This window comes from Salmo salar, chromosome ssa13 (genome assembly GCF_905237065.1).
Source record: "Salmo salar chromosome ssa13, Ssal_v3.1, whole genome shotgun sequence".
In the NCBI taxonomy this organism is placed as follows: Eukaryota; Metazoa; Chordata; class Actinopteri; order Salmoniformes; family Salmonidae; genus Salmo; species Salmo salar.
Genome location: NC_059454.1, coordinates 29,282,534 through 29,511,558, shown reverse-complemented (window position 1 = coordinate 29,511,558; position 229,025 = coordinate 29,282,534). Strand labels below are relative to the sequence as shown.

The 229,025-nt window shown below is 43.0% G+C and overlaps 11 protein-coding genes, 1 non-coding gene and 1 pseudogene across 23 annotated transcripts; 6 read left to right on the top strand and 7 right to left on the bottom strand.

Moving 5' to 3' along the window:
• Nucleotides 1-3,864: 3,864 nt before the first annotated feature.
• On the top strand, nucleotides 3,865-8,368 carry LOC106566844 (lysosomal amino acid transporter 1 homolog; annotated as a pseudogene). Its single transcript, XR_006758547.1, has 8 exons — nucleotides 3,865-4,481; nucleotides 4,700-4,906; nucleotides 4,998-5,127; nucleotides 5,346-5,433; nucleotides 6,312-6,463; nucleotides 6,572-6,664; nucleotides 6,786-6,971; nucleotides 7,289-8,368. The product of XR_006758547.1 is annotated as a lysosomal amino acid transporter 1 homolog (transcript).
• Nucleotides 8,369-30,546: 22,178 nt separating this feature from the next.
• LOC106566843 (bile acid receptor) lies at nucleotides 30,547-41,165 on the top strand. Of its 6 annotated transcripts, none has more exons than XM_014135307.2 (12): nucleotides 30,628-30,687; nucleotides 33,807-33,876; nucleotides 34,043-34,163; nucleotides 35,823-36,191; nucleotides 36,369-36,509; nucleotides 36,812-36,942; nucleotides 37,835-37,933; nucleotides 38,049-38,148; nucleotides 38,593-38,709; nucleotides 39,833-39,925; nucleotides 40,324-40,437; nucleotides 40,650-41,165. In XM_014135307.2, exons 3-12 carry the CDS (start codon nucleotides 34,067-34,069, stop codon nucleotides 40,865-40,867), a joined length of 1,479 nt encoding a protein of 492 aa, XP_013990782.1. In that variant the 5' UTR covers nucleotides 30,628-30,687; nucleotides 33,807-33,876; nucleotides 34,043-34,066; the 3' UTR covers nucleotides 40,868-41,165. The 6 variants fall into 6 exon arrangements, with proteins under 6 accessions (XP_013990780.1, XP_013990781.1, XP_013990782.1 ...); XM_014135308.2 differs by having other exon boundaries at nucleotides 30,669-30,687; nucleotides 34,022-34,163; XM_014135305.2 differs by lacking the exon at nucleotides 33,807-33,876 and having other exon boundaries at nucleotides 30,547-30,687; nucleotides 34,022-34,163.
• A 355-nt stretch (nucleotides 41,166-41,520) lies between these two features.
• On the bottom strand, nucleotides 41,521-76,656 carry LOC106566841 (plasma membrane calcium-transporting ATPase 3). Of its 5 annotated transcripts, none has more exons than XM_014135301.2 (23): nucleotides 76,169-76,656; nucleotides 73,401-74,054; nucleotides 71,589-71,786; nucleotides 71,005-71,262; nucleotides 70,585-70,710; nucleotides 63,114-63,245; nucleotides 60,995-61,045; nucleotides 60,619-60,657; nucleotides 60,134-60,295; nucleotides 59,733-59,947; nucleotides 59,203-59,445; nucleotides 58,618-58,859; nucleotides 57,949-58,183; nucleotides 57,203-57,382; nucleotides 56,964-57,051; nucleotides 56,754-56,860; nucleotides 56,251-56,442; nucleotides 54,762-54,975; nucleotides 53,759-53,970; nucleotides 53,252-53,359; nucleotides 52,459-52,641; nucleotides 50,089-50,242; nucleotides 41,521-43,251 (listed from the first exon to the last, which is right to left on the bottom strand). In XM_014135301.2, the coding sequence occupies exons 2-23, from the start codon at nucleotides 73,615-73,617 to the stop codon at nucleotides 43,226-43,228; spliced, it is 3,582 nt and encodes a 1,193-aa protein (XP_013990776.1). In that variant the 5' UTR covers nucleotides 73,618-74,054; nucleotides 76,169-76,656; the 3' UTR covers nucleotides 41,521-43,225. The 5 variants fall into 5 exon arrangements, with proteins under 5 accessions (XP_013990776.1, XP_013990773.2, XP_013990774.2 ...); XM_014135298.2 differs by having other exon boundaries at nucleotides 50,156-50,242; XM_014135299.2 differs by having other exon boundaries at nucleotides 50,156-50,242; nucleotides 73,401-73,887.
• Nucleotides 76,657-78,725: 2,069 nt separating this feature from the next.
• LOC106566922 (deleted in malignant brain tumors 1 protein-like) lies at nucleotides 78,726-101,376 on the bottom strand. The gene is made up of 9 exons (XM_045692731.1): nucleotides 101,328-101,376; nucleotides 98,322-98,363; nucleotides 96,420-96,755; nucleotides 91,619-91,936; nucleotides 88,774-89,091; nucleotides 87,931-88,272; nucleotides 86,696-87,013; nucleotides 79,272-79,589; nucleotides 78,726-78,748 (listed from the first exon to the last, which is right to left on the bottom strand). Exons 1-9 carry the CDS (start codon nucleotides 101,374-101,376, stop codon nucleotides 78,726-78,728), a joined length of 2,064 nt encoding a protein of 687 aa, XP_045548687.1.
• A 2,442-nt stretch (nucleotides 101,377-103,818) lies between these two features.
• Nucleotides 103,819-109,274, top strand: LOC106566839 (UDP-glucuronosyltransferase 2A1). The gene is made up of 2 exons (XM_045693120.1): nucleotides 103,819-104,042; nucleotides 107,270-109,274. The coding sequence occupies exon 2, from the start codon at nucleotides 107,277-107,279 to the stop codon at nucleotides 108,903-108,905; it is 1,629 nt and encodes a 542-aa protein (XP_045549076.1). The 5' UTR covers nucleotides 103,819-104,042; nucleotides 107,270-107,276; the 3' UTR covers nucleotides 108,906-109,274.
• Nucleotides 109,275-113,009: 3,735 nt separating this feature from the next.
• On the bottom strand, nucleotides 113,010-120,522 carry LOC106566840 (death effector domain-containing protein). Of its 2 annotated transcripts, none has more exons than XM_014135297.2 (5): nucleotides 120,301-120,522; nucleotides 117,532-118,173; nucleotides 115,541-115,645; nucleotides 114,090-114,227; nucleotides 113,010-113,801 (listed from the first exon to the last, which is right to left on the bottom strand). In XM_014135297.2, the coding sequence occupies exons 2-5, from the start codon at nucleotides 118,106-118,108 to the stop codon at nucleotides 113,371-113,373; spliced, it is 1,251 nt and encodes a 416-aa protein (XP_013990772.1). In that variant the 5' UTR covers nucleotides 118,109-118,173; nucleotides 120,301-120,522; the 3' UTR covers nucleotides 113,010-113,370. The 2 variants fall into 2 exon arrangements, with proteins under 2 accessions (XP_013990772.1, XP_013990771.1); XM_014135296.2 differs by having other exon boundaries at nucleotides 120,371-120,521.
• Nucleotides 120,523-135,219: 14,697 nt separating this feature from the next.
• On the bottom strand, nucleotides 135,220-142,303 carry LOC106566838 (biglycan). Its single transcript, XM_014135295.2, has 8 exons — nucleotides 142,003-142,303; nucleotides 140,062-140,316; nucleotides 139,467-139,579; nucleotides 138,078-138,291; nucleotides 137,759-137,869; nucleotides 137,518-137,611; nucleotides 136,575-136,713; nucleotides 135,220-136,393 (listed from the first exon to the last, which is right to left on the bottom strand). Exons 2-8 carry the CDS (start codon nucleotides 140,306-140,308, stop codon nucleotides 136,196-136,198), a joined length of 1,116 nt encoding a protein of 371 aa, XP_013990770.1. The 5' UTR covers nucleotides 140,309-140,316; nucleotides 142,003-142,303; the 3' UTR covers nucleotides 135,220-136,195.
• A 254-nt stretch (nucleotides 142,304-142,557) lies between these two features.
• LOC106566837 (extracellular matrix protein 2) lies at nucleotides 142,558-156,645 on the bottom strand. Its single transcript, XM_014135294.2, has 10 exons — nucleotides 156,406-156,645; nucleotides 156,010-156,135; nucleotides 149,777-149,943; nucleotides 149,078-149,579; nucleotides 148,643-148,758; nucleotides 147,310-147,445; nucleotides 146,900-147,057; nucleotides 144,845-144,984; nucleotides 143,719-144,045; nucleotides 142,558-143,299 (listed from the first exon to the last, which is right to left on the bottom strand). The coding sequence occupies exons 1-10, from the start codon at nucleotides 156,575-156,577 to the stop codon at nucleotides 143,107-143,109; spliced, it is 2,037 nt and encodes a 678-aa protein (XP_013990769.2). The 5' UTR covers nucleotides 156,578-156,645; the 3' UTR covers nucleotides 142,558-143,106.
• Nucleotides 156,646-173,920: 17,275 nt separating this feature from the next.
• On the top strand, nucleotides 173,921-177,405 carry LOC106566836 (troponin C, slow skeletal and cardiac muscles). Its single transcript, XM_014135293.2, has 6 exons — nucleotides 173,921-174,116; nucleotides 175,825-175,855; nucleotides 175,993-176,139; nucleotides 176,398-176,512; nucleotides 176,656-176,792; nucleotides 176,983-177,405. Exons 1-6 carry the CDS (start codon nucleotides 174,093-174,095, stop codon nucleotides 177,012-177,014), a joined length of 486 nt encoding a protein of 161 aa, XP_013990768.1. The 5' UTR covers nucleotides 173,921-174,092; the 3' UTR covers nucleotides 177,015-177,405.
• Nucleotides 177,406-192,065: 14,660 nt separating this feature from the next.
• Nucleotides 192,066-202,285, bottom strand: LOC106566835 (rho-related GTP-binding protein RhoA-C). Its single transcript, XM_014135290.2, has 5 exons — nucleotides 202,153-202,285; nucleotides 194,395-194,550; nucleotides 194,096-194,216; nucleotides 193,858-193,988; nucleotides 192,066-193,525 (listed from the first exon to the last, which is right to left on the bottom strand). Exons 2-5 carry the CDS (start codon nucleotides 194,548-194,550, stop codon nucleotides 193,352-193,354), a joined length of 582 nt encoding a protein of 193 aa, XP_013990765.1. The 5' UTR covers nucleotides 202,153-202,285; the 3' UTR covers nucleotides 192,066-193,351.
• Nucleotides 202,286-203,775: 1,490 nt separating this feature from the next.
• On the bottom strand, nucleotides 203,776-210,830 carry LOC106566834 (NADH dehydrogenase [ubiquinone] 1 beta subcomplex subunit 11, mitochondrial). The gene is made up of 3 exons (XM_014135289.2): nucleotides 210,525-210,830; nucleotides 210,159-210,289; nucleotides 203,776-203,994 (listed from the first exon to the last, which is right to left on the bottom strand). Exons 1-3 carry the CDS (start codon nucleotides 210,708-210,710, stop codon nucleotides 203,865-203,867), a joined length of 447 nt encoding a protein of 148 aa, XP_013990764.1. The 5' UTR covers nucleotides 210,711-210,830; the 3' UTR covers nucleotides 203,776-203,864.
• Nucleotides 210,831-211,443: 613 nt separating this feature from the next.
• On the top strand, nucleotides 211,444-215,190 carry LOC106566833 (properdin). The gene is made up of 10 exons (XM_014135288.2): nucleotides 211,444-211,746; nucleotides 211,955-212,093; nucleotides 212,175-212,356; nucleotides 212,456-212,626; nucleotides 212,742-212,936; nucleotides 213,082-213,255; nucleotides 214,022-214,210; nucleotides 214,392-214,503; nucleotides 214,739-214,865; nucleotides 214,967-215,190. Exons 1-9 carry the CDS (start codon nucleotides 211,692-211,694, stop codon nucleotides 214,863-214,865), a joined length of 1,344 nt encoding a protein of 447 aa, XP_013990763.1. The 5' UTR covers nucleotides 211,444-211,691; the 3' UTR covers nucleotides 214,967-215,190.
• Nucleotides 215,191-224,006: 8,816 nt separating this feature from the next.
• trnaf-gaa (transfer RNA phenylalanine (anticodon GAA)) lies at nucleotides 224,007-224,079 on the top strand. Its single transcript has one exon. It is a non-coding gene; the product is annotated as a tRNA-Phe (tRNA).
• Nucleotides 224,080-229,025: the final 4,946 nt, after the last annotated feature.

The window sequence follows — 229,025 nt, the reverse complement described above, 5'->3', positions numbered from 1 at the left end:
CCAAACAACACTTTATCAAAAATATATAATTTTACTACAAGTTTCTCTTTAAATTACAAGATTAAAACCACTGCCACTTTCTGTTTGTTAGCCAGTTCCAACAGTCATCAATCAATAATACATACGATAGTAGTCTCTCTAGACTAGAGTCTAGAAAGACGGTTTGCCTCCCACAATGCCGGCTTAGGCTACAAGTCTGTACATAAAAAAAAGTATGTTTCGCGTAGAGGAAAGGGAGGAGTTGAGACATCCGGCATTCTTACTCACTTGTTGCCCAAGAACAGTGCTTATTTTTGAGAATAGCCATAGCTAGCTACTATAGTGATCCCCTTGAGAGTACCTAATTTCAGTGCATCATTCAGATATAGCTTGCTAGCTAATGGGTTGGTTGTGCTAGAAAATATATAATCATGCAAGCTAATTGTTTCGAAGCGCCTTCCAAATGTGAAAGTACAAGACAAAAAGGACACTTACCTAAACTGTTCCTTTATGTCCTCTTGGTTGTGAAGGTAAAGTAGCTAGTTAATCTCCTTACCAGAGACTTCCGCCCAAATGCGCAGTCCATGGGGGTCTAGAATGTGAAGTAAACGCTTGACTGTGTTTTGGGCCAGTGTTTAATTGCTATATTATAATTACTTCGCCACCATGGCCTATTTATTGCCTTAACTTACCTAATTTGCACTCACTGTATATAGACCTTTTGTTTTCTTTTGTTCTACTGTATTATTGACTGTATGTTTTGTTTATTCCATGTGTAACTCTGTGTTGTTGTACAGTGGGGGAAAAAGTATTTGATCCCCTGCTGATTTTGTACGTTTGCCCACTTACAAAGAAATGATCAGTCTATAATTTTAATGGTAGATTTATATGAACAGTGGGAGACAGAATAACAACAAAAAAATCCAGAAAAAAGCTTGTCAAAAATGTTATAAAATGATTTACGTTTTAATAAGGGAAATAAGTATTTGACCCCTCTGCAAAACATGACTTAGTACTTGGTGGCAAAACCCTTGTTGGCAATCACAGAGGTCAGACGTTTCTTGTAGTTGGCCACCAGGTTTGCACACATCTCAGGAGGGATTTTGTCCCACTCCTCTTTGCAGATCTTCTCCAAGTCATTAAGGTTTCAAGGCTGACATTTGGCAACTCGAACCATGAGCTCCCTCCACAGATTTTCTATGGGATTAAGGTCTGGAGACTGGCTAGTCCACTCCAGGACCTTAATGTGCTTCTTCTTGAGCTACTCCTTTGTTGCCTTGGCCGTGTGTTTTGGGTCATTGTCATGCAGGAATACCCATCCATGACCCATTTTCAATGCCCTGGCTGAGGGAAGGAGGTTCTCACCCAAGATTTGACAGTACATGGCCCCGTCAAATGATGCGGTGAAGTTGTCATGTCCCCTTAGCAGAAAAACACCCCCAAAGCATAATGTTTCCACCTCCATGTTTGACGGTGTAGATGGTGTTCTTGGGGTCATAGGGAGCATTCCTCCTCCTCCAAACACGGCGAGTTGAGTTGATGCCAAAGAGCTCCATTTTGGTCTCATCTGACCACAACACTTTCACCAGTTGTCGTCTGAGTCATTCAGATGTTCATTGGCAAACTTCAGACGGGCATGTATATGTATTCTTGAGCAGGGGGACCTTGCGGGCGCTGCAGGATTTCAGTCCCTTACGGCATAGTGTGTTACCAATTGTTTTCTTGGTGACAATGGTCCCAGCTGCCTTGAGATCATTGACAAGATCCTCCCGTGTAGTTCTGGGCTGATTCCTCACCGTTCTCATGATCATTGCAACCCCACGAGGTGAGATCTTGCATGGAGCCCCAGGCCGAGGGATATTGACAGTTCTTTTGCGTTTCTTCCATTTGCGAATAATCACACCAAATGTTGTCACCTTCTCACCAAGCTGCTTGGCGATGGTCTTGTAGCCCACTCCAGCCTTGTGTAGGTCTACAATCTTGTCCCTGACATCCTTGGAGAGTTCTTTGGTCTTGGCCATGGTGGAGAGTTTGGAATCTGATTGATTGATTGCTTCTGTGGACATGTGTATTTTTTACAGGTAACAAGCTGCGGTTAGGAGAACTCTCTTTAAGAGTGTGCTCCTATTCTCAGCTCGTTACCTGTATAAAAGACACCTGGGAGCCAGAAATCTTTCTGATTGAGAGGGGGTCAAATACTTATTTCCCTCATTAAAATGCAAATCAATTTATAACATTTTTGACATGCGTTTTTCTGGATTTTTTTGTTGTTATTCTGTCTCTCACTGTTCAAATAAACCTACCATTAAAATTATAGACTGATCCTTTCTTTATCAGTGGGCAAACATACAAAATCAGCAGGGGATCAAATACTTTTTTCCCCCACTGTATAGGTCTGTAGCAGTTTGGGTCTAGAGTGTCACCCCCTTTGAAGAGGGGGGATGACCGCGGCAGCTTTCCAATCTTTGGGAATCTCAGACGATACGAAAGAGAGGTTGAACGAGCTAGTAATAGGGGTTGCAACAATTTCGGCAGATCATTTTAGAAAGAGAGGGTCCAGATTGTCTAGCCCGGCTGATTTGTATGGGTCCAGATTTTGCAGCTCTTTCAGAACATCAGCTATCTGGATTTGGGTGAAGGAGAAATGGTGGGGGCTTTGGCGGGTTGCTGTGGAGGGTGCCGGGCAGTTGACCGGGGTAGGGGTGGCCAGGTGGAAAGCATGGCCAGCCGTAGAGAAATGCTTACTGATATTCTCAATTATAGTGGATTTATCGGTGGTAACAGTGTTTCCTAGCTTCAGAGCAGTGGGCAGCTGGGAGGAGGTGCTCTTATTCTCAATGGACTTTACAGTGTCCCAGAACTTTTTTTGAGTTAGTACTACAGGATGCACATTTCTGTTTGAAAAAGCTAGCCTTAGCTTTTCTAACTGCCTGTGTATATTTGTTCCTAACTTCCCTGAAAAGTTGCATATCATGGGGGCTATTCGATGCTAATGCAGAACGCCACAGGATGTTTTTGTGCTGGTCAAGGGCAGACAGGTCTGGAGTGAACCAAGGACTATATCTATTCCTAGTTCTAAATCTTTTGAATGGGGCATGCTTATTTAAGATGGTGAGGAAGGCACTTTTAAAGAATAGCCAGGCATCATCTACTGACGGGATGAGGTCAATGCCATTCCAGGATACCCCGGCCAGGTCGATTAGAAAGGCCTGCTCGCAGAAGTGTTTAGGGAGCGTTTGACAGTGATGGTGGTCGTTTGGTCGCAGACCCATTACAGATGCAGGCAATGAGGCAGTGATCGCTGAGATCTTGATTGAAAACAGCAGAGGTGTATTTGGAGGGCGAGTTAGTTAGGATGACATCTATGAGGGTGCTCGTGTTTACGGATTTGGGGTTGTACCTGGTAGTTTCATTGATAATTTGTGTGAGATTGAGGGCATCAAGCTTAGATTGTAGGATGGCCGGGGTGTTAAGCATGTCCCAGTTTAGGCCACCTAGTAGCACGATCTCAGAAGATGGGGGGCAATCAATTCACATATGGTATTGAGGGCACAGCTGGGGGCAGAGGGAGGTCTATAGCAAGCGGCAACAGTGAGAGACTTGTTTCTGGAAAGCTGAATTTTTAGAAGTAGAAGCTCGAATTGTTTGGGTACAGACTTGGATAGTAATACAGAACTGTGCAGGTTATCTTTGCAGTAGATTGCAACACCGCCCCCTTTGGCAGTTCTATCTTGGCGGAAAATGTTATAGTTAGCGATGGAGATTTCAGGGTTTTTGGTGTTTTTTAAGCCAGGATTCAGACACGGCTAAGACATCCGGGTTGGCAGAGTGTGCTAAAGCAGTGAGTAAAACAAACTTAGGGAGTAGGCTTCTATTGTTAACATGCATGAAACCAAGGCTTTTACAGTTACAGAAGTCAACAAATGAGAGCACCTGGGGAGTGGGAGTGGAGCTAGGCACTGCAGGACCTGGATTAACCTGGACACACAGACATAAAATGGTATCCACGAGTTCATCTGACTGCGGAAATAGATAAATGGCCTCATTGCCAAGTATCCATTTAAGCACTTGGAGTAATGAGTAGGATTCTGTGTTTTCAGATGCAACAGAGATTGCTTTTGATAAAAACGCTTTATCTGCCTCCCCAATGAAAACTAGTTTGAAAATTCAAACATATTTTATGGAAAATATATGTTTCTAAATTATGCACTACACTGCCTCGTTAACATGTGCGAGCGGCGCATATTAGGGTTCGATTTGAGAAAGGCGCTCCTCTCTGACCGCTTTTGCTCGTTCACGGTGCACCGCGGCTCATGTTAATAGAACTCCCTCAATCTGCCGTCTAGCTCCGCCTTTTCCCTACTGATCTTCCAATCATAACTAGCTAGGTCACTCCGAACACAATTGTTTTTACGTCTATGCTTTTCTTCTTTATCTTTGCAAGCCAGTCAGCAAACAGACGTAGACGCCTGGACACACTTCACTAACTTGCCGAGAATCAGGTAAGATCAACAACTTGTTTTATTGCCCAGCTGGAAACAGTTAGTCCATTCTTAGTACAAACCGAGGTCACTCGAGTCTGAATTCCTTAGTAACATTTGAGACTGAGGTATAAACAAGTTTTGCCTACAGAAATAATAAGCACATATCTACTTGTACTTTGTTGCTTATTTAGCTATTTTGTCTAGCTTGTGCGTTTAACCCTTTCGTCTGTGCTTAGAATGAGTCTGAATTTGGGATCGGCTGATGGTGTTCTCACGCTGGTGTCCATTGGATGGAACACTGATGGAAACTTCAGCACTGTGTGCCCGAATGGGTCGAGATGGGTTTGGGAAGGGCTGCGGGAATGTGCCCAGGACGCCAGGGACATGGCCAGTGTAATCCTGGGTCTGCTGTCAATAATGTGCTTCATGGTCTCTTCTCTGCCGTAAGTCTTGATTGGCTTTACATTATTTCAGCCCATTTCTGATTTATGGACAACACCGTTACTCTTCCCATTGTTATGTTCATGAACGCAGACAGTACTACAACTCTTGTAAGAGTGGGAATATGGACAGTGCCTTGTCCATTTGGTTTCTGCTGCTGTGGCTGGGGGGTGACTCCTGCAATCTTGTAGGTTCATTCTTAGCTGACCAACTGCCGCTACAGGTAAGTGACGGCTGTCTGGGTCAGTCAATATTGCTGAAATGCTTTGAAAAATATTATAAAACCGTTTTGGTGTCAGTCTAATGAGAATAGGGATAAACTGAAATGGTCAACTCATCATGATGCTAATGTATAGATAATGACATTTTAATGTTAGGCATATAAGTATTCCCCTTGTCCACCCCACTGACGTCTTCCCTTCCCCCCCTTCTCTCATACAGATGTACACAGCAGTGTATTTTGTCCTGGCTGACTTATTGATGCTGGGAATGTACTTTTACTATGTGGCTAAGAACAGGATGAATAACAGTGAGTTTGTTTTTTTGTCAAATTATCTGCTGTGAGATTTGTTGTCAGTACTAAATCAAGGCCACTGGTCAGTGTACGTTCCACCCACTGACTATTAATCGAGGGGTCTTTGCGTGTATGTCTTTCCAAAATCCAGTCCTTGAGTATTCCAAACAGTACACATTGTTGTAGCGCCGGACAAACTCACCTGATTCAACTCATTGAGGACTTGATGATTAGTTGAGAAGTGGAATCAGGTGTGCTTGTCCTGGGCTACAACAATAATGTGTACTGTTGGGGGTACTTGAGGACTGGAGTTGGGAAACACTGCCCTTTCACACACACACGCATGACAGGGTATGGCTTGTCCATGTTCTGCCGACTCAGCAAATGTTATTTCCAAGACGCCTTTGTAAAAATATCTCATTATTCCAAAAAACATTGCTAGGTTGTTTTAATTGAATATAGGCTTACAGTTGTTATTTAACAGTTCAGTGAACCTAACAGATGTGTATTTCAGTATGGGAATAGCTTCAGATTGGACTGTTCTGGTCTATACATAGAGGCTCCCTAGGATTAGGCTAGTGTTGAGAAACACTGCTCGATACTAGACCTTGTGATGGTAAAAGTCCCCTAACTTTGCTTTTTTAGTACACTATCAGATCCTAATTATTCTACATTAACATAGAATTTTTCTAACCAATTGTCCAATAATGGAGAAAATGATGCACAACTGATGTCGGCAATACCGTGCATCACCACAACATTCTGTTCTTTTGTTTCCTTATTTTTGTGGCAGCTGATGACGCAGCGACTCATAGTTGCAGGAGTTTGCTGAGGCTGCGTCTTCCAAAAATTAAGACTAAGCCCATTTTTTTTTCTCCCATTCCTCAACCCAGGCAGGTCGGTCTTAAATGTGGTGGGTGTGGTCTATGTCCTGGGCTTCTCTGCCGGCCTTGTGGCCTTACCTGCGTCCCAACAGGATGTGGTCCCCTCTGGGTTTAAAGGGCGGGCCTTGCTGTCAACCACTGGACAGTATTAAGGTGAAGTGGTCTTTAAGCAATCAGTGGATGCTAATGTAATTTGTGTTGATATGACACTGGCCCCTGGCTAACTGTTATGCGTGACATGCAAACTTTTTTTTTTTGCTTGTGTCCAGGCTTTCAGCACCAAGGAGATCATTGGGTATATCATTGGCTCCATATCCTCAGTGCTCTACCTCTGCTCCAGACTGCCACAGATGCACATTAATGTGAGTCTGAAAAAGGGGAGTTGGGAAGGGTTGTTGAGTGAATGAGTACTGGGTAGGCTTCCTACCTGTAAAAGTGCTGCATGGATATTTTCTTTCTCATATTTTTACTATCTCTCTGTAGTATACGAGAAAGTCGACGGAGGGTGTGTCCTACTTCCTGTTTGCCCTGGTCATCCTGGGTAACACCATGTACGGCCTGAGTGTGCTGCTGAAGAACCCTGAGCAGGGCCAGGGAGAGGGAAGCTACATCATCCACCTCCTGCCCTGGCTCGTAGGCAGCCTGGGCACCCTCTCTCTAGACCTGCTGGTATCCTTCTCATTACAATGCCTGCTGGGCCTCTGGCCTCTTCAATCACATGTGTACTTGTAACATTTAGTCTGCTTTGACTTAACACTTAGCTTCTGATTTTGGCTCTGTCCTTGTATTACATGACCGTAATGAACTTACCTAAAGGCAATTGGTTCAGGTTGGTTTGTGACTGGTATGATGTAAGTATTTACCTGTACATTATCCTATATTTAAGCCTGCAGTCTTTGGGATGCATTTCTTTTCCAGTGCCTTTTAGTAAGAATATTTTTATTTAATTCATAAACTTCTTGAATTCCCTTGACTCACAGCATCAGATCTCCATACAGTTCTTGATATACCGCAATAACGCCCCTCTAGAGTTGGAATCGCAGCACGGTGAGAGAGCTGCTCTGCTGGACAAATGAAACTACTCCCTGGGTGCTGGATCTAGCAGTACAGACACTTATCCCCACCAAATGGACTCTCAATTCACATTCCTAAACAGTTTTGGCAAACACAGGAAATCTCTTTCTTTAGATTTTATAGTTGTATTTGTTATTTATACGATCTGTGTTTTTGTAATTTTTAATGTTTCGAGAGACTCCACATTGTTCATTGGGATGCAGCTGTAGTTTACTGTTCTTAATGGCTCTTAATCTTTTAGTGACAGACCGTTCCCCCGTTACTCAATAAGTACTTGTAGTTTGCTTCAAACCTGTTCTGACAATCATGACGCTACTTGTCACTGCATGGAACCCTCTTGTGGTTGTATTGGAATAGTCTTGTTGTATTTCAGAAGTGATTTAACTAGAAATATTTTGAGTACACAAAGACATGGAAATCCTAGTGTCTTAATATGTTCATGTGGATTTATTGTAACTAAAGTGTTAATGTTTGAAGTACTGTACTTTTTAATTCTATTTGATCATTTACGTCAATTGCCTTAAAGGTGTATTCCAGTGATTTTATATATATTTTTTTAGTGATAGCATAAGTATTTGTACTTGGGATAAGTAATGAGTTACTTAGACTACCTATTGAGATGTGCGTATTGTTAAGATTACCGGGTGCTAAATGAGGTAAAAAGGAGACTGGATTACATTTTCCATGTCTTGTATTTAAAAAAAAACAACATTTTTGGTATGTTTTCAGATCTGGAGACTTGACCTGTTTGTTCAGTGTAAGCATATCATGATGCCCACTAAAGAGTTTTGGTGATTGAATGGTCCTGTTTTTCTTTTTTTTTCCTTTTCTTGGCCTGTTCCCTAAACACATGGTGGTGCATCACTGTCTACTGATATGCATAGCAAGGATTTGGGTGATTTAAGATTTTATCACATTGATAGTGTCTCATTCCCTACATACTGCTACATTTTAGACCATTATAAAAAAAAAAAAAGGTCCTAAAGAAATGATTTGCTGGAATGTGTATTTCATTTACATGTTTTTATTCCTCACACACGCTCAATGGGTTTCATTTAAAAACTTGATTTATTATGCAACTGAAAATGGCTATGGAACTCTGATTTATAGTTTGCTAGATATGCTGAGAAAGTGATGTCATTTGCTGCCTTCCATATCCTATACTGTTTTTGACTGGATTTAAAGATTATATAATCAAACTCATAAAATGGGAATTTCATATACAGTGCATTTGGAAAGTATTCAGACCCCTTCACGTTTCCACATTTTGTTACTTATTCTAAAATGTATTTTTTTTTAATCAAGACAAAGCAAAAACACTTTTTTTTTTTTACTACAAATAAAAACCTTATTTACCGTATTCAAACTCTTTGCTATGAGACTTGAAATTGATCTCGGGTGCATCCTGTTTCCATTGATCATCCTTGATGTTTCTACAATTTGATTGGAGTCCACCTGTGGTAAATTCTATTGATTGGACACGATTTGGAAAGACGCACACCTGTCTCACATTTCTGCAGTATTGAAGATCCCTAAGAACGGTGTGGCCTCCATCATTCTTAAATGGAAGAAGTTTGGAACCACCAAGACTCTTCCTAGAGCTGGCCACCCAGCCAAACTGAACAATCGGGGCAGATGGGCCTTGGTCAGGGAGGTGACCAAGAACCTGATGGTCATTTTGACAGGGCTCCCGAGTTCCTCTGTGGAGATGGGAGAACTTTCCAGAAGGACAACCATCTCTGCAACACTCCAACAATCAGGTCTTTATGGTAGAGTGGAAGCCACTCCTCAGTAAAAGGCACATGACAGTCTGCTTGGAGTTTGCCAAAAGGCACCTAAAGGACTCTGACCATGAGAAACAAGATTCTCTGTTCTGATGAAACCAAGATTGAACTATTTGGTCTGAATGCCAAGCGTCACATCTGGAGGATACCAGGCAACGCTCATCACCTGGCCAATACCATCTCTACGTTGAAGCATGGCGGTGGCAGCATCATGCTGTGGGGATGTTTTTCAGCAGCAGAGACTTGGAGTCTAGTCAGGATCGAGGGAAAGATTAACAATGCTAAGTACAGAGAGATCCTTGATGAAAACCTGCTCAGGACCTCAGACTGGGGCAAAGGTTCACCTTCCAACAAGACAACGACCCTAAGCACACAGCCAAGACAACACAGGAGTGGCTTTGGGACAAGTCTCAATGTCCTTGAGTGGCACAGCCTGAGCCCAGACTTGAACCTGATCAAACATCTCTGGAGAGACCTGAAAATAGCTGTGCAGCTACGCTCCCCATCCAACCTGACATAGCTTGAGAGGATCTGCAGAGAAGAATGGGGGAAACTCCTGAAATATAGGTGTGCCAAGCTTGTTGCGTCATACCCAAGATGACTCAAGGCTGTAGTCGCTGTCAAAGTATTGAGTAAAAGGTCTGAATACTTATGTAAATGTAATTTTTCAGTTTTTTATTTTTAATACATTTGCAAAAATTTCTAAAAACATGTTTTTGCTTTGTCATTATGGGGTATTGTGTTGATGAGGGGAGAAAAAAACCAATTTAATACATTTTAGAATAAGGCTGTAACGTAACAAAATGTGGCAAAAGTCAAGCGGTCTGATTACTTCCGAATGCACTGTATAACTTCACTAATAACTCACTAACTACCAAAGGATATGAACAAAATGTACACACGTGACATGCTTTTGCTTTGATCTCAAAACAAGCGCATCTACTCAAGACCGCTTATGCTGTAAACACAGTCCAGTTCAAAGTAAATGGCACAGATCTCTTATTGGCTGAGTCGTGCGTGTCAATACAATAGAATCGTACTCCGATGCATTATGCCTACAACAAAATCTCTTGCATAGTTATTTTTGTGTCTGTATGTTGCATTGAAAGTGGCTAATATTGCGTTGATTCGATCACAATTGCGCTGTAAAGGGAAACATTGCTAGTGTTAGCAGAGAACTCTAGAACAGGGGTAACCAACCTTTTCTGAGTCAAGATCACTTTGAGTCAAAATGTAAACAAATGTAAGCCTATGTAACCGATGTGAAATGGCTAGTTAGTTAGCGGTGGTGCGGGCTAATAGCGTTTCAATCGGGTGACGTCACTCGCTCTGAGACCTGAAGTAGTTGTTCCCCTTGCTCTGCAAGGGCCGCGGCTTTTGTGGCGCGATGGTTAACGATTCCTCGTGGGTGTCAGTTGTTGATGTGTGCAGAGGGGCCCAGGTTGGGGCGAGGAGAGGACACAGAAGCTATACTGTTACATTGGTGCCGTGACCCGGATCACTGGTTGCTGCGGAAAAAGGAAGAGGTCAAAAGGGGGGTGAGTGTAACCGATGTGAAATGGCTAGTTAGTTAGCGGTGGTGCGCGCTAAGAGTGTTTCAATCGGGTGATGTCACTCGCTCTGAGACCTGAAGTAGTTGTTCCCCTTGCTCTGCAAGGGCCGCGGATTTTGTGGCGCGATGGTTAACGATGCTTTGTGGGTGTCAGTTGTTGATGTGTGCAGAGAGTCCCTGGTTCAAGCCCAGGTTGGGGCGAGGAGAGGGACAGAAGCTATACTGTTACACCTCGGCAACATTAACGAATAAAAACAGTACTGTAGCAATGAGGTTTATGCAGTAAACTATAGGCTCAATACATTATCACCGCATATTGGCTTTGCTTGAATTGCCCTGCCAATGCATTGTTGTTGGGGCCATTTCACAAAACATATTTCAAAATTTGAAGTAGGCTATATGATCACACTTGTTGTATTACTTGTGATGCACAGCTGAGGAAGCATACATTTAAATGTATTTTACTGGGCTGATGGTGCCTGCATCTGATGGTCAGTCTCAGCAGAGGGAGAACAGCAGATTGAGACTCCGCCTTGCAACATCCCTCCGCTCTCCCTTTCCTCCACTGACACTGACCAAAAAGAGACACCAACTGGAAGATGAGTCGCACCCCATAATTTGTGCCTCATGCACAAATTCATGTTGTTACTCCTATGAACTGAGTGAAATATTCCTTGATATTAAAAAAGACTCAAGCTGCTAATAATAACGACAACGCAAGCCTATATATTCACTTTCCTAGTCATTCTTTACTAATGTCGTGCTTTTTGTAGTAGCGCTGAGTGGAAACAGGAAGTGGCTTATAAAAGTGTTGACTAATGCTGAGTAAGAACTAAAACATGAACTCACTAAAAAAAACAGAAGCTCTTTGCTGTATTCGTTGACAGTCTCTCTCTAGTCATCGTTTTAAACGTTTTGAAATCTCACAGTATCAATTTTGCTGTAGCTTTCTTTTATGCCTGCTACATTACTGCAGACACCGTAATCTGGGCCATCAGATTGGCTAGCGGCGGGTAACCCTATAGTGCATTTGATTTGCTCTCCAGGCTCGCCGGGAAAACAGAGTTTGTACCTTCAGACTCGTGCAATGGTTGAAAATGGCAACAGTTCCCCTACCTACCGCGCATGACAGCTGAATTGGGTGCACCTACCGTCAACAGCCCAAGACGAATAAAAAAATAGGAACAACTTTTTACATAAATGTTTGGCGATTGACAAGGAATGCCTTGGAGATCAACCGGTTGGTGACCACTGCTCTAGAAAATTGAGTGATATTCAATCTCGTGCTTCTCTTTGTGGCTGATATTCAGTTTATTCTGCGCAGTAGTCCCGGAGGAGCTGCGTGGCAGTATCGGTCAACTGCGCACCCGAGCGCAGTTTAGAGGGAACATTGGTATCACCGTTATCTTTCCTGCCTCGCCTCCAGACCGTAGTCGGGACGGCTCAGGGGAGCCTTCACTTGCTAGCTCCAGGGCCTGAGCAATTTACGGATGTTCTGGGGTAATTCCCACATTTGGGATCTTATCCGCTGCTAATGAAGAGTTAGTCTAGAATTCCACTGAAGTTGTTAACTTTTATTAAAACTTGTACATAATTTGAGGTAGTCCGAATGACAAAATAAAATAGTGGGCTAACGGAGAAAAAAAGAGCGTGGCTCACAGTTCGGCTACATCCCCGTCACACACAATTGCATCAAAACCGAAAGTTACCTTACTACATTACCCACCATGCACCTCGGTGTTTTAAAGCTATACCCCTACTTTACCAACACCACATACTTTCTATGTATAGTGTATCATGCTCTTCTTTTAAATACATTAGTTTGCGCTTATTCCCTCCAAGCTATGGTGATCTGCCTCTAGAAAATGATTATATTACTGCATTAGAGAACATTATTTCCTCAAGAGTTGAGTTCATTACATAATTTGTATTATGGGAGTGCAAGAGATGACTGACAACATTACAGGGATGGCACATGTTAAATGAATGTGTCCAACGAAATGAGGATTGGAATGGTCTTCCATCTCAACTGTCCAATTTGTCATCATCAGGGGTTCCAGGGGTTGCTGGCTATCAATGATCGTGGGCAACAAGTCCCCCAGCTCATCTGTCTCTGGTCTTAGTGGGGGTCCGCCTCCAGTCTTGAAACGCTCCCGACAAGTAGCAACATTTTGTCGTCTTTAAGTTGATTTTTATGTTTTTTCAAAGGACCTTAAAGACAAGACAATATAGAAAATGATATTAGTTATTATGTATGATAGTTTGCTTTACATTTCTGTCACAAATACATTTAGGCCCCACTGTGTTGTTACACAAGAAAACTAACATTTCAAAGTGAGTCTGATTCGTAAAAGTGGGCTAACAATAAATACAGTATCTTACCTGAACTTGTGGTAGCGTCCTTTTGTTTACTTTTTCTTTTAGATCCGTCCATTGTTTGGTTTAGCTGACTTACTCCAATTCCACACAATGCTTATGTATTAGTGTCGCATCCCTGGTTTTTGAAGAATCCTGTTGTCCTGTTGGAAGGTGAACCTTCGCCCCAGTCTGAGGTCCTGATAGCTCTGGAGCAGGTTTTCATCAAGGATCTCTCTGTACTTTGCTCTGTTCATCTTTGCCTCAATTCTGACTAGTCTCCCAGTCCCTGCCACTGAAAAACATCCCCACAGCATGATTCTGCCACCTTCATGCTTCACCGTAAGGATGGTGCAATGTTTCCTCCTGATGTGACACTTGGCATTCAGGCCAAAGAGTTCAATCTTGGTTTCATCAGTCCAAAAAATCTTGTTACTCATGGTCTGAGAATCTTTAGGTGCCTTTTGGCAAACTCCAAATGGACTGTCATGTGCCTTTTACTGAAGAGTGGCTTTGTCTGGCAACTCTACCATAAAGGCCTGATTGGTGGAGTGCTGCAGAGATGGTTGTCCTTCTGGAAGGTTTTCCCATCTCCACAGAGGAACTCTAGAGCTCTGTCAGAGTGACCATCGGGTTCTTGGTCACTTCCCTGACCAAGGCCCTTGTCCCCTGATTGGTGGTTCCAAACTTCTTCCATTTAAGAATGATGGAGGCCACACTGTGTTCTTGGCGACCTTCAATGATGCAGAAATATTTTGGTACCCTTCCCCAGATCTGTGCCTCTACAAAATCCTGTCTCGGGGCTCTACCAACAATTCCTTCGACCTCATGGCTTGGTTTTGCTCTGACATCCACTGTCAACTGTGGGACATTATATAGACAGTTGTGTGCCTTTCCAAATCATGTCCAATCTATTGAATTTACCACAGGTGGACACCAATCAAGTTGTATAAACATCTCAAGGATGATCAATGGAAACAGGATGCACCAGATAAATTTCGAGTCTCAAAGCAAAGGGTCTGAATACTTATGTAAATAAGGTATTCCTGTTTAAAATCTTTTATAAATTTGCAAACATTTCTAAAAAATCTGTTTTTTGTTAGTCATTATGGGGTATTGTGTGTAGATTGGTGAACATTTTTTTTATTTAATCAATTTGAGAATAAGGCTGTAACGTAACAAAATGTGGAAAAAGTCAAGGGGTCTAAAAACATTTCGAACTCAATGTGTATATACAGTACCAGTCAAAAGTTTGCGCACACCTACTCATTCAACGGTTTTTCTTTATTTTTACTGTTTTCTACATTGTATAATAATAGTGAAGACATCAAAACTATGAAATAACACATATGGAATCACGTAGCAACCAAAAAGTGTTAAAGAAATCAAAATATATTTTATATTTTAGATTCTTCAAAGTAGCCACCCCTTGCCTTGATGACAGCTTTGCACACTCTTGGCATTCTCTCAACCAGCTTAATCTGGAATGTTTTTCCAACAGTCTTGAAGGACTTCCAACATATGCTGAGCACTTGTTGGCTGCTTTTCCTTCACTCTGCGATCCAACTCATCCCAAACCATCTCAATTGGGTTGAGGTCAGGTGATTGTGGAGGCCAGGTCATCTGATGCAGCGCTCCATCACTCTCCTTCTTGGTCAAATAGCCTTTACACCGCCTGGAGCATTTGGACTCATCAGACCAAAGGACAGATTTCCACTGGTCTAATGTCCATTGCTTCTGTTTCTTGGCCCAAGCAAGTCTCTTCTTATTATTGGTGTCCTTTAGTAGTGGTTTCTTTGCAGCAATTTGACCCTGAAGGCCAGATTCACACAGTCTCCTCTGAACAGTTAATGGTGAGATGTGTCTGTTACTTGAACTCTTGTGAAGCATTTATTTGGGCTGCAATTTCTGAGGCTGGTAACTCTAATGAACTTATCCTCTGCAGCAGAGGTAACTCTGGGTCTTCCTTTCCTGTGGCGGTCCTCATGAGAGCCAGTTTCATCATAGTGCTTGATGGTTTTTGTGACTGCACTTGCAGAAACCTTCCACATTGACTGACCTTCATGTCTTAAAGTAATGATGGACTGTCATTTCTCTTTGCTTATTTGAGCAGTTCTTGCCATAATATGGACTTGGTCTTTTACCAAATAGAACTATCTTCTGTATACAACTACCTTGTCAGAATACAACTGATTGGCTCAATCACATTAAGAAGGAAAGAAATTCCACAAATTGACTTTTAACAAGGCACACCTGTTAATTGAAATGCATTCCAGGTGACTACCTCATGAAGCTGGTTGAGAGAATGCCAAGCGTGTGCAAAGCTGTCATCAAGACAAAGGGTGTGTTGGGTGGTCCTTTGCATGGGGTGATGTAAGTTTCCTTCAGTAATCAGTCTTCCAGATAGATGACACAGACACAGGAACCTTGGTATAAAACTCTTAAGTAATAAAATGCAATTGCAGACAGAGATTCACATACAGAATACCTCAGTAGTCTATAGTAAAGACCTGTGTGGCGAAACAGGAGACCACACTCTTTATACAACCTACCGTCAATCATATATTAACATTGTTGCATTGGATTAGATACAAAGTATCTAAGATGAGAAAAACATGTCTAGACTGTGGTTTCTCACTCTACTATCTCGGCCTTGAGGCTGCATGACTATCAGCAGGTGCTTTAGTTCTCAGTCTGAGAACTAAAGCAGTACATCTCCATTACCTAGTATTTTTCCATCATTGCGCATTGCAAGCATACAAAGGTTATCACATATATACAGTAATCATGGTATTGGTGTAACCCCACACCCGACCCCCAGGGTAACCCCCAACATTCCCCCCTTTCAGGCTACCTAGTCTCATATAACCATGTACAGAAATCGACATTAGACATCTGGAACTTTTAACCATTCACATATAGGTAGTATAGTAATCATCCTCTGGGTCAGTTGGGCAAGCAAGAGGGTCATAGTTGGGGGGTCAACACCAGTGGCATCATAGTATTTATCATAGGAGGCAGGTAAAGCCAATACCATTAAACCAGACATGGTCTTCTTCACTGCCCATTTACCAAGACAACAAATAATCAAAACACAGCAAAAGCCTATCAACACAGAAACTACAAATGATAAGATACCCATTAAAATCTGGTCCATAACATTTCCAAATTTCCCAGTGAACCATTTACCCATTCTGGTCAGAACATCATCGTCACTAGGGCTGAGAGTATTAGAGAGCTTAGACATATCAAGCAGGATTTTGGTCCACAGGCCTGATCTGTCTCTGCCATTGGTCTACTCATTGAACCAAACAATTCTCTCATGGATTTGGATTTAGACAAAATTAACACCGCAGTCCCGTTTGGGGACACTTTTCTACCTAAGTCTTGAACAAACTTAACCCACGTGTTGACGGGGCTGGCTTCACCCACACAAACAAGTAGTGTGGATAGAGCCAACACAGTCAACCACCAACAACCACATGCTGTCATCTTCCCTCTCTTATACCCCCTAAGGGTTTGTTTATTTACAACATAACCTTGCTGATCATGTAAAACACTTGGTTCTTCAGGGCTTTGGTCTTGCCCTTCATCTTTTTCAAGTCTTTGGTCTCGACTCACATCTGCTTCTGCCTCTTGTTTCAGGCTGTGTCTGGCTTCATCATCTCCTGTGGGCTGAACACCTTCTGGCAATGGGACAGGTGGTGTCAGCCGGACCATTCCCAAACTCTGACCACCGTTGGTGTTGCCATGGTTACCTCGAATGGCCCCATCCATCTTGGCTGGTTCAATTTTCTCTTGTGGACCCGGATTTTGACCCAGTCTCTAACCTCCACAGGCAGGTAGTCGGGGTCCTTACCTGGTACCTCCTGAGCTTTCCTAGTGTGAGAGTGGAGAGATCTGACAATAGTAGTTAGCTCTTTCATGTACTCCAAGTGTTCTACTTCAGCTAGAGTGAGGTCTATTTGTCTGTCAGTCATGGGTCTGTGTGCGGGAACATTCATGCGTCTTCCTGTCAACATTTCATGTGGTGTGCACCCCAGGCCTTTATTAACACTACTGTACATTTTCATTAACATCAGTGGTAAACAATCCACCCAAGATTTCTTGGTGGAGTGGCATGCCTTAGCTAACCCTTGTTTAATGGATTCGTTAGCTTTCTCGGTAACCCCATTACTCTGGGGGTAGTAGATGGACACAAACTTCTGGTCCACTCCCATCATTATGGCTACCTGCTTCACTACATCACCAGTGAAGTGGGTACCATTGTCTGCAGATAAAACCTCAGGAACACCAAATCTAGGTATTATCTCCCTCACTAGTAGCTTTGCTACTGTCTTAGCATCACAGTGTGTGGTGAGAAATGCCTCCACACACCTGGTGAACGTGTCAATAATGACTAAACAGTACCTTTTCCTTTCTTTTCTTTCTGCAAGATCTATAAAATCCATGGCAAGATGGACAAATGGTCCTCTTGGCGTAGGGAAATGACCTGGTTTCAGAGGTGTTTCTTTGGCAATGTTAAATTGCATGCACGTAGCACATCGAAACAGAAACTTTTTCACATGCTGAGTCAAATTTGGACAAAACCAATCCAAAGAAATTGCCTCTATCATATCCCCCTTGACAAATGGGCCATACCATGGGCCACTTGGCAAACAGAGGCGATAAGACAAGCTGGCAGACACGGTCTGCCAGGCAGTGTCTGTCTCCAAATTTTAGAAACGGGGTCAAGTTTTCAACCCCGCTGTTGCCATATCAAATGAGAACCAACATCCAGAGCCTGTTTAGATGCCAAATCATCAGTGTCTTTCCAAACAGTAGCAGAGAAGAACACGGAGTGGCTATGACACTTTGAGGCAGCCAATTTAGCAGCCTCATCTGCCATGGCGTTACCCATACTAACAAAATCTTTCCCCCCAGTGTGAGCAGCAACCTTCACAATAGCCAAAGCAGAGGGCAGCATCATAGCCTCCAAGAGATCTAAAACCATAGTTTTATTACAAATAGGACTTACACAAGCATTGTGAAAACCCCTACTCCTTCAGACACCACACCAGGAGAGACAAACCCCTATTGCATAAGCAGAATCAGAGAAAATTGTAATCCTTTTCCCTTCTACCAGTTTACAGGCAGTGGTTAGCGCCAAAAGTTCAGCCTGTTGAGCTGAGAAAGTATCTGGTAATGGTTGTTGTATGTGAGTGATTCTATCAATTGTCACAATACCAAACCCTGCATGTTTCTTCCCTGTAGTTTGATCTATATATGCAGAACCGTCAGCGAAAAGTCAGCATCAGTCAGGGCAGTGTCAGAGAGGTCAGGCTGGTGCACCTAAGCAAGAACAGTGGGCTCCGGTGTCAATTAAGAATGGGATAGTTCTTCCATGTACCCGAAGTTTGATTATTGGGTCCTTTTCCCCCATCTTCGAATATGTACTGGGGACACTGGAGGAAGTGTCTGGGCCTCTTCATTGCTGATTGTCAGGAAAATAGGAACTGTTGGTTTTCTGATTTCCTTGTGGCCAGACACCTCCTCTTCCCCCTCTCTGTGGTTGATTTCCTCTGCTTCCTCCTTGGTGGCCAGGACCAGGCTGGTAACCTCCTTGTGCCTGCTGGGGAGGTCCTCCATAGGTTTGGGGTTGCTGCTGATATCCACCTTGTTGTTGGTATCCTCCTCTGTTTCCTACTCTGAAATTTCCTCTCCCTCTTCGGTTCACTCCAGGTGTTGTAGCACATCCTTGATATTGAGGATTTTGTGGACATTGGTTCCTCATGTGTCCAAATTGTCAACACCCCAGCATTCCATAGCTGGCATTCTGGGTGATGGTGGGCCCATGGTTGTGGGTTCCCATAGGGCTGAGGGGGAAATTGTACAAAAGGCACTATGGGCTGTGGTTGCGGCACAGGTCCACTTGGGGACGCTGTAGGAGCAGGAGTGTTCATCATCACCATGTCAGGCTCACCTCCTTTATTACTCTACTCATATTGAGCCCATTGGGCCTTTTTTACTGCACCATCAAGCCCCTGTTTTCTTGATTTCTCTGCTTGTTTATCACGAAGCCAGTTCTGGTAGTGGTGTCTCATAATCCTCGCATTCCCCACCTGCCTTTCTATTCCAGCCCACGACATCCCCCAGTTGCATCTATACTTTTTCTGTGAGTTTGCGGCAGGCTCTGTCATAAAACATGTTCTCTGTGGCTTCAGAATGGTCATGGCGCTCTCCCAATTCCTCAAGCCATTTCTGTTTCAGGTTATCTATCCAATCTCCGAAATCTGAGTTGGGTACAAATTTATAGTCAGATAGTCTACTCATGTCTCGCATGGTAGGGAGCATATCTCTCAAGCAGTCCCATAGGTGTTGTCTGCACTGGCTTAACTCCAGCTCAGCGGGTTGAGCCATTAACCCACAATGGATCATTACATCAGTGAACTGTCCATGGGGTGAGTGCCCGGGATAAAATTGCCTTCATATCTCCAAGGCATAGGGTCTGGTGGCCTTGCCTTGTTTCAAATTCTCTTATCCAGACTTCGGCTCCTTTCGACATTATTGGTAGGGATTTAGCAGCAATTGCAATATCTCCAAAACTCCAGGGCTTGTATTCAGCATGCATTTGCCCCCCTGGGCCTTGTTTGTACACTAGAGGGAACACGCCCTTTGGGTCATCATCCAAACTTCTTGCTTTATATCATCTACATGTTTCCTCTTCCAGTTTCATTCTTTCCATTTTCCCTTCTATATCACCTTCCATTCTTTCCTCTTCTGTGAGTTGTTCTCTTAGTTCGTCATATTGTCTCCTGTTTTCCTCAGAATTGTCATCCTGTAGTTCCCTCAGTTGTTTTCGGTGTTCGCAGACTTTACGCCTTAAGTCTTTCCATTGTTATTCGAAAACACAGTATTCTTTTACTTGTTCCAAACTTTGTTCTTCCATCATATGTCTGGCAATTCTCACTGGTTTGTATGATATCTTTTTCTTACTGCCTGTTTCCCAGTCCTTCTCCGGATCCCAGGGTCGACTACTGCCCTTACATGGACTGCTGACCATATGCGGAATCTTCCTGTCTTTGTCTTTGCCTGGGTTTCCTAGAGGGGTTGACAAGGACCCAGGGGACCCTAATTCCGCAATTTGCCAATTACTGAAACTTTTTTCTCCATCTCGTTCTATTATTTTTTTCCATTTGTATACTCTCACCCTCTTCTCCTTCTTTCATTAGTTCCCCCTTAATAATTACCTTTGTACCAGTAGCTATTAAAGGGCATAAACTTTCTCTCACTTCCACACCTCCTTCTTTATCTTCATAAGGTGGGGGAGCTGTAGGGTGAAGCGGCCCACATCCTGGATCTCTCTTTTTCCCTTGTTCCGCCACCCATTTACTTTTCAACTGTTTCAACTGACTTTGAGCATAAAATGTCTGTCCTTCAGTCCGAATTAGTCCCAATATAGTGGCTGACAGTATGGTAACATTCTTATTACTCTTCTTCTTACTGGCTTGCCTTCCCTTGACTATGTGACTTATCACATCACACTTAGTCTTATCCAATGTTCTTGTGAGCGGATATCTGTACTTTTCTTCTTTGTTTGTCCATTTATTCCATTTACAAAACACCCAGTCCAGGTCGGTTTTCAAGCAGGGATATTTGTCCTGTAAATAGTTTAGGACTAATATGTTTAATTGGTGTGGGACCTGTCTCTGCATTGCCTTTGGTTGAATCTGTCATGGTATAAGGGCACAAGGCAAGACCCGGGAGGCAGATGGTTTGAGTCTTTGATATTTATTACCAGAGGTGGGACCAAGTCATTGTTTTACAAGTCACAAGTAAGTCTCAAGTCTTAGCACTTAAGTCCCAAGTCAAGTCTGAGTCAAGTCTCAAGTCCTAAACTTTGAGTTTTGAGTCCTAAACAAGTCAAAACGTGCTCTTCACCAAATGTAATACCATTTCATATTTTTAACAAGAGTAATAGTTAGTATATTACATTTATGCAAATCATGAATGATTTAAAAAATATATTTATTACTTTCCAAATAAACTTTATATTTCCATGGAATTTCATGGGTAGCCATGAGAAAGATCGCCCCCCCCATAGCGATCGACTATTGAGGATTGCTATGGGGCGCAATCAGGCGATGTAGGCTTGTACACAATCACCCAACCTTAACAACACACACACACACACACACACACACACACACACACACACACACACACACACACACTGTGTGTGTGGTTACAGTAGGCTAACATATGTTACTGCTGTTCCTAAAGCCATTGACATCAGGCAGGATTTAGGCTACCAACTGCCTAACCAGTTGTAGTTCAATCTTGGGTGCAATGATCACGTTCCCGCACTGATTGACTGTGTGGAGACTCATTGATTTAGCGTTACGTTAGCAAACATGCTACACTAGTAAAGTTATGAATGATATAGGTGTCGGCTATATTATCCACGACTTACTGTTCTTTGTGCAGCTTCAAATGTCGAACAAAGTTGGGAGTTGTTGTGCCTCAGTCTGTCATTTTTTCCCCGCATGTTATTAAGTTGCAATCAGTTTTTTGTTGATACAGCGAAGTATTTATATCCGAAAATAATAATTTTGGGTATCATCTTTCCAAGGGCTCCATCTAAATTCACCCGCCGACGTTCCTCTGCACTGCCACGCGTAACTTTTTCTCAGCTGATTGGCTGCTGTCCGATTCAAACTGTAATCCGTTAAAGGAAGAGTTGATGCACTGCACACTTTTTTTAATAGCATCATTTTTTATATTTGGGCTTGGAGAGGGTGTCAAGTCAATTCGAGTCAAAAGGCTCAAGTCCACGAGTCATTGGTGTTAAAGTCAAAGTCAAGTTGCAAGTCATCATATTTGTGACTCGAGTCTGACTCGAGTCCAAGTCATGTGACTCGAGTCCACACCTCTGTTTATTACATCCAAAAGGGGTAGGCAAGAGGTCGTGGACAGGCAAAAGGTCAAAACCAGAGTCAAGGAGGTACAGTGTGGCAGGCAGGCTCGAGGTCAGGGCAGGCAGAATGGTCAGGCAGGCGGGTACAGAGTCCAGAAAACAGGCAAGGGTCAAAACCGGGAGGACTCGTAAAAGAGAATAGAAAAGACAGGAGCATGGGAAAAACACACTGGTTGACTTGGAACATACAAGACAAACTGGCACAGAGAGACAGGAAACACAGGGATATATACACCAGGAATAACAAGGGACACCTGGAGGGGGTGGAGACAATAACAAGGACAGGTGAAACTGATCAGGGTGTGACACATGGTGCCCTGTGATTTTGTTTTAATCAGGTTCTATGTAATGTGGACTGAGTGACTTATCTGTATGGTACTGTAAAAAAAACCTGTTCTATCCCTGTATACGGGTAGTAGAACCTAACATAGGATGATATACCCACCCCAGTTCTATTTTCTCTAACCCCTCTTCTTCTTTAGTTTCACTACATTTATTCAATAACCACGCTACTGTAAGTGGTTCCACATATGTGTGGTAAATAACCACAATTGGTTTCAAATGTATTTTCACTTCACTACAGGGGTCTCCCTGTCTCCTCTCTTGTGGATGTAATGGAAGAGTAAACTCACAACATGTCTTTCCCAATACGCAATTCGCAAATGTATGCCTTTTTGTACTAGTCCTATACCAGACTAGATTTATTTCAGTACATAGAAATTATTGATATTGACTAGCATATATCCATTCACTGTTATCAAATACACTCAACTCATACAACAAATCTATAATCTCACCAATTATAAACTCAGCAAAAAAATTACATTTTTCAAAGATAATTCGTAAAAATCCAAAGAACTGAGAAATCTGGTGCAGTCCATGAGGAGGAGATGCACTAATTAAATCAAATCAAAGTTTATTTGTCACGTGCGCCGAATACAACAGTGAAATGCTTACTTACAGGCTATAACCAATAGTGCAAAAAAGGTGTTAGGGGAATAATAGGTAAGTAAAGAAATAAAACAACAGTAAAAAGACAGGCTATATACAGTAGCGAGGCTATATACACTACAGTAATCAAATCAAATCCCCCAAAAATTATTGGTCACATACACATGGTTAGCAGATATTAATGCGAGTGTAGCGAAATGCTTGTGCTTCTAGTTCTGACCGTTCAGTAATATCTAACAAGTAATCTAACAATTTCACAACAACTACCTTATACACGCAAGTGTAAAGGAATGAATAAGATTATGTACATATAAATATATGGATGAGCGAAGACCGAACGGCATAGGCAAGATGCAGTTGATGGTATAGAGTACAGTATATACACATAAGATGAGTAATGTAGGGTATGTAAACATGTAAAGTGGCATTGTTTAATGTGACTAGTGATACATTTATTACATCCAATTTTTTATTATTAATGTGGTTAGAGATTTGAGTCAGTATGTTGGCAGCAGCCACTCAATGTTAGTGATGGCTGTTTAACAGTCTGATGGCCTTGAGATAGAAGCTGTTTTTCAGTCTCTCGGTCCCAGCTTTGATGCACCTGTACTGACCTCGCCTTCTGGAGGATAGCGGGGTGAACAGGCAGTGGCTCGGGTGGTTGTTGTCCTTGATGATCTTGTTGGCCTTCTTGTGACATCGGGTGGTGTAGGTGTCCTGGAGGGCAGGTACTTTGCCCCCGGTGATGCGTTGTGCAGACCTCACTACCCTCTGGAGAGCCTTATGGTTGTGGGCGGAGCAGTTGCCGTACCCGACAGGATGCTCTCGATTGTGCATCTGTAAAAGTTTGTGAGTGTTTTTGGTGACAAGCCAAATTTCTTCAGCCTCCTGAGGTTGAAGAGGCACTGCTGCAACTTCTTCACCACGCTGTCTGTTTGGGTGGACTATTTCAGTTTGTCCGTGATGTGTACGCCGAGGAACTTAAAACTTTCCACCTTCTCCACTACTGTCCCGTTGATGTGGATAGTGGGGTGCTCCCTCTGCTGTTTCCCGAAGTCCACAATCATCTCCTTTGTTTTGTCGATGTTCAGTGTGAGGTTATTTTCCTGACACCACACTCTGAGGGCCCTCACCTCCTCCCTGTAGGCCGTCTCGTCGTTGTTGGTAATCAAGCCTACCACTGTTGTGTCGTCTGCAAACTTGATGATTGAGTTGGAGGTGTGCATGGCCATGCAGTCATGGGTGAACAGGGAGTACAGGAGAGGGCTTAGAACGCACCCTTGTGGGGCCCCAGTGTTGAGGATCAGCGGGGTGGAGATGTTGTTTCCTAACCTCACCACCTGGGGGCGACCCGTCAGAAAGTCCAGGATCCAGTTGCACAGGGCGGGGTCGAGATCCAGGGTCTCGAGCTTAATTACGAGTTTGGAGGGTACTATGTTGTTAAATGCTGAGCTGTAATCGATAAACAGCATTGTTACATAGGTACTCCTCTTGTCCAGATGGGTAAGGGCAGTGTGCAGTGTGATTGCGATTGCGTCGTCTGTGGACCTATTGGGGTGGTAAGCAAATTGGAGTGGGTCTAGGGTGTCAGGTAGGGTGGAGGTGATATGATCCTTGACTAGTTTCTCAAAGCACTTCATGATGACAGAAGTGAGTGGTACGGGGCGATAGTCATTTAGCTCTGTTACCTTAGCTTTCTTGGGAACAGGAACAATGGTGGCCCTCTTGAAGCATGTGGGAACAGCAGACTGGGATAGGGATTGATTGAATATGTCCGTAAACACACCAGCCAGCTGGTCTGCGCATGTTCTGAGGACGCAACTAGGGATGCCGTCTGGGCCGGCAGCCCTGCAAGGGTTAACACATTTAAAAGTTTTACTCGCTTTGGCTGCGATGAAGGAGGGTCCGCAGGTTTTGGTAGCAGGCCATGTCAGTGGCACTGTATTGTCCTCAAAGCGAGCAAAGAAGTTGTTTAGTTTGTCTGTGAGCAAGACATCGGTGTCCGCGACGGGGCTGGTTTTCTTTTTGTAATCCGTGATTGACTGTAGATCCTGCCACATACGTCTCGTATCTGAGCCGTTGAATTGCGACTCTACTTTGTCTCTATACTGACGCTTAGCTTGTTTGATTGCCTTGCGGAGGGAATAGCTACACTGTTTGTATTCGGTCATGTTTCCGGTCGCCTTGCCATGATTAAGAGCAGTGGTTTGCGCTTTCAGTTTTGCGTGAATGCTGCCATCAATCCACGGTTTCTGGTTGGGGAAGGTTTTAATAGTCACCATGGGTACAACATCACCAATGCACTTGCTAATAAACTCGCTCACTGAATCAGCGTATACATCAATGTTGTTGTCTGAGGCTATTTGGAACATATCCCAGTCCACGTGATCGAAGCAATCATGAAGCGTGGAATCAGATTGGTCAGACCAGCGTTGAACAGACCTGAGCACGGGCGGTTCCTGTTTTTAGTTTCTATCTATAGGCTGGAAGCAAAAAAAATGGAGTCATGTTCAGATTTGCCCGAAAGGAGGTCAAGGGAGGGCTTTGTATGCATCGCGGAAGTTAGAGTAGCAGTGATCCAGAATTTTGCCAGCCCGGGTCGCGCATTTGATATGCTGATAACATTTAGAGAGCCTTGTTTTCAGATTATCCTTGTTAAAATCCCAAACTACAATACATGCAGCCTCAGGATATGTGGTTTCCAGTTTACATAGAGTCCAATGAAGTTCTTTCAGGCCCGTCGAGGTGTCTGCTTGGGGGGGATATACTCGGCTGTGATTATAATCGAAGAGAATTCTCTTGGTAGATAATGCGATCGGCATTTGATTGTAAGGAATTCTAGGTCAGGTGAACAAAAGGACTTGAGTTCCTGTATGTTGTTATGATCACACCACGACTCGTTAATCATAAGGCATACACCCCCGCCCTTCTTCTTACCAGAGAGATGTTTGTTTCTGTCAGCGTGATGCGTGAAGAAACCGGGTGGCTGTACCGACTCTGATAACGTATCCCGAGTGAGCCATGTTTCCGTGAAACAGAGAATGTTACAATCTCTGATGTCTCTCTGGAAGGCAACCCTTGCTCGAATTTCGTCTACCTTGTTGTCAAGAGACTGGACATTGGCGAGTAGTATACTCGGGAGCGGTGAGCGATGTGCCCGTCTACGGAGCCTGACCAGAAGACCGCTTCGTCTGCCCCTTCTGCAGCGCCGTTGTTTTGGGTTGCCTACTGGGATCCGATCCATTGTCCTGGATGGTGGTCCAAACTGAGGACCCACTTCGGAAAAGTCGTATTCCTGGTCGTAATGTTGGTAAGTTGACGTTGCTCTTATATCCAATAGTTCTTCCCGGCTGTATGTAATAAGTACTTAACGCAGCTGGTGGCCACACCAGATACTGACTGTTACTTTTGATTTTGAACCCCCCTTTGTTCAGGGACACATTATTCCATTTCTGTTAGTCACATGTCTGTGGAACTTGTTCAGTTTATGTCTCAGTTGTTGAATCTTGTTATGTTCATACAAATATTTACACATGTTAAGTTTGCTGAAAATAAATGCAGTTGACAGTGAGAAGACGTTTCTTTTTTTGCTGAGTTTACATATATCAAAACTAAACTAATGCCTTCTCTCAGGTAAGGTGACCATAAATAAATCCACTGTCTTCCCTCAGGTAAGAACACCATGTACATATAACACTTTCAATCACTTGCCACCCAGTACCTCAGTACTGACTTGGTTCGTCCTAATCTATAACCAATTTCCTCACACAAGGTTCCATTAGACCCTCAGGAATTTCTAACTATTACACCTGGGGTTCTGTGTCATTTATCACATATACATCATATTACGGGCTTGTAAATATATGTAGGAATAGACTGTTCCTGTAATTATCAACCCCATGAGTGAGGTGCCACTTACATACTGGAATGAGTCATCAACCACACAGTGCTTTTTCTAATTTCAGACTTTTGGTTTAACAGGTGTCTGCTTACCTTATAATTTGATGCGCTGCACAGTGGGACGAAGATCATCCAGACGCGGTGGTCACTCACTCCTGGCAAGCTCGCCAAATGTTGGTTGGTCCTTTGCATGGGGTGATGTAAGTTTCCTTCAGTAATCAGTCTTCCAGATAGATGACACAGACACAGGAACCTTGGTTTTAAACTCTTTAGTAATAAAATGCAATTACAGACAGAGATTCACATACAGAGTACCTCAGTAGTCTATAGTAAAGATCTGTGTGGCGAAACAGGAGACCACACTCTTTATACAACCTACCGTCAATCATATAGTAACATTGTTGCATTGGATTAGATACAAAGTATCTAAGATGAGAAAAACATGTCTAGACTGTGGTTTCTCACTCTACTATCTCGGCCTTGAGGCTGCGTGACTATCAGCAGGTGCTTTAGTTCTCAGTCTGAGAACTAAAGCAGTACATCTCCATTACCCAGTATTTTTCCATCATTGCGCATTGCAGGCATACAAAGGTTATCACATATATACAGTAATCATGGTATTGGGAGCCTGGCCCAGCTAATCAGAATGAGTTTTTTCCCCACAAAAGGGCATTATTACAGACAGAAATACTCCTCAGTAGAAGGCCAGCATCCCGGAGTCGCCTCTTCACTATTGACGTTGAGACTGGTGTTTTGCGGGTAATATTTAATGAAGCTGCCAGTTGAGGACTTGTGAGGCATCTGTTTCTCAAACTAGACATTCTAATGTGCTTGTCCTCTTGCTCAGTTGTGCACCGGGGACTCCCACTCCTCTTTCTATTCTGGTTAGGGCCAGTTTGCGCTGTTCTGTGAAGGGAGTAGTTCCCAGCTTTGTACGAGATCATAATTTTCTTGCAATTTCTCGCATGGAATAGACTTCATTTCTCAGAGCAAGAATAGACTGATGAGTTTCAGAAGAAAGTTATTTGTTTCTGGCCATCTGAGCCTGTAATCGAACCCACCGATGCTGATGCTCAACTAGTCTAAAGAAGGCCAGTTGTATTGCTTCTTTATTCAGCACAAGAGTTTTCAGCTGTGCTAGCATAATTGCAAAAGGGTTTTCTAATGATCAATTAGCCTTTTTAAAGTGATAAACTTGGATTAGCTAACACATTGTGCCATTGGAACACAGGAGTGATGGTTGCTGATAATGGGCCTCTTTACACCTATGTAGATATTCCAGAAAAAATCTGCTGTTTCCAGCTACAGTAGTCATTTACAACATTAACAATGTCTACACTGTATTTCTGATCAGTTTGATGTTATTTTAACGGACAAAAAAGGTGCTTTTCTTTCAAAAACAAAGACATTTCTAGTGACCCAAATGTATATATACAGTGGGGGGAAAAAGTATTTGATCCCCTGCTGATTTTGTACGTTTGCCCACTTACAAAGAAATGATCAGTCTATAATTTTAATGGTAGGTTTATTTGAACAGTGAGAGACAGAATAACAACAAAAATATCCAGAAAAACGCATGTCAAAAATGTTATAAAATGATTAGCATTTTAATGAGGGAAATATATATGCAGCACCCAATGCATCACCCTTTCAATAGTATCTTGTATTTCAAAACAAGGACATTTCTAGTGACCCAAGTGTGTGTGTGTATATACATACATACATACATACATACATACACACACACACACACACACACACACACACACACACACACACTTGGGTCACTAGAAATGTCCTTGTTTTGAAATACAAGATTGAAAGGGTGCTGCATTGAATCTAATTCTAGATGTTTGATTATGAATGTCTTAAATATATACTTTATTTTAGTTTTTGCAATCAACAGTAAAATCTACAACATACATTTTTTCTGTTGTAAAAGGACAAGTAAAATCCACATACTTATATATATATATATATATGTGGATTTTACTTGTGTGTGTGTGTGTGTGTGTATATATATATATATATATATATGTATGTATGTATGTATGTATGTATGTATGTATGTATGTATGTATGTGTGTGTGTGTGTGTGTGTGTGTGTGTATAAATCCACATATATATATGTATGTGGATTTTACTTGTCCTTTTACAACAGAAAAAATGTATGTTGTAGATTTTACTGTTGATTGCAAAAACTAAAATAAAGTATATATTTAAGACATTCATAATCAAACATCTAGAATTAGACGCAATGCAGCACCCTTTCAATAGTATCTTGTATTTCAATAGTACCATGTATTTCACCATATTACACAACTGTAACCTAGACTTTATCCCGTGTACATTCAACCTTAATTTATCATGTCATGTGGAGGTCAAGCTGGCCTCTGACCTTTCCACTCCACACTCTGGTAGACCCTGGGGGACCCTGGTAGACCTGTCACTGACTCTAATGTTCCTGGAAGACACAGCCATGTTGTTTCTCTTTATTAGTGCAGTTATTGTTATTACTGTCCTGTTATTGAAAAAAACTAGTTATGGAATTCTGACCCTGAGAAACCCTCCTCTCACACACGCACACATACACGTTCTCCCTCACACACGTACACACATATAAGTGACATTGAGGGCCCACCCGGCGAGGGAGGAAAGGTCAGAACAAAGCTATCACGATGGGTTCTATAAGGAGATGAACTGTGTGGGGGGCTGATTTCATGCAGTGACAGTGAGGGAGTAGGAGTGTGTGTGTGCGTGTAGTTGTAGTCGGTTGTGAAACAGTGGCAAAGAGGTTGTGTTCCTAGGCAGTCCCAGGGCTTCTTACAGAGGGCAGCAGGAAGAGCCAGTGATAGTGGGCCATCATCCATCACTGGGATGAACAAGAGGCTGTTTATAAACACACAATACTGGGAATGTCTTAATGAGCCTGCTCTCTCTCACTGCAGGGCCAGAGCCCACACCATCACACACACATTCCCCTCTGCTCCACATACTTCATATATATCCCTCTATACTCTCTAGTTTAACATAATGCAATTAATTGAGGGAGGTATCAACTACTGTTTAAGATTTCACCTCATGGAGTAGGCCAAAGCAAGGTGTGCATTTTCTCAGAAAAGTGTGATGCTTTCACTTGAGCTAAATTGTAAGGTTTGCCTACTGTGACCTTTGTAGAAGTGCATAGTAGTAGGTGCGTATATATTTTTTCAGGCATTACTCCTTTCTATAAATAATTGCATACATTACACAGTTTAATAATAACCTTATGCCATTTAGCAGACATTTTACGTATGAATGGTCCCAGGAATCAAACCCACTACCCTGCCGTTACAAGTGCCATGCTCTACCAACTGAGCTACAAAGGACCATTATAATAACATATTGCATAGATACCTGTGCAAAATCTACTTTGAGTGCCCCTTGTCTTCTTGAAAGACATCCATGGTATCTAATATCCTTATCCACCTCATACAATGTTTCTGATATTGGGTCCTAAGCAAGGTAATGTGCATGAGTGAGTGACGGTCTCTTGATTGAGAGGGAAAGTTCGTGTGTGTGTGTGTGTGTGTGTGTGTGTGTGTGTGTGTGTGTGTGTGTGTGTGTGTGTGTGTGTGTGTGTGTGTGTGTGTGTGTGTGTGTGTGTGTGTGTGTGTGTGTGTGTGTGTGTGTGTGTGTGTGTGTGTGTGTACGAGTGCATGTTTGGCAAGTGTAGGATGCTAGAGGCTGGACTGCAGTCAACATTACAAATGTAAGGGGAGGAAAAATCAGGAGGCTATCAGAAGTCAACACACGAGGAGAAGACCACCACTGGTGAGCTCATATCACTCTTTTTAATACATTTTACTCGATGAAGAGTATATTTATAATTTTATTTCAAAATGATCCGTTATTCAAACTCTACTATGGACTGTGTATTTGAAAAATGTAGTTTTACTATCATGTTCCTTGTTAATTGTTGATGTGAAGTTGTCTTGTTGATGTGAAGAGTCTTAGCTGTCCTACTTCTCCTGAGTAACCTGCTACCTGATAGATGAAGTGCCAAGGTGCCATAGTGCATCTTATCTTACAGACTTACAGAGAGATTTAAGAAGTTTTAACAGTGTGCTTTGGAAGGGTAATCAACTCCAACTAAGTCTTAATAAAAAATAAAAAAAACATTATTGATGCACGCATTAAGGAACTGACATTGGATAGGTTAGAGAGGTTTGGTGGTTACACTTGGACTTTTTAAAATATTTTTGCCACAATGTCGAGCCAGTGTTTTGATTTGATTCTGTGTCCGTTTAGTCATGACAACAGTATCCTAACTCATTTGTGAACATTTTTAAGACCTGCTGTTACAAACAAGTAATAGATAAGGGAAATTAACTTGGTAGGCTTGCATCTACAGTACGTAGGGGGGAAAAAACTAAAATCTTGATTCCGTGGAATCCATTTCAGAGAGAAACATTTTCTGAAAACTGCAATTGTACTATAGTGAAAATGGCTCAAGCGTTCTAAAGCGACAACAGATAAGCTGAAATCAAAGGCTATCATTGTGTATATTATGTTTGTATGTTCAGTATGTTCAGAGTTCCGGCGCCGACAGAGATGGCCGCCTCGCTTCGCGTTCCTAGAATGTATTTCTAAAACAGATTATAAACTGTTTGGATCTAGTTAGGGCGATAACTTCAAGAGGTGAAAATGTGATGTACTAAGCAAGCATTTATGTTCCTTTTCACATTTCACAACAACGGTCTAGTCAATTCGCATTAACTGTAGTAACATTTAGAGTATTTACAAGTATTTACAAATCATGTGATGTAAATACCCCCCCCTATTTTAGCACTGGACTTTAACCACAAATCCATCCCCTGGCCCTCCCTGCAAGGCCACTCTAATCTAAGCGTCAGTTTCCTGTTTAAATCAGTAAACACTGTGCTATCTGAGTCAGGCTACCAGCAAACAGTGTGCAGCGATAAAGAGCCAAGCTGGGAAGATGTGCTAGAGGTTTAGAGAAAGAGAGATTTATTGTGTGCTTACAGCCTTCAGTCCAAACGTTGAGTGAATCAAGGGTAAAGTGTTTATCCCACCCTTACCCTCCTTCTCCTCCTCCAGTAAGCTTCCCTTGGGGATGTACATGCTCAGGCCCTTGTCCAACAGTGACAACTGGGCCACACTAGAAGATCCATGGCCACATGTATACACTCCAATAAATTGTCCCCATCACTCATTGTGATGAGGGAAATTAATGAATGCGCAGCCACATCCACTCTAGTGTATGCGTTCCCTCCATTATCATGCTCTCTCACTCTCTTGGAGGTAGAGTACAGTATAAGGGATAGCAAGCTTTGTGAAGACATGACTAATGCAACAATACACATGACAGAGGAATATGACAACAGAAGCCTCTCCTGGGATTTGTTAATGTAATTGTACAATGACAAAGAAATTCAAACAAATGTAATAATGACATAGTGTATTTGGAATTTCTTTCAATCAGGGGCCTTAGCTAGTCAGTTGTGCCTAGGTATCAGATGGAGTGAGATTAGTTGGATCCAAAGACGACACAATGTTAATTTGAGGCGTGTGACGTGTTTGAAGACTATGTTGTTCCAAACAATATGTCCCAAAAATTGGCTAAATCGAAAAGGGTGCTTTGAGATATTCATATGAATATGTTTTATGATGAATAAATCCATGTGATTTTATTTCAGAATCTAGACATACTCCATATTTTCGAGCACACTATAAAGAGGATAATGACACCAAGATATTGTCTGTATCCTCTGCGGTTCAGGGATCATACTGTCTTATAAGAGGCCATGCATTGGTCTTAAAAGGGTTTCAAATATTTTTGGGCCTTCCTGGCTTGGAATCGCCCATTAGAGATGAACAGAGGACTGCATGCCCGATCATGAATTAGTGAAACATAACTAAATAGTCACCATAACTATTATCACTGTTAATACTCAATGTTATGCATGTGTGCATACTGTAAATATGCATCCTACCTATGGTGTACCTTCTCCTTTGCACTGCTTGCTCAGCACAGACGCTCAGCACGTGGGGTAGATAATTGAATGAAATGCTGCTCGTTGGTCGGCTTGGTTCACAAACAGGCCAGTGTAATTAGACAGTTGAGGAATGGGGTCAGGGTGGGAAGGACACCATTAGTTTGCTAGAATCATGCTACATGTCAAACCCCATCAGGGAGAGGTTAGGGCAAATCTAGGGTCTTCTCTCTTTCGCCAGGGCTCGACATGACCCAGTCAACTTTGGAGGGGGGGGGGAGAGTTTCCCAAACTCAAAACCTGACTAGTGTCAAATATTAACTGCAACACAAACAGAGCAAACAGAATCAGAGTAAACACTCCCTGGGGGCCTCAAAGATGAGCTTTCACACACACACGCTCTTACAACACACACTCTTACAACACACACACATGTACACACATATCCACGTACATTTACTCTCAGACACATACACTCTATTGTGTTCACATGCACACTCGTACAACAAGCATGCACACCCACACACACACACACTACTTACCCAGGAAGAGTAACTACAGCATACTAATAGTATATAGTGTAGATGGGGAAGAGTATTTAAGGTATCAAGATGTTTATGGAAAATATAATAAATATTATAAAGATTGACCACTGGTCATGTCCAGTGATGTTGGTACAGAGACAAGATTGCGGTGAGTTGCCAGCTCCAGCTAACTCATTGTTCCCACTCTGTGAACTCCTGGTCCATGGTGGGGTGGGATCCATCCACCCATGCCAAACCTAAGCTCCCCACCAGGGACAGGCCCCCATATGACAGGACCTCTCTCTTTCCTCTGAACTCCAAGCCAGGACAGCTGTTTGGACATAAGTCCAATCTCTCTCTTCTTCTCACACTCTCCTCTCTGTCCCTTGTCTCCCCCTGATGCCTCCCAAAGGAGCAGAGATCCATCGCACTGCCACAGACTTCAGCTGCACGCCTTCACTGTGGACAAGAGTAACCTTTAGGTTTGCATCTCAGAGGGTAGCTTAAAATAGGCAATGATATCACAGCTAGGAGACTGAGGAGACCTGTCGTCAGCATGGATATAAAGAAATGTTTGGAGAGTTGCAGATTCCTCAGATGTGTGGTTCCCCGTATGTGTGTTGATAGATTAAGCGGGTGTTCCTACAGACTGACTGTGGATCAGCTGTCCAGATGAGAGAGTGGAGTGAGTCGGAGATGACCATGTCTGCCGGTGGTTACCTCTCTGCCTCTGATGGATATGGCATCACCGAGCCTCTGCAGTACTACGGTGAGGGACTCTTTTTATCTGGACTCTGCAATTATACTAAAGCAATCTAGTCCGATTTGATGGTGTGCTGATCCAAACACAATGTATCCTGATACATACTCTGTAATTGTATGGTGATGACCTAATCAAATCAAAATGTCATGATTATACATTTATATTTTATTTATATTATATGTTTATGCTTCCTTTGTTCTGCTTTAGTTTGTGTGTTGCTTTTCTGTTATCATTTGTAGTGCCATAGGCCTGTAGATTAGAGGGGGAGACTTGCAAGAATACATAAAGTGTGGGCGTAACCTTATACATTTAGAAACAACTGTTTTTATAAAAAAAATCTGAATGGAAAAATACTTACAGGATAGCCTGCCACATTTCCAGTACACAGGATGTTAGCTAACAAAGAATTTGCATTGGAACTAGGGCCTATTTATAATGGTTGCAGTGGAGTGTTGTGACCTAACCCTAATTATGTGGCTTCTTCACATTGTGGTCCTCTCCTCTCCTGGCTGAGGGGTGGATATGATATGGCTACATAATGGGGGGTAGCGTTAGTGTGCGTGGGACAGAGGGAGGGAGGCCTGGGTGTTTACATAGTGCTGAAACGGTTTACAAACAGAGCTCACCACAGCGTTGTCACGCAAGCACGAACTCAGTACTGACTTCCATCCTCGCCAGGACAGGAAACATCTGTGAGACGTAGAGGAAAGACGGGATGAGTGAGGAAAGTGGTGATGGAGAGAAAGAGAGAGAGAAGGATAGAGGGGAGGAAAAATAGAGAGAGTCAAGGTTCTAGAAGAGAAGGGGTGAGGCGGGTTGTGGCTGAGGATAGGGTGAGTGTTGTTGTTCAGAAAGGAAGGGTCATAGGTTGGATTCCAGAGGTCACTGTGGTGTTCAGTACATCTCAGGACATCTTAAGAGCTCATAGCGATGGATGAATATCCAGGCTGATATGGTATGAAGACACTCGATGTGCACCTGAGTACAATGTAACTTATACATCCAGTACTATTGATGCATTTTGAGAAAGGATGGACATTAATCATTCCATTTTTTTTGTGCTTAAAATAAATAACTTCTCATTATTTCAGTTCTTATCTGAACTAATAAAACACTAAGAGACTCAGCTTATGGAAGTGGATCCTTCTGATCAGAGTGACTGATTTAGGGCTGATCTGTGACCAGTGGTGACACATGTTCCCTCTGTGGAGACGGGACTTGAATTTGCTAAATGCTTCACCGGTCCCCCCGCTACGCTCATAAGATATCATCAGACACCAATCTACGCGGCAATAAAATACTGAATAAAACTCTATAAAAATATGTAAATGGTAAAATGCCCCTGTAACCTCTTAGCTGCATCCTGTTTCCACAGTCCAAACTGGTTCACAAGGTCTTGCTCTGACGTTTTTTTATTATGTCCCATAGGACCAATAAAAGACATTAAGTCATGCATGAATCCCGTAAGATGGTGGACAAGGATCACATTCTTGTGATGCACTTTGACTTGAAACCAGTGTGACTGGGATAATGGCTCTGGTGGACCCTCTTTGCTAGCCACTAGATGTTCCCAGGTCCACCCATGTGGGGCACTTAAACTTAACCGGTGGGTTCAGGATCAAAGCACCAAATCCATTTATTTTGTGTTGTTTCCTCATCACACAGATGTGCTGGGGGACCCTTTGGGCTACCCTTTCCAGGAACCAGACCTACAGGGCCTAGCCTTCAGCCAGCAGCAGTACAGCCCCATCAATGTGCAGTTCTCCGTCTATGGACCGCCGTCCTCCCAGCCCTTCCACCCACCTTCCACCCACCCCTACAGCCCCCACTGCCTGGACACTCCCTGCGAGCCCAGCCCGGAGCCCCAGTGTGGAAGCCTGGGGAAGGGGCGAGGTGGGGGAGGTTTGTCCCTGGTCAAGAGGACCAGGCTGGGTCCGGGAGGAAGGGTCAGGGGCCAGGATGAGCTGTGTGTGGTGTGTGGGGACAAAGCCTCTGGCTACCACTACAACGCCCTCACCTGTGAAGGCTGCAAAGGTAGGGGAGGCAGTGTTTATGTCAAAGTTTACAACAACATTTGTGGGGTCAACCTGAAAGTTTATCACAGAGCCCGTCACTTCCGGTATCTGTCTGAATATGGGGTTTGAATTTAAATTAAAAAAACTTTCATTGAAATGGACCCCAACTAGAGGTGGTTATACTCCTGTGTTTCAGGTTTCTTCCGAAGGAGTGTGACGAAGAAAGCAGTGTACCGGTGTAAAAGTGGCGGAGGCTGTGAGATGGACATGTACATGCGGAGAAAGTGCCAGGACTGCCGTCTACAGAAATGTCGTGCTGTGGGCATGCTGGCTGAATGTGAGGGGAACATACCATATCAAAAAGTCTGTAGGGATATTTGAAACTGTATTTAGCTGAAAGCAATGTCAATAATTTGAAGAGAGGCAGAGTAAGCTAACAATAAGATCTTGAATCTTGAATCTTCATATCTCCAATTTATAGCCAGGCGGACTTCATTTAATTGCTAAGACAACCAAAATACCTTGTACAGGGATCCCTTGGGAAAATGTGTATGATCTCAATACCCTTGTATAAATAAACAATAAGTAAATAAAATATATTTGCCTATGTGAGTCTGACAGAGGCAGTTGTGTTGCCAGGTCTGCTGACGGAGGTGCAGTGCCAGTCCAAGAGGCTGAGGAAGGGGACCAAACACAGAGGAGGAGGGCCTGAGGAGGAGGAGAACATGGGGAGCAGGCGAGTCAGCTCCACCAGCAGGCTACCAGGACAGGTACATCACTTTTTCCTTTCCTCCTACATTCAAACCTTCTCCTCTAGTTTTCTGACCTTTCGCTATTGTGTTAACTTTCTTGGATATTCTGAATGGCAAGGACATTGTAGCTTGACGCTTTTTGAAAGATACCCCAAGATCAAATATCCAAGGGTCTAGATAGTTACAGACCCTTGGATGATCATCTTGTCAGATGTATTGTATCAGTGGAGAACCACAGATCTGTTCCTTACTTTTGTTCATAGGCTCTCTCCCAGTTCATAGTTCATAGGATCTCTCCCAGATCACTTTCTTGGATTTCCTGTTTAAGTTCTGGGACCATCAGGGGGATGTCCCAGATCAATTTTTTTTAACATTGCATAGGTCTTTGGAATGGCCTCTTAATAGTAGGCTGGACCAGTAGCCTGTAACACTTTTGATTGATTTCTTATTGGGGTGCCCTGTAATACGACCCTGCTTATACTCCAAGTCTGTGTCAGAATGGTCCCACTGGACAAACAATGGTTGAATCAACGTTGTTTCCACTTAATTTCAACCAAAAAACATTCAATGTGATGACGATAAATCAGTGTGGAAAACTGGGGCATATTTATTACGGAAACAGTTTACCGTTTAAGAACCCAACGGAAGCCAATAGAGCAAAACAAGAGTTTATATTAGACAAATTCAGGTAGGTCCCTCCCTGTTTCGTTCCTTTTGCTTCTGTTTAAGAAACGTTTTGCAACAGACTCGCATAATGTGTCCTAAATCCAATGACATGGTGACATATTTTTTTTTACAACTCATCCAAATGTATATCAAAACTAGACGTTGAACTGACGTCTGTACCCAGTGGGGTAATTTCACTCAGCCATCAAATGATCTGTTTGTAATGAATTTTTTCCTGTAACAGGTAGTGTCTGCAAATTTGTCAGTAGAACAGAAGCATGTGCTGGACAGGATGGTGGAGGCTCATCGGCAGTACAGTGCGCAGGACACTACACACTGTAGGGTGGGTCGCTGATAAGAATAGTAATTCTGTTATCTGTGGATTGAGATTTTAAAGATATGTTGTCATTTTTCTACTAATCTCATTGAGAGCTTATTCAGGCAGTTTCTTTCTGCAGGTGTTTGAGTGGACTTGTACAGAGGTTGGTGGAGACAGACTAACAGACATGGCATGCCCTCCCTCTCAGAGGCTGCTGCAGTTCGCCAAGAGTGTACCTGGTGAGTTGGGCCACACCTCATACATAAGCTTTCTCTCCTTGTTTCTGCAGTGATATGGAAAGCAAATACCTGCTAAGCTTACACAATGTTGCTTTCACCTACCATATGTTTTCATATCAAAATCAAAATCAAAAGGGCTCCCGAGTGGCGTGGCGGTCTAAGGCACTGCAGCTCAGTGCTAGAGGTGTCACTACAGACCCTGGTTCGATTCCAGGCTGTGTCACAACCGGCAGTGATTGGGAGTCCCATAGGGCGGTGCACAATTTGCCCAGCGTTGTCCGGGTTAGGGTTTGGCCGAGGTAGGCCGTCATTGTAAATAAGAATTTGTTCATAACTGACTGGCCTAGTTAAATAAACAATAAATAAAACAGCCCTGTTTCTCTTTCTGAGGCCACTCTGTGTCTGATACCTCCTGTAGTGTAAACTAATCTGGTGTCCATGTAGGCTTTGAGCTCCTGGACTGCTCGGACCAGACCACCCTCCTCTCTAGTTCATCTGTGGAAGTCATGTTTCTGCTATCAGCTCAGCAGTTCACACAGAACCCAGCAGCCTCTAGCCCAGGTATTGACACCACCACACCACCATGAGGTTTGTGGGTGTCTGACTCATTTGTCCTGGCTCCATTTCAGCATGCTACACTGTACAATTACAAGAGTTCATTTAACTCCCTTGGAGTCACATTCAACACCATTTGGGGGTTAATGGTTCCAACCAGATTTTTTGTTAAAACCAACCTGGTCATGGGGTAGATGACAATTGTTTTGTACATGTCCACTAAATAGAGTACATATCCAATCACATTAAACTCTCAGAGTTGATTAAATGTAACTACATGCCATGTCACACTTTTATGTGTTTTAAATTAACAATCAACTCCATCAGAGTACATTACTCTAGCAGTTCACTACCTTTTACTGTAGGGTGTAAAGCCTTATTTGCATATTTCCCAGTGTGCCTTTAGAGTAAATGATTACGTTATGCTGGCTTGCTAAGTGATGTCTAGTGATCTCTAGCAAGGCTATCCAACAATTTGATCTTTTCATCACCCGCAACCTGCATTCAGAATGATTGTCAGAGTAAAGACTGAGTATATTGAGAACACCTAGATCACCTAAACTGGAACAACCATCTCAGTAACCTCTTACGGATTAGATTTGTTTATAAAACTGTAAGTTATGTATCTTTGTGTAGCATAAGATCAATAACAATCAAAGTACATGCGAAAACACAGATATTGAAATAAATAATTCTAAAAATCAACCCGCAACAGAGCATGCTGGGAAATATAATGAAGCCCCCCCCCCCCGTGAGAGTTAATGGAAATGAACACTGCTGAATCAACTCTGAAAATGTGGTAAAAAAAAAACGAGGTAGAAAACTTTAACAGTGAATATAGCACTTCTTGCACTGTACTCCAAAGCAATGTAAGGGGGCTGTGGATCCTCCATAGATATCAATCCCTCTCTCTGGTTACTCTTAATGAAGTTAAAAGTACACATCCAAATGAACACCAGTTATCACTCCAGGGAGCAAATCACTCTGTTGAGGGTTAAGATAACTCCAGTGAACACTATGATTCCAACTCTCCTTGATTTACTGTGTACTAAAGAGGTAGGAGCTAGTGATGGAAATGGAACCGGGCCGATTTTGCCAGAGAGCTCATTGTTTTATTTTATTTTACAAGCACTACAACCTTTCAACATCTCAACTCATCATTGGCTGAAAACCTTAGAGTCCAAAGAAAACATTCATAGTGGGACCGGCCCTGTAAACTCAGGTAAGGCACACTGTCCTATCTAAATACAGTAAACTCACCACCATAGTATCCCATTTTACGAGCTTTATTTACAGTACTATTTGAAGAGAGGTTCAAGTTAAAGGGATAAAATCGATTTTAGTTTTTGACATTTAATCTTATTTTCCACTAGTATTGTTACAGGCTTTAAAAATCCTAGCCTGAGAATCTGGACTTTGATAAATAACAGGCAAAAAAACCTAAAAACTGTTTGGATGAAACCACAACACCCCAGGTGGGTCGAAAATATGCTATAATTTCAAAATAGTGAACTATCCCTTTAAAGATATTAAAATGAAGCGTACAGTGAATAATAAGGGAAATTGGGTTTTGTCCTGTTTCCTTCCATGTTGAGTCTTAGGTAGTGTGTCTGTGTGCAGGAGTCAATGAGGACCTGCTAGGACCGGTGCTCAACTTCTTCCACAGCATGGCTGCATTGGGGGTGACGGAGGCTGAATATGCCCTGCTCACTGCTACAGCACTGCTATGCTCAGGTGACTGGCTCTCTATGCCTGACACATTACTGTATGAAAGGCTAAATGTATTTGTTAATTTATTTTAAATACTATAACACAAGATATTTAGTTGATAAAGACACACTTTTTATTGACTTATCATTTTCCTCCAAGAGTGTCTGAATATCTCCTCTAGCTTGGCCAGATAGTGACGACCAACTCTATGTCGTTCTGTCATCTGGCTCTGTTAGCAGACGAAGCGTTGCTGCGGGCGGTGGCGTGTGTGGAGAGCTTACAGGAGCTGACCATGGAGCTTCTGTCCAGGGTGTGCGGAGCCCGGTATGGAGCCCAGGGCCCTCAGGGAGCCCAGCGCTTCGCTCGCCTGCTGGGGAGACTCACAGAGCTGCGCACGCTACGACACAACCACCTCACCCTGCTCCGACAGCAGCTCTGGGACAGTCAGCCTTGAGACAGACACTGAGTACGAAGAACAGAGATAGAACAGAGAGACAGAGACACAAACAAATGGTTTAAACAATCTACATTTTGGCTTAATGTTCAATGATTTATCAAGTTTGTACCAAACAATTTAAGGTAACACTATTGGCCATTTAGGATTATTATGTTTATAATGAAAAATACCAATACCATTCTTCTAAGTGATTGGTTTCTATTGTAAAGTTTGAATCACCGACCAGTATGAAACCAACGTGAGTTTTGCTATATGGAGAACACAGATTAAGGTATTAAAAAAGTATTTTATCATACCTTGGCAGTCATCCTGTTTGTGTTGTTTTCATGGTGAAGCGGAATCAACCACCTGGTCATTATACTGCCACACAGTGCTCTGGTAGGTCTGTTACAGTGTTCTCTTGGACTTTAAAGAGGAAGTTTGTTAAAATAAATGTTCATGAATTTACACTTACCTAGGATGTTGTGGGTTGACAGTAGTAGCTTGGCAGACTAGTGCAAAACAGCATTGGCATCAATTGTGGCTCACATCAGAAACAATGTTAATACACCTTACAGATACCTCAGTTGTCCAACTTCTATTGTAACCACATCACTCCCTGCGAACATACACTGTGATATAAGGAATTATTTCTCATGGTTGCTGAAATATAAACTTTCAGACGGCTTTAATAAGTTCTCCACAAAGCTGGGAGACATCCTATTTGCATCATTCAAAAAACTAAAATGTTCTTAAAACAATGTAGTGTAGAAGCGTAAGTAAAACGTAAAAGTAAAGATGTATTCAATGGATATCTATCTGTGCCCCTGTGAAAGCTGTCACTATTGATCACAGTTGACAGCATTAAAGCATAGTCGAGTAGAAATACATACAACATACACTCTGATATTGTTTCATAGATTCTAAAGTACATAAAGTAATAATTTCATTTTCATTTTATGTTATGAAAAACCAAAATAAAGAGAATGAACAGGGATTAATAAAATAATCACTTAAATAAATTCCTTTAATCTTTATGCGCAACTTAATATTTTGAATACTCAGTTAAGTTGTCCCCTCTGTTCATGGTAGTGTCCAAATGAATAACTTAATTCAAGACATATCTACATGAAGAGAAGAACCAAAACCATGAGTACTACTTTTAATTTGTGACTTTGTTTTAATAGCAGATGTACTATATTGTTACCTTTTTGTGTTTTGAAGTTGTTGTATGTGTTTATAAATGTATTTCTATAGTTATATTTCTTTTTTTCTTTTTCAAGACATACACAACACATGTAAACACAGAAAAGGAAAAGAAGGACATGACCAGAAGGAGTATATAAAAACAGAAATACAAGGAGACAAATACAGCAGTTAAGCAAACAAACAATACACACAAACATACATCATACATACATACATGGATAGATAAAGCTAATCAATGAAGCATCATTAACTGGAATATAATAATTGTAGTAGTAATTGCAGTAGTAATAACAACAGTAATAATTTGGACAATAATATTTTTAAAAAGCCGAATGAATTAACCCCATTTCACTTTCCATTGAGTCTTTCATCATTTCAATCAAAAGGAAAATAATCAATTCCAGTTCATTCTTGTCTCTACTACACCAATCACTCCTCTATTGCGTGCCTAGATATACATTTCAAAAGTGTCTTTATCAGAGTCTGGTGGGGTTAGCATCGTTGGACTGTGGAGCTTTTTGAGAGGATTTGAGAGTGCTTTGAAGCAGAGAGTGCAGGCTAAAAGCAGTGGCTGTGGGGGGAAAGGTCGGGCAACGAAACAATCCATAAAACCATCGGTCTATACAATGTCATTTCCAGGTAATGCTTTCTCTTTCCGTGTCCAGTTCATCTTCATTCCCTCTTTGTTGGGTTACATCCATGTCCATCAACGTCATTGGTGTTTCCTCTCCCTTCTTATCAACCATGTCCCCAGATCGTAGTTATAAACAGGTCTCCACGTTGTGCAATGGGCTGGTGGGGCGGCAGAGAGAAGCAGCTGGTAGTCTTGCATCTTTTGGGGTCAGATGATCTCCATTCTCAGCAGCAGCAGTGGCGTTGTTGTTGCAGTTGAGTGTAACGGGGAGGCTCTGCTGGCGGTAGGGGGCGGGACGGGAGGCGGAGCGGTGGCGAGAGGGTGGCTGAGGGGGCTTGGCAAGGGGAGGAGCTTGACGAAGAGCCAGGCGAACGTTGTTGCAGTCTGAGCGCTCTGATTCTTCGGTTTCAATGTCTGTCTCGTCAATCAAGGGGATGTTGTGGACCGAGTCATTGATGAGAAATTCCGGGTGTGCCATGAAGTCGTGGATGGAGTTCTTGGATTCCGGCTTCTCAATGCCATCATAAAGTGGACTACGGAATGCTTTCACCACTTGGATCTATGTTGAGTTTGGTATAATAATGGTCATACAAGGGGGAAAATGCGGAACGGAAAAGGGAATAGATGGGACAAACAAGTGGAGAGAGATTTAGCATTTAAAAAGCGTCACAGTGGTAGATTTATCTGACTAAACTTACCTGAAAAAGTTGTTATGAAAAGATACAACTTTTGATTCTTCTGAAAATTCCACTTAATGTTAGTTAAATTCTTAGTGAAAAGTTTTATTGTTGTAGGTTTGCCTGGGTATGGGCAGGCGTGCTTCTTTCTGTCCATTGAGGTAATTCCTAGATATTATTTTTTTCCATTTAGGGCAGGGTTTCCCAAACTAGCCCCCCCCCCCCTCCCCCTCCAGGACCGAGTTTGGAAAATGTCTTATATTGAACTGACAACAGCAACTTTGATTTTTCATTATTTAAGTTACCTTTTTATTTGTTTTACTTCCACTAAATTGCTTTAAAGTTATAGAGTATTCCCAAACGGACATGTACATATTGTACAAGTACAGTAGGCTTAATCCGGTCAGTGAGGCATTTCAATTCATAGGTAATTGATTGCCTTTAAAGAGACTATACAGAAATGTTGCATCTGGGCATGCTCCTGAACAAAAGGGGTCCCCTAAATCAGGGTTTCCCAAACTAGCCCCCCCCTCCCCTCCAGGACCGAGTTTGGAAAACCCTGATTTAGGGGACCCCTTTTGTTCAGGAGCATGCCCAGATGCAACATTTCTGTATAGTCTCTTTAAAGGCAATCAATTACCTATGAATTGAAATGCCTCACTGACCGGATTAAGCCTACTGTACTTGTACAATATGTACATGTCCGTTTGGGAATACTCTATAACTTTAAAGCAATTTAGTGGAAGTAAAACAAATAAAAAGGTAACTTAAATAATGAAAAATCAAAGTTGCTGTTGTCAGTTCAATATAAGACATTTTAAATGTATCAAATACTCATTGATGGATGTACAACATTGTCTGACACACACACACGCACACTCACACGCGCACACACATATAGAAACCTTTTTGTACAGAGCTATAAAACGTACATACGGGACAGGTGAAACAACTAGAACACAGAGCATGGGATTGAGACCAGTTTGCAAACCAAACAACAACTGACATGCTGACAGGCTGATCATGTGAGAGCCTCATTTACTGCCATGCTGTAAAAAAAAAACACATTCAATGTGGTCGTGCATGAGATTGTCTTGATGCAGAAGAAAATGCTTATGGGCGCAGTTGAATGAGCTACTGTATCTATTGACTGTTGCAATGTCCAATTAGCCATAATGCTACCTGCTACCAGTAAAGCAAAGGGTAAATCATCCACAATACAGACCAGCCACAGTAATAACAGTGTATGTGAAGTAATCAGTTCAACTTTTTTAAATAATTATTGTAAGTGAAATGTATCTTTCTATTGAATATCTTGAACATGTACTTTGTAAGTTGTTTTGGGTATATCTCAAGTCGGGTGTTTTAGATTTAAGGACATTAATACAGTCAACCAGATCAGTACAAACATGTCAATATAGTAGACAATGGTTGTATTTCATAAGGCACAATAGTCACCACACTGGAATTGCAAGTGTTGTACAACAAATCATTACCTCCAATGTCAGAACAAATGTATCAAAACCTTTTCTCATAGTCACATAATAAGCATGTGAAACATGTATGATATACCACCAGTTTTTCTGTGTCCAGCCACAACTTACACTCTTAGCACATTTTTTTCTATCTAGAACCTAAAAGGGTTCTTCGGCTGTCCTCATAGGAGAACCCTTTGAATAACCCAGTTTGGTTCCAGGTAGAACCCTTATAGTTCCAAGTAGAACCCTTTCCACTGATGGCTCTACAAGGAACCCAAAAGAGTTTGACCTGGAACCAAAAAGGGTGGTACCTAGAACCAAAAAGGGTTCTCCTATGGGGACAGCAAAATAACTATTTTGAAACCCTTGTTTCTAAGAGTGTACCCCTGTCCCTGTACAAAAATAATAACAAATGATGGGTTATTCATCCACTCAAAGTCAGGACCCATTCACACAGAACTCAACATAGGTCTTAAAGGCATTATGGTGAAGTTGACTTTAATATTGTTAATGAGGAAAACATAAATAAGGTGTTCCTGCAATTACTATGACTGGTCCTAAATTGTAAAGAGATGTGCATATTGTGAAGTATAATCAAATCATAATAATACATTCATTCCCACGGAGAATTTGATGTAAAGCAAATAAGTATGTGAACTATTACGTTGCGATGGACACTTCGGGCTGAATCTTAACTTGATACACTACATGACCAAACGTATGTGGACACCTGCTCGTCGAACATCTCATTCCAAAATCATGGCCATTAATATGGAGTTGGCGCCCCTTTGCTACTATAACAGCCTCCACTCTTCTGGGAAAGCTTTCCATTAGATGTTGGAACATTGCTGCGGTGACTTGCTTCCATTCAGCCACAAGAGCATCAGTGAGGTCAGGCACTGATGTTGGGCAATTAAGTCTGGCTCGCAGTTCAATTCATCCCAAAGGTGTTCGATGGGGTTGAGGTTAGGGCTCTGTGCAGGCCAGTCAAGTTCTTCCACACCAATCTCAACAAACTATTTCTGTATGGACCTCGCTTTGGGCACGTGGGCATTGTCATGCTGAAACAGGAAAGAGCCTTCCCCAAACTGTTGCCACAAAGTTGAAAGCACAGAGTCACCTAGAATGTCATTGTATCCTGTAGTGATAAGATTTCCCTTCACTATAACTAAGGGGCCTAGCCTGAACCATGAAAAACAGCCCAGACCATCATTCCTCCTCCACCAAACTTTACAGCTGGTACTATGCATTGGGGCGGGTAGCATTCTCCTGGCATACGCCAAACACAAATTAGTCCATCGGACTGACAGATGGTGAAGTGTGATTCATCACTCCAGAGAACGTGTTTCTAGTGCTTCAGAGTCCAATGGCAGCAAACTTTACACCACTCCAGCCGACGCTTGACATTGCACATGATGATCTTGTGTGCGGCTGCTCGGCCATGGAAACCCATTTTTCTGAAGCTCATGATGAACAGTTCTTGTGCTGAAGTTGCTTCCAGAGGCAGTTTGGAACTCGGTACTGAGAATTTCAACCAAGGACAGACAATTTTTATGCGCTACGCGTTTCAGCACTTGGCGGTGACGTTCTGTGAGTTTGCGTGGCCTACCATTTCGCGGCTGAGCCGTTGTTGCTCCTAGACATTTCCACTTCACAATAACAGCACTTACAGTTGACCGGGGCAGCTCCAGCAGGGCATAAATGTGACGAACTGACTTGCTGGAAAGGTGGCATCCTATGACGGTGCTACGTTGAAAGTCACTGAGCTCTTCAGTAAGGCCATTCTACTGCCAATGTTTGTCTATGGAGATTGCATGGCTGTGTGCTTGCTGTTATACACCTGTCAGCAATGGGTGTGGCTGAAATAGCTGAATCCACTAATTTGAAGGGGTGTCCACATATTTTTGTATATATAGTGTACATGCAAGTAACTCTTGTTTAAATTATACATTGATTTAAAAAGAGGGATTCGCGCGAAAGTCAGAGTTATGGATGAGCATTAGGAATTCTGTTTGCTCAGTGTACTGTACTTCAGCATGCACAAACAATAAGATTTGTTTGTTTATTCCCCCAGCAAGCATAGCCATAAAAAAAAACATTTCTTCAGCAAGCACATCCAAAAAGACCAACTTTTGTAGCAAGCACAACCAAAAAATACCCATTCTACCTCTGAAAATGACCACAAAGATCTTGGACAAGAAGCGACATGACCCAATAACCATGTTGTGATGAGGGAGTGAGGCAACACAGAGACAAGGTTAAGGTTGACTTGTGCTAATTCTTTTTCTCTCCTAATAGCTGTTTGTTTCCATTAAGTAAATTATTTAGAAAAACAGATCATTCTTAGGTACCCTCTGAATGAATGTCCCCTTGCGGAAGTTGTAAACTTTCGAGTATAGGTCCCACAATGGTCAATACCAAACAGCTGTTGAAAATGAAATATTATTCAAGTCAATGTATTCACTTGGTTTCTTTTAAATGGGCCACCTAACTTTGAGAAAAAAATGAGAATGCCTGTTTTTCTGCGGTGGAGGTTGAATCCCATGGACGCTCCAGACATATTGAATGACACTAGACAAAGGAAGAGAGGATGCTGGAGGGGAGGACAGACAGACAGGTATTAATGATAGTCAAGGTTGGGCTCAATTCATTTCCACTCGGTCAATTCAGGGAACAAAGAGGAAATTAAATTCATGAATTGATAAAACAATTCTCAGTGAAGATAATGGACCATCCATCAATGTACATCAATGTACATTCCATTCCTGAATTGAATTCAGTTGAAATGATCCCAACCCTGACACAACATTTAGGATTTTCTTCATGAGTCCTTTTTCTAAACCAAGACATTCAGCTAGTGATCAAATTAATTTGAGTGTGATTCATAGTCTTCATAAAGCCATGAGAAACATAGGACAGGAGTAAAAACATAGAAACAGAAACATAGGACAAGGAAAACAGATATTGTGGTAATAAACATATAGGTCAGACTCCTAATTTGGGAAGTGTGTTTGGAGTGTTGTACACGTATGGATCTCAAGTTAGGATTCAGCCCATAGAGAGCTACCTATGAACACTGAACTGACAACCACAGCGTCCGGAAAGTAAAGAACATTAAGGGGAAACGATAAGTACCTATAAAGCTGAAGAGCAAAATAATAAGTAAATTACATTGCTTGGATCAACGCAAATTCCTTCTATAGTTAGAGTTAGAAGTTAGAGTTCCTACATTCAGATGTCTACTAATCTTCCTTATAGACAAAGAAATCTGAAGCTGTTTATAAATGAGAAACATAAATAAAGAAGTCCTCAAGGGAAATGATGAGGCAAAATGCACAACAGTTGAGGGACTGTTTTTTTATGTGGGTTGGTTGGCTGAATGCATGGATATTGCATTATACCAATTACACCACATACATCCAAATTAACCTCCTTCAAAGTCGACAGATCAAAGGAAAGAAAAACAGCCAGATCACACCTTTTACACATCGAAATACAATCTAGTCTGATGCGTAATCCTGTCTCTTGCATGGTTTACACCTTGCGCTAACATGTGGGTTTTGTGATCTGATCAATAGGATCACTATCTGATCAATGTTTGTCGTGTCTATACATGGTGTAAAAATGTGTCTCTTATCCGTCAACTGTGTCCACAATTTGACCAGATTTCCTGGTGCCTTCCTGTATGCTAATTATTTGACAGACATTCTTTCACAATAATATGAATTAGTTTATTTTTTAAGATGATTACTGATGCTATAAGTCAATGGTGCTAGCGGTCAATGATTTTAGTGGCCGATATAATGATGATTTAAATGGTTTGACCATCCAGATCTGTTTACACTTGATTGATATCCAGATACAATGGGTCCTTGACTACCACCGGAGGTGCTCAGGAAGATCTAATCACAATCAAATCACAATTAGTCTTTTAATCATCTACACCTGACAAAAAAACACACAAAAAAGTAGGCCAATGTTAGGAAATAGAAAGGAATAAAAATGTCTTCCTTCACGAGATGCAGAACCTACAACGAGAGAGAACGAAAGAAACCAAGTAAAATGAGGGTAGTTATTTGTACAAAGCAACACTGCAGATCCTTATTTGGCAGTCTGATCAAACCTAGGGACAGAGAAATTGTTTTATTGGTAAGGTGACCAAAAACGGATATCTCAGAAATGTCACTGTTGCAGGTTATACTCGAAGGTTTACAACTTTCCAGAAGTGCACACACTGGAAAATACATGTAACTATTTTTCTTTTGTGTGTCCCTTTTTACCTTGGTTTGTCATCTCAGAAATTGGCATGGCTGCGTCATTGTAATGCTCTGAATAAAATGTCGATCTCATTGAAAATAAGGAGCATACAGACAGTCTTCTCTGGGCAGTTTGAAACACAATTGATCACAGACTGTGTCAAGCCAAACAAAGCAGCAAGATAAAGAAATAGATTACGGCCAGGATTAAATCAGATTAAGGGTAACCCGTGTTAGCCGACAAACGCATGGCTCTTGTTCAGGCGGTGTTGGAGGTATGACTGGGGTATGAGCTGTCAAATTAGTAAGCTGCTGCTCTTGTGGTCATTGTCACAACCCACCCCTTCTTTCCCTACCGCATTAGTAGTTCAAAACGGTGATTTAATGTGTAGACTATATCAATGATAAAAAGAATGACACTCAAATGTAAAATCATTCAACGAAATTCATAGCCTACGTTCTCCTTATTTGTGCATTAGAAAAGCATAAATTAGAAAACATTCAGGACTATAAAATGTTCACACATAAAAAAAATATATCACAAAAGTATATTCTTTATGCGTTCATTAAATACTGCTGGCCAGCTAATGATCATGTTTGAAGAAATGAAGTAGTCTATACTGAATTATGAAGACAAACGAGTATGCAGCCTGACTCTCGAACAAGAGTCATGCGGTTGTCGGCTAACACGGTTCTGATTGAATCCTGGACTAAGATCATGAGGTAGTAGTGAAAAGGATGTAAAGAAATATTAAATTAACAACTAATACAACAACAAAAAGTCAAATGAAAAGGTCAGTGGGTCAGGCGCCTCATTTTTGGCTCCCCCACTCCCCAACACACAAACACGCACATAGACAAACACGTATCTTTGATGCTTAATTGCATTTCTGGGCAGGCAAAGGTGCATTTCAACATGCTCATTTTGATGATGGTGAGTGGACTGTTTTTTGTTGTGTGCCGTTAATGGATGGCAGAAACTCACTCCCAGGCGCACCAGTTGCATTGGCAGTGGAGAGAACTACGTGAGTGGGAGTAGAAATATTGGTTACGTCATGGAGTTGGCTGAGAACTGAGGAGCGACGTCGCGCAGCACCCTGAAAGGAACCACTTCTCTTGAAGGTACTCACTACCTCCATCTGTTGGAGAAGAGAGAGAGGATATTAAAGAGAGGACATGACAGTCCTGCAGTAACTCATGTCAGTTGGTAGGGGGCCCTGGGATGCATATTGGAGGGAACCAGCACACAGAATGAATCACGTTTAAAGGGATGGTATAGTAGAACTTGTAGTTTTGTGGAGGTCATGTTCCACTATGGAGGTATCAAAGCATGTATTAGATACAAAAAGGCATTTTAATAGACAATCGTAATCCAATTTTGACCTCTGTTTTTATCAATGATGTTGCCCTCAAAATATGGACTGGTCATTTTTTTCTGTCTCATCTAGATGTTGGTGTGTGTACAAGAAAGACAACAATTACAACTCTTGTCAAATATTTCATATACTTGTTTTTAGGATTGATTAACAATGAACAAAGGATACATCAAAAATAATGACAGAATCTGTAATAATAGCAATGACATGAGGAAGAAGGAGAAAAAGTATTATAGTGAGAAATCTGAACATGCAATGGAATCAAAATTACTCTTATAGGTTACAACAATATAAATAATGATGTTTGTCCTATCGATAAATACAGTGCCTTCAGTAAGTATTCACACACCTTGAAACTTTGTAACACAACACATTTTGTTGTGTTACAAAGTGGGATTAAAATGGATTTAATTGTAATGCTTTGTCATCAATCTACACAAAATACTCTGTAATGTTAAAAGTGGAAGAAAAATGTGAACATTTATACAAAATAAAACACTGAGTCAATACATGTTAGAAACAACTTTGGCAGCGATTGCAGCTGTGAGTCTTTTTGGGTAAGTCTTCAAGAGCATTGCACACCGGGATTGTACAATATTTGCCCATTATTCTTTTCCAAATTCTTCAAGCTCTCTTAAGTTGGCTGTTGATAATTGCTAGACAGACATTTTCAAGTCTTGCCATAGATTTTCAAGCCGATTTAAGTCAAAACTGTAACTTGGCCACTCAGGAACATTCAATGCCGTCTTGGTTAGCAAGTCTCTTGGTTAGATTTGGCCTTGTGATTTAGGTTATTGCCCTGCTGAAAGGTGAATTTGTCTCCCAGTGTCCATTGGAAAGCAGACTGAACCAGGTTTTAGGATTTTGCCTGTGCTTAGGTATATTCTATTTTTGTTTTCAGGACAAAAAGTTTATTTCTTGGCCACATTTACTTAAGTGTCTTGTTGTAAACAGGATGCATGTTTTGTAATATTTTTGATTCTGTACAGGCTTCCTTCTTTTCCCTCTGTCAATTAGGTTAGTATTGTGGCGTAACTACAATGTTGTTGATCCATCCTCAGTTTTCTCCAATCACAACCATTAAACTCTGTAACCGTTTTTAAATCACCACTGGCTTTATGGTGAGATTCCTGAGCGGTTTCCTTCCTCTCCAGGCAACTGGAAAGAAGGTTAGGAAGGATGCCTGTATCTTTGTAGTGACTGGGTGCCCTTCTTTGCAAGGCATTGGAAAACCTCCCTAGTCTTTGTGGTTGAATCTGTGTTTGAAAAATCATTACTTGATTGAGGGACCTTACAGATAATTGTACAGTATGTGTGGATTACAGAGCTGGGGGTAGTCATAAAAAATGATGTTAACCACTATTATTGAACATAATAATATTGAACAGTCCATGCAACTTATGTGATTTGTTAAGCACAATTTTACTGTTGAATTTATTTAGGAGTCCATAACAAAGGGGTTGAATACTTATTGACTCAAAATATTTCAGCTTTTCATTTTTAATTAATACAAAAAAATATATAAAACCAAAATTCCACTTTGACATTATGGGGTATTGTGTGTAGGGAAGACACACAAAATTCAAGCTGTAACACAAAAAAAAATGTGGGAAAAGTAAAGGGGTGTGAATATTTTCTGAAGGTACTGTATAGGAAAACGTCTTTGGTATCTGACAGAATGATCCAAACCTATTGTATTTTAAATAAGATTGCATAAAATATAACTTTTTGGAATGAGAATATTATGTGCATGTTTTACGCTGTTCATATCACTGTGTTCATATCATATAAAAAAACAAGGAATTAATTGTGGTGAAATGAATTAAGGCATCAAAAGGTGAATAAAGAGAGACACAAATCAACAGAGATGAGTCGAGCAAGCAAAAAGGCCTGCTCTTCATAGGACAGTACAGTACATACTACAGCCCTTGTTGGAGAAAGACAAGGGACAGGGAATTGTGGAGCCCAATGCACTGTACCTGAGTTTGAATGCGATTGAGGCCCCTGAACCAGAGGATCTGCCCTCGACGCAGCTCCCTCTCGGCATGGTCAATCTCTTGCTCATCATCTGCCATGTCGTCATCAATCATCTCCTCCTTACCGAGCGCATGACCCGCCTCCTTCAGACAGGGCAGGTGGCTGGTGGGTACCGTGGTGATGAGCTGTTTGGGTCAGGGTCAGTGTTAGTTGACAAGGACAAGAACACAACTTGTAAAACAAAGGGTTTCGGTCTGGTGGGTCTTACATGCTGACCAGACGTCTGCGTGCGCCATCGTGCGCATGTTGATTTTGTCCACCAGACACAATCAGGACACGCAGGTTGAAATATCAAAACAAACTCTGAACCAACTATATTAGTTTGGAGACAGGTTGAAAAGCATTAAACATTTATGGCAATTTAGCTAGCTAGCTAGCTTGCTGTTGCTAGCTAATTTGTCCTGGGATATAAACATTGGGTTGTTATTTTACCTGAAATACACAAGGTCCTCTACTCCGACAATTAATCTATAGATAAAAGGGTAAACCAAGTTAATTTCTAGGAATCTCTCCTCCTTCAGGCTTCTTCTTCTTCTGCGTCTTGTGTGGGTGGACAAAAACAACTGCAGTCTGGTCAGCATGTTAGGCACTCCTTCTTGTGTAAAAGCCAACTATGACTAGGTTATGGATATGTGGGTTTGTCTATGTCAAAGACCTTAATTGGTTCTTGACACAAAACCACTTTAGAACCACAGTTTGGGTAACACATTTACACATTAACTCCAGCATAAGTACCTGTCCCCACAGCAGCTCTCCTACTCCCACGAGCAGACACCACAGCCACTGCTCCACATTGAGTGGTGTGCAGCTGAAAGGTTTCCCCCCAAACTGCACAATCACAAACTGTACAGAACAAGACACAGGACGAGAGAGATTTGATCACAAAAAGTGGTTGCCATTGGTCAGCATAACATATCCTGTGAGACAATAATTAAGTAGTAATGATTATTATGTACAGTATATGACATGGTTGAATAACATTACTAGTATTGCTATAATGTAAAGCAAGGATGGGCAACTGGCGGCTTGGCCGCATGCTCCCCTTTTGAAAGCCCTCGGAACTCATGCGGGGTCTGAATTTACTGTTGCGAGTTAGAATAGCAGAGGGGTATGGATATGGGTACGTAGACCTGTGAGCAACTACAGCCCCTCATGATGAGTTCAGATTTTTTGTGGCCATCACCCCCATCAATGTTGCCTATACCTGAACGTATAAGAAGTAAACGCTTATGGTCCTCTTACCTGCATTAAAAAAGTCCCCAGCACAATACTGCAGAAAATAGGGTTGTGGAATATGCCATCAAAAACGTTCCTTTCACCGTGGATCTTGCGGGCATTGATCTCGTTGAACAGTTGCATGAGCACAAAGGTGTTGAAGATGATAGTGTAGTGCTCGGAGGGGGGAGAGTGCAGAGGGGCATTGCGTCCACTATCAATATTGAAGATCTTTTCTCCTGAGATGGAGAGGAACACAAAAAAGATAAGTGGACAATAGAGTCACATGTGGTTAAAGATATACTTCCTACTTCCAAGCAAAGGTATACTAAATGATAATGTAAAACGCTACGAGCTAAATAGAGCACTACAGTTCCATGACTGCTTTTCCTCAACCTTTTGTCTCTCACTATTGCCTTTACCTACCTACCTACCTACCTACCTACCTACCTACCTACCTACCTACCTACCTACCTACCTACCTACCTACCTACCTACCTACCTACCTACCTACCTACCTACCTACCTACCTACCTACCTACCTACCTACCTACCTACCTACCTACCTACCTACCCTTCCTCATCCCCCACCTCCAGCCTCTGTCCCGCCTCCCATCTACAGTCTCAGTCCCTCCTCCCATCTCCAGTCTCCGTCTCTCCTCCCATCTCCAGCCTCCATCCCTCCTCCCATCTCCAGCCTCCGTCCCTCCTCCCATCTCGAGCCTCCGTCCCTCCTCCCATCTCCAGCCTCCGTCCCTCCTCCCATCTCCAGTCTCCGTCCCTCCTCCCATTTCCAGTCTCCGTCCCTCCTCCCATTTCCAGTCTCCGTCCCTCCTCCCATCTCCAGTCTCCGTCCCTCCTCCCATCTCCAGTCTCCGTCCCTCCTCCCATCTCCAGTCTCCGTCCCTCCTCCCATCTCCAGTCTCTGTCCCTGCTCCCATCTCCAGTCTCCGTCCCCCCACCCCCACCTGCAGGCCCCTACCCTCCCCCCTAGTCTCCAGCCTCCCACCTCCTCCTCCCTTGTGCGTACCTGCGAACAGCAGGGTGAAGATGATGGTGAGCTGGTAGATGGCATGACCCAGGATGTTCTTCATCATGGTCCTGGAGATGAGGGGGTTGTTGCGGCCGTAAGGCTTCCTCAGGAGCAGGGACTCAGTGGGCGGCTCGGTGGCTAGGGCCAGGGAGGCAAAGGTGTCCATGATCAGGTTCACCCATAACATCTGGACAGCCTTCAGGGGAGAGTCCTGGAGGGGGGAGAGAGAGGGAGGGGGTATGGAGAAGGAGAGGTAAGGAGAGAGGGAGGAAGAGGGAGAGAACGAGGCAGAGAGAGAGAGATAACAAGGAGAGAGGCAGAGAGGCAAAGAGAGAGAAAGAGAAGTAGGGAGAGATCATTTTGCTTTAAAGCTTGTTTGGAATGTTTGTAGACCGTTACCTACACTACCGTTCAAAAGTTTGTGGTCACCCCAAAACACCAGTCTCAACGTCAACAGTGAAGAGGATGCTGGCCTTCTAGGCAGAGTTCCTCTGTTCAGGTAAAGAGAGACAAAGAGAGGTAGGGAGAGATCATTTTGCTTTAAAGCATGTTTGGAATGTCCGTCTGTGTTCTTTTGCCCATCTTAATCTTTTATTTTGATTTATTTATGAGATATGTCTTTTTCTTTGCAACTCTGCCTAGAAGGCCAGCATCCTGGAGTCGCCTCTTCACTGTTGACGTTGAGACTGGTGTTTTGCGGGTGCTATTTATTGAAGCTGCCAGTTGAGGACTTGTGAGGCATCTGTTTCTCAAATTAGACACTCTAATGTACTTGTCCTCTTGCTCAGTTGTGCACCGGGGCCTCCCACTCCTCTTTCTATTCTAGTTAGAGCCAGTTTGCGCTGTTCTTTGAAAGAAGTAGTACACAGCGTTGTATTTCTCGCATGGAATAGCCTTCATTTCTCAGAACAAGAATAGACTGACGAGTTTCAGAAGAAAGGTCTTTGTTTCTGTCCATTTTGAGCCTGTAATCGAACCCACAAATGCTGATGCTCCCAGATACTCAACTAGTCTAAAGAAGGCCAGTTGTATTGCTTATTTAATCAGAACAACAGTTTTCAGCTGTGCTAACATAATTGCAAAAGGGTTTTCTAATGATCAATTAGCCTTTTAAAATGATAAACTTGGATTAGCTAACACAGCGTGCCATTGGAACACAGGAGTGATGGTTGCTGATAATGGGCCTCTGTACGCCTATGTAGATATTCCATAAAAGATCAGCCATTTCCAGCTACAATAGTCATTTACAACATTAACAATGTCTACACTGTATTTCTGATCAATTTTATGTTATTTTAATGAACAAAAAATTTGCTTTTCTTTCAAAAACAAGGAAATGTATAAGTGACCCCAAACTTTTGAAAAGTAGTGTACATCTTTGACCATATCCTAGTGAGTTACTTACAGTAAGTGGTCCATTTGGAAATTACACAACAGTGAATTGTGGTGTGGTGTGGAGTGCGAGAGTGGGAGATGGAGTGAGTACCTGTGTGATACAGGCGCCGGTGAAGGCCACAATGACAGCCACCACGTTGACAGTGAGCTGGAACTGGAGGAACTTGGAGATGCTGTCATAGACGTTGCGGCCCCACATGACCGCCTTCACAATGCTAGAGAAGTTGTCATCAGTCAGGATGATGTCAGAGGCTTCCTTGGCTACGTCAGTACCAGCGATGCCCTACACAGAGCCACAAAAAAGAGCCACTTTAAATGTACACTGCTTTGAAAAGTATTTACAGGTCTCACATTAAAAAAAACAATACATGTCAGTAATCCCTGTGCATGATAGTTACATAGTAGTAATGTACTGTAAGTACTAATGTAACAATACTAAAGTACATACCATGCCTATGTAACTATAATTTGTGAAATTTAGCGTTAAGTATGGGATTTAATATCTCCCCAAATGTACTAAAATTACTAAAGATGTGTGTCATCATCATCATCATCATCATCATCATCATCATAATCATCATTTAGATGACTCACCATGGCAAAGCCAACATCGGCCTTCTTTAGGGCAGGTCCGTCATTTGTTCCGTCCCCTGTCACTGCCACTACCTGCCGCTGCTCCAGTACGGTGCTGTCTATGATGCCTGCAGGAAGAGAAAGTTATCATTGGAAATTATACAGCTGCATGGTTTACCATCTGTTTACAAAAATAGTACTGTAGCTTTGAGTGGAGTATCTCTGACCCACCTTTGACCAGTGTATGTTTGTCTGTAGGTGAGGACCTAGCCAGAACTCTTAGTTTGGGCCAAACCTTGTCAATGCGCTCCTGCTCAACCTGTAAGAAATAAAGCCTGTATTATAGGGGTATCCACAGAAACTGTTGAGTCTTGTAACACTGAGTTATAGAAGCTAATGAATTGAGTCAGGGCACTTGCATTTTTTGTCAGTAAAAGAGTATCAAACAATACATGAATGATGAATTCTACCTCTCCTTTCTCATTTCTGATTCGTCGGTTGAATTCCTTCCCGTCTATACACAGGAAGTCATCCCCAGGCTGGATGATGCCACACTTGGCAGCGATGGCGCGCGCTGTGTTGATGTTGTCACCTGTCACCATACGCACGGTGATACCGGCCCGCTGGCATTTCTTGATAGCATCTGGGACCTGGTTAGAAAAGACACCAAAGTTTTGCTAAAGCCTTGGCACACCCTCTTACTAGCTGATGTACATGATACTACAGAGCAATTATTGAATATTTACTAAACCTACAACTATAACAAAACCTATCATTTGGAAACCCAGAATTAAAATCTTGCAACATTGTGATTTGTCAAAATGATCAGTGACAAAAAATCAAGGCACTGGAACAAAGTTCCTCGTTAGTTGTCGCATCCCACAGTCTGTTGACAGATGCTACGGTGCCATTTATGTTATGTGCGTCTGTCCATGAGAGATTAGAATACCTATAACTATATACCTACAGCATAACAAAACCTGTTGTGTCATCCTACTGTGCCTGCCCTTCCATAAGGGCCTGCTTTTCCCCACTCTAATCCTAGGTTTTTACAAGTTCTTATTTAGACATTTTTCAACAGAATTATCCACTTGAAATGAAGAGCAAGAAACAGGCAATTGTCATCCCTGTGGAAAAACTCCACTCCAAATCTACCTACATCTGTGAAAACAAATGCACCCCAATAGAGAATCCCTCTGCGTAAGGTCTTGGTTACCTCTGGGCGGACAGGGTCCTCGATGCCCACCACTGTGATACAGATGAGGTCACTGACGATGCCAGCCTCGTCCTCCCAGTCGGGCTCAGGGCTGGCCGGCAGGTCCTTGTAGGCCACGCAGATGGTGCGCAGGCCGTCGCAGGCCATGGGCTCGATCACCTTCTTCACCATCTCGTCCCTGTCCCGTGGGCGGAAACCCCGTGGGTCGCCACCACCAGCCATGATAGAGGAGCATCTGACAGACAGAGAGTCAGGACACAGATGCTCTGTATGTTAGGGCACAATATTAATGTTTGTCATTTTGTTTTGATCATCAATTCTCAATCAAGGCCCACTTTATCTTGAGGCCCCTACCACCCCTTTCTCTATCAAAGCTGTAGCCTCTATCAAATCCAACTTTGGGCTTTATTCAATCCGTATTGCGGAGGTTCCGCATTAAAGCGTGATTTAACATTTAAAGGCAATGTTCCCGCGTTAGAGGAGACTTCATTCACAGTAAATGCTGTATATGTTGGCTCAATCGGAATTTACCTTTACAATTCTATCAAGCTTCAGCAACACTGATTGAATAGAGCCCTTTATTTGTATGTGTGATTCACAGGGAAACTACTTTTCATGACAAGGCAGGCTGACAAGGCAGGCCGTCTCCAGCCTGAGAGTCAGACTCACTTCTTGAGCAGGATCTCAGAGGCCCCCTTGCTGTAGAGGCGGAAGGATCCATCAGGCAACTGCACCACCGTGCTCATGGACTTGCGCACAGAGTTGAAGGTGTAGACCTTGTAGAGCTTCTCCTCAGGGATCTGTTCCCTCACAGGGGCATAGTCCCTTTTCAGGTCCAGGATGAAGCCAAGCAGGGCACACTCTGTCTTGTTGCCCACCTGCTTGGGTAGGCCTCCCTCCTTATCCGGGGGCTAAGGGATAAAAGATGAAGATACCATGTTTCTGCTCAATAGGTGTGAAGGAAAAAGACAGAATAGGAGACTGAGCAAAATGCGCATTTGTATGTAAATTTGAATGTAAATTCTGAATTCTATGAATGGTTTATATATATTGTGTTAACATGAACAAAATACATTTCCATCCAAATGGCCAATAAAGATGTAAATGTCTTTGCCAGTTAACCAGAAAATAACCAGAAAAGATAAAGTTGTGTCCCTTTACCATTCCGCATTACAGACATTATCCACAATAAAAATGTGGGAGCATTCAACAATGTGCAGGTATCTATCTATCTTTCATAATCCACCCTCTCACCATAATCTTGGAGGTGTAGGCGCTGTTGACAGCTATGGCGTTGACGAGCGTGTCCAGCACTTTAGGATTCATCTGGTCAGGGTGTGGGACCTTGTGGAAGTGCTGGTCGCCCGCGTAGGCCTGCACCACGGTCATTCGGTTGGTAGTGAGGGTGCCTGTCTTGTCGGAGCAGATGGCCGTGGCATTGCCCATGGTCTCACAGGCATCCAGGTGGCGCACCAAGTTATTGTCCTTCATCATTTTCTACAGGGAAGGAGGAGGAAACAGACGGAGAGGGATCTTACTGTTAGGCCTCCACCTGAGAAACTACAATACAATTCAGCTGCATGTACAATATATAGTATAGTGTAATCGTGCCTTGATTTTGCCATATGGGGGATATTCGAGCAAAAACACGATTTAACATGATTGTCACATAATGTCTACAGCAGCGCACGCACACGCACACGCACACGCACACACACACACACACACACACACACACACACACACACACACACACACACACACACACAGTTTATTACCCTTACCTTGACAGAGTAGGCCAGTGATATAGTAACAGCCAGTGGCAGCCCCTCAGGCACAGCCACCACCAGCACTGTGACGCCGATGATGAAGAACTTGACAAAGTACTGCACATAGACGGGGGTACACTCAGTGAGCCACTCCCGGCCCTGCACAACAAAGGTCTCAATCACAAAGTACATCACCAGGATGATCACTGTGATGGCTGACATGACCAGACCTGAGGAAGAGGACAGACAGACACACAGACATGGCTACTTAGATCAAAGAACAATGTGAAGAGTTTGTCGGTAGCAGAGTATGCACTGCTAGCCAACCTTGTGCATACATAGGTCAAGTCAGAGTGAATAAGCAGGCCAGCAAAAAAAAGTATTATGAACGCTGAACGTTTAGAGTCAGCCCTCACCTGCCTTCCCGATCTGCACGGCCAGTTTAGTGAGTTTGCCCTGGAGCACAGACTTCTCTTTTTTAGGCACGTTGCCCTTTTTCTTCTCCGCTTCCACCTCCCCACCTTCAGCGCTCTTCAGGGGCTGCATCTCCATGGCAACAGCCTCATCCTGTTTCTTGGCTAAGGTTGGGGGTTGTCACAAAGTTAGGGAGTGGTTAGGATGGTTAGAGAAAAGCCAAGAGGTGTAGTGGGCGTTTCGGTGTAAAATGGCTGCCATGCTTCCCCCAGGTGGGTTCTACAGCTACAGTATGCAACTGTAACATGTAACATAAATCAAGTTACTGCTTCCATCTTATTTGAGAAGTAAAATGTTTTAAAATATTTTGTATAAATTATTACCTCATGCCATCTGTTGTTTGCATAGTTCCGCAAAGGATTGACATAAAGTAGCCTACTTGAAATGATGGATGATTCCTCTGCCTTGGAATCCCCCTGTTTCTTACCTTTGTTCTGATTGTTTTCCAGTGTCCCATCTTGCTTGCCTGTGATTAGGCGAGAGAGAGAGAAATATCTAGACTGATACAGCTGAATGTGACAGACATATTGCTGCATGGGAGGCAAACATTGCTCCCATTTTAACCCCCCTAAAGGAGTAAAAATCGAATGGGAAAATGAATAGACAAAATGAAAGTGACAGAAACGTGTGAAGAAATCGCCATGACTTATATCAACATGTTAAACTTACTTTTCAAAATATTTTACAGTTTGTTATTTTTTTTCAATTACATTAGGGGTCCACAATTTCCCATGGGAGTCCCATGGAATATCTCTAGCAAACCCCTTCAGCAATCTAACTAGTCTAGTAGGGGAAACACCTACCATTCGTGATGCTGATCTGTTTTGCTTCGACTGCAGGGGTATTATTGCCCTCTGATGAGATAGTGGTTTGGGATTTGAGATAGGGACAGGGACAATAAGAGATTTTATCAAATTAAGAAACAAAAACAATCAAAACAGTAAAAAGGATGAGCAACAGAAACAACAAACAAGGAATGAAAAAAAATGAATGTATGAGACCTCAGGAGCAGCAAATAAGTAAACCATTGCATCATGTCTTTCTGTGGTCTTTATTGTGAAGCTTCGTCCTAACCAGAGGCTTCCCCCTCTGTGTAACCCCATCTCCATCTTGCTCTCCCTCTTTCCATTCAAGTATTGATTGCTTTGGAGACTCCTATGCTTTTAGATATAATTATTAAGCAGCTAGCTACCACTCTTCATATCAAGGAGAGGGAGACAGGGAGAAAAGTCTCTGCCCATGTACTGTAAATGCACACTGTACAGTTCAGAGATGCTCTGCTCTCTCTTTCTCATAAGCAGAAGTAACATCAGGCCTTGAATGACACAGCTCATCTCTTCAACACACCTATTGAAACTGCCAATGCATGATACTTATATACATCTGTCTGTGTATATATAGTATAAGAAACAGACATTGTGAGTCAATCATATGTAAATACATCCAAGTATATATGAAAATTTCATTTCCAAAACGTTATATGCACAAATTTTTCACATTTGTGTTTTTTCATCAGAAGTGAATGCTTATGGATATGTAAAATATCACTGGTCTCATATTAAAATACGTTTTGTTGCAAAACGATATACAGTTGAAGTTGGAAGTTTACATACACTTAGGTTGGAGTCATTAAAACTTGTTTTTCAACCACTCCACAAATTTCTTGTTAACAAACTATAGTCTTGGCAAGTCGGTTAGGACATCTACTTTCTACAAACAATTGTGGACCTCCACAAGTCTGGTTCATCCTTGGGAGCAATTTCCAAACGCCTGAAGGTACCACGTTCATCTGTACAAACAATAGTACGCAAGTATAAACACCATGGGACCACGCAGTCGTCATACCGCCCAGGAAGGAGACGCGTTCTGTCTCCTAGAGATGAACGTACTTTTGTGCAAAAAGTGCAAATCAATCCCAGAACAACAGCAAAGGATCTTATGAAGATGCTGGAGGAAACAGGTACAAAAGTATCTATATCCACAGTAAAACGAATCCTATATCGACATTACCTGAAAGGCCGCTCAGCAAGGAAGAAGCCACTGATCCAAAACCGCCATAAAAAAGCCAGACTACGGTTTGCAACTGCACATGGGGACAAAGATTGTACTTTTTGGAGAAATGTCCTCTGGTCTGATGAAACAAAAATATAACTGTTTGGCCATAATAACCATCGTTATGTTTGGAGGAAAAAGGGAAAAAGGGGGAGGCTGAAGAACACCATCCCAACCGTGAAGCACGGGGGTGGCAGCATCATGTTGTGGGGGTGCTTTGCTGCAGGAAGGAAAATGATGCGGATATATTGAAGCAACATCTCAAGACATCAGTCAGGAAGTTAAAGCCTGGTCGCAAATGGGTCTTCCAAATGGACAATGACCCCAAGCATTCTTCCAAAGTTGTGGCAAAATGGCTTAAGGACAACAAAGTCAAGGTATTGGAGTGGCCATCACAAAGCCCTGACATCAATTCTATAGAAAATGTGTGGGCAGAACTGAAAAAGCGTGTGCTAGCAAGGAGGCCTACAAACCTGATTCAGTTACACCAGCTCTGTCAGGAGGAATGGGCCAAAATTTACCCAACTTATTGTGGGGAGCTTGTGGAACGCTACCCGAAATGTTTGACCCAAGTTAAACAATTTAAAGGCAATGCTACCAAATACGAATTGAGTGTATGTAAACTTCTGACCCACTGGGAATGTGATGAAAGAAATAAAAGCTGAAATAAATCATTCTCTCTACTCAGCTAATTTACTAACATTTCTGAAAATGGATATATAGCGTTTTGGAATGAAACTCTTCATATCCATTTTAAGCATCCCTGGTATATGTATTGCGTTTCAAATGTACTATATTTGCTTCATACTCACAAAAATGATACCGAACATCTTAATGACATTACACCTTCAGCCTGTCTTATTATCTTACCTTTCTTGTCTTTCTTCTCATCCTCCCCCTCCCCCTCTCCAGCCCCCAGTAGAGTGAAGATGATTCCAGTTTGAGAGTTGATCCCCACAGCAGTAACTAGCATCTTTCCTGAGCCTTCCATCACATGAGTTCCTAAAGGGATACAAAGATGAAATTCCTAAATAGACATGGGAATAACCCTTCACTTTTTCCACATTTTTTTTACGTTACAGCCTTATTATAAAATTGATTAAATTATTTGTTTGTTTTTCCCTCAGCAATCTACACACCCCATAATGAGAAAGCAAAAACAGGTTTTTAGAAATTTGTGCCAATTTTTGCCAACCCCCCCCCGGAGATATCACATTTATATAAGTATTCAGAACCTTTACTCAGTACTTTGTTGAAGGACCTTTGCCAGCGATTACAGCCTCGAGTCATCTTGGGTATGACGCTAAAAGCTTGGCACACCTGTATTTGGGGAGTTTCTCCCATTCTTCTCGGCAGATCCTCTCAAGCTCTGTCAGGTTGGATGGGGAGCATCGCTGCACAGCTATTTTCAGGTCTCTCCAGAGATGTTTGATCGGGTTCAAGTCCAGGGTCTGGCTGGGCCACTCAAGGACATTTAGAGACTTGTCCGAAGTCACTCCTGCGCTGTCTTGGTTATGTGCTTTGGGCCATTGTCCTGTTGGATGGTGAACCTTCACCCCAGTCTGAGGTCCTGAGTGCTCTGAAGCAGGTTTTCATCAAGGATCTCTCTGTACTTTGCTCCGTTCATCTTTCCCTTGATCCTGACTACTCTTGCGGTCCCTGCCACTGAACCCCCCCCTACACACAGCTTGATGCTTCTACCACCATGCTTCACCGTAGGGATGGTGCCTGGTTTCCTCCAGATGTGACGCTTGGCATTCAGGCCAAAGAGTTCAATCTTGGTTACATCAGAACAGAGAATCTTGTTTCTCATGGTCTGAGAGTATTTAGGTGCCTTTTGGCAAACTCCAAGTGGGCTGTCATGTGCCTTTTACTGAAGAGTGGCTTCCGTCTTCCGTTGCTTAGTTTGGCCGGGCGGCCAGCTCTAAGAAGAGTCTTGATGGTTCCAAACTTCTTCCATTTAAGAATGATCGAGGCCACTGTGTTCTTGGGGACCTTCAATGCTGCAGAAATTGTTTGTACCCTTCCCCAGATCTGTGCCTTTATACAATTCTCACGTCCTGACCCTTGTAAGATGTCATTTTCTATAGTAGAGTGGTCAGGGCGTGACAGGGGGTGTTTTTGGGTGGTTTTCGTGTTTTCTGTTTCTATGGTGTTTTCCTAGGTTTCTATTTCTATGTTGGGGTTGTTGGGATGATCTCCAATTAGAGGCAGACGGTTCTCTATGTCTCTAATTGGAGATCATATTTATGTAGGGGGTTTTGCCATTTGGTTTTGTGGGTTGTTAATTTTGAGTAGTGTGTTTTCTCTCTGTGTCACGGTTTGTTGTTTTTGTTATTTCAAGTATTTGGTGTATTGCATTTAGTTTCACGGTTTAATAAATATGTGGAACTACAAACACGCTGCGCCTTGGTCCCCTTTATACGACCCATGTTACAGAACTACCCACCAAAAAAGGACCAAGCAGCGTGGTGGGGATCAGCTGGAGGGATGGACTTGGGAGGAGATTTTGGATGGGAAAGGACCCTGGAGGCAGGCTGGGGAGTATCGTCGCCCGAGGGAGGAGATTGAAGCAGCAAAGATGGAGCGACGATACTACGAGGCGCTATATCCACCAAGAGGCAAGGTGGAGAGGCAGCCCCCAAAAAATAAATTGGGGGGGCATACGGGGAGTTTGGCAATGTCAGAGGGGAGACCTGAGCCAACTTCCCGTGCTTACCGATGAGAGCTGTGGAGTGAACCGGAGCCAGTCAGGGAGTCAAGCGCGGAGCTCGACGCAAGATTCCTGAGAGAGGTACTGGCGTTAAGAGCACTGCGGAGCGGGCGTGCTGTGGAGCGAGTGGATGAACGAGCAATGGGTTATGGTGTGATGCGCTCTATATCGCCCATACGCACTCACAGCCCGGTGCGCCCGGTGCGCCCGGTGCAAGCTCCTCACCGGTGTAGGGCGAAGATGGTCATTCAGCCAGGAAGGAGTAGGCCTGCTCAGCATGCCTGGTCTCCAGCTCGCCTTCATAGCCCAGTACATCCTGTGTCTCCTTCCCGCACTTGCCCTGAGGTGCGTGTTACCAGTCTGGAGCCACCTAGGCCAGTTCCACGCATCAGACCTCCAGTGCGCATGCCCAGTCCGGAGTGTCCTGTTCCTGCTCCATGCACTCGTCCTGAGGTGGGGGTTATCAGTCTGGCGCCACCCATGCCAGTACCACCCATCAGGATTCCAGTGCACAATCCCAGTCCAGAGCTTCCGGCGACAGTTCCCCGTCCAGAGCTTCCGGCGACAGTTCCCCGTCCAGAGCTTCCGGCGACAGGTCCCCGTCCAGAGCTTCCGGCGACAGTTCCCCGTCCAGAGCTTCCGGCGACAGTTCCCCGTCCAGAGCTTCCGGCGACAGTTCCCAGTCCAGAGCTTCCGGCAATGTTTTTCAGTCTGGAACCTACTGAGACGGCCTACAGTCCAGAACCTACTGAGACGGCCTACAGTCCGGAACCTACTGAGACGGCTTACAGTCCGGAACCTACTGAGACGACCTACAGTCCGGAACCTACTGAGACGGCCTACAGTCCGGAAGCTACTGAGACGGACCTCAGCCCGGAGCCTCCAGCGACGCTCCCCAGTCTGGAGCCTCCAGCGAAGCTTCCCAGTCCGGAGCCTCCAGCAACGCTCCCCAGTCCGGAGCCTCCAGCAACGCTCCCCAGTCCGGAGCCTCCAGCGACGCTCCTCAGTCCGGAGCCTCCAGTGACGCTCGTCAGTCCGGAGCCTCCAGCGATGGTCCTCAGTCCGGAGCCTCCAGCAACGCTCCTCAGTCCGGAGCCTCCAGCGATGCTCCTCAGTCCGGAGCCTCCAGCGACGCTCCTCAGTCCAGAGCCTCCAGTTACGCTTCCCAGTCCGGAGCCTTCAGCGGCGGTCTGCAGCCCAGAACCTCCAGCGGCGGCCTGTAGCCCAGAACCTCCAGCGGCGGTCTGCAGCACAGAGCTTCCGGTAATGATCTACAGTCCGATTCCTCCGATAACGATCCACGGGCTGGTGTTACAGAAGCGGAGGGATCTGCGGGCGGAACGGGGATTACGCCCTGAACCGGAGCCACCTCCGTTGCTGGAGGATCGGAGGGAGAGTAAGGTTCTGGGTTTAGCACTAGAGCCGCCATAGACATTTGTCACCCTCCCTACCCTCCCTTTGTGTTTTGTGTTTTTTGTTTTGTTTTTTTGGTTGCAGTCAGAGTCTGCACCTTTGGGGGGGGTCCTGTCACGTCCTGACCCTTGTAAGATGTCATTTTCTATAGTAGAGTGGTCAGGGCGTGACAGGGGGTGTTTTTGGGTGGTTTTCGTGTTTTCTGTTTCTATGGTGTTTTTCTAGGTTTCTATTTCTATGTTGGGGTTGTTGGGATGATCTCCAATTAGAGGCAGCCGGTTCTCGTTGTCTCTAATTGGAGATCATATTTATGTAGGGGGTTTTGCTATTTGGTTTTGTGGGTTGTTAATTTTGAGTAGTGTGTTTTCTCTCTATGTCATGGTTTGTTGTTTTTGTTATTTCAAGTATTTGGTGTATTGCATTTAGTTTCACGGTTTAATAAAGATGTGGAACTACAAACACGCTGCGCCTTGGTCCGATCCTTTAAACAGTCGTGACAACAATCCTGTCTCGGAGCTCTACAGACAATTCCTTCGACCTCATGGCTTGGTTTTTGCTCTGACATGCACTATCAACTGTGGGACCTCATGTCCAATCAATTGAATTTAACACCGGTGGACTCCAATGAAGATGTAGAAACATCTCAAGGATAATCAATCGAAACAGGATGCAACTGAGCTCAATTTTGAGACTCATAGCAAATGGTCTGAATATTTATTTAAATAAGGTATTTCTGTTTTTATTTTGAATAAATTTGCTTTGTCATTATGGGGTATTGTGCTTAGATTGATGAGGGGGAAAATAATTTCATACATTATAGAATAAGGCTGTAACGTAACAAAATGTGTAAAAAGTGAAGGGGTCTGAATACTTCCGAATGCACAGTATTAATCATGTCGCACCTCAAACAGAAGGGAGAATTTCCATTAATATTGTTTGCAATCAATATGCTGTTCAAAGAAGGTTATTGTGGAAAAATCTGTGTTTATTTCTATGATGTAAACATAGTGGACTGCTAAGTTCACATTACATAGTGACGTCATCTTCGCTGAGAGCTAAAAGCCTATTCTCATTCCTGGAGTGACAAGCTCGACTCTGGAGCTACTGTAGTTTGTGTTTTTAATCACTGAGTAAGGTCACTTTCCTCTGTTTCTCCTACTGACCGGTGATCTAATTACTTTTGTACAGCAGAGCTCCATTATGTTCCCATTAATTAAAATACTTTATCACAAGAGACCAGGGGTTGTTCAATAACACTGTTCACACTGCCTAATACCAGGGAGTGGAATAGCTCAGCATACTGCTAAATATGTTTGATGTTGATGATTGCTTACATATGTAATGGCTTGGGACTGTTATGAACTTGTGCACTAAACCACAGCATGTAAATGGTCATAACAAGTAAAGTGAATGTATTTCAACTGGAACTGATACATTCTTATCAGCAGACTCAATAGCCTTGGTTTCTCTAATGACTGCCTCGCCTGGTTCACTAACTACTTCTCAGATAGAGATCAGTGTGTCAAATCGGAGGGCATGTTGTCCAGACCTCTGGCAGTCTCTATGGGGGTGCCACAGGGTTCAATTCTCGGGCCAACTTTTTTCTCTGTATATATCAATGATGTTGCTCTTGCTGCAGATGATTCTTTGATCCACCTCGACGCAGATGACACCATTCTGTATACACCTGGCCCTTTTTTGGACAATGTGTTAACAAACCTCCAAACGAGCTTCAATGCCATACAACACTCCTTCCGTGGCCTCCAACTGCTCTTAAATGCTAGTAAAACTAAATGCATGCTCTTCAACCAATCGCTGTCTGCACCCGCCTGCCCAACTTGCATCACTACTCTGGATGGTTCTGACTTAGAATATGTGGACAACTATAAATACCTAGGTGTCTGGCTAGACTGTCCTTCCAGACTCACATTAAGCATGTCCAATCCAAAGTTAAATCTAGAATCGGCTTCCTATTTCGCAAACAAAGCCTCCTTCACTCATGCTGCCAAACTTACCCTCATAAAACTGACTATCCTACCAATCCTTGACTTTGGCAATGTCATTTACAAATTATCCTCCAACACTCTACTCAGCAAATTGGATGCCGTCTATCACAGTGCCATTCGTTTTGTCACCAAAGCCCCATATACTACCCACCACTGTGACCTGTATGCTCTCGTTGGCTGGTCCTCGCTACATATCCATCGCCAAACCCACTGGTTCCAGGTCATCTATAAGTCTTTGCTAGGTATAGCTCCGCCTTATCTCAGCTCACTGGTCACCATAGCAACACCCACCCGTAGCACACGCTCCAGTAGGTATATTTCACTGGTCATCCCCAAAGCCAAGACCTAATTTGTTCGCCTTTTCTTCCAGTTCTCTGCTGCCAATGACTGGAACGAATTGCAGAAATCACTCCAGTCTAAATTGCTAAACTGTAATTACTTCGCCACTATTGGCCTATTTATTGCCTTACCTCCTTACTTCATTTGCACACACTGTATACAGATTTTTCTATTGTGTTATTGACTGTACGTTTGTTTATCCCATGTGTAACTCTGTGTTGTTGTTTTTGTCGCACTGCTTTGCTTTATCTTGGCCAGGTTGCAATTGTAAATGAGAACTTGTTCTCAACTGGCGTTCCTGGTTAAATAAAGGTGAAATAAATAAAATAAATAAATAAAAAATTCCACAGCATTTACAGAGTTTGCATTCATCCAATGTGTGGTGGCCTAAACATCAAGTGATGTATGAGCACCTCAAGAGGTAAGTGTAACAGATACTGGGGAAAAAAACAATCAATGATAAGAAAAGGGAATTGTGTATATTGATTGATGAAATCACATCATACATATTTATTTATTTCATCTTTATTTAACCAGGTAGGCTAGTTGAGAACAAGTTCTCATTTACGATTGCGACCTGGCCAAGATAAAGCAAAGCAGTTCGACACATACAACAACACAGAGTTACACATGGAGTAAAACAACATACAATCAATAATACAGTAGAAAAATACGTCTATTTACAATGTGAGCAAATGAGGTGAGATAAGGGAGTTAAAGGCAAAAAAGGCCATGGTGGCAAAGTAAATACAATATAGCAAGTAAAACACTGGAATGGTAGATTTGTAGTGGAAGAAAGTGCAAAGTAGAAATAGAAATAATGGGGTGCAAAGGAGCAAAATAAATAAATAAATACAGTAGGGGAAGAGGTAGTTGTTTGGGCTAAATTATAGATGGGCAATGTACAGGTGCAGTGATCTGTGAGCTGCTCTGACAGCTGGTGCTTAAAGCTAGTGAGGGAGATAAGTGTTTCCAGTTTCAGAGATTTTTGAACCTGCAGCTGAATACTTTCAATATTTGATATTCTGCTCCATCACCAATGTGGATTAGCCTGCTCCATCATCAATGTGGATTAGGCGGCTACATCACCATCACAACAGCGTGATTATTTTAGATCTCTGCATAGACCTAGCCTAGTGGACCTATGGAGTGAGTAGCAGAGTCCAGTTCCGAGTATCATTATTGGGTAGAGGATGAGTGAGGGTCCCCTGTGGGTCTAATGGATTCATGACCCGGTGCTCAGGATGCTGACCAGGGGCTACAATCCGATTAGCCCTGTCAGGCTCCAGGGAACAGGGAGGAGTCGCTCTCTCACTGGGAGAGGCAATGAGATTTCCCCTCTCGGCACTGCAGCCAGCACACAGAGACACAAAGTCGCCCTCCCCCGCTCCTCTGCCCACTGACAGCACTCATCCTGCAGGCAGAAGCTACCCGCGCCCAACGGTAGTGTAAGTAGTGGCTCTGTTTTGAGTTGCATGTGTCATATCACGGTCAGGAACAGGGAAGGTTTCAATTTGTTAGTAGGCTTAAGAGGCAGGTGTCAGCTTCACAACAAACTCCAATCACGGGTCAAAGACTAGTTCGATTTTTTCAACAGCATAGCTAACTAGCTAGCTAGCTAACTAGCTGGTTTACATAATCTACTATCTCTGTGATCAGCTGATAGCCTACCCCTCTTTGCCCTCTCTTTGGGCAGTAGGCAATAAGCTTTCTTACAGTCAGATGAGTGGGATTTTGCATTGGGGGGCGCACACACACACACACACACACACACACACACACACTGCACAGAGGCACAGAGGCAAACACCCTGGCATGGCCTCTTTCAGCCGACTGTAACATGACTACTGAATATATGCAAACAACTCACCAGACAGCAACATGGGGTCCTTGTCAACAGACTTTTTTACATGGTCAGACTCTCCGGTCAGCGAGCTCTCATCGATCTTCAGGTCGTTGCCCTGTATCAGTATCCCATCAGCAGGCAGGAGATCACCTGTGTGGGAGCGGAAGCAGCAGGAGACAAGGGACCAGAGACTTATAAGGATCTATAAGGAATTATAAGGATCCAAACATCGTTATGACTGCTTAATAGAAATCTACACAAAACCAGATATGTTTAATGTATTATTTATGCATTTATGGTTGAGCTGTTATGAATGTTTGATTCTTAATAGACTTTCGGTAAGATACAGAAAAAGGAACTACAAATGCATTATACACAGGTAGCTACATAGATTGTCCAACCAGGTATACTACATCAGGGGACCTCTCCTGATCCTGGACTGACCGTATTTGATTTGGGCCACATCCCCGACCACCATTTCAGCCACAGGGATCTGGATGACGGTGCCATTCCGCACCACGGCAAATCGCTGCTCCTGCTCAATGCGGCTCTGCAGCCCCCGGAACTGCTTCTCCTTGCTCCAGTCGTTAAAGGCCGTCACCAGCACTACGCAGACGACAGACAGCAAGATGGCCGCGCCCTCAATCCAGCCAGCCTCCGCCTCGCCCTCGTCCTCTGCACCGGATGCCACATTCCCACACGCTGCAGAGAGAGAGAAATAGGAAGAAAGATAGAGCAGAGAGAGAAAGAAAGGAGGTGAGAGAGAGGGCAAAGAGAGAGAGGGCAAAGAGAGAGAGAGAGAGAGAGAGAGAGAGAGAGAGAGAGAGAGAGAGAGAGAGAGAGAGAGAGAGAGAGGGCAGAGAAGTGAGGGAAGCGGGAACTCTGCTCACCTGATGAGTTACCTTAACTGAGAGAACTGAAAACCTGTGTTAACTCCCATAGCTAATGCCTAGGCTTTAGCTCATTAATGCTTTATTAAGGCATGCGGAAGGCCAAAGTCTTATACCTGGACAGTCAGTCACACCTACCTTCGCTCTCCTCTCCAGGCGGTTGGTAGAAGGACAGTGCGAGGGAGATGATGGCAGCTATCTCTAGGATGATGAGAGTTACATCCTGTAGGGCCTCCCAGACCAGCTCCAGGAACGACTTGGCCTTCTTAGGAGGGATAAAGTTCTGGCCAAACACCTGGCCACGCTTCTCTAGGTCTGACGGGTTGTCCGATAGGCCTAGAGAGGACAGGGAATGCTGCTACTGAACATGATGCATGGCATCCCTTCATCCACCTCACTGGATTTAATTTAAAACACTATCAGATTCTTGTGTGAATTCAGTAGGTAAGTGGGTAGCTAAGAAACTGTTGAAGATTACTGTAGAGGGAAACGTTATTTGGATGTTCTATCAGGATGCCTACATAGACCAAACATTTGTCAAATTGCAGGTCTCTGCCATGAATCTGAATCCGTTTCAGCTCATCATGCTTCAGAGAATTTGTCTGTAACACTTCATAATAGGTTCATATTAGAAACTGGCCATGTGAAATACTGTTGTCATAAACAGTCACTACATTATATAGGACATGGTCATAGAACTTGAGATAGTTACAGTTTAGGCCATGTTTCTTACAGCCTTGTGTAGGCATTATGACAGAGAATTAAAATAAAATACTTTCAAAATGTCTACATTAGAGCAGACAAAACACAGCATAACCATCTTTCAATTACTTCTGTAAAAATACATTGCAATAGACTCACTCACATGAATCATATAACAGACATATAAATGTTTGAGTGTTGACACTGGGTGCTGGGTGCTCTTTTAGTAGAATGAGATAGATGGGGTGGGAATGGCACAGATGGCTAAGTCAGTGTGTGTCTGCTTCTCTGTGGGGTGTGTGCTCTGGCACACCCACCTCATGTGCTCCCCTGCCAAACATCACCTGCTGCTACTGTCAACCCAGCCATCTCTCTCTCTCTCTCTCTCTCTTTCACCCAATCCCATTTGGGGGGTAGTCAAAATGTAGTCGCACTATAACCGAGTTCAGAAATGATGTGTGAAACAGTCTGGTGATAAAAAGACATGTGAGTAGGAACATTTCAGGGCGATGAGATATGCAAATTAATAATTCATCTGACTCTCTGTGAAAAGTCACATTTTACTCATTCAGACAATATTCTCACAGTTGCCATGGTAATGAAAGGTTCATGAACAAATTCCCCTTCATCTCTCTAACTGAAACAGCCTACATTTATCTCTACTGAATTATAAAAATAGTTTGTAATCATCATAAAAGTGTGCAGATATTAGAAGTTTGTTGAATCATAGGCGCTTGTATAATTTAACATCATCTAAAAAGTGACAAATTACCTCATTTTAAACTATAATGGTGAAAATATAGCAATATGCTGAAAACATTAACCGCTCAAATAGTGGTTTGAGCATCTCTCCTCAGGCCTATTTTATGTTTGCTGCAGGAGGCCATGATGAATGAGAGGAGGTGTCTGTCTCTCTGCCTCACACCCACCAGATTGCTGATGCTTTTGTAGCTTAGCAACATAACATGAAAGCCTGTTCGGGCAGACTGAGTTGGGAATGCACAAATACAGATAGAAAACCAGGCGGATGAGGACAGTACAAATGAGGACATCTGGTAGAAACCATCTATGCAAACACGATGGTAGTGGCGCTATAGCATAAAATATCATCAACTGGTTGTTCATAAAAAATCCAGTTGATTTGACCTATTAGTTTGAATTTTATTAGTAAGGTAGACTAATAAAGTGCATTGTATGTTTCCAGTGAAGTATGTCATTGAGAGTGGTGTGTCTGAGTGAGACTCTCACCATCGGCTGGGGAGGTCTTCAGTCTCTGACAGAGGCCCTCTGTGTCCGTGTAGTTCTCCTGGATCTTCTGAATGGCCTCTGCACCTCTCAGCTCCATAAGGTCCCGCAGGTCCTCCAGGGTGGCCCCAAAGTCCCCTGCATGGTTGACCTCTGTTCCCCCTCCACTACCTCGCTTCTTGGGTTTGAACTCCACCGAACTATTGGCTAAGTCCCCCATGATTATGTGTGGTAATAGAAGTATATTGATTCTTCAAAAAACAATGATTCTCTGATGGACTTCTTTGAAAAGGGCCAGGGTAGGCCAGGATAGGCCAGGAGGGTAGGAAATGCTTGACTATGTGATTTTTAGATTAATGTTCCCCCATGCCACTCCCTCCTTTGCCCCTTCTATGATTCTCCATATCAGGGCATGTGTGGAAGAACATTTGGAAATGTTTTTGTCGCGTGATTTGACGGAGGTTTATTCCACCAAAGACCTTAATCTGGTCTGTCTCACAACCCCAGAAGAGAAAAGAGAATCAAACAAAATGATAAGGGGGATACCAATCCATAGAAACAGATATTTGTAAGGAGAGAAACAGAAAGAAGAGCTCAAGCGTTTGGAGGTGAAGAGAAAGATGCTTTCGCAGGTGGAGTGTAGGATTCACCTAAAGGCTGTAGAAGATGGAGAAGATGGGTTTTGTAGGGAATATTCTTACATCATTAAACCCTATCTAGATGTTGAGTTGTCAACATTTGCTACTATAAACCCAAGTCTGAAAATAACTCTCAGATTGTAAGGATTTCAGCATCATGACAGGATTTCACTCTGTCATAAAAATGTGATCTATAATTTGCACCAAAGAGAATTATTAATGAGCCAATAGGAGTTGCTGCAATCCCACCCCCTCCCTCACTGGGACACAAATCAAACGAAACAAAAAAACAGACATAATTTATTTATAAAAAGTCTATTGATTTTTAGTTTATTGATTTAGGATGTTATGGCCTCTCTAACTGCTTAGTAGCGGGTTGGCTCTCTGATCAGGGGAACATACTTAACCGTAATGAATGTTCATACTAGAAGTAGGAGGAGAAAGGCATTGGGATGAAAACCCATGCAAATATACAATATCTTCATAATGTTATTTATCTATGACTCTAAGTTACATCTTTGAATCGTGGCATCAAATTGTAATCATTACAAAGAAATGTGTACATTTCCTTATGATTTTATACGTTTTAGGCCCTATTCAATGTTTTATAGGCATTTGTAAATAATCTGAAGGTGTGCATGGAATTATCTGATTATTTTGTCTCATCGTGAATTTTACAAGCCTTTAAGTAATGAATCAGACCTACACTATTCTGAGTATTGTATAATGACCTTCGCATAATAACCCCTCTCTTCCTCATCTTCAAACAGTGAATTGCATTCCCTTGATGCTATTCCACCCATACTTGCGATATGGGCCCAGGAATCATCAAAATCCCAACAACATTTTTAAGGTTAAACACATTTCCAGAATATATTTGTTATCACAGTACAGTCTCCTGAACGAGCGTCATGACGCTTGTATGGAAATAGCCAATCCATGTCTAGAATGGGCTTTTACCAAGGCGACGCGCACAGCCATGATGCTCAGCGATCTGGGATACAGAGGATACTCTCCTCCGAGTGATGCGAGGCGAAAATTGCCTCCATCGTGGCACGAAGCATTAGGCTTTATTAAGATGTTTTCATATTTCCACAGTATCAAAAAGTGAATGGAAACATATGTGTTTATATATCATAACTTAAAAAATCATCAATTTCCCTTGCAAGACGGAGCATGTTTTAGTACATTGTCAAAATCCACCATGCCCTTTACTTGTAACCTTCAGATATCAGTGTTAACCTTGGTCTGCACAAATTCTCTCTCATGTCAGCGTTATCCATCCCTTACGATAGAAATGAACACTAAAGTAGGGAAATAACACCTTTCCTTATATTAATAATTTTTATAATTGTTTTTCCAGAGGTGAATGGGGATATGATGGGCCTAATATGAATGAGAACATATTTTCGAGGCAACAGATTTTAGAGGAATTGCACCTCATGGAAAAAAACGATTGGAACATAGTGTGTTTCTTTATGGTGGGTCAATTATACAATTTTGCCCGAGTGAATGTGCTACATTTAATCTGTGAGCTGGCCTACTACAAGGTTATAACCGTGTTGACTGGCTCATTTGCGGAATAATTTATCTCTGTGCACGGATTTGACTCATTCAGACATAAAATAACGGCATACTCATATAAGTCATAGAAGTGACCGGTAGGCCTATACCCTATTCCCAGAATACGCCAAATCGGGATTTTATATATTCTAGATGGCAGTGCTGCCCTACCATGAATAATAATCTATTCCTGTTGCCCACAACATTAATGTAGCCTACCTAGTCTACCCGGTAATCAATTATAATTGCCTGTAATAACTGACAAATAAATGTTTTATAGCATCTCGTATTGATAAAGATAACGTAGCCAATTCACTATATTGGATTCATTAATACATTTTATCTCATTCTTATAGCTTACCTGTACCATAATATTTTGGATGACTGCTATCAATACCAGTGTTCTACCGAGAAAGGTATAGGCTATAATAATAGGCCTAGGTCTAATAAATGGTGCAAATATTCGCCATTTTCACAGGTCACTCCAATATCATGAGGCATTTTGATGCCATATTATCCTTAGTCCACCATAATGATAGAACACCATTGAACTGAGATAAAAATACTCACCCGGCCATGTCCAAGGACGTCAAAGGAGAGTTTAGAAAAAGAGGAAATCCAATGTTCTTTACTTTTAAATTTACTTCATATCCGACAGACAAAAACGTTTGAAGGATGTAGACTATACCGACGTGGTGTTCCATCTGTTGTTTCTGGTCAGGAGATAACAATGTATAGCACCGAATTGTGCAGACGTCTATGTGGAATTCCTCTAATGCGGAATAAAATGATATGATGGAAGGCAGATATTAGCGTGTTTGCATAAGTTAACGGTTGAGGACCGCAGGTAGCTATTTGATATTATTACTGTTATTCTGGTCGTTGGTCCCAATTATTCTCGTTGCTGTAATTTGTTCGTCTAATTGATAATACAGCATAAGCTCCAATTGGTAAGCAAGAATTTTGGTCTACATGCTGAAACGATTCCTCGCTTACCGCACTCGTCCTATGATGATGGCAACATTAAAATGGGCTGTTCTATGCGACGGGTAAGAGTGGGAGGGGTGGATGGATGCTGCGACTGCCGAGCTGACGCTCCTAGCTATCCCTCCCTGCAACCCCTCCCCTTGCTCACCCAGACTTTACAACCGCGTTAGTCCAGAATATTGGTACTAATATCCCTATATAGACTGTCTGAGCTTTAGACAACCATTGGTAAAACAAAATGTCAATATAATAAAAAATAATAATCAAATCATCATAGAATAAATAATAATCAGAATGACTTTCATCAATTCATGGAGGTAGGTAGGCCTATATAAGCTACTTGATAGCCCTACATTGAAAACGGCTCTGTCACATGTTTATGTTGCCTCATCACAATCAAATGTTTTTATTATCATCATAATAATTAGCTAAGCATTTTGTCTACAGAACATGTAATAGACAATCAGAGCATATAGTGTTACGTAGTTTACTACACATAGACAAAATGACAGGTTGTTTCTCTGGTCTCAATGATATGCACTGTCCATTCATCTTAATCAGATTTTTCCTGTCCTTCTCCCCAGAACACATTGCCTTCTAATGCTAAACTACATTAATTATAGAGGTAGCCATGTAGCCAGCAACTTCCCCATTAATAAAACATAGCCCAGTGCCAACACAGGAGTGGGGTGAGGAAGAAGGAAGAGGAAGGAGGAAGGAAGTTATTGAGTCCATGACCTTCACCTGCATGAGTCTGGCATACACTTGGTCTCTTCATCCCTCTATAAAAAGAGACCATCTTTTTTTAAGCAACGCCCAAACAACAATTTACACAATCAATTCATTAATTTGAAATCCTGTAGCAGATGTGAACTGAGATCTGCCGGCTCTAGCATACTGCACCTGGAATGTATCCCTCTTCTGGCATAAAATGGAATTGCCTGATTGCATATTCAGAATGTAAATAGAGATTATTAAGGCTCACCCTGTGAAAAGCGCTGAGTTGCTGGGCCTCTTTCATGTCATAAATGTGATTGTCTGACTAATGTTTATTCATTAAACAGCAGTGCACCTCCCATAAGCCTAACGTGACAATGTGAAACCATTATGGTGATTGTGGGTGAGAAATAGGAGGACAATAAAGAAAGAATGTAATAGAAATGCCTTTGAAAAATATATTCCTATTGATATTTTGGGAAAAGTCTAATGTTCAAGTTAGCCTATATTGTAAAGCTTAATTAGATACCTTGATCATCTAACAATGACCTATTGTTGCTCTCTATTGATGGAGTGGATGGAGAGGAATTTAGCAGGTGAACTTATTCTTGCAACTTTGTGAATATATGTGTAAAATTCCAAAGAAAATAAAGAAATGGTAAATACCTTGGAAGAACAATACAGTATTCATTACTTTGATTTAATCCAAGATAGAGTGAATTATAATAATTCACAGTACACTAGCCTGGTAATATGACTCAAGATCCTGTTACTTGTAGGAAGCAAACTATGCAAAGGCCATAACAAATACAAAGTTTAGTAGAACTAGAAAAATGTCAACACAAACTTTTAAATGTCTAAATATCATGTAATGAATTGAAATTAAAACCATTAATAAAAAATTGTCCATTACTTTCGCTGATGATTTTTTGGAATTGTATTTCAGTTCACTTCCTAATTGAAGTTACAGTATTGTCAACACTATACAACTAATTTTGAACATCTTATGCATACTAATCTTATACCTCATGTGATTGCATTTGAATTATTTTGGAGTTCAAATTTAGAAGGCCTTTGGTGCTTGGCTGGCCTGGGTTGTCTTCACCTTCTCAGTCTGGAAACTGACACGGCAACCTTCTTGGCATTGTGTCATTAAAGAGGGCTTTTATGAATGATACATGAGGCAGGATTTTAAATAGTTGGACGCCACATTCCCTGCTGAAAGCAAGAAAATACCCTCTGGTCAGAATTCAATTGTTACAGATAATGGTTTTCCGCACTGTATTTTTAGAAGTGTGTTTGATTTGCACACCAGTATGTCCCAGGAGGAGAGAGTTGGTATCATAGAAATAGAATTCGAATGTACATGGTTGACCATTGTTACTACTAGACTGGATGGATGAGAGCTCTACAGTACATGCTTTCAGAAGGCCCCGGAAGCAGAACCTAAAATTAGAAAAACAGTGAAACATTGACACAGGGTCACCACATATTAAAATGATCAAAATTATTACTTTTCACACAGACTTTTACACAGCATCTACGTATGAGCTAGCAACAACTTCTTGACGGATTTCTGCTTAACAGGATAGTTCACCCATAGTACAACATTACATTGGTTTCTTTACCCTGTAAACAGTCTACGGACAAGGTTTGACAGAAATCCATGCTTTGGTTAATTTCCCTGGCCTTGTTTTACAAATGCTAATGTTTTAGAATTTGTGGCACAAATCCAATCCAAATCCTGGCACCGACATTTTTTGTAAATCATGTCCAAATCATCCGAAAGTATCTAAAATGTATTGTGAAAATCAACAAAGTCACCTATAGATGATTTGAACATGATGTGGGAAAAATTTGAATATCAGTACCATGACTTGAATAGGATTTGTGCCACAAATGTAAGTACAGTTACCAACATAGACAATATCATGATATGTAAACTTCCTGCCACAAACATTTATCTTACCAGCGCATGTGACTCCTGCATCTTCATGGTGGCCACAGTCATGGTTACCCAGGCCACTGTGGGGACACTGCAGCAAAGTGTCTTCAGAGCCAGAACAGGCCAAGTCATCCAGAGAGATGGAGCCACTGCCCTTTCCAAACCTGGCAGATCCAAAGGCCTCAAGTGCTTCTCCACAGCCCAACTCTCTGCACATCACCTGAGCATCCCTCTGATCCCAGTCATCATCACATACTGTACCCCACTGGCCAGAGTCGAACACCTCCACTCTACCAGAGCAGTTGTTGGGACCGTTGACCAGACGCACTCTGGAAATACCATCTATAAATGACAGGTAGAACTGTTAAGATGTCGGGGTGGGATTGATGTTGAGCTGTAGAAAATATACAGATGTAGCATCTTAATTAGATCACCCTGTTGTAGGATAACATTCCTGCAATACAGGACATTTAGAACTTGTAGTGTATTTGAGGTTTAAGACGGCTTCTGAAGTTTGTAATTTCCACTTTGAAATCTGACTTGATTTTCCCTTATGAAAAATGTATCAACCCCGACAAAAATGTCCATTAATTCTAATTCACATAACAATTAACATTTCATGTTGATGCAGGATTATTTGCCATTGACCTTAACAAGGCCCACAGGACCAGCGGAAGGAAAATAGCCCCATAACATAAAAAACACACCACCATATATTACAATAAGTATGGGGTTCTTTTCTGCTCATGCATTCTCATTTCGAGGCCAAACCCCACCACTGGTGTGCGTGGCCAAGGAGCTCTATTTCCATGTCATCTGACCATTGCACCGGTTCCAATCCAAGTGCCAATGCCGTTTAGCAAACTCCAGGTGTTTACATTTGTTGGATGACATGAAAGTTGAGCTCTTTGGCCACGCACACCAAATTAAATCAAATCAAATTTTATTGGTCCCATAAAATGTGTTTAGCGGATGTCACTGCGGGTGTAGTGAAATGCTTGTGCTACTAGTTCCGACAGTGCAGCAATATTTAACAAGTAATATCTAACAATTTCACAACAAATACCTAATACACACAAATCTAAGTAAAGGAATGGAATTAAGAATATATAAATAAATGGACGAGAAATGTCAGAGCAGCATAGACTAAGATACAGTAGATAGTATAGATGTCACGCCCTGGCCATAGAGAGGGTTTTATTCTCTATGTTGGTTAGGCCAGGGTGTGACTAGGGTGGGCATTCTATGTCCTTTTTTCTATGTTTTGTATTTCTTTGTTTTGGCCAGGTATGGTTCTCAATCAGGGACAGCTGTAGATTGTTGTCTCTGATTGGGAGCCATACTTAGGCAGCCTGTTTTCCTTTGGGTTTTGTGGGTGGTTGTTTACCGTTTAGTAGTTTGGAATCCTGACGGAACTATTGGCTGTCATTTTGTTTCTTTTGTAAGTGTTCTATTTCTTCATTAAAATTCAAGATGAGCACTAAACACACTGCGCCTTGGTCTACTCCCTTCGACGGCCGTTACAATAGAATACAGTATATACACATATGAGATGAGTAATGCAAGATATGTAAACATTATTAAAGTGACTAGTGTTACATTTATTCAAGTGGCCAATGATTTCAAGTCTGTATGTAGGCAGCAGCCTCTCTGTGCTAGTGATGGCTATTTAACAGTCTGATGGCCTTGAGATAGAAGCTGTTTTTCAGTCTCTCGGTCCCAGCTTTGATGCACCTGTACTGACCTCACCTTTTGGATGATAGCTGGGTGAACAGGCAGTGGCTCAGGTGGTTGTTACCCTTGATGATCTTTTGGCCTTCCTGTGACATCAGGTGCCTTAGGTGTCCAGGAGGGCAGGTACTTTGCCCCCGGTGATGCGTTGTGCAGACCGCACTAACCTCTGGAGAGCCTTGCGATTGTGGGCGGTGCGGTTGCCGTACCAGGCGGTGATACAGCCCGACAGGATGCTCTCAATTTTGTAAGTTTGTGAGGGTTTTAGGTGACAACCCAATTTTTTGCAGCCTCCTGAGGTTGAGGAGGCGCTGTTGCGCCTTCTTCACCACGCTGTCTGTGTGGGTGGACCATTTCAGTTTGTCAGTGATATGTACGCAGGAACCTAAAACTTTCCACCTTCTCCTTTGCTGTCCCGTCGATGTGGATAGGGGGTGCTCCCTCTGAAGTTTCCAGAAGTCTACAATCATATTCTTTGTTTTGTTGACGTTGAGTGAGAGGTTATTTTCCTGACACCACACTCCCAGAGCCCTCACCTCCTCCCTGTAGGCTGTCTCGTCGTTGCTGGTAATCAACCATACTACTGTTGTGTCGTCTGCAAACTTAATGATTGAGTTGGAAGAGTGCATGGCCACGCAGTCATGGGTAAACAGAGAGTACAGGCAGGGGTTGAGCGAGCACCCTTGTGGGGCCTCAGTGTTGAGGATCAGCGAAGTGGAGATGTTGTTTCCTACCTTCACCACCTGGGGGCAGCCCGTCAGGAAGTCCAGGACCCAATTGCACAAGGCGGGGTTCAGACCCAGGGCCTCGAGCTTAATGATGAGCTTGGAGGGTACTATGGTGTTGAATGCTGAGCTATAGTCAATGAACAGCATTCTTACATAGGTATTCCTCTTGTCCAGATGGGATTGGGCAGTGTGCAGTGTGATGGCGATTGCACTGTCTGTGGATCTATTGGGCCGGTAGGCAAATTGAAGTGGGTCTAGGGTGATCGATAAGGTGGAGGTGATATGATTCTTAACTAGTCTCTCAAAGCACTTCATGATGACAGAAGTGAGTACTATGGGGCGATAGTCATTTAGTTCAGTTATCTTTGCCTTCTTGGGTACAGGAACAATGGCAGCCATCTTGAAGCATGTGGGGGCAGTAGACTGGGATAGGGAGAGATTGAATATGTCCGTAAACACACCAGCCAGCTGCGCATGCTCTGAGGACATGGCTAGGGATGCCATCTGGGTCGGCAGCCTTGCGAGGGTTAACAAGTTTAAATGTCTTACTTACGTCGGCCACGGAGAAGGAGAGCCCACACTCCTTGGTAGCTGGCCGCGTCGGTGGCACTGGGTTATCCTCAAAGCGGGCAAAGAACATGTTTAGCTTGTCCAGTACCAAGACGTCGATGTCCATGACATGGCTGGTTTTCCTTTTGTAGTCTGATTGTCTGTAGATCCTGTCACATATGTCTCATGTCTGAGCCATTGAATTGCGACTCCACTTTGTCTCTATACTGACGCTTTGCCTGTTTGATTGCTTTGCCGAGGGAATCACTACTTTGTTGTGGTTCACACGTTCAGTTTTGTGCGAATGCTGCCATCTATCCAGTTTCTGGTTAGGGTAGGTTTTAATATTCACAGTGGTACAACATCTCCTATACACTTCTTGATGAAATCAGTAACCGTCTCAGTGTACATGTCAATATTGTTCTCGGAAGCTACCCAGAACATATCTCAGTCCGCGTGATCAAAACAATCTTGAAGCATGAATTCCAATTGGTCAGACCAGCGTTGAATAGTCCTTAGCACAGATACTTCCTGTTTGAGTTTCTACCTATAGGAAGGGAGGAGCAAAATGTAGTTGTGGTCAGATTGGCTGAAAGGAGGGCGGGTTGGGCCTTGTATGCATCCCGGAAGTTGGAATAACAATGGTTGAGTGTTTTTCCAGCGCAAGTACTACAGTCGATATGCTGATAGAATTTAGGTAGCCTTTTCCTAAAATGTGCTTTGTTAAAATCCCCAGCTATAATAAATGCAGCCTCAGGATATATGGTTTCCAGTTTGCATAAAGTCCAGTGAAGTTCCTTGAGGGCCGTTGTGGTATCGGCTTGAGGGGGGATATACGCGGCTGGGACAATAACCAAAGATAATTATCTTGGGAGATAATACGGTCGGCATTTGATTGTGAGGTATTCTAGGTCGGGTGAAAAAAAGGATTTGAGTTCCTGTATGTTATTACAATTACACCATGAGTCGTTAATCATGAAACATACACCCCCGCCGTTCTTCTTCCCGGAGAGAGGTTTATTTCTGTCGGTGCGATGAACTGAGAATCCAGATGGCTGGACCGACTCCGACAGTATATCCCGAGAGAGCCATGTTTCCGTGAAACAGAGTATGTTACAATCCCTGATGTATCTTCAGAAAGTAACCCTTGCCCTGATCTCGTCAACTTTGTTATCCAGGGACTGAACATTTGCGAGTAATATACTCGGAAGCGGTGGGTGGTGTGCGCTCCTCCTAAGTTGGACTAGAAGACCACTTCCAGTCCCTCTTTTTCACCGGCGTTGTTTTGGGTCGCTCTCTGGAATCAGTTCAATTGCCTTGGGTGGTTTGAACAAATGATCCGCTTCGGGAAAGTCGTATTCCTGGTTGTAATGCTGGTAGTGCTTGTGAGTTACCGCAACTCTGATATCCAATAGTTCTTCCCGGCTGTATGTAATAACCTACCAGTGGTAGGTTTGGTGTCGAAATGAGAATGCATGAGCAGAAAATAACCCATACAGTATGGACTGTAAAATATGGTGGAGGATCTTTGAAATTATGGGGCTATTTTGCGTCCATTGGTCCTGGGACCCTTGTGAATTAAGGTCAATGACATCAGAAACTTTACCCAGTACTAGGACATTTTAGCCAAAAACATGGTTGCCTCTGAAGGAGGCTGAAACTTGGCTGCAAGTGGGTCTTTCAGCAAGACAATAACCCCAAGCACATAGCAAAATCCACAAAGAAATGATTAATTGGCCACAAAATCAACATTTTCCATGAAAACATGTGTTTTAAATTAAAGAGGGCAGGGCCTCCCGAGTGGCACAGCGGTCTAAGGCACTACACCACAGTGCTAGAAATGTCACAACAGACCCAGGTTCGATCCCGGGCTGTATCACAACCGGCTGTCATAGGGCGGCGCACAATTGGCCCAGCCTCGTCCGGGTAAGGGGAGGGTTTGGCTGGGGGGTCTTTACTTGGCTCATTGCGCTCTTGTGGTGGGCCAGGTGCCTGCAGGCTGACCCCGGTCATCAGTTGAACAGTGTTTCCTCCGACTCATTGGTGCGGCTGGCTTCCGGGTTAAGAGCGTGGTTTGGTGGGACATGTTTTGGAGGACGCATGACTCAACCGTTTTCTCCCCGAGCCCTTTGGGGAGTTGAAGCGATGCGACAAGATTGAAAAAGGGGGTAAAATACTAAAACAATTGAAGAGGGCAGTCCATTAGCGCAGACAAAGGATATCAAGGATCTGGAAGGATTCTGTATAGAGTAATGGCATAAGATCCCTCCCGGTGTGTTCTCCAACTCATTAACCATTTTAGAAAAAGGGTCAGTGCAGTTATCCTCCCAGAGTGAGGTATTGAAAGGTATTGACCTTTTGAGAGAAAAAAAGTATTACTTGTTCAACAAAATCTCTTTCCCTGAGCAGTTTTATTAGTATAAAATAATATAATTTCAAAGAAACAATATAGCTCAGTATCTTAGTTATTTATTTTATATAGTCATTTTTGCTCATCTTTATCAAGGTTGTCAACAATTTTGGAACCCACTGTATGTAACCTTAAAAAGTGCTATATAATAAATAAATCTAACTGTGTTTTAAATTAGCTAAAGGTTGCAGTGGCTGTGTTAAAGAAAACTGAAACATGGATTACTTTCACAATCGTCGTAATGATTGGACCAAGGCGCAGCGTGAGTAGCATTCCACATTATAAAATGATTAGCATTTTAATGAGGGAAATAAGTATTTGACCCCTCTGCAAAACATGACTTAGTACTTGATGGCAAAACCCATGTTGGCAATCACAGAGGTCAGACGTTTCTTGTAGTTGGCCACCAGGTTTGCACACATCTCAGGAGGGATTTTGTCCCACTCCTCTTTGCAGATCTTCTCCAAGTCATTAAGGTTTCGAGGCTGACGTTTGGCAACTCAAACCTTCAGCTCCCTCCACAGATTTTTTATGGGATTAAGGTCTGGAGACTGGCTAGGCCACTCCAGGACTTTAATGTGTTTCTTCTTGAGCCACTCCTTTGTTGCCTTGGCCGTGTGTTTTGGGTCATTGTCATGCTGGAATACCCAGCCACGACCCATTTTCAATGCCCAGGCTGAGAGAAGGAGGTTCTCACCCAAGATTTGACGGTACATGGCCCCGTCCATCGTCCCTTTGATGCAGTGAAGTTGTCCTGTCCCCTTAGCAGAAAAACACCCACAAAGCATAATGTTTCCACCTCCATGTTTGACGGTGGAGATGGTGTTCTTGGGGTCATAGGCAGCATTCCTCCTCCTCCAAACACAGCGAGTTGAGTTGATGTCAAAGAGCTCCATTTTGGTCTCATCTGACCACAACACTTTCACCAGCTGTCCTCTGAGTCATTCAGATGTTCATTGGCAAACTTCAGACGGGCATGTATATGTATTCTTGAGCAGAGGGAACTTGTGGGCACTGCAGGATTTCAGTCCTTCACGGTGTTGTGTGTTACCAATTGTTTTCTTGGTGACTATGGTCCCAGCTGCCTTGAGATCATTGATAAGATCCTCCCGTGTAGTTCTGGGCTGATTCCTCACCGTTCTCATGATCATTGCAACTCCACGAGGTGAGATCTTGCATGGAGCCCCAGGCCGAGGGATATTGACAGTTCTTTTGTGTTTCTTCCATTTGCGAATAATCGCACTAACTGTTGTCATCTTCTCACCAAGCTGCTTGGCAATGGTCTTGTAGCCCATTCCAGCCTTGTGTAGGTCTACAATCTTGTCCCTGACATCCTTGGAGAGCTCTTTGGTTTTGGCCATGGTGGAGAGTTTGGAATCTGATTGATTGATTGCGTCTGTGGACAGGTGTCTTTTTTACAGGTAACTAGCTGCGGTTAGGAGCACTCCCTTTAAGAGTGTGCTCCTAATCTCAGCTTGTTACCTGTATAAAAGACACCTGGGAGCCAGAATTCTTTCTGATTGAGAGGGGGTCAAATACTTATTTCCCTCATTAAAATGTAAATCAATTTCTAACATTTTTGACATGGGTTTTTCTGGATTTTTTTGTTGTTATTCTGTCTCTCACTGTTCAAATAAACCTACCATTAAAATTATAGACTGATCCTTTCTTTGTCAGTGGGCAAACGTACAAAATCAGCAGGGGATCAAATACTTTTCCCCCCACTGTATAGCCCACATACAGCGGAGCAGTCTGCAGACCACTTCAGCAGCGCTCATGTCCCAGTTATCATCACACACCGTACCCCACTGCCCCCCATAATACACGTATAATATAGTTGTATGGAATTGATCTTACTGTTTTTAAATGGGTCTTCTTGGTCTTGAATTGAAGGTTATGAAAATAGGAAAATATGGAGAAGGAATATTGACAATGAGAGTGAGATATTGTGAAAAGCAGGTATTAAATTATCCTTAATTCATTTGAACATAAACTATTTTTGTCTACTGTAATTGTAGACTGAGACTTACCCATCATGCAAGTTACACTAGCATCTTCATCATGGCCACAGTCATGGTTTCCTATCCCTCCTGAGCTGCATTCCAGTAAAGATCCCTCACTTCCCATGCACGCCACATCATCCAATAGGATTGAGCCACTCCCCTCACCAAAGTGAGCCTGGTGAGGAGCCTCTGTGGCTGGTCCACAGCTCAGCTCCCTACATACAACTTGGGCATCTAGCAAAGCCCAGTTATCATCACAGACTGTCCCCCAACTCCCATCCTGGTAGACCTCCACCCTGCCAGAGCAGCGGTTGGGACCATCAACTAGGCGCACTGTCAAGTCAGCTGTTTGAGTTAAGAGGAAGGGAAAGGGAGAAACGTGTAATGGGCTCTAACTTTTTTTTTACAAATATATATTATGACTCATTTTGCAACTGAAACATAAAGTAAGAAATAATTTTTTGATTACTCACAATGGGAATCTGAATCTGAAGGGGATGGACCTGAGAGACGGAGAGAGAGAAAGAGGGAGAGAGAGAGAATGTCGTATGGTGTTAAATATTTCCCTTTCAACTATTGCTTGAGAGACAGACAGCACCTGCCAGCTGAATTACAGGCCCCAGGTCAAAGGAGACAGGTAGCCTAGCAGTTAAGAGCTTTGGGCCAGTAACCGAAAGGTCTCTGGTTTGAATCTCCGAGCCGACTAAGTGAAAAATCTGTTCATGTGCCCTTGAGCTAGGCATTTAACCCTAATTGCGCCTGTAAGTCTCTCTGGATAAGAGTGTCTGCTAAATGACTAAAATGTAAATGTAAATCTCTTATTCGAACCTAAAATATACCTACCATAAACAATGCTCAGATTTATGGTGATAAGTGACCACAAACTGCACTGAGGCAAACTGGTTATGTCAGTTAGGGGTTTCTTCACATTACATGTGAATCATAATTTCTTTGCATATAGTGAGGTTTTCTGCAATTGAAACATAAAGTAAAGACCCACTGGGAACACACTGTTTAAATCAACATTGTTTCCACATCATTACAATGAAACTACGTTGAACCAATGTGAAATAGATGTTGAATTGACGTCTGTGCCCAGTGGTAATTCATTTTTAGATGACTCACAATGGAAATCTGAAGGGGATGGACCTGAGAGAGAGAGAGAAAGAGAGAGGGAGGAAAAAATGGTGGCATTACACAAGCCCCTGGTTGGTGTTGGTAGTTTAAATAAGTTGTCTGAGAAAATTCAACCATTCACTTACCTGACTGCCCCTGACATATCACTGCTGCATCCTCAGAATGTCCACAGTTGTGTGACCTCAGTCCATCTGAGCTGCAGCCAAGCAGTGACCCTTCATTCCCAGAACATTGCACATCCTTTAGCCAGATCTCCCCCCTGCCTTGGCCAAAGTGAGCCTGGTCCGGGGCCTCCAGTGCCACCCCACAGCCCAGTGCTCTACACACTACCTTGGCATCCAGCAGGTCCCAGTCATCATCACACACTGTACCCCACTGGCCAGAGTGAAACACCTCTACTCTACCAGAGCAGTTGTTTGGACCATTGACAAGACGCACTCTGAAAATGCTGTTGTTCTCTGTAGGACCTGTAAACAAAGATAACTGTTAACTCCATTTACTAAGTGGTTTGATTAGAGATTAGGTGCATCCCTGTTCTGCTTTATTAAGTAACAATTGGGTTAACAAACAATACTGAGGTGAGTGCATGTTTCATCAATTTTGCATTTTGCATTTTGTTTTTCTTTGCATATACAATAGCTTTATAAACATTGCAAAAAGCAAAGATAAAATACTGCAAACTTGACTGGTTCCTCTACACTGAAGGAATTATTTTTAAAGGACATCATTAGTGAATATGGCGCTAGGTTTTTTTTATACATGGTTTTGAGCCCGTTAATAAAGTAAGATACCATATTAGATCGAGCCAATACTGCAAAAAGAGAATAAGATGGTCCACAGGGAGTTTATTGGCTGGATGTCTACAGAAATACCTCTTGTAGAATTTGGTTTTTACAGTGTAACACTACTATTACCAACATATACAATATAATGATGTATAAACTTCCTGCCACAAACATTTATCTTACCAGTGCAGGTGACTCCTGCATCTTCATGGTGGCCACAGTCATGGTTACCCAGGCCACTGTGGGGACACTGCAGCAAAGTGTCTTCAGAGCCAGAACAGGCCAAGTCATCCAGAGAGATGGAGCCACTGCCCTTTCCAAACCTGGCAGATCCAAAGGCCTCAAGTGCTTCTCCACAGCCCAACTCTCTGCACATCACCTGAGCATCCCTCTGATCCCAGTCATCATCACACACTGTACCCCACTGGCCAGAGTCGAACACCTCCACTCTACCAGAGCAGTTGTTGGGACCGTTGACCAGACGCACTCTGGAAATACCATCTATAAATGACAGGTAGAACTGTGAACATGACAGGGTGTGGGACTGTCGTTGAGTTGAAAACTTTGTAGATGGAAAAGGATCTTAATTTGATCACCCTGTTGTAGGAGAACTTTCCTGCAATGCAGGCAATTTAGAACTTGTAGTTTATTTGAGGTTTAAGAAGGCTTCTGAAGTTTGCAATTTTCACTTTGAAATTTCAGACTTGATTTGCCGTTACGAAATATGTAACAATTTGTACAAAAATGAAAATTAAGTATAATGCACATAATAATTCACATTTCCTATTGCTGCAGGATTATTTGCCATTGACCTTAACAAGGGCCCCAAGACTAGTGGAAGCAAAATAGCCCCATAACATAAAAAATACACAACCATATTTTACAATAAGTTTGGGCTTCCTTTCTGCTCATGCATTTTCATTTTGACGCCAAACCCCACCACTGGTGTGTGGCCAAAGAGCTCTATTTTCATGTCATCTGACCAAAGCACCGGTTCTTATCAAAGTGCCAATGTCGTTTAGCAAACTCCAGGTGTTAATATTTGTTGGATTACATGAAAATAAAGCTCTTCGGACATGCACGCCAGTGGTGGGGTTTGGCGTCGAAATGAAAATGCATGAGCAGAAAGGAAGCCCAAACTTATTGTAAAATATGGTAGTGTATTTTTTATGTTATGGAGCTATTTTGCTTCCACTAGTCCTGGGGCCCTTGTTAAGGTCAATGACATCAGGAACTTTACCCAATACCAGTACATTTAAGACAAAAACCTGGTTGCCTCTACCAGGACGCAAGTGGATCTTCCAGCAAGACAATGATCTCAAACACACATAAAAATCCACAAAGAAATTGTTTATTGGCCACAAAATCAACATTTCAGTCTCCAGATTTGAAAGCCATTGGAAACCTGTGGTTTGAATGGAAGAGGGCAGGCCATAAGCTCAGATGAAGGATATTGAGGATCTGGAAGGATTCTGTATGGTGATTGGTCTAAGATCCCTCCCAATGTGTTCTCCAACTCATTAACCATTTTAGAAAAAGGTTCAGTGCTGTTATCCTCGCAAGGTGAGGCATTGAAAGGTATTGAAAACAGGGGTGTCAATAATTTTGACCCCTACCTTTTTGAGAGAAAAAAATATTACTTGTTAAACAAAATCGCTTTCTCTAAGCAATTTTATTAGTATAAATAATATAATTTCCCAATTTTTCTGAGCACACAATTTAGTTCAGTATTTTAATTATTTATTTTATACAGTCATTTTTGCTCATCTTTATCAAGGGTGTCAATAAATTCAGACCCCACAGCATATAACCATGAAAAGTGCAATATATATAAATAAACCTACCTGTGCCTTAAATTACCTGAAGTTTGGCATGGCTGTTAAAAGAAAACTGAACCATGAATTACAATTTATCCTGGCCCATAAACTACTTTCAGGGTCAGGAACCATCTAACAATTGAATACGGAACTTCCTATTTAATCTCACCTGAGCAGACCACACTCGCATCCTCAGAATGCATTGTGTTGTACTGACCTATCACATCAGAGAGGCAGTCAAAGAGAGAGTCCTCTGTTCCAACACAGGCTATGTTTTCCAGCAGAATGGGAATACCACCTCCCATACCAAACCCGGCCCATCCGGTGCCATCCTAAGGGCTCCCAAGTGGCACAGAGGTCTAAGGCACTGTATCTCAGTGCAAGAGATGCAGTGCCTGGATCAAACCCAGGCTGTATCACATCCGGCTGTGATTGGGAGTGTAAGGCATGGGTGTTTGCTGACGAGGAATCAAGTGCAGGAAAACAGCGATTCAGGGTATTAGCTCTACAAAACAAAGTGCCCCAAACACAAGGGACAAAACACAGCTTGCGCAAACATACGCACCACTGAAAATGTGCAACAAACAGCGTGTAACCACGCACAGCATACAATGAAAATAATCCCGCACAAAGAGCAGGCGGGCCTACTGGCTAATAAAGCCCGCTAATCAGCCCAACTAAGAACAGGTGCACCTAATAACGAAAAGGGGGCAAAACAAAAAGGGAATCAGTGGCAGCTAGTAGGCCGGTGACGACGACCGCCAAGCGCCACCCGAGCAGGAGGGGGGGCCACCTTCGGTAGGAGTCGTGACAGGGAGTCCCATAGGGCGGTGCACAATTGGCCCAGCGTCGTCCAGGTTTGGCCAAGGTAGGCCGTCATTGTAAATAAGAATTTGTTCTTAACTGACTTGCCTAGTTAAATAAAATAAAAAAATTGCCCACATACAGTGGAGCTGTCAGCAGCGCTCACGTCCCAGTCATCACACACCCTGCCCCCCATGACACACTTATAATATAGTTGTATGGAATTGATCTTACTGTTTCTAAATGGGTCTTCTTGTTCTTGAATTGGAAGTTATGAAAATAGGAAAATATGGAGAAGGGACATTGACAATGAGAGTGAGATATTGTGAAAAACAGGTCTCAAATTATCCTTAATTCATCTGAACATAAACTATTTTTGTCTACTGTATTTGTAGACTGAGACTTACCCATCATGCAAGTTACACTGGCATCTTCATCATGGCCACAGTCATGGTTTCCTATCCCTCCTGAGCTGCATTCCAGTAAAGATCCCTCACTTCCCATGCACGCCACATCATCCAATAGGATTGAGCCACTCCCCTCACCAAAGTGAGCCTGGTGAGGAGCCTCTGTGGCTGGTCCACAGCTCAGCTCCCTACATACAACTTGGGCATCTAGCAAAGCCCAGTTATCATCACAGACTGTCCCCCAACTCCCATCCTGGTAGACCTCCACCCTGCCAGAGCAGCGGTTGGGACCATCAACTAGGCGCACTGTCAAGTCAGCTGTTTGAGTTAAGAGGAAGGGAAAGGGAGAAACGCGTAACGGGCACCGACTTTTTGTTTTACAAATACATATTATGACTTGTTTTGCAACTGAAACAAAGTAAGGAATAATTTGTAGATTACTCACAATGGGAATCTGAATCTGAAGGGTACGTACCTGAGAGAGAGAGAGAGAGAGAGAGAGAGAGAGAGAGAGAGAGAGAGAGTATGGTATGGTGTTATGATGGTGCCGACGGAGATGGCAGCATCGCGACTAGCTCTTTGGAAACTCTGCAGCATTTTGTTTGTTTATGTACTATTTTTTACATTATTAGCTCAGGAATTATTTTGTGTCATTACATACAGCCGGGAAGAACTATTGGATATTAGAGCGGCGGTAACTCACCAGAACTTCCAGCATTACGACCAGGATTACGACTTGCATGGAGCAGATCCTTTGTTTGCTCTCCCCAGAGTAATTAAGGTACTCGAGGCGGTCTTCTGCACACCTCCCACCGCTCCTGAGTATTTTACTCGCTAATGTCCAATCTCTGGATAATAAAGTTGATGAGCTCAAGGCGGGAGACACCAGGGATTGTAACACACTCTGCTTCACAGAAACATGGCTCTCTCGGGACATACTGTCTGACTCCGTAAAGCCAGTTGAGTTCTCAGTACATTGCACCGACAGGAACAAACATCTCTCCGGGAAGCAGAAGGGTGGCGGTATATGTTTCATAACTAACGACTTATGGTGTAACCGTGATAACATACATGAACTCAAGTCCTTCTGTTCACCCGACCTAGAATATCTCACAATCAAATGCTGACGGTACTATCTCCCGAGATAATTTTCCTCAAGAGTAGCCACAGTGGTCTATATCCCCCCTCAAGCTGATACCACGACGGCCCTCAAAGAACTTCACTGGACTTTATGTAAACTGGAAACCACATATCCTGCGGCTGCATTTATTGTAGCGGTGTATTTTAACAAAAGCAAATTTGAGGAAAAGGCTCCTGAAATTCTATCAACATATTGATTGTTGTACTCGCGCTGCTAAAACTCTCGAACATTACTATACTACCTTCCAGAATGCATATAAGGCCCTCCCCCGCCCTCCATTCGGCAAATCAGACCACGATTACATCTTTCTCCTACAGGCAGAAACTCAAACAGGAAGCACCCATCGTGAGGACTATTCAACGCTGGTCTGACCAATCGGAATCCATGCTTCATGATTGTTTTGATCACGCGGACTGGGATATGTTCAGAGTAGCGTCAGAAAATAATATCGACACATATAACGATACGGTGGATGAGTTTATCAGGAAGTGCATAGGAGATGTTGTACCCACTGTGACTATTAAAACCTACCCCAACCAGAAACCGTGGATAGAAGGGAGCATTCGCGCAAAATTGAAAGTGCAAAGAACCGCATTTAACCATGGCAAGGTGACTGGGAATGTGGCAGAATACAAACAGCGTAGTTATTCGCTCTGCAAAGCAATCAAGCAGGCTAAACATCGGTAAAGGGACAAAGTTGAGACCCAGTTCAACATCTCACACACAAGACGTATGTGGCAGGGTCTACAGACAATCACAGATTATAAAAAGAAAACCAGGAACACCGACGTCTTGCTTCCGGACAGGCTGAACACCTTCTTCGATTCTTTGAGGATAATACAGTGACACCGATGCGGCCCACTATCAAGGACTGTGGGCTCTCTTGCTCCATGACCGACACGAGTAGGACATTTAAGCATGTTAACCCTCGCAAGGCTGCCGGCCCAGATGGTATCCCTAGCCGCGTCCTCAAAGCATGCGCAGGCCAGCTGGCTGGTGTGTTTACAGATATATTCAATCTCTCCCTATCCTAGTCTCTTGTCCCTACATGCTTCAAGATGGCAATCGCCACCACACTGCATACTGTCCTGTCCCATCGGGACAAGAGGCATAACTATGTAAGAATGCAGTTCATTGACTATAGCTCAGCATTCAACACTATATTACCCTCCAAACTCATCATCAAGCTCGAGGCCATGGGTCTGAACCAGGTGGTGAAGGTAGGAAACAACACCTCCTCTTCACTGATCCTCAACACTGGGGCCCCATAAAGGTGGGTGCTCAGCCCCCTCCTGTACTCCCTGTTCACCCATGTCTGCGTGGCCATGCACTCCAACTCGATCATTAAGTTTGCAGACGACACAACAGTAATAGGCTTGACTACTAACAGCGATGAGACAGCCTACAGGGAGGAGGTAAGGGCTCTGGAAGTGTGGTGCCAGGAAAAGAACCTCTCACTCAACGTCAACAAAACTAAAGAGATGATCGAGGACTTCAGGAAACAGCAGAGGGAGCACCCCCCTATCCACATCAACGGGACCGCAGTGGAGAAGGTGGAATGTTTCAAGTTCTTCGGCGTACACATCACTGACAAACTGAAATAGTCCACCCACACAGACAGTGTGGTGAAGAAAGCGCAACAGCGCCGCTTCAAGCTCAGGAGGCTGAAGAAATTTGTCTTAACACCTAAAACCCTCACAAACTTTTACAGATGTGCAATTGAGAGCATTCTGTCGGGCTTATTCACCGCCTGGTAGGGCAACTGCACGGCCCACAACCGCAAAGCTCTCCAGAGGGTGGTGCGGTCTGCCTAACGCATTACCGGGAGAAACTTCCCGCCCACCTGGACACCTACAGCACCGATGCCATAGGAAGGCCAAAAAGATCATCAAGGACATCAACCACCCGAGCCACTGCCTGTTCACCCCAAAATTATCCAGAAGGTGAGGTCAGTACAGGTGCATCAAAGCTGGGACCAAGAGACTGAAACAGCCTCTATCTCAAGGCCATAAGACTGCTAAACAGCCATCACTAGCACATTTGAGGTGTGAAACACTAGCCACTTAAATAATATCTCCGTATCTTGCATTACTCATCTCATATGTATATACTGTATTCCATACTATGTCACTGTATCTTAGTCCAATGCCACTCTGACATATACAGTTGAAGTCAGTAGTTTACATACACCTTGGCTAAATACATTTAAACTCAGTTTTTCACAATTCCTGACACTTAATCCTAGTAAAAAGTCCATGTCTTAGGTCAGTTAGGATCACCACTTTAGTTTAAGAATGTGAAATGCCAGAATAATAGTAGAGAGAACGATTTATTTCAGCTATTATTTCTTTCATCACATTCCCAATGGGTCATAAGTTTACATACACTCAATTCGTATTTGGTAGCATTGCCTTTAAATTGTTTAACTTGGGTCAAACATTTCGGGTAGCCTTCCACAAGCTTCCCACAATAAGTTGGGTGAATTTTGGCCCATTCCTCCTGACAGAGCTGGTGTAACTGAGTCAGATTTGTAGGCCTCCTTGCTCGCACATGCTTTTTTAGTTTTGCTCACAAACTGTCTATAGGATTGATGTCAGGGCTTTGTGATGGCCACTCCAATACCTTGACTTTGTTGTCCTTAAGCCATTTTGCCACAACTTTGGAAGTATGCTTGGGGTCATTGTCCATTTGGAAGACCCATTTGCGACCAAGCTTTAACTTCCTGACTGATGTCTTGAGATGTTGCTTCAGTATATCTACATAATTTTCCTCCCTCATGATAACATCTATTTTGTGAAGCGCACCAGTCCCTCCTGCAGCAAAGCACCCCCACAACATGATGCTGCCACCCCCCGTGCTTCACGGTTGGGATGGTGTTCTTCGGCTTGCAAGCCTCCCCCTTTTTCCTCCAAACATAACGATGGTCATTATGGCCAAACAGTTCTATTTTTGTTTCATCAGACCAGAGGACATATCTCTAAAAAGTACGATCTTTATCCCCATGTGCAGTTGCAAACCGTAGTCTGGCTTTTTTATGGCGGTTTTGGATCAGTGGCTTCTTCCTTGCTTAGCGGCCTGCTAAACACGTGTATGTGACCAATAAATTAGATTTGAATCTTTCCTCTTCAACTACTGCTGAAGAGATAGACAGCACCTGCCATTGTCAAAGGTCAAAGGCGGTAGGTAGCCAAGCCGGTAATAGCGTTGGTGGTTCTCATTCCTGAGTTGACAAGGTGAAAAATCTGTCGATATATCCTTGCAGTAAGGGGTTTCTTCTCATGACGTGTGAATATACAGGATATCTGATGTGACCATAATTTCTTTGCATATAGTGAGGTTTTCTGCAATTGAAACATAGAGTAAAGACCTACTGGGAACACACTGTTTAAATCAACATTGTTTCCACATCATTACAATGAAATTGCGTTAAACCAACGTGAAATAGATGTTGAATTGATGTCTGTGCCCATTGGGGAATCATTTTTTAATTACTCACAATGGAAATCTGAAGGGGATGGACCTGAGAGAGTGAGAGCGAGAGAGGGAGAGAGAAAGAGAGAGAGAGAGAGAGAGAGAGGAGAAATGGTAGCATTACACAAGCCCCTGGCTGGTATTGGCAGTTTAGATAAATCTTCTAAGAAAATTCAACCACACACTTACCTGACTGCCCCTCACATATTGCTGCTGCATCCTCAGAATGTCGACAGTTGTGTGACCCCAGTCCATCTGAGCTGCAGCCAAGCAGTGCCTCTTCATTCCCAGAACATTCCACATCATCTAGCCAGATCTCCCCCCTGCCTTGGCCAAAGTGAGCCTGGTCCAGGGCCTCCAGCGCCACCCCACAGTCCAGCGCTCTACACACTACCTTGGCATCCAGAAGGTCCCAGTCATCATCACACACTGTACCCCACTGGCCTGCATAATACACCTCCACCCTGCCAGAGCAGTTGTTTGGGCCATCCACTAAACGTACTCCTCCAGCACTGACTGTGGAGGCTGGAAAATAATTGTTTTGTTAAGTCCCACATTAAGTGACTGGGTATTTATATGATAGTAACATATATAGGAACTACAGTGTACGATTGCCATCATGGAACGACAGTGGCTTGGCGAAAGTATTCACCCCCCTTGGCATTTTTCCTATTTTGTTGCCTTGGAATTAGAATAGATTTTTGTGGGGTTTGTGTAATTTGATTTACACAACATGCCTACCACTTCAAAGATGCAAAATATTTTTTATTGTGAAACAAACAAGAAATAAGACAAAAAAACTGAAAACTTGAGCGAAAGTCAATACTTTGCAGAGCCACCTATTGCATCAATTACAGCTGTAAGTCTCTTGGGGTATGTCTCTACATGCTTGGCACATCTAGCCACTGGGATTTTGCTCATTCTTCAAGGCAAAACTACTTCAGCTCCTTCAAGTTGGATGGGATCCGCTGCTGTACAGCAATCTTTAAGTCAAACCACAGATTCTCAATTGGATTGAGGTCTGGGCTTTGACTAGGCCATTCCAAGACATTTAAATGCTTCCCTTTAAAATATGCGAGTGTTGATTTAGCAGTATGCTTAGGGTCATTGTTCTGCTGGAAGGTGAACCTCCGTCCCAGTCTCAAATCTCTTGAAGACTGAAACAGGTTTCCCTCAAGAATTTCCCTGTATTTAGCACCATCCATCATTCCGTTGCGTTTTCCTTTATGGCCAAAAGCTCAAAATTTAGTCTCATTTAACCAGAGTACCTTCTTCCATATGTTTGGGGAGTCTCCCACATGCCTTTTTGCGAACACCAAATGGGTTTGCTTATTATTATTTTAAGCAATGGCTTTTTTCTGGCCACTCTTCCATAAAGCCCAGCTCTGTGGAGTGTACGACTTAAATTGGTCTTATGGACAGATACTCCAATCTCCGCTGTGGAGCATCTTTGGTCTCTTTGTTGCCTCTTTGATTAATGCTTTCCTTGCATGGTCCGTGAGTTTTGGTGGGCGGCCCTCTCTTGGCAGGTTTGTTGTGGTGCCATACTCTTTCCATTTTTTAATAATGGATTTTACGGTGCTCCGTGGGATGTTCAAAGTTTCAGATATTTTTTTTATAACCCAACCCTGATCTGTACTTCTGCACAACTTTGACCCTAACCTGTTTGGAGAGCTCCTTGGTCTTCATGGTGCCGCTTGCTTGGTGGTGCCCTTTGCTTAGTGGTGTTGCAGACTCTGGGGCCTTTCAGAACTGGTGTATATATACTGAGATCATGTGACAGATCATGTGACACAGATTGCACACAGGTGGACTTTATTTAACTAATTATGTGTCTTCTGAAGGTAATTTTTTGAAACAAGTTATTTTTTTCATTTCACTTCACCAATTTGGACTATTTTGTGTACAGTATGTCCAATTCATGAAATCTAAATAAAAATCAATTTAAATTACAGGTTGTAATGCAACAAAATAGGAAAAACGCCAAGGGGGGTGAATACTTCTGCAAGGCACTGTACATATAATTTTGTATTTCTATTAAGATTAAACTTAATAACAGAAAGAATTACAAGTCTGCTTCACTATACTTACTTCTATCTAGAACTCGAGATGCTCCTTCATTGGTGCAAACAACTACATGAGTGGAAAATAATGATAAACATACAATGAGGTAAAGATGATATATTGTATTGCTATGTCAAAAGTCCTGTGTCTGTGTGAGTTGATAAGAGATGGACACAGACGTGTTTCAGTTCTCATTTGCTTTTAGTTAACAGATTAATTGGAAAGCAAAGTAGACCAGGATATTAGTAATCATATACAGTGGGGGAAAAAAGTATTTGATCTCCTGCTGATTTTGTACGTTTTCCCACTGACAAAGAAAGGATCAGTCTATAATTTTAATGGTAGGTTTATTTGAACAGTGAGAGACAGAATAACAACAAAAATATCCAGAAAAACGCATGTCAAAAATGTTAGAAATTGATTTGCATTTTAATGAGGGAAATAAGTATTTGACCCCCTCTCAATCAGAAAGATTTCTGGCTCCCAGGTGTCTTTTATACAGGTAACAAGCTGAGATTAGGCGCACACTCTTAAAGGGAGTGCTCCTAACCGCAGCTTGTTACCTGTAAAAAATACACCTGTCCACAGACGCAATCAATCAATCAGATTCCAAACTCTCCACCATGGCCAAGACCAAAGAGCTCTCCAGGGATGTCAAGGACAAGATTGTAGACCTACACAAGGCTGGAATGGGCTACAAGACCATCGCCAAGCAGCTTGGTGAGAAGGTGACAACATTTGGTGCGATTATTCGCAAATGGAAGAAACACAAAAGAACTGTCAATATCCCTCGGCCTGGGGCTCCATGCAAGATCTCACCTCGTGGAGTTGCAATGATCATGAGAACGGTGAGGAATCAGCCCAGAACTACACGGGAGGATCTTATCAATGATCTCAAGGCAGCTGGGACCATAGTCACCAAGAAAACAATTGGTAACACACAACACCGTGAAGGACTGAAATCCTGCAGTGCCCACAAGTTCCCTCTGCTCAAGAATACATATACATGCCCGTCTGAAGTTTGCCAATGAACATCTGAATGACTCAGAGGACAGCTGGTGAAAGTGTTGTGGTCAGATGAGACCAAAATGGAGCTCTTTGACATCAACTCAACTCGCTGTGTTTGGAGGAGGAGGAATGCTGCCTATGACCCCAAGAACACCATCTCCACCGTCAAACATGGAGGTGGAAACATTATGCTTTGTGGGTGTTTTTCTGCTAAGGGGACAGGACAACTTCACTGCATCAAAGGGACGATGGACGGGGCCATGTACCGTCAAATCTTGGGTGAGAACCTCCTTCTCTCAGCCTGGGCATTGAAAATGGGTCGTGGCTGGGTATTCCAGCATGACAATGACCCAAAACACACGGCCAAGGCAACAAAGGAGTGGCTCAAGAAGAAACACATTAAAGTCCTGGAGTGGCCTAGCCAGTCTCCAGACCTTAATCCCATAAAAAATCTGTGGAGGGAGCTGAAGGTTTGAGTTGCCAAACGTCAGCCTCGAAACCTTAATGACTTGGAGAAGATCTGCAAAGAGGAGTGGGACAAAATCCCTCCTGAGATGTGTGCAAACCTGGTGGCCAACTACAAGAAACGTCTGACCTCTGTGATTGCCAACATGGGTTTTGCCATCAAGTACTAAGTCATGTTTTGCAGAGGGGTCAAATACTTATTTCCCTCATTAAAATGCTAATCATTTTATAATGTGGAATGCTACTCACGCTGCGCCTTGGTCCAATCATTACGACGATCGTGAAAGTAATCCATGTTTCAGTTTTCTTTAACACAGCCACTGCAACCTTTAGCTAATTTAAAACACAGTTAGATTTATTTATTATATAGCACTTTTTAAGGTTACATACAGTGGGTTCCAAAATTGTTGACAACCTTGATAAAGATGAGCAAAAATGACTATATAAAATAAATAACTAAGATACTGAGCTATATTGTTTCTTTGAAATTATATTATTTTATACTAATAAAACTGCTCAGGGAAAGAGATTTTGTTGAACAAGTAATACTTTTTTTCTCTCAAAAGGTCAATACCTTTCAATACCTCACTCTGGGAGGATAACTGCACTGACCCTTTTTCTAAAATGGTTAATGAGTTGGAGAACACACCGGGAGGGATCTTATGCCATTACTCTATACAGAATCCTTCCAGATCCTTGATATCCTTTGTCTGCGCTAATGGACTGCCCTCTTCAATTGTTTTAGTATTTTACCCCCTTTTTCAATCTTGTCGCATCGCTTCAACTCCCCAAAGGGCTCGGGGAGAAAACGGTTGAGTCATGCGTCCTCCAAAACATGTCCCACCAAACCACGCTTCTTAACCCGGAAGCCAGCCGCACCAATGAGTCGGAGGAAACACTGTTCAACTGATGACCGGGGTCAGCCTGCAGGCACCTGGCCCACCACAAGAGCGCAATGAGCCAAGTAAAGACCCCCCAGCCAAACCCTCCCCTTACCCGGACGAGGCTGGGCCAATTGTGCGCCACCCTATGACAGCCGGTTGTTTTGCAGAGGGGTCAAATACTTATTTCCCTCATTAAAATGCAAGTCATTTTATAAATTTTTTGACATGCATTTTTCTGGATATTTTTGTTGTTATTCTGTCTTTCACTGTTCAAATAAACCTACCATTAAAATTATAGACTGGTCATTTCTTTGTCAGTGGGCAAACGTACAAAATCAGCAGGCGATCAAATACTTTTTTCCCTCACTGTACCTCACAGTGCTGTTTCTGAACTTTCGCAAAGCAATAGGATATTTATACAATGGAAATGTTCGTGAGTAGAGTCACTATTGTGGATTAACCCAATAATATTATATACATTTTTATTTGCTGAGAACCTATGCACAAAACTACTACATGAAATCTTAGAGCCCTTTGTATACATGTAGTACACAAAATATGAATTTTGCATTAAGTATTTTGTGAAACACACTATTTGCTCATATGGGACAAACACATTCATAAATAGTTAACATAAATATTAATAAATGGTATTGTTAAAATACAATTTGCTCACCTGCTATCACAAATGCTAGGTACCACTTGCGCTTGGGTGTAAGAGTCATGATCAACATTGAGAATGAGTGTATTGTCATGTATGAACCTTTTTATAGACAGATTTTGTTACCTATTGTTGTGTGCCACCTGATTCCGACAAAGAAAAAAACTGATATCTAACAAAAGGTGGCATTTATTTATCACTGAACACACGTTATATAACACCCGTGAAGATTACTATTTGAAGAAACCACATGATGGCTACTTCTCTGGGAATAAGACTAACACACTGTTTATCAAAACAGAATACAAGCTTTGGAAAGAATAATGAATTTAATTGGAAAATGGTTGTTTCAGAGCCAAATGAGTATGTTCAAGGTGCTTTCCTCTTCCCACTTTCAATTCCTTGAGGGGTAGACCTGTTTCATGATAGATAGTGGGGTGGGGTCAAAATCTCAAAAGGTTACACCTTAAAAGGAAACTCCCTTTTCACTAAGGACCCAATTCTAAATTAGGATTCATGCACATGCATTATGTAAATGAGAGAATAAAGCAGGGGGAAAACACTAAATAAATATACACTGCTCAAAAAAATAAAGGGAACACTTAAACAACACAATGTAACTCCAAGTCAATCACACTTCTGTGAAATCAAACTGTCCACTTAGGAAGCAACACTGATTGACAATACATTTCACATGCTGTTGTGCAAATGGAATAGACAAAAGGTGGAAATTATAGGCAATTAGCAAGACACCCCCAATAAAGGAGTGGTTCTGCAGGTGGTGACCACAGACCACTTCTCAGTTCCTATGCTTCCTGGCTGATGTTTTGGTCACTTTTGAATGCTGGCGGTGCTTTCACTCTAGTGGTAGCATGAGACGGAGTCTACAACCCACACAAGTGGCTCAGGTAGTGCAGCTCATCCAGGATGGCACATCAATGCGAGCTGTGGCAAGAAGGTTTGCTGTGTCTGTCAGCGTAGTGTCCAGAGCATGGAGGCACTACCAGGAGACAGGCCAGTACATCAGGAAACGTGGAGGAGGCCGTAGGAGGGCAACAACCCAGCAGCAGGACCTCTACCTCCGCCTTTGTGCAAGGAGGAGCAGGAGGAGCACTGCCAGAGCCCTGCAAAATGACCTCCAGCAGGCCACAAATGTGCATGTGTCTGCTCAAACGGTCAGAAACAGACTCCATGAGGGTGGTATGAGGGCCCGACGTCCACAGGTGGGGCTTGTGCTTACAGCCCAACACCGTGCAGGACGTTTGGCATTTGCCAGAGAACACCAAGATTGGCATATTCGCCACTGGTGCCCTGTGCTCTTCACAGATGAAAGCAGGTTCACACTGAGCATGTGACAGACGTGACAGAGTCTGGAGACGCCGTGGAGAACGTTGTGGATGACCGGTTTGGCGGTGGGTCAGTCATGGCATTTCTTTGGGGGGCCGCACAGCCCTCCATGTGCTCGCCAGAGGTAGCCTGACTGCCATTAGGTACCGAGATGAGATCCTCAGACCCCTTGTGAGACCATATGCTGGTGCGGTTGGCCCTGGGTTCCTCCTAATGCAAGACAATGCTAGACCTCATGTGGCTGGAGTGTGTCAGCAGTTCCTGCAAGAGGAAGGCATTGATGCTATGGACTGGCCCACCCGTTCCCCAGACCTGAATCCAATTGAGCACATCTTGGACATCATGTCTCGCTCCATCCACCAACGCCACGTTGCACCACAGACTGTCCAGGAGTTGGCGGATGCTTTAGTCCAGGTCTGGGAGGAGATCCGTCAGGAGACCATCCGCCACCTCATCAGGAGCATGCCCAGGCGTTGTAGGGAGGTCATACAGGCACGTGGAGGCCACACACACTACTGAGCCTCATTTTGACTTGTTTTAAGGACATTACATCAAAGTTGGATCAGCCTGTAGTGTGGTTTTCCACTTTAATTTTGAGTGTGACTCCAAATCCAGACCTCCATGGGTTGATAAATTGGATTTCCATTGATTATTTTTGTGTGATTTTGTTGTCAGCACATTCAACTATGTAAAGAAAAAAGTATTTAATAAGATTATTTCATTCATTCAGATCTAGGATGTGTTATTTTAGTGTTCCCTTTATTTTTTTGAGCAGTGTATATAATTACGCCACCCGCAATAACTCAGTTCAAACCCGTCATAAAAAGCTCTATGCAAAGTTGTTTTCTAACTGGTGATGCGCAAATTGCGTGTTAGATATATAATTCCCCTTTAGAGATCATATAACTGCTAATGCTCTTACTATTGGTTTTGAAACAATATTTAATTATGAATGAATATGCTTGCATGGGAATAAATCTCATATCTTGCACTTTTCACGATCACATTGTTTTTGGATTATGAGAGGCTGAGTCATTGTGAATGAATTGTACATAATCTGTTTTTGGGGCAGGCATTGTATTCCAGAACACATGCTTCAGATCAGGCACAACTTCTCTCCTTTGGCTATGGCCCAGACAATGTCAGAAATCTGGGTCAAAGTTCATTTGTACTTTTCCTGTGGTGTGTCAAAGTGCGGCATATATGTTTGGTGTAGTAGTCTCTGAAAAACTGTGTTGAGCAGTAGCGAAGAAACAGCCACTGATAGGATTGCATTTTTCTTTGCCTTGGAGATATTCATCCCTATTTCAAAGTACTCTTTTACTTAAAGGGGCTCTTTGGGGCCACTTTCAACAAGGTGCTCATCATATCTTCCTACCCAAGGTAAGATGTGGCCTTATATTTTGGTATAGTATGTGTGTGTGTTACATTCTGTTCTTTGAAAAATAATATCCATAATACTGTATCAAATAACTTAAAATAAATGTGGTCCAACCCCTGCTTTTTGCAGAGCCGCCCTTACTTTGGGTTCAGGGAAAGTTATGTTACACAAGTGGATGCAAAATGTTAGGATTTTCTGCAAATGAGTAACAGAAAGGTCTACTGGTACCTATACATAACATCCTCAAGCCTAAAGAGCTTCACATTTATGAGCACATTGTTCTCCCCTCCCTCAAACAACTAAATTCTGATTACACTGAATGAGATATCTATGTGCAGTGTATATCATCACATAAAAGTCCATTATCTTGTAAAAACTTGTTTGGCCATGTCCATTGTGGCTCACACAAAGGTTGGTGTCAGGTGAAGGGAGGGATCCAACTTCGGTTCAAGTGTACACCATGACTACAACAGTGGCAGTCAGTGCAGTTTAAGATGAGGGAGGACAATATATATTTTTCATGAGCATGGCCTTATTTCTATTACAGCATATTGGATGACTGTCATTCATATTCCATTCACCCAGTTCAATTTAACTACGATAGATTAAGGCTACTACATGATACTCACATTTTCTCAATACCCATCATGAAGTTTCTACAACCTAGCCTATGAATGAAAGTTTACAACGTAGGTGCACACAGGTTGAGAGAAAATGTTGAGGCGACAGACAGTGACACATGGACAGACAGTGACACATTCAATACTGCCTTGCACACTCTTGCCTGCATCTAGCTGATCTAGGGTGTAATCATTAGTCCAACAGTTGCAAACCAGAGTTACTATTGGACAAATGTAGGTATGTATATTCCTGTTTTGTTCCATTTGCTTCTGTTAAAGAAAAGTTTTTCAACAGAATCAGCGGAATGAATGCACCCCTGATCACGTGTAAACACAGTTCACTTTCATAGCAGCCATGTTGTATTCCTTCTCGCATCTATGCGCTCTCCTCCTCTCACCTTTTCCCTTTGCTTGTGGATTTCAACCCACAACACATCAGTTGTACGTGACCAGGCAAAAAACCTTTCCAAGCCAAACCATATCTTAACCTCTACACACATCCTACATCGTTGTCACCATATTAGCTAAAGTAACGTCATAGTCAACATAGCTAATACAACTAATGCATTAGTAAACCCGCTATGATCATGCAGTAACGTTAGTGTAGTCAGTAAGTAGTTTAGCACTTACACCGGCGGGCCCCAGTGGCAATAAATTAGTCAAACCAAAAGCTTACCTTGACTTGGAGGAGTTCCAGTGTTGTGTTGGATAGTCATTTCCAGCTAGCTAACATAGCATCCCTCTGTTTGAGCAGGGTGCTTGAGTAGGCTAAACTCACTAGCTGCATTTGCTAGCTAAGTAAGTGAAACTTAAAGTGAAAAAATAATAATAATCTCTCTCTCCTTCTTGTCTTTCATTTTGGAAGAAATTAATTTGTTCAAAACTGTTCAACTATTGTCTTTCTCTCTCTTTGAGTCAACTACTGTAGCTTATGCTTTCAGTACTAGATTCGTTCTCTGGTCCTTTGACTGAGGGGACAACATGTCAGTTCATGCTGCAAGAGATCTGATAGGTTGGAGGAAGTCCTCCGGAAGTTGTCATAATTACTGTGTAAGTCTATGGAAGGGGGTGAGAACCATGAGCTTCCTAGGTGTTGTATTGAAGTAAATGCAACTGGTTGAAGCCAGCGCAAAATGCCTACTATTTATGTGTCCAGGTTAAACGTGGGACGTCCCTCATTATAAACAAACAGCCGGTTAAATGCATGGTTAATGCATCATTTTCAGATATATTAGAAGTGATTAATAGACGAAACAACAATGTCATTGAACCAATTGACTGGCCAGAGATCAGGGTATTCATCAGCAAAGACGCAGTGCAAGCTGATAGTATTTTGGACTGATAGTATTTTGGACAACCAAATTGAAGTCAAATTGATTGATGAAATCTAAGTGTGTTAGCTGTATGGTGATTTGCGATTCATAACTTAAATTTTACCGGTACTACCAGTAGTAGTAGGTCAACCGATAACACCAAGACGGAACGCGTTTGAAGTGCACACACGCTTTGCGCAGATCCACAATGATGTGATCTACGGTCTCCAAGGTGGGGCCTTTTCGTGGCAGCCAGACGAGACAATCGAAGGAGGATGCGTTGAGCAAAGTTACTGGGCTCGAATTTAGTCAAGCTTGCTCTATATAGACTGATGCTTCTAATTGTGCATGTTATAAACAAAAAAATGTATTTTGATGATGATAGGTTATACTCTACGGCTGGATATGTGTATTTTTTTTACATTGCTACATTAATTTGGCAGACCTAACTTGATTGACCCTCTTTCTACAAGACCTAGTCTATGACAGGCCTAATCATATTTGTATGAATATTTTGTTAACGCCTATAGGCTATAGAGATGCATTCAGGTAATTAACTTATTATACATAAACATTTATTTTATTACACATTTATTGTCAATCATTCTGCAATTAGATTTTTTGAAATAGTTTACTCTATTGCCCTATACATCACATTCAATTATGAGATTGGATTGCACTTTTTATAATCAGGAATAAAGAAACTGTTACAAGTTATACTTCCCATTGTGTTTCATTTCTCATGGTTATAACAACATTGTAACATCTGCATTCTTTTTAAGAAAAATAGTGTAGGTTTTCCCATGGAATAATATAACTCTTGAAGCTCACATTAGGCCTAGAGCCTGCACAAGTGCCTAGGACAATGTGGTAAAGTTATTCCTTATCCACTTAAAGTTTTTTTTTTTCCCCCGCTTGCCTCAATTTTCTGGGTGGTTAAATCCGTTAAACAATGAATCAATTTTGTCTGGCCTAACCACTATTTATTATCAATAATGGCCTCACTTACCAACATATCTGCCTAGCTTGCTTCATATCCTCTTCTGCTGGGCAATCTTAAAGTTGCAGTATCGCACTGATTTATCTTTTTATCAATGGCAGTCTGTTACCAATGTAGCTAAAAGATAAAAGAACATATGCAACCAATGCATTGAATTCATGTTAGAGATAGTAAACAACTAGTCACATTACTTAATGTGTGTGTGTGTGTGTGGTGGGAGGGGGGGTGGATGAAAACACTTTGACTGTTCAAACACAGAAAGCAACATTATTTGTTACATTCTTTGTCCTCTCCAGACAAACCATGCTAGTCACCGTTGCAGCCCCACTTTGCTTCCCTCCACATCCTGCTCTCTTCCTCCTGACCTGTCTCCTGTGGGTGTTCCCAGCTCAGAGCCATGCTGGCAACATCCTGGTGTACCCTGTGGACGGCAGCCATTGGCTCAACATGGACATCCTCCTGCGAGAGCTGCACCAGCGGGGGCACTCTTTAACGGTGGTCCGCTCGTCCACCAGCTGGTACGTCCCTGAACACGCCCCCCACTACTCCTCCGTCACAGTGCCGGTGCCCGGGGCCAGCAACCTGGAGGACCCACAGTACATGGCATACTTCCTGAAGAGGAGCCTGGAGATATGGACACGAGAGCGCTCCATTTTGTCCTTCATTGAGCTACAGAAGGAGACTATTAATTTGCTGGAGGAGGCCCATCGCGGCAGTGCTGAAATGGCCCTCTTAGCCATGGAGGACAAACAATTAATGGAGAAGCTAAAGGCAGCCAACTTTGATTTAATGTTGACTGATCCTGGATTTGCAGGAGGAGTTGTATTAGGGAATTACTTGGGTCTTCCTATTGTGCTTAACGTTCGTTGGATCACTAATGCAGAGGGACACTTTGCAATTGCACCTTCGCCCCTTTCTTACATACCAACTATCGGGTCACTGGTCACAGATAAAATGAGCTTTGCCAACAAACTGAAAAACTTCTTGCATTATGGAATCGCTCTTTATATTGATTATGGCATAACAAGACCCTTATACCAGGGTGTGATCAACAAATTCATCGATCCAAACACCAACATCTATTCTCTCATTCAGGGGGCTGACCTATGGCTGATGAGAGTGGACTTTGTGTTCGAGTTCCCACGCCCCACCATGCCCAACGTGGTCTACATGGGGGGCTTCCAGTGTAAGCCTTCTAAGCCTTTGCCCGCAGAGTTAGAGGCATTTATGCAGAGCTCGGGGGAACATGGGGTCGTGGTCATGTCTTTGGGGAGTCTGCTGGGTAGCCTCCTACCGGAGATCTCAGAGGTCATTGCAGCTGCCTTCGCCCTCCTGCCTCAGAAGGTGGTGTGGAGACACACGGGAGAGAAGCCCTCTACTCTAGGCAACAACACACTGTTGGTGAACTGGCTGCCTCAGAACGACCTACTGGGCCATCCCAAAACAAGAGCCTTTGTGACACATGGGGGCACCAATGGGATCTATGAGGCCATCTACCATGGGGTTCCCATGTTAGGCCTTCCTCTCATCTTTGACCAGTTTGACAACATGCTGCGTCTACAGACCAGGGGTGTGGCGAAGGTTCTCGAGGTGACGGCCCTAAAGGTGGAACCTATGACACAGACACTGACAGACATCCTGGACGAGAGTAAGCCCTATAGAGACAATATGCGCAGGATGTCAAAGCTCCACCATGATACACCGCTCAAACCAATGGACAACGCCATCTTCTGGCTAGAATTTGCTATGAGACACAAGGGTGCAGCACACTTGCGCACTGAGTCCTACAAGATGCCCTGGTATGCTTACCACAATGTGGATGTGCTGGTACTTCTCCTGACTGTTGTAGTCTCTGTCCTGTTACTAACGCTAATGACTTGCAAGGTTTTAGGCAGGGCTCTTTGCCAAAAGAAAAAGGAAAAACTGGAGTAATTTCTGAAGAATTTGTTTTACATTCGACAGTACATTCAAATTATCTGGTGCAATTGAAATCCACTACAAGACAAATGGGCATGAAACTTTTGATCAAAATGAGACTATAGATGATTAATCAATCACTCTTTTTCTTGTAATAAAATAAAAACAGCAGTTTAGCAAATGTTAAATCAATGCAATTTTGTCAATGTCACAATATTGCTAATACAACAAACATCTTTATAGATTTTTAAATAACTTTTTTATTTATTTTTTTACAGACATTAAAATGTACCAATCACCTATAACCATGTTCATACTCACATAATACCACAATCTCTTTCTTGGTCAACACAAAATAATTACAAAATAAAATGGTCGACACAACAATGTGATGCATTTTTTGCTTTTATGTCCTAGATTTCTGAGTGGTGGAGTTGACTAATGTTTGTGTGGTACAGCTAAATATTTTAAACAGTTAAAAAATAAAGTGCCCATCAGCTGTATGGTATTGACAATACACATCTCTCCAATTTAAGAACAGTCCCATTTGCTTGCACTACGCAAGAAAAATGCATTAAAAAAGTTGCAAAGCAAATTAAATATAACCTAACGAATTATCTACAGGTTACAAAAGTTGTCTCAAGTTTCCGGGGATCATGATCAGACATGCAATCTATCTTAAGTCAGATGTTTAAAAACGAATATAGAACCTATATACTGAGTGTACAAAAAATTAGGAACACCTGCTCCTTCCATGACATACTGACCAGGTGAATACTGCTGAAAACTATGATCCCGTATTGATGTCACCTGTTAAATCCACTTCAATCAGTGTAGATGAAGAGGTGGAGACAGAGTAAAGAAGGATTTTTAAGCCTTGAAATAATTGAGACATAGATTGTGTATGTGTGACATTCAGAGCGTGAATGGGCAAGACATACCAAGACATGCCTTTGAATGAGGTATGGCAGTAGGTGCCAAGAACTGCAACGCTGCTGGGTTTTTCACACAACAGTTTTCCGTGTGTATCAACAATGGTCCACCACCCAAAGGACATCCAGCCAATTTGACACAACTGTGGGAAGCACTGGGGTCAACATGGGCCAGCATCCCTGTGGAACGCTTGACACCTTGTAGAGTCCATGCCCGACGAATTGAGACTCTTCTGAGGGCAAAAGGGGGTGCAACTCAATATAAGGAAGGTGTTCCTAATTTTTTTATACACTGTGTACAATAGATACCACTTTGCAACTTTGCTATATTCCATTAGGAAAACATATCCCATCGTAACAGTGGCTTTAAAGTGTGGTGTGTCCTTTTCTGACATGTGCCCAAGGGTTGGTATGGCAAACTCCTCAATAACTTCAGTTGGCCGAGGGGACGTTTTTATACAACTATCTAAAGATAATTTGGTTAGAATTCCTTTTAAATGTTTTTTTTCTCCTATTAAAAGCAAGAAAAGGTAGCAGTAAAACTGATACTAAAATTAAAGATGGCATGTGTCATATTGCTAAACAATCCTAATTTAATGTCTGGCGTTCTTACTTCAAACTACCAGACAGAACCTTTTATGTACCAAGATTAGATTTTAGCACCAATTAGGACTAGCTATTTTATTAAATGACCATATAAAGGGGAATGTCACTGATCATTTTATTAACTAGAGTTAAAATCAAGAGTGATTTTTGATAGTGGTTTCATCTTCCATAAAAAAAATTAATTGCTGCTCTGCAAAAGTGTGAAAAATGCTCATCTTGTAGGCTATAACATTCATTTACCAACAAATTAAAAAATGAGGGGAATACAAAAATTACAGATACTTCACTCTAGATTTAACTATATTACCTTTTCATGTGGGAGGAATCTTCTGGATAGTGAACATCCGTTCAACGTAACAGATGTACACAGTATACACTGTTTAACAGAGGCAGTGGATTTGTGGATTTAGAAGAGAGCGGTTTCACCTCTCACAAATATAACGATAATAAAACAATTGCTTAAAGAAAGAATAAATGTAGCATTTTTTCAAATTAAATGCAAATATTGACATACAAATCAGTAAGAAATCTGAGCCATGGCTGAATACAATTTAACAATGTTTTATACGGGAGAGTAGACGGGCAATTCCACAGTACGGTAAAAGTGACACGAGGCAGGTTTACATTGCAATGTCACATCAAAAGAATGTGCCACGTGTAATGGAAACGGCAGATATGAGAATTATTATCCGTTCGACATGGGTGGATTTTTCTGTCGTCTAACTTTATTTGTTGCGACACATTATAGAACGTTTTTCAAATAAATTATGATTGCCGAATAATTTTGAATGTATGCGGGCATGTGCTATCACGTAACTATATAGCTCCACTCCACATTTCATTGTAAATGCCTACTGCTTGCTAAATCTATTTTTCAATTATAAAAATTCCCTGAATTGCTTCGCCCTGCTTTTCTGGTTGGCTGGATGCAAGTTTCACCATCCAATTATTACAGATCTACAGGAGTCACCATGGCACGGACCATGAATATGGCAAATAAGACCTCTCGATTTGCACAGCGGTCTAAAGCACTGCATCGCTAGAGGCATTACTACAGACCTGGGTTCGATCCCAGGCTGTCGAAGGCAACCAGGAGACCCATGAGGCGGCTCACAATTGGCCCAGCGTCGTCCAGGTTAGGCCGGCGGGATATCCTTGTCCCATCACGCTCTAGCGACTCCTTGTGGCGGGCCGGGCGCATGCACACTGACTGCGGTCGTCAGCTGGACTGTGTTTCCGCCAACACACTGGTGCGGCTGGTTAAGCGAGCAGTGCGGCTTGGCAGGGTTGTGTTTCAGGGGATGCAGGGCTCTGGACCGTCACCTCTCCCAAGTCCGTACGGGAGTTGCAGCGACGGTGCAAGACTAACTCCCAATTGGATATTATGAAAAAGGGGTCAAATGTACCCCAAAAAATATATAAATATAACAAAGACTACGGCAAATACTAGTCAACTATTGCATTGTATCCAGATAACTTGGTCTACCTGAGACATGAAACAGATGGCGGGGAGGGCATACAGGCTGTCGCCAATTTACTCACGCGCAATTTGCCTAAATGGATAATGGAAACACTTCACCCATTTCATTTTTATTCAACACTTTCAGGCTTTTTTCCTCCATGTGCCGTCATTACGCCCAGCTGTTTTTTTTTTTTTACACACAACAGTTAAATGGAAATGCACCATAGCAGGCAATTGTCGCAACAATTTTCTATGCAAACTTTGTAAATGTCGACAGAACAAAATATATAATTCACTTGACAAGTTGATGGAAACAAAGCTACTGAGACTTTTTAAATGTACGTTAAACAAAAACCAAATGATTAACTTTGCAATCAAACCTTACAACTCTATGCATATTTTTACAATTCCTACTGAAAATGTTACAAAAACACAGAACAGTGCCAATGCAAAGCTTGGTAACAGAATGACGGTTTATGCTGTCATTCGGTTACCAAACTTGGCATATGCAATATTCTGTGGAAATGTTTAAAACAAGTTATTGTGCATAGAGTTGTATGGTTTGTTTAACTTTGCAATCATAGGTTTTTGTTTGGCATACATTTTAAAGTGAAACACCGGAGTCTGTGTTACTGCTACCGTGGAATTGCCCAGATACAGTATTTAGGGAGCAAAATGACTTCAACATGACTTACCATTTAAAAAAATATATATATATAACTGCATTCTATACGTTGTTGAATGTATGTTTGTGTTGAAACAATTTTCAAGCACTTCTGACACCTCTCGGTAAGGTTAATATTTTTTTCCTTCTCAAAGTGCTGGTACCTTGTTGTCAAATGAACAAATATTGTGAATCATTCTTGTTGATTTGGTTCACAATATTTGTTCATTTGACAACAAGCTACCAGCAGTTTGAGAAAAATTCAGACTTATTTACTACCAAATAATTATATGATGGTAATGTCTCTGGCTTACAAGGATTTTGTCCTAGCCTGGCAATAAACAAAATGCAAAATGTCCCAACAGTGACTTGCCTGTTTATAGCCATGTGAAGTAATAGTCTACAAGGGGACATTTCATGAACACTTTTTGGGAAAGAGATGTGTGATACCAAAAGAAAATGTAAAATCTGATTTTATAGTCAACTCACAAGTTACAAATAGAACATTTTAGCATTGTCCTTCCAGCAGAAAATATTAGCATTGTCCTTCCAGCAGAAAGAACAAAACCCTTCAACTTTCAAAACACTTCTCTTCAGTCTGTGTTCCACATCTGCTGACTCACTTGCTTTGGCTCACTTTTATTTCACATTCCCTTCATAGATGAAAGGGCAGGGCACCCAGCATTCTCCCTCACACTTCTTCCTGAAACAGAACAGCCTTTTCACTTTTGTTGCTCCTGTCCTCACCATGAAGTCAAGTTCTCTTATTTGGGACACGGGTTCCCCCTCTGCTAAAAGCAGCAGACGCATGCGTTTCTAGGATGGAGTCTCTCTGCTCCCTCCAAGTGCGGCTGCGGCTTCAGCTGCAGACCCTGCCCCCACTCCTGTGACCAGGTTCCGGAGCAGCTTGCGGCGGCCAGCCTGATAGTCCTCCTCATCCACATTGACCAGGAGTTTGATGGCCTCATGGCCCACCGCCTGTTTGAGTGAGTCTGTGATGAAGACGCCCTTCAGGGCCTCCAGCAGGGAGCCGTTGATGTAGTCCCGCCAAAAAGCATCTAGGTAGGTGAGCTCTGAGAACTTGATGTCGCAGATGATGGAGCCCAGGTCCCGGGACTTGAGGATAGTGTTTGCCTGGTTGAACCTCTCAAACTGCCTCTCCAGAGCCTCCTGCTTGTTGGAGAAAACGTTTCCCAGAAGAGCTGATTCATGTTGGCAGTACTCAGCGCGCACTCGTAGGCGGATGTCTGCAGGGTTGTGGGGTGAATAGGGAAGAGCAAGGGGAGGGGTGACACAGAGGAAGAGGTGTGCCGTCTATTGGAAATTATACTGTCAATGAATCATGCCGCAATCTTTCATTTTTAATCAGCGTCTGTATAATTTGGCGCAGATCTGTATGCATGTGCTTTAGCCAAGTCCTTTGTCATTCATTGTCATGAAATAACTGACAAAAAGTAGATACAACCTTTGAAAGCATAAAGTTACTTAAGAATTATTTTTCTTCGTGCTTTCATACACACTCAAAATGCCCTTACCACAGGTTTGCTTTTCCCTGCAGTCTCCTGTGGCGTAGGCCCTCTTTCTTTTGCGGCTGGGTAATGGGGGGCCTGGCTTGGTGCGGGAAGGGCCCACCTGGGTCCCCGATGGAGAACAGCAGATCACAGGCTGGGGACCTGTTAGTGGAGTGGGGGGGGGGGGCAAAGACATTTACAGATGTAAATATGTCACTATTTCCAACAATTCTATTAATTCCCCCAACACACATACACTACATCACCAAAAGTATGTGGACACCTGCTCGTCAAACATGTTATTCCAAAATCAAGGGCAATAATATGGAATTGCACCCCCCCCCATTTGCTGTTGTAAAAGCCTCCACTCTTCTGGGAATGCTTTCCACTAGCTGTTGGAACATTGCTGCGGGGACTTGCCTTCATTCAGCCACAAGAGCATTAGTGAGGTCAGGCACTGATGTTGGGCGATTAGGCCTGGCTCGCAGTCGGTGTTCCAATTCATCACAAAGGTGTTCGATGGGGTTGGGGTCAGGCCTCTGTGCAGGCCAGTCAAGTTCTTCCACACCGATCTCAACAAACCATTTCTATATGGACCTTGCTTTGTGCACAGGGGTATTGTCATGCTGAAAACAGGAAAGGGCTTCCCAAACTTTTGCCACAAAGAATGTCATTGTAGCTTTAAGATTTCCCTTCACTAGAACTAAGGGACCGAGCCAGAAACATGAACTGCCTCAGACCATTATTCTTCCTCCACCAAACTTTACAGTTGGCACTGTGCATTGGGGCAGGTAGCATTATCCTGGCATCTGCAAACCCAGATTAGTCCGTCAGACTGCCAGATGGTGAAGCGATTCTTTACTTCAGAGAACGCGTTTCTACTGCTCTAAAGTCAAATGGTGGAGAGCTACCACTCCAGACGACACTTGGTGTTGCGCATAGTGATCTTAGGCGTGTGTGCGGCTGCACAGCCATGGAAACCCATTTCATGAAGCTCCTGACGAACACTTCTTGTGCTGACGTTGCTTCCAGAGGTAGTTTTTAACTCGGCAGGGAGTGTTGCAACTGAGGACAGAACTTTTACATGCTTCAGCACTTCGCGGTCCCAGTCGGTGAGCTTTTGTGGTCTACCACTTCGCAGCTGAGCCCTTGTTGCTCCTAGACGTTACCACTTCACAATAACAACACTTACAGTTGACCAGGGCAGCTCTACCAGGGCAGAAATTTGACTAACTCACTTGTTGGAAAAGTGACATCCTATGATGGTGCCACATTGAAAGTCACTGAGCTCTTCAGTAAGGCCATTCCACTACCAATGTTTTTCTATGGCGTTTGCATGCTGTGTGCTCAATTTTATACACCTGTCAGCAACGGGTGTAGCTGAAATAGCCAAATCCACTCATTTGAAGCAGTGTCCACAGACTACATACAGTATACTGAAGTATGTAGCTGTATACATGCAGAGCCAAACTCACCTGTCCTTCTGTGGGGTGCAGCCTCCCTGCCCTCTCCTCCTCTTCTGGGGGACACATAACGCACCGACGTCTCTTCCAGGTACTTATCCACTGGGTCTGGGCACACTGAAAGGTAAAGCACATGAAGGCTTTTGGTTAGTGACTTAAAATATACTGCTCAAAAAAATAAAGGGAACACTAAAATAACACATCCTAGATCTGAATGAATGAAGTAATCTTATTAAATACTTTTTTCTTTACATAGTTGAATGTGCTGACAACAAAATCACAAAAATAATCAATGGAAATCCAATTTATCAACCCATGGAGGACTGGATTTGGAGTCACACTCAAAATTAAAGTGGAAAACCACACTACAGGCTGATCCAACTTTGATGCAATGTCCTTAAAACAAGTCAAAATGAGGCTCGGTAGTGTGTGTGGCCTCCACGTGCCTGTATGACCTCCCTACAACGCCTGGGCATGCTCCTAATGAGGTGGCGGATGGTCTCCTGAGGGATCTCCTCCCAGACCTGGACTAAAGCATCCGCCAACTCCTGGACAGTGTGGTGCAACGTGGCGTTGGTGGATGGAGCGAGACATGATGTCCCAGATGTGCTCAATTGGATTCAGGTCTGGGGAACGGGCGGGCCAGTCCATAGCATCAATGCCTTCCTCTTGCAGGAACTGCTGACACACTCCAGCCACATGAGGTCTAGCATTGTCTTGCATTAGGAGGAACCCAGGGCCAACCGCACCAGCATATGGTCTCACAAGGGGTCTGAGGATCTCATCTCGGTACCTAATGGCAGTCAGGCTACCTCTGGCGAGCACATGGAGGGCTGTGCAGCCCCCCAAAGAAATGCCACCCCACACCATGACTGACCCACCGCCAAACCGGTCATGCTGGAGGATGTTGCAGGCAGCAGAACGTTCTCCACGGCGTCTCCAGACTCTGTCACGTCTGTCACGTGCTCAGTGTGAACCTGCTTTCATCTGTGAAGAGCACAGGGCGCCAGTGGCGAATATGCCAATCTTGGTGTTCTCTGGCAAATGCCAAACGTCCTGCACGGTGTTGGGCTGTAAGCACAAGCCCCACCTGTGGACGTCGGGCCCTCATACCACCCTCAAGGAGTCTGTTTCTGACCGTTTGAGCAGACACATGCACATTTGTGGCCTGCTGGAGGTCATTTTGCAGGGCTCTGGCAGTGCTTCTCCTGCTCCTCCTTGCACAAAGGCGGAGGTAGCGGTCCTGCTGCTGTGTTGTTGCCCTCCTACGGCCTCCTCCACGTCTCCTGATGTACTGGCCTGTCTCCTGGTAGCGCCTCCATACTCTGAACACTACGCTGACAGACACAGCAAACCTTCTTGCCACAGCTCGCATTGATGTGCCATCCTGGATGAGCTGCACTACCTGAGCCTCTTGTGTGGGTTGTAGACTCCATCTCATGCTACCACTAGAGTGAAAGCACCGCCAGCATTCAAAAGTGACCAAAACATCAGCCAGGAAGCATAGGAGCTGAGAAGTGGTCTGTGGTCCCCACCTGCAGAACCACTCCTTTATTGGGGGTGTCTTGCTAATTGCCTATAATTTCCACCTGTTGTCTATTCCATTTGCACAACAGCATGTGAAATGTATTATCAATCAGTGTTGCTTCCTAAGTGGACAGTTTGATTTCACAGAAGTGTGATTGACTTGGAGTTACATTGTGTTGTTTAAGTGTTCCCTTTATTTTTTTGAGCAGTGTACTTCAATTTTAATTTCAAATTTAATGTAAACTCTCAATTATTAACTAAGGGACTAGAAAGTGTGTTTTCAAGATGGCGAGAAGTGGAGGGGGAAAAAAAAAATCGGAATAACATTTAGGAGATTGACAACATAACATTTTGCAGATCGGGAATCTACGTTTCTCTGTCTCAACACCATTACATGTAGTTTGGTCTTTCATATTTTTAATAAAATGACAGTGGGCCTGAAAAAGGCAAAGTTTGAGAAGGAAACCAACACTTACCGGTCTGTCTCTTCCTGAGTGTGACGTAGGGCAGCAGGTCGTGCCGTGTGATGATGCGAAGCAGCTGCAGGACGTGTCTGAAGTTGGTCTCATCACATCGCCCCTGGCGCTCCAGAGCTAGCAGGAAGTCCCGGCCACTCCTGATGCCACCGCGCTCATACTCGTCAATAACATCCACGAACAGGAATGAGAGCACTCGCACGTCGCGGTGCGTGAGCTGGGCTCCCACTATGTCGAACATGCGGTGCAGTGAGTACAAGCCGTAAGCATTGTCTACGGCCTCCTCGGGCCAGGGTTCAAAGCGTCCTGACGAGGGCGTCCTTGAGGAGGCAGAGTTAGTGCAGGAGGCCAACGTGCCCCTATTCACTGCCACTCCGCTGGAGGTCCCCACCGACGAGGAACCCACACCACCCATCAGACCTGTGTGGGAGGCAGGGTGCGCCGCAGCACTACTCTGAGTAGAGTCCAGCTGGTTTGGATGAATGTGAGGCCTACCCTGGTGAGCTAATGAGTTCTGGGGGACGAGGATGGGAGGGTTGACGTTTGCATTGGGGAGGGAATGCTGCTGTGAGGTCATCACTGTGTTAGGAGTGGACGATCCCAACAACTTCTGTGTTGTGTCTGAATACTTCAACTGCTTTCCTACAAGAAAAGGATGGACAAAACACTATTCACACCTAAAGTAACCACATTTAAAATACACAAATGCGGGACAACAGGATGATTTTGCAGGACAGTGTGAGCTTACATAAATACAAACATTTGGTAGCACACCCCTGCCAAATGTTAATGGCTTCATCATAATTTCTTAAAGGTTGTACCAACAAATGTAGCTTATTGAATATATTTATAGAATATGCATAAAAATGCATCCTTCAATTGCAACCTGTGCATATGCCCACAATTTCTATTTTTAATAGGCTACCCTCAAACACCAAATTGGGCATAACAAATTTCAAAATAGACCATGGCATGATCAATGTCAATCTTGAATGATAATTCTGGTTTTACCAGTGAAATGTAAAAAAATGTGTCTGCATTCTAATCATTTGATCTCAATCAGTTTCATTGGGAATATAGATTTAGATGTTCTTGAATTGCTGTTTCGTGAATACATTAGAGCAGATGGTGTTAAACTATATACCCTTCTGGTATTCTGTTTCAATCAAAGAAGTCTGCCTAGTAGCTCGCACTGTGGCCGCATGAGATTTATTATTAAAATGTTTTTACATTTAGCCTATCATCCTAAAATCTCTTTAGACATTGTGGTGTTTTAGGTGTAACAGCAACGTTATACTATTATATTTGGTTACGTAAAATACTAATTAATCATTGATATCTTCGAAGACTGATTCAGCTTTTACTAAAGTGGTACATCGGAAGCGCTGCACCACTGCAGTCTGCTGCACTGAACGAGCAATTGAAGCGCACCTAGCCTACTCTTTTGCCTCGCGCTAAATTTGGTGATGCAGAAATGAGAGACCACAGTTTGGCTGTTTTTTGAAAATCTGGGAATATTTCTGGTTCGTCTCAGGGAATGGATAACTGCTGGGAAGGGAGACTTAAAACGGGATTGAGTGAAGTGGTTGCAAATATGTTGAATAAGCAACTGATGAGCCTCACAACTTTGACGAAATTACCTTGTACATTTTAGTTTTAACATCACCAGTAGGTTTAGGCTACCACATCCTTATGAAATGTATATTTTCATAAACGCAAAGTGACTGCAAAAGACACGCTGGAATGTCTAACTGAAAAACGCTTACCTGTAACTATGTGTTGAAATATTTGATTTATGTATTTTTATTATTGAACGCAAATACAGAATTTTCCCTGGAGTTCAACTCAGCGGGAATGCCCTTGTGCCAATTGAATATCAGCGTATGTAGTACGTCAGTCACGGCCGCTAGGTCTCCAGTTGAGCAACACAAAATGAGGGAAACGTCGCCTGTTGTTTTCCAGTGTTTCCCAACCAGGGGTACTAGGCCACCTAGGGGTACTTGAAGACTCATGAGACCATTGGTAAAGTGCACACGAGGGGGTACTTCAAGGGTACCCTGGGCAGAGCAAAATGTACCGAAAAAGGTTGGGAATCAAAGTTTTTATTAAAAGTATGAATGTCAGTAACTGTTACCCCGCGGAAGGACTGCAGTTGTACAGGACAAACATAGGTATATGTAAGCGTTTTCAGAATTGACATGTTTTCAAGTATCGACTGATGGTGACCCAATGTTGATAATTGCGCTACCAGTTATCAATACTCAACTCCGCCTCGGAGAACTGGCTAGATTGAGGCGTTCCTCAACTAAACTACTGTTAACTAATCACAACAGTCGGGAAGTTAGCGTAGCTTGTTGTAAACAGTAATGACCAGCTAGCGAACGCTAGATTACTAACTAGCTACCTACATGATGACATTGTTGACTGTCGCTAACCCTAAATGGCTAGCTAACCCTAGCTAGCTGGCTAAACCACGCAGCTAACTGGCTAGCCACCTTGCTACAAATAAGCAGCTTGTTATTGTGAAAACGTAGCTAGCTAAAGTTAGCTACGTCAACTAGTTTCAATTTAGATAAACTAGTTAGTTAGCTAAATATTTCAGTTACACACAACAAAATACTACAAAAATGTTTAGTCATAAAATAAACGACACCACCAGTAACTAACTAGTTTTTCAAAAAAGCTAGTTAGCTAACAAGGACTAGGTCGCTTATGCTAGTTGGCTAACTTTAGCAAAGTAGATAACGTTACCTGACTATTGATGCTTACCTTAGCTACGTTTCCTTGAGTTAATACCTTGATTCAAAGTAATTTAACTGGAAATACCGTAGATACTTACTTAACGTTTTTGGTTGAACGCTTAACTAGCTCCTTCAAGATCAGAAAACACAATTATGGTGTATAATTTCACACTCTTTCACGAGGCTAACAATTAGCATGCCCATTTTCGTTTCTCAGCTAAAATGAAAGAACATCCGGTACACTACGCAGTATTAACATCCGGGTTACAATGGTTTAGACTAGTGAGTCTCAAATTCGGTACACGTTAGAATTTCCTTCTTCGAAGTTCTCTCTCTTGAAGTATTCTTTGATCTAAACACAGTTGGCTAGGTAAAAACACACATGTTTCTCTACATGAGATGGATTGTTTGTTTATGACAACAAAAACAGGATTAATGTGTTTGGGTTATGATAGGTGATATGAAGCTCATTTACAAATTAGGGACAGTTCGACATTTACTGGGGGGAAGGGATGGCAAACTTTTTATTGTTGCTTTCGGCAAGGTTGTGTGTTTTTTTTTATTGTGCACGGGAGGGTATTACATTTTTTCCCCCTGGTTACATTCACTCTTTTGCAGGTTTTACTATATAATTTCTTGCATCCTAGCTGAATTTACGCATCAGCTTGCATGCGCCTCTCCTATATCAAGGTGTTTTGGTACTTCCCTTATGCGCCACACTTTTCCGACTGCTAACTTTCACAATACCACAGGTCAATATAGTGTCAATTCTGTCTATCCTGCCCTCTATCCACCATTCATAATGACGGAAGTGGTAGATGGATCATTTGTCCAGATCTGCAATAGGCTAACTAGCAATCAAACCACATCGGCCAATCTGCAGTTGCTTCATCCCACTGCTAGCTTGCTTCTGAAGCTCAGCAGGGTGGTCCTGGTCAGTTCCTGGATGGGAGACCAGATGCTGCTGGGAAGTAGTGTTGGACAGCCAGTAGGAGGCACTCTTTCCTCTGGTCTAAAATAAAATATCCCAATGCCCCAGGGCAGTGATTGGAGACATTTCCCTGTGTGTAGGGGTGCCGTCTTTCGGATGGGATGTTAAACAGGTGTCCTGACTCTCTGTGGTCACTAAAGATCCCATGGCACATATTGTAAGAGTAGGGGTGTTAACCCTGGTGTCCTGGCTAAATTCCCAATCTGTCCCTCATACCATCCTGGTTACCTAATCATCCCCAGCTTACAATTGGCTCATTCATCCCCCTTCCTCTCCCCTGTAACTATTCCCCAGGTCATTGCTGTAAATGAGAATGTGTTCTCAGTCAACCTACCTGGTAAAATAAGGGTTAAATAAAATAAATTAAAAGCTGCATACATTTTCAATATGAATCCACAAGAACAAATAGGAATAGCTGATAGGCAGTGGAAAGCCCAGGTGCAGCATTGCGCATGAAAGAACATTGAAGACATGAGACATGCAGCTCAAAAAGCTCCCATAGAATATCTTGTTTAGGGACAATACAATAACCCTACCTAGACTAGCCTACAACAATACAATGAACAATTGCCTTATTATTTTCAAGGGAGTACAACATTCTACTCTAGGCTGCAGTGAAAATGTCATGAATAACAATGAGTAATCCCTGTGATTTGAATGTTTAATTCCATTTGGATCAGTTGTGGTCTACTCTCGACAGTTCATAAGGTCTAGAAAGGCACAGTAGCAGGTCAATCTGGCAGTGTTTTTACTTTTGATACTGAGATGTGCTCTGCTTCCTCTCCAATCCAAGCGCCATTTAACTTTTAAAATGTACTATAAGTCTCCTATAGGCATGTGAACATTTGTCCAAAATATAATTCCAGCGTCCTCAAAATGGCTTGACATTAACCAGGGTTCCATCCAACCTTTCTATGTGAGGAAAATACAGTTGAAGTCGGAAGTTTACATACACTTAGGTTGGAGTCATTAAAACTCATTTTTCAACCACTCTAAAAATGTCTTGTTAACAAACTATAGTTTTGGCAAGTCGGTTAGGGCATCTACTTTGTGCATGACACAAGTAATTTTTCCAACAATCGTTTACAGACAGATTATTACACTTATAATTCACTGTATCACAATTCCAGTGGGTCAGAAGTTTACATACACTAAATTGACTGTGCCTTTAAAAAGCTTGGAAAATTACAGAAAATTATGTCATGGCTTTAGAAGCTTCTGTTAGGCTAATTTACATAATTTGAGTCAATTGGAGGTGTACCTCTGGAGGTTATTTCAAGGCCTACCTTCAAACTCAGTGCCTCTTTGCTTGACATCATGGGAAAATCAAAAGAAATCAGTCGAGACCTCAGAAAAAAATGTGTAGACCTCCACAAGTCTGGTTCATCCTTGGGAGCAATTTCCAAACGCCTGAAGGTACCACGTTCATCCGTACAAACAATAGTACGCAAGTATAAACACCATGGGACCACACAGCCATCATACTGCTCAGGAAGGAGACACGTTCTGTCCCCTAGAGATGAACGTACTTTGGTGCGAAAAGTGCAAAAGAATCCCAGAACAACAGCAAATGACCTTGTGAAGATGCTGGAGGAAACAGGTACAAAAGTATCTATATATAAAGGCCGCTCAGCAAGGAAGAAGCCACTGCTCCAAAACCACCATAAAAAAGCCAGACTACGGTTTGCAACTGCACATGGGGACAAAGATTGTACTTTTTGGAGAAATGTCCTCTCGTCTGATGAAATGAAAATAGAACTGAAAAAGCGTGTGTGAGCAAGGAGGCCTACAAACCTGACTCAGTTACACCAGCTTTGTCAGGAGGAATGGGCCACAATTCAACCAACTTATTGTGGGAAGCTTGTGGAAGGCTACCCAAAACGTTTGACCGAAGTTAAACAATTTAAAGGCAATGCTACCAAATACTAATTGAGTGTATGTAAACTTCTGACCCACTACGATTGTGATGAAAGAAATGAAAGCTGAAATAAATCATTCTCTACTATTCTGATATTTCACATTCTTAAAATAAAGTGGTGATCATAACTGACCTAAAGCAGGGAATTTAACTAGGATTAAATGTCAGGAATTGTGAAAAACTGAGTTTAAATGTATTTTTGCTAAGGTGTATGTAAACTTCCGACTTTAACTGTACATGTTGGATAAAACATGTCACAACATCATGTTAAAGCATGCTGTTTATTAGGCTTGATTAAATAAATTATGATGAACTTCACAGGGTGTTGAAAGTGCATGGTGATGAGCTTGATGCTCCTTTCAATAAATATTGAGAGTCTTATTCTGGTGACATGATGATCGATGGCTGCCGTTTTACAAATAAAAATGATCTCGCTGATACAGTGTGGGTATAACCTACATGATGAGATTATTATGAACAAAAGTGTCCATGATGAGATTATTATGGACAAAGTGTCCATAATAATCTCATCATGTAGGTTATACCCACACTGTATCTGCAAGCTGTTGGCTCGAGCGCACGTGCCAATACCAGAGTGGGTATTATCTTTATGCAGATTTTTGAATATTCGCATGCAAATCTGTCACCATTGGATGGAAACCTAGCTATATATACCCTAAGGACTCTGGCAAGTGCGCTAGTCCAGTGTCACTTTGATTATGCCTGCACATCATGGTTCACCAGCAACCCCAAACATCTCAAGTATAAGCTACAGACCAGCCAAAACCAGCTTGTAAGTATTGTACTTAAACTACCCCTCACGCTCATCTGGTGGTTCAACATTTTAAGCAGCTATGCTGGCTATCTGTGGAAAAAATAGTATTATAAATTCAGCTAGGTCTGCTCCACAGAATTATCATGGACTCAGCCCTCAAGTACCGATCCAACTTTACTGAGCAAAAATATAAACACAACATGCAACAAAGATTTTACCGAGTTACAGTTCATATAAGGAAATCAGTCAATTTAAATAAATAATTAGGTCTGTTTGTCACAGATACCTTAAAAAAAGGTAGGGGCATGGATCAGAAAACCAGTCAGTATCTTGTGTGACTACCATTTCCCTCATCTCCTTCGCATAGAGTCGATCAGGCTGTTGATTTTGGCTGTGTGATGTTGCTGGATATTGGCAGGAACTGGAAACCGCTGCCGTACACGTCAAACAAGACCATCCCAAACATTCTCAATTATCTAAATATACTTTCCTGCAAAACTCCCCTCCCAATGTGGTACGGATCTGCTATTTTTATACGTTATAACTGGAACCTCCATCAGCAGCTTGCCAGCTAACTAGCTACTAACTAGTAATCACTGTTAGCCATGGCTGGCAGACTTCACCTTTAGCTTGGTCACCAGCCAGCTTTAGCTCGGTCGATACCTGCCAGTCTGCAAAGCGTGATATCGGACTGCTTTTCTCCACCACATCACCGGAGTCCTGCCTCAAGCTCTGGGCCATTACCCAGGATCATCGCAGCTAGCTAGCTGCAATCGAGTGGCTACCGCTGGCTAACGCCTCTGTCCCGAAGCAAGCACCAGTTAGCCTTGAGCTAGGCCCATCTCCCGGCTAGCCAAAGAGGTATACCCGCTAATTTGTGGGCTACAATTCCTCTTTTGCCAATTGGCCTGGACCATTTATTGCCGACACGGAGCCCCGCCGATCGATCACGACTGGTCTGCCGACGTAATCGTCCGATGTGGTTTCAACAGGCTTTTCCATTGCGTTGTCACCAAAGACCCTTCTGCTATCCCCGACCTGCTAGCTTTCTGAATGCCGTGCCTCCCGCTCGCCACGCATAGTGGTGACTACCGAACAGCTTTCAGACTCACCTATTGCTGCTCATTAGACCCTATGATCACTCGGCAACACATGCCTCTCTCTAATGTCAATATGCCTTGTCTTCCGCTGTTTCTGTTAGTTATTGTTTTATTTCACTGTAGAGCCCCTAGTCCAGCTCAACATGCCTTTGATAGCTCTTTTGTCACACTCCCCACACACGGGAGACCTCACCTGGCTTAGCTGCTGTCTCCAGAGATGCAAGCAATCTCATCATCACTCAATGCCTAGGTTTACCCACACTGTACTCACATCCTACCATACCCTTGTCTGTACATTATGCCCTGAATCTATTCTACCAGGCCCAGAAATCTGCCCCTTTTATCCTGTAATGGATGGGGGGCAGTATTTTCACGGCCGGATAAAAAATGTACCCGATTTAATCTGGTAATTACTCCTGCCCAGAAACTAGAATATGCATATAATTACTATATTTGGATAGAAAACACCCTAAAGTTTCTAAAACTGTTTGAATGGTGTCTGTGAGTATAACAGAACTCATATGGCAGGCCAAAACCTGAGAAGATTCTATATGGGAAGTGCCCTGTCTGACCATTTCTTGGCCTTCTGTAGACTCTTTATCGAAAATACAGGATCTCTGCTGTAACGTAACATTTTCTAAGGCTCCCATAGGCTCTCAGAAGGCGCCAGAACGTGGAATGATAACTCTGCAGTCCCTGGGCGAAAAACAGTAGGGCTTTTGGAGAGTGCTCCTTCTGAGAACAATGACACTGGTGCGCGCGTGCATGTGACGAGTCCATTTTCTATTTTCAGTGTTTGAACGGATACAACGTCTCCCGGTTGGAATATTATTGCTATTTTACGAGAAAAATCGCATAAAAATTGATTTTAAACAGCGTTTGACATGCTTCGAAGTACGGTAATGGAATATTTAGATTTTTTTTGTCACCATACGTGCCGGCGCGTCACCCTTCGGATAGTGTCTTGAACGCAAGAACAAAACACAGCTATTTGGATATAACTATGGATTATTTGGAACCAAAACAACATTGGGTGTTGAAGTAGAAGTCCTGGGAGTGGATTCTGACGAAGAACAGCAAAGGTAATCCAATTTTTCTTATAGTAAATCTGAGTTTGGTGAGTGCCAAACTTGGTGGGTGTCAAAATAGCTAGCCATGATGGCCGGGCTATCTACTCAGAATATTGCAAAATGTGCTTTCACCGAAAAGCTATTTTAAAATCGGTCACCACGATTGCATAAAGGAGTTCTGTATCTATAATTCTTAAAATAATTGTATGTTTTTTGTGAACGTTTATCGTGAGTAATTTAGTAAATTCACCGGAAGTTTTCGGTGGGTATGCTAGTTCTGAACAAAACATGCTAATGTAAAAAGCTGTTTTTTGATATAAATATGAACTTGATTGAACAAAACAGGCATGTATTGTATAACATAATGTCCTAGGAGTGTCATCTGATGAAGATCAAAGGTTAGTGCTGCATTTAGCTGTGGTTTTGGTTTTTGTGACATTATATGCTAGCTTGAAAAATGGGTGTGTGATTATTTCTGGCTGGGTACTCTCCTGACATAATATAATGTTTTGCTTTCGTTGTAAAGCCTTTTTGAAATCGGACAATGTGGTTAGATAAAGGAGAGTCTTGTCTTTAAAATGGTGTAAAATAGTCATATGTTTGAAAAATGGACGTTTTTGCATTTTTGAGCTATTTGTAATTTGCGCCACGCTCTACCATTGGATATTGGTGAGGCGTTCCGCTAGCGGAACATCTGTCCCTAACAGGTTATTCTCTGTTCCTAACGCACTAGACGACCAGTTCTTATAGCCTTTAGCCGTACCCTTCTCCTACTCTTATACGGTTCCTCTGGTGATGTAGAGGTTAGCCCTGGCCCTGTAGCCCCCACCATCACACCTATTCCCCAGGTACTCTCATTTGTTGACTTCTGTAACCGTAAAAGCCTTGGTTTCATGCATGTTAACATCAGAAGCCTCCTCCCTAAATGTGTTTTATTCACTGCTTTAGCACACTCCGTCAACCCTGATGTCCTAGCTGTGTCTGAATCCTGGCGTAGGAAGGCCACCAAAAATTCCATCCCCAACTACAACATTTTCCATCATGATAGAACTGCCAAAGGGGGCAGAGTTGCAATCTACTGCAGAGATAGTGTCACGCCCTGATCTGAGAGAGACGTTTTATTTCCTCTATTTTGGTTAGGTAAGGGTGTAATGTGGGGTGGGCATTCTATGTCATGTATTTCTTTGTGTTTGGCCGAGTATGGTTCCTAATCAGAGGCAGCTGTCTATCGTTGTCTCTGATTAGGAATCATACTTAGGCAGCCTTTTCCCCACCTGTAGTTGTGGGTAATTATTATTTCTGTGTGTTTTGTGTGCGCCACAGTTGCGTCACGTTTCTTTCTGTTTACCTGTTTATTGTTTTGTTCGGTTTTCTTCAAAAAGTATGTGGAATTACCAGCACACTGCGCCTTGGCTTATATATGACAGGGAGTTCGAAGATAACGATCGTGACAGAATTACCCACCACAAGAAAGCCAAGCAGTGTGCACTTACTGGGAAGACGAGCTGGACTGGGGAGAACCAACATCGACGGAAGCACGAGAGGCAGCCCCAAAACATTTTTTAGGGGGGGGGGCACACGGGGAGATTAGCAAAGTCAGGGTGGAGACCTGAGCCAACTCCCCGTGCTTACCGTGGGGAGCGAGTGACCGAGCAAGCACCGTGTTATGCGGGGATGCGCACTGTGTCGCCAGTGCGCAGCTACAGCCCGGTGCGCTCGGTGCAAGCTTCCCGCAGTTGCCGTGCTAGAGTTGGCATTCAGCCAGGAAGAATTGTGCCGGCTCAGCGTTCCTGGTCTCCAGTGCGTCTCTTCGGCCCAGGTTATCCTGCGCCAGCTCTACGCACGTTACCCCCCGTTCACCAGCACAAACCAGTGCGGCCTGTTCCAACTCCCCGCGCTTGACAGGCTAAGGGGGGGATCCAGCCAGGACGGGTTGTGCCAGCCATACGCTCCAGACCTCCAGTGCGCCTCCACGGCCCAGTATATCCTGCATCAGTTCTACGCATTGTGTCGCCAGTGCGCCTGCACAGCCCAGTTCGTCCTGTGCCAGCGCTCCGCCCCTGACGGGCTAAAGTAAACATCCAGCCAGGATGGGTTGTGCCAGCCCTAAGCTCCAGACCTCCAGTGCGCCTCCACGGCCCAGTATACCCTGTGCCAGCTCTGCGCACCCAGTCTCTAGTGTGTCTCCCCAGTCCGGTGAGACCTGTTCCGGCTCCACGTAAGAAGCCTCCAGTGATGATCCATGGCACGAAGCCACCAGTGATGAGCCATGGCCCGGAGCCTGTAGGGATGATCCATGGCCCGGAGCCTGTAGGGATGATCCATGGCACAAAGCCTCCAGTGATAATCCATGGCCCGGAGCCTCAAGTGATAATCCATGGCAAGAAGCCTGTAGGGATGATCCATGGCCCGGAGCCTGTAGGGATGATCCATGGCACGAAGCCTCCAGTGATAATCCATGGCGCGGAGCCTGTAGTGAAGATCCATGGCACGGAGCCTGCAGCGACGGTCCCCGGTCCGGAACCTCCTGAGACGGCCTGCAGTCCGGAACCTCCTGAGACGGCCTGCAGTCCGGAACCTCCTGAGACGGCCTGCAGTCCGGAACCTCCTGAGACGGCCTGCAGTCCGGAACCTCCTGAGACGGCCTGCAGTCCGGAGCTTCCTGAGACGGCCTGCAGTCCGGAGCCTCCTGAGACGGCCTGCAGTCCGGAGCCTCCTGAGACGGCCTGCAGTCCGGAGCCTCCTGAGACGGCCTGCAGTCCGGAGCCTCCTGAGACGGCCAGCAGTCCGGAGTCTTCGGCGACGGTCTGCAGTCCGGAGTCTTCGGCGACGGTCTGCAGTCCGGAGTCTTCGGCGACGGTCTGCAGTCCGGAGTCTTCGGCGACGGTCTGCAGTCCGGAGTCTTCGGCGGCGGTCTGCAGTCCGGAGTCTTCGGCGGCGGTCTGCAGTCCGGAGTCTTCGGCGGCGGCCTGGAGTCCAGAACCTCTGGCGATTATCCTCGGTCCGGTTCCTTCGACGACGATCCACGGTTCGGAGCTTCCGGCGAAGATCCACGGTCTGGTTCCTCCGGCGACACAAAAGTGGAGGGATCAGTGGGCGGAGTGGGGGCTACGCCCCGAACCAGAACCGCCACCATGGGTAGATGCCCACCCGGACCCTCCCCTATAGGTTCAGGTTTGCGGCCGGGAGTCCGCACCTTTGGGGGGGGGGGGTACTGTCACACCCTGACCTGAGAGAGACATTTTATTTCCTCTATTTTGGTTAGGTCAGGGTGTGATGTGGGGTGGGCATTCTATGTCATGTATTTCTTTGTGTTTGGCCGAGTATGGTTCCTAATCAGAGGCAGCTGTCTATCGTTGTCTCTGATTAGGATTCATACTTAGGCAGCCTTTTCCCCACCTGTAGTTGTGGGTAATTATTATTTCTGTGTGTGTTTTGTGTGCGCCACAGTTGCGTCACGTTTCTTTCTGTTCACCTGTTTATTGTTTTGTTCGGTTTTTTTCAATAAAGTATGTGGAATTACCGGCACGCTGCGCCTTGGCTTATATATGACAGGGAGTTTGAAGATAACAAACGTGACAGATAGCCTGCAGAGTTCTTTCTGTCATACTATCCAGGTCTGTGCCCAAACAGTTCAAGCTTCTACTTTTAAAAATCCACATTTCCAGAAATAAATCTCTCACTGTTGCCGCTTGTTATAGACCCCCCTCAGCCCCCAGCTGTGGCCTGGACACTATATGTGAATTGATTGCCCCCAATCTCTCTTACGAGTTCATACTGGTAGGTGACCTAAACTGGGATATGTTTAGTACCCCGGCCATCCTACAATCTAAACTAGATGCCCTCAATCTCACACAAATTATCAAGGAACCTACTAGGTACAACCCTAAATCAGTAAACATGGGCACCCTCATATATATCATCCTGACCAACTTGCCCTCTAAATACACCTCTGCTGTCTTCCACCAGGATCTCAGCAATCATTGCCTGTGTCCGTAAGGAGCCCACGGCCAAACGACCACCCCTCATCACTGTCAAACTCTCCCTAAAACACTTCAGCGAGCAGGCCTTTCTAATCGACCTGGGTATCCTGGAAGGATATTGACCTCATCCCGTCAGTAGAAGATGCCTGGTTGTTCTTAAAAAGTGCTTTCCTCAAAATCTTAAATAAGCATGCCCCATTCAAAAAATGTAGAACTAAGATGTAACGCCCTGGCCATAGAGAGGGGTTTTTTGTTCTTTATTTTGGTTAGGCCAGGGTGTTACATTGGGTGGGCGTTCTATGTTCCTTTCTCTATGTTTTTGTATTTCTTTGTTTTGGGCCGTGTGTGGCTCCCAATCAGGCACAGCTGAAGCTCGTTGTTGCTGATTGGGAGTCACACATAAGGAGCATGTTTTTCCTTTGGGTTTTGTGGGTAATTGTTTTCTGTTTAGTGTGTTCCTAACATAACTGTTGCTAGTCGTTTTTTGGTTTCTTTTGTATAGTGTTCGTTGATCATTAAAACCTTTTATGATGAACACTAACTCCGCTGCACCTTGGTCTTCTTCCGACGACAGCCGTTACAGAATTACCCACCAACAACAGACCAAGCAGCGGAGGAAGGAGAAGCGCCAGGAGAGGAGTGTTCAGGATTCGTGGACTTGGGAGGAAATCCTGGACGGGAAAGGACCATGGGCTCAAGCTGGGGATTATCACCGCCCGCAGTGGGAGATCGAGGCGGCGAGAGCTGAGAGGCGCTGGTATGAGGAAAGGGAGTGCAGCAGACACGAGAGGCAGCCCCCAAAACATTTTTTGGGGGGGCACACGGGGAGATTGGCGGAGTCAGGCGGTAGACCTGAGCCAACTCCCCGTGCTTACCGGAAGCAGCGTGGTACTGGTAAGACATTGTGTTATGCTGTGGAGCGCACGGTGTCCCCAGTGCGCGTTCAAAGCCCGGTGCACTACATACCAGCCCCCCGCAAGTGCCATGCGAGTGCAGGCATCGAGCCAGGGCGGATGGTGCCAGCTCAGCGCGTCTGGTCTCCAGTGCGCCTCCTTGGTCCAGGTTATTCTGCGCCGGCGTTGCGCACTGTGTCTCCAGAGCGCTGGGAGGGTCCAGTTCACCCAATACCTGCTCTCCGCCTGTTATATGCATATTCTAGTTTCTGGGCAGGTGTAATAACCAGATTAAATCGGGTACGTTTTTTATCCGGACGTGAAAATACTGCCCCCTACCCAAGAGAGGTTAAAACCTTTTATGATGAACACTAACTCCGCTGCACCTTGGTCTTCTTCTGACGACAGCCGTTACATAAGAATAAATATATTGACTGCCCTTGACCAGCACGAAAACATCCTGTGGCGTACTGCTTTAGCATCGAATAGCCCCCGCAATATGCAACTTTTCAGGGAAGTCAGGAACCAATATACACAGTCAGTTAGGAAAGCTAAGGCTAGCTTTTTAAAACAGAAATTTGCATCCTGTAGCACTAATTCCAAAAAGTTTTGGGACACCATAAAGTCCATGGAGAATAAGAGCACCTCCTCCCAGCTGCCCACTGCACTGAGGCTAGGAAATACTGTCACCACCGATAAATCTATGAAAATTGAGAATTTCAATAAGCCTTTTTTCTACGGCTGGCCATGCTTTCCACCTGGCTACCTCTACCCTGGCCAACAGCTCTGCACCCCCCGCAGCAACTTTCCCAAGCCCCCCCTCGTTTCTCCTTCACCCAAATCTAGATATCTGATGTTCTGAAAGAGCTACAAAATCTGGATCCCTACAAATCAGCTGGGCTAGACAATCTGGACCCTCTCTTTCTAAAATTGTCCACCGAAATTGTTGCAACCCCTATTACTAGCCTGTTCAACCTCTCTTTCGTATCGTCTGAGATCCCCAAAGATTGGAAAGCTGCCGTGGTCATCCCCCTCTTCAAAGGGGGAGACACTCTAGACCCAAACTGTTACAGACCTATATCCATCCTGCCCTGCCTTTCTAAAGTCTTCGAAAGCCAAGTTAACAAACAGATCACTGACCATTTTGAATCCCACCTTACCTTCTCCACTATGCAATCTGGTTTCCGAGCTGGTCATGGGTGCACCTCAGCCATGCTCAAGGTCCTAAATGACATCATAACCGCCATAGATAAAAGACAGTACTGTGAAGCTGTTTTCATCGACCTGGCCAAGGCTTTCGACTCTGTCAATCACCACATTCTTATCAACAAACTCAATAGCCTTAGTTTCTCAAATGACTGTCTCGCCTGGTTCACCAACTACTCAGATAGAGTGTGTCAAATCGGAGGTGTGTCAAATCGGAGGGCCTGTTGTCCAGAACTCTGGCAGTCTCTATGGGGGTGCCACAGGGTTCAATTCTCGGGCCTAATCTTTTCTCTGTATATATCAATGATATCGCTCTTGCTGCTGGTGATTCTCTGATCCACCTCTATGCAGACGACACCATTCTGTATACATCTGGCCCTTCCTTGGACACAGTTTTAACAAACCTCCAAACAAGCTTCAATGCCATACAACACTTCTTCCGTGGCCTCCAACTGCTCTTAAATGCTAGTAAAACGAAATGCATGCTCTTCAACTGGTTGCTGCCCGCACCTGCCTGCCCGCCTAGCATCACTACTCTGGACGGTTCTGACTTAGAATATGTGGACAACTACAAATACCTAGGTGTCTGGTTAGACTGTAAACTCTCCTTCCAGACTCACATTAAGCATCTCCAATCCAAAATTAAATCTGCCAAACATACCGTCGTAAAACTGACTATCCTACCGATCCTTGACTTCGTAAATAACGTCCCACACTCTACTCAGCAAATTGGATGTAGTCTATCACAGTGCCATCTGTTTTGTCACTAAAGCCCCATATACTACCCACCACTGCGACCTGTATGCTCTCGTTGGCTGGCTCTCGCTACATATTCGTCGCCAAACTCACTGGCTCCAGGTCATCTATAAGTCTTTGCTAGGTAAAGCCCCGCATTATCTCAGCTCACTGGTCTCCATAGCATCACCCACGCCCTCCAGCAAGTATATTTCACTGGTCATCCCCAAAGCAAACACCTACTTTGGCCACCTTTCCTTCCAGTTCTCTGCTGCCAATGACTGGAACGAATTGCAAAAATCACAGAAGCTGGAGACTTATATCTCCCTCATTAACTTTAAGCATCATCTGTCAGAGCAGCTTACCAATCACTGTACTTGTACACAGCCCATCTGTAAATAGCACACCCAACTACCCCATATTGTTATTTTTTTGTTGTTGCTCTTTTGCACCCCAATTTCTCTCCTTGCACATCATCATCTTCAAATCCATCACTCCAGTGTTAATGCTAAATTGTAATTATTTCGTCACTATGGCCTATTTATTGCATTACCTCCCTAACCTTACTACATTTGCACACACTGTACATAGATTTTTTTCTTGTGTTTTTGACTGTACGTTTGTTTATCCCATGTGTAACTGTGTTGTTGTTTGTGTTGCACTGCTTTGCTTTATCTTGGCCAGTTTGCAGTTGTAAATGAGAACTTGTTCTCAACTGGCCTACCTGGTTAAATAAAGGTGAAATAAAATTTAAAAAATGGGTGACATGTCTGGCGAGTATGCAGGCCATGGAAGAACTAGGACATTTTCAGCTTCCAGGAATTGTGTGCATTATGGGGCTGTGCATTATCATGCTGAAACATGAGGTGATGGTGCGGATGAATGGCACGACAATGGGCCTCAGGATCTCGTCACGGTATCTCTGTGCATCTCTGTGCATTCAAATTGCCCTCGATAAAATGCAATTTTGTTCATTGTCCTTAGCTTATGCCTGCCCATACCATAACCCCACTGCCTCCATGGGGCATTCTGTTCCCAACGTTGACATCAGCAAACCACTCGCCCACATGACTCCATACATGTGGTCTGCTGTTGGAGGGTCAGTTGGACGTACTGCTAAATTCTTTAAAATGATGTTGGAGGCTTATGGTAGAGAAATTAACATTAAATTATCTGGCAATAGCTCTGGTGGACATTGCTGCAGTCAGCATGCCAATTGTATGCACCCTCAATACTTGAGACGTCTGTGGTATTGTCTTGTGTGACAACATTGCGCATTTTAGTGCACCTGTGTAATGGTCATGCTGTTTAATCAGCTTCTTGATATGCCACACCTGTCAGGTGCATGGATTATCTTGGCAAAGGAGAAATGCTCACTAACAGGGATGTAAACAAATTTGTTCACAAAATTTGAGAGAAATAAGGTTTTGTGCATATGCAACACTCCTGGGATCTTTTATTTCAGCTCATGAAACATGGGACCAAAACTTTACATGTTGCGTTTATATTTTTGTTCAGTGTCTTTTTCATTTGTTAGAGATGCCCACCAGCATAATACCAGAGATTCTAATATTCACTGTTTTATCTGGTAAGAACACATTTTAATATACCGGCGCTGTTGAGTGGAACAAACTACCACAGCAACTCATAGCCATACCAACCATAACCACTTTTAAAAAGAATGTCCAAAGCTGGCTAATGTGTGAACAATATAACCTTTTTTGTCTGTATCTACAGTATGTAATTGTATTTATGTAAAAAATTAGGACCACAATAGAAATAAGTCCCCGATTTTATTGTGCAATCCCGGTCACTTTTAAAAATCTTTGTATCGTGTGGATATATGAATGTTTTTAAACTGACAAATAAAATCAATCAAACCAAACTGTTCAGCGGCCATTTGATGAATGGAAAGAGGCATCTATTACAAAACACCAAAAAGTTGAATGACATTCGGAGATTGTCAAGCCAAGCCTTCGATACTGGGTAGGCATACAAGGTAGGGAGGGATGTATTTTCCGTTAGTCGAGATTTACATAGCCTATTTATTGTGGTGTTGAAAACGCAAACCATGATATTGAAGCGCCCAAAGTCGGTATGCTTTGTTTATTGGTTGTGTGAAAAATTTGTCGCATATATTTTATATAATTATAATTAAGGCATCAAAATGTTGAAAATCTGATGTCTCCCTAGCCTAGCTGATCATTGTCTGCAGCCGGCTCTGATCATAGTGTAGGCCTAATAAACAGGGAGAGTGAGAAATAAGACCCCTCTTATGACTGTGATGGAACATTTTATTGGTTGTGCTTTTCTAATAACCCATTTCTGTGTTCATGCACGTGACTGATTGAACGAATCCTCATTATCAGTATCTGCAATTTGGCAGTACGCCCAGAACCTTGTTTTGAGAAAGGGATATCTCAGTTTCAAGGTCTCAGCTTGGAGAGAAGAAGCCTCGTGAGGTATTGGTCTGTCACATGCATGAACCAAACATTAATTATGAATTAATTATGAATGATGAATAAGCTAAATCATGCAAATACAAGTTGTCTGTGTAAGTATATAAGTGATCTAACGGGACTGCCCCAGCGGAGCTCACTTCAGGCCGATACTTTATGCATCTAAGTTTGACAGTGACCTCTTCTGCATGCTGTTAATAAAACAAGGATTCATTTTAGATTGACTTTGAGAGTCCCTGTGTAGAATTTCCACAACATGACATTCATTTGTTCAAGATTTCATAAAAGGGTATGCAAAATATATTCTAAATAATCTTCAATATTCTGCAAACACATCATGACAACAACATTTTTCAACAACATTTATAAGAGGGATCAATTCTTCTGAAGGTGCTTTCAACTGTCAGTTTGTATTGTTCTTCTATATCCAATATTTGAGATCAGTTGTCAGGTCAGAGGTAAGTTGAGATAAAACACAAACAAAAAAACAAAATCACAGAGAATCCCAAATTGCTATGGACCAGCTGAATTGAAAGTAACATACATCCCAAAAAATTGTATTAAAATACATTTGATTGGTTGATTGAAATGATGTGGATGACCAATTTCTTTCCAATATACAATATCACCCACTCCATGCATGCAAAACAAACTTCAGTTATGTTTTAGTTATTTATCTTTTACCATACATCAGGCTCTTTCTATCAATAAATTGTTTTTTAACTGTGTAACAAAGTTATTTATTTTGTATCTGCGTTGCATGTATTCCCCTACAGCTGGTGCCTCTCATGCACTACTTTTTGTGGTTGCCAAACTGTACAGCCATCCTGTTGCTGACACAGCGGAAGGTGGCCGGAACCACCTCCCAGTAGTTGATTGGGTTATCAAAGAGACTGATCCCGTTGTAGTAAGTCTTCTTGACACCAAAGCCGTTAGGGCAGAAGTCATTCACGTCAACCTGGCTGATGTTGTTGGAGTGAAGGTAGACCACCTATTTAAAAATGACATATATCAACTGTTATCATCATAAAAACAGAACATAGCAAGTGAAATCACCAATGTTTATATTTAATACAAACAATACAGATATACATTTTTATCAACTTAACATAAGTGAAATCACCAATGTCGATGTGATTGATGCTGCTTCACAAACCCCCTCCACACTTTACCTGCAGGTACTTCATTCCAGCAAGGCCTCCAGGGACATTGGGGATCCGGTTGTTCTCTAGATGCAGCTCTCTCAGGTTTTGCAGGTAGTACAGGCTACCATGCTCAATGTGACGAATGTGATTGTAGCCTAGACCCAACCTAAACACACACACACACACACACACACACACACACACACACACACACACACACACACACACACACACACACACACACACACACACTGAAATCGAGTGATTGATGTGACAATGAAGGGTAAACCCACTAGAGGGTGCTACTATCACAATGATTCCAGACATTATTTATTTTGTGCAACTTGGACAATGACTCTTCCTTTATGCTGTTGGTACTTATATGCTTTCAATTTTTTATTTTTTTTGTATTTTACCCCCTTTTTCAATCTTGCCTTATCGCTGCAACTCCCCAACTGGCTCGGGAGACAAAGGTCGAGTCATGCGTCCTCCAAAACATGATCCGCCAAACTGCTCTTCTTAACACCCGCCCACTTAACCCGGAAGCCAGCCGCACCAATATGTCAGAGGAAACAGTTCACCTGATGACCAAGGTCAGCCTGCAGGCGCCTGGCCTGCCACAAGGAGTCACTTGAGCGCGATGAGCCAAGTAAAGCCCCCCGGCCAAACCGTCCCCTAGCCCAAACGACACTGGGCCAATTGTGTGCCGCCCTATGGGACTCCCGATCATGGCCGGTAGTAATACAGCCCGGGATCGAACCCGGGTCTGTAGTGATGCCTCTAGCACTGCGATGCAGTGCCTTAGACAGCTGCGCCACCCGGGAGGCCGCTGTTTATTTTCTACATTTTTTTTAACCTTTGAAGATAAGTAGTGAACATCTACAGCATTCATAAACTCCTCATAAATTCATAATTTGATGGAGTTTTAGAAACTCTCCGACATTGAACACCCTCTTGTAAAGCTACGTACCTGTGCAAACTCTCATATTGTCTTAGGTCTTCTAGTTCAATGGCTTGAATTTGATTGTGATCTAAATGCAACTCATGTAGACCCTCAGGGAGATCTAGATGGTGAGGGGAAACAGGTGACCGCTTGATTCAAAGGACTTTTCAGTGGAAATATGTGGCAAGTAGCAATGAAACAAATATTGCCCTGCAGCTTCGCAGAACACTCCAAAGAAAATTATTATAAAGGTTGTCATGTTTTCTACCTTTAGGGATGCCTGTGAGTTTTGCCTCAGAAATGCGAAGGAAGGTAAGTTTAAGTCCATCAAAGGCTCCGGGCTCAAAACCACTGTTCTGAATAGGATTCCTCCCCATCTCTGAGGAAGAAAAATATGTGTTTTAACTAGGTCAATGCCACAACCTGCTCCAGTACTCAAGCTAGATTTACACTTCAAAGACATTAAGATGTTAGATGTGATATGGTGTTTCCAAACAGAAAAAAAAACAGTTACTAACGTTAAATCTGGTGCTAACACATAGTAAATCTGGCCTAAGGTCTTTTATAACTATAGCTTGCCATCTCACCAATGCAGTTCATGCTGCCCAGGCCAGAGAAAGCCCCAGATGCCACCCTCTTGATATGGTTGTCATGGATGCGCAGCTCCACCAGGGAAGAGGGCAGGTTCTTGGGCACGGCCGTCAGCTGGTTGTGGGAGAAGTAGAGCTTGTGCATCCTTTTGAGGGGCATGAAGGCCCGAGGGTGCACCCTGGAGATCTTGTTATTCACCAACACCAGAGCCTGAGAAAGGAGGCATAGGTCATGAGGAGACCAGCCACCCCAACCCAAAAATAAATGTGTTATGTACGGTTAATTCTTGAATTGCGGTGGCATTTAGGCATGGAATTTTGAAAAATATGAACTTTTTATTTAAACGTATTTGTGTACATCTTTCCATTCTAAATCAGCTACTATGGCAGCTTAATTACTTTAAATATGTTTTACCATTAGGATACCATTGTGCCACCAGTAGGAGTAGTAACACCAATGATGCTAACACCAATGAGACATTTTTGGTTATTGAGGATTTTCTTAAATGGAGGCCACAGATCCTCAAATGTAAGGTCATTAACCCTTTAATAAACAATTTACTAAAATTATATGATTAATCATTTTGCTCACAGTGTTATTTCCCTTCATTTGAATCGAATAACACCAAGTGACACTTTTGATTTAGACACCTCAAATTATCAGTGGAATCCTTAAATGTGTGACATAGTGAAAGGGTGTGATTAGCTAATAATTTTCTTTAATATATATACCCCTCCCGGATAACAGTTTGCCACTGGAGGGAATGCTGAGGGTCCTTGTAAATCTTTGTAGTTAGTGATTTTCAAGGCAGTAACACCAATGACATACAACTGAGGGAGAGACATTATACTAGTAAAAAAGTATTTGAATAGCCTTCTTTGTTTTTATTGATATATACAATACTATTAAATAATTTTGTTCACTTTCTATTTTTGAAAATAACAGATGGATATCTCTAAATCCCCAAAACATGTCACCACAACTCTGCACATCACTACGGGGACAAACCAATTTGCTTACCCTAAGTACTTTATACAATGCATGAACATAAAGTTTTTCAGTATAAAGGACTTGCATTATGTTTAATATAAATATATTAGTTCAATATAAACAAAAACATGTATGATGTGTAACTCTTTGTCATTTGAAAGTGCTTTTCATGGTTGCAAATGCAAGGGACGCAAATGCCACCACAATTCAAGAACAACCCATATATTATACAATGTATAATTTGAAGACACGTCATTAAAAGTATGCCTCTTTTTAGTTAGGATACTGAAAGGGTGCGCTACGATGACGAAAGCAAAGACAGATAAGTGATGTTTCCTTCTATTGAAATGCCAGAACTCTCTTCCACCATTTGTGTTTTGACTGTTGGTGCTCACATAGAGGTTACTGAGTCCCTTGAAGTCACCCTCTCTTATCTCAGTGATCTGGTTGCTTTGAAGGTCCAAGAGCCTGGTCTCCGGGGGGATGTCATATGGCACATAGTGTAAACCTGCAGATAGAAACTACAAGATTAACTTACCTGCTTTATTTTATACACTTTACCACATTCTGTCAGTTCACAATGATAAGAAATCAGTTGCAATATAATATATTGTGTTATTGCTTCTTTACATTTTTATAAAAATATATGAATCATGACAATATCAGACACACACAGTGTGTTCTCACTCTTAAGGTTATATCAGGATAAATCCACAATTTATCATCATGCTGTAATTTGGTCAATGCTGAGTAATGCTCTGGGCTGTGGTTTGTACCCATACAGTATATTGTTGTTTATGTGTGAGCTCAGCTGTCACCATATAATTAAGAAGAAACCAGATGGCCATGACTCCACGTAGCACTAAAAAGCAACGTGCAGATGTGCAGTGTGACTGCTGGCTACACATTAACAATTGTATGTTCAGTGTAAAGAATCATTTGGAGACAATAAGATATTATAATATTATGACATTGTATCTCTTCACCCACCCAAGTCAGAGCACTGCACAACATTCTGGTTACACTGACAGCCGAATGGGCAAGTAGGCTGTTCTGGTTTATAGTATTCCTCAACCGCTGAGCCTTCCTCTTCATCGTTCATCAACATCATCACCAGCCCCTCTACATTGATGCTCTTCCCATAGTCCAATAAGCCCTTCTGCTCAAAGGGCAGGGCCACAGTGGTGGGAAGAGGGGTGGCACACAGCAGGAGAAGGACAACAGAGAAGGGAAGCATGGCTAGGCCTTTAGTTGAAGAGAAATTACAAGGGGAAGACAAAAAAGCACACAGAAATGAGCAGCAGTCAATTAAGTACCACAGTTATGAATTCAGCAACTATCTAGCTATAATTCCTGTAGCCTACAATTGGAGAGTTGCCCACATACACACACATACACTATGCTGCCCTACAAATGCAAAACACAGTAACTACGTAACTTCAATGTTTCTGATACTCCATGATATATTCTGATCAACTGGCTTGTTCTTGTGTCAGGAAACTAAATACCACATTATTCAGATAATATACCTGGCCATCACAACAGATCAAATACTTTTGACCAAATTCGTAGTTACTGTGTTTTGCCTTTGTAGGGCCGTATAACTAGCATTGTGTTACAGTTCACTCCTCCAGTCCAGAGTAATCTCATTATCAGCATTGCCACTCCAGAGCAAAAGCCAGTCCAAAACCAACTGTAGCCAGTGACAAAGCATGAAATACACTCTGGCTTTCATACATCTATTTGTTAGGGTTCAATCTCAAGATGTGATCTATCATATCTGTCATAGGCGTTCTCTCTTAAAAGCCAATCTTATTCTTCCCATCAATTTTGTGGTTGGTATAAGAGGCAGTAAAATCATGGACCATGGATACTATGTGGTCTTTGAGTCTGTAACTATGACATCTGCTCTCATTAATTATTTGCTTTTAGCTGAGGCTGTGCCTTCTTTGATTTATGCATTAAAATGGTAAAATCTCAGATCCAGTAACATATAGCAAAAGACAATTTCGGCATTACATATACGTCTGTGTAATATAGTACAATATAGTACAATATAGTACAGTGTGTGTGATCTGTCAATATTTATTAGCAGGATTGTAATGCAAACTATCAATAGATGCCCTAAGGTAATTTTGGATAATCTCAGATAAACCTTCAGCTAGAGGATTCTTGATGAAAATAAGAACATTGAAATGGTTTGTTCTTCAAAGAGGGTTTTCCATGTGAGCAAAGAGCCTTTGCTGTGGAACTGCAGTTTGGCATTTCCTTGCCTTTGCCACGTGTTGTGAAAGGCCTACTCCCTCCCTTAGCACTCCCACATCCTTTACCACAGTAAGGCCCCAGAAGCCACATAGCTGGCTGGTCTCAGGCAAGGTTTTTTATAGACCCACTCTGTCATAGCACTCTTTCCCCCAAACATTATCTATATCAGCAGTGTCAAATCTCTAAATACATGAGAATCTCTAAATACATTGAATGTACACAATAATGATGTACACAATAATTACTTATTTGCTTAGTCGATCATTTTGTAATAGACTTGTCTCCCTGCAGCGAGCCCTTTAACTACAGTATGGGGTGGCTCTGAGTTTTTAATGTTTGTGAAATTATCCTCATCTTTGTTCTGTCACAAGATCCATTTATTAAATATGGCCAATAAAAGGAATATAGAATGTGTAGACAAGGTAGGGTTGTGCTGCCCCCCAGAAGGCTTAAACAAATCATTCAAAAATAAATAGTCCATTTCAAATGTCAAATATTACTTTAACAATCAATATTTTTTCAAATGCAGAATGTTAAACCAACTGTGGAACTGTAGAATAAAGCTGTAGATTATAGTCCTCTTATTGTAAACCATACTGAATATACTATTATCTGTAGGTCAAGAAACTCAAATAGAAGCGCAAATATATTTACTAAGACACTTACCGTTTCAGTTCTTGAAAAAACAAAAATTATTTACAAAATAAATGAAAGGTACAAATAAATGAAATAAGGATGAATTCAACCTTTAAGGGATATAGAGGATACGTGTTTTATTCCATGTGATGATCCTTTATCTGTGAGTCCGTCTGCCAGCAGAGTCAGAGCTCTGCACAGTACCTGTTAAAAACCACAGAAGTAGTTACCAAAAGGAAAAAAACAAGTATTTTAAGCCATAACCCAAAATTGGTCCAGTCCCCTTTTCATTGCTGCTTCATTGTGTGTTCGTGCGTGTGTCTGACAGAAAGAGAGAGAAAGAGAGAGAGATTTTAGTTATTTTAAACTTATTTTGATTCAACATTTGAGATCTATATACACACATTTTTATTTAAGCTACTGTATAAGGCCAAAATAAAATAAAAAGTACTATCACAGCACTAATAGGGCAAATACAGAATCCACTAAGAATAAAATACCCCGCAACTCTCTACCCAGTGCTACACAGGCAGATTATTTGAGGTACTAAGACTATTTACAGTTACCATAGACAATGACCAGCAATTATCTAAGATTTTTTTATTTTCACAATTTTTCGTTACACAAGTTTGTCAAAGTTGAAACAGTTGTACAAACATCAAAACAGTGAGTTTAGTATAGAGGGCACCTGGACATCTTTGGCTCTCACTACAGTCAAGTAGCTACCTGGGTTTCCCTTGGTAACCACATATTATTTTTCTTTCAATACATGCTACTATATCAAGCAAGATCAAAGTCACAAGTAAAACCTAAAACTGCTTTACAGAGTGAAGCTTTAAAACAGTAAAAACACACACAATCGTTCTCATTCATTGTGATAATGAAGCCCACTGACAAAGGGCTGGTTGCATAAACATTGCCCTAGAATTATGGTCAGACTTAGGATAGAAGTCTAATTTCATCTGTTGCATAACGCTTGGGTATCATAAGTCTGACTAAGCTAATCACAATCAGAGACGGACTCAGAGGATATTATGTAATGAGAAACACAGACAAGGTGTAACCCAGGACAAACTGACGGGGGGTTGGAGAAATGGGTGAAAAGGAAGGAGGGAGGTGAGGAAGGGGGGGGTACTAGTAATCTTCATCGTAGTAATCTTCCTCGTAACTCTGGGGCCGTAGTATGATGCTGTGGTAGGTCTTGATGCAGGAGAGGGCGGTGGGCGGGATGAGGCGCCGGTCAATCAGGTTGTACTGCAGGTGAACGGAGACTAGGGGCGAGTCGTCACTCAGGCGCATGTCACACAGAGAGTTCAAAGGAACGTATCTGCAGGGAGGAAAGAAAAAGATGGACATTCAGTCACCACCGACAGAAAGACAGATACTCAGACAAGACAGAACAACCTTTGATCCGACTAAAGGAAATAACGACTGAGAGAGAAACATAAATTACACGTTGAGATTCACAATAGCAATTTCAGATCTGAATGTGCCATTATGGTTAGTGGCAACTGTGCTCTTCTCAAAGTTGTTTCATCTTCCGATGGGAGGAAGAGGACTGTATCAAGCAAGATTAGAGTCACAAGTAAAACCTCGAACTGCTTTACAGAGTGAAGTTAGTTACGTTAGATAATGTTGCAACTGAGTTAACTGACAATGTTGCGGTTGACCTACCTGACAACGTTGCGGTTGACCTACCTGATAACATTACGGTTGATCTACCTGATAACGTTTTGGTTGAGTTACCTGATAACGTTGTGGTTGAGGCGGAGGAGGTGCAAGCTCTTGAGCTTCAGTAGCCCCCTAGGGATGGAGTGAAGCTGGTTGTGGTCCAGCAGGAGTTCAGTCAGCGAGTTGTACAGGCCCAGGAAGGACACATCATCAATACCGTCGTTGGCCAGCCTGTTGTGGGACAGGTGAAGAAGTTCCAGTCCCGGTTTAATGTGGCCAAACACGTAGCCAGGGATCCGCTCGATCTGGTTGTGGTGCAGGTGGAGCTGCTGTAGGCCCACAGGGAGGAAGGAGGGAACATGCACCAGCTTATTGTGCGACAGGTCCAACGACTCCAACTTTCTGAAATGGTAGGGAAAATACAGGGAGATCTTTTGCTCAATATGTGAAAAGTTTAGAAGACATGAAGAGATAGAAGGTAATGTTCTACATTATGTCTCCAGTTAAAAGGGGACTTTTTCAATCTTAGGACTATATTTCGAGTCCACCTTTTCTTTAGAAGGCTGGTTCAATGTTTCCCTTTTCTCCATCTTTCACAAGAGGGTTCCATCATATCCATCACATTTGTCTCACAACATTGTAGGAGTTTCAAACCACTAAGAGCCTTAACACAAAGGCAGTTGGCCAGCAGTCCCTCCCTTTGGGCTTGACTCTCTACAACCTATCATAAAGCTGGACTGTGTCTGCTGCGCCGCTGTCTAGCCAGCCACATCAGCATATACCCAAAACAATGTCCTCAGTGGCTTTGCCCTCTATTCTCTTGTTTTTCGTTTTCTCCTTTTTCTTCTAAGATGCAATTAAAATGATATTTTCCTCTCGTTATTGCCAGGAAACTGGGAGACTAACACATGTACAGTGTCAGATGAATTACACCATTTAAACTTTTGCTTAAGAATCCTGTATGCAATCAAGTTAATGTTCATGCATTTTACAAAAACTTTTGTTAAAAAAAATTATATTCAATGCATTCAAAAATAAATACTGAGGTCACTTTTCTGCAAGATCAGAAATAGGAATAAAATGTGTTCCAACATTCTCTTCAAGGTGGCGCTCAAAACCAGAGTAACAGTAATCTTTACACTGGACAATAACCTCATAAATGCTGCAAAAGCAAGAATGGAGAGAGGTTGTTGGGACTTACAACAGGTGTATCCAGGCCCTTGGAGCTATGCGGTCCTCCCGGATCCTATTATGACTGAGATCCAGAAACCTGAGGTTGACAGTCTTGTTGAGGATCCCCTCATGCACCTCTTCTATTCTGTTATTCGACAGGTGAAGTGCCTGGGAATACAAACCGCAAAACCCATTGAGTATCCATGTTCTTACGGGGGTGAGGGGGACCTACCTAGTCTACACACTACAGATTGGGAGTTAATAATATACAGTACATTCAGAAAGTATTCAGACCCGTTCACTTTTTCCACATTTTGTTACGTTACAGCCTTATTCTAAAATTGATTAAATTGTTTTTCCCCCACATCAATCGACACACAATACCCCATAATGACAAAGCAAAAACTGTTTTTTAGAAATGATTGAACATTTATAAAAAACAAAACAAAAACATAATCAGCTTGGGTATGATGCTACAAGTTTGGCACACCTGTATTTGAGGAGTTTCTTTGCAGATCCTCTCAAGCTCTGTCAGGTTCGATGGGGAGGGTCGCTGCACAGCTATTTTCAGGTCTCTCCAGAGATGTTCATTCGGGTATAAGCCCGGGCTCTGGCTGGGCCACTCAAGGACATTCAGAGACTTGTCCCGAAGCAACTCCTGCATTGTCTTGGCTATGTGCTTAGGTTTGTTGTCCTGTTGGAAGGTGAACCTTCGCTCCAGTCTGAGGTCCTGAGCACTCTGGAGCAGGTTTTCATCAAGGATCTCTGTACTTTGCTCTGTCCATCTTTCACTCGATCCTGACTAATCTTCCAGTCCCTCCCGCTGAAAAATATCCCCACAGCATGATGCTGCCACCACCATGCTTCACCGTAGGGATGGTGTAAGGTTTCCACCAGACGTGATGCTTGGCATTCAGGCCAAAGAGTTAAATCTTAGTTTCATCAGACCAGAGAATCTTGTTAATCATGGTCTGAGAGTCCTTTAGGTGCCTTTTGGCAAACTCCAAGAGGTCTGTTGTGCCTTTTACTGAGGAGTGGCTTCCGTCTGGCCACTCTACCATAAAGGCCTGATTGGTGGAGTGCTGCAGAGATAGTTGTCCTTCTGGAAGGTTCTCCCATCTCCACCGAGGAACTCTAGAGCTCTGTCAGAGTGACCATCGGTCACCTCGCTGACCAAGGCCCTTCTCCCCTGTTTGCTCAGTTTGAACGGGCGGCCAGCTCTAGGAAGAGTCTTGGTGGTTCCAAACTTCTTCCATTTAAGAATGATGGAGGCCACTGTGTTCTTGGGGACTTTCAATGCTGCAGAAATTTGTTGGTACCCTTTCCCAGATCTGTGCCTCGACGCAATCCTTTCACGGAGCTCTACGGACAATTCCTTCGACCACATGGCTTAGTTTTTGCCCGGAAAATAGCTGTGCAGTGACCCTCCCCATCGAATCTGACAGAGCTTGAGAGGATCTGCAGAGAAACTCCTCAAATACAGGTGACATGCATTGTCAACTGTGGGACCTTATATAAACAGGTATGTGCTTTTCCAAATCATGTCCAATCAATTGAATTTACCACAGGTGGATTCCAATGAAGTTGTAGAAACATCTCAAGGATGATCGATGGAATACAAGATGCACCTGAGCTCAATTTTGAGTCTCATAGAAAAGGGTCTGAATACTTATGTAAATAAGGTATTTCAGTTTTTTAAATTTGTATAAATATGCAAACAATTCTAAAAACCTGTTTTCACTTTGTCATTATGGGGTACTGCGTGTAGATTGATGAGGGGAAATGAATTTAATCAATTTTAGAGTAAAGCTGTAACGTAACAAAATGTGAAAAAGTCAAGGGGTCTGAATACTTTGCGAATGCACTGCATGTGCACCTAGCTCGCAATTACCAAAAATAATATGTTTAGTCAAACATCTGAAACCTCTCATAGTCTGTGGACTATTCCAAAACTTATTTCAAATAAGGTGATGTTTCAAATGTCTGAGAGCTATGCTCCTTTGTATGACTGAGGCTACTGCATATCATTGGCTCCTGCATGCTCACTACAGTGACATCACAGACACCTTGTCCAATCACTGACCTGCAGGGTCACAGGAAGCCCAGAGGGGATAGCCCGGAACTTGTTGTCCTCCAGTCGCAGATAGATGAGTTTCTTGAGGGGCCGGAAGGTCAAAGGTGACACATTCCCATCGTGGAAGTGGTTGTCCTCAAGCTCCAGTGTCAGCAATTTGGACAAACCTGAGAAGAGACACATTTTGAAATCCCAACATGACAATATCAACATATAATATCAATATACAATAATCCAATGTAATTTGACTTGTTTTGCTGATTTTCGTTGCTAAATGAGCTACGCCAACAATGCTAATCTGCACATCCTATCTGAGGTCACTTGAAATAGTACTGTAGGTGCTCAGATGCAAGCTAAGCTTGAACAAACAAAGCTTTGTACATATACTCTCTCTCTCTGTAAACTCCACCTTTCTATACCTTTAAAGCTGCTAGGTGTGAGGCCCAGGATCTTGTTGTCATTGATCTTAAGCTCCACCAGGGACGGCGGTAGAATCGAGGGGACTTTGGTCAGATTGTTGCCATCTAAATTCAGCCTCCTCAGCTGGGTCAGGTTCTGAAACAAGCCAAGAATCTCCACACATTAGAACATTAGAGTGCTAAGCGTGATTTAACCAGAGTCCCTCTCTCTCTCACGGCAAAGCTCAAGAACTACAATGTTACCTTACGCCTATGACATGGGCCTTATACCAGTATAACCTGTGTAACTACCTGTTGAATAATCTACGCAAGTATTATACCCTGTAACAGTCTAGTAGGCTTAGTACACAATAGTATTTTTCAATGGTGCAGGAATAATATCATTTTTCCCAGCAATGGCAGTTCTCCCAGTGGTGATTTGATTGAATTCCACCCTATGTCTTATTCATGAAGTGCTTTCCGTGACATGTATTATTATCAAGTCTGTCCAACTCTGAGATGTACTGCAAGCGAAGTGGTTAATAAACACTAATGCTCTCTCAAGGGAATTTTTAGTACGGTGAGCTCCTGGCATCAGGGACTGACACCTTAGTGGGAACAAGTGCATTTAAAAAATATATATTTTATTTTATTTATTTATTTATTTATTTACCTAGGCAAGTAAGTTAATAACAAATTCTTATTTACAATGATGGCCTACCCCGACCAAACCCTAACGACGCTGGGCCAATTGTATGCCACCCTATGGGACTCCCAATCACGGCCGGTTGTGATACAGCCTGGAATCGAACCAGCGTCTGTAGTGATGCCTCTAGCACTGAGATGCAGTGCCTTAGACCGCTCCGCCACTCGGGAGACCGCTGCACCACTTAGGACGCCTTGCCAAAAATGACTGATCTGTTTTTAGTTGTGGCTTGTCTGTTGACTGACAATATTCCCAGGTTCATTGCAACAGCTAATTGACATTCGCCTCGATGGGGACAGATTAAACTTCTGTTCTTATGCGCTACCCGGGAGACAGCAAAAGTTCTAGCAGTCCAACTACAAGATGGATCATTTTGTTTAAACATTAGGCACTACCTATAACTTAAATGACTGTGACATGCACATACATACCTGTACTATTCTGTAACACCACACTGTGACATAATATTACATGTTTAAATTCTATCATAACAGGCTGAGAGGAATCCAGGTAATGCAGCATGATAATGGTCAATAGAGCCCTGAAGTAACATGAGGCTGAGATGTGTAGGTGGGTCTGGGAGCGCAGTAGAGGTCCAATTGGAACTAAAGCCAAATGTGTTGACATGAATGATGCTCTCAGACTCACCTGGAACAGGTCAGGGCTGATGGAGGAGTCGTCCAGCTTGTTCTTGCTCAGGTCCAGCCACTCCAGGTTGGGCAGCCCAGCCAGCGCCCGGGGAGGGATCTTATTGATCTTATTGTCTGATAAAAGAATAGAACACAAGCTGACCCAGTCTCCTCAAACAGAGAAAGGCCTGGGTCCACATGCCATTGCACCTGCCTTAATGTTTATGCAGTATCTTTGTGTACAAAATATGTTTATATATGCAACTGTGTAAACACCGCAAAGGACATTTGATTGCATTGAAGCACACAACGGTAAATCCTTTGCCTTCCCGAAATTCCAACTTATTAAACATAGTTACCCATTTTAGTAAGCCTGAACTCAGATTCTTATTCCCCCTCTTGACTCTGCTAATTGTTCCTGTAAGTAACATGTGAGATCTCTGTATCTCCTCACCTGCCAGATAGAGGGTCTTGACCCCCTGGTCTGAGAGGATGGGGATGTGGACCATGCCAGTGCTGCCACAGGCGATCAGAGACTCCGAGAGCAGGCAGCCAGCAGGGAGAGACTCCATGATGCTGTGTCTCCTGGGGAATGTGACCACAGCACGTCCCGGCCACCTCGCCATGGGTCTCCTAGTGGTGGTAGTAGCCAGTCGGCCAGTCGCCATGGTGACTGGTCTCCCCATTGGTGCCAACCTCATGCTGGGTTTTCCGGTGGCCCTGATGATATAATCGTCATCGTCGTCATTATCGTCATGCTCGCTGTGGTCATGGTCATCGTGATCGTCATCATCGTAGGGAAGGTACGGAAGGCTGTCTTTGTTTATCCTCGGGTCACGCCTCTTGGCCACTCTGACCTCGGTCTTCTTGACTTTTGTTTTCACAGCCATTTCCTGTTTCTTCACTGCTACTTCTTGCTTTTTGTTCTGGGTGGCCACGGATTTCACAACAGCAACCTGTACAACATAGACATCACACACAAAATATATAAAATGATATATATTCAATTCCTCCAAAAATCCCTGTCAGTCAATACTCAGTCATAGGCAAAACATGAATACAATTGTCAAAGCATTATTAGTTCATCTGCTGTGCAGTTCCTATAGCATTGCCCTCTTCATTTTCCCTTGGGCACCATTGGGTGGGCACCCACCACTTTCGCTGGAGTAACATGCCGCTCCTCCTTCTTCTGACGTCCTGCTCCTCCTTCTTCGGATGTCCTTTGGAGACTCTTCTTCTGCTTTGGAATCCCCTCTTTCTTCTCTGCATTAGGGGAGGGTTTCTTGGCTTTGGGAGCCACTGTCTGCTGGTTATTTGAACCTGAGGAAGAGGGCAATATATGTTACATTGATATTTATACAGTATATACAGTACCAGTCAAAAGTTTGGACACACCTACTCATCACAGGGTTTCTCTTTAGTTTTACTATTTTCTACATTGTAGAATAGTAAAGACACCAAAACAATGAAATAACATATATGAAATCATGTAATAACCAAAAGAAAGTGTTAAACAAATCAAAATATATTTTATATTTAACCTTGATGACAGCTTTGCACACTCTTGGCATTCTCTCAACCAGCTTCATGAGGTAGTCAACTGGAATGCATTTCAATTAACAGGTGTGCCTTGTTAAAAGTAAATTTTTTCACAGTTTATGTGTTATTTGATTGTTGTTTCCTTAGGTTACCGCTGGAGGGCACCCGTACCCTGTTTTCTAGTTTCCAGGTTACCCTGATTATTACTGATTGTATTCACCTGTGTTTAATTACCTTCTCTGTTCACCTGGTTGCCTTATTATTTAGGTTCCTCAGGTGGCCTGTAGCTTTGCTTAGGTCTAATGTTTTATTTGTGTACTCTTGTACGGTTGCCTTGTTTCTGTTAAGACTCTAAGTAAATGTTCTGGATTTACCCTTACCTCTGCTTGCTGTGTTTCTCTGTGACTGGGTTCGAGTTCGTACTAGCATCAGTGTTACAAATTTGTGGAATTTCTTTCCTTTTTAATGCGTTTGAGCCAATCAGTTGTGTTGTGACAAGGTAGGGGTGGAATAAAGAAGATAGCCCTATTTTGTAAAAGACCAAGTCCATATTATGGCAAGAACAACTCAAATCACTCCCAGTTAGGGGGAGTGATGAGCTCTACAGCAGAGTCTCACAACTCAATCGCTGGTTGAAAACTGTTTTCTGCCCCTCCCAAAAGATAGAATTTGTAGATAATTGGCCCTCTTTCTGGGACTCACCCACAAACAGGACCAAGCCTGGCCTGTTGAGGAGTGACGGACTCCATCCTAGCTGGAGGGGTGCTCTCATCTTATCTACGAACATAGACAGGGCTCTAACTCCTCTAGCTCCACAATGAAATAGGGTGCAGGCCAGGCAGCAGGCTGTTAGCCAGCCTGCCAGCTTAGTGGAGTCTGCCACTAGCACAGTCAGCGTAGTCAGCTCAGCTTTCCCCATTGAGACCGTGTCTGTGCCTCGATCTAGGTTGGGCAAAATTAAAAATGGCGGTGTTCGCTTTAGCAATCTCACTAGTATAAAGACCTCCTCCATTCCTGCCATTATTGAAAGAGATTGTGATACCTCACATCTCAAAATTGGGTTACTTAATGTTAGATCCCTCACTTCCAAGGCAGTTATAGTCAATGAACTAATCACTGATAATAATCTTGATGTGATTGGCCTGACTGAAACATGGCTTAAGCCTGATGAATTTACTGTGTTAAATGAGGCCTCACCCCTGGTTACACTAGTGACCATACCCCCGTGCATCCGGCAAAGGCGGAGGTGTTGCTAACATTTACGATAGCAAATTTCAATTTACAAAAAAAAAAAACAATGACGTTTTCGTCTTTTGAGCTTCTAGTCATGAAATCTATGCAGCCTACTCACTCACTTTTTATAGCTACTGTTTACAGGCCTCCTGGGCCATATGCAGTGTTCCTCACTGAGTTCCCTGAATTCCTATCGGATCTTGTAGTCATAGCAGATAATATTCAAATTTTTGGTGACTTTAACATTCACATGGAAAAGTCCACAGACCCACTCCAAAAGGCTTTCGGAGCCATCATCGACTCAGTGGGTTTTGTCCAACATGTCTCTGGACCTACTCACTGCCACAGTCATACTCTGGACCTAGTTTTGTCCCATGGAATAAATGTTGTGGATCTAAATGTTTTTCCTCATAATCCTGGACTATCGGACCACCATTTTATTACGTTTGCAATTGCAACAAATAATCTGCTCAGACCCCAACCAAGGAGCATTAAAAGTCGTGCTATAAATTCTCAGACAACCCAAAGATTCCTTGATGCCCTTCCAGACTGCCTCTGCCTACCCAAGGACGTCAGAGGACAAAAATCAGTTAACCACCTAACCGAGGAACTCAATTTAACCTTGCGCAATACCCTAGATGCAGTTGCACCCCTAAAAACTAAAAACATCTGTCATAAGAAACTAGCTCCCTGGTATACAGAAAATACACGAGCTCTGAAGCAAGCTTCCAGAAAATTGGAACGGAAATGGCGCCACACCAAACTGGAAGTCTTCCGACTAGCTTGGAAAGACAGTACCGAAGAGCCCTCACTGCTGCTCGATCATCCTATTTTTCCAACTTAATTGAGGAAAATAAGAACAATCCGAAATTTCTTTTTGATACTGTCGCAAAGCTAACTAAAAAGCAGCCTTCGCAAATGGAGGATGGCTTTCACTTCAGCAGTAATAAATTTATGAACTTCTTTGAGGAAAAGATCATGATCATTAGAAAGCAAATTACAGACTCCTCTTTAAATCTGGGTATTCTTCCAAAGCTCCATTGTCCTGAGTCTACACAACTCTGCCAGGACCTAGGATCAAGGGAGATACTAAAGTGTTTTAGTACTATATCTCTTGACGCAATGATGAAAATAATCATGGCCTCCAAACCCTCAAGCTGCATACTGGACCCTATTCCAACTAAACTACTGAAAGAGCTGCTTCCTGTGCTTGGCCCTCCTATGTTGAACATAATAAACGGCTCTCTATCCACCGGATGTGTACCAAGCTCACTAAAAGTGGCAGTAATAAAGCCTCTCTTGAAAAAGCCGAATCTTGATCCAGAAATTATAAAAAACTATCGGCCTATATCGAATCTTCCATTCCTCTCAAAAATTTTTGAAAAAGCTGTTGCACAGCAACTCACTGCCTTCCTGAAGACAAACAATGTATACGAAACGCTTCAGTCTGGTTTTAGACCCCATCATAGCACTGAGACTGCACTTGTGAAGGTGGTAAATGACCTTTTAATGACGTCAGACCGAGGCTCTGCATCTGTCCTCGTGCTCCTAGATCTTAGTGCCGCTTTTGATACCATCGATCACCACATTCTTTTGGAGAGATTGGAAACCCAAATTGGTCTACATGGACAAGTTCTGGCCTGGTTTAGATCTTATCTGTCGGAAAGATATCAGTTTGTCTCTGTGAATGGTTTGTCCTCTGACAAATCAATTGTAAATTTCGGTGTTCCTCAAGGTTCCGTTTTAGGACCACTATTGTTTTCACTATATATTTTACCTCTTGGGGATGTCATTCGAAACATAATGTTAAATTTCACTGCTATGCGGACGACACACAGCTGTACATTTCAATGAAACATGGTGAAGCCCCAAAATTGCCCTCGCTAGAAGCCTGTGTTTCAGACATAAAGAAGTGGATGGCTGCAAACTTTCTACTTTTAAACTCGGACAAAACAGAGATGCTTGTTCTAGGTCCCAAGAAACAAAGAGATCTTCTGTTGAATCTGACAATTAATCTGGATGGTTGTACAGTCGTCTCAAATAAAACTGTGAAGGACCTCGGCGTTACTCTGGACCCTGATCTCTCTTTTGAAGAACATATCAAGACTGTTTCAAGGACAGCTTTTTTCCATCTACGTAACATTGCAAAAATCAGAAATTTTCTGTCCAAAAATGACGCAGAAAAATTAATCCATGCTTTTGTTACTTCTAGGCTGGACTACTGCAATGCTCTACTTTCCGGCTACCCGGATAAAGCACTAAATAAACTTCAGTTAGTGCTAAATACGGCTGCTAGAATCCTGACTAGAACCAACAAATTTGATCATATTACTCCAGTGCTAGCCTCCCTACACTGGCTTCCTGTTAAGGCAAGGGCTGATTTCAAGGTTTTACTGCTAACCTACAAAGCATTACATGGGCTTGCTCCTACCTATCTTTCCGATTTGGTCCTGCCGTACATACCTACACGTACGCTACGGTCACAAGACGCAGGCCTCCTAATTGTCCCTAGAATTTCTAAGCAAACGGCTGGAGGTAGGGCTTTCTCCTATAGAGCTCCATTTTTATGGAATGGTCTGCCTACCAATGTGAGAGACGCAGACTCAGTCTCAACCTTTAAGTCTTTACTGAAGACTTATCTCTTCAGTAGGTCCTATGATTAAGTATAGTCTGGCCCAGGAGTGTGAAGGTGAACGGAAAGGCTGGAGCAACGAACCGCCCTTGCTGTCTCTGCCTTGCCGGTTCCCCTCTTTCCACTGGGATTCTCTGCCTCTAACCCTTTTACAGGGGCTGAGTCACTGGCCTACTGGTGTTCTTCCATGCCGTCCATGGGAGGGGTGCGTCACTTGAGTGGGTTGAGTCACTGACGTGGTCTTCCTGTCTGGGTTGGCGCCCCCCCTTGGGTTGTGCCATGGCGGAGATCGTTGTGGGCTATACTCGGCCTTGTCTTAGGACGGTAAGTTGGTGGTTGGAGACATCCCTCTAGTGGTGTGGGGGCTGTGCTTTGGCAAAGTGGGTGGGGTTATATCCTGCCTGTTTGGCCCTGTCCGGGGGTATCATCGGATGGGGCCACAGTGTCTTCTGATCCCTCCTGTCTCAGCCTCCAGTATTTATGCTGCAGTAGTTTATGTGTCGGGGGCTAGGGTCAGTCTGTTACATCTGGAGTATTTCTCTTGTCTTATCCGGTGTCCTGTGTGTAGTTAAATATGCTCTCTCTAATTCTCTCTTTCTCTCTTTCTGTCTTTCTCTCGGAGGACCTGAGCCCTAGGACCATGCCTCAGGACTACCTGGTATGATGACTCCTTGCTGTCCCCAGTCCACCTGGCCGTGCTGCTGCTCCAGTTTCAACTGTTCTGCCTGCGGCTATGGAACCCTGACCTGTTCACCGGACGTGCTTGTTGCACCCTCGACAACTACTATGATTATTATTATTTGACCATGCTGGTCATTTATGAACATTTTAACATTTTAACATCTTGACCATGTTCTGTTATAATATCCACCCTGCACAGCCAGAAGAGGACTGGCCACCCCTCATAGCCTGGTTCCTCTCTAGGTTTCTTCCTAGGTTTTTGGCCTTTCTAGGGAGTTTTTCCTAGGGAGTTTTTCCTAGCTGGGTTTCTGTACAGCACTTTGAGAATATCAGCTGATGTACGAAGGGCTATATAAAAATAAATTTGATTAAATTTGATTTGAAATAAGCAAAGAGAAACGACAGTCCATCATTACTATAAGACATGAAGGTCAGTCAATCTGGAACATTTCAAGAACTTTATACGTTTTTCAACTGTTCAGAGGAGACTGCATGAATTAGGCCTTCATGGTCGAATTGCTGCAAAGAAACCACTACTAAAGGACACCAATAATAAGAAGAGACTGCTTGGGCCAAGAAACATGAGCAATGGACATTAGACCGGTGGAAATCTGCCCTTTGGTCTGATATGTCCAAATTTGAGATTTTTGGTTCCAACCGCTGTGTCTTTGTGAGATGCAGAGTAGGTGAACGGATGATCTCCACATGGACAGTTCCCACCGTGAAGCATGAAGGTGTGATGGTGTGGGGGAGCTTTGCTAGTAACACTGTCTGTGATGCATTTAGAATTCAAGGCACACTTAACCAGCATGGCTATCACAGCATTCTGCAGCAATACTTCATCCCATCTGGTTTACGCTTAGTGGGACCGTCATTTGTTTTTCAACAGGACAATGACCCAACACACCTCCATGCTGTGTAAGTGCTATTTGACCAAGAAGGAGAGTGATGGAGTGCTGCATCAGATGATCTGGCCTCCACAATCACCTGACCTCAACCAAATTGAGATGATTTGGGATGTGAAGGAAAAGCAGCCACTACATGATTCCATATGTGTTATTTCATAGTTTTGATGTCTTCACTATTATTCTACAACGTAGAAAATAGTCAAAATAAAGAAACCGTTGAATGAGCAGGTGTGTCCAAAATTTTGACTGGTACTGTATGTACACAATTCCATGCCCTGATCAGTCTGTACACTTTGTCAGCATGGACATTTCAACTAAAAAGCTGCCATTAAATTTAATAACCACAAATAAGATTACAATCCTTCCATAACAATCTACAACTTGAATGCCTACCGCCGCAGGGGACAGGGTGACAGCTGACAGTTCCCCTTTGACACTGGCACACGGAGCAGGGCTGAGGCGACCACATGGCCCTGTCAAACAGGAACATCCCATTCACCGAGCACTGCCCGCTGCCACCTGCAAGACAGAACAACAGACACACACAAACACAGCATTACTCACCCAAACTACACATGATCCACAGATAAAGTCTACATGAAACTGATGCTCAATAAAACTATATGCACCATACTCTGTCTTTGAAAACTCAGTGCAGTTCTTTCTGAAGGATTGTGGACCACCCTTGACTTGGGAGAACACACTGTAATCACAAAAACTAGAAGCACTGTGAAGTATGCATGCATGTTGCCCCCACCATCCTTTTCCAAGAGCATGTTGAACATTTACCAGGGATGAGAGCATCATCAGTATTATCCGGTTCAGGTAAGTCAGCTGCTACCACGGGTTTGGAGCTCCTGGGTTTCTCTGTTCTATGGCTGGGCTTCCCATCAATTAGTGAGGCTGCTGCATATAAGCAGGAAAATAGGAGCGCTAATCTGTTCATAGTCAGCTCTGCCATGGACTCTCTTGGTCAGCCTTCTTTTGGACAGAAACCTTTTCAAAGTGAGTGTGAGGAATCTCAACTCCTGAAGGGCTTTTATAGACTCTCACCCCCAGGACATGATTTTTGGCCACACACCCCAGAAACCCCCAAAAGGTGAGTGGATAGAGGAGTGGTGAGAGGAAGCAGGGGAGTTGGTGAAAAAAATAAAAGGAAAACATTTTCAGGACAAAGACCCCCTTTCATTCATCTTTAAGAAACCACCTACCTCTCCTCTCCACCCACAGCCCCTGGTATACCTAACAAACCAATAGAGGAGGTCCAGTCAGAGACTGCATATTGGAGGGAGACTGCATATTACTGTGACGTCAACCAGCGGAGTGCTTTCTGACAGCCCAAACAGACAGTTTATCCAAGGCCCATTCCCATTGGCCACTGGCCAGAAGAGGTATAGCCAACTGTACGGTATGGCCAGAAAGGAAGAAAAAAAACTCTCCAAGCTCTCCAATCGGAGTCCAGCTGGAATGAAAGGTTGCTTTGTGTCCAACACCTCCCTAGCACACCCCACCACCAACCACTACCAGCCAGCAGGACAGCGAGACACAGAGACCACACTCCTGAGAAATTCTTGGACTTTTCTCCCTCTGCTTTTCGACCCTGCTTGACTGCATGGTTTTCCCCCTGTAGTGTCACCAGGGCCTTGCATCTCTGTTTACACACACTATACTTGTAACTAAGACAACCAAAATATATGTCGACACTGTCGATTCATGTTTCCTGATATAGTACGTTTAGTATACATAAAAACTTAACCTTATCTTTGAGTGGAGTGTGATATGATTGCAGCAACACTTACTGCATTCTGGACCACCTCTGTCACTGTCCATCTGTACTATTTCTCCCAGTATGACCCCTGGTTGCATTTCATGTCTAATTTCTCAAAACCACATCCAATCATCCTACTCCTACTTCATTGTGATGTCAACATCCTGTTTGTGAGATTTAAAAAGGCGTGCCAGACACCAACCGCTCAGAGTGAGTAAATACCAAACACTCCTACATCTTCCTGCTTATAGAAACAGACACCTGCAGACCTGCTGCATGGCCAACCAAGAGCAAAACAGACTGTCATCTCAGCATACACCCTAGACACTTATAGGATCAGATTTACTCAATGATTGCACTAGTTCAACGTTTGCACCTGGACCCGTATTCATTATCAAGGATGAAGATAAGACCCAGATGCAGACCACGTCGAATAAAAAATTGTTTAATAATCCAACAGGGGCATGCAATAGACAGGACAAGGCAGGCAGGGGTCAGTAACCAGAGGTGGGGCAACGGTACCGGATGGCAGGCAGGCTCAGGGTATGCAGAGGTCAATAATCCAGAGGGGGGCAAAGGTACAGGTTAGCGGGTAGGCTCAGGGTCAGGGGCAGGCAGAGTGGTCAGGCAGGCAGGCTCGGAGTCAGGGTAGGCAAGGGTCAAAACCAGGAGGGCGAGAAAAAAAGACTGGAAAAAGCAGGAGCTGAGACACAAAACGCTGGTTGACTTGACAAACTGACAATGGACAAACAGGAAACAGGAGACAAACGGCTGTGAGACATTGGTTTGACTCTGGACACATGAAAGGTGGGATGTATACGAAGGGTACGGGGCAACAGAAGATGAACAGCAGAGGGGCCATACTATACCTTCTGCCCAAGACGATATCGGGGTCCGATGGCGATCCGCTTGTCGTCGATACCTGGAGGTGGTCTTGAGGAGGGCCGACCGGGCTCTCCTCCAGGTATGATGACAGCGGCGGACAAACATCTGGCCAGAAGGTACGCCGACCTCCTCCTGCTCGGGGAAGAGCGGGGGCTGATACCCCAGGGAACATTCAAACGGAGATAGCAGAGCAGGCAGAGGGTGTTGTGGGCGTAGTCAACCCACATCAGCTGCAGGCTCCATGAGGTGGGGTTGGCAGAGACCAGGCAGCGCAGAGTAGTTTCAAGATCCTGGTTGGATCGCTCCGACTGGCCATTGGACTGGGAGTGGAATGGGAGAAAATGAGGATGTCATTTAGGTAGACAAAGACGAACCGGTTCAACATGTCTCGGAGAACATCATTGACCAGAGCCTGGAACACAGCTGGGGAGTTGGTAAGGCAAAATGGCATAACCAGATACTCGTAGTGACCGCTGGCTACGTTGAAGGCGGTCTTCCACTCGTCCCCTTCCCGTATCCGCACCAGTTGTAGGCGTTCTGTAGATCCAGCAAAGGTACAGGTCGGCAGGCAGGCTCAGGGTCAGGGGCAGGCAGAGAGTCAGGCAGGTGGGCTCGGAGTCAGGATAGCTAAGGGTTAAAACCAGGAGGATGAGAAAAAAAGAGACTGGAAAAAGCAGGAGCTGAGACACAAAACTTTGGTTGACTTGACCAACAAGACGAACTGGCAACGAACAAACAGAGAACACAGGTATAAATACACAGGGGATAATGGGGAAGATGAGCGACAACTGGAGGGGTGTGGAGACAATCACAAGGACAGGTGAAACAGATCAGGGTGTGACATTCATAAAGAATCTTAGGAGTGCTGATCTAGGATCAAGTCCCCCCTGTCTTAAAGGCTAAACTGATCAGTGCTATTACTCTGGGACGATTTATGAATATGGGCCCAGATATTTACTGGTAAAGGTCAATGAAAGATTGTGAGAAGGAAAACCCTGACAGCTAGTATAGAAAACATGGGTTAGCTTTGTTATAACAACATGTGCAAACAATTAATAAATCTGTCCTTACACCTTCAAATGTACTACATGGTCTGAGAATTCTGAAATCTTGAATATTTTCACAGTGCCTTTTTACTAAGCAGGTGATTGGCTAAGAGGATGACCTCAATTGAACCTTGACAGCGAAACACAGAAACGTTATTTGAGTCCATGTGAGAATCAAGTCTGGTTTGCAACACAATTAATCTAATATTTTTTGTTTTACTTTTACCATCTCTCACTGTTATAGAACGTTTGTCTCAATATATATGTTTTCAGTACCCAAACCTATGTGCAGTATCTGTTGCCACAATAAGGGAATTACATAATTCCAGACACAAAATAACATGGTTAAATTAAGTAGCTTGTCAAGCTCTAAACCCTCAGAGGTAGTAATCACACCTGTGGGGAGAGGGGCATTCTTCTTACCAAACCACATGACCTTTGTTTTGGAGGTATTCAGAACAAGGTTAAGGGTAGAGAAAGCTTGTTGGAAACTAAGAAAGCTTTGTTGTAGAGCATTTAACCTGTTATGGATAGGGGGCAGTATTTTCACGGCCAGATAAAAAACGTACCCGATTTAATCTGATTATTACTCCTGCCCAGAAACTAGAATATGCATATAATTATTAGCTTTGGATAGAAAACACTCCAAAGTTTCTAAAACTGTTTGAATGGTGTCTGTGAGTATAACAGAACTCATTTGGCAGGCCAAAACCTGAGAAGATTCCAAACAGGAAGCGCCCTCTCTGACCATTTCTTGGCCTTCTTGATCATCTCTAACCAAAACAGGGGATCTCTGCTGTAACGTGACACTTCCTACGGCTCCCATGGGCTCTCAGAAGGCGGCAAAAAGCTGAATGGTGGCTTTGCAGGCCCTGGCTGAAAAACATTAGCGCATTTTGATAGTGGTCGATCAGAGAACAGAGACTGGAGGCGCGTGCACGAGGCGACCCTGTCACGTCCTGACCAGTAGAGGGGGTAGTTGGGTCAGGACATGGCAGAAGGGAGTGTGTGTTTTTTATTGTTTAATTGATTTTGGCCGTGTGACTTCCAATCAGGCACAGCTGTAGAGGGTTGTGGTTGATTGGGAGTCACACATAATTTTCCTACGTTTCCTTTGTGTTTCGTGGGTAATTGTGCTTGTCACTGTGGTTGCACCTGACAGGACTGTGTTGGCTGTCAGTTTTGTTGTTTTTGTAAATTGCATAGTGTTCGTTTAATTAAATATGACGAACCCTAACTCCGCCGCACTTTGGTCCACTTCTTCCTCAGACAGCAGTTACAGAATTACCCACCAAACCAGGACCAAGCGGCGGAAGAGGAAGGAGCAGCAGGAGTACAGCGTGATGGACCAATGGACTTGGGAACAGATCCTGGACGGAGAGGGACCATGGACTCAGGCTGGGGATTATCGCCTCCCGCAGTGGGAGATTGAAGCGGCAAGAGCGGAGAGGCGCTATTACGAGGAGAGAGAGCGCAACGAGCGCGAGAGGCAGCCCCAATATTTTTTTGGGGGGGGGCACACGGGACAGTCGGTGGAGCTGAGGTCGGAACCAGAGCCAGTCGGGATGACATTGGAGGTGAGCGAGGGATATGAGGCAGAGACTGTGACGGGGTTAATGGGGAAATTAGGAGAGAGAGAGATGAGAGAGCTGCTAGTGTGGTGCATAAAGTACGGCATTCGCCCTAATGAGCGTGTCGTGGGAATGATGTCACCTGAGGCAGCTCTCCATACTCGTCCTGAGGTGCGTGCTGGTTGTCTGGTAAAGACTGTGCCTGCGCCCAGAAACAGGTCTCCTGCATGTCTTCCCAGCCCTGCACGTCCTGTGCCTACGCCCAGAACCAGGCCTCCTGCATGTCTTCCCATCCTGGTCAAGGCCGTGCCTCCTCCACGGACCAGTCCTCCAGTGGGTCTCCCCATCCTGGTCAAGCCCGTGCCTCCTCCACGGACCAGTACTCCAGTGGGTCTCCCTATCCTGGTCAAGCCCGTGCCTCCTCCACGGACCAGTACTCCAGTGGGTCTCCCCATCCTGGTCAAGCCCGTGCCTCCTCCACGGACCAGTACTCCAGTGGGTCTCCCTATCCTGGTCAAACCCGTGCCTCCTCCACGGACCAGTCCTCCAGTGGGTCTCTCCACCCTGGTCTCTCCTGTGCCACCTCCTCAAACCAGGCCTCCAGCGGGTCTTCCCAGACTGGTGAGTCCAGGGCCTGCGCCCAGAGCCAGGCCTCCGTTATGTCATACCAGCCTGGTGAATCCTGAGCCGGAGCTGCCAGAGTGGCCAGACTGCCCGGTTCTGCCAGAGTGGCCAGACTGCCCGGTTCTGCCAGAGTGGCCAGACTGCCCGGTTCTGCCAGAGTGGCCAGACTTCCCGGTTCTGCCAGAGTGGCCCGACTGCCCGGTTCTGCCAGAGTGGCCCGACTGCCCGGTTCTGCCAGAGTGGCCCGACTGCCCGGGTCTGCCAGGGTGCCCTGCCTGCCCTCCGGTCCAGCCCGAGTGGCCCTCCTGCCCCCCGGCCCAGCCCGAGTGGCCCTCCTGCCCCCCGGCCCAGCCCGAGTGGTCCTCCTGCCCCCCGGCCCAGCCCGAGTGGCCCTCCTGCCCCCCGGCCCAGCCCGAGTGGTCCGCATGTCGTCCGACCCAGCCAGAGTGGTCCGTCTGCCAGGGTCAGCCTGAGTGGCCCGTCTGCCCGGCGCAGCTATCGGCGCCAACAAAGTGGGCGACGCCGAAGGTGGAGCGAGGTCCACGTCCTGCACCTGAGCCACCTCCAGGATAGGTGGGTTGGGGAGGGAGGGTGTAGCACAGTGCCGTCGGTGACGGCAGCCACCCTCCCTTCCCTCCCTTATTGTTTAGGGGTTATTTTTTGTTGGGGTATTGGGGATTTTCTTGTGTTTTCTTTTTTTAGGTGCATCCCGGGGTCTGCACCTTGAGGGGGGGTACTGTCACGTCCTGACCAGTAGAGGGGGTAGTTGGGTCAGGACGTGGCAGAAGGGAGTGTGTGTTTTTTATTGTTTCATTGGTTTTGGCCGTGTGACTTCCAATCAGGCACAGCTGTAGAGGGTTGTGGTTGATTGGGAGTCACACATAAGTTGCCTACGTTTCCTTTGTGTTTCGTGGGTAATTGTGCTCGTCACTGTGGTTGCACCTGACAGGACTGTGTTGGCTGTCAGTTTTGTTGTTTTTGTAAATTGCATAGTGGTCGTTTAATTAAATATGACGAACCCTAACTCCGCCGCATTTTGGTCCACTTCTTCCTCAGACAGCTGTTACAGACCCCATGTTTTTATTCTTTCGTCTTTGAACGTAAACAACGACTCCCGGTCGGAATATTATCGCTTTTTTACGAGAAAAATAGCATAAAAATTGATTTTAAACAGCGGTTGACATGGAATATTTAGAAATGGAATATTTAGAAATGTTTTGTCACAAAACGCGTCGGGCGCGTAACCCTTCGTCACCCTTGGATAGTGTCTGGAACGCACGAACAAAACGCCGCTATTTGAATATAACTATGTATTATTTTGAACCAAACCAACATTTGTTATTGAAGTAGCAGTCCTGGGAGTGCATTCTGACGAAGAACAGCAAAGGTAATCAAACTTTTCTAATAGTAAATCGGAGTTTGGTGAGGGTCAAACTTGGTGGGTGTCAAAATAGCTAGCCGTGATGGCTGGGCTATCTACTCAGAATATTGCAAAATGTGCTTTCACCGAAAAGCTATTTTAAAATCGGACATAGCGAGTGCATAAAGGAGTTCTGTATCTATAATTCTTAAAATAATTGTTATGTTTTTTGTGAACGTTTATCGTGAGTAATTTAGTAAATTCACCGGAAGTTTTCGGTGGGAATGCTAGTTCTGAACATCACATGCTAATGTAAAAAGCTGGTTTTTGATATAAATATGAACTTGATTGAACAAAACATGCATGTATTGTATAACATAATGTCCTAGGAGTGTCATCTGATGAAGATCATCAAAGGTTAGTGCTGCATTTAGCTGTGGTTTTGTTTTTTGTGACATTATATGCTAGCTTGAAAAATGGGTGTGTGATTATTTCTGGCTGGGTACTCTCCTGACATAATCTAATGTTTTGCTTTCGCTGTAAAGCCTTTTTGAAATCGGACAGTGTGGTTAGATAAAGGAGAGTCTTGTCTTTAAAATGGTGTAAAATAGTCATATGTTTGAAAAATTGAAGTTTTTGGATTTTTGAGGAATTTGTCATTCGCGCCACGCCTATCATTGTATATTGGAGCAGGTGTTCCGCTAGCGGAACGTCTAGATGTAAGATTAACACAAAATCCGGGGAGGGGCGAGCTGAGTATAAGACTGTATCATCTGCATATAAATGGATGAGAGAGCTTCCTATTGCCTGAGCTATGTTGTTGATGTAAATTGAGAAGAGCGTGGGGCCTAGGATTGAGCCTTGGGGTACTCCCTTGGTGACAGGCAGTGGCTGAGACAGCAGATTTTCTGACTTTACACACTGCACTCTTTGAGAGAGGTAGTTAGCCAACCAGACCAAAGACCCCTAAGAGACACCAATACGCCTTAGCCGGCCCACAAGAATGGAATGGTCTACCGTATCAAAAGCTTTGGCCAAGTCAATAAAAATAGCAGCACAACATTGCATAGAATCAAGGGCAATGGTGACATCATTGAGGACCTTTAAGGTTGCAGTGACACATCCGTAACCTGAGCGGAAACCAGATTGCATACCAGAGAGAATACTATAGACATCAAGAAAGCGAGTCAGTTGATTATTGACAAGTTTTTCCAACACTTTTGATAAACAGGGCAAAATAGAAATAGGCCTATAACAGGTAGGATCAGCTTGATCTCCCCCTTTAAATAAAGGACAAACAGTGGCTACCTTCCAAGCAATGGGAACCTCCCCAGAAAGGAGAGACAGGTTAAAAAGGTCAGAGATAGGCTTGTAACTGAATCCAGTATCTGAATCCATCCATCCTCATTATAATTAGTCACATTTGCCACACACCTTTCAAAATAGTAGTTTTACTCAAGGCCTGGCATAGCACTTTCAGAAATGTTTTACCATTTATGACAGAGTTACAATAAATAACGCCATATGAAGCTTATCTTGGCTCAAGACACAAAGAAACCTGAAACCTCACTACATTCAAAGAAATGATGATCACATCAAACATATATTCATACACATGTCATGTGAAGAAACCCCTAACTGACATAACCAGTTTGCCTCAGTGCAGTTTGTGGTCACTTATCTCCAGAAATATAACCATTATTTACAGTCTGTATATTTTAGGTCAGAATAAGAAATTTGACCTTTGACCTGGGACCTGTAATCCAGCTGGCAGACAATGGCAGGCGCTGTCTGTCTCTCCAGCAGTAGTTGAAGAGCGAAGATTTATCACCATACCATATGCTCTCTCTCTCATTCTCTCTCTCTCTCTCTCTCGCTCTCTCTCCCTCTCTATTTCTCTCTCATTCTCTCTCTCTCCCTCCCTCTCTCTCTGACAGCTGAAATGTTGGTGCAGGCGCACTATTTCCAGTCAAGGACACAAAGCATCCAAAATAGATTTATCTATGTACAGTATCTGTCATAATGACTCCACCTGCCTCTTTCTTTGCTGATTTTAGCAGTTCGCTGTATATATGTCATAAACATATTATACATCTATATAGGATTATCAAGAATCTAGGGAACGTACAGACCAATACACTCCAATGTTAATGTGATTGCTTTAAAAAAAATCTTTGACGATTACAGAATATGAAGAGTTTAAACAATTAAAATGAAATGTATATTTGATGCCTTTGTGTTGACATGGTGTATTTTGAGGACATTAATACAGGTTACGATAGGCAGGGCTTCACTGTTGCAGCACTCAGTTTATAGTTAATCATTATTACCCGATGAGGGACTCAAACAGAACAAATCAATCGCACAACCACTCTGCCACTTTCTTCCATAAGACACTAGTAAAACTAGTCTACTACACTGCCTTGTCAAGGCAGAATTGTGGGTCAAAACCCTGCATGTCTTTCTTTCCGGTCGTTTCGTACAAAGAAACATTTCATAGATCGAAACTGGCCTTCAGAAAGTATTCACAGCCCTTGACTTTTTCCACATTTTGTTGTGCTACAGCTTGAATTTTAAATGAATTACATTTAGATTTTTTGTCACTGGCCTGCACACAATACCCCATAATGTGAAAGTGGAATTATGTTTATTTTAACTAATTAATTTAAAATGAAAAGCGGAAATGTTTTGAGTCAATAAGTATTCAACCCCTTTGTTTTGGCAAGTCCACATAAGTTCAGGAGTAAAAATTTGCTTAACAAGTCACATAATAAGTTGCATGGTGTCACGGACGTGATGAGAGACGGACCAAGGCGCAGCGTGATTGGAGTTCCACATCTTTTATAACTGTGAAACTTAAACAAACCAAGAAACAAACAACGACTGTGAAGTACCGTAGTGCTACATGCACTCACTCAAATCAATATCCCACAAAACACAGGTGGGAAAAAGGCTACCTAAATATGATCCCCAATTAGAGTCACCGATTACCAGATGCCTCTAATTGGGAACCATACAATTCACCAACATAGAAATACAATGATTCTAAACTTGTATATTATTATTTCTAAAATATTGTAGACTAAATACTCACAGTTAAAATGAAGACTTGTTCCCTTTTAAAAATGTGTTACGTTTTTTTCACGCTCTGACCTAAAAACCATAGAGAACCAAGGGCTCTCTATGGTCAGGGCGTGACACATGGACTCACTCTGTGTGCAATAATAATGTTTAACATGATTATTGAATGACTACCTCATCTCTGTACCCCACATATACAATTATCTGTAAGGTCCCTGTAAGAACCAACGCTGGAGATGAGAAGCAGGTACAGGGAGTTGAACATTTAATGAAGTGACAGAACAGGAACAGCGTCAGAACAGGGGGAACAAAACGACAATAATACTGAAGCGGAGAACAACCTCGGGAAGAAACAGATATAGGGGAGGTAATGAAAGCAGGTGATTGAGTCCAGTTGAGCCTGATGATCTGGCTAAGGCGTAAAACCCTGACAATCCGGGTGAGGAATGACGTGGGATGGGAGCCTGCTGAGCCAACCCGGGGCAAGGAAACCTCTCAAGCCAGCTAGGGCGTGGAAGCCTGACAAACCAGCTGAGGCACCCCACTGGTTCCATCGGCGGCGGCCCGGACCCAATTTCACCACCAAGACCAAAAAGCCAGCACTCCCCGATCCTTGAAATGATGGCTTCAGCATTGGTAAGAACCAACGCTGGAGATGAGAAGCAGGTACAGGGAGTTGAACATTTAATGAACGGACAAGTTACAGAACAAGAACAGAGTCAGAACACGGGGAACAAAAAGACAATAATGCTGAAGCGGAGAACAACCTCGGGAACAGACAGATAAGGGGGAGGTAATGAAAGCAGGTGATTGAGTCCAGGTGAGTCAAATAAATCGCTGATGCGCGTGACAAGGGAAACAGGTGTGTGTAATGATGGTGGCAGGAGTGCGTAGTGCAGGGCAGCCAGGCGCCTTCGAGTGCCAGGGAGGGAGAGCGGGAGCAGGCGTGACAGTCTCTCCGTCGAGGAGTGAATTTCAAACACAGATTCAACCACAAAGACCAGGGAGGTTTTCCATGAGCATGGTGAAGTTATTAATTACACTTTGGATGGTGTAATTAATCCAGTCACGACAAAGATACAGGTGTCCTTCCTAACTCAGTTGCCGGAGAGGAAGGAAACCGCACAGGGATTTCCCCATCAGGCAAATAGTGACTTTAAAACCGCTTTAGAGGTTAATGACTGTGACAGGAGAAAACTGAAGATGGATCAACAACATTGTAGTTACAGTGAGGGAAAAAAGTAATTGATCCCCTGCTGATTTTGTATGTTTGCCCACTGACAAAGAAATGATCAGTCTATCATTTTAATGGTAGGTTTATTTGAACAGTGTGAGAAAGAATAACAACAAAAAAATCCAGAAAAACGCATGTCAAAAATGTTATAAATTGATTTGCATTTTAATGAGGGAAATAAGTATTTCACCCCCTCTCAATAAGAAAGATTTCTGGCTGCCAGGTGTTTTTTATACAGGTAACGAGCTGAGATTAGGAGCACACTCTTATAGGGAGTGCTCCTAATCTCAGTTTGTTACCTGTATAAAAGACACCTGTCCACAGAAGCAATCATTCAATCAGATTCCAAACTCTCCACCACGGCCAAGACCAAAGAGCTCTCCAAGGATGTCAGGGACAAGATTGTAGACCTACACAAGGCTGGAATGGGCTACAAGACCATCGCCAAGCAGCTTGGTGAGAAGGTGACAACAGTTGGTGCGATTATTCGCAAATGGAAGAAACACAAAATAACTGTCAATCTCCCTCGGCCTGGGGCTCCATGCAAGATCTCACCTCGTGGAGTTGCAATGATTGTGAGGAATCAGCCCAGAACTACATGGGAGGATCTTGTCAATGATCTCAAGGCAGCTGGGACCATAGTCACCAAGAAAACAATTGGTAACACACTACGCCGTGAAGGACTGAAATCCTGCAGCGCCCGCAAGGTCCCCCTGCTCAAGAAAGCACATATACATGCCCGTCTGAAGTTTGTCAATGAACATCTGAATGATTCAGAGGATAACTGGGTTAAAGTGTTGTGGTCAACAGACCAAAATGGAGCTCTTTGGCATCAACTCAACTCACCGTGTTTGGAGGAGGAGGAATGCTGCCTATGACCCCAAGAACACCATCCCCACCGTCAAACATGGAGGTGGAAACATTATGCTTTGGGGGTGTTTTTCTGCTAAGGGGACAGGACAACTTCACTGCATCAAAGGGACGATGGACGGGGCCATGTACCGTCAAATCTTGGGTGAGAACCTCCTTCCCTCAGCCAGGGCATTGAAAATGGGTCATGGATGGATATTCCAGCATGACAATGACCTAAAACACGCGGCCAAGGCAACAAAGGAGTGGCTCAAGAAGAAGCACATTAAGGTCCTGGAGTGGCCTAGCCAGTCTCCAGACCTTAATCCCATAGAAAATCTGTGGAGGGAGCTGAAGGTTTGAGTTGCCAAACATCAGCCTCGAAACCTTAATGACTTGGAGAAGATCTGCAAAGAGGAGTGGAACAAAATCCCTCCTGAGATGTGTGCAAATGTAACAGTATAGCTTCCGTCCCTCTCCTTCAACCTGGGCTTGAACCAGGGACCCTCTGCACACATCAACAACTGACACCCACGAAGCATCGTTACCCATCGCGCCACAAAAGCCCAACTACAAGAAACGTCTGACTTCTGTGATTGCCAACAAGGGTTTTGCCACCAAGTACTAAGTCATGTTTTGCAGAGGGGTCAAATACTTATTTCCCTCATTAAAATGCAAATCAATTTATAACATTTTTGACATGCGTTTTTCTGGATTTTTTTGTTGTTATTCTGTCTCTCACTGTTCAAATAAACCTACCATTAAAATTATAGACTGATCATTTCTTTGTCAGTGGGCAAACGTACAAAATCAGCAGGGGATCAAATACTTTTCCCCTCACTGTACTCCACAATACTAACCTAATTGACAGAGTGAAAAGAAGAAAGCCTGTACAGAATACAAATATTCCAAAACATGCCTCCTCTTTGCAACAAGGACCTAAAGTAACACTGCAAAAAAATTGGCCAATCCAATACAACACATTACTGAGTACCACTCTCCATATTTTCAAGCAGAGTGGTCGCTGCATCATGTTATGAGTATGCTGGTAATCGTTAAGTACTGGGGAGTTTTTCAGGATAAAAAACAAATGGAATGGAGCTAAGCACAGGCAAAATCCTAGAGGAAAACCTGGTTCAGTCTGCTTTCCAACAGACACTGGGAGATGAAATACGGATAATAACCTAAAACCTAAAACACAAGTCCAAATCTTCTTACCAGAAGACAGTGATTGTTCCTGAGTGGCCAAGTTACAGTTTTGACTTAAATCTACTTGGCAATATATGGCAAGACCTGAATATGGTTGTAGAGCAATGATAAACAACAATTTTGACAGAGCTTTAAGAATTTTGAAAAGAATAATGGGCAAATGTTGCACAATCCAGGCATGGACAGCTCTTAAAGACTTTCCCAGAAAGACTCAGATTTAATTGCTGCCAAAGGTGCTTCTACAAAGTATTGACTTAGGGGTGTGAATACTTATGTAAATTAGATATTCCTGTATTTCATTTTCTAAAAATGTGCTATATTTCCAAAAAACATGTTTTACTTTGCTCTTATGGGGTATTGTTTGTAGATGGCTGAGAAAAAATATATAATTTATTCAATTTTGAATTCAGGCTACAACACAACAAAATGTGGAATACGTCAAGGCAGGGGCGGAAATCCCGGGGGGGACGGGGGGGACACGACCCCCCATCCTGGGAAAAATATGATTTGTCCCCCCCAATATATCACTGTAAACATAACTATGTAATTTAAAGAATATTAATAATACACAATGAAAGCAATTATGCTGATTATAGACACTTAATAGCGCGTTCTTAAGTTTCAAAAGATTGCGACCCCCCCACCCTTTGCCTCACAATGGTTTGATCCACTGCCAGTTCCTTAGTTGGCAAGGTAACAGAGGGGTCATGTCTACTGTCTGAAAGGCACTCAATGCACGTAACTGACGGGAGGTTCATCCAGTCAATCGCGCCAATGCAATGTTTTGTTTTATGTTGGCAGGGTTCACACACACACTAGCTGAATTTGCAGAGCTAGCGCGCAAATATTAACTATTAAGCTAGCTAGTACCTATTCCATTTATGTGGCATCGTCAAAGATGGAATCTTTGCTATCGTCAATTTATTCCAAGATCAGCATGCAGACGATGTAAGTTAGTGCTTCAAAGTCCCTGTGATAAGGTTAGCGATAAACTGAAGTCCAAACTGAACAGAACTACACTCTCTTCTACCATTGTCTTAAATATATTTAATGGTCTCGTTGCAAAAGCTAAATTGTCGCAAGGGGACTTTTATTTATTTATTTTATTTCACCTTTATTTAACCCGGGTAGCAAAGATTATAGCAAACACCACTGAAACGGAATTGGTGCTCGCTAGCTTTGCAAATTCAGCTATTGTTGGAAGCCAGCCAATATGAAACAAACTATTAAAATTACAAAAGGTTGCAGCATATGTTGTGTAAATGGTGAACTCATACAGCTGTCAACTCTTGTCACTGCAATCCGTTTCACATTTGCTAGCTACCTTTTAGATCGAAGCCCAAATAGAATGATAGAAGATAAGATGATAGAAGCCCATCTCCTACTGTAAATTACCTGCACACTGTGTGTGTGTGTGTAGCCAGCCAGCCAGCCAGGTAGAAAAATGGCAGAAAAATAAAAAAGACAGACATCAGAGTATTTTTCAGTACACCAAAACGCAAAATAAGAACCCTAGTAGCCTAATATCTCAAAGACTAGTTGATAAAATGTTCATAAGAAAGAAATGAAATTCTAATGGAAATGTTTCACAATGATGTCATTAGGCAGAACAGGCAACAGATGGCACACAGACAGCAGAGTTGGGGACAGATATGCAGGGACAGACTGGCAGAGACAGGGAGTCTCAGGTAAGTTTGTTGAGTCTTTGTTTGGCAACATTATGAAAGGTTCTCAATTTTTTTGACTTGTAAAATATGAACATAATTGGAAAATGCCATGGATACCCCATTTAAGTCATTTACATTTAAGTCATTTAGCAGACGCTCTTATCCAGAGCGACTTACAAATTGGTGCATTCACCTTATAATATCCAGTGGAACAACCACTTTACAATAGTGCATCTAAATCTTTTAAGGGGGGGGTTAGAAGGATTACTTTATCCTATCCCAGGTATTCCTTAAAGAGGTGGGGTTTCAGGTGTCTCCGGAAGGTGGTGATTGACTCCGCTGTCCTGGCGTCGTGAGGGAGCTTGTTCCACCATTGGGGTGCCAGAGCAGCGAACAGTTTTGACTGGGCTGAGCGGGAACTGTGCTTCCTCAGAGGTAGGGAGGCGAGCAGGCCAGAGGTGGATGAACGGAGTGCCCTTGTTTGGGTGTAGGGCCTGATCAGAGCCTGAAGGTACGGAGGTGCCGTTCCCCTCACAGCTCCGTAGGCAAGCACCATGGTCTTGTAGCGGATGCGAGCTTCGACTGGAAGCCAGTGGAGAGAGCGGAGGAGCGGGGTGACGTGAGAGAACTTGGGAAGGTTGAACACCAGACGGGCTGCGGCGTTCTGGATGAGTTGTAGGGGTTTAATGGCACAGGCAGGGAGCCCAGCCAACAGCGAGTTGCAATAATCCAGACGGGAGATGACAAGTGCCTGGATTAGGACCTGCGCCGCACCCCCACTCTCAATTTAAACTGGTGACTGAACTAAGATTTGTTAAAGGCAATGGTATTGCTGTTGTGATTAGTTGTGTAGTTTTGGGTACCGGTAGTTAGGAGTACGGCAAACACCTTATTTCTTTGGTTCCTCAATATACATTTACCATATTACAATGTAGGCTATGTGTTACAGCACTACTTTTGGTGTCCCCCTCAGGAATTGCTCTTGAGAACATTTCATGTAATTGTCCTCTCCAAAGTTAATTTTCGCCCCTGCGTCAAGGGGTATGAATTCTTTGTAAAGGCACTATGGGAACGCATTGAATAACACATTCATATATGGCTAAACAAACAGTAAAAAAATAAATCATTACAAATAAGGTTTTGAAGAAAATAAAATAAATCTCAGGAAATATATACAGTTGAAGTCAGAAGTTTACATACACCTTAGCCAAATACATTTAAACTCAGTTTTCACAATTCCTGACATTTAATCAGAGTAAAACTTCCCTGTCTTAGGTCAGTTAGGATCACCACTTTATTTTAAGAATGTGAAATGTCAGAATAATAGTAGCGAGAATGATTTATTTCAGCTTTTATTTCTTTTATCACATTCCCAGTGGGTCAGAAGTGTACATACACTCAATTAGTATTTGGTAGCATTGCCTTTAAATTGTTTAACTTGGGTCAAACGTTTCGGGTAGCCCTTCCACAAACTTCCCACAATACGTTGAGTGAATTTTGGCCCATTCCTCCTGACAGAGCTGGTGTAACTGAGTCAGGTTTGTAGGCCTCCTTGCTCTCACACGCTTTTTCAGTTCTGCCCACACATTTTCTATAGGATTGAGGTCAGGGCTTTGTGATGACCACTCCAATAATTTGACTTTGTTGTCCTTAAGCCATTTTGCCACAACTTTGGAAGTATGCTTGGGGTCATTGTCCATTTGGAAGACCCATTTGCGACCAAGCTTTAACTTCCTGACTGATGCCTTGAGATGTTGCTTCAATTTATCCACGTAATTTTCCTCCCTCATGATGCCATCTATTTTGTGAAGTGCACCAGTCTCTCCTGCAGCAAAGCACCCCCACAACATGATGCCGCCACCCCCATGCTTCACGGTTGGGATGGTGTTCATCGGCTTGCAAGCGTCCCCCTTTTTCCTCCAAACATAATGATGGTCATTATGGCCAAACAGTTATATTTTTGTTTTATTAGACGAGAGGACATTTCTCCAAAAAGTACGATCTTTGTCCCCATGTGCAGTTGCAAACCGTAGTCTGGCTTTTTTATGGCGGTTTTGGAGCAGTGGCTTCATCCTTGCTGATAGGATTTGTTTTACTGTGGATATAGATACTTTTGTACCTGTTTCCTCCAGCATCTTCACAAGGTCCTTTGCTGTTGTTCTGGGATTGATTTGCACTTTTCGCACCAAAGTACGTTCATCTCTAGGAGACAGAACGCGTCTCTTTCCTGAGCGGTATGACGGCTGTGTGGTCCCATGGTATTTATACTTGCGTACTATTGTTTGTACAGATGAACGTGGTACCTTCAGTACCTTTGGAAATTGCTCCCAAGGATGAACCAGACTTGTGGAGGTCTACAATTTTTATTCTGAGGTCTTGGCTGATTTCTTTAGATTTTCTCATGATGTCAAGCAAAGAGGCACTGAGTTTGAAGGTAGGCCTTGAAATACATCCACAGATACAACTCCAATTGACTCAAATGATGTCAATTAGCCTATCAGAAGCTTCTAAAGCCATGACATAATTTTCATAAAGTGTATGTAAACTTCCGACTTCAACTGTATATTTTTATGACACATATTTAACCCCTTTTTTATTGGCACAAAACTTCATACACTATTATCTCCATAGCCGAATGAGAGATAAAGGTGCAAGTACAACACATAAGAAGTACAGGATCCCTGCTGGAAGACACTGATTCTTTCCCCACAGACCAGTGTAGAAAGGCCACCAAATCCCCAACAAACACAAAATCTTGTCTGTGAAATATCATTATTTTTCACAAAAAAAATGCTCTTATGTCCAGAACAACCACAGTGGGAAAAACAAACAAGTGTATTGATTTGACATCCTTAAAAAATATGTTCCTACTTGGAATCCCGTTTGCTCCAAATCTAGCTGGGAGACAATAAATATCACCAATTTAGGTGCTGCGGCCTAGGCTCTCCTATTGTTGGAACATCTCGGTTCTTCCTCTATTTATAGTTCTCACTCTCTCTCTTCTGATGAGAACAGTGGGATGACGCAGAGAGGGGGTCAGAAGTTTTTTTAAACACCACACGCCCCTAACAATAAAGGCTGTGGCAGGTGTTGCTTCTATCCTTTGTCCCGTGTCTGAGGCGTTTGTGGGAGCGTCAGTGTGTTCCAGTGACTGAGACAGAGAGAAAGGCAGGCCAGCAGCCATGGATGATGTATACAAAGCAGCGGTGAGTACAGACACAGGGACAAAACCTGCAGGTTGGGGGTTAGTTGACACAGGAGGATGCCAGATAGTTTTTGTCTGGGATAATAGACAGTCTTTTTCACCGCACATTCACATTACAGTTAGAATCGATTGACTGAGGTCAGCTAAGAGTCTTCATCTCATATACTAGGGAGGAAGGAGGGACTAATAATCTCAATATTCATTCATTGGCGTACCTGGGTGTACTGTGGCTGAGTAAAAATCAAGGCACTGTTATGAAATCACGTGCCTTTTCTTGGCGGTTTGTTGGCTCAGGTTGTGGACGGGGGTATATCTGTTGAGGCACAAGGTCAACATGAATATGTGAAAATAACGGCCCGTCATGACTGTGGTGTTATGTTTAACACATTTCACACAATGGCTATATGCTCCAGCTCACATTATATGTAGAGTACACACTCTCTGGACACAAGCCAGAGGTGAATAGAGGTTAATGGGCCCTGAGGAAAGTCATCTCTAGTTGTTCAACTGAATTAGACGTTGATGACGTCAAAAAGCCCTAATCCGCTTTCAAGAGCTGTGAGAAGCGAGAAATGGTTTTACCAGTCAACCTCAATTCAAGATATATTTCACGAGAGCTACCGAGTTGTAAATTATGATTTCAGTATACCCAAGGTACCTTTGACAAACCAAGTACTCGTCAAAGGAAAGGGATTGGTAGTCACATAGACATGTTCCCACCTTGACGTTGATTGGTCGAAGTAAGTGCAGTAATATTGAGTGTCAAGACCCAACTAAACATGGTCATACGATGGGAAAGCACCTCATGTGAAAGTGTCATTCAACACCATCTTTTTATAGAGGAGAGTAATCAAGAAGGGCCAGCAGAACTTTTCTGAATGTGTTGACCATTATTGTCCCTCTGAGAATAGGTCATTGTCCTTCTAAAATAAGAGTTCACAGTGTATGAATAAATGATCTCACCAAAAGAGTTGTAAAGTCAATGGAAATTCAACATTGTATCTTTTGAATAAACAACTAACAAGTGCCAAGATTCATCAAGGTTAAACACAAAGTTAGTCATGTTCTATGAGGACAGCTATTCTGAAAAGGTCGATTAAATGTGAACTGCACAACAAAAAGCTCATTGCCATGACATTATGAACATTTGAGCTCAGCATTATCTTTTCTGAGTACCCAGATGACGTAATGTGAGGTTAGATGGGATTTCTTGCATTTCTCTGCCTGACAACATAGAACAAAGGACAGTTAGGAAGAGGAAGAGAGTAGACAGCTGTCGGCTCAAACAAATGTCTGTCAGCGGAATCTGTGCCAGAGCCCCCCTCGCCACAATACAAGAATAGTAGGTGAAGAAAGCAGCGTGACATTTTAGTCAGACTGCACCATGGGTAGGGGGCTGTACTCGACAGGTTTTGGGCTGAGTTCAACAAGAGGGAGAAGGGGCTGGGGTACTGATGGAATATATTACACACTGCGAGGGCTCAGGGCTGACTGCATACCAAGGTGAAGAGAGACAAGACAATGAGGAAATGGCCACCAATGGTCCAACTATGAGTCGTCAATTTGTCAAACAAATGTCAAAGAGGCAAACCAATCTGCATAATTTAGGCACATAAAGTAGACTAAGATGAGTTCAAAAGTACGATACCATGTCTGCCAACGCAAGTAAATTGCATACAATATGTAACTTTCCCTACTGTTCCCTTCAGGTTGAGAACTTAACAGAAGAGCAGAAAAATGGTGAGTCTTGGTTTTTGGACACAATAATTGCTCTTACAAACCATGTCTTTAATTTTGCTCCATTCATGTCTGTGGAGAAGCACTAGTAATACCCATAAACTTAATTTAATCTGCTTCTCACCACTATGTCCCCACAGAGTTTAAGGCAGCCTTTGACATTGCATGTCAGGGTGCAGAGGACGGCTGCATCAGCACCAAGGAGTTGGGGAAAGTGATGAGAATGCTGGGGCAGAACCCCACCCCAGAGGAGCTGCAGGAGATGATAGATGAAGTGGATGAGGATGGTGCGTCCCCATGGATACAAATATATCAACACTCAATACTACACAATACTACATCCCCTCACTTCAATATGAATTAACCTTTGGCAAAGTCATTAGGTCAGGTAGCCTGAGGGGTGGTTCATACATAGTTTTCAGACTGGTCCGAAATGTTAATTTCGAAGTCATGACATTACTATGTTTCAGCATTAAGACCCCGTGTGTGTGTGTGTGTGTGTGTGTGTGTGTGCGTGCGTGTGTGTGTTGGGGGGGGGGTTACAGGCAGCGGGACAGTAGACTTTGATGAGTTCCTGGTGATGATGGTGCGCTGCATGAAGGAGGAGAGCAAAGGAAAATCAGAGGAAGAGTTGGCTGAACTTTTCCGCATGTTTGACAAGTAAGGCTAATATCAAGCAAAGTACCTGCCAAAAAACATTTGTGCTTACTCTGCCAAGAACCAATAAAGACAAAAATATAGAAAACCAAAAAAGTAATGTCAATGTTATCAGGGATATGTGTACTCATTGATGCTGCTTACAGAAACGGAGATGGCTACATTGATTTGGAGGAACTGAAAACCATGCTGGAGTCAACTGGAGAGGCCATCACTGAGGATGACATCGAAGAGCTCATGAAGGATGGAGACAAAAATAATGATGGAAAAATTGATTATGATGGTAAGACAAGAGGTCCAACAGTAATCATTTTAGACAAAAGATCAGGCTGGGACTTCCAGAATGTGTAATTGTTAGTTTGTTTTTGTCAGCTACATGTACCAATGACACTCGTCTAGGTAATCCATTCAAAACATTTCACAGTTCAAATCCAGGCAGTCAAAAATAAATTGGGTGTCATTCTCTTCCACAGAGTTCCTGGAATTCATGAAGGGGGTTGAGTAAAGGACTCCAAAGATTCATGGACTCTCGGCCCGGGGAAATACTCATACCTCCTCTTAGCTCTGACTGTCACATTATTGCCTGAATACATTGGACAACATTGAAATAAAAACCTCTTTCTGCTTGGCTCCATCTACCACAAAAAATGTGTTATATCCTCAATGTGTATCGGCCTTGGTTGACATCTTGTATGTGGTCTAGTTTTTATCCATAACATTATTAAGGGACCTTAAAGACAATAGGTCTTGTTATGTCCATAAAGTGAATTTCTGAATTACAAATTGATTTAACCCCCCCATAATCCTATAATATTTTATTTGAAATTTTAACCTAGGGGAGGAAACACTCTTCTCCACAATACTGTATATTTTCAATAAAGAAAGATTTTCAGTAATCCAGATGAGTCTTCAATTCAATCAAATTGACATCAACAGGATTGCTTATCACCATTGTATTGTATGTTATTGTATTGAATTGCATTGTATTGTAGAACAAAGGAATAGCACAATGGGTCATTGCTGTATAAAGGGCACAATGTAGGCCTGGTAAGGCTCTTGAGATAAGTGACAAATTCCAAGATTTGCAGGGGTTAACACCAGGTATCACTTTATCATTGTGTGAAACCCCCCCCACACACAGATTAAATATCTCACATTAGTACGAGCCCTGAATGCTGATTGGCTGACAGCCATGGTATATCAGACAGTATACCACTGGTATGAGAAAACATTTATTTTTACTGTTCTAATTACGTTGGTAACCAGTTTATAATAGCAATAAGGCACCTCGGGGGTTTCTGGTATATGGCCAATATACACTCCGCGATGCGTCATGCGTATGAACAGCCCTTAGCCGTGTTATATTGGCCCTATACCAAACCCCTCGTGCCTTATTGCTTAAATATATTATGGAAAATGTTTAGGTATCTTCATTTCTTGGGTGGGTTTTTACAGGACAGAGCCTATGTGAAAAAGTCAAAATAACAGAGGGCATCCGAGAACGCGTCTGCAACAGAAGCTGGTTTCAACCAATGGAGATGTATCAATCATGTGTGTCTTTTACACAATGATGTTTATATGCGTCACTGGTTTTGTGCCAAGTCAACGCGCTGATGAGATAAATATGACGTAGGCAACATCAGATTCACCACACTGAAAATATTACTAGCTAATGTCATCCTAACATATTGTTGTCTAAATGGTACCCTTCGTAATTGCATTGGACTCGTGGCAGCAACCAAGGTAAAAGGAAATCATGACTACCTGGAATGATCAAATGCTCCAGGTGCTTCGCGGAATGAATAACTTTTATTCGCCAGGTTAGAGTGAAACTATTGTGATATATGGGAGGTAATGACAAGCTGTGGCTAGCTATGTGTGTTTAATAGCGAAATTACTACTAGTTATCATTCTAGCCTATACTACAACGCATCTCTCTAGAAGGCAACATTTGTTTGTGTTACCCAGGCTCCAGTCGCACTACTTTCCTTCGGTTTGGGGTGGGAGGAGAGCAAGTTGGTCGGGTGCCTTGCAAAGTGGCGTCCATTTTGAGTAAATTTCCAACCTCTTCAATCCACCACACGGCGGCGCTATTCGTCTGTGCCAAAATGTTGACACCTATAGGAGGTCAGAGGCTGTAGATAATTTTCTTAATAAACAGATCACTTAGGAGGGAAGGCTCACTGACCGTCTTGAAAGGATGGAGAGATGAGATGAGAGGGAAAGTGTACTATAATATACTCTGAGAATTAAACCAAACTCAGAAATGTGATGTTTATACACTTAAAATTATATATTTGTGCCTCTTCTATAGAATTACAAAGTAATGCTCAGAGTCTGCAACACTCCATTAATGTGTATGGAGTAGAGGTCGACCGATTATGATTTTTCAACGCCGATACCGATTATTGGGGGACAAAAAAAACCTGCTGCCGATTTTTATTATTATTTTTATTTTATTTTTTACATTTATTTTTAATTGATTTATTTGTAATAATGACAATTACAACAATACTTAATGAACACTTATTAACTTAATATAATACATCAATAAAATCAATTTAGCCACAAATAAATAATGAAACATGTTCAATTTGGTTTAAATAATGCAAAAACAAAGTGTTGGAGAAGAAAGTAAAAGTGCAATATGTGCCATGTAAGAAAGCTAACGTTTAAGTTCCTTGCTCAGAACATGAGAACATATGAAAGCTGGTGGTTCCTTTTAACATGAGTCTTTAATATTCCTAGGTAAGAAGTTTTAGGTTGGATTTATTATAGGAATTATAGGACTATTTCTCTGTATATTCTATTTCATATATCTTTGACTATTGGATGTTCTTATATGCACTTTAGTATTGCCAGTGTAACAGTATAGCTTCCGTCCCTCTTCTCGCTCCTACCTGGGCTCGAACCAGGAACACATCGACAACAGCCACCCTCGAAGCAGCGTTACCCATGCAGAGCAAGGGGAACAACTACTCCAAGTCTCAGAGTGAGTGACGTTTCAAACGCTATTAGCTCGCACACCGCTAACTAGCTAGCCATTTCACATCGGTTACACCAGCCTAATCTCGGGAGTTGATAGGCTTGAAGTCATAAACAGCGCAATGCTTGAAGTATTGCGAAGAGCTGCTGGCAAAACACACGAAAGTGCTGTTTGAATGAATGCTTACGAGCCTGCTGGTGCCTACCACCGCTCAGTCAGACTGCTCTATCAAATATCAAATCATAGACTTAATTATAATATAATAAACACACAGAAATATGAGCCTTAGGTCATTAATATGGTGGAATCCGGAAACTATTATCTCGAAAACAAAACGTTTATTCTTTCAGTGAAATACGGAACCGTTCCGTATTTTATCTAACGGGTGGCATCCCTAAGTCTAAATATTCCTGTTACATTGCACAACCTTCAATGTTATGTCATAATTACGTAAAATTTGAGCCAGGCGGCCCAAACTGTTGCATATACCCTGACTCTGCATGCAATGAACGCAAGATAAGTGACACAATTTCACCTGGTTAATATTGTCTGCTAACCTGGATTTTTTTTAACCTAAATATGCAGGTTTAAAAATATATACTTATGTGTATTGATTTTAAGAAAGGCATTGCTGTTTATGGTTAGGTACAGTCGTGCAACGATTGTGCTTTTTTCGCAAATGCGCTTTTGTTAAATCATCCCCTGTTTGGCGAAGTTGGCTGTCTTTGTTAGGAAGAAATAGTCTTCACACAGTTCGCAACGAGCCAGGCGTCCCAAACTGCTGCATATACCCTGACTCTGTTGCAAGAGGTGACACATTTTCCCTAGTTAAAAGAAATTCATGTTAGCAGGTAATATTAGCTAAATATGCAGGTTTAAAAATATATACTTGTGTATTGATTTTAAGAAAGACATTGATGTTTATGGTTAGGTACACGTTGGAGCAACGACAGTCCTTTTTCGCGAATGCGCACCGCATCGATTATATGCAACGCAGGACAGGCTAGATAAACTAGTAATATCATCAACCATGTGTAGTTAATTATGATTAGGATTGATTGATTGATTGTTTTTTATAAGATAGGTTTAATGCTAGCTAGCAACTTACCTTGGCTTCTTACTGCAATCGTGTAACAGGCAGGCTCCTCGTGGAGTGCAATGTAAAGCAGGTGGTTAGAGCGTTGGACTAGTTAACCGTAAAGTTGCAAGATTGAATCCCCGAGCTGACAAGGTAAAAATCTGTCGTTCTGCCCCTGAACAAGGCAGTTAACCCACCGTTCCTAGGCCGTCATTGAAAATAAGAATGTGTTCTTAACTGACTTGCCTAGTTAAATAAAGGTGTACATTTTTATTTTATTTTTAAATTGGCAAATCGGTGTTAAAAAATACCGATTGTTATGAAAACTTGAAATCGGCCCAAATTAATCGGCCATTCCGATTAATCGGTCGACCTCTAGTATGGAGAGATATCAAATCAAACTTTATTTGCCACATGTACCAAATACAACAAGTGTAGACTTTACCATGAAATGCTTAATTACAAGCCCTTAACCAACAGTGCAGTTCAAGAAGAAGAAAATATTTACCAAGTAGGCTAAGATAAAAAGTAACACAATAAGAATAACAATAACGAGGCTATTTACAGGGGGCACCGGTACCGAGTCAGTGTGCAGGGGTACAGGCTAGTTGAGGTAATCTGTACATGTAGGTGGGGGCGAAGTGACTATGCATAGGGTAACAAACAAACAGTGAGTAGCAGCAGTGTACAAGAGGGGGGGTCAATGTAAATTGTCCAGTGGCGATTTTTATGAATTGTTCAGCAGTCTAATGGCTTGGGGGTAGAAGCTGTTGAGGAGCCTTTTGGTCCTAGACTTGGTGCTCCGGTACCGCTTGCCGTGCGGTAGCAGAGAAAAGTCTATAACTTGGGTGACTGGAGTCTCTGACAATTTTATGGGCTTTCCTCTGACACTGCCTATTATATATGTCCTGGATGGCAGGAAGCTTGGCCCCAGTGATGTACTGGGCTGTTTGCACTACCCTCTGTGGCGCCTTACGGTCAAATGCCGAGCAGTTGCCATACCAGGCGGGGATGCAACCGGTCAGGATGCCCTCGATTATGCAGCTGTAGAACCTTTTGAGGATCTGGGGGCCCATGCCAAATCTTTTCAGTCTGCTGAGGGGGAAAAGGTTTTGTCGTGCCCTCTTCACGACTGTCTTGGTATGTTTGGACCATGATAGTTCGTTGGTGATGTGGACACCAAGGAACATTAAACTCTCGACTCGCTCCACTGCAGCCCCGTCGATGTTAATGGGGGCCTGTTCGGCCCACCTTTTCCTGTAGTCCACGATCAGCTCCTTTGTCTTGCTCACATTGAGGGAGAGGTTGTTGTCCTGGCACCACACTGCCAGTTCTCTGACCTCCTCCCTATAGGTCATCTCATCGTTGTCGGGGATCAGGCCTATCACTGTTGTGTCATCAGCAAACTTAATGATGGTGTTGGAGTCGTGTTTGGCCACGCAGTCGTGGGTGAACAGGGAATACAGGAGGGGACTAAGTACACACCCCTGAGGGGCCCCAGTGTTAAGGATCAGTGTGGCAGACGTATTGTTACCTACTCTTACCACCTGAGGGCGGCCTGTCAGGAAGTCCAGGATCCAGTTGCAGAGGGAGGTGTTTAGTCCCAGAGTCCTTAGCTTAGTGATGAGCTTCGTGGGCACTATGGTGTTAAACGCTGAGCTGTAGTTGATGAACAGCATTCTCACATTAGTGCTCCTTATTATTCTCACATAAGTGCTCCTAGTAATCATTTAGGCAGGTTACTTTTGCTTCCTTGGGTGGTCTGCTTGAAACATGTAGGTGTTACAGACTCGGTCAGGAAGAGGTTGAAAATGACAGTGAAGACACTTGACAGTTGGTCCGTACATACATTGACTGCACATCTTGTTAATCCGTCTGGCCCAGCGACTTTGTGAATGTTGACCTGTTTTTAAAGGTTTTGTTCACATCGGCTACCGAGAGCGTAATCACACAGTTATCCAGAACAGCTGGTGCTCTCGTGCATGCTTCAGTGTTGCTTGCCTCGAAGCGAGAATAAAAGGCATTTAGCTCGTCTGGTAGGCTCGCGTCACTGGGCAGCTCACATCTGGGTTTCACTTTGTAGCCTGTAATAGTTTTCAAGCCCTGCCACATCCGACTAGCATCAGAGCTGGTGTAGTAGGATTCAACCTTAATCCTGTATTGACGCTTTGCTTGTTTGATGGTTCATCTGAGGACATAGCGGGATTTCTTATAAGCCTCCGGATTAGTCATCCGCTCCTTGAAAGCGGCAGCTCTAGCCTTTAGCTCAATGCGGATGTTGCCTGTAACCAATGGCTTCTGGTTGGGATGTGTACAGTTGAAGTCGGAAGTTTACATACACTTAGGTTGGAGTCATTAAAACTCATTTTTCAACCACTCCACAAATTTCTTGTTAACAAACTACAAGTCGGTTAGGACATCTACTTTGTGCATGACACAAGTAGTTTTTCCAACAATTGTTTACAGACAGATTATTTCACTTATAATTCACTGTATCACAATTCCAGTGGGTTAGAAGTTTACATACACTAAGTTGACTGTGCCTTTAAACAGCTCGGAAAATTCCAGAAAATTATGTCATGGCTTTAGAAGCTTCAGATAGGCTAATTGACATCATTTGAGTCAATTAGAGGTGTACCTGTGGATGTATTTTAAGGCCTACTTACCTTTTGACATCATGGGAAAATCAAAAGAAATCAGCCAAAACCTCAGAATAAAAATTGTAGACCTCCACAAGTCTGGTTCATCCTTGGGAGCAATTTCCAGATGCCTGAAGGTACCACGTTCATCTGTACAAATAAGAGTACGCAAGTATAAACACCATGGGACCACACAGCCGTCATACCACTCAGGAAGGAGACGCGTTCTGTCTCCTGGAGATGAACGTACTTTGGTGCGAAAAGTGCAAATCAATCCCAGAACAACAGCAAAGGATCTTGTGAAGATGCTGGAGGAAACAGGTACAAAAGTATCTATATCCACAGTAAAATGAGTCCTATATCGACATAACCTGAAAGGCTGCTCAGCAAGGAAGAAGCCACTGCTCCAAAACTGCCATAAAAAAGCTAGACTACGGTTTGCAACTGCACATGGGGACAAAGATTGTACTTTTTGGAGAAATGTCCTCTGGTCAGATGAAACAAAAATAGAACTGTTTGGCCATAATGACCGTCGTTATGTTTGGAGGAAAAAGGGGGATGCTTGCAAGCTGAAGAACACCATCCCAACCGTGAAGCACGGGGGTAGCAGCATCATGTTGTGGGGGTGCTTTGCTGCAGGAGGGTATGGTGCATTTCACAAAATAGATAGCATCATGAGGGAGAAAAATTATGTGGATATATTGAAGCAACATCTCAAGACATCAGTCAAAAAGTTTGGTCGCAAATGGGTCTATCAAATGGACAATGACCACAAGCATACTTCCAAAGTTGTGGCAAAATTGCTTAAGGACAACAAAGTCAAGGTATTGGAGTGGCCATTACAAAGCCCTGACTTCAATCCTATAGACAATTTGTGGGCAGAACTGAAAAAGTGTGTACGAGCAAAGAGGCCTACAAACCTGACTCAGTTACACCAGTTCTGTCAGGAGGAATGGGTCAAAATTCACCCAACTTATTGTGGGAAGCTTGTGGAAGGCTACCCAAAACGTTTGACCCAAGTTAAACAATGTAAAGGCAGTGCTACCAAGTACTAATTGAGTGTATGTAAAATTCTGACCCACTGGGAATGTGATGAAAGAAGTAAAAGCTGAAATAAATCAGTCTCTCTACTATTATTCTGACATTTCACATTCTTAAAATGAAGTGGTTATCCTAACTGACCTAAAGCAGGGAATTCTTACTCGGATTAAATGTCAGGAATTGTGAAAAACTGAGTTTAAATGTATTTGGCTAAGGTGTATGTAAACTTCCAACTTCAACTGTACGTACAGTCACTGTGGGGACAGTCACTGCGACACTCCATTAATGTGTATGTAGAGATTGGCCACAAGTAAGGCCTTGCCTCAGCAAAAACAATGGAAAACAATCCCAGTGTTTTCCCTGCCATTGCATGCCCCATTAACATTGTCTTTGTATGCCTTTTTGGAGTGAAACGGTATGGAGTCCATATTAATGGGTACTGTCAGGATGAAAATGGGGAACTCAGGAGGTGGGTGGGATGATCATCCATGACCAAGCATACCTACCCTGTAAAACTGTACATCCTGGTCAGCACTTGTTGTTTTGATATTTTACATATTTTCAGTGAATGGCAAACTGTGGTTTGATAATGCTCTTCCACCATATTTTCATGCAGCTGGGGGTCTAGTAGCAGGTATCAGTGTGAAAACACCCTGATCAAGGAGTGTGAACAGGAGGCCTGCATCCCAGCAGACATACCAGAAACTGCATGCCATGTGAGCAGTGAGGTCAAATCAAAATCAAATTTATTTTTATATAGCCCTTCGTACATCAGCTGATATTCTCAAAGTGCTGTACAGAAACCCAGCCTAAAACCCCAAACAGCAAGCAAAGCATGTGAAAGAAGCACGGTGGCTAGGAAAAACTCCCTAGGAAAAACTCCCTAGAAAGGCCAAAAACCTAGGAAGAAACCTAGAGAGGAACCAGGCTATGAGGGGTGGCCAGTCCTCTTCTGGCTGTGCAGGGTGGATATTATAACAGAACATGGTCAAAATGTTAAAATGTTAAAATGTTCATAAATGACCAGCATGGTCAAATAATAATAATCATAGTAGTTGTCGAGGGTGCAACAAGCACGTCCGGTGAACAGGTCAGGGTTCCATAGCCGCAGGCAGAACAGTTGAAACTGGAGCAGCAGCACGGCCAGGTGGACTGGGGACAGCAAGGAGTCATCATACCAGGTAGTCCTGAGGCATGGTCCTAGGGCTCAGGTCCTCCGAGAGAAAGACAGAAAGAGAGAAAGAGAGAATTAGAGAGAGCATATTTAAATACACACAGGACACCGGATAAGACAAGAGAAATACTCCAGATGTAACAGACTGACCCTAGCCCCCGACACATAAACTACTGCAGCATAAATACTGGAGGCTGAGACAGGAGGGATCAGAAGACACTGTGGCCCCATCCGATGATACCCCGGACAGGGCCAAACAGGCAGGATATAACCCCACCCACTTTGCCAAAGCACAGCCCCCACACCACTAGAGGGATGTCTCCAACCACCAACTTACCGTCCTAAGACAAGGCCGAGTATAGCCCACAACGATCTCCGCCATGGCACAACCCAAGGGGGGGGCGCCAACCCAGACAGGAAGACCACGTCAGTGACTCAACCCACTCAAGTGACGCACCCCTCCCATGGACGGCATGGAAGAACACCAGTAGGCCAGTGACTCAGCCTCTGTAAAAGGGTTAGAGGCAGAGAATCCCAGTGGAAAGAGGGGAACCGGCAAGGCAGAGACAGCAAGGGCGGTTCGTTGCTCCAGCCTTTCCGTTCACCTTCACACTCCTGGGCCAGACTATACTTAATCATAGGACCTACTGAAGAGATAAGTCTTCAGTAAAGACTTAAAGGTTGAGACTGAGTCTGCGTCTCTCACATTGGTAGGCAGACCATTCCATAAAAATGGAGCTCTATAGGAGAAAGCCCTACCTCCAGCCGTTTGCTTAGAAATTCTAGGGACAATTAGGAGGCCTGCGTCTTGTGACCGTAGCGTACGTGTAGGTATGTACGGCAGGACCAAATCGGAAAGATAGGTAGGAGCAAGCCCATGTAATGCTTTGTAGGTTAGCAGTAAAACCTTGAAATCAGCCCTTGCCTTAACAGGAAGCCAGTGTAGGGAGGCTAACACTGGAGTAATATGATCAAATTTTTTGGTTCTAGTCAGGATTCTAGCAGCCGTATTTAGCACTAACTGAAGTTTATTTAGTGCTTTATCCGGGTAGCCGGAAAGTAGAGCATTGCAGTAGTCCAGCCTAGAAGTAACAAAAGCATGGATTAATTTTTCTGCGTCATTTTTGGACAGAAAATTTCTGATTTTTGCAATGTTACGTAGATGGAAAAAAGCTGTCCTTGAAACAGTCTTGATATGTTCTTCAAAAGAGAGATCAGGGTAACGCCGAGGTCCTTCACAGTTTTATTTGAGACGACTGTACAACCATCCAGATTAATTGTCAGATTCAACAGAAGATCTCTTTGTTTCTTGGGACCTAGAACAAGCATCTCTGTTTTGTCCGAGTTTAAAAGTAGAAAGTTTGCAGCCATCCACTTCTTTATGTCTGAAACACAGGCTTCTAGCGAGGGCAATTTTGGGGCTTCACCATGTTTCATTGAAATGTACAGCTGTGTGTCGTCTGCATAGCAGTGAAATTTAACATTATGTTTTCGAATGACATCCCCAAGAGGTAAAATATATAGTGAAAACAATAGTGGTCCTAAAACGGAACCTTGAGGAACACCGAAATTTACAATTGATTTGTCAGAGGACAAACCATTCACAGAGACAAACTGATATCTTTCCGACAGATAAGATCTAAACCAGGCCAGAACTTGTCCATGTAGACCAATTTGGGTTTCCAATCTCTCCAAAAGAATGTGGTGATCGATGGTATCAAAAGCGGCACTAAGATCTAGGAGCACGAGGACAGATGCAGAGCCTCGGTCTGACGTCATTAAAAGGTAATTTACCACCTTCACAAGTGCAGTCTCAGTGCTATGATGGGGTCTAAAACCAGACTGAAGCGTTTCGTATACATTGTTTGTCTTCAGGAAGGCAGTCAGTTGCTGTGCAACAGCTTTTTCTAAAATTTTGGAGAGGAATGGAAGATTCGATATAGGCCGATAGTTTTTATAATTTCTGGATCAAGATTCGGCTTTTTCAAGAGAGGCTTTATTACTGCCACTTTTAGTGAGCTTGGTACACATCCGGTGGATAGAGAGCCGTTTATTATGTTCAACATAGGAGGGCCAAGCACAGGAAGCAGCTCTTTCAGTAGTTTAGTTGGAATAGGGTCCAGTATGCAGCTTGAGGGTTTGGAGGCCATGATTATTTTCATCATTGCGTCAAGAGATATAGTACTAAAACACTTTAGTATCTCCCTTGATCCTAGGTCCTGGCAGAGTTGTGCAGACTCAGGACAATGGAGCTTTGGAGGAATACCCAGATTTAAAGAGGAGTCTGTAATTTGCTTTCTAATGATCATGATCTTTTCCTCAAAGAAGTTCATAAATTTATTACTGCTGAAGTGAAAGCCATCCTCCATTTGCGAAGGCTGCTTTTTAGTTAGCTTTGCGACAGTATCAAAAGAAATTTCTGATTGTTCTTATTTTCCTCAATTAAGTTGGAAAAATAGGATGATCGAGCAGCAGTAAGGGCTCTTCGATACTGCACGGTACTGTCTTTCCAAGCTAGTCGGAAGACTTCCAGTTTGGTGTGGCGCCATTTCCGTTCCAATTTTCTGGAAGCTTGCTTCAGAGCTCGTGTATTTTCTGTATACCAGGGAGCTAGTTTCTTATGACAGATGTTTTTAGTTTTTAGGGGTGCAACTGCATCTAGGGTATTGCGCAAGGTTAAATTGAGTTCCTCGGTTAGGTGGTTAACTGATTTTTGTCCTCTGACGTCCTTGGGTAGGCAGAGGCAGTCTGGAAGGGCATCAAGGAATCTTTGGGTTGTCTGAGAATTTATAGCACGACTTTTAATGCTCCTTGGTTGGGGTCTGAGCAGATTATTTGTTGCAATTGCAAACGTAATAAAATGGTGGTCCGATAGTCCAGGATTATGAGGAAAAACATTTAGATCCACAACATTTATTCCATGGGACAAAACTAGGTCCAGAGTATGACTGTGGCAGTGAGTAGGTCCAGAGACATGTTGGACAAAACCCACTGAGTCGATGATGGCTCCGAAAGCCTTTTGGAGTGGGTCTGTGGACTTTTCCATGTGAATGTTAAAGTCACCAAAAATTTGAATATTATCTGCTATGACTACAAGATCCGATAGGAATTCAGGGAACTCAGTGAGGAACACTGCATATGGCCCAGGAGGCCTATAAACAGTAGCTATAAAAAGTGAGTGAGTAGGCTGCATAGATTTCATGACTAGAAGCTCAAAAGACGAAAACGTCATTGTTGTTTTTTTTTTGTAAATTGAAATTTGCTATCGTAAATGTTAGCAACACCTCCGCCTTTGCCGGATGCACGGGGGTATGGTCACTAATGTAACCTGGGGGTGAGGCCTCATTTAACACAGTAAATTCATCAGGCTTAAGCCATGTTTCAGTCAGGCCAATCACATCAAGATTATTATCAGTGATTAGTTCATTGACTATAACTGCCTTGGAAGTGAGGGATCTAACATTAAGTAACCCAATTTTGAGATGTGAGGTATCACAATCTCTTTCAATAATGGCAGGAATGGAGGAGGTCTTTATACTAGTGAGATTGCTAAAGCGAACACCGCCATTTTTAATTTTGCCCAACCTAGATCGAGGCACAGACACGGTCTCAATGGGGAAAGCTGAGCTGACTACACTGACTGTGCTAGTGGCAGACTCCACTAAGCTGGCAGGCTGGCTAACAGCCTGCTGCCTGGCCTGCACCCTATTTCATTGTGGAGCTAGAGGAGTTAGAGCCCTGTCTATGTTCGTAGATAAGATGAGAGCACCCCTCCAGCTAGGATGGAGTCCGTCACTCCTCAACAGGCCAGGCTTGGTCCTGTTTGTGGGTGAGTCCCAGAAAGAGGGCCAATTATCTACAAATTCTATCTTTTGGGAGGGGCAGAAAACAGTTTTCAACCAGCGATTGAGTTGTGAGACTCTGCTGTAGAGCTCATCACTCCCCCCTAACTGGGAGGGGGCCAGAGACAATTAATCGATGCCGACACATCTTTCTAGCTGATTTACACGCTGAAGCTATGTTGCGCTTGGTGACCTCTGACTGTTTCATCCTAACATCGTTGGTGCCGACGTGGATAACAATATCTCTATACTCTCTACACTCGCCAGTTTTAGCTTTAGCCAGCACCGTCTTTAGATTAGCCTTAACGTCGGTAGCCCTGCCCCCTGGTAAACAGTGTATGATCGCTGGATGATTAGTTTTAAGTCTAATACTGCGGGTAATGGAGTCGCCAATGACTAGGGTTTTCAATTTGTCAGAGCTAATGGTGGGAGCCGTCAGGCGTCTCAGACCCCACAACGGGAGGAGTAGAGACCAGAGAAGTCTCGGCCTCCGACTCCGACTCGCTTAATGGGGAGAACCGGTTGAAAGTTTCTGTCGGCTGAATAAGCGACACCGGTTGAGCATTCCTACAGCGTTTCCCTCCAGAAGCCATGAGAAAGATGTCCGGCCGCGGGGACCGTGCGAGGGGTTTATACTAACGTTACTATCTGTACTTACTGGTGGCACAGACGCTGTTTCATCCTTTCCTACACTGAAATTACCCTTGCCTAACGATCGCGTCTGAAGCTGGGCTTGCAGCACAGCTATCCTTGCCGTAAGGCGATCGTTCTCCTGTATATTATAAGTACAACGACTGCAATTAGAAGGCATCATGTTAATGTTACTTAGCTTCGGCTGTTTGAAGTCCTGACGAACCATGTCCAGATAAAACCTCCGGGGTGAAAAAGTTGAATGAAAAAAGTTGAGTGAGGGAAAAAGTAAAAATATACGGTAATGAAAAAGTAAAAAACCGTCAGGTATCAAAGTAAGATCGGCAACAAAAACGCACAGCAGCGTAAACAAGTCTGCAAGTTGTGTGATTGATGCCTCAATAGGAGTGGTCTCATTGAGAATGCTGTCTCTTTGCATGCTTTTACATAGGCCTACATTCTAATCCACTGTATTTCAATCTTCCCTGTGTCTTCTCTCATAGCTATACTTATGAGGATGAGGGGGTGTTTCCAGAAAGCCAGTTTGTGTTCGACTAGGCCACTACCTCCTGAGTTCAAGCTTAGGATAGGGGATGGGGAGGTACAAGAGTTCTACCTCTACTCCATGGACAAGGTCAGCCACTACTTTTGAGCACCTCCAGTCCTGCATGATGGTTCTTATGTCTGGCCCTTAAAGAAGGAATTCAAGTAGGCCTACAATGTGTTGTTTTCAGGTGAAAGAAGTGCTGGTCAGTAATGACTTCAAGTAATGACTTCCTAGACTTCATCGGACACTCCTTCATACAACCCGGCACAGGTTTGTATTAGTACATAAATGACACAGGATAACATACACTGAACAAAAATATAAACACAACATGTAAAGTGTTGGTCCCATGTTTCATGAGCTGAAATAAAAGATCCCAGAAATGTTCCATATGCTCAAAGCTGATTTCTTTCAAATTCTGTGCACAAATTTGTTTACATCCCTGTTAGTAAGGGTTTCTCCTTTGTTGGGGAGAATAAAAGGCCACACAACACAATGCCACAGATGTCTTAAGTGTTTAGGGAGCGTGCAGTTGGCATGCTGACTGCAGGAATGTCCACCAGAGCGGTTGCCAGATAATTTAATGTTAATTCTTCTACCATAAGACCCCTTCAAAGTTGTTTTAGAGAATTTGGCAGTATATCCAACCGGCCTCACAAACGCAGGCCATGTGTATGGCGTCGTGTGGGCGAGCGGTTTGCTGATGTCATCATTGTGAACAGAGTGCCCCATGGTGGGGTTATGGTATGGGCAGGCATAAGCTACGAACAAACACAATCGATAACAATTTGAATGTGCAGATACCACGACGAGATCCTGAGGTCCATTCATCCGCAGCCATCACCTCATGTTTCAGCATGATAATGGACAGCCCCATGTCGCAAGGACCTGTACACAATTCCTGGAAGGTGAAAATGTCCCAGTTCGTCCATGGCTTGCATACTCACCAGATATGTCACCCATTGAGCATGTTTGGGATGCTCTGGATCTAAGTGTATGACAGCTTGTGTCAATTTCGCCAATATCCAGCAACTTCGCACAGCCATTAAAGATGTGTGACAACATTCAACAGGCCACAAACAAAAGCCTGATCAACTCTATGTGAAGGAGATGTGTCACGCTGCTTGAGGCAAATGGTCACACCAGATACTGACTGGTTTTCTGATCCACGGCCCTACTTTTTTAAGGTATCTGTGACCAGCAGATGCATATGTGTTCCTAGTCATTTGAAATCCATAGATTAGGGCCTAATAAATGTATTTAAATTGACTGATTGCCTTATATGAACTGTTACTCAGTGAAATCTTTTGCTGCATGTTGCATTTATATTTTTGTCAGTATAGTTCTAAAGATTAACAGTAGTACAGTCAATTCTTTAAACACCAACAAGAACAGCTGAGGATTCAAGACAAATGTCATATTTTTTTTCAGAGCCCTATTAAGAGTTCGTTATTGGACTACACCACACTTTGTGAAAACTATGCAATGGTGACACGATGGTCAGAAAACCCACTCTTTTCCTAGACGCCTTGATCTATTCTGTGAAATGTTTTGTAAGTCTTACATTTTCTTGTGATTGTGTTGAGGCATGAAACATGAAAGAACGATACAACCAATCATTCCCTATAACAATTTATTTTCTTAAGAGTACATTTGAAATGTGAGTATGCATTTGTATACAAGACCCCTCCCCCCTCACAAATGACCAAGATATTTTTTAAAGTTACTTGTATTTAATAGTTTGACATCTTGTTATTCTTATTCATTAATTACTTTAAGCATTTTATTTTTAAACTTTCATTCTAAAGTTACTAGATTTGCTAAATATGCATAACTGATATAGGATAAGCCATAAGCCATCATCAACAGTTGTTAGAAAGACATGGAGTGAGGGGTGGACTGGAGGGAGTAAGAAATAGGTCAACATTAAAAACTCACTCCCAATAACAGCCTGGCATGCAGGCAAAAACAATCTGCAAGCAGAAAATACAAAATTTGCAAAACCCCAAATTTGCTAAACTTAGTATCACTTACTACAAAAGTCATACTCCCCTTTCAAACCCGTGTCTGACAGTCCACATCAAATGTACATCTTTATTTGACTTGAGCCCAACTTATGACAAAACCAAATTCTAAAATTATTTTTCATTACAATTTATGAACAGGCTTATAAAACTAACAAAAATCAGTTTATCATTATTATTGTATGCATTTTAATATGAATTCTATAGTCAAAGGCAAATAAAAACATTTAGCTATTTAAATAAATCAAAGTTGCTTGTATCAAGTGAACAATGTGATTGGACCAATAATATCATAGAAGGTGCTGGTCCACACAAGGATAGGGTTAGTCTATCCATAGGGAGAACAAAGAAAATAAACACCTATGGTATGGCTGGACAGAAATGAAAGACAAGCACAGACACACTGCAAGCCAAGGTCACCGAGAGTCAGGAGAACATACATTCATTCTGATGTAATGAATCCCCCCTTTTCTCTGATGATGCTCTGCTCAACCAGGCCAATAGCGCTGGGGTTTCTGACCTGATCAAGAACACCAATCTTATCCCGTCCCTCAGAGATCACTACCATGCTCAGACATAAGTTTACCAGAGAGATAGTGTTTTTTGCTTTACCCTTCTAGTCATCCAAGACCCAATAAAAAATCTTAACCATACGATAATCTTCTACTGAAAGCCGTTGACGACCACCTTGGCCTTAAAAATGTAAACTCCCCTTTTCATTACATTTGACCTTCTCCATTTCCTTAGGCCTTGTTAATGATATTTTTCTCCCTTGCCCACCTCGAACCTCCCCCCACCCTTCCACAGATGGAGACAGAGGGGTGCAGCATTTTCCTTGGCCTGATTTATTTCCCCCTCCCCTCCCGTCTTTCCCCAGCTCTCTATAGCAGGAGACAGGCATTCTTCTTGCCACGTTTCTTGGCCTGCAGCGCCGCCCTGGTGGCCATCTCAAACACCTCCCTCACACCATCTTTCGTCTTGGCTGAGCACTCCAAGTAGCCAAACGCGTTGATGCGGTTAGCCATGTCCCGGCCCTCCTCTGGCTTCACTGGTTCCTGTTCATGTGTCAGAGTTGGAAACGTGTTCAGAGGCATTCTATGGTTGACATACTAAATCACCAATCATTACAACAAGTCAAACAAAAACGTAACTAGCATGTTGGATAAACCAACTGAACAAAACAAAAACCTCTGAACCGGTGTATAATTAGACAACAGCAAACAGTACACTAAGTGAAGGTAGCTTATAAGGCAACAACCACTTTAAAACAAATGTGCATGGTTTGTTCAATTTCAATGTTAAATAAAAAATATATATCCTCAATGGATCAGGGCAATGAGTCTACTTGACGAAATTCCATAATAAGAATTCATAATGCATCCTGTACCTGCTTCATTTTTGCTAACTCCCGACGTGTGTGTTCGTCATTCCGCAAGTCCTTCTTATTACCCACAAGAATGATGGGCACATTTGGACAGAAGTGCTTTACTTCAGGGGTCCACTTCTCTGGGATATTCTCTGTTTCAGACACAGGATTGTTTTAGGAAACTGCTGCAAGTGATACGATAATTTGTTGCATTTACCATGTATGACAAATATGAATATTACAGTCACCAAGGTCTTACCCAAGCTGTCAGGACTATCTATGGAAAAGCACATGAGGATGACGTCAGTGTCAGGGTAGGAGAGAGGCCTTAATCTGTCGTAGTCCTCCTGTCCGGCTGTGTCCCAGAGGGCCAGTTCCACCTAGAACTCACAGGGAGAGCAGATATTCACAGTTACACTGCTGTTTGGCCAAACACTGCAATTGTCTCTGAATAAATGATTACCTATCAAAATGTGTAAACCACAAGACATCCACATAAAAAGGATGCTTCAAAGTATGTCTTGATGGCAAACTGTGTTACTAAACGTCCAATCTCACCTGCTTACTGTCCACCTCAATATCTGCCACATAGTTCTCAAAGACAGTGGGTACGTAGACCTCAGGGAACTGGTCTTTACTGAAGACTATCAACAGACAGGTCTTCCCACAAGCACCATCACCAACGATCACCAGTTTCTTACGGATCGCAGCCATCTGCAAAACAATGTCTGTTAAAGTAAAAATCCAGCAAAAAAAGTGGCAAAAATGTTATTGAAAAACTATTGCGTTTCACAGTGATAATATAGAAACAACCAAGCAAATCCAAATTTGTAGGGGGGAAAAAATGACAGTAATATATTACAGAACAAAAATACAAAGTAATACAATATCCCAGACATGTTCCAGAAGCACAACAAGCTTATTTCTCTAAAATGCAGTGCACAAATTGGTTTACATGCCCAATTTAAATAAAGGTTACATAAATAAATAAAAACAGGTAAGTCAGTTAAGAACAAATTCTTATTTACAATGACGGCCAACCGGGGAACAGTGGGTTAACTGCCTTGTTTAGGGGCAGAACGACAGATTTGTACCTTGTCAGCTCGGGATTCAATCCAGCAACCTTCCAGTTACTGGCCCAACGCTCTAACCACTAGGCTACCTGCCACGCCTGTTAGTGAGCATTTATCCACCTGACAGGTGTAGCATATCAAGAAGCTGATTAAACAGCATGATCATTACACAGGTGCACCTTATGCTGGGAACAATAAAAGGCCACTCTAAAATGTGCAGTTTTGTCACAACGCCACAGATGTCTAAAGTTTTGATGAAGCGTACAATTGGCATGCTGACTGCAGGCCAGAGCTGTTGCCAGAGAATTATATGTTAATTTCTCTACCATAAGCCGCCTCCAACGTCATTTCAAAGAATTTGGCAGTACGTCCAACCGGCCTCACAACCGCAGACCACGTGTAACCATGTGCCCAGGACTTCCACATCTGGCTTCTTCATCTATGGGATCGTCTGAGGGAGGGGTGCTGAGGAGCATTTCTGTTTGTAATAAAGTCCTTTTGTGGGAAAGAAACTCATTCTGATTGGCTGGGCCAGGCTCTCAAGTGAGTGGGCCTATGCCCACCCATGGCTGCACAACTGCCTAGTCATGTGAAATCCATAGACCAGGGCCTAATGAATTCATTTCAATTGACTGATTTTGTTCTATGAACTGTAACTCAGTAAAATCTTTGAAATTGTTGCATGTTTCGTATATATATATATATATATATAAAATAAACATACACAACCAGTCAAACCCCTCAAACTTTTACAGATGCACAATTGAGAGCATTCTGTCGGTCTGTATCACCGCCTGGTGCGGAAACTGCACCGCCCACAACCGCAGGGCTCTCCAGAGGGTGGTGCGGTCTGCACAAAGCATCACCGGGGGCAAAAAAGATGATCAGCTACAACAACCACCCGAGCCACTGCCTGTTCACCCCGCTACCGTCCAGAAGGCAAGGTCAGTACAGGTACATCAAAGCTGTGACCGAGAGACTGAAAAACAGCTTCTATCTCAAGGCCATCAGACTGTTAAACAGCCATCACTAACATTGAGTGGCTGCTGCCAACATGGACTTGAAATCATTGGCCACTTTAATAAATGGAACACTAGTCACTTTTAATAATGTTTACATATCTTACATTACTCATCTCATATGTATATACTGTATTCTATACGATCTATTGTATCTTAGCCTATGCCACTCTGACATTGCTCATCCATACATTTATATATTCTTATTCCTTTACTTAGATGTGTGTATTAGGTATTTGTTGTGGAATTGTTACATATTACTTGTTAGATATTGCTGCACTGTCGGAACTAGAAGCACAAGCATTTCGCTACACTCGCAATAACATCTGCTAATCATGTGTATGTGACCAATACAATTTGATTTGACGTTTGGACACACTTAATCATTCCAGGGTTTTTCTTTATTTGTACTATTTTCTACATTGTAGAATAATAGTGAAGACATCAAAACTATAAAATAACACATATGGAATCATGTTGTAACCAAAAAAGTGTTATGGAAATCAAAATGTATTTTATATTTGAGATTCTTCAAAGTAGCCACCCTTTGCCTCTGACAGCTTTGCACACTCTTGGCTTTCTCTCAACCAGCTTCATGAGGTAGTCACCTGGAATGCATTTTAATTAACAGGTGTGCCTTGTTAATAGTTTTTGTGGAACTTCTTTCCTTCTTAATGCGTTTGAGCCAATGTCCATATTATGGCAAGAACAGGTCAAATAAGCAAAGAGAAAAGACATTACTTTAAGACATGAAGGTCAATCAATCTGGAACATTAAGAACTTGTGCAGTCGCAAAAATGAATAAGTGCTATGATGAAACTGGCTCTCATGAGGACCACCACAGGAAAGGAAGCCCCAGAGTTACCTCTGCAGAAGAGGATAAATTCATTTACCAGCCTCAGATTGCAGCCAAAATAAATGCTTCAGAGTTCAAGTAACAGACATCTCAACATTAACTGTTAAGAGGAGAATGTGTGAATCAGGCCTTCTTGGTCAAATTTTTGTATTTATTATGGATCCCCATTAGCTCTTCCTGGGATCAGGCAAAATTAAGGCAGTTTATATAATTTTAAAAACATAATACATTCACAGACCATGTGCCCTCAGGCCCCTACTCCACCACATATATACAGTACAAAATCCATGTATAGTGCATATGCTATCTTGTGTGTGTGTTTGTGTTGCTTTACAGTCCCCGCTGTTCCATAAGGTGTTTTTTAAAATCTAATATTACTGTTTGCATGAGCTACTTGATGTGGAATAGAGTTCCTTGTAGTCACGGCTCTATTTAGTACTGTGTGCCTTCCATAGTCTGTTCTGGACTTGGGGACTGTGAAGAGGCCTCGTGGCATGTCTTGTGGGGTATGCATGGGTGTCCGTGCGTTCAACATGTCAATACCTCTCATAAATACAAGCAGTGATGAAGTCAATCTCTCCTCCACTTGGAGCCAGGAGAGATTGACATGCATATTATTAATATTAGCTCTCTGTGTACATCCAAAGGCCAGCTGTGCTGCCCTGTTCTGAACCAATTGCAAAAAAAAGTTTGTGGCACCTGACCACACGACTGAACAGTAGATAAAACTAGGGCCTATAGGACCTGCCTTGTTGACAGTGCTGTCAAGAACGTAGAGCAGCACCTTATCATGGACATACTTCTCCCCATCAGCTACTTTTGTATCAACATGTTTTAACCATGACAGTTTACAATTCAGGGTTACTCCAAGCAGTTTATTCACCTCAACTTGCTCAATTTCCACATTTATTATTACAAGATTTAGTTGAGGTTTAGAGTTTAGTGAATGATTTGTCCCAAATACAATGCTTTTAGTTTTATAAATATTTAGGACTAACTTATTCCTTGCCACCCACTCTGAAACTAACTGCAGCTCTTTCTTAAGTGTTGCAGTCATTTCAGTCGCTGTAGTAGCTAACATGTATAGTGTTGAGTCATCCGAATTGCTGCAAATAAACCACTACTAAAAGACAACAATAAGAAAAAGATACTTGCTTGGGTCAAGAAACACGAGCAATGGACATTAGACCGGTGTAAATCTGTCCTTTGGTCCGATGAGTCCAAATTTGAGATTTTTGGTTCCAACTGTTGTGTCTTTGAGACGCAGAGTAAGTGAAGGGATTATCTCTGCATGTGTGGTTCCCACCGTGAAGCATGGAGGAGTTGTGATGATGCTTTGCTGGTGACACTATGATTTATTTAGAATTCAAGGCACACTAAACCAGCATTGCTACCACCGCATTCTGCAGCGAAACACCATCCCATCAGGTTTGCGCTTAGTGTGACTATCATTTGTTTTTCAACAGGACAATGACCCAAACCACACCTCCAGGATCTGTAAGGTCTATTTGACCAAGGAGAGTGATCGTGCTGCATCAGATGACCTGGCCTCCACAATTACCCGACCTCAACCCAATTGAGATGGTGTGGGATGAGTTGCACCACAGAGTGAAGGAAAATCAGCCAACAAGTCCTCAGCATATGTGGGAACTCCTTGAAGACTGTTGGAAAAGCATTCCTCATGAAGCTGTTTGAGAGAATGCCAAGAGTGCGCAAAGCTGTCATGAAGGCAAAGGGGTGGCTACTTTGAAGAATCTCAAATATAACATATTTTGATTTGTTTAACACGTTTTTGGTTACATGATTCCATGTGTTATTTCATAGTTTTGATGTCTTCACTATTATTCAACAATGTAGAAAATAGTAAAAATAAAGAAAAACCATTGAATGAGTAGGTGTTTCCAAACTTTTGACCGGTACTGACTGACTGTATGAATGTATATATTATTTATTTTTTCACTTTTCAAAAAGTGTTAAAGGAAAACTCTACCCCACAACGATCTTTTGGTATTGTTTCATCAATCCATTGTTGATATAGTCCCAAAATGTTTTGCATGTCAGCATCAAGTTTTCAACATACACTACAGGGCCAAAAGTATGTGGACACCCCTTCAAATGAGTGGATTCGGCTATTTTAGCCATTGCTGACAGGTGTATAAAATCGAGCACACAGCCATGCAATCTCCAAAGACAACATTGTCAGTAGAATGGCCCGTACCCGAAGAGCTCAACATGGCACCATCATACGATACCACCTTTCCAACAAGTCAGTTGGTCAAATTTCTGCCCTGCTAAAGTACTGTTATTGTAAAGTGGAAACGTCTAGGAGCAACAACGGATCAGCCGCAGAGTGGTCGGCCAGACAATCTCACAGAATGGGACCACCGAGGGCTGAAGCGCAGAAAAATAGTCTGCAACACTCACTACCAAGCTCCAAACTGCCTCTGGAAGCAACGTCAGCACAATAACTGTTTGTTGGGCGCTTCATGAAATGGGTTTCCATGGCCGAGCAGTCGCACACAAGGCTAAGATCACCATCAGCAATGCCAAGTGTCGGCTGAAGTGGTGTAAAGCTCTCCGCCATTGGACTATGGAGCAGTGGAAACGCGTTCTCTGGAGTGATGAATCACCCTGCACCATCAGGCAGTCCGATGGACGGATCTGGGTTTGGCGGATGCCAGGAAAACGCTACCTGCCCCAATGCATAATGGCAACTGTGGAGTTTTTCATAGTTCGGGCTAGGTCTCTTAGTTCCAGTGAAGGGAAATCTTAATGCTTTCAGCATACAATGATATTCTAGATGATTCTGTGCTTCCAACTTTGTGGCAACAGTTTGGGGAAGGCTCTATCCTGTTTCAGCATGACAATGCCCTGTGCACAAAGCGAGGTCCATACAGAAATGGTTTGTCGAGATCGGTGTGGAAGAACTTCACTGGCCTGCACAGAGACCTGACCTCAACCCCATCGAACACCTCTGGGATGAATTGGAACGCCGATTGCGAGCCAGGCCTAATCGCTGAACATCAGTGCCCAACCTCACTAATGCTCTTGTGGCTGAATAAAAGCAATTCCCCGCAGCAATGTTCCAAATCTAGTGGAAAGCCTTCCTAGAAGAGTGAAGGCTGTTATAGCAGTAAATGGGGGGGACCAACTCCATATTAACACCCATGATTTTAGAATGAGATGTTCGACGAGCAGTCCCATTTTGGCCCCAAAGGACACATGAAAGCCAGCCACCAACTTCAGCTCCAGTGACTACAGACTGTGTTAGGCTACATAATGAAACATTTCCATAGTGCCAGTTTCCCCCCCACACAGATTTAGCTTAATCCTCCTGGACTAAGAACATCATCCAATGGAGAATTTCCATTGCACATAGCCCCTTTGCTCCAGGAGACCTGTACACAGTTGGCTACTGTCACTGAAGGCTACATTCCATATCCCCCAAAACATATTTACCAGTCCTCTGGGTTGACCCATTTCCCCCCAAAAAATTGTCACTGAAGTAAAATCTACAAGCCGGAATACCTTACCAGTCGGTATGGGTTATACAATGTCTTTACTACTTCGGTAAAATACGTTTAAATCCACATTTTCCGAAGCTCAAGATCCCAGCGTGATCCCATTGCACCTTTAGGGAAATATGGAATGAATTTGGTAAGCTCTGGAAACAATGGTTATACAACGTTTATATCCAAGTTAAGGCATTCCGAATTAGGCTAGATTTGCCTTCGGTGACGGGAAATTTCTTGGAAATAGGTCAAGGGCTGGTGAATATGTTTTCGGGGATAAGGTATGTAGCCTTCAGCGATGGGAGCCCAATGTGTACAAGTCTCCTGGAGCGAAGAGGCTACATTGTCTCGACGAATCAGAGTGTAGAAGCTTCCACTCAATACCAAACAGTCCCTTTACAAGTCAGAATGTTGAATAATCTTCATTTGAACTTACTCTACCCACTGTGCGCTGATTTTGTCCTTCTGCCTTTAAAATTGACAAACTATTCACAGGAAAGTATTATTAAACCAACATCAAAACGTGGATCTGGATTGTTTGCTCTTCACCTGAAGCATGGGCACAAGACGGAAGGACATGCCCGCAATGCATGCATACTAACTTAAGTCTTGCAGGTGTTTATGTAACCAATGTGAAATGGCTAGTTAGTTAGCGGTGGTGCACGCTAATAGCGTTTCAATCGGTGGCGTCACTCGCTCTGAGACCTGAAGTAGTTGTTCCCCTTGCTCTGCAAGGGCTTTTGTGGCGCGATGGGTAACGATGCTTTGTGGGTGTCCGTTGTTGATGTGTGCAGAGGGTCCCTGTTTCAAGCCCAGGTTGGGGCGAGGAGAGGGACGGACGCTATACATGGTTGTCGGTTTAATTATACCTCCCTGTAGATATTTTTTCTCAAATTCCTATCCGCAAAAGGACAAACCACGCTGACAACCGGCAGACTTAATTCAAATTAAATTGTATTCAACATTCTGGCATGTAGACATTTCGCAAACAAATGTATGGCACTAATCCCAGACTGTGTAACCAGGGGTATCAGTCTGATTCGTTAGGCAACATTGCACAGTGCTTTTCAGTCAATTACTGTTGGAGGCCTGTAAACCCAGACGTTTATGATAATCAACAAACAATACTCAAATTCAGATAAAAACGCCAATACTGGCCATGTCAGCCATCTTTCTAGGCCTAACTACTGAATTTCAGTAAAATGCATGTATGGACTTTTTTGTTCCATGTTCACATGAAATTACCCATAATACCTAGTGACACTATCACAACTAGCCAAGAGAAGTCTACCTGCAGAAGACACTGCTTGCTGTCCTCAACAACAAAACGCCGCACCCAAACTACTAACTAGCTAATTCCCCCCCTTCACGTCAACTCAGTCAGTGTTAGCTAGTTAGACAAACAAATAACTAGTTACAACGATTTTCCCATTTAAAACGTGCTGGGTCGGTGGACAACGGTTATGAAAATTAAGTCACTTGTCAGTGGTGGCTAGCAAGTTAGCTAGAGATCTTGCCCAGGCACTGGCAAGTGCGAAGAGTTGCTAGCTTACAGACCAGTGTGCTGCTAACTTCACAATGGTGATGACCTGCTAGCTTTTCCTGTCCAGCTCTGGCTGATGGTGTCTGAAACAAGGAGTCTTTTCACTTCAATTGTTCGCTCGTTTCCGTCATTAATGCTAGCTAGTTTAGCTATCTAATGTTAGCTAATAGCGGTCTCTCGTATTATAGCCCCATGTCATCTTGCCTACAGAAAACAAGTTTAAAGCCTCATTCAAATATTTACTAAATACATTATATATTTTCAAGGTGAGCAACCAAAATTATAAATAGGTTACATTTCCTCGTTTTAGTACCGTTTTCGTTATAGATGTCCTCGCCTTCCTTCTCTTTTCCTGTCCGACCCTTCAATCCGGCCCTAACAGTGTGCCACGCCGATAACATCCGCCTAAGCCCGCGACCTCCAGCCAATAGGAAACCTCAAATTAATGAGTGACAGATATTTAAGCCAACAACTCGATAAATGTATACCGGTGCATGGAAAAAACGGAAGTGAAGAGTTAATATTTTTCCCCCTACCATATGGTTTCAACAATAAGTAAGGATATTTTGGGGTCAAAGCAAACTTGTATACGGCAGTAAATCAATAATAGGCGTTGTAACGTTGAGTGATTGTAGTATAAACGTTATTGCTTGCTTATGCTCTGTAGAGACAGCATCATGAAGGTCAATGGCAATATTATGGTTGAAATAGAGATGTTTCTCATGCTAATTGAAAAGCCTTCAACATTGCACACGCATGCCAGATCTTACAACGCCTGGATAGGTATTGAACAAATCAGCTAACCACATCATGGTCGTGTTCCCCTGCTCAGATGTTGCATGCATCAACCAATGGTTGCGTGTCACGTCATCGACAGTGCCGTCGTGCACCAGATTGCTATAACATATGTGGTTAGTTGATACGTAAAACACCTAATCAGGCATTGTAAGATCTGGCATGCATCAGCAATGTCAGAACATGGGAACATGACCATAGCTATCTGATGCAGGACTGCACAGTCGATGACATGGAACACAAACATTGGTTGCAATGCAACACCTGAACATCTAGTTGGGCAGGAACTCGACCAATGGGATGCCTTGACCCCAATCTCCCTAACAGGGGTAGAGAACTCTTGCGCTGAGTCATATGACGAACATCTTTCAAATGTCTTTTATGAGACGCTTTTATCCAAAGCAACTTAGTCATGCGTGCACATATTTAAATAGTATTGTAACACAATCTTTACAAATTGTAATGGCTATCTCTTAATCTACTAAATGTTAAACCAGCAACATGAAAATATGTTGTGGATTGGATTTGGTCCCGGTCCCCTATTTGAGAATCAGGGGCGGAACTTTGACGTTTTAGGTAAAGTTTCATAATAGAGCTTAACTGATGCCTATTCCTGAATGTGTTGTGATAAGGTGCTGTGGACAAATTGAGCATCCTTAAAGACTGACAATCAGGTTTAATACAGAATGCTCCAGCGCGGACATACTGCTGGAGCAGAAGTCACGACAGCTGTCAGTGAGGCTTTGATTTATCAGACAGTTACGTGCATCATCTTGCTTAGTTACCAGTAGGTACTTAAAGCCATATCTTTTTCTTTCAGAATGGTCATTAGACCAAATTCAAGTTTGTCAGTAACCAGCACATTGCTGATGACTACTGTGCACACTTGTGCAGCCATGCCGTCACATGCGTTGTCAAACTTTCTGGAGATGGTGTCTCCTACTGTAATATTCTTTGCAGGTGGTGCATGATGACGTCACACTTTCACTGCTGTGGTATCATCCATTGGAGATGTGGCCCGGGGCAGGTACAAGGGGCTCGCAGAGCAATGACTGCAGTAGTTTGACTATCGTACTATTTCATTGTTATCAATAGTCAGTTGCTACCAGGGGCTATTCAGTTTGACCACAAAAGAATGATCAATGGTGTGGTAGACATTTATTACATTTTACTGACAAGAAAAACAGTCAGAAATAAACATTATCAGTGAACAGCTCCTTATAGTACATCCTACTCCTCTCCGGCTCCTGGTAGCACAATCTTGCTTGGGTCATAGTAGTTCTCCTCCATAAGAGGAAGACCTGCAGCCTCCCTCTGTGTGATCAACCTTTCTGCTTCCCTCCTGGCCCACTGCCTCATACTGGTGAGAAAAAGACAGGTCAAATAGTGTTTGTGATGATCAATTCAATATAGCACATAGGTGTTTGTCTTGGATGCTTGTTTAGAGGTGCATAGATGGATACAACCAAACAGTAACAACAGAGGTGCATTAACATTTTGGCCCCCATGCATGTACCACAAATGCATTGTTGGCTAAGTTCGCCGTAGTGCACATTGCTCTCCATTATACACAAAAAAATGAATGCCATTAGCACAGTATACATGATCCCCATTTTAGCTCCAAGATTCCATCAATTTGAAAAAATGAAAAAGTAGACAGTGCTGATTTATCAGTGCATTGAACCATGTTGCGAGCCATTGTTTTAAAAACTCAGTAGATTGTTTTAAGCACTAAGACGTCATATCTGAATTCCGACATCTATATGCACCGTTGTCATTTTTTGGAGTCCAGGAACGCAGCATTGACTTGTGGAATTGATTGGTCTACTATCCAAAGTTCCATCAGTCCATTGTAATACAGCTTATTGTCCTATGTAGCTCCATTAGTACCGCATGGTGCTTGCGACGCCAGAGTTTTGGGTTTGATTCCCACGGGGGAGCAGTACGAAAAAAAATGAATGCACTCACTACTGTAAGAGCATCTGCTAAATGACTAAAATGTCAATCTGAAACCCTATTATTCAAAAATACTTTCCCCAAAAGAAAATGTGAATTTGTGCTATGAGCAGTATGCTCCGTTACCCCACATCAACTGGATACTACACTGAAAAAAATATAAAATGCAACATGTGAAGTGTTGGTCCCACGTTTCATGAGCTGAAATAAAATAACCCAAAAGTTGTACATAAGCTTTTAGTGCATATTTCAATCAAATTGTGCACATTTGTTCACTTTTAGTGAGCATTTCTCCTTTGGCAAGATAATACATCCACCTGACAGGTTAGCGTATCAAGAAGCTGAATAAACAGCATGATCATTACACAGGTGCACCTTGTGCTGGGGACAAAAGGACAAATGTGCAGTTGTCACACAACACAATGCCACAGATGTCTCAAGTTCTGAGGGAGCGTGCAATTTGCATGCTGACTGCAGGAACGTCCACCAGAGCTATTGCCAGATAATTCAATATTAATTTCTTTACCATAAGCCATCTCCGTTGTTTTAAAGAATTTGGCAGTATGTCCAACCGGCCTCACAAACGCAGAACACGTAATCACGCCAGCCCAGGACCTCCACATTTGGCTTCTTCACCTGCGAGATCATCTGAGACCAGTCACCTGGACAGCTGATGAAACTGTGTTTGCACAACCAAATTTCTGCACAAACTGTTAGAAACCGTCTCAGGGAAGCCCATCTGTGTGCTCGTCGTCCTCACCAGGGTCTTGACCTGACGGCAGTTCAGAGTCGTAACAGATTTCAGTGGGCAAATGCTCACCTTCAATGGCCACTGGCACAGTGGAGAAGTGTGCTCTTCATGGATGAATCCCAGTTTCAACTGTACTGGGTAGATGGCAGACCGAGTATATGGCATCGTGTGGGTGAGTGGTTTGCTGATGTCAACGTTGTAAAGAGTGCCCCATGGTGGCGGTGGGGTTATGGTATGGTTAGGCATAACCTACGGACAATGAACACAATTGCATTTTATCGATGGCAATTTGAATCCACAGAGATACCGTGACGAGATCCTGGCCCATTGTCGTGCTATTCATCTGCCGCAATCACCTCATGTTTCAGCATGATAATGCACTGACCCATGTCTCTAAGATCTGCACACAATTCCTGGAAGCAGAAAATGTTCCAGTTCTTCCATGGCCTGCATACTCACCAGACATGTCACCCATTGAGCATGTTCGGGAAGCTCTGGATCGATGTGTACGACAGTGTGTTCCAGTTCCCACCAATATCTAGCAACTTCACACAGACATTGAAGAGGAGTGGGACAACATTCCACAGGCCACAATCAACAACCTGATCAACTCTATGCAAAGGAGATGTGTTGCGCTGCATGAGGCAAATGGTGGTTACACCAGATGCCAACTGGTTCTCTCCAACTGATTCCTTTAAAAAAAAATTTTTTTAAAAAGGTGACCAACAGATGCATATCTGTATTCCCAGTTATGTGAAGTGCATAGATTAGGGCCTAATTCATTTCAATTAACTGATTTCCTTAGATGAACTGTAACTCAGTAAACCTAGTGGTACATCGCGCTTGTGGAGTGGTACATCGCGCTTTAATTTTGTTCAGTGTACAAAAATAAAAGCGCATTGCCTAGATCGGCCCATTTCTTCCAAACAACATGTGTCAAAGCTATCTTGTAAGAATCCCCCCCACACTCCTCCCAACTGGGTATCGCGCAGCGACATCTGATGATTTGCATAAAGCTGGGCCTCTGTGCACGTCGCCAACTGTCGTATGGTAAGTCTCCTCACATCGGGAAAGGGCTTTTTTTTAAGTGTCAGCTTCATATTCATCTCCAGCACCACCCCGACATCAACATACAGTTGAAGTCAGAAGTTTACATACACCTTAGCCAAATACATTTAATCTCAGTTTTTCACAATTCCTGACATTAAATCCTAAAAAAAAAATCCCTGTCTTAGGTCAGATAGGATCACCACTTTATTTTAAGAATGTGAAATGTCAGAATAATAGTAGAGAGACAGATTTATTTCAGCTTTTACTTCTTTCATCATATTCCCAGTGGGTCAGAAGTTTACATACAATTTATTAGTATTTGGTAGCATTGCCATTAAATTGTTTAACTTGGGTCAAACATTTCAGGTAGCCTTCCACAAGCTTCCAACAATAAGTTGGGTGAATTTTGGCCCATTCTTCCTGAAAGAGCTGGTGTAACTGAGTCAGGTTTGTAGGCCTCCTTTCTCGCACACGCTTTTTCAGTTCTGCCAACACATTTTTTATAGGATTGAGGTCAGGGCTTTGTGATGGCCACTCCAATAATATGACTTTGTTGTCCTTAAGCCATTTTGCCACAATTTTGGAAGTATGCTTGGTGTCATTGTCCATTTGGAAGACTCATTTGCAACCAAGCTTTAACTTCATGACTGATGTCTTGAGATGTTGCTTCAATATATCCACATAATTTTCCTCTCTGATGATGCCATCTATTTTGTGAAGTGCAGCAAAGCACCCTCACAACATGATGCTGCCACCCCCGTGCTTCACAGTTGGGATGGTGTTCTTAGGCTTGCAAGCCTCCCCCTTTTTCCTCCAAACATATCAATGGTCATTATGGCCAAACAGTTATATTTTTGTTTCATCATACGAGAGGACATTTCTCCAAAAAGTATGATCTTTGTCTCCATGTGCAGTTGCAAACCGTAGTCTGGCTTTTTTATGGCGGTTTTGGAGCAGTGGCTTCTTCCTTGCTGAGCGGCCTTTCAGGTCATGTCGATATAGGACTCGTTTTACTGTGGATATAGATACTTTTGTACCTGTTTCCTCCAGCATCTTCACAAGGTCCTTTGTTGTTGTTCTGGGATTGATTTGTACTTTTCGCACCAAAGTATGTTCATCTCGAGACAGAACGTGTCTCCTTCCTGAGCGGTATGACGGCTGCGTGGTCCCATGGTGTTTATACTTGTGTACTATTGTTTGTACAGATGAACGTGGTACCTTCAGGCGTTTGGAAATTGCTCCCAAGGATGAACCAGACTTGTGGAGGTCTACACATTTTTTTCCTGAGGTCTTGGCTGATTTCCATGATGTCAAGCAAAGAAGCACCGAGTTTGAAGGTAGGCCTTGAAATACATCCACAGGTAAACCTCCAATTGACTGAAATGATGTCAATTAGCCTATCAGAAGCTTCTAAAGCAATGACATCACTTTCTGGAATTTTCCAAGCTGTTTAAAGGCCCAGTCAACTAGTGTATGTAAACTTCTGACCCACTGGAATTGTGATACAGTGAAATAATCTGTCTGTAAACAATTGTTGGAAAAATTACTTTTCTCATGCACAAAGTAGATGTCCTAACCGACTTGCCAAAACTATAGTTTGTGAACAAGAAATTTGTGGAGTGGTTGAAAAAATGTGTTTTAATGACTCCAACATACAGTGGGGGAAAAAAGTATTTGATCCCTTGCTGATTTTGTATGTTTGCCCACTGATAAAGAAAGGATCAGTCTATAATTTTAATGGTAGGTTTATTTGAACAGTGAGACAGAATAACAACAAAAATATCCAGAAAAACGCATGTCAAAAATGTTATAAATTGATTTGCATTTTAATGAGAGAAATAAGTATTTGACCCCCTCTCAATCAGAAAGATTTCTACCTCCCAGGTGTCTTTTATACAGGTAACGAGCTGAGGTTAGGAGCACACTCTTAAAGGGAGTGCTCCTAACCGCAGCTTGTTACCTGTAAAAAAGACACCTGTCCACAAAAGCAATCAATCACATTCCAAACTCTCCACCATGGCCAAGACCAAAGAGCTCTCCAAGGATGTCAGGAACAAGATTGTAGACCTACACAAGGCTGGAATGGGCTACAAGACCATCGCCGAGCAGCTTGGTGAGAAGGTGACTACATTTGGTGCGATAATTCGCAAATGGAAGAAACACAAAAGAACTGTCAATGTCCCTCTGCCTGGGGCTCCATGCAAGATCTCACCTCGTGGGATTGCAATGATCATGAGAACGGTGAGGAATCAGCCCAGAACTACACGGGAGGATCTTGTCAATGATCTCAAGGCAGTTGGGACCATAGTCACCAAGAAAACAATTGGTAACACACTATGCCGTGAAGGACTGAAATCCTGCAGCGCCCGCAAGGTGCCCCTGCTCAAGAATACATATACATGCCCGTCTGAAGTTTGCCAATGAACATCTGAATGATTCAAAGGACAACTGGTGAAAGTGTTGTGGTCAGATGAGACCAAAATGGAGCTCTTTGGCATCAACTCAACTCGCCGGGTTTGGAGGAGGAGGAATGCTGCCTATGACCCCAAGAACACCATCTCCACCGTCAAACATGGAGGTGGAAACATTAGGCTTTAGGGGTGTTTTTCTGCTAAGGGAACAGGACAACTTCACCGCATCAAAGGGACGATGGACGGGGCCATGTACAGTCAAATCTTGGGTGAGAACATCCTTCCCTCAGCCAGGGCATTGAAAATGGGTCGTGGATGGGTATTCCAGCATGACAATGACCCAAAACCAACAGCCAAGGCAACAAAGGAGTTGCTCAAGAAGAAGCACATTAAGGTTCTGGAGTGGCCTAGCCAGTCTCCAGACCTTAATCCCATAGAAAATCTGTGGAGGGAGCAGAAGGTTCGAGTTGCCAAACGTCAGCCTCGAAACCTTAATGACTTGGAGAAGATCTGCAAAGAGGAGTGGGACAAAATCCCTCCTGAGATGTGTGCAAACCTGGTGGCCAACTACAAGAAACGTCTGACCTCTGATTGCCAACAAGGGTTTTGCCACCAAGTACTAAGTCATGTTTTGCTGAGGGGTCAAATACTTATTTCCCTCATTAAAATGCAAATAATTTCCTAACATTTTTGACATGCGTTTTTCTGGATTTTTTTGTTGTTATTCTGTCTCTCACTGTTCAAATAAACCTACCATTAAAATTATAGACTGATAATTTCTTTGTAAGTGGGCAAACGTACAAAATCAGCAGGGGATCAAATACTTTTTTCCCCCACTGTAAGTGTATGTAAACTTCCGACTTCAACTATATGTGAAAACTGCACATTTCTATGTTTTGTAGTAACATCAGTGTGCATTGCATACTAATTGGTTGATGACTACAAAACATAGAAATGTGCAGTTTTCACATATGTTGAGGTTGTGCTGGAGATGATGAATATGAAGCTGACACTTAAAAAAAAGTCCCTAGACTTAGCTTCCTCTCTTTTTTTACTACAAAACATAGAAACGTACAATTTTCACATGTTTATGTGGTGGTGGTGGTGATGATGAATATGAAGTAGAGCAATTTTGGAATGTCCCTTTAACTGAAAATATCTGTTTCAAAGCATTCATCAGTGTAGTTTGGTTGCATTCATCTAGCTCGTTTTTTGTGGGGTCCTCCTAGCAGTGTTATATTTTTACTGTAGCTCGGCTTTTCAGTTGTCACTTACTCATTGTGCACCTGCTCCAGCAAGTGATGAAGATCAAACCACAAAGTAACAAAGAGGGATGTGCATTGTGCTTAAACATACCCATGGTCTGGTAAATAGTGGATGAAGGTACCTCCAACCACAATAGCCATAGAGATGCCAAAGAAGAAGGCCATCCTCATGTTCCACTCGTCAACGACAGGATCCTGAGAGAACCCATGATAATCTCGATTCTGTAGAGATTTGAGATAGATTGTTATTATGGTTTCATGCTACACTGGATTGTTAGCTAGCTAGTATTTGCTACACCTGAGTGCAGATAGTAAAGTATTTAGGCACTATGTTTGACTGAAGGAATGTGTATCGTTATGTCAAACTACATTGAATGTGAAATATTGTAAATAATACCAGATATGAGCTGTCAAAGCTAGAGTAAGGTATTTCCGTTTCGATTCAGAACCAACTCACTTTCTCGAACGCGCTGACCTCTGCGTGTCCATGACTTTCCTTGGCACGTGAGGGCTGCAAATCCGACACAGTGGCCGAACCAGCAGCACCAGAGGGTGGAGATTGCGATACGAACCGAGCCCCAAACGCCGGATTTGTGCGAAAACGGGTCAAGGCAGGCCCAAACCGTGACAACCGGGCGAGCATTTTGACAGGGCAACACTATTGTGTCGACCAGGCACCGGAATTGTTTGATCTTTTCTTCAGCTTGTGGGACAGAAGCAGATCATTTCAAGAGAGGTTATTGATCGCCGCCTACTGGGCGGGGTGTGTCTGCTGTCAGTGGATGTCACCTACCACGAGCACAGCCTACTGGAAATAATGAGATAAGGCAGTTAGTTGCGAAAATATATTTCTTATGAGGTGCAATGTTTGTTGAGCAAATATTGAATCAAATTCAAGATTTCAAAGAATTTAAAAAATACGGGAAAAAACGAGCACCCTTGCCTTTCTAGCACTTTGCACATGCACTGCTGTCATCTAGTGGCCAAAATCTAAATTGCGCCTGGGCTGGAATAATACATTATGGCCTTTCTCTTGCATTTCAAAGAGGATTGTACAAAAAAAAACGCGTTTTTTTCTTTGTATTATCTTTTACCAGATCTAATGTGTTAGATTCTCCTACATTCATTTCACATTTCCACAAACTTCAAAGGGTTTCCTTTCAAACGTTATCAAGAATATGCATGTCCTGAGCTACAGTCAGTTAGATTTGAGTGGATTCTTAAACATAGCTAGCTAGTGCATTTGGCATTTTGTGCAACATTTGCGTAACAATGCTGCAAAAAAGGTCAAGATGGTCAGGGGGCGGTATGAGTTTATTAACCTTACGGGAATAGGATGCATGCCTTTCCTATTTGTTTCCAAATTCCAATAAAGTGAAACATAAACCAGAGAGGAAGAGGTGAAGTGGGAGGGCCCACTCCCGCGAGAATACAGCAATAAGTAGACCAATCATAGAGAGACTGATAAGCAGAGCAGATCACCTGCCTTCCTTTGGGACGACTCCCATTGTTAGGGCTGGGACAATACCATCTCATCATTATATACAGTATCTCTGGAGAAGCCTGCTAGTGAGAGTGGACAGAGAGCTAGAGTAAGAAGTACTAGGCATAGACCGACAGAGAAATGGTCCAGGTGATGTGGACTTCATTGGTTTTGCTGATCACCTTCAGGGAATCAGGTTAGTGACTTTATTATTGTTGTTTAAAAATAAATATTTATTTTGAACCTCATAACAACAGTAAACTAAATGTGATATTTAGTATATTGATTTGTGAACACAACACTTCACTATTATGCTAGACACATCACGTTACTTTTTAATAATATGGTAAAATGCTAGAAAAAAATGATTGAAGCAGTGACTAGAACAATCTATATGTTTCCAGTATCACAAGAGGTGAAATGTTACAGCAGGTTTGATAATGGGGATTGTGGCGATCTCCTGGGAGAAGTGACAATTGAAGACTGTTGTCTTAACCCTCACTATGGCTACATTGGAGCAGATAGAAAATGCAAGTTTTGTGGGTGAGTCTCAATTGGTTTCAGATTTGGACATCCAATGTCCCAGTGCAGGATGTGATATGGTGTGTTTTATGTCACCTATAGCCCAGCTTCGTGGTCTGAATGGACTACTTGGGGCCGCTGCTCTGCCCCCTGTAAGGAGGGAGTTTCGCAGAGACGACGAGAATGCCAGGGACAGGGAACATGTACTCCGAAGAGTCGCCTTAAAGAGCTTCAGAAACTAACGTTAGAGACCAAAGTCTGCATTGAGCCAGACTGTTGTCCAGGTACAGACCCTTTCTAACAGTCAGGGAACATAAATTCAATAATATCTGAAGTCAAGGTATTTCGTGCCTCTTTTGATGATCTTGCTGAAAATTGTTCAGAACATGGACAATGGAGCAAGTGGGGTGAGTGGCAGCCCTGCTCTGCAACTTGTGAGAAGGGCATGAGAAAAAGAGTGAGGACATGCACCGAACCACCACCTACATGTGGAAGCAGCTGCGAAGGTCCAAGTGAAGAGGAGGAACACTGTGTGGTTGATCGCGTCTGTCCAAGTAAAGATCATTATGATTTAGACACACTCTATTCCTTCACATAATGCAATAACCATCTCCATACATGATACAAGTTTGACATATTTTCACCACTCACCTCCTATTTCAACTGTAGCCCATGGTGGTTGGTCAAACTGGGAGAGTTGGCAGCCATGCTCAGGCACTTGTGCAAGGGAGGATTTACCCAGACCTACACAGCGGCGCTGCAGATCATGCTCCAATCCACCACCGTCCTCAGTGCCCCCTGGTGATGAATGCCCTGGGTTAGGGAGCGAAACTAGGACCTGTGATGAGCTTCCTTCATGTCCTGGTAAATGGCATGGCAAAGCAATCACATTTTCCTCTGAGGTTCTGACTGATATCCTAAAGCTATTGCTTGTATTCATACACAGAATGTAGCAATAACATGTACTCATAGTGTATGTAAAACAAACCTCCCTCTTTATCCTCAACAGTGAATGGTAACTGGGGGCCGTGGGGCCCCCCCAGCTCCTGCTCCGTTACCTGTGGGGTGGGGGTTAATGAAATGCTCAGACAGTGTGACAACCCAGCCGCTAAACATGGAGGTCTGCCCTGCTCTGGATCTAATAAAGACACAAAAATCTGCAATACCAAAAACCATTGCCCAGGTAAAATACTGACAGCCAGAGAATAACCCATTCCCTCTGCCCATTTCATCAGTTATTAACCTCTGAGCAAATGTTGTTTTTAGTGGATGAGTCATTTGATCAAACTTAGCCTCTCTTGAGAGGATTATAGCTTTCACACAACTGAGGTCAGATGTTTATATTTTAGTCACTGTAATTATAATATTATATACTTTAACAGTAATACTATTACTGTTGTTATGATATGGGGTGTAGTTTAGTGTTAGCAAAAGATAGACAGCACCCTTCCACACCACATTTCTAGGTGGCAGCAGTAACCGGGTTCAAGTATTGTGCGAGGCCTTGATAAGCACACAGGTACGGCTTACCAGTGTATGTTTTGCATTACCTCTTTAGTTTTGTATTTTTGTTCTTTCCATTTTGGAAAAAAAAAAAATCATCACTATGAACTGAACAAATGATAATCCCGTTGGGCTGGCCAACCAGGGGTTCAAGACGGTGCTGGCTCTGGACCGAGTTAAGGTTGCTGTCCCCTGGGGGCACATGCATACAACACTCTCCGCATACTTTGCCTTTTCACATAAATGCACAGATTAAATCAGGTTACAGACCATTTAGCTAGGCCTAGGACCCCTAGACATAGCGAGTGTATCAACATCTGTAGGCTAGCTAGTTGGTTTCGTAACACTGTATATGATATTCAGTAGTGAAATCATTGTATCCTTCAAGTCCTCCTAAGAACTGAAAGACTTCCCATGGGGATAATAGTTATTTCTTTGTTCCACAGTGGATGGTCAGTGGTCGCAGTGGGGGACATGGGAAGAATGTAAATCTAATAGAGGAAAAATTAACTGTCGAAAAATTGGTGGACAGCAAAGACGCCAAAGATGGTGTGAACACACAGATTTTGGTGGGTTGACGTGTGAAGGAAAGATCACAGACTACAGGCCCTGCTTTGACATTAAATATTGCTACTGTGAGTTCAATTTTTTTTTTCTTCCATTGATTGAACTGTTTTTGTTTTGATGCCTCTTTCAACTTTAATTCAGTCCAAGTGTTGCATATTTTTTCAGTGATAGTTGAATAATACAAATCAGATTTCATAACCAGTAGGCTAAGAAGTTATGTTCCTCACATAATGCTTCACTTGTGTTTAGTTGATGGTAAGTGGAGTGAATGGAGTGAGTGGAGTCATTGTGAGCCCCCCTGTGGAGAAGGAGCCAAAAAGACCAGAGAACGCAAGTGCATACCTAATCTCTCAGAATACCCGTAAGGAGACTGTATAGTATACTATTATTACACACTGATTAACCAAGTAATTTGTGTGTATCTACTCCTATGCCTCTCAATAAGTAGGCTACATGCGATTTAGGCATTGCTTGGGCTCAGTGGCACGTTCAATATTATCTGGTGCGGTGTGAAATCTCTGCACTCTGCTATTGTTTGGTGTGTCAGGTGTAAATTGGGTGAATCTAACCTTATTTGCTATTTGTTTCCATGCCAGGGAGGCAATAGGGTATCCTATTAAGGCTAAAGCATATTTTGAAGGGAAGCCAGATGCGAACTGCACACAGTTGAAGGACACAAAAGAGACTCGGGCTTGTATAAAGGTTCCTCTATGTGACACATAGGTAATACCTTATCGTTAACATTGATTTCACAGTTGCAAAATCAATTTTAAATGGACTTTGGTCAGCTCTAATGCTATCTCTAAATGTCTGACTTTTTTCAGAGTCTTTTGATCAAAACACAAGCCTGAAGGGGAATGAGGATTGTCAACTTAGAAAATGACACATTGAATTGTCTAGCCATGTGATTTCACTGCCTTTGGTCACATATGTCTATGCAGCCTTCATGAACCAGTAGTAACACAAAGTAATTTATTATGACTACACTTTTCATAATAATGTAATTTCCTAAAGAAATAAAAAACATTGTTCACTTCCTTTCATGGAATTGCTTTAGTCTATGAAGTCTTTTAATTTCAAATGCAGCATTGCATTAACTGTAGTGATTATTGAAAACGTCATTAATGCATAACAAATTGTGTGGTGCCCTTAATGTGAGCAAGACAAAGGAGCAGATCGTGGACCACAGGAAAAGGTGGGCCGAACAGGCCCCCATTAATATCGATGGGGCTGTCGTGGAGCGGGTTGAGTTTCAAGTTCCTTGTTGTCCACATCACCAATTAACTATCATGGTCCAAAAACACCAAGACAGTCATGAAGAGGCCTCAAGAAAACCTTTTCCCCCTCAGGAGACTGAAAAGATTTGGCATGGGTCCCCAGATCCTCAAAGTCCTACAGCTGCACCATCGGGAGCATCCTGATCGGTTGCATCACCGCCTAGTATGGCAACTGCTCGGCATCTGATCGTAAGGCGCTACAGAGGGTAGTGTGTACGGCCCAGAACATCACTGGCCCCAAGCTTCCTGCCATCCAGGACCTACACTATCGTATAAAAGTTTGGGGTCACTTAGAAATGTCCTTGTTTTTGAAAGAAAAGCACATTTTTAGTCCATTAAATAACATAAAATTGATCAGAAATACAGTGTAGACATTGTTAATGTTGTCTATGCCTACTGTCGCTGGAAACGGCAGATTTTTTTTAATGGAATATCTACATAAGCGTACAGAGGCCCATTATCAGCAACCATCACTCCTGTGTTCCAATGGCACGTTGTGTTAGCTAATCCAAGTTTATAATTTTAAAAGGATAATTGATCATTTGAAAACCCTTTTGCAATTATATTAGCACAGCTGAAAATTGTTGTTCCGATTTAAAGAAGCAATAAAACTGGTCTTCTGTAGACTAGTTGAGTATCTAGAGCATCAACATTTGTGGGTTCGATTACAGGCTCAAAATGACTAGAAACAAATAACTTTCTTCTGAAACTCGTCAGTCAATTCTTGTTCTGAGAAATGAAGGCTATTCCATGCGAGAAATTGCCAAGAAACTGAAGATCTCGTACAACGCTGTGTACTACTCCCTTCACAGTACAGCGCAAACTGGCCTAACCAAAATAGCAAGAGGAGTGGGAGGCCCCGGTGCACAACTGAGCAAGAGGACAAGTACATTAGAGTGTCTAGTTTGAGAAATAGACGGCTCACAAGTCCTCAACTGGCAGCTTCATTAAATAGTACATAGTACCCGCAAAACACCAGTCTCAACGTCAACAGTGACTCCGGGATGCTGGCCTTCTGAATACTTATGTAAATAAGGTATTTCTGTTTTTTATTTGTAATACATTTCAAACATTTCTAAAAAACTTATTTTGCTTTGTCATGATGGGATATTGTGTGTTGTCACATTGGTATGAGGGTCGGGAGACAGGCGCAGGAATGCGCAATAGGTTTTTTTATTCCACCCAAATTACGGCGTGCTGTGTAAAGTCACGGGGACGAAGACCAAACAAACACTATACAAAACACAGGGTTGAAACCCAAACAAAAGCGAGGAGTACCTCGAATAAATAACACAAGCGCACAATGCCGTAATCATCTGTGAAATCCACAAGGGCACAAATGCCAAAACACACAGCACAGGTACTCACACGAACCAACGGACATAGTAACAATAATCGACAGGACAATGGTAAACCAAGGACACACTTATACAATTACTAATCACTGGGAATAGGGGCCAGGTGTGCGTAATGAAAGTTCCGGAGGGATCCGTGACATGTGTAGATTGATGAGGAACATGTTTTATTTAATCCATTTTAGAATAAGGCTGTAACGTAACAAAATGTGGAAAAAGTCACTGGGTTTGAATACTTTCCGAATGCACTGTATGCAAATACATGCTAGAATGCGCCAATAGGATCATGCTTGGTTCTGCCCACCTCCTTGCTTGTTCTGCCCACAATTATTCATTTGCTCCCATTGGAAATTACAGGCTGTGGTCTATCTTGGGTTAGTTCTAAAAATATTTAGTTGTGAGTACTAATCCCACATGGGGAAGATATATTTTTTCTAAATACTTTATTTACAATATTCATCCCATGCCCACACACTTCTAATTCTGAAAAATGAAAGTATACCTGTGAGAGGGGTTGCCCTGGTAGTAGTTGGAGGTTTTATACACTACCCAAAACCAATCTGAGTTAATTTGACCATTGGAAAAAGAGCTACTTCGTAAATACTGCAACGCGTGGTGGATTGAATTGAGCCACTAATTTTAATTTTCAAGGTGATGATTGCACTTTTCATCCTAAATGTGAGCACACTTTTTTTCTTGCACCCCATGGGGGATTCAAACTTATACCGCAAGTGGCAATAGATGTCAGAAACTCTGAGCTTTACCACTGTGAGATAAAGGTTATTTTATTATCAGAGCATGCCAGTGGACTTCTGGTAAGAATGCTTTAATGATAAAATGTTGGGATCAGGTACAACTACGTTAATTTATAAATATTTATGAGCAATTCCCCCTACCCACAACTTCTCACCTGAGGTGTGATCAGTTTGCTTGAATGTTTGCTACGTTGTGGAACAGTTTGTACTGAACGACACGTTTCCCAAAATCGTTCTTGTATGTGCTTGAAGACATTGAGGTACATTTGCTCCTGTTTGGTGGGGGTGGCGAGGTGTGGCTTGAAGCAATGAGTGACGTATTTAAAGGGCAGTAGCCATGCTGACAATCCACAACCCAACCCCTTCCCGTTTTTCAACTGGTCGTTCAGTACAGCACCGTTTCCGTTCAATTGAAGATTCTAGAACGTAAAAGCTTACTGAACGCAGCCCAGAATGGATTTTTTGCAAATTTGAAGGGGTTAGGCAAAGGCTGAAATTGGGGTTGAGAGTTAACCTTTAAGGCAGGCGTGTCATACTCATTCCACGTAGGGCTTTTCAATTAAAACCTAAACACTCATGTGAGAGGAGTTCCTTACTAATTACACCGGACCTTCGCAGCTAGCTAGTTGCTACCAAGTGGCTATTGGGGCTAACACCCTTGTCCAGAAGCATGCACCAGTTAGCCTCGAGCTAGGCCCATCTCCCGGCTAGCAAACGAAGTACACCACCTACAATACCTCTCTTGCCAATTGGCCTGGAACCTTTGTCGACACAGAGCCGCGCCGATCCATCACGACTGGTCTGCTGGTCTGCTGGCTTAATTCGGCTGATGTGCTCTCAACCGGCCTCTGCATAACAGATGTTGGTGATGATCCTTCTGCTAGACCCGGCCTGCTAGCTTCCTGAACACTGTGTCTCCCGCTCGCCTATCGTAGTAATCTGCTACCGAACGGCTCCCTGTTTCATCTATTGCTGCTCATTGGACCATATGATCACTCGGCTACACAGCTGATGCCTGCTGGACTGTTCATTAACACGGTACTTCATTTTGTTTAGCTGTCGGCCCCAGCCTCGAACTCAGGCCCTGTGTGTAGCTAACTGACCCTCTCTGCCCATTCATTTACCCGTTGTTGTTGTTGTCCTAGCTGTTTACCCGTTGTTGTCTTACCAGTTGTTGTCTTAGCTCTCCCAATCAACACCTGTGATTGCTTTATGCCTTTCTCTAATGTCAATATGCCTTGTTTAGGGCAGTTACTGCGGAACCACTAGTCCTGCTCAACATAGCCCCCTTGTCCAACCCCCCACACATGTAGAGACCGCACTTAGCTTAACTGGCGCCTCCAGAGGTGCAACCTCTCTCATCGTCACTCAATGCCTAGGTTTACCCCCACTGTACTCGCACCCTACCATACCCTTGTCTGTACACTATGCCTTGAATCTACCTTACCACACAGAAATCTGCTCCTTTTATTCTCTGTTCCCAAAGCACTAGATGACCAGTTCTTATAGCCTTTAGCCGTACCCTCATTCTACTCCTCCTCTGTTCCTCTGGTGATGTAGAGGTTAACCCAGGCCCTGTGTGTCCCCGGGTACTCTCATTTGTTGACTTCTGCAACCGTAAAAGCTTTGGGTTCATGCATGTTAACATCAGAAGCCTCCTCCCTAAGTTTGCTTTATTCACTGCTTTAGCACACTCTGTCAACCCTGATGTCCTAGTCGTGTCTGAATCCTGGCTTAGGAATGCCACCAAAAATTCTGGAATTTCCATCCCCAATTACATTTTCCATCAAGACAGAACTGCTAAAGGGGGCGGAATTGCAATCTACTGTAGAGATAGCCTGCAGAGTTCTGTCATACTATCCAGGTCTATGCCTGAAGCCCAGTTCGTGCTTCTACTTTTAAAGATCCATCTCTCCAGAAATAAGTCCCTCACTGTTGCCGCTTGTCATAGACCCCCCTCAGCTCAGCTGTGCCCTGGACACCATATGTGAATTGATTTCCCCCCATCTATCATCAGAGTTTGTACTGCTAAGTGACCTAAATTGGGACATGCTTAACACCCCGACCGTCCTACAATCTAAGATAGATGCCCTCAGTCTCACACAAATTATCAAGGAACCTACCAGGTACAACCCCAAATCTGAAAATATGGGCACCCTCATAGATATCATCCTGACCAGCTTGCCCTCTAAATACACCTCTGCTGTTTTCAGCCAGGATCTCAGAAAATCACTGCCTCATTGCCTGCACCCGTTATGGGTCCGTGGTCAAACGACCACCTCTCATCACTGTCAAATGCTCCCTGAAACACTTCTGCGAGCAGGCCTTTCTAATCGACCTGGCCTGGGTATCCTGGAAGGATATTGACCTCATCTCGTCAGTAGAGGGTGCAAGATTGTTCTTTAAAAGTGCTTTCCTCACCATCTTAAATGTAGAACTAAGAACAGATATAGCCCTTGGTTCACTCCAGACTTGACTGCCCTTGAACAGCACAAAAACACCCTATGGCGTACAGAACTAGCTTCGAATAGTCCCCGCGATATGCAACTTTTCAGGGAAATCAGGAACCAATACACACAGTCAGTTAGGAAAGCAAAGGCTAGCTTTTTCAAACAGAAATTTGCATCCTGCAGCACTAATTCCAAAAAGTTTTGGGACACCATAAAGTCCATGGAGAATAAGAGTACCTCTTCCCAGCTGCCCACTGCACTGAGACTAGGAAACACTGTTACCACTGATAAATCCACAATAATCGAGAATTTCAATAAGCATTTCTCTACGGTTGGCCATGCTTTCAACCTGGCTACCCCAACCCCGGCCAACAGCTCTGTGCCCCCCCGCAGCAACTGGCCCAAGCCCCCCCCGCTTCTCCTTCACCCAAATCCAGAAGGCTGATGTCCTGAAAGAGCTGCAAAATCTGGATCCCTACAAATCAGCTGGGCTAGACAATCTTGACCCTCTCTTCCTAACATTATCCGCCGCCATTGTTGCAACCCCTATTACTAGTCTGTTCAAACTCTCTTTCGTATCGTCTGAGATTCCCAAAGATTGGAAAGGGGGAGACACTCTAGACCCAAACTGTTACAGACCTATATCCATCCTGCCCTGCCTTTCTAACGTCATTGAAAGCCAAGTGAACCAACATATCACCGAACATTTCGAATCCCACCGTACCTTCTCTGCTATGCAATCTGGTTTCCGAGCTGGTCACGGGTGCACCTCAGCCACGCTCAAGGTCCTAAATAATATCATAACCGCCATTGATAAAAGACAGTACTGTGCAGCCGTCTTCATCAACCTGGCCAAGGCTTTCAAATCTGTCAATCACCGTATTCTTATCGGCAGACTCAACAGCCTTGGTTTCTCTAATGACTGCCTCGCCTGGTTCACTAACTACTTCTCAGATAGAGTTCAGTGTGTCAAATCGGAGGGCCTGTTGTCCAGACCCCTGGCAGTCTCTATGGGGGTGCAACAGGGTTCAATTCTCGGGCCGACTCTTTTCTCTGCATATATCAATGATGTCGCTCTTGCTGCGGGTGATTCTTTGATCCACCTCTACGCAGACGACACCATTCTGTATACATCTGGCCATTCTTTGGACACTGTGTTAACAAACCTCCAAATGAGCTTCAACGCCATACAACTGTCCTTCCGTGACCTCCAACTGCTCTTAAATGCTCGTAAAACGAAATGCATGCTCTTCAACCGATCGCTGCCCGCACCCTCCCGCCCGACTAGCATCACTACTCTGGACGGTTCTGACCTAGAATATGTGGACAACTATAAATACCTAGGTGTCTGGCTAGACTGTAAACTCTCCTTCCAGACTCACATTAAGCATCTCCAATCCAAAGTTACATTTAGAATCGGCTTCCTTTTTCGCAATAAAGCCTCCTTCACTCATGCTGCCAAACATACCCTCGTAAAACTGACTACCCTACTGATCCTTGACTTCGGCGATGTCATTTACAAAATAGCCTCCAACACTCTACTCAGCAAATTGGATGCAGTCTATCCCAGTGCCATCCGTTTTGTCACCAAAGCCCCATATACTACCCACCACTGCGACCTGTATGCTCTCGTTGGCTGGTCCTCGCTAGATATTCGTCAGCAAACCCACTGGTTCCAGGTCATCTACAAATCTTTGCTAGGTATAGCTCCGCATTATCTCAGCTTACTGGTCACCATAGCAACACCCACCCGTAGCACTCGCTCCAGTAGGTATATTTCACTGGTCATCCCCAAAGCCAACACCTCCTTTTGCTGCCAATGACTGGAACAAATTGCAAAAATAACTGAAGTTGGAGACTTATATCTCCCTCGGTAACTTTAAGCATCAGCTGTCAGAGCAGCTTACCGATCGCTGCAGCTGTACACAGCCCATCTGTAAATAGCCCATCCAACCAACTACCTAGCCCATCCCCATATTTGTTTTTGTTTTTCTATTGTGTTATTGATTGTACGTTTGTTTATCCCATGTGTAACTCTGTGTTGTTTTTGTCGCACTGCTTTGCTTTATCTTGGCCAGGTCGCAGTTGTAAATGAGAACTTGTTCTCAACTGGCCTACCTGTTTAAATAAAGGTGAAATAAAAATAAATAAATTATTGACCTTAATTACAGTGGTGTGTATTCATGGAGGCCAAGGGAAGCCAGGCTTCTCCCCAAAATATGTTATCTTTCGTCTCTCTATGTTTCATAATTTTCCTTCAATTCGCAAGAGGATGAGTGTATCTCACCGGAGAAAGCATCCGAGTTAGCGAAACAGCGCCCCTCTGTATGAGTAGACCCAGGACCGGTCCTTAGCGTTCTGCCGCCATAGGCAAAACCAAAAAATTACGGCACTTAAAAAAAAATAGAACAGTCCCAGTGAGCAAAATTAAGTTGAAAAGACGTCTAAAATATGTCTTTTCCAGACGTTGAAGTTAGATTAAATTTAGGTTCTAAATGAAAGGTGAAAAGGTATTTTCCGTATGTTAAAAATACATATTTTCAAGAATGTTGAAAAGGCATCTTTTCCGGGTGTAAAAAAAACACATATTTTCAGGATGTTGAAATCAAGTACATTTTTGGTTCTGAACGAAAGTTGAAAATACTTATTTTCCAGATTTTGAAAATCCGTATTTTACAGACGCTGAAAATATGTATTTTCTGAATGTTGAAATCAGGCTCATTTTTGGTTCTCAATGAAAGTAGAAAATAAGTCATTTATAGATGTCTATGTTTGGTCCAAATCAAGGCTGCTCCGAATCGGACCAAAAACCAATGTCCATGGCTGTGGAAATCAAGGCCGGTCCGGAATTGCACCAAAAAAAGACCTCCAAAAGGCGTCAGTCCGTGCTTACTGAGGTGTAGCCCACAGTGTTGCCTGAAATTACATTTTATGAATGCCCATCCATGTGGTAGGCCCACCTTTTGTAAAACAGGCCATTGCATTGGCTTTATTAGTCCTGATTCCTGTGACTAATCAATTTGGCTATTTAAGCTCTGAATATCATCTACCCAACTTCATCAGGAGTTATCGCGAGCCTATTTGTAGTCCCGAACGGCTGGTGCTCTCATGCATGCTTCAGTGTTGCTTGCCTTGAAGCGCGCATAGAAGTAATTTAACTTGTCTGGTAGGCTCGTGTCACTGGGCAGCTTGCGGCCAGGCTTCCCTTTGTAGTCCATAATAGTTTGCAAGACCTGGCACATCCGATGAGCCTCAGAGCCGGTGTAATAGGATTCAATCTTAGTCCTGTATTGACACTTTGCCTGTTTGATGGTTCGTCGGAGGGCGTTACTGGATTTCTTATAAGCGTCCGGGTTAGAGTCCCTCTCCTTGAAAGTGGCAGCTCTACCCTTTAGCCCGGTGCAGATGTTGTCTGTAATCCATGGCTTCTGGTTGGGGTATGTACATACGGTCACTTTTGGGAAGACATCATCGATGTACTTATTGACAAAGCTGGTGACTGATGTGGTGTACTCAATCTATCTGCAATATTAAAGCTGATCTACCCCCTAAAAAATATATGTTATAATTTTGTATTCTTTTATTATGGCCACGCACTTCTAAAACCAAAGTTGCGTCCCTGGGTACATTACCAAACCTATTTTCGATGTTTAAGGGGAACTCTGCCATTCAAAAAATATCAGAGCGATGACCCTTCCACTGTTTTGGTAAAACCCTTCCATTGTTTTGGTAAAAAGCTGATGCATGGGACTGGAGAAATGTATTCACTCTAAAATTCATAGCCAGAGCCATGACATCAACATAAACCATGTTTTGAGGCTTTACACTGCTTGTTTACAATGACATTGTGTACAAACAATTAAGTAAAACAAGCTTATATTCTGGGTTCTGATGGGGTAAGACAGTTGAACTAAGCTCATGAGGCATTTATAACGTATACTCTTCCAGAATCCGTGGGAATGTAACGTTAATGTAAAATATCAAAATGTGGACTTGGTGATCGCAGTTGTATGTCTTTTGAATTGTGGCCGAAATAGCTCAGTTGGGAGAGCGTTAGACTGAAGATCTAAAGGTCCCTGGTTCGATCCCGGGTTTCGGCAGTTAGTTTTTCCTGTGTAGCAGAGTCTCGCGGAACTGTCCTTTTAATGCTTGCAAAACACCGGTACGATATCTGATAGGTGTTTTGACTTTATTTTGCACTACCTGCGTTGATGCCAGCTACATAGAAAGACTGCCTCTCTCTTTCTGATCTCACTTTATATTCACAACACCCGGCCCGTATATGGATGGAACAATGACGTTTTAAACACAGAGTTTCTAAACCGAGACGCAACATCGCGAGATTTATGGGAACGCTTGGAAGCAAACTAAACAGGTCAATCCAATATTTTTATTTTAAATTTTTTTGGTATATATATATATATTTTTTTAATAATTATTATAATCTTTTTTTTATTAACAGTAAATCCATACAGGAAGTACATGTGGGAACACAAGTATATATAAATAGTATACAAAGGACAATTGGGCTTCGGGGTACAATATCACATTACACAATGACCTTAAGGGACATACATACACTTATAATTCTGACAGCTTTTTTGTTAGTAGAGTATTTAATTGTCTTAAAATATAGTTACATTTCTTTTTGTAAGGTAATAAAATGTGGTGTTTTGTTTGTAAATTTACATTTGTGAATATGAAATTTGGCCAAACGAATAATGAAATTAATTACATAAAATTGTTTCAGCTTATTTCTATCGTAGGTAAAGAATCCAAGCAGTACATCTCTCCACAATAGTGTAAGATCTTCATAAATGTGTTCACTTATAAATCTACTGATGTCTTGCCACAGTTTCCTTACATGAATACAATGCCAAAAAAGATGCAACACCGTTTCTGGGTGGTCATTACAAAAGGTACAATTTGAGTTGATGTTTTCCTTAAACTTCTTCATTTAGTGGTTGGCAGGATAATATTTATGAACAATTTTAAAGGAAACTTCCTTAATTTTGTTAATAAATAAGCAACATCCACACTTTTTTCCAACAGATATTATCAATCAAACCATTCCAATAAGGCATGACATAAGGTATAGATACAACATCCTGCTGAAACAAGGTTCAAGGTTCGCTCTGTTGTTGAATGGACCAAAAGATAAACAAATCTTTCCTACTGATGAGTCAACAGGGTTAATGGAAGGTAGACTCTGAGGGTCAGGTCTTGACACGTTCCTGAATAATAAAGCAACACCTGAGGGAATGGCATCTAAAACAATTGCAAAATCTTTAGGTGTTACAAAGACCTTGTAAAGTGATAAGAATTCCGTATAACTAAGTAAAAAACCCTCTGCATTTACAAGTTGGCTCAACAATAGGATATTATTTCGGAACCAATATTCTGAAAACAAAGAAGTAATTTTATACAATATATCCTGATTATTCCATATAAAATATCTGTGTGGAGAAAAATTATGCTTAGAAATTAAGGACCATGACAAGAAAACCTGCTGATGAAAAGCAGAAAGTTTCACTGGAACTTTGTCAATATTATAATTGCAATCCAACATGAAGTTAAGGCCACCAAAAGTAGAGAAGACATGACGAGGAATACAATTCCACATAGAAGTGGGTCTTCTTAGGAATTGTTTTATCCAAAGGATCATAAAAGTATTATTTAAGGTAGTAAAGTCCAGAAAATTCAGCCCACCATACTCATAAGTGTTCATTACAACAGTTTTCCTAATGTAATGGGTACGGTTTTTCCACAGAAAGATGAAAACCATCTGGTCTATCTCCTTGCTTATTTTACCGTCAAGATAGAGCGCCATATGTTAGCCTAGAGATACCTTTAGCCTTGGTTATAAGGACTCTTCCTCTTAAAGATAAGTCCCTCTGTAGCCATCGATTTAGCTTCTTCTGTGTTTTTTTAATAAGAGGGTTAAAATTTAGTAAGGCTCTAGACTTCTGATCCTTAGTAAAGGTTATGCCTAAATATATATATATATATATATATATATATATATTTTTATATTTTTTTTATTTCACATGTATTTAACCAGGTAGGCAAGTTGAGAACAAGTTCTCATTTACAACTGCGACCTGGCCAAGATAAAGCAAAGCAGTGTGACACAGACAACAACACAGAGTTACACATGGAGTAAACAAACAAGCCAATAACACAATAAACAAGTCAATGATACAGTAGAAAACAGAAAGTCTATATACAGAAAGTCTATATACTCCTCATGCAAAAGGCATGAGGAGGTAGGCAATAAATAGGCCATAGGAGCAAATAATTACAATTTAGCAGATTAACACTGGAGTGATACATGAGCATATGAAGATGTGCATGTAGAGATACTGGTGTGCAAAAAGAGCAGAAAAGTAAATAAAATAAAAACAGTAAAGGGATGAGGTAGGTAGATAGGGTGGGCAATGTACAGCTGCAGCGATCGGTTAGCTGCTCAGATAGCTGATGTTTAAAGTTGGTGAGGGAAATAAAAGTCTCCAACTTCAGTGATTTTTGCAATTCGTTCCAGTCACTGGCAGCAGAGAACTGGAATGGAAGGCGGCCAAATGAGGTGTTGGCTTTGGGGATGATCAGTGAGATATACCTGCTAACGTGTGCTACGGGTGAGTGTTGTTATCGTGACCAGTGAACTGAGATAAGGTGGAGCTTTACCAAGCATAGTCTTATAGATGACCTGGAGCCAGTGGGTCTGGCGACGAATATGTAGCGAGGGCCAGCCGACTAGAGCATATAGGTCGCAGTGATGGGTGGTATAAGGTCATTTGGTAACAAAACGGATGGCACTGTGATAGACTGCATCCAGTTGGCTGAGTAGAGTATTGGAAGCTATTTTGTAGATGACATCGTCGAAGTCGAGGATCGGTAGGATAGTCAGTTTTACTAGGGTAAGTTTGGCTGTGTGAGTGAAGGAGGCTTTGTTGCGAAATAGAAAGTTGGTTCTAGATTTGATTTTGGATTGGAGATGTTTAATGTGAGTCTGGAAGGAGGGTTTACAGTCTAGCCAGACACCTAGGTATTTGTAGTGGTCCACATATTCTAGGTCGGAACCGTCCAGGGTGGAAATGCTAGTCGGTGGGCGGGTGCGGGCAGCGAACGGTTGAAAAGCATGCATTTGGTTTTACTAGTGTTTAAGAGCAGTTGGAGGCCACAGAAGGAGTGTTGTATGGCATTGAAGCTCGTTTGGAGGTTAGTTAGCACAGTGTCCAAGGAATGGCCAGAAGTATATAGAATGGTGTCATCTGCGTAGAGGTGGATCAGGGAATCGCCCGCAGCAAGAGCGACATCATTGGTATATACAGAGAAAAGAGTCGGCCCGAGAATTGAACCCTGTGGTACCCCCATAGAGACTGCCAGAGGTCCGGACAACATGTCCTCCGATTTGACACACTGAACTCTGTCTGCAAAGTAGTTGGTGAACCAGGCGAGGCAGTCGTTAGAAAAACCAAGGCTATTGAGTCTGCCGATAAGAATACGGTGATTGACTGAGTCGAAGGCCTTGGCCAGGTCGATGAAGACGGCTGCACAGTACTGTCTTTTATCGATGGCGGTTATGATATCATTTAGTACCTTGAGCGTGGCTGAGGTGCACCCGTGACCGGCTCGGAAACCGGATTGCACAGCGGAGAAGGTACGGTGGGATTCGAAATGGTCAGTGATCTGTTTATTAACTTGGCTTTCGAAGACTTTGGATAGGCAGGGCAGGATGGAAATAGGTCTGTAACAGTTTGGGTCTAGTGTGTCACCCCCTTTGAAGAGGGGGATGACCGCGGCAGCTTTCCAATCTTTAGGGATCTCGGACGATACAAAAGAGAGGTTGAACAGACTGGTAATAGGGGTTGCAACAATGGCAGCGGATAGTTTTAGAAAGAGAGGGTCCAGATTGTCTTACCCAGCTGATTAGTACGGGTCCAGGTTTTGCAGCTCTTTCAGAACATCTGCTATCTGGATTTGGGTGAAGGAGAAGCTGGGGAGGCTTGGGCGAGTAGCTGCAGGGGGGCGGAGCTGTTGGCCGGGGTTGGAGTAGCCAGGAGGAAGGCATGGCCAGCCATTGAGAAATGCTTATTGAAATGTTTGATTATCATGGATTTATCGGTGGTGACCGTGTTACCTAGCCTCAGTGCAGTGGGCAGCTGGGAGGAGGTGCTCTTGTTCTCCATGGACTTTACAGTGTCCCAAAACCTTTTGGAGTTAGAGCTACAGGATGCAAATTTCTGCTTGAAAAAGCTAGCCTTTGCTTTCCTGACTGACTGCGTGTATTGGTTCCTGACTTCCCTGAACAGTTGCATATCATGGGGACTATTCGATGCTATTGCAGTCCGCCACAGGATGTTTTTGTGCTGTTCAAGGGCAGTCAGGTCTGGAGTGAACCAAGGGCTATATCTGTTCTTAGTTCTGCATTTTTTGAACGGGGCATGCTTATCTAAGATGGTGAGGAAATTACTTTTAAAGAATGACCAGGCATCCTCGACTGACGGGATGAGGTTAATATCCTTCCAGGATACCCGGGCCAGGTCAATTAGAAAGGCCTGCTTGCAGAAGTGTTTTAGGGAGCGTTTGACAGTGATGAGGGGTGGTCGTTTGACCGCGGACCCATAGCGGATACAGGCAATGAGGCAGTGATCGCTGAGATCCTGATTGAAAACAGCGGTGTATTTGGAGGGCAAGTTGGTCAGGATATCGTCTATGAGGGTGCCCATGTTTACGGATTTGGGGTTGTACCTGGTGGGTTCCTTGATGATTTGTGTGAGATTGAGGGCATCTAGGTTAAATTGTAGGACTGCCGGGGTGTTAAGCATATCCCAGTTTAGGTCACCTAACAGAACGAACTCTGAGGCTAGATGGGGGGCGATCAATTCACAAATGGTGTCCAGGGCACAGCTGGGAGCGCAGGGGGGTTGATAGCAGGCGGCAACAGTGAGAGACTTATTTCTGGAGAGATTCATTTTTAAAATTAGAAGTTCGAACTGTTTGGGTATAGACCTGGATAGTATGACAGAACTTTGCAGGCTATCTC

Bases quoted from the DNA above. Each gene is read 5' to 3' on its own strand.
- LOC106566839 (XM_045693120.1), top strand. From the start codon at position 107,277: ATGCTAGTCACCGTTGCAGCCCCACTTTGCTTCCCTCCACATCCTGCT.
- LOC106566841 (XM_014135298.2), bottom strand. From the start codon at position 73,617: ATGGGGGACTTAGCCAATAGTTCGGTGGAGTTCAAACCCAAGAAGCGA. The intron at 71,787-73,400 runs GTGAGAGTCTCA...TGTCCTCTCTAG, and splicing joins GAAGACCTCCCCAGCCGATG to GCCTATCGGACAACCCGTCA. The intron at 59,948-60,133 runs GTGAGGGCTGAC...CCTCTTCCTCAG, and splicing joins CGTGCAGATCGGGAAGGCAG to GTCTGGTCATGTCAGCCATC.
- LOC106566840 (XM_014135297.2), bottom strand. From the start codon at position 118,108: ATGACCTCACAGCAGCATTCCCTCCCCAATGCAAACGTCAACCCTCCC. The intron at 115,646-117,531 runs GTAAGTGTTGGT...TTTACCTTTCAG, and splicing joins ACTCAGGAAGAGACAGACCG to TGTGCCCAGACCCAGTGGAT. The intron at 114,228-115,540 runs GTGAGTTTGGCT...CTCCACTAACAG, and splicing joins TGCACCCCACAGAAGGACAG to GTCCCCAGCCTGTGATCTGC.
- LOC106566843 (XM_014135305.2), top strand. From the start codon at position 34,067: ATGAGAGAGTGGAGTGAGTCGGAGATGACCATGTCTGCCGGTGGTTAC. The intron at 34,164-35,822 runs GTGAGGGACTCT...CTCATCACACAG, and splicing joins CGAGCCTCTGCAGTACTACG to ATGTGCTGGGGGACCCTTTG. The intron at 40,438-40,649 runs GTGACTGGCTCT...TGGCTCTGTTAG, and splicing joins TACAGCACTGCTATGCTCAG to CAGACGAAGCGTTGCTGCGG.
- LOC106566922 (XM_045692731.1), bottom strand. From the start codon at position 101,376: ATGACTCTTACACCCAAGCGCAAGTGGTACCTAGCATTTGTGATAGCA. The intron at 98,364-101,327 runs GTGAGCAAATTG...CCACTCATGTAG, and splicing joins CCTAGCATTTGTGATAGCAG to TTGTTTGCACCAATGAAGGA. The intron at 89,092-91,618 runs GTAAGTCTCAGT...TGTCATTTATAG, and splicing joins CAGTGTAACTTGCATGATGG to ATGGTATTTCCAGAGTGCGT.
- LOC106566836 (XM_014135293.2), top strand. From the start codon at position 174,093: ATGGATGATGTATACAAAGCAGCG. The intron at 175,856-175,992 runs GTGAGTCTTGGT...ATGTCCCCACAG, and splicing joins AACAGAAGAGCAGAAAAATG to AGTTTAAGGCAGCCTTTGAC. The intron at 176,793-176,982 runs GTAAGACAAGAG...TCTCTTCCACAG, and splicing joins TGGAAAAATTGATTATGATG to AGTTCCTGGAATTCATGAAG.
- LOC106566835 (XM_014135290.2), bottom strand. From the start codon at position 194,550: ATGGCTGCGATCCGTAAGAAACTGGTGATCGTTGGTGATGGTGCTTGT. The intron at 194,217-194,394 runs GTGAGATTGGAC...TGTGAGTTCTAG, and splicing joins TTGAGGTGGACAGTAAGCAG to GTGGAACTGGCCCTCTGGGA. The intron at 193,989-194,095 runs GTAAGACCTTGG...TGTCTGAAACAG, and splicing joins AGATAGTCCTGACAGCTTGG to AGAATATCCCAGAGAAGTGG.
- LOC106566834 (XM_014135289.2), bottom strand. From the start codon at position 210,710: ATGCTCGCCCGGTTGTCACGGTTTGGGCCTGCCTTGACCCGTTTTCGC. The intron at 210,290-210,524 runs GTGAGTTGGTTC...AAATCTCTACAG, and splicing joins AGGTCAGCGCGTTCGAGAAA to AATCGAGATTATCATGGGTT. The intron at 203,995-210,158 runs GTATGTTTAAGC...TTTTCTCACCAG, and splicing joins CACTATTTACCAGACCATGG to TATGAGGCAGTGGGCCAGGA.
- LOC106566838 (XM_014135295.2), bottom strand. From the start codon at position 140,308: ATGCTTCCCTTCTCTGTTGTCCTTCTCCTGCTGTGTGCCACCCCTCTT. The intron at 138,292-139,466 runs GTGAGCACCAAC...CTCCTTTCTCAG, and splicing joins AGGGACTCAGTAACCTCTAT to GCTCTGGTGTTGGTGAATAA. The intron at 136,394-136,574 runs GTAAAGTGTGGA...ATTTTTAAATAG, and splicing joins CTGGAATGAAGTACCTGCAG to GTGGTCTACCTTCACTCCAA.
- LOC106566837 (XM_014135294.2), bottom strand. From the start codon at position 156,577: ATGGCAGAGCTGACTATGAACAGATTAGCGCTCCTATTTTCCTGCTTA. The intron at 147,058-147,309 runs GTATAGAAAGGT...GTCTCTTCTCAG, and splicing joins CACACCTAGCAGCTTTAAAG to GTTTGTCCAAATTGCTGACA. The intron at 143,300-143,718 runs GTAACTCAACCA...TCCTCCCTGCAG, and splicing joins CTCAACCACAACGTTATCAG to ATACGTTCCTTTGAACTCTC.
- LOC106566833 (XM_014135288.2), top strand. From the start codon at position 211,692: ATGGTCCAGGTGATGTGGACTTCATTGGTTTTGCTGATCACCTTCAGG. The intron at 211,747-211,954 runs GTTAGTGACTTT...ATATGTTTCCAG, and splicing joins GATCACCTTCAGGGAATCAG to TATCACAAGAGGTGAAATGT. The intron at 212,094-212,174 runs GTGAGTCTCAAT...TGTCACCTATAG, and splicing joins AGAAAATGCAAGTTTTGTGG to CCCAGCTTCGTGGTCTGAAT.